General features: G+C 47.6%; 1 protein-coding gene across 4 annotated transcripts; it reads left to right on the forward strand.

Annotated features, from left to right (window-relative positions):
* Window positions 1-20944: 20944 nt before the first annotated feature.
* LOC144132422 (protein VAC14 homolog) lies at window positions 20945-130704 on the forward strand. Of its 4 annotated transcripts, XM_077664826.1 has the most exons (19): window positions 20945-21126; window positions 23615-23765; window positions 27800-27967; window positions 31376-31438; window positions 42172-42279; window positions 42995-43104; window positions 47182-47288; window positions 53278-53442; window positions 55442-55767; window positions 63332-63397; window positions 71826-72055; window positions 78209-78383; window positions 78915-79033; window positions 79858-79937; window positions 87243-87476; window positions 106929-107103; window positions 107952-108070; window positions 122197-122256; window positions 129924-130704. In XM_077664826.1, exons 1-18 carry the CDS (start codon window positions 21017-21019, stop codon window positions 122214-122216), a joined length of 2526 nt encoding a protein of 841 aa, XP_077520952.1. In that variant the 5' UTR covers window positions 20945-21016; the 3' UTR covers window positions 122217-122256; window positions 129924-130704. The 4 variants fall into 4 exon arrangements, with proteins under 4 accessions (XP_077520952.1, XP_077520951.1, XP_077520954.1 ...); XM_077664825.1 differs by lacking the exon at window positions 122197-122256; XM_077664828.1 differs by lacking the exon at window positions 87243-87476.
* Window positions 130705-288358: the final 157654 nt, after the last annotated feature.

Below are 288358 nucleotides of genomic sequence, written 5' to 3' on the forward strand. Positions count from 1 at the left end.
TGCATTCCTCTTGCATTCCTCTTGCCAACCTTGTTGCCATGGGGCGAGGGGTGCCAACCTTTTTTTTAGGACGTGTTCGGATAACTCGATCGCTTGCGCGTAAATTGCGCACCCTCTTTTTGGAGCCCTAATTAAAGAAAAAACGTGCGCAAATCACGCGAGCAAATACGTACGGTGCTCTATGCCTTATGGAACTTCTTTGTGATTTTCTTTGTAAACGAACTATAGTTTTAAGGAATTACAGTGCTCTCTCAGTGACACTTCCCAGGTGCTATGGCCGAGATGACAACAAAAAATGCACCGCCTACTGCTAGGCGCAAACATTTGCACACTACAAGTAATAATTAAATAGAAATGATGCCCCAAGGAAAACTGTGGTGTGCTCGATGCTCTCTTTTTTTATTTTCTTCTAATGATGGAGTGCGTAAGCTAATAAATAAATAAATTATCATGTACAGTAAGCAGAATTTCACCAGAGCCATATATAAACCGCAGCCAGTTTAGGAGTATAATGACACAATTACTTTTTATCAGTGCGGGAGTACTGTAGCCGCGCTACTCGATCATAACGTCTAGCTAAAGCCATTTATTCACAAATCGTTCTATTTCTTGCACGAACACCTAAAACATCATATTGAACGCATGCTTATGCAGTCAAGTTATAATAAAGCACCTTCTCAATAAGAGCATTTCTTTCCAATCTCTTGAGAATGTATAGAAGGTGGTTCCTCACCTGAAGGGGGACGGCATCCGCACGTATACGAACTACGAGCGGCGACATCCGATCGAAGTGCTCGGGCAGGAAATGTTTTGAACATACGCAGGTCCATTTTGCTGGCTCCCAGTCTCTTTGGCCTGGTCTAACGGCCTCAGTCCACTGCCTCCTTCGCTCTGGATCTTTCGGAAACCTGTCTGAAAACAATACTATTCACTGCACTCGGACAAAGAGCCACCAATAAGGCCGGGGCGGTACGAATACCACGTTCACGCCGTGTCGTGCGTTATGTTCTGCGAGCATGCATTTTACTCATTACGCAGTCAATTAAATACGAAAACAAAATGCAGTATACTTACGTGTGGAAAGTGACGCCCGGTTCTTGTCCTGGCGTGCGCGACCGACACCCAGGATCGCAGCAGCTGGGCATCGCAGCGTCTTTGTTGTCAATGGGAGCAGAAGTCTCACTTTCCGCCGTGTCTGACAGCTGCCGACAGCCTGGCGCGGCGCGAAATCGTCTGCTCGCGCCGCTCGCGTTGATCTTCGCGGCGCTCGCATGCCATTGGCTGAGAAAACGGCCAAGTGTCATGGCGGAGCCCTCGCTTCCGGCTTCAAAAAATGTGACGTAGCAGCCTCTTTTCTTTTCCTTCTTTCCTCCATGCTGAACCTCCATGGGCGCGCAAAGCGCCATGGGGCGATGAGCTACTTGGTGCGGGACAGTAGTTTTTTTTCAGGAACATGGAGTGGCATTACTCAGATGTCCCATTCCGTATCAACGGCGCGCTCAGCGCGCAGACGACTTCGGCGTAAAAGTAGTGTGCAAAAGCCATAGTAGCTAAAACGCAACAGCACACGGCGCCACTAAAAGGTTTTTGTTTTCGAAGATGCTGTAGAAAAACTTTTAAAATGTTGAAGCGACATTTTTTTTCAAAAAACATTTTTGTTTAAATGCGCCTGTAGGCACGAAATGTTGGCTTTTGTGGTCTGCAATGCTTGCAAGCCATCGCTTATTTTGAGCAAAATTTGCGTTTACATGTTTTTCTGCTCGTTTGTTGCGATTTATAGATAGGATATTGAATTAAATGATAGAACATTCTTGATAATCGAACGTTTTTTTTTTTATTTTTTGGCCAAAAGCCGTCGTTCTGCAGATGGGAGCTCTCCGCCCCATGATGCTTAGAGCGCCTTTGGTGGTACAGGTGCTCTCGAGGAAGCTCCATGCAAACTCCCATAGGCGGGGCGCCAGCTTTCCCTTTAGTTAATATTAAGAAACTCTATGTTCTAATCAGAAGGTTCCAGTTGCTGCTTGACATTGTTGTGGCTGTTTAGAGCACATGTGGTTATTGTGTGACCTCGCTTGTTTGGACTCGAATTTCGCATAAAGGAGGCATGTGCCAATTAGGTTTGTTTTATACTATCTTTAGTGTGGTACTGACCTAACCTGTCAGGATCATTCGTTAAGTCCGTGTCGCTCACGGCGAAAAAAAAAATCAAAACAACGAGCTTTTGCAGCAATCACAAGTGTCGCCATCTCGCGCCTACTGGAAGAATGATCGAGCATTCTTCGCTAATTAACTCTACCACATGTAAATGTTCGCTCCTCCAGTGGGCGCCAGGTGGCGCTATCAGTACCATATTGAGGAGGAGGAAACAGCTTCACCCTACAGTGGAAGGCAGCGGGGCTGACTTACCCAAGGCATTGGGGTTTAGGGATAGTGAAGGGAAAGTGGATTTTAAGAGGTTAGAAGTAACCAAGCGAAGGTTATCTGATTGGTGGCTAAAAGCAAGACAGGAGTAAAATTTCACAAGACATGGCTAGGTGGCTTGAGCCACCGCCCGATGTAAAGGGTTCAGCCGTATCCATCCATCCATCCATCCATCCATCCATCCATCCATCCATCCATCCATGATAAGTATAGAAAGAAGGCCACAAGGAAGCAATCTAGGTTATGATCTGTCGTACACAATAGGCGGAAAGGCTGTTCAGCAACGTCTACCGGGTTTAATGTATGCGGACGATATTGTACTGTTAGCAGATAGCCAGGAAGATTTGCAAACTTTGGTGAATTGCTGTGGAGACGAAGGAGACAGTCTAGGTTTCAATTTTAGCGCAACTAAGTCAGGTGTGATGGTTTTCAACTGTACAACTGATCAGGAGCTTACAATACAAGGCCATGAAATGCCCCGAGTGGCCGAATACAAATATCTCGGGGTATGGGTAAACAAAGGGCATATGTACACAGAAAAGCATGAACAGACTCTCATAGCAAAAGGGCGAAGAGATGCCGGGATAATGAAACATAGGGCATTGTGGGGGTTAAACAGGTATGAACTCCTCAGAGGTATTTGGAAAGGAATAATGGTGCCGGGGCTTACTTTCGGGAATGCGGTTCTATGCTTAAGGGCTGAAGTTCAGTCGCGATTAGAAGCAAATCAGAGAACTGTTGGAAGATTAGCACTAGGTGCCCACGGGAAAACCACAAACGAGGCAGCACAGGGGGATACGGGAAGCTCAGAGTAAAGTACTATACGAAGAACGCCTGAGGAAATTGGACGATAACAGGTGGGCAGCTAAGGTATTTAAATACCTGTACAGAAAGAGCGATGACACACTGTGGCGGAAACGAACTAGACAGTTGGCTAGTAAGTTTGCCAGAGACGAGGAAGGAGAAAGAAAGAGCATTAAACGACAGGTTAAAAACGTCGAAGGTAAAAATTGGATAGATTCAATGAAAAAGAAGCATAGTGTAGAACTATATTGATGCTGGAAAAGGCAGATCAGGAAGGAAACATTTTATGATAACTCAAGAGGCAGTGCCCTCCTCTTTGAAGCTAGGTCAGGGTGTCTTAGAACGCGCAGCTACAAAAAGAAACTTAACGAAGGAGATGACACATGTGCTGTGTGTGGTAAATCTGTAGAAACAAGAGAACACCTCATTCTAAAATGTGATGGTATCCATCCCGATGTCGATGCAGGCACAGTCACTCTTCCTGAGGCCTTAGGGTTTAGAAATAACAATAGTCATGTAAATAAGTCTGCAGTGGAAATGAGCAAAAAGCGATTGGAGGAGTGGTGGCTCAAAAGCAGAGAGGTGACATAAGTTTTAAAGTGTAGGAAGACGTATTTTAAAGAAAATGGTGAATTTTATTAACAACTTACAGGAGGGTTTAACAAAAATAAAGAAAAAAAACAGCATGGTGGCAACTACCACTGCCCCGTTTCAAAGGGGAAGCTCCTACCTTCCATCCATCCATCCATCCATCCATGAAATATCGGTAAGATATTGATTAGGTTATCTCATTGGTGGCTAAAATCAAGACAAGAGTAAAATTTCATAAGTCATGGCTAGGTGGCTTGAGCCACCGCCCGATTTAAAGGGTTCAGCCGTATCCATCCATTCATCCATCCATGAAACACATAGGAACAAGGATCACAGAAAAATTTAAAGAAAGAAATGTTGCACATAATTTATCGAAGGAGGATAGACCGGTTACTGCAATTGCTTCACTTGAGCAAAGAGAGTGGGAAAGGGCAGAGAAGGAGGTTCCTAGTGGCACGTCAACAGGACCAGATGGTATTCCGACATATTAACGTAAGCTAATAAATAAGCTAGGATCAAAATCCGATCAAACCTTAATACAGGTAGTGAATAAAATGATAGTAGATGGGAAAGTCCCCGATGAATGGCGATTAAGTAGAATGAACATGATATATAAGGGAAAGGGGGACAAAGGTGACGTAAGTAACTACCGTCCAACAACAGTAACATCTGTGGTTTACAGGGTGGTGATGCATATTATAAAGGACAGATTGCAGGCTTGGGTGGGGGCGCTAGGGGAGTTACAGAATGGGTTCCGGAAACAAAGGAGGTTGGAGGACAATCTGTTTTCATTGACGCAGTGAATAGAGATTGCTGAAAAGGAACACAGGCCCCTATGGCTAGCATTTCTGGATATTAAGGGAGCCTATGAGAATGTTAATCAAGAGTATGTGTGGGACATACTGGGCACATTTGATGTGGAAGATGGAGTAATTAATCTTTTAAAAGATATATATAAAGGTAACAGAGTGCTTATAAAATGGGAAAAAAATGTATCAGGGCCTGTAGAGATACAGCGGGGGCTTACGCAAGGACATCCTCTGTCTCCTTTTTTGTTCATGGTGTACCTGCAAGGATTGGAGACCAAGCTAGAGGGGAGTGGACTAGGCTTCAACCACTCTTTTTTCAAGCAAGGGGAATGTATTAAACAGTCATTTCCGGGGCTAATATATGCGGATGATATAGTGCTAATGGCTGACAACAAGGAAGATTTGCAGAAGTTGATAGGCATATGTGGTAGAGAGGGAGATAGATTAGGTTTCAAGCTTAGTAAGGAAAAATCTGCAGTCATGATATTTAATGATGCGGGCGGCGAGCATAGAATACAGGAGTTCACGCTAGAAGTAGTGGATGAGTACAAGTATCTTGGGGTGTGGATAAATAACGGTGCTGAGTATCTGACAGAGCATGAAAATTATGTATTGAATAAAGCTAGTAGGAATGCGGCTGTCATGAAAAATAGGGCACTCTGGAATTACAATAGGTATGGAAAGGTAAGAGGCATGTGGGAAGGGGTGATGGTTCCTAGCCTGACTTTCGGTAATGCGGTCCTGTGCATGAGACCAGATGTTCAAGCAAGGTTGGAAATCAAACAACGCGGCATAGGGAGGCTAGCTTTGCGAGCACATGGCAATACACCAAATCAGGGGTACAGGGTGATATGAGATGGGCGTCGTTCGAGAGCAGAGAAGCAAACTGTAAGATAGCATTTGAGGAGCGATTGAGAAAAATGGGAGAAAAGCAGTTAGGAAAGTTTTCAGATACCTGTACATAAGGAATTGGCACAAAATGGAGAAAGCGAACTAGAAAATTGACAATTGCAAATATCTGGACCGCAGTAGGGGGGCAAATCAGGAATTATCGGTTAAGAAAAAGGTTAAAGAACCAGAGAGAGCTCTGTGGAAAACAGGGATGTTGACGAAATCAGCACTGGGAACATACAGGATCTTTAAGCAGGAAATTGCCAAAGAAAATATCTATGATAATTGTAGGGGAAGCTTTTTGTTGTTTGAGGCCAGGACGGGAGTTTTGCGGACAAAAACATATAGAGTCAGGCACTATGAGATAGACACGTGATCGAATTGTGCAGTGCGTGTGGAGAGGATGAGGAAACGGCTGAACACTTGATACTTTTCTGTAAAGGGCTTCACCCTACAGAGGAAAGCGGCGGGGCTGATTTATCCACAGCATTGGGGTTTAAGGACAATGAAGGAATAAATAGAAGTAACCAAGCGAAGGTTATCTGATTGGTATCTGAAATCAAGACAAGAGTAAAATTTTATGAGTCATAGCTAGGTGGCTTGAGACACTGCCCAATTTAAAGGATTTGGCCTTATCCATCCATGCTATGAAGGCAATTGTTTTGGTGTGTCGTGGTTGTTAACGATGAGCATTTAACAAAGGCTTCTGAGTGGATCAGGTAAGTACTCCATCCAAATGTAGTATAAAACAAAGCTAACCGCCAAATGCCTCTGTGGGAAACGTGAGCCCGAACAAACGAGCGGCCTAACATATCTCAGTCAAAAAAAAAAAAGAAATGGGTCCAATTGGCATACCATTTGGTCCCAGTTGGACCCAATAGGTCAGCAATTGGGCTCATGAATCCACTTGGATATTCCATTTGGTTTTCCTAGTTCCAAATGGGCATTCCAATTGGTTCTGCATTTCCTATTGGATTACCGAACTGGTTTGTGAGGTTTCAATTGGTTTCGGCACTCCCAGTTGAATCGCCCAATTGTAATCCAGAAAACCAAATGGAAGCTCTAGTTGGTTCCAACTGGGCGATAAAATCTAAGCGTAAGTCAATGATGTTCTTCGGTGATATATACGAGCTGTCTATAAAACAGAACACTAATCTAATGACGTTTTTGTAAAAGAGATATTAGCAGCTTAATCTTCTAAATTGTTTTCATCATTTCCACCATCACCACGAGCATTCTTAAATAAGATATATCTTTGCTTAAATTGTCAACCGCCATTGGCCCCAGCAATAGGGTCTCAGGATTGGGGTATATAAGTGACTGCAAAACTGTGTTCTGCAGACGTATGTTGAGAACTTATGTTGGTATAGTGTTTGCGTAGTGTTCCTGTGTGTCACGCATGATTATTGGTCTCGCTTGATTTTCATAAAAGAATGTCATTATAATTTCAATTTCCTTGCAGAAATGCTGTCAGAAGTCTGTCATAAAAAAAAGCCACTTAACTGGTTCCAAATGAAATTATATGCTTTTTTTTTTGGCTGGCCAGTTCAAACCATTTCAGTATACTAGGTATATGCCATTTGAGTTCGATTAGAGGGCCATTTGGACAAGTTGGGTGACCAACTATTTCTAACTAGAAGCACCAGTTGGTCGTTGGTCTCAATTGGTCGAAGCCCAACGGGCAGCAAAAACGCAATTGGTTTTCGACGAACCGGTTTCAAATGGAAATTTTCCAATTAGACCCAGTGCTTTTTTCGGACTGGGTAAAGCCGAGTTAATTTGTTTTTTTATTTTCTGTGGGCAACGTAACGCTCAGTATATTTTGAAAATATTCTGACGTCCAAAAATTACCATGATGCTTCACATGCAGGGTTGAAACTGGTTATGAGAAAAAAATTGGCTGGGGTTCAACCCGGCTGGACCTAGTTTATGGAGCGGAACCTTGATTAAGCACGTCGGACACGGTTTGCTATGGTTTAATGTTTCCTCGCTCTATCCTTTGCCAATGTGCCGTCGTCGTTCTTGATCATAAGGATCATCAGATCCAATCAGCCGTCTACGATACACAGCAGAAGCACTGGTTCCAGCACACGACTCCTCCCTGGCTATCTGCGAACACCAAACAACGCTTCACGCTTTTTATTATCATGTCAGATTAACGGCGAGTCACGTGGTTGAGTGCAACTGCAAGGTGAGCGTTGAATCATGTTGCTCAGTGCAATTGCAAAAGCAAGCAAATGCTGTCGGCTCCGCACGCCGCAGCGAGTCACATGGTATGGCGTCACAGATACACCCCGCTCCGCCGCTTAAGGTCATTCTTTGGAGCGACATGACCTTCAGGTTTTGCATGGAAGGAATAGAGCTTCCGCTCTAAAAAAGCACAGAACGATCGCCAGTACATGTCTAACTCGGGATTCACTGAGAGGTAGCTGTTTGTAATGGTTAATATCAGTTTCTTTATACTACCTAGAGGGAAAGATGTTGCTGCCGTATATGCGAGCTAAGCACTTCATCCACCACGGGAATGCTGGGAAGGAAAGGGTTCTTATGTGGCTTGACTTGCGTTGGGCCAAAAACATGGATTCTGCTTTTGAATCGGCAGCTGCGCAGTGATGCTCTCCTCTGCATGCAGATGAAATGTAACCCGTTAGGCTGGTGTGGACACTGTCACAGCCCTTCTGCGTGTCATATTGTTGCGAAATCCACATTTCATATGCCCAAAAATAGCCAAACCAAGTAAGAAACCTTGTCTTCCTGGCATTCCTGCACCTCTCCGTGGTGGACAAAGTGCAGTGCCGCCAGCTTTTCCTCTAGGTACATTGACACACTCTATGGTTAATATATTATTTTAATGCGTGAGCACTAGAACAGCCGTGTGAACAAAATCCGGTGTCTGTCTGTCAATGTAGAGCGAGTGAAGTGAGGAGGGGGTTCCACGACATCACGATGGAGGAAGCGCAAAGTGCACAGCTAGGTGTGCCATGGCTGCAGGGGAGCAGAGTTCAAAAACCGCCAAGGGATTGTAAAAATTGCAATTTCAACTTAAACTAAAATTGGAATGGTAATTGAAAAAATGGAATTGCACTTAAAAGTCTAACAGAATTGGAAGAACCGGTTTGGCAGCCAAAGAATTGAAAAACATGCAAAGAAATAATTTGTCAAAGCAAACTTGAGCCGCCACTGCTGTAAATGAATTCAAGTCATGAACACAAATCGCTCACGACATCAGAACCCACATGTTGATGCATTTCCCTCCATATTTGTCTCTTTTGGCACAGTACATGCAACACCTATATTCCTGATGCCACTGTGTGATCCACTGAGCGTGGTGCGCTGCCATGGCACATTGCAGTCACTTCAATAAAACTTGGTGCTGGTTTAGTTGGTGACTCGTTCTTTGAAAGTGAAGGTAGCACTATAACGAAGACCACAGTGCGAAAGGACGACAGTCACTACGTGCGTACCAAACAGTCTGGTGGTGTCACGCCTATGACGCTGCACAGCCGAGACATATACCTTCAGCAGCAATTGCTGTAAAAAAGAAATGTGCAGCAGTAACTGTTTCACTTTTGATGGACACGTACCTCAACTGCGCCATTAGGAAAGACTGAAGAAGGAACTGAGAGAACTGCTGTAGTGGAACAAGACTGAACTCAAAACCTGCACAGATAGAAGTGGTAAGGTGAGCAAGTCACATTCTGACCAGTGTGGTGCTATACGTCCAGTGGAAAAAATGGCCTCCTTCATTATTTTGTTTCAAAGAGGACCAATGCATCATTTATCTACATAATTATTATAGACTATTCTATACCGATCTATGCTCATGGTGCGTCAGTGCTGATGAAAAGGAAGGGATGCTTTTTTTTTCTGTATTCAGAGTGGGAAAAACTGCCTTAATGGCGGTTTTTTAGGGAGCAAAGGAAGCCAACGTAAATTTACCAAAATTGCACTCACAAATTAGCAGATGATGATGAATAGCAGCAGGACAGGACATCCTCAGTGGCCAAGGACTGAAGTCGGCACATGCAGCTTCACATGGCCCCCCTGTCTGTGTAAGTCAGTAGGTTTTGTAAAGGAAGACTCCGATACCCTACCTAGTACATGCGTCCCTAGCAAAAATTCAAACACAAGTAGTTATTCAATCAATTTATTTTTGCATACAAAGTACAGCCAAAAAAAGTGTCTGCAAAAAAAGCCACTTCTATGTGGCTTTACTGAGGCATATGCCTGCATTTGCTGTAATGTCACCTATTAGTCTGGTATGAGTTTAAGCAACATACACACAATTTGTTGCAAAATAGGATCAAGTCCTTAACAATTATTGCTGTCATGAATTAACACAACTCCACAGGCAAACCTGCTTAGTTATGTCTATTCATATTTATTAGCTTTGCTACAACAGCTCACCATGGCTACACTGTTAGGGGGCTACATAAGCCCACCCAGTAACTATGAATATCCACAGGCTGTCCACAAAGGGGACCACTGTCTGGTCCCCTTTGTGGACAGCCTGTGGATATTCAAGGCACTATTAGATGAAGGTATCAGTTTGTGGATATGAGTGTTTTAGCACAGCTGTACAGTCACAAAGCCAATACAGTAACGTGTTGCAGCTGTTTCCATGCTCGTGATGATGATACATTTTTATACCGCAAGGGCAGCTTTGGCCAAAGAGTGCCATGGTGCAAAAGTGGAGTGGAAGGCCCATTTCCCAAGGATATCACCATAGCTAAGCCAAGACCCAGGCCCACCAAAAGCTTGTACCCGCTGTATCATCGGTGGGCACTCGACGGCACTGCGTTGGCTTGCTTAACTGAGCGGCATATTCTATATGGTTGTAGTTATCACATTTACCGTACGACGGTGTTAAAATTCTCCATCACTTTCTGGATGTTCTGAACATCTTGGGAATGCCCGTAACAGCTTAGCAAATGCGGGATGATTCGAGTACATAGGTTTAGACAGTGCATATTTTTGCCCTTTAGATGCTTAGGCATAAAGTGCTTTTTCCCAATTTAACTGTCCAAAATGGTGCCTTGGCAGTGCTTGTCTCCATCAACTATGTATGAAGGCTTTTGCCTTTGCAATCAGTAGATGAGCTTTATGTGCCAATGGCGACGGGTCTTCTCAGATGAAACCTATCAGCAACGCCCATCCTGCTAGACTGCTGTATGAACCATGCTTGCTTTCCCCTTGTCTTGTCTTCTATGTGCCCCTATAGGAGGTATTCTCGTGACTACAGACACCATTTTGTTGTCCAGGGCGCTGGCCGGAACAGGAGGCGATAATCTCGTTAGATGCGCGCGGCCTTTCGCAGTGCTTCACAGACAACAAAATGACGGTTGCTGTGACGCCGGTGAATACTCCCTGTATCCTGCAACACTTCGGCAGGAGGGATGCCCTCTTATTGGCACAATCTTACAAAATTAACCATCTGTCTGCATTCATACCTCCTGAGCAGATGCAGCTCCTTTTCACTTCCTACTTGTAGGTATTTATTTGTTCCAAAATTATAGAAAGTGCACTGATGAATGGGCATACTGCAGAATTTAGGCATTGTGCGTAAATATATAAGGTACGCCTTGGTAATCAGTTTTGCACGTGGGATATGTTGAATACCCACAAACCGATGGCGAAAATGAACAGTCCACCGCTCGAAAGCTAGCAACTACAGTCGCATCAGCTCTGTTTAATCTCTTTGTATGCTAGAAGCATCGTAAATAAACGTCTGTGTGGTTTCTGAAACCTGGTTACACTACACGATTCACGACGACAAAATAGTGCCGTCCATTTATCGTGTGTATAGACGAGATACGGGCTTTCGCGATGGTGGCCTTACAGTAGTTGTAAAAAGTGCTGTTGATGTTATGGCCACCGATCAAATCACTGATCATGAGGATTTGTTTCTCAAAGTTGCTCATTGGGGATTTTCATATGTTTTGTGCTCCGTTTACCAAATCCCAGAAGCTGGTGCCCCATATATGCATATAGGCTGTACGATTTTCTATTGAAGCTGCATAGAAAAAAATGCAATCATTACAGGTGTCTTTAATCTCCCTGCTATCAGCTCGATCCAACCGAATTATGGCCACTCTGCTTCTTGCAATACGGTTTTAGACAATGCTAACGCTAACCCTGCTACAAGGTGTGAAAGATTGTGCCCATGGAGATAATATACTAGACCTCTTAGCTATCAGTGATGTTTTTACTGAGGAAATGACACAGGCTAAACCAGGAATTTCTGACGACAAACCAATTTCCTTCTGTTCGAAAGCGTCTGGTGATAAGGGAGATAAATATTCTCCTAACAATGCAGTTAGGAACTTCAGTTGGCCATATGATACTGCCATGATTGATTGCTTAGATACGCAGCTCCGTATTATTAATGATGTTGATTTTTCTTGGCAGCAGTTTCGGGATGCTGCTAAGTTCTGTATAGAAAATTTAGTCCCATCAAGAAAAGTTCGAAAGCAACGACTGAATCCTTGGATTATGAGAGATGTTATTCACACTAAATGTAAAATCAAGAGACTTAGAAAAAAGCACAAAACAAGGACACCACAGTTCACAGAACTAAAGCGCGATTTGCTATCCAAAATAAAACTTGCTAGAAATAAATACTTTAGCCACAGTCTTGCAGACTTTATCTCAAGCGATCCACAAAAATGTTGGTTGCATTTAGCTCAAACTAAACAAGTTAATGATATAATTATATCAAACGCACATAGCATCGCAGAGAAATTCAATATTTACTTTCAGAGTGTTTTCTCGCAACTTGTAGACTTTGAACCCAGTGACAGGAACGCAGCCTCAATAGATGATCTGTTCTGGTAATTACCAGGGAAAGAGTTTTGGCAATGCTCTTAAAGCTCGAGACAAAAATATCTACCGGACCAGATGATATACCAAATGACTTTTTGAGACGTTATGCCGAGTATATAGCTGAATTCCTCAAAGATTTCTTTTCATTATACCCTTAGACTGGAGGAAAGCACGCGTTATACCACTTCACAAAAAACGTGTGACCGTTAACTAGTATCCAACTACAGTCCAGTGTCAATTTCGAGTACCTCTTGCAAACTTTTAGAACATGTTGTTGCAGGGTTTATTTACGGCTTCCTCAGAGATCGCAATGCCTTATCTGAGCACCAACATGGTTTTAGAAAAAGTGTCTGCACGGTAACACAATTCTTGTCACTACAGTACATAAATTTTCACAAATACTGTATATGTCTGAGCAAGTAGATGTTTTGTCTTTAGATTATCACAAGGCTTTTGTCAAGGTACCCCAGGGAAAGAGTTAGTTCAGAAATTAGAGTATATAGGGCTTCCTTTTAGTATTAATAGAGAAATAGAGAACAGTTTGTTGTGGTCGGAAATTATAATTATAGTAGTGTGGGGCCGTTATACTAAGAAAGATATCAGTGAATTAGAGCTAGTTCAAAGAAAGGCGATCAGATATATGTTTGCGAAATATAAAAGGCTTGATTCACCAACTCAGTTAATGCTAAAATATGGTGCCAAAACATTACAAGTAAGAATAAAAATCAACCGCCTTGCATTTCTCCACAACATCCTTTCAGGCAACGTTAATATCCAACTACCAAGTAATGCGAGGGCAACCGGTACCAGAAGAACTCGACATACTCGCCAGTATTCATTAGACCCCATTTTTGCCAACACAAGAGCTCATAAATACAGTTTCAGACTGGAATTTTCTCCCCATTGAGGTTTGAGTCAAACGCTTCCATGGGAATGTTGGAACATCGTTTTAGCCACTTGCAGACTGAAAGAGCTGTCTGTTTTCAATATTTTATAGCTACCGTTTCTTACTTCTTTGCTTTAATGTCTGTATTGTATTGCAATGTCTCTTCTGCATGGGCCAATATGCTGGCTTGCAGTATCACTAAATAAAAAATTAGTGCATCACTGAATTCCACCTGGGCTGGTTCTCGTAAACTCTAAGGGCAGAAATAATGCACTTCTTTCGTAACATGCAGCACATTTAGTGGTAGGCAGACAGGACACAGGTGTGAGATGACACTACACATTAAAGGAAAAAAAATCATGCCCATCTAATTTTTTAGCAATGCTTGTGTACATCTGGACACACTTGTTATATGCAAAATATATGACCTGAAGTGCCACAGGACTGAACAATGCAGCATTTCGATGGAGGCAAAATGCAAAAAAAAATTCCCATGGGCTGCAATGCCAGGGCATGTTAAAGTAACCCCCAGATGGTCCAAATTGATCCAGGGCCCACCAATAGTGTCTCTCGTAACCCACGTAAAGCTATGGGAAGTTAAAACTAAGATACAGATGCTACAGGACCACACCTGCTACAATTAGTTGTTGACTGCACTGAATACATGCAAAATTCCCATTTAGTCATTTTTATTTGTAGGTCCTTCATTGCATTACATGTTGTAAGAGAATATTGCAATGAAATATAATAGACAACACAATGGAAATGAAATGAGCACTGATCAAGTAGACATGTTAAGTGACATATAAGGCAAGACCACTGTGGATTTCTAGTATACAATGCAAAAAAGTAAGCCAGAAACAAAACGCTTATACAGCAGACTAAGACGAAACGTATTAAAAAGTAAGGCAACAGAACAGAAAAATGAAAAGCTACTCACAAAAACAGGACAGCACATCAAGAGCACACAAAAAGAAAGCAGAGAAGTTAATTTTTCTGAAATGAACGGCTGTGCAAATCAGGACACAGACAAGAAAGAGACACCACATGCGCACACTACCAACTGTTTATTCCAAGGAAAAGAATAAACAGTTAACCCAGACTGGCTCGCCAAAAAGGAACTGGGTGCTCTAAGACTTCTTTCTTCGCAAACCACAGAATTTTTGAGGCAACGTTACCTCACTGTTCTCCCGCGGAAGCCTGAAAAGAAGAAGGTGAAGCCTAGGAGCCTGGTCGTCCTTGGGAATGCCTCCGTTCCAGAAGAACTTGCCGCTAGTCTAGCGAAAGGGCCGAAGTACAGTGTTCCGCCGAGAATCCCTGCCTCCGAGCTCCTCTCCCTAAACAGGAAGTTGGCAGATAAAGCCGGTGAGGACCGGGAAAGATGCCTTTTGGATGGTGTTGACGGAATGTTGAGGATATCCCGGAAAAAGGACCTTTACTCGAAGGAGAGCACGCAACATAATGTGTCGTTCTTCAAGGATAATGACCTAAGACTTCTTCAAGCAGACAAAGAAGGCGGTTTTGCGGTGGTTCCAGCTAGCCTTTTCAAAGAAAAGGCGACGCAGGCCATATTGAAGAACTTTGTTCAGTGAAGAACAGTGCCTGTAGAGTGAAAACGAAAGCCATCTCGTTGTGCAATGAGCTGCAGCTTTGCAGGCTGGCCAAGGGAATCAGCGATTGCAAGAAAGGGTCTCTTGATGTGTTTTTTTACGGTGAAAACCCTTAAGCCAGACATGCCATTCAGATCCATTGTTAGTGAGAGGGACTCTTGGCAGCAAAAGGTGAGCCAGTTTCTTCTGAAGCATTTGAAAGGACTGGAAGTGGACGATTCCTTCACCACCGAGAATTCTACAGATGTGACAGCTTTTTTAAAAGACCAGTCTTCTATTGGATACTTGTTTTCTGTGGACGTTGAAGATTTATTCTATTCAGTTCCGCATAGCGACCTTTTCAAATCCGTACGAGTGTATTGAGTATAATGGGGCCATTGCATTTCAGAACTCAGTTCGACTTAGTGTCGACAACTTTTTATCACTACTAGAATTTTACCTTAGGTCTATGTTTCTTTCCTTTGAAACAGAAATGTACTTGCAGAGAAGAGGCATCTGCATCGGCTCCTGTGTTGCACCGGCGTTGTGTAATCGGCGCGACATCTTTGACTTCGATGACCGCCCTTTGGCTCGAACATCTGTGGTCACGCATCGCATCAACACCGGTGACGCAGCTCCTATTCACAGACGACCCTACAGAGTGTCCAGTACAGAACGCACCATCATACAGCAAGAGGTGGACAAGATGCTCAGTAAAGACATCATAGAGCCCTCGTCGAGCCCTTGGGCCTCACCAGTTGTGCTGGTTAAAAAGAAGGACGGCAGCTGGCGCTTTTGCGTTGATTACCGGCACCTAAACAACATAACAAAAAAAGACGTCTATCCACTCCCAAGAATAGACGATGCTTTGGACTGCCTTCACGGAGCCAAATTTTTCTCTTCAATTGACCTTCGGTCCGGGTATTGGCAAATCTCTGTTGATGACAATGACCGCGAAAAGACGGCATTCGTCACACCGGACGGCTTATATCAGTTTAAAGTTATGCCATTCGGTCTCTGTAATGCGCCAGCTACCTTCGAAAGAATGATGGACTCCTTGCTTCGCGGCTTTAAATGGTCCACATGTCTATGTTACCTCGACGATGTTGTGGTTTTTTCGCCCACGTTTACCCCGCACCTCGAAAGACTGGCGAGCATTCTTTCTGTCTTCCGTCGAGCCGGGCTACAGCTCAATTCGTCGAAATGTCAATTCGGTCGCCGCCAACTCACCATTCTCGGACATCTAGTCGACGCTTCTGGTGTCCGCCCGGATCCTGTTAAAGTTAAAGCCATCAAGGACTTCCCTATTCCCCAGTCGTCTACGGATGTGCGCAGCTTCGTCGGCCTCTGCTCGTACTTCCGCCGTTTCATCAAAAATTTTGCCGGCACCGCTCGCCCCCTGACCGACCTTCTAAAGAAAGACACCCCTTTTACCTGGGGCCCTGCCCAAGAGGAGGCCTTTTCTTCGGTAGTCGACTTACTCACCTCCCCACCTATTCTGGCCCATTTTGATCCGTCGGCTCCGACTGAAGTTCGCACAGACGCCTGCGGTTATGGGATTGGCGCCGTGCTAGCCCAACGTCACCAAGGGCAAGAACGCGTTATTGCATATGCCAGCCGCCTCCTTTCTACAGCTGAGCGAAATTACTCAATTACAGAGCGCGAGTGTCTAGCTCTTGTTTGGGCCGTAGCTAAGTTCCGACCGTACCTGTTTGGCCGTCCATTCTCCGTAGTGACCGATCACCACGCCCTTTGTTGGCTGTCTTCACTGAAAGACCCCACAGGCCGGCTCGGACGTTGGACGTTGCGCCTCCAAGAGTATTCTTACACTGTTCATTACAAGTCAGGGCGTCTCCATCAAGACGCCGACTGCCTGTCTCGGCACCCTGTAGAGCCGCCTGATCCTGGAGACAACGACCTCGGCCCGTGCCTCTTCGCTATCTCCGATCTGGTTAACATCGCGGACGAGCAGCGACAAGACTCTTCCTTGCGTATTCTCATTGATCGCCTCAACTGTGCCAGCCGAGATCCTTCATTGCAACTGTTCGTCATTCAGGATGGCGTCCTATACCGCCGCAACCTTCGTCCTGACGGACCTCCGCTCCTGCTAGTCGTTCCCCAGCGTCTCCGTTCATCTGTCCTAGCGGAACTACACGACCTACCGACCGCAGGCCACCTCGGCGTCTCTCGCACATACGATCGGGTCCGACGCCGCTTCTTTTGGCCTGGTCTGTACCGCTCTGTTCGGCGTTACGTTGCCTCCTGCGACCTCTGTCAACGCAGGAAGAGACCATCAACGTTGCCTGCTGGCCTTCTACAGCCTATTGACGTACCTCTCGAACCATTCTACCGTGTTGGACTCGACCTTCTCGGACCTTTCCCGACGTCCTGCTCCGGCAACCGTTGGATTGCTGTCGCGACCGACTATGCGACCCGGTACGCTATCACGCGTGCGTTACCAACAAGTTGCGCAACCGATGTCGCCGACTTCCTCTTGCAGAACGTAATCCTCCACCACGGCGCTCCACACCAATTGCTGACGGACCGCGGCCGCTACTTTTTGTCCCGAGTAGTTGACGATATCCTCCGGTCCTGTGGCACGCAGCATAAGCTCACTACAGCTTACCATCCCCAGACGAACGGGCTTACCGAGCGCCTCAACAGGACTCTGACCGATATGCTATCCATGTATGTCTCGCCCGACCACCGCGATTGGGACGTTGCCTTGCCTTATGTAACATTTGCTTATAATTCGTCGCGGCATGATACCACCGGCTATTCTCCTTTCTACCTTCTGTTTGGTCGGCATCCTGTGCTGCCATTGGATACATTACTACCGAGTTCTACTGCCTCGACCACAGAGTATGCACGTGACGCCATCTCCCGAGCAACTATGGCCCGTGAAATCGCCCGAGACCGGCTCACCGCATCTCAGACCTACCAGAAGTCAGTTTACGACCGCCGGCATCGCCCAGTACACTATCCGCCGGGCTCACTCGTCCTCCTTTGGTCTCCTTCTCGCCATGTCGGTCTCTCTGAGAAACTTCTACGTCAGTACAGTGGCCCTTATCGAGTTCTCCGTCAGGTGACCGACGTGACCTACGAGATTACACCTCTTCATGCTCCGACGTCGTCCACTAGCCCTTTGACTGACGTCGTTCATGTAGTCTGTCTCAAACCGTACCACACGCCTGCTACATCATCCACTTAGCACCGGGACGGTGCTTTTGCCGCCGGGAGTTATGCTACGGTTGTGCTTGTGCTTGGAACGCTCGTGCTTGATGCGCTCGCGCTTGGAACGCGAAGAGGACGAAGTGCGTTTCTGCTGCTGGGCTTCGCGTGCCCGGTTGTTCGGCTGCGTGGCTGTAAGCTGTTTCCCTGTAAATATATTTTTCCCTTTTGGTGTGCACATCTTCAAGTTACATTATTTTTATCAACTAATGACCGTGCTTTAGCTTCTTCCCTTGACAGTGGCCCAGTCCTGCGAATTTTTAGATATGTGGACGACTTCTTGGTGATACTACAAACTACTAACTCTGCATTGACGCTCCCCAGCACAGTGGAAAGAATCCTTTCCGCTTTTAGACAACAAGAAAAAGGACTGGCTTTTACTCACGAACTACCAGACAACAACAGCTTGCAGTTTTTAGATATTAATATCAAGTTTTCAGGTGGGCGAGTGTGTTGGATGTATTCCCCCCGAGCAAAAAAGGAACTGCTTCCGTACGTATCAGCGCACTCAAAGACAGTTAAAAGGGCTATCGCGTCTCTTTACCTCGAGTCTGCATTGCTTAAGTCCTGTGCTCACATGGCTGAAGCTAGCTTCAACCATCAGACAGAAAGGCTTCAAATGGCTGGCTTCCCGTGTTCTGTCGTTTGCAGCGTAGCAGAGACCCTCCTTCAAAAAATGAAAGGCAAGAAGAAAAAAATCCCTTGCTAAGCCGGAATCAAGAAGACCACGAGTGGTCCCCCATATACAGCGAGTGGCGTGCAGTTTGAAGGTTGCTGGCCGGTTCGATGTTCCTGTCGTTTTCTCCGCGCCCAAAAAGCTGAGCGGGCTATGCTCGCGGATCCGCCTGAAGAAGAAAGCCCTGTGCGAAAACAGGCACTGACGTGTGGAAGGGTCTATATAGGCCAGACAGGTCGCTGCAATAATGACAGGGCACGGGAGCATGAGAAAACGTTAGAAAGTGGAGGCGGGTCAAATTTGCCTCCCCATTGTAGAGACTGCAAGTGTGAGCCGGTGCTTAACGGCATAAGGATTCTGGCCAGGAGTCGCGATCAGGTGGCGCGTGAAATACTTGAGGCCTTTATGATAAAAAAGAAAGGAAGCACATGTGTCAGCGATGCCTCGGTATTCCTCCGTAGACATTTTCCTTCCTAGAATGTTTTTTGTGACGTCATGTTCTGTGCTACTTTTCAGCCTAGCATTTCTAGCGGCCGTCTGCTGTTTGTTTAGGTGGGTTGTTAATTTTTTTTGGTTTTATCTTTCTTTTTCTGACTGCTTTTGCTTCATATGTTTGACTCTGCTTTTGTTACGATTGTTATTGGTTTTTTACTTTTATATTGTTTTTGGTTTCTGACTTCTTTTGCTTCTCCTGTATGACTCTGCTGTTGCTACGATTGCTTGACACTGCTTTTGCTAAGAGATGGCCCTTTTCAATTCCTTTGATCTATTAGTCTAATCTGCAGTATATAGTCTGTTAACCTGATGTAGCGGCTTTCATACCACGTGCTGGGTTCGAAGTGATAATGGGATGAGTATCATGCTTGAGCTTGAGCGCAACTGTTTAAATATGCCACTTTTCCTTAGAATAAACAGTTGGTAGTGTGCGCATGTGGTGTCTCTTTCTTGTCTGTCCTGATTTGCGCAGCCGTTCATTTCATCATGCAACAACTCGCCCCTCAGGCCGTTATTCTTTAATTTTCCGGCTATATCAACCACACAGTTTTCGAAAAAAAAAAACAACAAACTTGTTCGCTTCTTGAATATGATTCCAGAAATGCTGCCCCTTTGTCGAACACGGAAACAGAGCGGCTACTGACACAAGCTGCCTTTCTAGAATCGAGTTTTCAAAAGGGTATGGCAATCACTGGGCAAATCTCTGGGCAAATATCTTTAGCAATGAGGCAAGAGCCGCCTCCTTAACCTGGTGAGTCACAGCCCAAGCCTGAAGTTCTTTGGCAAGGCTGTTGGCAGAACTGTTCGTTCTAGTTTGTCCTGCACGGTTCATCGAGTCTACCTCACTGCTACCACTGGTGCCTACAGAATCGGAAACAAGGGCACAGTCCCGATCGTAAGTCGGTGCCCTTGCATGTGGCACATGTCGTTTTGTTTCGCCAGGAGTGGTCGGCACCACGCCAGCTGGACCTTCGCTTGAGCCACTTCCGGACGGGGAATCCGTTTTCGCAACAGAGTGCTCGTAATTGACCATCAATTGCCATGGTCGCTGCATCAAAAAAGGCAGGCGGTCAGTTTGCAACAATGAAAAACAGAACCATGCATGCGCGAACAAGGCCACACAATTGTAGCTTACAATGAAAACGCCTTCCTTCACATCCGTTTCAGTCCACGACGCAAAGTTTTCACCGCCCGCAACACGGCCCGCAAGTACTGCAGGCCGCACAAACAACCTTGTAACACACAGTTGAGTACAGACGAACTAGACGGTGATCCAAATACTAGAAGGGTTCATACAGAATTTGTTCCGACACGTTTTATGACGTCCGCAGAACAACACAAAGCCAACAACGCTGCCGCGTTTTGAAACCTTTTTTCGCGCTTTCACCCTTTCTCCGTGTCTTTGTTTTCATTCCGGGTTGACATTTGTTCTGTTTTTCACATCGAGGCTGAATGTACTTTAATAACAAAGGTTTTAAATGTGCCTTTCTTGTCTGTTTTATATTCGTGTGCTTTGAAATTTTTCACACGAAAGTTAATCTAAAATTGAAGCAACTTGGAACCGAAACCGAAAGTAAACTTGACGTAAAATAAACGATAAAGTTTTTGAGCATGCACCAAAGAAATATTATTATGAATAAAATTATTGGATGAACATTTTGTTACTAATAAATATTTGTGAAAGATAAACGTTTATTCAAGGCAATCCAACCAGGATGCTTTTGGATTGGCTCGTGGGTGTCATGGCTCCTGTGGACAGCGCGTGAGCGTCTGGTCTGGTCTGGTAAAGAACTGTTCGGCGATGGCAAATCTGACAGAGAAAGATTTTGCGCCGCTAAGCGCGGCCTGTGTGCGAGCCCTGAACGACAAACTTTACGAGAAACGGAAGACAGCGGCGCTGGAGATCGAGAAGTGAGTCGCGACTGAGCAGAATACGGGATGCACGATGCGCTGGATATCGTACGCGGTGGTGGTAGACCGGTGGTTCGTGTTTGCTCACTTCGTATTCGATCTCTACATTACCAAAGACGGAGGACACGAAACCGCTGAAGGATAACTTAAGGGCAGTATTTAGTTCTGCCGCTGATCGTAAGAGCTGTCACTGCTTGATCGGACTTTTCCTGCGTACGTTTGCCAAGGCTTTCGGCCTTTAGAAAGTGCGAGTCTGCTCTTGATCTTGCGTCCTAGCGTGATTGCTTGCTGTCTGGGCCTTGAGTCCACGAAATCGAAGAGCAGTACCGTTTCACGATGGGGTGGCGAAAAATCGCTTAAAGGGCAAATCGGTGTCGTAACCTTGCTTTACGGGGCTTTGTTAGTGAGCGTTAACGATCTAGGTAGCCGGCCTTCGTTCCTGCTGGAGTACAAACTACAGAACTGGCCGTTATGCGGCTATCGAACTCTGCGATTTGCTTTCAAATCATTTCAAGCGGCGCGCTGTCAGCTTGCGCGGAGCTTTGATAGAAAAAGACAATTCAAAGGACTGTCGTCTTTCGCGCAGGGGCACAAACATCAGGAGGTGGTGCAGGAGGCATTTGGAGTAGCGTAAATTGCTCTGCTTTGCTCTATAGAGCACAGAAATGGTATGCTGCGGCGTCCTTGTCTGTGAGCCTTCTACGAGCGCTGAAGACGTACACTGTCATATCCTGTGGTCTCATTTTCGGCGCCTATTGGAAAGTTTACTGAACCCTCAAGCAACACTTCTAAAGTAAACAGGAAGCATTTCAAATGCTTTAAAAGTAATTCTTACAAGTTGGTGGCTTTTGCAGATAATGAGAGGATTCCTGTTCTTACGGCTCACTGAAATGCCATGTCCTGTTAACATTGTCATCCTGGTCACTTACAGGAGTCTACTCTGTTCTCAAGTTAATTGTGATTGCAGCTATATTACATTGGCATTCAAATGTTTCCCCATGGAACAGGGCATAACTGAAAGTGCACTTTGCTGTTGGAGCGAGCTATATCCATATCTTGTGACTAGAACATGCATGATCCATGTAAACAAAAACTTGTTGTGAATTATATCCAATTTAGGTGACTTCTGTTGCCTTGTCCAAACTTGTTTTATTTCAGCTACTCTTACGCCGTTGGTCATTTGTTTCATGCAGCAGAAGGATTGGAGCACCATTCTGAACAAAAGATAATGATGCATTTAGCAAATTTATCTATTTTACATTGCAGTGCTGTCCTGAAAATGAAGCTTGCACCAACATTTCCCTTTGCTTGTTCTTGCTGTGCGTGAACATGGATCAGTCACAGAAGACTCTTTAATGTTCACAATTTCTTCAGAGGTGTAAGGAAATTCAAATGAAACTGCCCTTAAGTGTGACTGGTGAGCCTCCCATTGATGAAGCTCTGCACAAGTGCCTGCATACGCTGTGGTAGTATAAAAAAATATGTTATTTCGGGCGCCAAGCTTAGCATAGTAAAAGACAGTGAAAATGTTACTGGCCCTGGGTGTGCCTTTGAAATAAGACTGTCCTTAAGTTTTGTGTGTATGTTACTGTTATGCTTATGCGAATGAGGTGCTTACACCTGCTCTCAAACAGTACGAGAGAGGCTGGACATTTTTTGTGGCAGCTTTGTGAGAAGCAGCCCTGCCACTATGATTGGCCAGGCGAGCTGCACAGATTGGTCAGTGCCAGAGGTTTTAAGAAGTTTCAAGAACTCTTATGGTGAAATGGTGCATCTGTCCATAAACGTGCAGTGCAGCAGGTCCAGTTCAGTGCCTGAAAACTAAGCAGTTTAACAGATTTGCCTGTCTGGTTGGGCTTGAAGACTTAGAATAAACTGCACATCTCCAACTAAAAAACTTTAATTTTTAACCCGTTTCGAAGCTGACTCTCAGCTCCTTCATCAGGGGTGACTGAGGGCAGTAGCTAGCGTCTTTTAAGTATGGAGGGGAGGAGGGGGTCCAAGAAATGAAAGCTGTGATGCGAAAGGCATGGGGGAGGGGGAGGAATGAGGAGGGGGGGTGGTGGGGGGTTAAGGCTGTTAGTCACATTGTCACACTGTGGGGAGGCGACCTGCCCCCAGTATATGCCCAGGGACTTCGCTCTTCAACTCAGCAAAAAAAAGTCGCCATTGACCGCCTCCCCACAGTGCAACAACGTGACTAGCAGCCTTACCCCCATCCTTCCTCCCACTCCCCCACGCCTTTCGCATCACAGCTTTTGTTTCTTTGACCTCCTCCTCCCCTCCATACTTAGATGCTAGCTACTGCCCTCAGTCACCCCTGATGAAGGAGCCGAAAGTCGGCTTTGAAACGTTGGGTTAAAAATTAAAGTTTTTTGCTTGGAGATGTGCAGTTTATTCTAAGTTCAGTGCCTGGCACTGCACTGCTAGTTAGTGGCAGTTGCTGCCACCAACTATTATGCATGTTGCCTCTCTGCCCTGTGCACAGGATGGTTAAGGACTTCATGAGCAAGGACAACGTGATGCAGATCCGCAAGCTGCTCAAGCTCTTGGGTCAGGACTTCACGCTGGCCCACAACCCCAACAGCCGCAAGGGGGGACTCATTGGCCTTGCTGCCATGGCCATTGCACTGGGCAAGGTCAGTTGCTCCACACCTGCTTTTGCACCTAGCAAATACTGGCGCACCTGTACAGCATCTCGTAGTTTTATTTATTTATTTATTGACTACTGCCAACTGCCTCTTAGCAGTCAAAGCAGGAGTGGATACATTGTTCTCGAAGCATTGCCGAGTTGCATTTAACAGTGGCAAAGAAACATAAAACATGCAATTGACAATCAGCATGTGTACAATAAACAAAGAGAAAAAGGATCTACAATTTGAAAGGCTGACGGCAAAGCAAAAAGCGTTGTAAAGAAATACTACTTGCTGCATCATAGGTAAGGTGACACAGCTGTTACAAAAGATTCAACAGAAGGCACGTCAGCAACTTCATACAGTAAGGCGTTCCACTCGGCTGTGGTTCTAGAAAAGAATGAAAAGTGGTAGATGTTAGTTTTAATCTGCGGCATTATAATTGGCCTGCTGTGTTTGCCTCTCATTTTCCTGGATTCGTTGAAATGCATGTAGGTATGAAATTTGATTTTGACATGGTCATTGAAAATGTTGTGCATCATTTGTAGGCGGTGTAGTTTACGGCGCATTTCTAGTTTTGGGAGCCCAGCTCGTATTCATGAATTTGGGCATTGGCAAAAGACCCATTTATCACCGAGAAAGTTGGATTTAAAAATCTTCCCATCAATTGTTTCAAACTCCTGGCATCCTCACCGAAAAGGACGGCTGGTCACCGTACTGTTGTGATTGGTGGTGTTCACCTTAGACTCTGGGATGAATACCATAAAAACTGTGTGGACGCGCATTTTGCTTGCAAAATCAGCTGGTGATGACACCTATTTTGAGTTTTTTTTTTGTGTGCGTGCGTTTTCCAGCCTATAAAAGGCTCATGTTTAGTGAGAATGGCTGTTTTGTGACCAGAACATGGTATGCTGTCGATACAGGCCAGCTTCCATTTGTTCTCAAGACACCTTTGGAATGAACATTGATTTGAGGCCATATTCCTCATTAAAAAGGGCTGTGCAGCCCACTGCTAAGCATTTGAAGGTGACGTTATGTTGTCATTGCCTAGAGAGAGCAGCATTGTCATAATTTTTCACAACCCTGTTATAAGTTCAGACAAAATAGAGATTGATGGCTTACCATTGCTAACAGGAATGCTGAGGCACACGAAGCACATATGCCAACATTTGCATGCTAGCTCTGGCAGTGCATAGTTTCACATTGTTCATATAGCAGCGACTTTACAGTGTCAGTGTTGCGACCATGTTTTACAGCGATAGCAGTGTGTAGGAGTTTCTTTAGGTGAACAGCACGGTATGGTAAGCACGGTATGGTCAGAACCGAAAACTCTTGCATTTGCTGGCTAGTGGGTGCAGAATTTTCAGTGATGCCAGTGGACTTTCTTCATGTGGGTGTAGTGCCTTTTAACAGCAACTCTGGCATTAAAAGTTATGCATTGCTATGACGTGCGTGGCAACCAAGAGGTTGGACACTTTAGAGCTGGGTTGTGAGGTGCGGATGGCGGGAGGCTGGTTTGAATATGTGGACGGTTTCAGAAGTTGTGACGGTTTTCAGATGAGTGTTTCAAGATGTAGTGCAGTGTACGGCACTAGTGCTGTTATTGACAGACGGCAGGGAGACGGGATTCATATGAGGTATCGCTGTTGCTTCCTCACCCATAAAAGGGTTCAACAGTTAGGGTGTTCTTGAATCCTGAGATGAGTTGTTTGCTGCCCTTCCCTCTTTGCCTTCACAACACTGTGAGGCCATGTCAGCATGCACGCAGATGGTGCCTGTGTTGCCAGACGTTCTCTCCTTGACCTCTCTTTCTGCTGTCAGGGTGAGCCAAGCCCACTTCTCTGCTCAATGTTTCTTTTTAATTCTTGGCATTGGTGGGGAATTTTCTGTCACACTCTTTGCGTTTTTGCGACATGTTTCAAGGGGGCACACTAGTAATGAAAGTGTTCTTGCTGTTTCCTATGCAAATTTATCCCTTTTGGGCACACATAATGTTCTACTGTAAAGGAAAGTGTGATAATTCGTGCGCATATATTTGGAACTCCCATTCGGACTGGATACCAAGGGAAGGAAAGCGTAGAAGGGGACGGGAGAAAATTAGGTGGGCGAATGCGATTAGGAAGTTTGGGGGTATGGGGGCTGTGGCTTTCACAGGGCAGGGTTTGTTGGAGAGATATGGCAGAGGCCTTTGTCCTATAGTGGGCGTAGTCGAGCTGACGATGATGATGATGTTCATAACAAGTATCATGGATGTAAGATTTCATGCATGGCGCACATTTCTGCACACATGGAATTATAGCCCTGTTATTTATTTTATTTTATTTATCATCCGAAGCTCTTTGTGCAGCGAGAACAGAGTTACAATATCCTTTAGTAAAACATTGTACCGCCTTAGAGAAGAAAAAGGTTACTGCACCAGACAGCACTTCCTTGAGTCACCATAGAACTTCGCAATGCCTATCTTTATTTATTTATCTTTTTTTTGAAAAGCAAGCCTTTTTCTAGGCACACAGTGGCCGTCATTCTTTCCAGCATGGGTTTCAAATGCAGCCAACGTCGTTGATTTTATGAAGACAGCTCTCGTCACTTCGAAAAATAAGTTTGAAAAGTCACGTCCAAATACATGGATGTGCTAGCTCAAGGGGTAATAAAAACTTACCTCTGTTTCTTGCTTTTCATAATTTTTGTGATCTTAAAATTTAAGAGTCTTAGTTTATTGAGCAGATAGCTGAAATGCTCTCTGTTTATTAGAGGAAGCATTGAAAAGAAGTTGAGACATTTTACCCTCACCTGGTAGAACTCTCACGTGTGTGTCACTTTCTTGCCAGGGGCACACTGCAGTCATCAGTGTTGACTCTTTATTGTGAAGGATGGTGAGATATGATGTTTTTGTGAATGTACAAGTAGTGTATCAAGTGTATATGCGTACTTCACAGGTCAGTGTCACGGATACTTGTGGCTGTCCCGTGGCCCATTGCATGAATCAAAAGATAAAGAGCTTTTTCAAATCAAATGAAATCAAGGTTTATGGGATCCAGAATTGGTGCAACATGTAAACTATAGAGGCGAGGGTCCCAGAGTCAAACGACCATACCGACACCCTCGATAGATCATGATAAATAAAGAAATAACAACAGCTAAATCGGTGCATTGGTTACAACACGCAAGAAGCAAGATATGAGTAACGACACGCAGAAACGCAAACTTTGTAATGACCATGGTGCCAAAATTATGCAGAAACAACAATAACATCAGTTTTGCAACAGGAAGACCTTCAGTTTCTTCTTGAAAACATGTAAAGATAATGAAATTTACAGTCAAAATGGAATTGCCTTCCAAAATCAAATGGCTGCAAAAATTATGCTAATAAGGACGGAAAACTGGGCAAGTTGGTGGGGATGTATACTTAAGCCACTCGAAAAACAAGGACCCATTGCCCGTGTTGTGTCTTCTTGTTCGCTTTGTCCTTGTTTTTCGTGCGGCTTAAGTATGAAAGATGATGTCATTTTTTCATAATTAATATGGACTTTTGGAAGTAGAAAATTGTGTCTGGTTGAAAACCTACTACAGTTACAGTCAGTCAGTGAGATCAAATTGATAAGTTGGAAATGCAGGCTATTATTTAATGGCTTAAAGAGCATGATGCCAAAGTGGTAGCGAGAAAAGGGGTACTCTGATAGGATTTTGTGATCATGTAACAAGGAACGAGCATTGTAGTAGAGGAAGAGAAAGAGCTGCATGTAATAATCCAAATGGCTTGGTTTTATAAACGTAACTCTTAAGTTCAGATCTGGGCCAGCATGAACTTTGGGATGCATCAACGTAGACAGGCACATGGAACACGGAACACACTAACAACTTTGTCTGTGTCGTTGATGCCATGTGTCTGTCTACGTCGATGCGTCCCAAAGTTCATGCTGGCTCAAAGATGGATTGATACCAGCTGGCCCAGCGGAATGCTATTTTGCTTAAGTTCAGGATCTGTATGGTTAAAATGTAGTAGTTCATACACTTTGATATTGTATTATGCGCTCTGGCAGGACTCGGCGCTCTACGTGGACGACCTGGTCAAGCCCATCCTGGCCTGCCTGAGTGACTCGGAGAGCCGTGTCCGGTACTATGCCTGCGAGGCGCTCTACAATGTTGTCAAGGTGGCACGGGGGGCCGTCCTGCCCAACTTCAACGACATCTTCGACTGCCTCAGCAAGGTATGATGAGCGCACTCTCGGCTCCTGGGGTTTGCATCTCAAGCCGCTGGGCCTTCCCGGGAAGCTTTGTGTTAAGCCTTGTTGCTTTCATTAATGCAGTCTGTTTTGAGTTGTGTAGAATTGCAGGTTTTCTGTAGAGGGTAAATCATCATCACTATTAGTTCATTGTGCAGGTGTAATAATGTTTGTTTTTAGCTGAGTACGCACTCAGCTTATCCCTGTTCTGGTTCACATCAGTGCTTGTAACAATTCCTCAGTATGTTGCATTGCACACTGACTGTGATGGAACCAGTGGTGACAGGCAGTTAAGTAGCAGCTGGATTAAAGGCTGGGCTGGCGCCTAGAGCCCTTATCTTTATGCTGCCTTTTTAATGCGATAGGGTTATGAAGCCTATGTTGCAGAAAAGCCGGCATTATAGGCATTGGCTTTGTTGACTGTGACCGAAAAATCCTCGAAAAAATTCCCAGAGAAGCAACCTAGGAGGCAGGGGTCCGCCTAAGTCAAGTAACCTTGCTGCATCATCACAACCTGCCCACCGGATTATGAGAAAACTAACCACCGTGGCAGGTGGCAGTGAAAGTAGCTGGTCACGAGAGGTTGTTTGGGAAGAGCAACCTGGGCCGCATTAACCCAACCATTACAGAGCAGCGGCACATTGCTTAACTACTGCACCACTGCACCAGGAGTGGTATGAGGACTGCCAGGAGTGTATGATTGTAACAGTTAAGAATGACTTGTTCCGCGTGTGGGCATGAACCCACTAACACTATCACGTCATACCCTTAAGGCGGAGTTGTGTGTCCCCTCCAATTTTTTTAAAGTCAGAAGTGGTTTGTTCATTTTAATTCATGTTGAAAAAGATATTTAGGTTTGCTTGAAAGTGTGTTATGAAATCTAACACAAGGGGAAAGCTTGAGGGCCAGCTGTCGGGCTTGCCTCTGACTAAAAATTAGCTTTGAAATCTTTCTGGAAATCTGTTTTTGTGGAATTGTATTAATGGTCACGGGCAAGGAATTCAGCACTGGCAAACGCAAAGAACTCGGAAAGAGTGCATTCCACTTTTTAAAAAAATTACTGTAAGCTTTTGGTAACAGCATATTATGTTGCTTTGAGGAATTTAGTGCTATTTCTTTCGGATTTGTTGCTGCAGTTGCAGTCAGTGATTGGGATAGGCTCTTATGATTTCCATAAATTGCAGTGCCCTTAAAGGACTGCAGACACCTAATTTTAGTTGCGTGGTTTCTTCCTTCTAGTAATGCGTCACATATCACCACGTAATGTTTGCCTACGACTGCTAAATAATTTATTATTGAATTTCTTCTGTCATGCTGTTTTTGAGTCGGTTTCATCATCCAAACGATGGCTATGACGTGTATTTGACCTTTAGGTCATGTGAGGCACGAAAAAACGTGCAATATAAATGCTGATAGGCAGTTTTAATTCACTACAACACTTAAGCCAGCCTGCTTCAAGTGCTGGAATAATAACAAACGACGCGTCAGCAGTTATGTTGCCGTTTCTTCACGCCTTACATTACCTAGAGGTCAGCTAAGTATCGCAGCCATCGTTTGGATGATGAAATCAACACCAAAACAGCATGACAGAAGAAATTCAATAATAAATTATTTAGCAGTCATAGGTTAATATTACTGTATGTATAGTCCTGCAGCGTTAACCTGTTGCTTTAAAGTGGCACTGAGCACAGTGCCATTCAATTTTTTTGCACAGTTTGCTTGCTGAATTGGCTGCTGATGGCGACACCTGCCTTTCATTTTTGGGCCAGTTCTAGCTTACAAAAGCTCTGCTATCAGTGAGAGTAGCATCTTTGTCGTTAGAATGGGATAGTGTATTGATAAAGGCCAGCGTCATTTTTCCTTCACAGTCTCCTTAGGCTGTATTTTATGTGTGCATTGAGGTGTGAGACGACGCAAGAGGTAAAAGGAGTGGAGTCTGTGTAGTTACTAATTAATTAGGCCAAGCGGTTAGTGCTTCCATGTATCACCGAGCTTTCCTCGCTGCTTTTGTTCAAGGTGACAGAGGTAATTTAGTCTGCTCTTCAAAGTACTGTAAAAACCGGACTATAGGTCGGACCGGAATATAGGTCGACCCCCCAACTAACCAGTTCTGAAAATTAAAAAAAATCTTTTTCAATGGAAAAAGTACCTGAAGACACCCTTACCTTTAAACAAATGCTACTCGACAGGTTGCACAACGGTGACAGTATTTATTTTCATTTAAATACTGCTCGTATGTAGACCCGGCTAATTTTTGAACAGTATTGCGCACCCATCGACCTGCGTGTTTGTTTCTGGCACACAGAAGTACGGCACCATAGAGTAAAGCCCTCCCTCTTTATGAATCGCCGCACCCAGGCTGGCGAGCCCTTGAATTACTCCCTCGTGAGTCTAGAGGCACGCGCTATCTCTACTGCTTTCACACGGATGCATTCGGCAGTCACAGGGAGTGATCTTGCACGCAGCACAGCCTTTCCTTCCAATTCTAGATACGCTGCGGTCCGCCCACGAAATGGTGTTTTCTTCCGGTTGCTGCAAGTTGTAATATGCAGCTTCTGCCTCCACCAGTACTGAATGCTCTTTTCGGATATTCCAAATTCGCGCTGTGCCGCCAGGTTGCCGTGAGCTTCAGCGTACTCAATCACGTTTTTCTTGAAGGCGACGGTAAATTGCCGTCAGCTTCCGCTCATTTTGAAGCAAAATGTGAAAAAGCAGCCTTTGACCAATAGCTTTGCAACAGCGGAAACGCAAAATGGCAGTACGACAACGTCGCGACGCTGCATTGCTGCTGATGGCAATGGCGATGGAGGCTGTTGACTTCAGCCGCCCATTGTCGCAAGACTTTTGTAGTTTTTCCGCCAATGACCGTATATAAGATGGGGGTCGACTTTTCCCCATGGTTTTTTTTTAAAAAAAAGTTCGACCTATATTCCGGTTTATACGGTAACGTACAAGATGCTGAAGACCGCCAAGGGAGAGATTGGATTCTCAGGTTTTATTTTTGCTGAACAAGGGGCTGACAAATGGTTATAGTAGTTTTGCTCTAAACAGACTTGGCATAATTTGTTTGCAAGAAGAGTTTTGTGAAGAGAATTTAAAGAGGGGCTTCTGTTTTGCATGCAGGCAAGGAGGGCTTGTTCCTGGCATTTAGAAGTATCCGTTATGGCCCCTGGCAGGGCTGTGATAACATGCACTTGAAGAAAACTTTAATGCCTCATAGTTCTACATCTGCGTTGTCACACAAAGCACACTTTCTGGAAATGTTCCTGTTTCACTGCTATAATTCAAGGAAGAAAGTACCTCAGTTTCCCTTTGAATGTTTTTGTGTGTTTCTCTTGCATGCCTCTCAAATTTATTTGTCATTCTTGTTGGTTCTTTCTCTGCCCCACTCAGCTGGCTGCAGATTCGGACCAGAACGTTAAGAATGGCTCGGAGCTTCTAGACCGACTACTCAAGGTAAAGAAAAGCGTCAAGTTTGTTTTGCTTGCTGGTGCTCTGCATGTTACCAGACCTGCTAGCACGTTTTACTTGTAAAGGGTGCAGGTTTTGAAGTCCTGAGGTAAAACACTACAGTGAGTATTGTGAGACAGTACATTAGAATCTTAGAACAAGTGTCATGGGGAAGTGTCATGGTGTTGTAAAAATATTCGTATCTCCTGAAATTTGTATAATCAGAAAATGAACAAAATTTATGTCCTGAAGCATGGTCAATGCCCTGAAGCAGATAAGTTTACAGCTGATGGGATTTATTTGTGCCCACGCGGCCATCAACGCTTGTGGTGTGTGCCACGCAGCTGGCAGTTGCGCCGTTTACAGTGTGAGGGCAGGGCTTAAGTGCTTGCATGTGCATTGAGAACTTGCGCATTTGCATCATTCATAATGGCACAGGAGAGCATTGGGAACATCCAAAATTATCTCCATTGTACTCAATATACTTTGGCCAGGGACCCTAATGAATTTAGATCTTCCCGAAATTCATATCAGCCACTATCGTATCATCAGTATTCTACTATATATTTGTTATTAGAGCGCTGTAGCACTGTCATGTGGTAAATATGCCGGCTACAGCAACTATGACCATATGGCAAATGTGGCTAGGCAAGCATTGCAGTGGTAGCAACGGCAATGCACTGCATATTTACCGTATTGCTGTCCTGCAGTGAAACTCTATAATGCGGGCAGCTGTGCGCACAGAACAAAATCAGATGCTGCAACTGAAATGACAGTGTTCATTTAGACTGGCTTCCATAGACAGCAGTTCCATAGTCTGCCGGTTTGTATCGCTTTGTTTGACACGATAGCCTTATGCACTTTAGTGACACAACACCCAACAAACAGAGTTTACTTTGAGCTATGAATGACCAAGTACTGGCATTTTTATGGAGAAATGTTGTGTGTGTGTAATTTTTTCTGAGATCTTCAGTCTTCTAAATGGCAGCAGCGTTGTGTATGTAGCGAGATACTGTCACCTCTAATTAATATTGTAGCGGATGAAATGGCTTTAATACAGGTGAAAGCTCGGTGGATGAAAGCTGGTCGCCAACGGCCCAGAGCCCAGATCAGACTGCGCGCGCCTCTCTCCTCTTCTTCCTCGAACTCCGCGGCGTAACAATTTCCCCGGGTGCAGATGATTCTCGTCCCCGAGAAAGTTAGGTAGATCGGCGATAGCAGCGCTTCAAGCGAGCCACATGAACAACTTGTGTCTTGCGGGAACGGCGTTTATCCGTCGTCACTTTGGCGACGACGTAATTCACGTCAGTCAGTTGGTCCAACACGACGAAGGGGCCATCGTACTTGTACAGGAACTTCTCACACAACCCTCTTTTGCGGATTGGCGTCCACAGCCTGACAAACTCTCCTGGAGAGTAAGTCACGGCACGATGACGCAGGTCGTAATGTTCTTTCGAACGGCGTTGCGAGGCCAGGGTACGTAAACGGGCTATACGACAGGCTTCTTCGGCACGGCATAGTATCTGGCCAACCGACTCGTTTTCGTTGGGGGAAAACGGGAAGATCGTGTCGAGAAAAACACTGGGAGTTCTGGCATAAAGCAAATAGAACGGAGAATATCCGTTGACCTCATGATTGGCAGTGTTGTAAGCGTACGTCACATATGGCAGCACTGCGTCCCAGTTTCGATGATCAGACGAGACGTACATGGACAACATTGTCGTCAGAGTGCGGTTGGTGCGTTCTGTAAGACCGTTGGTCTGCGGGTGGTAGGGTGTGGAGTGTCAGTAGTCCGATCCACAAAGCCGGAGCATTTCTTCCACGACATCAGCAGTAAATTGCTTTCCACGATCACTTATTATAACACGGGGTGCGCCATGGCGAAGAATAACAGTGTGTAGGAGAAACGTCGAAACAGCATCAGCCTTTGCGGTAACGAGAGTGGCGGTTTCCACGTATCTGGTGAGATAGTCTACACACACAATCACCCAGCGGCGTCCCTCAAAAGACTTTGGGAAAGGACCTAGAAGGTCAATTCCAACTTTTTCAAAAGGGGAAGTGGGTGGTTTGACAGGCTGCAAAGGACCGGCCGGCGGAATGGTTCGTGGCTTAAATCGTTGGCATTCTTCACATGTTGCAACGTACTGCTTGGTGCTCTTATAAACTTGCGGCCAATAAAAACACTGACGAAGTCGGTGCAGAGTGCGAGAGAAACCTACCGTAAAAACCGGACTATAGGTCGGACCGGAATATAGGTCGACCCCCTAACTAACCAATTCTAAAAATGAAAAAGATCTTTTTCAATGGGAAAAAGTACCGAAAGACATCCTTACTTTGAAACAAATGCGACTCGAGAGGTTGCACAATGGTGACAGTATTTAATTTCATTTAAATGCTGCTTGTATGTACACCCGGCAAATTTTTTAACAATATCGCGCACCAATCGGCCCGCGTGTTTGTTTCTGGCACAGGCAAGTACGGCGCCGTAGAGCAAAGCCCTCCTCTTCATGAATCGCCGCAACCAGGATGGCGAGCCTTTGAATTGCGCCCTCGTGAGTCTAGAGGCACGCGCGATCTCTGCCGCTTTCACGCGGATGCATTCGGCAGTCACAGGCAGCGATCTTGCTCGCAGCGCAACGTTTCCTTCCTATTCTCGATACACTACGGTCTGCCCACGAAATGATGTTTTCTTCTGGTTGCTGTAAGTTGTAATACGCAGCTTCTGCCTCCGCCAGTACTGAATGCTCTTTTCGGATACCCCAAATTCGCGCTGTGCCGCCAGGTTCCCGTGAGCTTCCTCGTACTCAATCGTGTTTTTCTTGAAGGCGACGGTAAATTGCCGTTAGCTTCCGCTTTGCATCTACTGAAACGCAAAATGGCGGCACTGCTCCTGATGGCGATGGTGATGGAGGCTGCTGACTTCAGCCACCCATTGTCGCAAGACTTCCGTATTTTTTCCGCCAATGACCGGTATATAAGACGGGGGTCAACTTTTCACCATGGTTTTTTGAAAAAAAGTTCGACCTATATTCCGGTTCTTACGGTAGATGTCCAGATGTGATGTCATCGTGCATAGCATGCAAAACTTGCCAACGGAGACTTTTCGGAACGACCAAAAGCAGGGCAGCACCTTCAACGGAGTAGTTCTTCTTGAACAAAATGCCATCTTTGACAGTAAAGGGCGTTGAATCTACTCCTCCTTCTGCCGCTGCTATAAAGGGCTGCAGTGAGTGGTCGTGACGTTGCTCGCGCCGAAAGGTCGCCTCACTGGGGAAGGTCGGCACGAGCGAGGCTAAACACCCATCGAAACAGTCTTCATCGGCGACTGAAGTCGGCAATGGGTGGCGGGACAGGCAGTCTGCATCAGCGTGACGGCGGCCACTTTTGTACGAGACAGCAAAGTTATATTCTTGCAAGCGCAGTGCCCAGCGCGCCAGACGACCAGATGGATCGCGAAGTCCGAGGAGCCTGCATAGAGGATGATGGTCTGTGACAATAGTGAAGTGGCGTCCATATAAGTAGGGTCGGAACTTGTGCACAGCGAACACAACTGCGAGACACTCCAATTCGGTGACAGTGTAGTTACGCTCACATTTTGTTAACGTGCGCCTGGCGTAGGCAACAACGTTCTCAGCCCCACTATGCAGCTGGACAAGTACTGCCCCAAGACTGACGCCGCTGGCGTCAGTGTGAACCTCCGTCACAGCAGAAGGGTCGAAGTGCTGCAGGAGGGGTGCTGAAGTGAGAGAAGATTTGAGGAGATGGAACGAGGACTCTCACTCAGGGGTCCACACAAACTGCGAATCCTTATGCAGAAGAGATGTGAGGGGGTGGCCAATTTGCGCAAAGCCAGCAATGAAACGACGAAAATAAGAAGAGAGTCCCAGGAAGCTCCGAAGGCTTTTCGGGGTGCGTGGAGTTTCGAAATCGCGGACTGCAGCAATCTTCTGCGGATCGGGCCTGATACCATCCTTGTCGATGAGGAAGCCAAGAACTAGAGCTTGCCGGCCCCCAAAATGGCACTTCTTAGAGTTCAAAATGAGTCCCGCTTTGCCGATGCATTCGAGAACAACACGCAGTCTGGCATTGTGCTCCTGGAAGGTCTTGCCGAAAATGATGACATCATCCAGATAACACATGCATATTTCCCATTTTAACCCGCGAAGGATAGAGTCCATAAAGCGCTCGAATGTCGCGGGGGCGTTGCACAAACCAAACGGCATCACATTAAATTCCTACAAGCCATCTGGGGTTACGAAAGCTGTCTTCTCACGGTTGGATGGATGCAGGGGAATTTGCCAATAGCCAGATCGCAAATCAACGGAAGAGAAATATGACGCGGAATGCAGACAATTGACGGCGTCGTCAATGCGAGGTGGCGGGTACACGTCTTTCTTGGTCAACGCATTTAAACGATGGTAGTCAACGCAAAATCGCCAAGAATTGTCTTTTTTCCGGACTAGGATCACAGGTGCGGCCCACGGACTAAAAGACTCGCGGATAACTCCTTTCTGCAGCATGTCGTCCACCTGTTCTTGAATTAACTTGCGCTCATCCGGAGATAGCTTATAAGGTTTCTGGCGAATAGGGGGTGCGCTTCCAGTGTCAATTTTATGCTGCAGTCGAGAGGCAGGGAAATGGCTACCAGATCCGTTGGAGGCAAAGTCGAATACTTGAATATGAGCCGTTAAAATGACTTTCAGGGTATTGCGTTCACTAGACGGGAGCGATTTGTTGACCATGCACTCAAGCGCAGCACCATATTCAGACTTTGCTTGCGCGGCGCCGCTGCAATGAGAAATAGTTTCATTGGTGGGGGTCACATGGTTCTCAAATCTCGCGAGTACTAGACCAGAAGGAAGACGAGCAGGCTCTTCTGACACATTCACAGTCCAGAGGTGTGCATGACCACCCACTGCCTCCAGGATGGCACGTGGCACCAACACATTTTTCTTCGCCCCGTTCTGAACATCTGGCTCGACGACTATTGAGTGTCTTCCCAAGAAATGGTCCGGTGATTTCACGGGCACAAATGTTGCCATCATCGGAGGCAGCAGCACATCTTCTGTCAGGGAGAGAACTCCTTCATGATAACGGGACAGGTTATCCACTAATGCCGGAATAGTGTTCGACTTCAAAGAAATCTCACCGCTACCAAAGTCAAGCATTGCACCACACTCGCGCAAAAAGTCAACACCCAAAATAATGTCATGTGTGGTACGTCTCAGCACAACGAATTCTGTTCTGTAGCACTCGTCACCTAGTACAACTGAAGCTGAGCACAGGCCAACCGGAACTAGAGTTTCACCCCCAACTTCACAAAACGTACCAGTTCTGTCCCACACAAACATAACTGTGTCCAAGGCGGTTCTTAAATGAAAGACTCATAACTGACACAGCGGCGCCAGTATCAACCAAAGCATCCGTCTCAACATTGTCAACACACACTGACACTTTGTTCTTTAACATGATGATAGGACGAGGTAGTCTCGAAATTGACCGTCTGGCGACCTTACCTCCATCGGTCGCACCACCTAGTTTCCCAGCGGTGGAGAAACGCAGCGGCGACGTGGGGATGGTGAACTGCCTTGCCACTGCGGTGGCGGAGTGATACTGCGACCGAAGACAGGGGAGTCATTGCGTGCACCTTGGGGGGGAGAAGGAGGCCGATAGAGGCTAGCGGGTGGCCGCGCCCACTGGGCGTCATTCCTGAAGCGTGGTGTGCGTTGTGCAGGGGGTCGAGAAAGTTGTCGACGCGGGAAAAAGCGGGAGATGTGTCCGCTGCATCCACAGCCGTAACATATGGGCGGCTGGCGCCTCTGGTAGCTCATAGCAGGATCCGTTGGAGGTTGAGGAGAGGCGACAGACATGCGACAGGGCGGACCACGAGGCACTTCACCAGGATGGGACGGACGCTGCTGGAAATAAGGGTGCGACGTCGATTGCCGGGTCCGCTCGGAGCCGGTGGTGTAACATGGTCCGTTGCCATTTGGGGCAGCAGTCCATGGCGTAGGCTGTTCCCATGATGGCACGGACCTCGATGGCTCTTGGTATTGTACATCAAAATTTGTACGTGGCCGCTGAGCAGCCAACTCCTCGCGTACGATCCTCCTGACTATAGAAGCGATGCCTTCGGGGCCGGGACGTCGATGCTGGCGACGGTTGTGACATTCGAGAGGCAGCCGAATTCGGGCGCTATCCGGCATGCTTTAAGCGCCTCAAATGCACGACACTGCTTTGTGACATCTGCAACCGTATCAACGGTGTCGCGTGAAATAAGGAAGTGATACACGTCCTCAGCAATCCCCTTGAGAAGGTGTCCGACCTTATCATCTTCTAGCATTTGCCGGTTGACAGTGCGGCAAAGTTTCAAGACTTCTTCGATGTACCGCGTGCATGTTTCGCTGGGCAGTTGGGCTCTCTGAGAAAGTTGCTGCTCAGCGCGTTCCTTCTTCGCAAGAGTGTCTCCGAAGGACTTACTGATTTCTTTGACAAATCGGCTCCAGGTAGTGAGAATTTCCTCGTGGTTGTCAAACCAAGTCAGAGCCGTGCCAGCAAGGAAGAAAACGACATTGTACAGGCGGGCAGTAGAGTCCCAACGGTTGTACTTGCTGCACCTTTCATAATGCCGAAGCCATTCTTCAACGTCCTCTTCGGTCTCACCGTGGAACGTACGCGGCTCTCGCTGATGGAGCAAGGCCGTCTCTTGGTCAGGTCGCTGTACCTGAGTCTGCGTCGCTTGCGTGGTAGGCATTGGGAGGAACAGTTAAGGCGAGAAAGGTGGCAAACCTGCTACACGGCGGCTGCGACGAGGTACTGGCAAATCCAGGACGTATTTACCCAGCACCTAGCACCAAATGTAGCGAATGAAATGGCTTTAATACAGGTGAAAGCTCGGTGGATGAAAGCTGGTCACCGACGGCGCAGAGCCCAGATCAGACTGCGCGCGCCTCTCTCCTCTTCTTCCTCGAACTCTGCGGCGTAACAATATGAAGCTAAAAGGGACATTGAAAAACTTCTAATTAAACAAAGTACCACAAAGCACAAAAACAGCATATTTATTAGTCACGAAATCGAGCCGTTTCAACAGCTTCACACACAAACAAAAAAGGGTCATCTTGGTTTGTTTCTGCTTGCTGAGTCACACTGCTGAAAGCAAGTTCTGTTAGCTGTAGGTATGCTTGAGTGATTCGTCTGCATTACTTTCAGCAACAAAAAAAAAAAATGCACTGATGGTTACGGCACCCATGTAATGTGACATCCAGTCACAGCTGACTTTATTGGTGAATGTGCTGTTTTCTGCACACCAGAGTGGCACCGTGTCCACTCAGAGGTGTATATGGTAGTACAGTAAAACCTCGTTAATTCGAACTCGAGGGGGACCGGAAAATTGTTCGAATTAAGCGGAGTTTGAATTAACGAGCGGGCGCTAAAAAAAGCGGCCATCACGCCCGGCAGCACGGGCCGAAGCTAAAACAGGCATATCTGAGATCGTTATCTCTTACTACGCGCTACTACACATTTGCGGCGGGCGATTGCGCGAATTAAAATCATAGAGCCCGAATGTCGAAGGAAATAAAGTTAATTTGTTTATGCGGTTGGAGCTAACATCAAAATGCATTCGCGTAAGCAGCAAGCTTAATGATTAAATATGACACTATGCTTCAAAAACATGTTTATTAACAGCAGATTGGCAAAGCATATCAAAGAGAAAAATAATCGGTGATGCGCATTTGTTTTCGTTTTCTTTGCCGTGACTCGACAAGCATCGTCTGCAACTTGCCCAACAGCTCCAACGCAGCGTCCGAATTATCGGCGGAGAAGTAGCGCGCAGCCAGATCGAGTGCTGACGCTGTTTCACATGCACTCGGGGGTGGCAATGGATCGTCGCCTCCGTCGGACTCGTCGTCGCTGTCAGCTGTGCTCGCCGCGCCGGAGTTGTGCGGCATCTGGTCACCGCAGGCCGCTTCAATAATCTCGGCATCGCTTAACGGCCCCGATGTCTCCACGCCGCTGTCAACGTCTACGAAGCTCTGGAAGTCAACACCCTCCGATAAAGCAGCGTAGGCAGGGTGCAGCGCGACGGAGTCATCACACTGAGCATCCAGCTCTGCCGTGCTGCAGGCTTCTGGGCCTTCAATGAAGCCGCACTTTCGATAACAGTTCGCGACTGTGTCCGCCTTGACAGCATTCCACGATGTTGCCAGCATGTGGCAGGCTCCGAGGAGATTGACGTCGTACGATTTGCCGCTGTCCATACACACAAGAATCCGCTCTAGGAGGTGGCGCCTGTACAGTGTTTTGAGGTTTTTAATAACCCCAAGGTCCATAGGCTGCAGCACAGCCGTAGTGTTTTTCGGCAGAAATGCCAGACGGATCGCCTTCAGTCCGCTGATGTCGCAATGGGCTGAACAGTTGTCAACGAACAACAGAACATTCCTGTTCTGTGCCGCGAACTTCCTGTCGAGTGTGCGCAGCCAATCCGTGAAAATTGCTCGCGTCATCCACGACTTTCTGTTGAAAGTGTAATCAACAGGGAGTTTTTAGCCCTTTAAAGCAGCGAGGCTTCGCTGCTTTGCCTATAATTAGCAAGCGGCACCGTTCCGTGCCAGTCGCGTTTGCGCACACCAACACCGTCACTCTTTCCTTGCTTCTCTTCCCGCCTGAACACGTGTCGCCTTTGTAACTGACAGTCTTGTTCGGCAGCAACTTAAAATAAAGCGCGGTTTCATCTGCATTGAACACATCGCTGAGCGAGTAATCGGCAAGGTAGTCCTTTAGTTGACCTGCTGCAACGGCTTGCGCCGGAGCCACCGTGGCCGGAGCATAGGCGGCGCCCGTGGTAGGGTGGCTACCCGCGTGGCCACGTGTCAGCCAAAAATAGACAAGCCAATGCTTCGACGCTCCGGCAGCGAAAACCTGCTACGGCATGCACCGGAGGGTTGGTTCGGGCAACGAAATTCACGTCTCACCTCGTGCGTGCTGACATGCGTGCTAGCTTATTTTTTTTCTCATCATTCTGCATTTTTTAAAATTTTCAGCGCATTGTATTTGCTACGAGGTGACTTCTATATGCGAGGAGCAATGCCAGCCATCGGCGCCCAGTTCGAATTAATTGACGTGGATACCGGCATATTCGAATTATCGGGAGTTTTGACCCACTGAAATACACAGGGCTTTGCCGCGACCCGGCCGTCAGTTCGAATTAACTGGAAGTTCGAATTAAGTGATTTCGAATTAACGAGGTTTTACTGTACAAGCACTAGTTTATGTGGCGGCATTCAGAGGACGCCAGAAATTCTTTGTGCGGTGAATGATGCCACACCCCTTCGCTATTTGCTTGTCCTTCTTGCTGTGTCAGGAAACCAGGAAAAAGGAAAAGAACCAGGAATTATGCTCTTAAAAGAGCATAGACATCTGAGTTTTGGGTGCATGTTTTCTTCTTTGTACAGTAGAATCTTGATGATACAATTAAGGTTGATCCAAATTTCGGGATGATACGTTACGATTCGGGATTATACGAACAGTTACTCAAGCCTGTGCAGATGACATGAATGCATGACCGGCATGGCCACCTATGCAAGGGAGCGAGCAAATGCGGCTGGTCCCCCCCCCCCCCCCCTGCAATGTCCCGCAGCGCAGGCCGAACTGGCTGCTGGGCCCTCCCGTTCTTTTTCACGTCAAGCAAGGGGAGTCACGCCGGTGATGTCATTCAGTTGGTGATTGGCCTGGGGAAAAAGGCATCTTGCAAGCTGTGGGAGCTTGTTGCCGTCGCGCCACCCACCCACTGCCTCCGCTGCGTTTGCTGCTGCGTTGGGCATTTCGTGTTGTGTGACGACGACTCTGCGCCTGCCTAAACTTGACCAGACAAGGGTGCTAGCTAAGTGCACATCGAAGACTGGATTGTTCAAATTCAGCATGTCAGCATGTCTCGGAAGTGGAAGGCCCTTTCTTTCAAAAAGAAACTAGAAATTTTGAAGAAGGTTGATGGAAACCAAAAGAAAAAAGACGTCTCGACTTGGCGAACAAGCTAGGACTGGCGGCGTCAATGCTCTACACTATTGTTGGGCAGCGGGACGTCATTTTGAACAATGCCCAGCACTTCAGCATCAACGTCAAACTAGCAAAGAGTGCTACACGTCAAGCTAGAAGAAGTTCTACTGACTTGGTTTCGTGAGGTGGCTACAGCCGGTGTCCACTTGGACGGCAAGGTGCTATGGGAGAAGGCCGACGACACTGCACTTTCTCTTGGTATCAAAACATTTTTGAGTGTCCAGAGGGCAGCTGCATCGCTTTAAAGTTTAAAGAAAGGCACGGGCTTGTTTACAAAATTGTTTGAGAATAAGGAAAAAACTGGATGAGATGGCTGTTGGCGACTAGATTGACTCACTGCCTGCGTTGACTTCGGGATACGCGCCACGCGACATTTTCAATAAAATGTTTTCATAATGAGTTATTATGAGTTAAGAAAGTCTGCTTGCAGCCCCGAAGCCAGTGTTCAGTCTCGACTTGAAACTTCATAATTAATGATCTGGGAGGGTGGAATTTTTTGTGTGGAGTTTTTGCGTTCTTGCTCCTCAGTAAAATCTGAAGATTTTAACATTTGCCTCCTGTTGAATAATAATTTGCACCTGAGTATGTTGTGACATATTGTTACATACAGTACTAGAGAGTAGTGTGTGCTTGGAGCCCTGTGTGTAGCTGACTCCTGCTGCTGCTGTTCCTTCTCTTCTGCGCAGGACATAGTGACGGAGAGCTCATCCTTTGACCTGGTGGCCTTCATGCCGCTGCTTCGCGAGCGGGTCTACACCAAGAACCACTTTGCACGGGCGTTTGTAGTCTCCTGGGTAAGTCATGAAAATTGGTTTTGGTGTAGTTGCTCTAAGGAAAGTTGAAGTGCGTGGCTGCCATGGCACTTAATAATATACTTGGTAGGTGCAGTCCATTTGTTTTTACCGCCTTTTTGCTATTGTGTCGGGTTGTGTGAACTGCGCTTAATTCATAACAGCCTCTTACGCTGTCGCATTGCCAACAAAATTTAATTAAGTGTCCCTGTGAACTTTTTTGTGTCAGTGCCTTCTGGGCTCTCAAGTGACTGGTAGATTTGCAGAACTTTTTTGTGTCAGTGCCTTCTGGGCTCTCAAGTGACTGGTAGATTTGCAAACTCCTGACTAACCCTTGGGAAGTCGAACGCAATAGCATTAGAGGTCACTTAGCCCTCGTTTGCAACTCCACAAGCACCATTACGGTACTGTATTTACGCGATTGTAAGTTGACTTTAATGTAAGCCAACCCTCCATATTACATGTCAGAAAACACATTGGCTGACTTCTCTTTTCGGAGGCGAGTTAAAAAAAAAATGACAGGAGCCAGGACGTTGAATTAGATTTAATACGGAAATCAGCCGCAAATGGTAACAATTCGTAGTTTCTAATAATGCTCGGAGTGCATAGAATGAGTTTCCGCGGTAAAAAATAATTTAAGATTCCTGTTTAGTGCACCCTTAAGTTGGAGCTTGAGTGTCCCCTCCAATTTTTCTCTTTTTTGCATGCTGCTTTCCAGGTGTCGGTGATGAACTCTGTGCCCGACATTGACATGCTCATCTTCCTTCCCGAGATCCTCGACGGGCTCTTCAACATCCTCGAGGATCCCTCGGTTGAGTTGAAGAAGATGCAAGTGCCCTACTTTCTTCTTTTCTTCCTTGCATCCCGGAGTTCGTAACTGCTTCTGGTGTGTGTTAAGTGTTGCATAGCACCAAAAACTATGCAGGTGGTGACGGCCATCTAGTGGATTTTGTTATGAAATTGCCTGGCTGCATTCATGGTCACATGATTTCCTATTTGGACTTGCACTCATATGGATGATTTCAAATATATCTGAGAATCGGTGGAAATCACATGTGTGCTGTTTATAATAAACAGCAAAGAGACGCTGGCTGTTGTGGGTATATTGCCAATTTCTTTTAAATGTACAGTTGTTTTTTAGCGCACTAGCTGCCTCGCGAGTGAAACAGCCTTACTGCCTATGGTTGAAACCTGAGAATGGTAGGCTGCCCACAGCTTGGTGGTTGCTACCTGCTTGCCATGACGGGTGGCCAGTTGGAAAGGAGGAAACCGGTTTCACGGCAGCTGCATCAGTGTGGAAAGAGGGAAACCATGTCACACTAGCTGTTCCCAAGATGAAGCAGGTTACACGATAGCTACAGCTCATGGGATAGAGGAAACATGCGTCATGCTAAGAGTTAAAGAGGACGTGTGAGCCACCCCAGTTTAAACCTGCATCACGTTAAGGGGGATGCTGGTCTTAGAAAAATAATGTTTATTAATGAAGTCAGACTTATGAGATCTTCAGGGAACATGTATTTTTGCGTGCTGATTGCAAATATGTCATTTAATTTTATCTACATTAAATCCTTGTGCACTTATGCAATATGTTATGTAACTTTTTGTGGAGAGCTTTCAAGAAATTAGGGAACTTGCTGGAATGCATGCCATTGGTTCCTCTTGACATTAAGCTATGCAAAAAAGCTAAAATTATCATCCTACCTGTCATAGAAGTTGAGTTATAGGATTTTGAAGTCATCACTTTAAAAAAGGAATAGAAATTTTTCTTCCCGTTTGTGAAGTAGCAAGTTCAAAACCCTGTAATTCGACTTCTGTGATAGATAGGATAATAATTTTACCCTTATTGCATAGCTTGATGTCAAGACAAGCCAATGGCATGCATTCTAGCAAGTTCCCTGCAGCAGAATTTCTTGAAAGCTCTCCACAAAAGCATTACACAACATATTGCATAAGTGCACAAGGATTTGTTGTATATAAAATTAAATGACATATTTGGAATTAGCACGCAAAAAAAAAAAATACATTTTCCCTGAAGATTTCATTATTGTGACTTCATTAACAAAAATTTTTTTTAAAGACCCTCTTCCCCCCTTAAGAGGAAAGAACATTTGTGTCACACCAGTTCTAGTTGGTCAGGTGTTCTGATTGCAGCAGACAGTGGGAAACCGCATTATGCTTCAGATGTAGCTGGTGTAGTCTGCCAACGAAGGTGCAAATGTGCCAGTGCACTTCGTCGCATTTCGTTTACCTTAGTAAATCATACATAAATTTTTTTCTTTGAGATATAGTATGTCATGTTTTATTATAGTTCAAGTTCTCTGCAGTGCGCTCTTGGGTGAAAAGCAACACTTCCTTCGCATCGCCAATGTTGCGCATTTAGTTTCGGTCACCCGATGGTGCCACAATGTTTTTGATTTCTTGGATGAAGTGATAACCAAGTTCAACTAAGGTTTTCATCGATAATGCGTACATCACTGCACTGCAGCTGCTTTGGGTGTGGAAACTAAAATGTGTGCTACTCTACGCTAAATATGGCTAATTGCCGTATGGCAGCTGAGATATATATATATTGGTTTCTAGTAAAATTCTTGGTAAAAATTTTCTAGTCTTTCGAACAGAACTGTTGTGAAATTGGCCACCTTATACAGCAAGCTTTCCGTTTTGCTGAAAAAAATTGAGTGTTTAATATTAATATTCCACCTTTAATGAAGTTCGGTTTTCTGTGAAGGTGTCATCTTTGTCGTCACAATGCGGTAATCAGTCATTACAGTAAACTACAGTTTGACCTCAGTGTATGTTTTGTGGTGTTATGGGCTTTATTGTTCAACGTAAAAGCAACCTGGCAGGTGTTGAGAGGAGAGATAGAATCTTGTACTTTGTTGACCATACTAGCTGTTCCCTTTCTTATTGGAAAGCACTGGGGTAGTGCCTGCCTGAGAACACTGCCAGGTTGTATGCGGATGCATCAATAGGTGTTTTGTGTTGAAACACTAGATCTACGTCGGTCCTTGATAGATTAGAGACTAAACATTCTAGGCAAGTGAGCCCTACGAAGTGCAGAAAATATGAGAGCTGATGTGCAGCCAAGTTTCATTTTCTTGAACAACTGTAGGCACCAAATTTTTGTTTTCTGTGTTTTCTTTCTTTTTCAGATGATGAGTCAGACCTTGGTATACGCGGATAACTGCGTTCAATTTAATCAACAATTGAATTTTTTCTTGACGCTTTTTGGGTTTCGGTTTCATCAGCTAAACGATGGCTGTGATGTGTTGAACTTAAGGTCATGTGAGGCACAATAAAATGGCAATATAACCGCTGATACGTCGTTTGCTGTAATCCTAGCTTTTGAAGCGGGCTGTAGTGAGTTAAAACTACGTATCAGTGTTTATATTGCATTCTTTTGTGCCTCACACCACCTAAAGGTTTGGTTTAGTTTATGGGGGTTTAGCGTCCCAAAGCGACTTAGGCTATGAGAGACGTCGTAGTGAAGGGCTCCAAAAATTTCGACCACCTGGGGTTCTTTAATGTGCACTAACATCGCACAGCACATGGGCCTCTAGAATTTTGCCTCCATCGAAATTCGACCGCCGCGGCCGGGATCAAACCCGTGACCTAAAGTTCAACTCACGTCACAGCCATAGTTCAAATTGATGAAACCGAAACAGCATGAGAGAAGAAATGCAATTATAATTTATTTAGCAGTTGCAGGTGAATTTCACGCAGTGATCGGTGTATTGTAATGCTTAACACATCATTTTAAAGGATTACACATACAAAGAAATTAGGTGTCTGTAGTCCTTTAATACTAGATGGTGCTGGGTTGCCCACTGATATGCGTCTCATCCATATACTACCATAGTCCTCCATTAAGTCAGCCATAAGATTCCAATAAGGAAGGATGTCAAGCAGGGAGACACGATCTCACCAATGCTATTCATCGCCTGTGAACAAAAGGTATTCAGAGGCCTGAATTGGGAACAGTTGGGAATAATAATTAATAGAGCATTCCTGAACAATCTGTGATTTGCTCATGACATTGCCTTCCTGAGTCACTCAGGACATGAATTGCAAAGCATGATCAATGAGTTAGGCAGGCAGAGCAGAACGGTAGGTCTAAAAATTAACATGCAGAAAACAAACGAAAAGTAAAACAATCAAACATGTTCAACAGTCTCGCAAGGGAACAGCAGTTCCCAATTGCTACGAAGATGCTGGAAGTGGTAACAGATTACGTCTACTTAGGGCAGGTAGTGACCGCTGATTCGGATCACCAGAGGGAAATCACTAGACGGATAAGAACTGGGTGGAGCGCATATGGCAGGTTCTCTCAGATCATGATCAGATCATGAATGGCAGTTTACCAATTTCCCTCGAGAGAAAGGTGTACAACAGCTGTATCTTACCGGTACTCACCTACGGGGCAGAAACATGGAGGCTATCGAGAAGGGTTCAGCTTAAGTTAAGGACAACACAGCGGGCTATGGAAAGAAAAATGATAGGTGCAACGTTAAGAGACCGGAAGTGGGCAGAGTGGGTGAGGGAACAAACGCGGGTTAATGACATCCTAGTCGATATCAAGATGAACAAATGGGCTTGGTCAGGGCATGTAATGCGAAGGCAAGATAACCGCTGGTCCTTGAGGGTAACAGAGTGGATTCCAAGAGAAGGCAAGCATAGAAGGGGGCGGCAGAAATTTTGGTGGGCGGAAGAGATTAAGGAGCTTGCAGGGATACAGTGGCTGCAATTGGCAAAGGACAGGGTTAATTGGAGAGACATGGGAGAGGCCTTTGCCCTGCAGTAGGCGTGGTCAGGCTGATGATGATGACGCATGTTATCATGCTGGAGACTTGGCAAGCAGACAGACTGGCTTTCTCCCATGGCACCATCATGTTGTTTGTGCCACAGGTGCGAGACGACACTGAGTGAGTTCCTGCGCAACATAGTGAAGCACCCGGACCGCGTGGACTTTGCCGCCATGATCCGGAACCTCATTGTTCACTCACATTCCTCCGGTGAGCCATTGTCTTGAGATTACCAGGGTGCATGGGTGCTTGCATGTCCGTCGGACAATTTTGGCGAGTTAAATATTGCGTGACTCTCGATAGTAAAGTAGCGATGTTTATTTTCTTTGTTGGTGCATCGTTAATGCAATGCCACACCTGACCACTAGGTTGTGGATCTTTTCCTGTCACCACTGTGGAAATGATCCGTTTGGAGTTCTCTCAAGCTACAGTGGTCAGCTCTTGTAGCCAACTGTTCAATTAACAAACCGGAGTGGGGCCGTCAAGCAGAAGGTATAGTTGTAGCAGCTTTCCAAACTTCTCACGTTCACTTTTTGAAGCAGGGGTTAACAGACTGAGTTCCGTGAAATGTTCAGGTTCCTTGGAGTGCTTCTTGGTTCCCCTATGCACCTAAGTCCATGCATGCCTCAGCACCTACGTTTCCTTTCACCTACTTTTGTTTTGGGACAATCCTTTTTATAATTTCTCACGGCAGAGTGTTTCCTTGTACAGCCAGACATTTTGTGTTAAATTAAGGTGCAGTAGAATGTAGGTGATACAAACCTCATGAGGTCGCAAAAAAATTCATACCATCCAAAATTTCTTACCTACCAAAACATATGAAATCCATATGCAGAAGCATAGGAAATGCATTGACGCAGATTGGTTTACTGCTGCTGGAATTTATTTGGGGCTGCATGGCTGCTGCCTACTGCCCACGGTGTGTACAGCACAACTAGCAACCGTGGTGTTGGCGATGTACAGGCAGCGCTTAGTGCTCAAGGGTGGCTCGCAAGTTCGTATGATTCGTAGCGGTGCAGCAGAGTGTACACAATGTGCTCCGGCTGGAGAATTTTACAAATTCGTTATGTACTGAAATTCATATAAACCGTGTTCACATCATCGGGATTGGGTGGTACCTTCTGAGGTGTCTGCGTGCTCTCTTCTTGCGTTCATGTTAGGCAGGAAAGGATGCGAGCCAAGACTAGCGGGGCTCCTCCACGCCCTTTGAATGCCGTTGGTGGTCCCTTAAAGGGAAGCTTAATTGGTTTTCTGAGAATTCGAGGTTTTTCAAGAATTCGAACCTACGGAGCTTCTAGGGAAAGCATGAAAAATATTTTTGCACTAGCATTTAAATGGTGACTTAATCGTTGATTGAAACCGCGACAATGTGCAGGCTCACTGTATCGGGGAAGTGCGAGGAAATTCGTAGTGACATCATTGTCGCCGAAACTTCAAATGTTCGCTGCCTTTGCCTGCATGCTGCTGTGCATCGTCCGATGCCGCCAAACAGTCCTTTGTGAGCTTCACCTTCGATGGTGTCAATTTTCTTCCATGAAACAACTGTTTCTTCACTGGAGACGTTGCGCCATCGTACGTGACATCATTATCGGGGCCTCTTCCCGTCGCTGTGCACTGCAGAGAAGCCTGAACGCCGATGCTGCTTTATTCAGTGATTATGCCGCCATTTCAAATTCTAGGTCGAAACGATGTCGCAGGTTTTAACTGCATGTTTCACAAATTCGGCTCCTTTAAACTCGCTGAATTCTAAAACCTCTTCAGCTGCCCTTTAAGTGGAGACACGGGTCTTGAAATGAGAACGTTTTTATTAAAGATATCATAATGAAATTAGGTGTGTATTTGTGTTTCTTTGTTTTATTAATTAGTTTCAATATATCTTAGTTCCCATATTATGGGAAAATAACTGAAGCCTTACTTAAATTCTTACGGGCCATTAAGACACTGTCTTGCTATATTTTTTGGTTTTGATTGAAATGGGGCTGTAGCCAAAGACCTGCCATCTGGAGGTATGGTAATCATATTGTTGTTGAAGTACATCATCATCTTATAAAAATGTTAAATTTTGTTAAAGCACCATAATTACAAAGTGTAGTTGGGCGACATGGTTTGCAAAATTTGAAATGTTTGACTCAGGCAAACAAAAACATGATAGCTGCACAGTTTAGTTCTTTCTGAATTCAACGGTAAAGGTTGTTTGAAATTGCGCTATAAAAACATAATAAAAACTTCCATAAGGCTTGTCATGTTGGCAGAAGAAAGGAAGTTGAGAAAATCCCATTTGAAGTGCCTGCCCCAGCATTTGGAGATTTGGAGGTAGTTATAGAGGCCTCAAAAAAACAGCGGAATGCGGGCCTTCCAAAAATATTTCGAGGTAGTGAGTACTAATACCAGGTAGTGGGGGAGGGGTACAGCTTTCAACCAAAACCAAGATGGCGGCCATCGGGGACACGGCAAGCGACCACAGCATTTTGCTCCGAAAGCGTAATTTCCCAGCTTCGTAGATGCGAAATATATAGATATTTTTTTAGTTGGAGGTCGAATTTAGACCTTGCAACTTTTGTAGCGATAGCTACATTACGGTAGCATTTCAAGCCTTCAGCATGGCGACATGCAACCCTGTGGCTGTGCCGCCACGCTGTCACGTGGTTGGTCACATGGTGCGGAGCAGCTGCCGGTGGTGCGGAACAGTGGCTGATAACATGCTTCGTCACGTGGTTGGTCACGTGACCAAGTTCGACTTGGCCCGATGTAGCTATCGCGTCACTCCAGGTTTAACCAGAGCTAAACCACCGCTAATCTTTTAGGCAGGAACTTTAGAGTGTGTTGATCCCGAATAGGCCATTTTTGCGAAATTGAAATTTTTGCATTTTTTTATTATCATTTCAAGACCCGTGTATCCCCTTGAGGCCTGAAATGTTGAGAGCCCGTTTTAGAGCAATGGCTGTATCAGAAGCTCTCTGTTCAGCTTTTGGCATTGTTTGTTTTCCATAACACGGGGAGCTGTAGCAGTGAAGCTGAACAGGCTAATGTGCTCTCAAGCACACTGGCAAGCACTCCAATTGTATCAAAATGCCAATTTAATTTGCTGTTTGAAAATTTGGTGTCAAACAAAGCTTGTGTTTTGAGGAAAGGAAAGGAAAGAGCACAGTAGTTGTCTGATCTCATCTTGATGGACATCTCAACCCCCAAAAGCACTTGAGGAAAGGAAACATTTTTGAGGAAAGAAAAGGGGGCAGTAGCTCTGAGATCTATGGGCAGCTTGGTGAACACCTCAACCCCTCAGAAAGCATGTGTTTTGAGGAAAGGAAAGGTTTTTGATGAGCGCTCTGATCTGGACATCTCATGGACACCTCACCAGCTGCTGTCCCAGTGGCTCAATGGCTATAGGGCGCTCCACTACTGGCTCCTCTACAGATCCAGAGTTCCTGGGTTGGAACCGACCCTGGTGGCTGACCCTCCACACCTCTTTCTTCCTTTCTTCTTTCACTCCCTCCTTTATCCCTTCCCTTATGGGGAGGGTTCAGGTGTAGGTGGATATGTGAGACAGATACTGCGCCATTTCCTTTTGGATAAACCAATTTTCAATACACCTCAATCCTGGGAAAGCATGTGTTTTGAGGAAAGGAAATGTTTTTTGTCTCTCAGATCTCCACAGGAAAGGAAATGTATTTGATGAAAGGAAAGCCCACAGTAGCTCTCAGATCAGCTCTCAGATCTGGATATCTACATTTCGCTTCAACATTTTGTGGACATCAGACACTTTTCAAAGAATGTTACCAGCCGAAAAAAGACAAGCGACAAGAGGAGAACCTTTGACACTGCGGCCTGGACTGAGGAGAGAGGCTACCAGGACTCGTGTCGGCTTGTAGTATGCCTCACCGAGTGCTGCTGGAACCGATGTCGCGTGAGGCTACCTAGAAAGAAGAAGAGACTGCCGAACCCAGCGCCTGTGACGTGCATTGATTGCACAGCGTGTCCAAAGAACGTCGAAGCGCTGCTGTCCAAGGGTCCCAAGTACAGTTTGGTCAAGCCTTGTCCTGTGTAGGTTCTCTTCTTGTCTCTGGTCTTTTTTCGGCTGGTAAAAATTATTCTTCGACATGTCTTACCAACTGGCCCACCATTCAGCCTTGCATCCTTTTGACACCTTTTCACCCACATAGCCTAGTGATGCTTTGGCATTAATAACTGACTGAACAGTTTTCAACTTTGAATTTCGGATTTTGATTTTGCTCAGTCAAGGATCAGTCGTGTGAAACTAGTACTTGGGAGAAGTTTTTGTGTAATAGTTTTTTTGCATTCTCCTAAATGTTTATCCACCTCCTAAAATCCACGGTCTGCTTTTTATTTATGTCTTCCTTCTTTGTAAGCATTTTATCATCTGCTTGTAGCAGTATTCTAAGTGCAGTAAATTTACTGTGTTTACCCTCATAATGAATGCAATATTTTTCGGAAAAATCTGTCCTAAATTTGGAGGGTGGGGTCATTACACGGTAAAATATTTAGAAAAAATGTAAACGGTAAAGACGGGATGGAAAATATGCTGCTTAAATATGTTCAAAATAAAACAAAAAGCATTCCAGCATGGTTTTCATGCTCGAGAGCTTAGCCCACAACTTTAGTGTTAAGCAGACGCGTATAAATGGTGTCACGGCCCACAGTGTTGTATAAAGGGAGCACAACTAGAGGTCACTCTAGCAAAACCTATAGCATTCAGTGCGAAGATAAACCACAAGTTGCTCTTGATACGATCCTTTTTATGGCAGATAGAAAAGAACTACACTGTACTATAAAGTGCCATCTATTGTCGAATGTCAAGACCACAATATCTCACCCTACACGCTGAATGCACAGTATAAACATTGCACCGAGGATAGAAGAATACGAGAACCAGTAGAAACCACGGGTGGCCACAAAGGGTTAATCTTTTCTATCTGCCACATTGCTCTTGATACGATCCTTTTTGTGGCAGATAGAAAAGATTAACCCTTTGTGGCCACCCGTGGTTTCTACTGGTTCTCGTATTCTTCTATCCTCGGTGCAATGTTTATACTGTGCATTCAGCGTGTAGGGTGAGATATTGTGGTCTTGACATTCGACAACAGATGGCACTTTATAGTACAGTGTAGTTGTTCGGGTGGTCACAAGAGGGTTCCTGACAGCATTCACTATCAGCAGCGGACTCTGTGTGAAAACAATGGAATGTGTTCATTGTGCGAGAGAAGGAACCATTGCACTTTCTGACAGCCGAAGTGGGGGATGCGTTAATTATGCGAGGGTATTCATTATGCAAAAAAATGTGGTAGTAATTTTATTTGTATCGACATATATTGCATTACATTAGGGGTGTGCAAATATTTGAAATTTCGAATATGTATCTACTATATCTGGTGTTTGGTTCATATTCGTATTTGAGAAATTCCGAATATTCGAAAGTTTTTGTATATTCGCCAGTGTTCGTATGCCGCACCGACTTATAAATTCAACCTTGGCAAAACCGCAATACCGGACCAAATTTTTCAACGATCGAGTCTAAATGCTAGGAAAAACAACATAGATGTGTTCTCTTCGCTTCTTTCTCCAGCGTTTATTGTGTGGACCAATCACATTCGGATGCTGCCAGGCTTACTCCATGCGAAAGTTGTCAAGTGGGCTTTCCCACGTAAGATGGCTGACCGCCCTCTTTGAACAATTACAACGATAAACCGAGCTATTTTTTCTTTGATCCTTCCGAAATGTGTTACATACTTAACACCCACACTTATGGCACTCGTCCTGTCACCTTCGTAACTCTCCTGGTGTGAGCACCTACACCTCGTTTTGGTCGACCATGATATGCGGGAAAGCCCACTTGCTGAACTTGGCATGACGCTCTCGAAGGGCTGAGCCAAGGTGTAACACCAGGGCAAGCGGTCGAGTAAAAATCCTACTTATTTTATTGGGCATTGTAGCCCACACACCTCTTAAATGTGCTTAATGGCAGGCGTGACAACGATAAGAGGGTCCTTGTCACTAAGCTAAAAAACAGCCTGGCTGTTTGGCTTGGTTTTGTTTGGTCTCAATGTGTGCTCCATGCCCAGGATCAATGCGAACTCTAAAAGGAAATAAAAGTAGCGTGCATGCATGCAGTTGAATCTCTGGAGCATGTTTTTCCTAGTGTAACATGTCGGCATCTGCCATGTTGCTGTTGCGTGCGTTGCAGAGGAGCTGGTGCAGTACACGGCCATCAGCTGGATGCGGGAGTTCGTGGCACTCTCCGGGCGCACGCTTCTTCCGCATGCAGCAGGAATCCTCGAAGCTGTGTTGCCCACACTCTCGTACGATGACCCCCGCCGCCCCGAGTCGCCATCGCACGCACACGCTGCTGGTGAGTGCCTTTTGAAGCCCTGGAACCTTAAGGTTATGGTGGTGTTGAAATGGTCATGGGACGAAAATTTTGATTTTTCTTAATAGTAGACTCCTGTTTCGACGAAATGCTAAGACGAATTTCAGGATGTGAGGAACAGTGCAAGGACATTTGGGTGGTTTACCATAGGCTCACTGTAAAAAGGAAAAAATGCGCTTTGGACAAACTACTTTGCGTGTCCTTTAGTTAAGGCAAACTTTTGCAGTGATCACGAATGGTGTTGGCTCCATGCTGCGGTACTTGCGAGACCTTTATAGACTGAGAGCACTTCAGGCTTGCGGCTGCATCCTCGTGTCTTATGCTGATTGTACCAGAGGTGCTGTGAAGTGTGCTTTGGCATGGCAAAGCGGCAAGCTATGGAAAACCACCGGGGGTCACATCCGGTGCCAGATGAGGATGCAGACCACTGGTTGTGGCCTCAGTCTGATGGTGATGATGGTTTCGACACTTGTTTCTCAAGGAATAAAAATGGCCCCAAGGGGACGAAAGACAACGGGAAGAAGTAGATAGGACACATGGCTGACTTGCAGCTGTAGAACCAATCCAAATGTATATTACAGTCAAACTTGAATATATTACAGTATAGACTCGCGATAACTCAAGCTTGAATAATTCATACTTTGGGTAATTCAAACAAAAATTCAGAGTTTTGCTTGGCTGACTAATTTTCATTGCATTTTAAAAGCCGCTTAATTCGTACGCCATTTCTTTTAGATTCGGTTGATTACAACTTTGTGTCTTGCTCCCTGTCGCGTGAAAGAACGGCAACCGATATCCGATATGTCAGGTTTGCGGCACCATGTGAGCTGAAAATTGGGACCTTCCAATTGGGTAACTCAGCCGCGGTCTGAAGGGGGAGGCCGTGTCAATGTCCGAACGGCACTCCAAGCGATTGCAGGCACCTCTCTGCCACAAAATTTTGTTTAATAAGCTCTGCTACCAGCCTGCGACAGTTGTGAATATCGGTGGCGCTTCAGCTAACCAAGTCCAGCTGCACGTCATTTCCGGCACTGGTTGGCACATCGCTGGTATTTTTTTTTTTATGTGTCGCACCATTCTGGTGCAAATGTGCGTTCCCCTTGCTTCCGTCCGTGTGGTTCTTCCTGTGCACCGAAAATCTGTGCCAATCATGAGCTGCTCATAGTTTGTGTGGTGAGCGCCACCTCTACTGCATCACACCTGTGAAGGAGGCCGCAGAAGGTCCTAACAATTCTGGAAAAGCTCTGGTTTGATAATCCCAGCAGTGGGCATGCAGCACAGGATGACGGAATTGCGAAAGATCATTATTGCCCTGCAGTTTTCACTCAGAAGTGGGCAGCCATTGTTTATATTTCATCAATTAAGTTTGCTGCGGTGCGAAATGGTTTTCTTAAAATTTTCTGTAGCCATTCGATGATTCGACTGTCGGATGATTCGGAGGTTTTTGCAGTCACTTGAAGTTCCAACTTGCATGATTTTACTCTATTGGGAAACCAGCGCATTTTTATTACTTTTTTTTCAACCATACAACTAGTTGGAGACGGCTGGTTAAGTAAACATATCACTGCCTTTCACCAATATTTTATGTTCGCTAGAGCTTTTACCTACATTTTCATCGAGAAATAGGTCCAAAATACTATTTGTATGCATAGGTATTCATAAAGCAAATTTCATTTAGTTTGGATCCTACTAAAGTGCACTTCTGATAATTCAAACAAAAATCTCTGGTTCCTTGAAGTTTCAATTAATGGTAGCGTACTGTAAATAAGATTTAGGTGCACATTCGAAATTGATCAAAAAGTTCTTCAGTTGTGAGTCAGTTCACATCCTTTTTACTTCTTCCCAATGTCTCTCGTCCCCTTCATGCGCTTTTTATTCTCAGAGAAATAAATTTTATCAAACTAGCTCAGATTTCTACTCTTAGCTTTGGTTGTTGGTTCAAACTAGTCGATCCGACCATTTAGGGCTTCCTTCCATGCAGACATTCGCGAGACAGCCAAGGCAGTCAACACGAGGCTCATGCAGCTGGTCACTGAGGAGGATGACCGGCCCCACGGCTCTTCTGCGGCCACCAGCGAAAGTGGATCACCCACAGCGCGCGGTCTCAGCGTACAGCACAAGATCGGCGGTGACCTCGAACATGATGACGGCAGCACCACGGGGGTGGTCACTCCTGCAGCAACGGGCGAGCTTGAACTGACACCACTAGTGAACGTGCTGACGCGGCAGCTCATGCACGTGTCGATGCAGACGCGCATCGCCGTCTTGCGCTGGTTCCTGCACCTCTTCACCAAGATACCAAACAAGGTGAGAGGTGTTGTCCTCTGTGAGGTCGAAGAAAAATAAAGGCCCTGAACAGCTGTTGTTTTCAGCGAAGAGACTAGCCATTGCGAGACTAGCATGGTGAAAAATAAACTTAAAATTAAAGTAAAAACTTCCAGAACTTGTGCTGCTATTGAGCAGGCCAGTTTGGGTGCTAATGTTTTTATCAGCCTGCAGCTGCCTAAGCAGTTGTTGATTATGGCGCACCATAACGCGAAGGCCAACGCTATTCATTCCTGAAAAAAATATGTACCTATTGTAGCTGTTGTAGCTTATGAATTACAAATATTGTAATTGTAAACTTATCAATGGCTACGTTTTAAATAAGTAAAAGCCCGTAGATTCGAACCCCGTTTGAAAATCCAAATAATTCAGAATACCGGTGCAGGCCTGGATGATACCTATGTAAGTATTGGATGCTCACTAATTTGGATGGTTCAGGTCCCACACCGGTTAACTTGAATGGGCTCTCCAAGGGAGGCTCTGTCCAGGTATGCCTGGCGCAGCATGTGATCATCCAAGTAGTCCCTCTCAAACCTGAATTCCATACTGCAAAGTTGCTCGCGCACTTTGACAGGTGCGCAACAGCAGGTGTGGCGACAGACAGATGGCTTGTCTTCAAGAAGTCAGACCACATAGTTTTGGTTTCGTTTTTCTTACCTTCGTGCCAGGCCACATCAGCTAGCCAACCGAGCTCAGCTGCGGGCTGTTAGGATGCTGACTGGCACGTCTCACTAGTCTTTTCTATCCATAGTTTTAGTGCGCTAGCACTTATAGTGGCCATTTCTTGCATTTGGGCGTTGTGTGTTTGTCTTTCTGTTTCTCTGAGGCTGGTTTTGTGGCAGGCTGCCACCAGCTGGTGGGCAGGTGGGCCAGCCCATTTACCGTATAAACGAGTGTGTGGGCCGCACTCTGTTTTCCCGAAGGAAATATTAAGAAAAAAAACGCCTGTGTACGGGCAGCACCCAACTTTCCACGACCCCTGTGGGAATAACCTTCAGAATGCACGCGCCGTGGCCTGCATGATCAGCTCCGGCTGCGAACAACTGTGTGCTTGATTGTGGCGGCCAGGAGCTTTCAGGTGCTGCCCATGGATGGCGTCCGAGGCCGTGGGTCATCATTATCGTCAACTTTTTTCTCTCCCCACGAGCTCCCGCCACTCATATCATCACCAATGTCACCAGCTCTAGCTTTATGTGGCTGTCAAAGTAGAACACTATAGTCAAAGGTCAAGCGTTGCAGTTTTAGCATGATGGGCAAACACCTTAACAGCTACATGGCTGGGAGTTTGCTCTCGAACATGGCAAGCATGTGGGGGGCAGGAAATTCGACGTGCCGAGAAGTGCATCTGAAGATGGTGCAACCAAAAGGATGCATTGAGGAACACAAGCTGCAAAAAGCGCACTTTCCAATGTAAGCATGCAAGTTTCCCGAACTGGAAGAACTGCTGTACTATGTGATGGAAGTGCAGAACAATGGCTATGCGTTGACAGCGGACATGCTGCGCGACTTCTTGAGGGATGAGCATGCACCAGAGCACAGCACCAGCTCGGATTCGGAAGAATTTACGAATAACGAGTGAGTGTAGAGTAAATTCCACTAATTCCCTGATTGGTGTGTTTTCACTTTAAAAAAATTTTTTTTCCGCATCGTGTGTATAGGCCGCACCCTGAAAATTGACCCTCCAATCTGGAAAAAAAAGTGCGGCCCTTACACACGTTCAAGCGGTAATTGTAGGATGCTGCTTGGAAAGAGCAACCTGGGTCACAACCCAAGGACCACCAATGGCAACACCTGCCATAGCACCTGCCTTGTGCCACTGCGCCATTGCTCACCTGCCGACCGGGTGGCTTACATGCCAAGGTTTAGCTGGTGGTAGCCAGTCAAGAACATAGGGTACTGCGCCACTGCTCATCTGCCCACCGGGTGGCTTACTCTCCAAGGTTTAGCTGGTGGCAACCAGGCAAGAACCTGTGGCATTGCACCACTGCTCACCTGCCCACCGGGTGGCTTACTTGCCAAGGTTTAGCTTGTGGTAACCAGTCAAGAACCTGTGGCATTGTGCCAGTGCTCATCTGCCCACCGGGTGGCTTACTTGCCAAGGTTTAGGTGGTGGTAACCAGTCAAGAATGTGGGGTGCTGTGCCACTGCTCACCTGCCCACCGGGTGGGTGGCTTACTTGCCAAGGTTTAGCTGATTGTAACCAGTAAAGAACCTGTGGCATTGCGCCACTGCTGATCTGCCCGCAGGGTGGCTTACTTGCCAAGGTTTAGCTGGTGGCAACCAGTCAAGAACCTGTGGCATTGCGCCACTGCTCATCTGCCCACCGGGTGGCTTACTTGCCAAGGTTTAGCTGGTGGTAACCAGTCAAGAACCTGTGGCATTGCGCCACTGCTCATCTGGCCACCGAGTGGCTTACCTGCCATGGTTTAGCTGGTGGCAACCAGGCAAGAACCTGTGGCATTGCACCACTGCTCATCTGCCCACCGGGTGGCTTACTTGCCAAGGTTTAGGTGGTGGTAACCAGTCAAGAACTTGGGGTGCTGCGCCACTGCCCACCGGGTGGGTGGCTTACTTGCCAAGGTTTAGCTGGTGGTAACCAGTCAAGAACTTGTGGCATTGTGCCACTGCTCATCTGCCCACCGGGTGGCTTACTTGCCAAGGTTTCATCATCATCATCAGCCTGACTACACCCACTGCAGGGCAAAGGCCTCTCCCATGTCTCTCCAATTAACCCTATCCTTTGCCAGCTGCATCCACACTTTGCCTGCAAAATTCTTAATCTCATCCGCCCACCTAAACTTCTGCCACCCCCTGCTACGCTTACTTTCTCTTGGAACCCACTTCGTTACCCTTAAGGACCAGCAGTTATCTTGCCTTCGCATTACATGCCCTGCCCAAGGCCATTTCTTTCTCTTGATTTCGACTAGGATGTCATCCCTCACACACTCTGCTCGCTTCCGGTCTTTTAACATTACACCTATCATTTTTCTTTCCATGGCTCGCTGCGTTGTCCTTAACTTAAACTGAACTCTTTTCGTTAGCCTCCACGTTTCTGCCCCGTAGGTGAGTACCGGTAAGATAAAGCTGTTGTACACTTTCCTCTTGAGGGAAATTGGTAAACTGCCACTCATGATCTGCGAGACTTTGCCATATGCGCTCCTCCCCATTCTTATCCTTCTAGTTATCTCCCTCTCATGATCTGGATCAGCTGTCACTACCTGCCCTAAATAGATGTATTCCGTCACAACTTCTAGGCTCTCGCTGCCAATTGTGAACTGTTGTTCCCTTGCTAGGCTGTTGAACATTACCTTGGTTTTCTGTATGTTTATTTTTAGACCAAACGATCTGCTCTGCCTGCCTAACTCATTGATCATGCTTAGCAGATCACCTCCTGAGTGACTCAGCAAGGCAATGTCATCAGCAAATCGCATATTATTTAGGTATTCTCCATTTATTCTTATTCCCAACTGTTCCCAATTCAGGCCTCGAAATACCTCCTGTAAACATGTGGTGAACAGCATTGGCGAGATCGTGTCTCCTTGCCTGACGCCCTTCCTTATTGTAATTTTATTGCTGACTTTATGGAGGACTATATTAGCTGTGCAGTTGCTATATATATCTTCCAGTATTTTGACAAAAGGCTCTTCTACCCCCTGATTACGCAATGCCTGTATGACTGCTGAGGTTTCCACTGAGTCGAATGCTTTCTCGTAATCAATGAAACCGGGTGGCTTACTTGCCAAGGTTTAGGTGGTGGCAACCAGGCAAGAACCTGTGGCATTGCACCACTGCTCATCTGCCCACCGGGTGGCTTACTTGCCAAGGTTTAGGTGGTGGTAACCAGTCAAGAACGTGGGGTGCTGCGCCACTGCTCACCTGCCCACCGGGTGGGTGGCTTACGTGCCAAGGTTTAGCTGTTGGTAACCAGTCAAGAACCTGTGGCATTGCGCCACTGCTCATCTGCCCACCGGGTGGTTTACATGCCAAGGTTTAGCTGGTGGCAACCAGGCAAGAACCTGTGGCATTGCACCACTGCTCATCTGCCCACCGGGTGGCTTACTTGCCAAGGTTTAGGTGGTGGTAACCAGTCAAGAACATAGGGTGCTGTGCCACTGCTCACCTGCCCACCGGGTGGGTGGCTTACTTGCCAAGGTTTAGCTGGTGGTAACCAGTCAAGAGCGTGGGGCACTGCATCACTGCTCATCTGCCCACTGGGTGGCTTACTTGCCAAGGTGTAGTTGGTGGGCAGGTTAGCAATAATAGCACAATGGCACAAGGCAGGCGCTACGGCAGGTGTTGTGAAGTCTTGTTTTCAGTTTGCATGAAAGAACACACACACCAATAACCAAGGTAAGTTGTTGGGCGAGTTGGTTACGATATGCCATCACTACAGCGAAACGAAGGGGACGTAGAAGAAGGACAGAGGCAGGGACACAACACAGTGCTGTGTTGCGCTGTGTTGTGTCCCTGCCTCTGTCCTTCTTCTATGTGCCATTCATTGTGCTGTAGTGATGGAATACCAATAACCACCTTAACCTAGCTGAGCAGCACAGCAGTAGAACGCATGCTAGTGGACATATCTGCATTTGGCCTAATTACCCAAATCGTCTGGCATTTTTTTCTCGCTGCTTCGGCGCCGCTGAGCGTTTCCATCTGCGTGGTCCTTTCATTCTTCCAGTGCAGTGAAGTTGCATGTTTATCACATGCCGTTCATAGTTTGTGCAGTGAAGCCTCCTCACGAACTACGCACCTGCTTGTGAGGTGTGTGATGCAGTAGCGGTGGAGTTCCATTGGTCATTGTTGCGCCATTCTCTTCTCAAAAGCAAGCAACCAGTGCCCAGTTTTTTGCCAAACAAATTTATCGTGATGCAGTGGTTTTTTATAAGTTTTCCTGGGCTCATTCAATAATTCGAACTTTTGGATAATTCAGATATTTTATTTGGTTCCTTGAAGTTTGAGTTAACAAGCTTTCACTGTATATTGCTATTGATGGGAAGAGCAGACAGATTAAAACAAAGCCAAACATTGAAAGTGCACACATATTGTGTCTTGGGCAATTTACTAGTATTGGTAACAAGTTTGGAAAAAAAACAAACTTGGAAGGTACTAAAAAGCACTTAGAACAATGCCGTTCACAGCCTTGTTAGGTAAATTTAGAACAGTGCATTGCCTTCCATGTGTCAAAAGGTGTGCAGCAAGAACTTGCAGAGAAACATTTGGGTTTTGTTTGTTTAAGCTTGCTCGCCTGTGTGACTGTGTGCTGATGGGGGCCACGAAAAATGTTTGTATGGTCTGAAAGTCTGCAGTATGATACAAAAAACAAGCAAAAAATGGGCTTCATAATGCATATCTGGTTATGACTGGCAGGGTTTATTTACAGCAGCTTGCCACCATTGACTGCTCGCACTGTGTACCATGTGACTTTTGTTCACATTGTCGGATGCACAGGCTGCGCACTGCTGCTCACTGCCGCTCACTGCTTGCCATACGTACGGTGCGACTTGAGGGTGGTGCCACGGCTCTCCTGCACGTATCATCCACAGTGATGTGGGGGTGTGTTCGGAACACCCGAATTCTGCACATTGTACAGTGCTCTTCAACTGAGAAATGTTTATGAAATTTTCATCATTCCAAAATGTGCATCAGCCGTGATCATATTATCGACATTATACTGTAGCGTCAGCGGCTGTGTATGTATGTCTGTGCACCTAATGATTCTTCTCATGCTAGCCCATGCTTCGCTTTGCCAGGGCTTTCCATGTCAGATGCTGACTGCTCGACCTGGTTCTGGGTGCTCGAGTCTGTAATTTAATTTGTATTAAAAACAAAGAAGGTCGCCACTGTGATCTTCACAGCGCAACAAATCTTTTTTGAAATTCGTTAGAACGGATGCTTGGGCGAGTTGGTAAGTCATTTTAAAACAGGACAGCGCACACTTTGACAGGGACACGAGGAAGACACGACACAGATGAGCGCTGACTTGCAGCTGTAAGTCAGCTGAGCTGCAAGTCAGCGCTCGGCTGTGTCGTGTCTTCCTCGTGTCCCTGTCAAAGTGCGCGCTCTTCTGTTTTAAAAAGAACTTCTTTGAAAGTTGTGTAGAGGCACACAAAAACTTGCTTGTTACTTGCGTATGTGTGATTTCACCTCAGTCTGCAAGTTGCAAAAGAAATTTTAAATGGAGAATAATGAATTTCAGAAATTACTAAGTCATACAGTGGGATTGCAGTGATGCGAATCTCAAGAGGTCGCGAAAAATTTGTGTGATCTGAAATTTTGTATTTTGCATTTGAACAAAATTCGTTTCCAGAAGTATGAAAAATGCATTCACGCAGATCTCTTTACGGCTGAAGGATTATAGTCATAGCCATGCAGCCATAGCATGCTTCTCGCAGTGCGTACAGCGTGGCCAGCGACTGGAACGTTGGTAATGTAGGTGTTCGCATCACTGAGATTCTACTGCGCTACGTGCAAAACTTTTTATGTTTCATTCCATCCATTTCTGGATTTAATATAGTGAATGCTCATTAATTGGAACTTGAAGGGACCGAATAAAAGGTTTGAATTATTCAAAGGTTAGAATTATCGAATGCCCTCTGAAAACAAACAGGAACTGCTTGCATCACGATAAATTTATTTCGCAAAACACAGAGTAACGGTTGCTTGCTTTTGAGATGAGAACAGCACGGCAATGACCATTTTAGCTGCGGAGCTCCACCGCTGCTGCATTGCACACCTCACAAGCATCAGTGTGTTAGGCGGCTTCACTGCATGAAGTGCGAACAGCATGTGACAAGTGCACACTTTCTGCACTCTGAAAGAACGGAACAACCATGTGGACGGAAACGCTCAGCGTCAAGAGAAAGAATATGGATAGAAAAGACTAGCGAGATGCACCAATCAGCGCACGAACGGCATGCGACTGAGCTCGGCCGGTTGGCTGATTTGCCCTGGCACGATGCTCAGAAAAGTGAAACTGAAACCATACGGCGTGACTGTTCTTAAAGACGAGGCCGTAGGTGTGTTGCTACGCCTGTCACTGTGTGCACGTCAGAGGTGCACGAGCGACTCTGCAGCATAGATATCAGGTTTGAGAAGGGTCATGTGGATGATAGCCTGCTTTGCCGGGCATACAGGCGTACACACAGCCTTCCTACTGGAGCCCATTCAAATCAACCAGTGCCAGAGCTGTAGCGTCCGAGTTAGCGAGCGTGTGACGCCATGGACTTAGATGGCCTTTCGCTGGGGCCATGCAGGCAGTTTGAATTATCCAGGTTTTCGAATAAAAAGGGCTGATTTAATGAGCTTTTACTTTAGTACACTAAATAAGCAAAAAGAGATGAGGCATTTGCATAGCAGCTTCCAGCTGCTGTGATCGCATTGTTGCCTTTTTTTTTTTAAACTGGCATTCTTGTTTTGTGAGTTTTCTTTATGAGAGCGTTTGTGAAGTAAGTTAATGCGGCTCAAGTTTCTTATTAAGTAAGTTTCTTGTTTTGAGGCCATTTGCCCTATTACTCCTTCGTGGCATGTGTCCTCTTTTTCTTTGCAGATCTTTGTCCATGTGGAGGAGATATTCCCAAAGTTGCTGCAGACGCTGTCGGATCCATCAGATGAGGTAGGTTTGCGTCACGTCGTCCCGTGTGGCGACTTAACACACTAAGGGCGCGAGCTGTATGTATGTTTCACGTGCATACAAATAAAAATTTTGCACTCAGAATTTTGCGCTCAGAAAGAAACAAAAATTTTTGCCTAGAAAAAAACATCACTTGTGGTGGTGAAGAAGCTGAAATTGTTCACGAACACACCATACTAGGAGTAACGTTTTCTTCACACCTTACATGGAATTCGCATGTCGAGAAGTTAGCAAAAAATCTCTCATTGGTGACAGGTGCAATTGCTCGTTGCCGCACATTCCTTCCAGCTAAAATTAAGCTTCAAATATATAATGCACTATTTGTGTCGCAAATAAGCTATTGCTCATTAGTGTGGTTGAAAACTACTAAAACCAACCTAGAAAAAATTTACCTTCTTCAAAAGAAAGCCATTCGTCACATTGCCAATCTTGATTACCTAAGCCACACATGGCAAGCTTTTGAAACATTCAGTGTGTTAACAATTCAAAGTATGTATGAATTCGTATATATTTGCTTTCATTTCATCTGTTGTTATCCTTTAGGTCAATGATAGAAGGCACTGAGCTATTGAAACAGAACGACCATACAGTTAATACTCGCAACACAGACACTTGGTTAGTTCCCCCTTTTCGCACAGACTATAAGTTCCAAGCATTACAGCACAATCTTCCAATAATTTTAAATAGATATAAAGATATAAATAACCCTACTGAGAAAGCATTGCTTGAATTATTTCTTCAGAAATAATTCCTGACTTCTCATTCGTGCCCAAGTACAGCTGTTCCCTTGTATGTTTTTTAAATGTTTTTTGCACTTCTGTATTTTCATTAATGATGATTTTGTGCTTTTTGACTGTCCTGTTTTTGTGAAAACTGTAACCTGACTATGTGTTCATTTTTTTATTTCGTGTATGTAATGATTTTCAACTGAATCTGCTCCTTTTTTTCTGTGCATGTAACGAGTTTGAACTGAGTCTGCCCCTTTTCCTTGTAACGGCTGCCTAGGCCTCGTCAAGCTGTATACCTACAGCTTTTAGTCCAGGCAGCCAGCCAGAATTTTCTGGGAAATAAATGGAGTTGAATTGAATTCTAGGAAATGAATGGCATTGCTTTCAAGCCGTTGCGACCGTCCCCTGCCAAACTGGGCCTCTTCGAACTGCACACCAGTGCTTTTAAAAGCACAAAAAACACCAGGGAAGCCTGTTAACTAAAGGCAAAAACATGCTGAATGGTTTGTTTGGAAGTTGGGCAGAATTTGGAACGCAAAAATATGGCGCATGTGTGCAGTGTTATTCGTTTGCCAGCCCTTGATGCAAGTAGGACATGTGTTGTGCTGCTGAAAATACTACAGTTGATGCTCAAAAGCAGCGAAAAACAACAGGGCATAGAAAAGAAGACACAAGTCGAGCGGTGTGCACCAGTGCTTGCCTGCAATCCGCTTATTACAGTATTGAGAAAATCGGAAAATCCGATCGGTATAGCCAATTATCATTATTTCTGGATCGACAATAAAAAGGGAAAAAAAGCACCAAAAGGACACATCCACATATTCCCCCGTGCATATAGGCTTAGTTACCATATTTACTCGCGTAACAAACCCATTTCTTTCCAGAAGTTGATATTGTAAGCACTGTGAGTGACCTTCATCTTCATCTCAGCGTAATCATCATCGGTCATCGGGTCGTGCGAAGAAGACGAAGTGTTGCTAAGCTGTGACTAGTCGGTAGCTGCTGCTTCGGCCTACCTGAAGTAAAAAGGTGAATTTGCTGGTGCGTTCTTCTGCCTCACAAGTGGTGGAGGTGACTCCTGATCCCAGCGTCCTCAACGCGGCACCCCCTGGAGCTCCGTTCCGGTCGTGTTCTTGGCGGCACATCAACCGCCATGGCGCAGTCACATCCCCCTGCTCTCACCGTTCCGGCGCCTGTAGCTACCGATGGGCATCCCACGGCTGCCCATGCCACCTCTGCACCACTGACGTCCCAAGGTGCACTTGCTCAGCACCATTTGACCCACCCAACTTGGTCAGTTACCTCACGTCAGCGCGACCCTCCGGTTTTCGCCGGTCTCCGCGGTGACGACGTCGAAGACTGGCTACAGCAGTACGATCGGGTGAGCGCTTTTAACGGTTGGGACGCTTCTATGAAGCTACTCAACGTCTCATTCTACCTGAGCGACGTGGCTAAGACGTGGTTCCTCAACCATGAGGACGCCATTCCTGACTGGCCTCAATTCACGACACAGATCCGCCAGATATTTGGAACTGTTGGTGCTGGTCCGACCTCTTTTCAAAAGAAGCTAGAGACCCGTGTGCAGCTTCCAGGAGAGACATACACATCATACATTGAGGACGTACTCGCCCTTTGCCGGCGAGTTAACAATGGCATGGTCGAGGCTGAACGTGTCGGACATATTTTAAAAGGAATTGGCTCTTTTGCCTACGCAGCTCTAGCTGCCCAAAATCCCGTCACGGTGGCAGACATTCGTGCCACTTGCCAGCGACTTGACTATCTACAGTCGCGCCGCCTCAACAACACCTGGGATCCGAGCCAAATTCCCGAAACTGATCTGCGCACCATCATACGATCTATAATACGGGAAGAGCTCCACAATGATATTTCGTCGGTTCCTGCCTTCTCACGCCCACCTGCTCAATCTACTGGGTTGCGTGGCATTATCAAGGAGGAGCTTACTTCACTCAATCGTCCCATGGCTACAGAACCACCAACCCCTCCCTACGTTCCGACGTATGCTGAAGTCACTGCGGCTCCTCCTCCTTGTCCTCCTGTCCATCACGCGCCCGTCCCACCCAGCCTCGCCGCCCTGTCCCCGCGACCACCGGTGTATGGTAATTGGCGGCCTCTCCCACCTCGTCCAGTATGTTTCTACTGCGGAATCCGCGGCCATGTAACACGCGTTTGTCGCCGACGACTGCGAGATGAGCGTGCGAGCTATGGGTACGTTCGACGTGACGACGCCTACCAGCTTCCTCCTCACCAGTACTACACCGATAATGACCTCCGTCCCTCTTCCTCCCCGTCGACTTCTCCTGACCGGTCTAGGACAGCACGGCCATCGCGTCGTCGCTCCCCGTCACCCTTTCGCCGGACTTCGTCGCCCCTTCGCCCTCCATCTTCAGCTTCTGCCCGCCAAACGGAAAACTAACCTGTGCAGTTTCCGGAGGTAAAACTGCACCGCCTGTCGTCGCTCCAATTCCTCCTCTGCTCCCATCAAACATGTTGACTGTATTCCTTGAGGGACATGAACTGGAAGCTTTAATTGATACCGGCGCCGCTATTTCTATTATGAAACTTGACTTGTGTTTAAAACTGCGAAAAGTGCGCACACCTTATACCGGTCCTCCTTTACGTGCTGCAAATGGACAGAATATTAACCCTTGTGGAGCGTGTACAGCCCGAGTCACCATTGATGGCATCTTGCACTTCATTGAGTTTGCTGTCCTATCCTCCTGTGTCCATCAACTCATCTTCGGCTGGGATTTCCTCCAAAACGCCTCAGCAGTCATTACGTGTTCCCCTCCCACTATTGAAGTCACTGAATGCAACATTCTTGCCGATAGAGAACCACTTTCTTCCCGTGTAGTTATGCTTGCCGATCACGTCCTCTATCCGGGCAACGAAGATATTCTATCTGTGACTTCTGACGCCGTCACCGATGGCGACGTCCTGATTACACCCAGCCCTCGTCTCCTGTCAAGAGGTATTATCATCATCGTGTCCCTTCTTCGCTTCTCCAGCGGTTCTTCTCTTCTCGCCGCATTCAACACCACATCAGAGCCCATTCTTCTGCGACGCGACTCTACTGTTGCATCAATTGCTTCCGCCCAGCCTGTCACACTTCTTCCCATTTCCACCTCCGATCGCTCTGATTCATCCCCTGCCTCGCTCAGTGCAGCACTTCGCCACACGATCAGCACCGACCTGACAACAGACCAGACAGACGCATTGCTCGCTGTATTGAACAAGCACGCAGACTCGTTCGACGTCAATTCCGGCACACTGGGTCAAACCGCTGCAGCAACGCATAGCATACTCACCGACGGATCAAGCATAGTTAGACGCCGGCCTTATCGTGTTTCTCCAACCGAGCGCAAAGTTATTCAGGAAAATGTTGCTGACATGCTTGCACGCAACATCATACGCCCATCGTCTAGTTCCTGGTCATCGCCTGTTGTGCTAGTGCAAAAAAAAGACGGTTCGGTTCGTTTTTGTGTAGATTACCGTGCTCTAAACAGAATAACTCGTAAGGATGTGTATCCCCTCCCTCGAATTGACGACGCCCTCGATTGTTTGCAAGGTGCCCAATTTTTCTCCAGCCTTGACTTAAGATCAGGCTACTGGCAGATCCCCATGAATGAAGATGATAAAGAGAAGACCGCCTTTGCAACACCGGACGGTTTATACGAATTCAATGTAATGCCTTTTGGACTCTGCAACGCTCCTGCTACATTCGAGCGTATGATTGACACAGTTCTCCGCGGCCTCAAATGGAAAACATGTCTCTGTTACTTAGATGACATCGTCATTTTTTCTTCGTCATTTCCTGATCACCTTACTCGTCTCGATGAAGTTTTGACAGCACTTTCCAGCGCTGGCCTACAGCTAAACACGAAGAAATGCCGTTTTGCATCAAAATCCATTAAAGTTCTTGGCCATCTCGTAAGCAGCGAAGGAATTAAGCCTGACCCTGAAAAAATCGCTGCTGCGCTGCACTTTCCCCGTCCAACTCGGGTCAAAGATCTCCGCAGTTTCCTCGGCTTGGCATCATACTTCCGCAGATTCATCCGCAATTTCGCCTCTATTGCCTCACCTTTACATGCGCTTCTTCACAACGACACGCCTTTCATCTGGTCTCCTGCTTGCGAAGAAGCATTTGAAACTCTGAAGCGTGCTCTGACTTCGGGTCCCGTCCTCTGCCATTTTGATGATAAAGCACCGACAATTTTGCACACCGACGCCAGTAGCCATGGCATTGGCGCTGTCCTTCTGCAACGCCAAAACACCTCTACAGAAAATGTTGTTGCCTATGCGAGCCGAACTCTGACTTCTGCGGAACAAAACTACACTATTACCGAACAAGAATGTCTCGCCGTCGTCTGGGCTGTTCAGAAGTTTCGTCCTTACCTGTACGGCCGTCACTTCACAGTCGTCACTGACCACCACGCCCTATGCTGGTTATCCACTTTGAAAAATCTGTCCGGTCGTCTCGGGCGGTGGATCCTCCGCCTTCAAGAGTACGACTTTACTGTCACTTACAAATCGGGCAAGAAGCACAAGGACGCCGACGCTCTCTCTCGTTGCCCTATTGCTTTGCCGTCGCAACCCATGTCCTCGCATTCCTCTCCTGTCCCAACGGAGTCAAGCCATTTAAACCCTACAGTTATGCAGTCTTTGAGCGCCGCCTCTATTGCTCCCATGCCAGATATACACTGCAATCTTGCTCACCACCAGAGTGCTGACCCTTACTGTCAAAAGCTGATTGATATTCTCAGCGGTGTTCTTAGACCTCCAAATGCCCGTCTCCGTCGTCGGCTCAAAAATTTCAAGTTACAGGATGGCACATTATTTTGGCACAACTACAGCCCACTGGGCCACACATGGGTTCCCGTAATTCCTTCTTCCCTGCGTCCTCAAGTTCTACAAGCCTTCCACGACGACCCCACCGCAGGTCACCTTGGGTACCACAAAACCTATGACCGCATCAAACGTCGTTTCTTCTGGCCTGGCCTTTCAACCTCAGTATTAAAATACGTAGCGTCTTGCATCCCTTGTCAACGACGCAAGCGGTCTACGTCGCCTCCTGCCGGTCTCTTGCAACCTCTCCCATGTCCTTCCACACCTTTCGAAGTCGTCGGAATCGACTTGTATGGACCCCTGCCCTTGACTCCAGCTGGCAACCGCTGGGTCGTTACTGCCGTTGACCACCTCACCCGATACGCTGAAACCGCAGCACTTCCTTCCGGCTCCGCTTCCGAAATCGCCAACTTCTTCCTCCACACCATACTTCTTCGCCACGGCGCCCCTCGCCTCCTCCTTAGCGATCGTGGCAAGTCGTTCCTCTCCACCGTCCTCGCCGCAGTGCTTCATGCTTCAGGCACGGTGCATAAAACTACATCTCCTTACCACCCTCAGACCAATGGCCTCACAGAACGCTTTCATCGCACCCTTTCTGATATGCTATCCACCTACATTCACCCTCAGCACAACAACTGGGACTCTTTACTCCCCTTTGTAACCTTCGCCTACAACACTGCCGTTCAACGAACCACCACCTACTCTCCGTTTTTTCTTGTTTATGCCCGCCATCCTACCTTCTCCCTCGAAGCATCTTTCTTCACAGCTTCTACTCCTTCTGCCGCGCCTTCCCACGAACAGTTCGTGTCTCGTATCGCCCACTGCCGTGATCGTGCCCGCCTTCAAACTGAAGCCACTCAAGCTTCCAGGAAAAGCACGTATGATGCGACTCATCGCTCAGTGTCTTTCCGCCCTGGAGACGAAGTGCTACTCTGGACACCTACTCGCATCCCCGGCCTGTGTGAAAAGTTTCTGAGCCGTTTTATTGGCCCGTACACGGTTCTGGAACAAACTTCCCCTGTAAACTATCTCATCACACCTGCATCGCCTGTTCGCGATCGTCGGTGTCGCGGCACCGAGCTTGTGCACGTGTCGCGCTTGAAACCCTTTAACCGCCGACCTTAAGATTTAATTTGCGACCAGGATGGTCGCTTTCGTTCGGGAGGGGGAATGTTGTAAGCACTGTGAGTGACCTTCATCTTCATCTCAGCGTAATCATCATCGGTCATCGGGTCGTGCGAAGAAGACGAAGTGTTGCTAAGCTGTGACTAGTCGGTAGCTGCTGCTTCGGCCTACCTGAAGTAAAAAGGTGAATTTGCTGGTGCGTTCTTCTGCCTCACAATATCAGTTTGGGAGAGGGTTCATTATCAGCAGAAAAATGTTTTGGCAGATTTTTTGCGAGACCAAATTTCATATCCATCCATCCATCAGCCCACTGGCCCACCCGGCTTTTGTCCGCCCGCTCGCTCATTTGTCTGTCCCTTAACCATCGTCATTGTCGAAAGCACTCGGCCAGCTGTGTTCCTGTTGCCGGTGTTTAGCATCGTTCGCTTCGGAAGGTGTTTACTGTATTATGGCGTGATTCGAAGATTTTGTGATAGTCCACAGCACCGGCTATTTGTGTGAGATTAAGTGAGCATGGTTCCTGAATTCAGGTCAGGTGTTGTTTTTTATGCGATGATAAAAAAACTTACAGAATGGTTACAAGTGTGTAATAAGAAAATTTAAGCGTAGTTCTGGCGTGAGGGGGGTTAGGAATTTGTGCTCTTGACGTTGAGCTCGCCAACTCGTGGGAGCCTGAAGGTCCTGCATCTTCCATAGCATTTCAGTGCAGAAGACGTTTAATGGCATTCTGGTTTAAACTGCAATGCTCATTTCTGATGCTCGAGTTCTGTATGGCTTTCTAAGCACACAATGGTGCAGCCAGTTCACAGCAGCACATTGAGCAAGCCACCGCTGCCAGCGCTCCTGTCAAGCACTCCTGTCAACGCTTAAAAAAGAAATGATTAGATCTAAGTTTACTGGCTTAGGACATCAATCAGCGAAAGCTGATTGGTATTGCCGGCCGAGAGGTATGGAGTAGCAGGCCCTCTTTGATGTTTCATAGGCTTCTACCTGCTTGGGCATCTTACAGGCTTGTTTTGGCATCTATACGGCGTCAATACTTGGCCTTCTTCCACTTGTGGTCTTTGGTTCGATCGTGTTCTGAGCACACTTCACTGATTCCAGAGCCCTTATTTGCAATCTAAACTCTCCGTTGGTTTTGAGGAAAAGAAAAGCACTTTATTGGCTCCCTGGGTCAGTCGATACCTTAATCATGTTTTGAAGGACATGGTGGTGGTGTCCACCTACAGAAATGTGTTGTGCATAGCACCTCTTTAATTGCTTCTACTAAATGGCTTGTACAGTGCTGTTGCAGCTTTTGCAGTAGAAATTTTCAACAACAAAAGTGGGGGATGGGTTTATTATGTGAGAGTATTATGCGAGTAAATACGATATGTGGTTCCAACTATAACAGGCAAAAGATCACGTACGGTGGCACGCCATTTTTGGCTGTGTATAAATCGAATCGTTATACAAAATGTGCCAACGAAAAATTCTGAAAAAAAAATGCGACTTATATACCAAAAAATATGGTAGTTGTCTATATTGGGTTGGGGCATGGAGGTGGGTGACGTGGATGACGTGAAGTTAGGGAATCTAGGTTAATATATATCTATTGCTATAAAAAGTATACTTTGTTTCCCGACACTTAGGGTCACATCCTGTGGCAGTAGCAGAGCCAGAAGGACTTCATTCCACTTCCCTGTCATGTCCAGGTGGTCCTGTTGGACCTGGAGGTCCTGGCGGAGATATCCTCATCGTGTGCTGCCGGAGGCAGTGGGGGAATCGCCAAGCGAGCTGTGCCGCCTCCGACGGCAGCAGTCGTGCCAGCTGGCGATGCAGTCCAGACCCCGAATGGCTACTTTGGCAAGTTCATGCTGTCCTTGCTGGACCTGTTCCAGGCTGACCCGCAGCTGCTCGAGGAGCGGGGATCCTTCATCATCAGGTGCAGTGCTGCTGCAGGATGTGTGGTGTTCACCTACAGTCATGCTCAGTATTACTGTACAGTGCAATCCACTTATAGTGATATTGACAAAAGCGAAAAATCGGATAGTTATAACCTATTATCATTATAGGGTATAAACGCCTGCAAAGGCCACACCCTGTGGACCGCACCCTGTTTTCCAGAAGGAAATATTAGAAAAAAATAATATCCGTGTAAGGGCCGCACCCAAACTTTCCACACGGCCCGCACGGGAATAGCCTTCGAAATGCACATGCCGTGGCCTCCATGATCATCTCTGGCTGCAAGCAATGGTGGGCTTGATCGCGGAGGCGACGCATGCGCATAAGAGCTTCCAGGTGCCGCTCATGGATGTCACCAGAGGCCGAGGCTCATGATCATCATCGTCAACTTTTTCCTTCGCCGCCAGCTCCCGCTATCCACATCATCGGCATCAGTATCTCCAGTTCCAGCATTTCGTAGCTGTGGCTGTAGAAGGCACGGGAGCTGTGGTTCACCGTAGTTGTGGCTTTCGCATGCTGCCGCCGAGAGTTGTAGTTTTTGCAGTTTTAGCACGATGGGCAACATCTTAATAGCTACACAGCTGGAAGTTTGCTGTCGAGCACGTCAAGCGTGCGGCGGGCGGGCACGAAATTCGACGCGGCCGAGAAGTGCGTTTGACAATGGTGCAACCAAAAGGATGCATTGAGCAACACAAGCTGCAAAAAGCGCGCTTTCCGAGGCAAGCCATGCAAATTTCCCGAACTGGAAGAAGAGCTGCTCTGCTAAGTGATGGAAGTGCGGAACAGCAGAAATGCTGCAAGACTTCTTGTGGGATGAGCGTGCACCGGAGCAGAGCACCAGCTCGGAGTCGGAATACACCACGACTGGTGATTAAACGTAGAATAAGTGCCGCTGATTTCCTGATTGGTGTGCTTTTACTTTAAAAAAAAGTTTTTTTCGCAAATTGCGTGCATGGGACGCACCCTAAAATTGGCCCTCAAATCTGGAAAAAAAAGTGCGGCCCTTACATGCATTTATACGGTACTGTACCTGCAAAAAAGTGAAAGAAAAGCAAAAATAACTCAGTCACGTATTCCCTCATGCAAGTACAGTCAAACCCCGCTACAATGAACGTCGCTTCAATGAAACATTTCCAATTCCCCGTCAGCTCACCATAGAAAGTAATGGAACAAATTTCTCATCACAACAGACCATTTTTGGGGCACATTTCCGCTTCAACGAAATTTGTGCTGTGCGAAGCTGGGTTTAAAAATCTATCTTACATTAAAACAAGCATATCGCCGCCCGTCTGTGTACTTCCGCAGGTCCACGCTGCTGTGTTTCACTAGACTTTCACTGGAACCAATTGATCCACTCATTCAAACGCACATGAAGACCGTCATTGCTTGGTGATGATGACAATCGGGCTGGCTGCCTAGCGACAAGGTGCGAGTGCAAGCACCCATTTTCTTCCAAGCCAGAGCCAAAAGGAATCTGCTGCCAAAGGGCGCAGCAGCCTGGCAACAGCAGCAGCGCGTTTCCCTTGTTTTTTTCGCTCCTGCTTGTGCGCTGCAATCGACACGAGCATGGCGACTTTGTCTAGGAAGCGGAAGTTCCTTTCTTCCGAGGAGCTGAGTGATGAATCCATAACTGAGGGCATTCACCACAGCGACGCATCATCGGATGATGACAGCGTCGCAGAGGATTTAGCACCACCATCTGCACTAAAATTGATGGAAGCATTTTATGTGCTCCGCTGATTTATTGGTGCTCACGATGACGATGTTGCGATGCAACTGCTCACCTAGTGTGAAAGTCGCGCCACGGCACTCGTGGCAAAAAAAAAAGAAGCAGAAGAAGCTGACCGACTTCTTTGGAAATAAGTGATGTTTTGGGACTATGTTATCCAACCTGACAGTGTTTTTGGGCTGTTTTTGCCTCAACGAAATTTCACTTAAACGAAATTTTTCGCGCTCCCCGTCAGTTTCGTTGTAGCGAGGGTCAACTGTAGCCATCGCCACCGGCGCTCTTGTCAAGGGCACGCAGCGTCTTGGCGCTTTGCCATGTTCATTGAGTGAGCCACCTACACCAGAACTCCCATCAAAAGGCAGACACCATGATATTTTCTTCTTGGCGTGCAGTGTCTTGGCGCTTTGCCAAGTTCACCGAGCGAGCCGCCTACACCAGAACTCCCATCAAAAGGCAGACACCATGATATTTTCGTCTTGGCACGCAGCGTCTTGGCGCTTTGCCAAGTTCACCGAGCGAGCCGCCTACACCAGAACTCCCATCAAAAGGCAGACACCATGATATTTTCGTCTTGGCGCGCATCGTCTTGGCGCTTTTCCAAGTTCACCGAGTGAGCCACCTACACCAGAACTCCCATCAAAAGGCAGACACCATGATATTTTCTTCTTGGCGCGCAGCGTCTTGGCGCTTTGCCAAGTTCGCCGAGCGAGCCACCTACACCAGAACTCCCATCAAAAGGCAGACACCTTGATATTTTCGTCTTGGCGCATAGTGTCTTGGCGCTTTGCCAAGTTCACCGAGCGAGCCACGTACACCAGAACTCCCATCAAAAGGCAGACACCATGATATTTTCGTCTTGGCGCTTTGCCAAGTTCACCGAGCGAGCCACCTACACCAGAACTCCCATCAAAAGGCAGACACCATGATATTTTTGTCTTGGTGCACAGCATCTTGGTGCGCTGTCAAGCTCTGCGCTGCGAACAGTGCGAAAGGAAGGTACCTGCCGAGAAAAGTTAACACCTAAAAAAAAAGTTCTCAACGACAGAAGCGGTTGAGGGGGGTGTCCAAGATACTGCCTTGCACTTAGTCGGCATCATTTCTACTCAGTTCATGAACACACATAGAGGCAGAAATTATATGTTTGTGTATGAAAGCCTTGTGTAGTGGCTGCGGCCAAGCAAGCTCTTTCTTCCACCCTCTAGCGACTGCGACGATGATAGCGCTTGGTTCCCAAGGCCATATACAAAGCCCCCTCATGGATTTCGACACACCTATCTATTCACAGAGTTTTCACATCATTCGCTTCAAAATATTTTTTTTTTATCAAACTTTGTGACATTTTGTTTGCAAACACCTTCGGGGCGACGAGAATTCTATCGTGGTTTCCGTTATTTCTCTGATAATTTTGTCGTTATAGTATATGGTTTATTTTTACATAGTGGAGGCAATGGGAGAATTGATAAATCGGAAGAGTTTGATCATTATAAGCAATATATTGTTAGATCTGATATCGTTCTAAGTGGATTACACTGTATATACTTGTGTTGTAAGGGCCGCACCCGCAACTTGGCTACCGGGGATATGCAAAAAAAAAAAACTCAGTCAAAAGAATTGTTTTATGTGTGCATACTTTTCCCTTTTTTGCGTGGTATGTTCCGCTGGGAGCTAATGGATGATAACTGCCAGCGACACTCGGATATGACCACGAACATGTCGTCCTGCATTCAGAACACCTGGTGTTTGAATGGTGCTGACTTGTCTTGTGCGCTCAGCCGTCTCGCCAGAAGGCACAAAACACTGTGCCAGGCGGCAAAAGCTTTAATGGGGTGCACCCACATTAGTGGCCTGTTTCCTCATGGAAACACCTCATGGAAACACGCTGCTTACGGTGCATGTTTCCTTATGGAAACATGCCGTGCTAGCACGCCGTTCACCCTGTGTTGCTAGGTCAAGCGTGCTTTGCCTCGAAGCCACAGCGAAAATGCTTTGGATCTAGTCACAATTGATCATGAAAAGTCCAACTTTGTTACCAATTTAACATTGTATTAAAAATTCTCGTTAAAATGAACATATAATTGATTTCTGCAAGACCATTGACAGTGAAGTGCACGGAAAAGCAAACTAGGCGGAAGTTACCTCACAGTTATGACCTCGGGTTAGACATGTGGAGCCACATGTGGAGATAATAGGTTTGCAATTAGGCCAGATGTGTGCTAATTACCACGACATTGTTTTTTTTTTTCAGACTTTGACATTTATTTATGATCAAGAAAATGAATTTATACGCTTTTTCTTAGCTTTAGGATATGGGCCATTGCAAATGTCTGAAGATATTTAAAAAAGTTTTTTTAACTGAGAAATTACCATAAAAGCACTTACGAAATGACCTTGTTATATTATTTTGCCCTTTATTTCCTTCCAGGTGAGATGTTCAAAATTTAAGTGCATATTTGAAATGGCATTCTGTGTTATATCTGCATCGTAAGTTTCAGCAAGATATGTTGACAAATAAGAATTTTAAAGACCCTCGTCCCCCCTTACATGTTCAGCCCGTGAAGCACAAATTGCACCGTGATCCGTGCACGAACCATGAACAAATATAGCTGCGCAGTAGCTTCCTACAAAGCATGCCAGATATGATGTTGCTAAATTGCTTTGTGTAGCACCAGGTGGCACTATCATTATAAATGCATAACTTTGCCAACATTTGGAAGTGAAACGGACTAGCATCTTCCCATTGGAGTGCTTGCATTTTCTACTCATGGCATAGGTTAGTGCAAGGGGAGAAGGCCCATGGCAGAAAAAGACAACAAAGGTGTTTAGATTTTTGTTTTTTGGCTATTCCTTGGCTGTGGCTATCCCAGTTACATTAATGTTTTACAGGGTTACTGTTTATCTTTAGCCCACACCGGCTGCCCCTAATTTTCCACTTTTCCACATCTTGTCATGTTTTTAAGAAAGACATGGCTCAAAACAAAGTGACCTGGCTGCAAGACGTAGCAACGCTCTAAGCAGAGAGGATTAAAGAGGGAGTAAACTGTCCTCACTTCCTTAATGAGAGGGAGCGTACTAGAGGACAGCTTATGCCCTTCTTACTCCCATATTCGTGTTTAGAACGAAGGAGTGCTCCCAAAATCTTCTCTATTCAGACTGTTGCAGTTGACGACTTCAAAACGGGTGTGCCAGATACATGCATGCAAACAAGGGGGTTTCATTAAGCTTGCCTTTTGGGCTACGACCTTTTTTTTTCATCCAGTGAGAGAAAAGTGTTGCACTGATAGAAAGGTTTGAGATGTCTCGGGAGGACGTGGCTTTGATGTTGTCATGCAATGGTGATGGCAGATGGTCTGGAAGGAAGATAGCACTGGGCTTTTGAACTGTCTGTCTGTGGGTTTTTGAATAGCAGAACTGTCAATTTACGTGGATTTTTGCCCACGGTCAGAAAACTGGGTGGTGGTTCCAGCAGCAACTGGGCTCAATGAATGTCAACTTAGGAATGCCCACAGCTCATGACCACACAGTTTAAAGATGGAAGCTAAGTTTCAACTTAAGGTGCCCGAAACACTGACAGCAGTCTTGGAACATCCTGGAGGGCTCTGTGCACATCTTGCATAGGAAACACAAAGTGCTAAGGTGATGTGCTGGCTGCAATAACTAAAGAACATGGAAAAACAAGCAACAAACTATCTGCTAAACTTAGATTAGCTGCTAGCTTAAAAGATTCAGCAAGAGCTTTCATTGGCAGTTACAGGGTTTGCCCCTCAGGGACAAAGCCGCGGTTCTGTGTGTGTGTGTGTAGAACTTGGCTCCAATTGCAGGGGCCAAGCTGGTAGGTAGTTAGGTGGATGGTGATTGGTGACACTTCTGGAGAATGGCAGTGGGTGTGCGGGCATCACACCTAGAGCCCCCAGGGGATCGAAGTGGATTGGGGCAACTTCAGGGCGTCTGCAAAATTCCACAGACCATGGCTTCACAAGGGACCAGGCCGGGATGAAAGTTCTCTCTGTAAAAGCCTCATAGCAATATGGTTTTCACCACTGGTGATGCACTTTCGCCTCTATTATTCTTTGCATGGCTGCATAGAAGAATGGGGATGGTTTTCGGTGACACCAGCCATGCACAGTTTACCCTCAGGTATTCTCTTGATCTTGGGACACAGCCAGATGTCTGCTGGTTTGAGGTCCAGGCTGTCCAGACATGCCATGTGAAGTCTGGACAGATCAGGAGGCATAAGTTACGGGGGATGTCACATGAAACGATTTCAGCTTCAAGGCTTCTTTCTTCTTACAGTGTTGTTGCTCTTGCGCTCCTTGATGCTGGCATGCTTGCAAAGAGGAGGTTGCTGTGGGCCTTGCCAGTGCCTCTTCCGCATTGCTATTTCCCGCATGTGTGGTGGTGTCCCAGGCAGCTGTGCGTGCTGCTCAACGCGGAGGACATCTACCGGTCCCTGTCGGAGATCCTGCTGGGCCGGGACAACTTGCGCTTTGCGGCGCACATGGTGCAGACGCTCAACACCATTCTGCTCACCTCCACTGAGCTGTTCGAGCTGCGCAACCAGCTCAAGGACCTCAACACCAAGGTGGGCTACATGCGGAGGTGCGGTTGTGTGTGGCAGTGCATTCACCGCCACATGGTATGACTTTGAGCAAGATGTTGTGCTTCCAAGAAGCACAGATGGCAAAACACTGGCCGGAGAGACACAGAGAGTTTTTCATTCTCCTCATGACAGTGGCTCATTGTGCTGGCCTCAGTTGTGCCATTGTGGTTTGGCGTTGCTACGGGAAGTGGTGAACTTTAGCTCTCTATAAAGGGCCCCAGTCTGGGTGCGAACATTACAAACTAATGGCCACTGTGTGTGTGGATCGGGCAATTGTAGTCGCCTTTACAAAATATTAAAGCCTTGCATGCTGTGAAGGACGGAGAAAAATAAAGTGCAAGACCGCTCGTGCTTTCACTCAACATGGTAAATCCCTCTTCTTCCGCCACTTATTGAGAACGGGTGCATGCGTACAGTGAATGATCAAACAGTTTCTCCGTTCACTGAGGAGAAGTTTTGAGCGTGTGCTGTTGAAAAAGCCAGCCTGAATGATGCGGTGGCGCTGTTTTGCAGGAAAGCTGTGAGCTGTTCTGCTGCCTGTACAGGTCGTGGTGCCACAACCCAGTGGCCACCATCTCCCTCTGCCTGCTCACCCAGAATTATGAGCACACCTGCGCCCTGCTCCACGTCTTGTATCCACCACCTGCTGACTCTCTCTCTACCCTTCTATAGATGGACAACACTGGCACTGGGATTACATCCTTCAAACTCAGACTAAGAGGGGAAGAGGGTGTTAAGAATTTCTTTTTTTGTCAAGTCATGATTGTGAAGTATTCAGAGAACATGTATTTTTTTAATGCTTATTACAATTGTGCAATTTAATTTTTTGTGAAACAAGTCCTTGCGCATTTAAGTAATATATTGAGTAACATATAGTAACATTTTGCCGAGCGCTTTCAAGAAATTTTGCTGCAGAGAACTTGAGAAGTTGAGTTATACGGACTTGAAGTTGTCACTTCAAAACAGGAATGCAGACTTTTCTTCCCTGCTGCTTCGATTAAATGGAATGAGGAAATCTCAGGAATATTAAGTTTGTATTTGACATATGGTATGCTCCCATCTTTGCATGCTTTTAAGATTTTTGCAGCACTGTGCTGTAGGAACTGTTATTTTGTTTGCTGTGAAGATAAAGATTTTGCTTCCACAAGTTTGGGTTTGAAAGTGTGCATCTGGAGAAAAATTAGCAGACGAAATACTAGTTAGATTTTTTTTCAGGTTGTGAGTTGCTTTTATGAATTAAGCTTTGATTCCGGAGACATGTCACAATAAAACAGTGGAGCTTTGGATTTCGGAAATACGGTGTTGAAGTATTCTTCTCATAGCCACTTTGTGCCGGAGTGTACAGTCCTCATAAGTGTTTGCAGCTAATTCTGTGCAAAAATAAGTACCTTTGTTCAGGGGGATTTCAAGACTCCCAACATGCGCCTTCTTTCCTTAGCTGCATTTTGTATCACAGCAGCGATTTGGAGGTCACCGTGGATTTCCTCACTGAGATTGACAAGCTGGTACAGCTGATTGAATCACCCATCTTCACCTGTGAGTCGCACTGCTGCTTCATTCACGTGTGTATGCTTGTGTGGACATGTGGACACCCTTCTGGGACTGAAATCCCACTCTCGGTCCCCCAATGTGGCCCCGAGACCATCATTGTGAATTTTCTGTTTTGGCATTGCTACTCCTCCAAATGTATTGCTTTATGATTTGCACGAGTGAGGCCTGTTTTCTGTCAACTTGCGAAAATAGAATCGAGATTCCTGCTCGTACAGTGAAAGCTCGTGATTTCGAACTTCGAGGGACCGGGAAAAATGAGTGAATTATTTGAAGGTTTGAATTATCGAATGACCCCGAAAAAAACTTTAGCAATGATTACGGTACCCTCTAATGCGAATTTTGAGCGCAGCTTGATTTTTTACTATATTGAGGCAGAAAACATCGATGACACTTAAGCTACCATTAAGTGTATAATCCGAAGCATTGCCACTTTATCACACAAGGCCTCTTAACTATCGCACTCATCGAACTATCCTCAATGGTGTAGAACAGCGCGGTGCAATCCTTGCTTAGTTGCGGTGTCCTCTCCTGCATTTGCTTTCTCCAAGAACGCGTTGAATGTGCTTGTCTCATTGATTTGAGGAGGAACGGTGAAGCCGCAAAGCACGCGTCTTCTTTTGGAGCAGGCCTTGCTGTCTTGTGGCCTGCACTTTCAGAGTAGCGCATGCCCATTCCCATGATAAATGGCATGGACTCCACAATGGTCCCATAGGTGCATGCGCTGATCAACGGTTTGACTGCCAATTCATGGTTGACTCAAGTTGCAACTAGCAATGCTGTGGTAGATCTTTTGCTGATTCTAGCATAATCAGCCACATACTTGTCAGACAATTAAGGGGCCCAGAATCTGCGCAATGAACCACCTCACTTGGACAAGGCAGTGCATCGTTTTGTACGGTGGTGATCAAAAGTTCGCAGGCCGCTTTGACCGAGCCAGGAGCGGCTGCTCTCCGCTCTCGCGGCGGCGCTGCTATCGCTGCGCGCGCCGGCTGCGAGGGTGTGCATTCCCCTCCCTTTTACTCTCGTTGATAACAAAGCCTGAAAAATTCTAGTGCGGCGTTCGCCTTCACTGTTCGCTCTTCATATTCCGCTGCGGAGCTTCGCGAGGCATTGCAGAGGAGAATTTTTCACCAATTGACGTGCCATACTAGCGGCTATATTCAGTTAGACTACGTGCGCTTCCCGTACTTTTCACCCTCCTGCCTTTACCTACGCATGAGCTGTGTTCCGGCTCTCTCAGCCATTTTTGTGATTTCCTACGTGCCATTTCGGCGTGGAGCACTCATGTTCCGCGACACCCGTGAAGAATCTTCTCCAGCCTTGTTTGTGCCGATATACGCCATGTCGAGTTTAAAAAAAAGCATAACACGTAGTAACCTTTAAATTGCCAAATACGTTGGTGACCTCCAATTTGGCATTTCTTCTCTTCTTTCACACCCTCTTTCATCCCTTCTCTTACAACATGGTTGAGGTGTCCGCCGAGATATGCGCCATTTCCTTTCCTCAAAAACCAATTTACTCACCTCCAATTTGGCAGGGTTCATTTCCAAAAAGTGGCCCTGGCCAAGCCAGAAATTGGACCTTTGCCAATTTGCACCAAAATCAATGTCCAAGCTTAACCGAGTGTGCCAGACGTGATGGTAACCTTGAAATATGACACGGGTCATTTCCAAAATTGGCCCGGGCCACCCCGAAATTTGACCTTTGCCAATTTGCACCAAAATCGATGTCCAAGCAATACTGAGCGTGCCATACATGATTGTAACCTCGAAATTTGGCACGGATCATTTCCAAAAAGTGGCCAGGGCTAACCCCGAAATTGACCTCTGCCAAATTGCATCAAAATCGATGTCCAAGCATAACTGAGTGCTCCAGACGTGATGGTAACCTCCAAATTCGGCATGGTCACTTCCAAAAAGTGGCCCGGGCCAACCCTGAAATTTGGCCTTTGCCAGTTCGCACCAATATTAATGACCAAACATAACTGAGTGTGTCAGACGTGATGGTAACCTCCAAATTCGGCACGGTCACTTCCAAAAAGTGGCCCGGGCCAACCCTGAAATTTGGCCTTTGCCAGTTCGCACCAAAATTAATGTCCAAGCATAACTGAGTGTGTCAGACGTGATGGTAACCTCGAAATTTGGCACGGGTCATTTCCAAAAAGTGGTCCAGGCCAACCCCGAAATTTGGCCTTTGCCAATTTGCACCAAAATCGATGTCCAAGCATGATTGAGTGTGCCAGATGGGATGCTAACCTCAAAACTTGGCACTGGTCATTTCCAAAAAGTGGCCCATGCCACTCCAAAATTTGACCTTGCCAATTTTCACCAAAATCGATGTCCAAGCATAACTGAGCACGCCAGACAAGATGGTAGCCTCGAAATTTGGCACGGATTATTTCCATAAATTGGCCCGGGCCAAACCAGAAATTTGACCTTTGGCAATTTTCGCCAAAATTGATGTCCAACTATAATTGACCTTGTGCGGCATGATGGCGATGTTCAAATTTGGCGCAGGCCATTTCAAAAATTTGGTCCGTGCCACCTTTGCAATTTTACTCCTGCCAATCTGCTCCAAAGCCGATGTCTAACTATGATCGATCACGGCCAGCACATTGGTGCTCTTCAAATTTGGCCCAGGTCATTACAAAACTTTGGCCCGGGCCAACCTCAAAATTTTACCTTGGCCACTTCGTACCAAAGTCGACTTTGAACGATAATTTACTGTGCCCGGCACGATGGTGACCGCCAAATTTAGCACAGCTCATAACCAAAAACTGGCCCAGGCCACCTACGTAATTTGACGTTGGCCAATATTCATCAAAATCGATGTCCTACCATAATTGACCATGCCCGGCATGATGATGACCTCCAAATTTGGCCTGGGTCACTTTTGGTTATACTTTGGCAGAATTGTACCAAAAAGATCCAGTGCTCTCGCACAGTCATCGTTTTAACCAATTTAAAAGAGTGACAATTTTTATTCCACTTTTATTTTATTTTCTGCAAATTCGCTACGTAATGACGTGGTCACAGCCCAGAGTCCGGAAAGAAGAGTTCTTGCTCTCTGCAATCTTTCCGCCTGGCTCTGTTAATAAGCACGGGTTTACAGGCCATTAGCGAACAATGTTCGTGAAATCGCCCGTGTGCTAGCTGTCTCATGGCGCAGATGCTATTTGCGAATTTTTTTTTGGGTCCTGTGCAGCACGTTTGATATAATAAAGAAAGCAACGTTTCCGGCGTTGCCGCTGATCCACCGGGCCTCACGAGGCCATCATGCCAAAAAAACTAAAGCCCAAAGTATACCAGTTTTGCGACGCGCTGTCATATAGCCAATTTAGGTGTTGGCGATTTGCGTGATGTTCTTGAAACTGTTCTGTCAATTTGAGTTTGCGCGCTTGTCGCGTGAAATGCACACACGTTCGTGTTCGCAGAGGAGGTAAATAGTTGGTAAATAGTTGGTGTGCTGTAACTAGCTGCCTGTGCCCAGCTGCGTTGGCGACTAGTGTCTCGCTCGTGGTATAGAGCTTTCGGCGATCAAACATGTTGCGCTCCGTTTGGGAGAAGGAACGATGCATCCTGTGCTCCTGCTACCAATCTTGCGTGTCTGTAGTATGTGGACCACACACGGTAAACATACGCGCGGCGCCGGTGCAAGAGACTTGCTTTCACTACTGCATGGTCGCCGTTGTGTTGGAAAGCAAACAACTGAGGACGGCAGAGGCACCGGAGAGCCCGCATTCAGAGGGTGAATCCACAAGCAAGCCGGTACGATCTCGTGACGATGCAAGTTTGCTCTCACAGTCCAAGACGCAGCCTGACAGCATACAGTTTTCGAATGGAAAATCGAACATGCCCTGTGATAGTGCCATGGCTCACACAGCACCGTTGTTGTTGCCTCTAAAGCGATGGCGCATGCCCATGGTGGGATATTGACCAGGGTTTGATGCAGATCAAAACAGGAGATTAATGCATCCAGGTTTATCTCAAGTGGCTCATAAATAAAAGCGGAGCAATCTGGGTAAGCAAATAACGAATTTTTGGAGATTTTGAGGATCAATAAATTTTGAGAGAAAAATAAAGGCGACGAAGAGTTAACACAAAAATCTCTTGGTTTCGATAACATACCTGTGAACAAGCTCACACACCTGCTTAAGGGCATGCCCTTTGATGGTTGGAACGAAAGATAGGAGAACGTGAACAGTAAAGGGCAGCCCTAATTGATCGACGGTAATTCGCACAAACTTAATTTCGCAAGGTTAACGCATTCTGCCGGTTACCTCACCTTGTGCTTCACATGAATCTCCCCGCGATTTACATTATTGCTGGCATGGTGCGTAGTTGAAAAGGAAGTATTGTGTATGCAGTCACTGCAGTGATAGGGTGTAAATTATATTCTAACGAGTTATTGAACTGTGAGCTATTTAATTTTTGGTTGCATCTTAATTAATTGGAGCTTTTATTTTGCGTGCATTGTGTGGATGAGCGTGGACTGCGCACCGATAACCTGAGTGGGAAATAAACATAGAAAAAAGAAAGGAAAGTAATTAAAACTTACTTCCCTCATTAAATCCGCAACCATTTCTAATTGTATATAGGGTAGGACGAAGATACAAGTAAATTTTGTGGAACAAGGCTGTGGCGCTCGAAACAGCGGATCACAACCTTGGAACTAACTCGTATATTTTCTTTGTAAATATTCTAGGGACTTATATTCTTGCGGCTTGTTACCATACTTTTGCGAGGCAGAATTAACGAAAGAAACTTTAAGCAACAACGGCTCGTTCTTCGAACCCTCAACATTCTTACTCATTCACTGTAGCTATGTGATCACGGACCACAAAAAACAAGAGTACCATTTTATTTTTCCAAGAATATACTATGTATAAAATGGTCAGCGTTCATATCTCGGCAAACGTTAGCTGATCATGCCACGGGTTCCTGTTGGACTAAATGCATTTGCTGTTTCTGCTGAAATCAGTGCAAACATTTCGAAAATAAAGAAAAACGAGCAAGTACGGAGCAAAGGGACTGCGCAGAGGTGGACAAAAAGTGTATGATGCCATAGCGTTAATGGTTCCCTTTATGTGTCTGGTGCCCTCTTTAGGCATATGACTTCGCAGACACGGACATTGTCGGGCAATGCACACAGTCTCCCTTTAACAAAGCCGAACGAAGTTGCCCTGGTAGCTTACAGGAAGGGCCTGTCTCGGGATCTATTTCCTGGGGGTTCCATTCCCACCTCGCCCCAATTTTCTTTTCCGTGCAGTAGCTCACTCTACATTATGAATTGTCTTAATGACATCTGAGTTACGTTGAAACCTTATGGTCAAAATTATATGCCTTATGCTCACTGAACGGGAGCTATAATGCTATCATATTACAGTATGTTGTCTTGGGTTTTAAGGAACATAGGAAACTGAGGCCATCATGTGCGCAATGCTGAGAGATACTTGGTTTCACTTTTGTGGCGTTGCAATATTGTACTACCGAGAGCAAAAATAGGCCCGTGCAAGTGCGTGCTGATGCGTGCCAAGCTGCATGCGAGTGCTGCGTGACGAAGCACTCCTGGTACCGGACCAGCACAGCACGCGCGATGTGTAGCGCTATAGAGGCTAGAGGTTCTAGTCTCTATAGTAGCGCTCCGCGAGATTGGCGCGCGCCACTGGGCCGGTCTAGGCACCAGGAGTGCTTCGTCACGCGACGCTGGCATGCAGCTTGCCGCGCATTGGCACGCACTGGCAGGGGCCTATTTTTGCTCTCGGTAGTACAGCAAAAAATGCAGACGTCGGCGGAGGCAGCGGACTTCTTTTCCTTCCGCAAAGGTAGTCTTGCCTGGAGCTTATCTTTACCATCTGTCTTACTTTCACCCGTGTGTCCAGGCTGTTCCAGGCTACATCACTGCAGATCTCAGCCACCTTGGTAAATACATAAACACTAATATCAAAGAGCTACTCATTGGCCGCACGACGGTGGCATACGTTTTCTTCAAGGAGCAACGAATGAAGTGAAATCCGAGCGTCGCTTCACACCAGTCATTCGCATTGTGCCGGAGATTTCATACGGAGAAGATGACGTTGCGATAAAAAATTGTGCGTGAAATTGGAGCCACAAGATCATGCACTCAGAGAAAAGCATTCTTCGCCGAGTGCCCAGTTGAATGCTGGTCGTCGTGAGAGCCAGGCGCCATGCCACGCATTGACATGGACACAAGACTGCGCATAATTGCGCTATCTCTTGGTGGCCGAAGCTGCCGGGAAATCGTCCGAATAGTTGGATGCTCAAGATACTCCGTAGATCGCATTGTACGAGCTTATAGAGACGAGCAGCGCGTCGGGGATGCCCCAAGAGGAGGAAGGCCGCCTGCCACCAGTAGGGATGAAGACCTCTGGATTGTGGCAGCTGCAAATTTAGAGCCTACCCTGACCATTGAAGAAATTCGGCAGGAGCTCGCGCTAAGAGCGTCTGTACCCAGCATTCGCCGGAGACTTAATGCAGCAGGACTTCACAGTCAAAGTGCTTGCCAGAAGCCTCTGCTAAGTCAATGGGAACGGCAAGAGCGCCTCCAATTTGCACGTAACCACATGTCGTGGGGAGAAACTGAGTGGAAGCTGGTCGTCTTCACCAACTTTTGTTACTCGGTGGGACCAGCAGCAACGGGTTCGGAGAGTCGTCGGCACCAGGTAAGGATACTTAATGAAATGTTCGCAGCACAGTAGAACGGACAGTATAGCGTCCCAATCGTGATAGCAGGGATTTGTTTAGAAGGAACCAAGAAATGCATATATATCTGCCGCGGTGCCTCAGTGCTTACGGCACTCGGATGCTCACCCGAAAGACGCAGGTTTGATCCTGACCGTGGTGGTCGCATTTCGATGGATTCTAAATGCTAGAGGCCGGTGTGCTGTGCAGTGTCAGTGTGCGTAAAGGAACCCCACGTGGCCGAAATTATCCGGAGCCATCCGCTGAGGCCTCCCTTATAGCCTGAGTCACTTTGGGACGTTAAACCCCATAAACTAAACCAAACCAATGAATGCATGACACAAGACTTGTGCAGCGTGCACCAACCACAGTCAGCTGCTCTTTAGGTTTTTCAAAAAATTTAATTCTAAACTTTCCAAAGTATATTTAAAAAACTAGACTATTTTTACATTCAAGGAAGCTCCGGGTTCAGCTTATTATCAGGCAGCCTGTCTGTATTGTTAAATGTTTTGCATGAAAAAAACTAGTGGTAAATCGCACTTACTAGTTCATACAATATAACAGTTTGATGCATGCATGATTTGTGCAGGTATGACCAAGAATACTTACACAACGTTGCAGCCAGAGGTCGCTGTGCGGTCAGTGTGTGGGGTGCGATTACAAGTTACGGGCTTGGACCGCTTCACAGTATTGAAGGGACATTCACAGCCGATGCCTACGTCAATGTCATTCAACAAGTATTGGTCCCCTTTTTGCTGGACGGACCATGTCCTGATGGGCTCTTCTTGTTCCAGCATGACAGGAGCCCCATTCATACGGCCAAGTAAGTGGACCAACTGCTGCACCCCTTAGAATGCTGAAGATAGAACGCAGCTAAACACTGAATGCGCTACGGAGAAGGGGAGACTCCTCTGGTCTGTTTCGCCTCAACTCATCCGTCGTCATTTCTACACTGCGCTACGTCTTTGTGGGGAAATGCCAACGTGGTCAAATACCTTCCCTACAGTTGGAACCAACTCAAAAATGCAGCGAGGAATGCGCCTCAAAGGAAGCCCTCCAGCCATTGGCATTGACCAGTTTTCACTACTTTGTGGTCAATGACCTAGCGTGAACTCGCAGGTGAAAGGCGGGCACCTCTCTGAAATGAAATTAGCCGCAGCGTCATGAGACCCAGTCCATGCCATTGACTGGAAGGCCTCCTTCGAGGAGTATTTGTAGCTGCGTTCTTGAGTTGTACCTTATTATAGCCAACAGTGAGTATTGCAGCGTTGAGGCGGCTACATCGAAAACAATTAGAGCACAGCTCTTAAGGGCCCGTTCGTGGGTTGAGCCGCGTCTCCATCGCTGGTGTAACCGAAAGAACGAGAGAATGAGAGCTCATAGATAGTGCCAGAGGTGGTGCCTGAGATGGCGCGCACCATACAAGTCCTAGAGCTTCTTACTATTAACGAGAGGGAAAGCTGGCGGCACTGCACCTCAGCTACCATGGGTGCTTAAAGGGACTATGCAATAAATTAATTGAGATTGCGTAAAGCAGACGAGAGATAGGCATTCGATCACTCGTCACCCAAGTGCAAGAATTTTTTAGCTAGCATCAACAACAGCAAAGATATAGACGATTAAAAATTACGCTCCTCTCCCCCCTCAACTCTTACACGAGGGGCACCAGAAAAAAATAAAGAAAACAGTTCTGGGACTGGGCCCCGCCCATGGATACGTCATCCGCTGACGTTTATTTTGCAACTTCCGGTTATCGCTCCTAGTCCCCCAGCAGCAGCGTCGGCAGCGTGGCGGCATCTCTCCGCTCTCTTCGCCTTCATGGATTGCGGCGCGCGTTGGGTTTCTTTGCTTGTCATCTGTAGTAATTAGCAGTAATAAACCCGGACCTAGAGGTGCGACTGCTCGCTTTTACGGCCGCGATGGGCATCTAGCCCTAATGCGTGCGCAAGAAGAGCCGTGCGAGTGGCTCCGGAACTCCCGACAGAAGGAGGCGGCAGAGGAAAATTGAAACCATATGCGCGAAGGCAACGCCCTGGCCCGCGCTTGCCCGAGAAGGTCGCGCGGCGGCACGAGCAGACAATTTTCCCGGCTACCGGAAGTGTGCCCGTGACGTCGTGGCTGCCGTGGCTCCAGCTAATGAGAGCGTGTGGTGGCCTGGCAACGTCATGGGTACAGTGACGTCTTTCTTCCACGATTTTAGTTCCAAAATCGGTCACTATGAGCGCACCAATCGGCCCGCGAATTTTAAAAAACACGGTTTTTAAAAGTTCATAATAAATTGCCGGCTCAGTTCTGAAGACTCCTACTTGGTGTGAATGCTTCTTAGCATCATTTCTAAGCATTGAAAACATTTACAAGTAACCTTTTATTCGTTGCATAGTCCCTTTAAAAAAGTATCATGGAGCGATGTGCTACTTGGTGCGCGACAGTCGGTTTTTTTTTAGGGAACACAGTGCACAAAAGCCATAGTAGCGAAAAAGCAACAGCACAGGACTCAAATATATGATTTTTGTTTTTTCAAATGTCATTAAAAAAACCTCTTAAAGTGTTTAAGCAATTACATTTTTTCTGAGAACATATTTCATTTTAAAAATGCGTTAAGCACAAAATATTGCTTTTGTGGTCTGCAATGCTTGAGTTGCATTCTTGAGTTGTACCCGATTATAGCCAACAGTGAGTATTGCAGTTTTGCTCGTTTGTTGCAATTTATAGACAGGATATTGAATGGTAGGACATTCTTGAGTATCGAACAATTGTTTTTTCATTATTTTTTGGCCAAAAATTGTGGTACTGCAGTCGGCAGCTCTCCGCTCTATGATGCTTAGAGCGCCCATGGTGGCTGAGGTGGTCTCTAGGAAGCTCCATGCGAACTCCCGTAGGCGGGGTGCCAGCTTTCCCTCTAGTTAATAGTGAGAAACTCTATGATAAAAGTGGTTCGAGCCGTGTGCGTCGTCGTCCATCACCACAGCATGAGCTGGCACGAGCGGACGTAGGGCGGCGAGGGGAGCGGATGTTTGTCCTTGGTGGCACACGACCACCCGCACCCACGCGCTCCCTCCTCGCAGTCGCCACGTTCTGCTCCATTGGAGGGAGCTGCTGTGAAATGTGCTGCACGCAATAAATTGTCTGCGTAGGCCAAGCCGCTCACAGCACTGTCTTCGTAGTATAAACAGTCTGCTTATAGACCGTTTACAGCGCGCAGTTCTTCCGTTTGAGACCAGATGGCGCCACAGACGCGCTCGGAACACGGCGCCATTACGGACCTCGTAAGTCGCCGGAGTGTACGCCTCGATGCAGCAATGGAAATATCGCGGGTGGCTGCCGAAGTGTTCTTTCTGCGAAGATGGGGAAAGGCAGAGGAAATACGCGCTTTATTGTGGATTGCAAGAATTGCGACAGAGAGTTAAAGGTGCAGGATGCGATCGTTTGCGAGCCTCACGGAACCGAACTGCACAAGGAAGTACTGCCCCTGTTCGCGCCCGTTTGCCATGCATCATTTCCGAACGGGCGAACGCGACAAACACGTCCGCCAGTGCTAGATGGCCAATATAGAAAGAAAGGTTACGATCTTGGAAAATCTGCGAGGGTAAGTGCGCAACATTGCTTCATGATCAAAGTGTTCCGCCACCGAAACCGTCACTTCGTGCTTTCAGTTGCTGTGCAGTTGCGCCTACGTGTGTAGTGAGGCCCCATTGCTCGTAAGTTAAGGTGTTCGGCAATTGTAGTAACAGCAGCGCCGGAGGCCAGATCAGGTACGGAAAAGAAGGACGACTTATGCTCCTACATGCCGCTACTGTAGATCGTGCCCTGCACAGCCGTACGAACGGACAACGCTTACCGTCCGTGTATTGTATGCCGTCTTGGTGCTACTCTTGAACTTCGCTCCAAGTAGAGCGCTTTTCGTGGACCAGATTCGGAATACAGCATTTGCGTTACGGCTGCTAGGCTGGATGATTGCCACTTCCTCGCGGTCCATGCGAGACAGCCACTAAAAGTTACCCCGCAGGCCAGCGCTCAGAGAGAAGCTGATTACTTACCACCAACGAGACCTCGAGCATTTTCATGTCCGCATATCGAGAGTGGAGCGTACCGCAATTTCATATGTGAGACTGACATAATTATGAACTTCGTGTAGTGTGAATGCGTTGCTGTGCGCGTTATAACAATTATATCGCGGAATCCTTCGAAACGATTGCGCGCCAGATTGTGAAGGCTGCTTGATGAATGGTACTGCTATACATGGTAGTTAACATTTGTGTGTCTATTTATTTTTGTCACCTTTGTGTGCTTAACAAACCAATAGAAAATATTTTCGGTTTCCTAAGCACCGTTAACAGGTTGCAAACAAATGCGTACGATGTGCATGCGAGCGTTTTAGAGCGGTGTCTGCGTGCATGTACAGAATACTACAACGACCTGCGCTGCCGCAGAAGCATTAAACCTTGCCGTTTAAGATAATAACAATAAAAAAACATTCAGCAAAGCCTTCTGCGGACGCAAAGACAAGTATCAGGAAATCCATCCATTGGCTGGCTATGAAACCGGACACCGTTTTCAAGGCCACAAGAGATCAAATTAGAGTTCTCACGTGTCCTTCGAATCTTTGGCCAAACCATACTGTCTCCTTCCCACTATTTTACAACCGTATCAGCCGAAACACAGCCTGTTGGAACCGAACCATCAGACGCGGCAGCCGTCGCGACGAGGCGCGCTCGGAGCAGTCAGGAGGCGTGCAATGGCGGCGTGCTCACGTGACCAAAGATGGCAGCCCCCATGATACGGCGCTGTAAAGCGTCTATAATACAATACAAAGTAGCCTCAGCCAGATCTTTCTGAAGAATGATCGATGCAACCGGTGGACATGCTTCGTCTGCCGCTGCTGCTAAACGAGCTGTACGAGCAGACCTCATCGCTGCTGCGGAGAGCACCGAGGAGTTCGCAATGCCAAAGTAGAGGAGCCTGTCTTTCACGCCGCTGAAGCACACCGAGCTGTGCTCAAATTTCACATTAGGGAGTTCCTAATATTCCTTAAAATATTTTTCTGTTGGCTATCCCTCCACGAGCAAGTGAAAAAAATGCACTACAAAGATATATCTTTCCCTAAAGACGGTCAAGATGTTGCACCCAGGGCCCATTCCCCTTTATTTCTTGTTGCGAGTGACCTGTTGGAAATTTTGGTTATCAGGAATATTTTGAAGGTTGGTCAATGGCCTATGATGGTGCAATGTGAGGCAAAGTGCCTTTCAAATGCATAATAAATTGCAGATTACATTTTTGTGCTTTGAGGTTGAGGACCCATCATCATCAGCCTGACCATACCCACTGCAGGACAAAGAGCTCTCCCATATCTCTCCAATTAACGGCCCACTTTGTGTGCAACATTAACAGTAATGTTAACCGTCTCGGAAGGAAACAACAGTTAACAATTGGTAGCTAGGTGGTGGAAGAGGGAAGGGAATACGTCTGCTTAGGGCAGGTAGTGACAGCTGATTAGAATCACCAGAGCGAAATAACTAGAACAATAAGATTGTGGTGGAGCGTACTTGGCAGGTTCTCTCAGATGACGAATGGCAGTTTAACAATGTCCCTCAAGAGAAAAGTATACAAGAACTGTATTACCGTACTCACCTACGGGGCAGAAACGTGGAGGCTAAAGAAAAGGGTTCAGCTTTAGCTAAGGAAAACGCAGAAAGCCATGGAAAGAAAAATGATAGGTATATCGTCAAGAGACCGGAAGCGAGCAGAGTGAGTGAGGGAACAGACGCGGGTTAATGACATCCTTGTCGAAATCAAGATGAAGAAATGGACTTGGGCAGGGCATGTAATGCAAAGGCTGGTCCTTAAGGGTAACGTAGTTGATTCCAAGAGAAGGCAAGCGTAGCAGGGGGTGGCAGAAGGTTTGGTGGGTGGATGAGATTAAGAAGTTTGCGGGGATGACCCAGAGATGCTCCGAACTCAGTTACATCATGCCGTAGTGGTGTCAGGACTTAGTACATGATCTTCGCTTACTTTGTCACTCCTTGTAAAATTTTTGCGCAAATATCAAAGAGAATAACAACTCTTGCATGTGGAATGTGATGTTAGTGCAAGTTCATATATCGTACATGGTTGAACAGCGGATTGTCGAGCAGACTCCTGTGACATCTCTGATAGTGCACGCACACATTGGGACATGTAAAGGCAGATGCCACAGTGCCAAAAAAGCATTCTTCCTAACATAACTTAAACGTAAATGCCAAACAATGACTTTTTAAAACCTTTGCCTATGTTTTGCTTTTTTATTTGACGCAATTCATTGAAGCACTGTGCAGTGATATTTTCCCTCTCTACTTTTGTACACAACTGTTGAAAAGTGCCATTGTCATGCTTGCATTGAAGGTGTGTCCGTGCCGTACTTCAACAGCTCGCTATCATCGTCTTCGAATGACCCCCGAAAAGGGCTGATGTAAATATCATCGAGAACATTTGGGGCTTAATGAAGAGAAGCCTTGCGTGACGTGCTCTACACATCCAAAGCAGAGACACTTTGTGGCTCGCCGTGAAAGAAGAGTGGGATAGACTGAGAGGCGACTCTGACCTCGTACGCAACCTTTATGCGTCTGTGCCTGGGAGACTACTTGACATCAAGGATTCAAACGGCGATTTCTCGCGACACTAAGCACAGCGGAGCGCCATGGGTCATTGACACCCGCCTTTCTTTTGATTTGTTTTCGGGTGAAGACACCAAAACCATCTTTGGTTTTCCATTTTTCTACAGTGATTAGTTAATGTCGCATCGTTTTCACATGTATTGTCCACCTCTGATAGTCCCTTTGCTCTCTACTTCCTTGTTTTTCTTTATTTTCAAATTGTTAGCACAGACTTTGGCAAAAAGAGCAAATGCATTTAATCAGACAGGAATCCGTGACATGATCAGGTTACGTTTGCCGATATATGAATGCTGAGCCTGTTGTATATACAATATTTTTGGAAAAATAAAATGATACGCTTGTTCTTTGTGGTTCGTGATCACGTAGGCTGCAGTGAACAAGTAAGAATGTTGAGGGTTTGTAGAACGAGCCGTTATTGCTTAAAGGTTGTTTCATTAATTCTGGCTCGCAAAAGTATAATGGAAAGCCGCAAAAATGCAAGTCCCTAGAGTATTTACAAAGAAAATATACGAGTTAGTTCCAAGGTTGTGATCCGCTGTTTCGAGCGCCACAGCCTTGTTCCACAAAATTTACTTGTATCTTCATCCTACCCTATATACAATTAGAAATGGTTGCGGATTTAATGAGGGAAGTAAGTTTTAATTACTTTCCTTTCCTTTTTCTATGTTTATTTCCCACTCAGGTTATCGGTGCGCAGTCCATGCTCATCCACACAATGCACGCAAAATAAAAGCTCCAATTAATTAAGATGCAACCAAAAATTAAATAGCTCACAGTGCAATAACTCGTTAGAATATAATTTACACCCTATCACTGCAGTGACTGCATACACAATACTTCCTTTTCAACTACGCACCATGCCAGCAATAATGTAAATCGCGGGGAGATTCATGTCAAGCACAAGGTGAGGTAACCGGCAGAATGCGTTAACCTTGCGAAATTAAGTTTGTACGAATTACCGTCATTCAATTAGGGCTGCCCTTTATGGTTCACGTTCTCCTATCTTTCGTTCCAACCGTCAAAGGGCATGCCCTTAAGCAGGTGTGTGAGCTTGTTCACAGGTATGTTATCGAAACCAAGAGATTTTTGTGTTAACTCTTCGTCGCCTTTATTTTTCTCTCAAAATTTATTGATTTATGAACATTAGTTTAATATTATTTTAATTTAAGCCTCATCTCTTTGTTTCCTCGATGCTAACTCAAATTTCCTCAAAAGCTCTAAAAATTCGTTGTTTGCTTACCCAGATTGCTCCGCCTTTATGAGCCGCTTGAGATAAACCTGGATGCATTAATCTCCTGTTTTGATCTGCATCAAACCCTGGTCAATATCCCACCATGGGCATGCGCCATCGCTTTAGAGGCAACAACAACGGTGCTGTGTGAGCCATGGCACTATCACAGGGCATGTTCGATTTTCCATTCGAAAACTATATGCTGTCAGGCTGCGTCTTGGACTGTGAGAGCAAACTTGCATCGTCACGAGATCGTAGCGGCTTGCTTGTGGATTCACCTTCTGAATGCGGGCTCTCCGGTGCCTCTGCCGTCCTCAGTTGTTTGCTTTCCAACACAACGGCGACCATGCAGTAGTGAAAGCAAGTCTCTTGCACCGGCGCCGCGCGTATGTTTACCGTGTGTGGTCCACATACTACAGACACGCAAGATCGGCAGCAGGAGCACAGGCTGCATCGTTCCTTCTCCCAAACGGAGCGCAACATGTTTGATCGCCGAAAGCTCTATACCACGAGCGAGACACTAGTCGCCAACGCAGCTGGGCACAGGCAGCTAGTTACAGCACACCAACTATTTACCAACTATTTACCTCCTCTGCGAACACGAACGTGTGTGCATTTCACGCGATAAGCACGCAAACTCAAATTGACAGAACAGTTTCAAGAACATCACGCAAATCGCCAATACTTGAATTGGCTATATGACGGCGCGTCGCAAAACTGGTATACTTTGGGCTTAAGTTTTTTTGGCATGATGGCCTCGTTAGCCCAGGTGGATCAGCGGCAGCGCCGGAAACGTTGCTTTCTTTATTAGATCAAACATGCTGCACAGGACCCCAAGAAAAAATTCGCAAATAGCATCTGCACCATGAGACGGCTAGCACACGGGCAATTTCACGAGCGTTTTTCGCTAATGGCCTGTGAACCCGTGCTTATTAACAGAGCCAGGCGGAAAGATTGCAGTGAGGAAGAACTCTTCTTTCCGGAATCTGGGCTGTGACCTCGTCATTACCTAGCAAATTTGCAGAAAATAAAACGAAGGTGGAATAAAAATTGTCACCATATTAAATTCGTTAAACCGATAATAGTTCGAAAGCACTGGAGCTTTTTGGTACAATTCTGCCAAAGTATAACCAAAAGTGACCCGGGCTAAATTTGGCGGTCACCATCGTGCCGGGTACAGTAAATTATCGTTCTACGTCGATTTTGGCACAAAGTGGCAAAAGTAAAATTTTTAGGGTGGGCCGGGCCAAATTTTTTTAATGACCTGAGGCAAGTTTGAAGAGCACCAATGTGCTGGGTGCGATCGATTATAGTTAGGCATCGGCTTTGGAGCGAATTGGCAGAGGTGAAATTGCGGGGGTGGCTTGGACCAAATTTTTGAAATGGCCTGCGCCAGATTTGGAGGTTGCCATCATGCTGCGCATGGTCAATTATAGTTGGACATCGATTTTGGTGCAAATTGCCAAAGGTCAAATTTCAGGGTTGGCCCGGGCCACTTTATGGAAATGGCCCGTGCCAAATTTGGAGGTTACCATCATGTCTGGCGCACTCAGTTATGCTTGGACATCGATTTTGATGCAATTTAGCAGAGGTCAATTTTGGGGTTGGCCCGGGCCACTTTTTGGAAATGATCCGTGCCAAATTTCGAGTTTGCCATAATGTCTTTCTGGCACGCTCAGTAATGCTTGGGCATCGATTTTGATGCAATTTGGCAGAGGCCAATTTTGGGGTTGGCCCGGGCCACTTTTTAGAAATGATCCGTGTGAAATTTCGACGTTGCCATAATGTCTTTCTGGCACGCTCAGTTTTGCTTGTACATTGATTTTGGTGAAAATTGGCAAAGGTCAAATTTTGGGGCGGCCTGGGCCAATTTTGGAAACGACTGTGCCAAGTTAGGAGGTTAGCATCACGCCTGGCACACTCAGTAATGCTTGGACATCGATTTTGGTGCCAATTGGGAAAGGTCCAATTTCTGGCTTGGCCCCGACCACTTTTTGGAAATGAACTGTGCCAAATTGGAGGTGAGTAAATTGGTTTTTGAGGAAAGGAAATGGCGCACTAACTGTGCACTAACTGTTTGGCATATTTCAGCGGACACCCGAATCATGCTGTATTGGAAAGGATGAAGGTGGGTGTTAAAGAAGAAGAGAAGATATGTCAGATTGAAGGTCACCAAAGTATTTGGCACGGTCGATTCAGGCTTGGCCGGGTCGAATTTAAATGTTACTACGGGTTATGCATTTTTTAAACTCGACACGGCGTATACCGGCACAAACAAGATTGGAGAAGATTCTTGATGGGTGTTGCGGAATGTATGAGTGCTCCTTGCCGAAATGGCACAAGGGAAATCACGCAAATGGCTGAGAGAGCCAGAACACAGCTCATGTGTAGGTAAACACGTTTTGTACGGCAGGAAGCCGAAAAGTACGGGAAGCACACATAGTCAAACTGAAGATAGCCGCTAGTGTGGCACGTCAATTCGTGGCAAACTCTCCTCTGCAATGCCACGCGAAGCGCCACAGCGGAATGTGAAGAGCGAACAGTGAAGGAGAGCGGCGCACTAGCATTTTTCAGGCTTTGTTATCAACGAGAGCAAAAGGGAGGGGAATGCACACCCTCTCAGTGCATACCCTCGCAGCCAGCATGCGCTGAGCCGCGCGAGCGATAGCAGAGAGCAGTTGCTCCTGGTTCGGTCAGAGTGACCTGCGAACTTTTGACCACCCCTGTACAGTAGCATTTCGAGCCTTCAGCGTGACGGCACCGCCACCCCGTGGCTGCGCTGCCATGCTGCTACATGGTTGGTCACGTGGTGCAGAGCTGCTGCTGGCAACGCGGTGCCGTGGCTGATCATGTGGTTCGTCACCTGGTTGTTCACGTGACCAGCCACATGGTGCGGAGCAGCTGCTGCTGCCGGCGGTGCTGCGCATCGGCGAAACTGAGCTGGCACAGCTGTGCGCTTGCGCCGTGTCAAGTGGGACGAAGATTAAGAAGGAGCGCCTAGTGAAATGGAGCTGCGAAAGGCTGGCTTTCAAGGGCGTGTGCAGAATTTTTTGCACGGGGGACGGGGGCCGTTGGTTGTTGGTGCCAAAGAGGGGGGGGGGGGGGGGGGGGGGGGCAGCGGTGTGTTCGCAGCAAAAAAGCACTGTTTGCGAAGTAAGTTTATTTATTTATAAATAAGTAAAATACACACATGAAAGAAGAAATACAAACAGCAAGTTAATGTGTGGCTTTGAGAGATACATTGGAGTTTATTAACGAACAAACGATTAAAATTAATTTAAAAATGCAAAAAGATACTATCGCTTCGTGTAGGTGAGTCCTCAATCTTGCTGCATGCGGGTTCTCGACTCGCCCAAATTGATGACCAGCACACAGCACAATATGTTCAGTTCAAGGAAGTCAGTTCAAGGAAGACTGACTACAGTCACTCAGTCAGTCTTCCTTGAACAGCAACTGCAGACGCCTCGGATTTTTCTGGGCGAATTGCGTGATGACACGGGTCATAAAGTCATTTCTGTGATTCATTACACTCTCTCAGTGCACACTCATCATACAAAGGCCATCCAGCCTGTGTCGTTTGTTATTGTTTAGTGTAGACAGGTTTTCACTCTCCTCATTGTACTGAAGGAGCGTTCGACCATGCAGGTAGTAACTGGCAAAGCCAGAGCCCCCTCATTGGCTTTTGCAACACCGGGGAAGAATGTCTTGGCCTGATGTAGAGAGAGAGAGGGTTTATTGATAAGAAAGGCAGAGTGGTTGGTCTGAAAAATAAATATCTGGCCTGCTACTCTGCTCTGGGGGACGGGAAGAGGAGATGTAGAAGCTCACAGTAAGTTATTTCTGATGGGTCCCCAGTTTTGTTGCACCATATCTTGTACCAAGAGATGGCCTCTTCCTTGAAGTTGTCGATACAGTAAAAGCATTGCAGTTCTTCAGCGAGGGCAGCGAACTCAATGCGGCTCAAGTGCTTCATTTTTGATGGAGGCAGCTGGAGTAGTTTGAGACTCCTCTCATTGCTTTCAGAAAAGTGGCGAGCTAAAGCAGTGAGAGAGCTTTAGCTCGCCAATTTCTGAAAGCAATGAGAGAGTCCAGTGCTGTGCATATATTGCCACACGGTAGTATTCCTCCGGCGACTGAATCCTGTAGTTGTCTTGGCGGGCCTGACGAGAGACTTGTCTTGGTACAGATATCGCCACATTTAAGTGATTGGCTGCCTCCCTTGCAGCATTCATAATATCAGAGACTCCTCTACAGCATTTGTCCGGTGGCCGCGAAAAATACGTTGCAGCTCAGTGATGTGGTCATGCACAGAATGGAAGTACATGGATGCTACTTGCAGAACGTTCGTAACTGGTTTGAGCCGAGCGCTGTACTTCCCTACAATGTGCAAGCACTACAATGTGTAAGCAGACGATGAAAGATGAGCTTAGTCTTATGTAACATTTGGCGACCATGGCTTAGTAAGAAGACGTAACTTCAAAAAGTCCGGGATGCCAGTGAGTTTAGCTTTGCCTAGAAACTCTCCTAAGTCATATTCTTAAGGCAGGTTACTTGTTTTCTTGCTGTTGTCTCCGGACTTCAATCCAAAGCAAGGAGAAAGGGAATCGTCTCGGCTTACTGCGTGACTGGACCTCGCTGTTGGTGGAGTTCCTTCCATGGAGTCGACGACATTGGCTACTGTCCGGTGGAGAAAGCTTGCATCGCTCTGGTCAGATTCGGACTTCAATTCTAAGAAAGGAGAAAGGGAATCATCTCGGCCTGCTGCGTCACTGAAGCTCACTGTTGGCGGTGTCCCTTCCATGGAGTCGACGACATCAGCTACTGTCCGGTGATGACAGCTTGCATCACTTTGGTCAAATGCTACACCGTTGTCACATGTCACACCAGAATCTTCAGGGGCGCAGTTGGATGACGCTTCGTCAAACAACCGCTGATGCTTGCAGAAGCGTCGGATGTCCATCTTTCGGGACCGCGCGAGACAAAGCTGTCAATGGGGTTCCTCGTGGTTGATAGCGTTAGAAAATATTTACACACTGATTGGAAAAGCAGTTGAACGCCTGTGTTGAAAACAATAAATGGCTATAACAAAAATAGCCATTTTTTGTTTTCAACGTACGCCACGTACACCATTTATTGAGCACCAACGGAACCGAAACCTCTACCTCCAGTTATTGAGCACGAACGGATTGGCTCCAGCATTCTATGGCCTACCCAAAGTCCACAAACCAGGGATTCCTTTCGCCCGATTGTGGACTTCCGGTGTTCCTGCCTTTGCTTGTTGTCGGAATACCTTCACAAGCTCACATCCCCAATCGCAGGGAAAACAGCAACCCATATCCGTCATTCCAGTCACTTCATTGAACTGGCGTCCCAAGCCACTCTTGAGGCCGACAAATGCCTTGTCTCCTTCAACGTGGTGACCCTTTTCACAAAAATCCCCGTGAAGCTTGCGGTGACCGCTACCCGAGACGCCCTACAATGCGACGACACACTCAGTGCACGAACCCCGCTGAGTGTAAATGATGTGTGCCGCCTCTTGGAGCTGTGCCTATCAAACACATACTTCTCGTCAAACGGGGAATTTTACTGACAAGTGAAAGGAACGCCAATGGGAGCCTCCATCTCTGTCGTCATGACCAATTCAACCATGAAACACATCGAACAGCGAGCCCTCAACTCATTCCGCCCGACACCAAAAAATTTTCCTCAGGTATGTCGACGACTGCTTTGCCGTCATCAGAAGATCTGAGATTCAAAATTTCCTTTCTCATTTAAACTCCGTAGAACCTGATATTCAGTTCATGCTGGAGGTGGAACAAGAAAACTCGCTGCCGTTTTTGGACGCCTTCGTGTCCCGAAACCACAGTACCCTTCAATTCTCCGTATACCGCAAACCAGCTTACTCAGGCCGGTATCTCCACTTCTCTTCGAACCACCCCGCAGTCCATAAAGCATCAGCGGTGAAGTTGTTTTAGAAGAGTTGAGACACAATGCAGTACAGAACTTGACAGAAAAAAGAACAGTGCGCGATATTCAAATAACTCATCATGAACGGCTACCCAAAAAACTTTATTCAGAAAACCATTTGACTTCAAAAATACGACAACATGCGCCAAGAAATCAACGCACAAAGACCAACGGCACCACCGAAATACGTCACTTTACCTTATGTCGGAGGTGTCAGCGAAACCATCGCCCGAGTCTTGAAAAAAATGGGGTCTCCAGGTTGCGCACAAGCCCACAAACACTGTTGCACTTTGCCTACCTGTTCCCAAAGACCGGCCGCGGAGAGAAAGAGCCCAAGGATTGTCTACAAAATTCCTTTCGCCGACTGCGACGCAAGCTACATCGGCGAAACCAAAAATCTCAAAGAAAGGATTGCGGCAACATAAAAACGGCATCCACAACTTCACAAGAAAGTGCAATCTTGTAGCCGAACATTCCGAGGACTCAGGCCATAGAATCAACTTCAAAGAAATCAGCATCCTCGGAACCGAAACAAATTACCAAAAAAGGCTCCTTCTGGAATCGTGGCACATCCAAAGCACCCCGAACAACACCAAACGCACAAAAGGAAACCTGCCCCCAGTATATGCCCAGGGACTTCGCTCTTCAACTCAACGAAAAAAAAGTCACCATTGACCGCGTCCCCACAGTGCTACAACGTGACTAACAGCCTTAACCCCCTTCCTCCCCCTCCCCCACGCTTTTCGCATCACAGCTTTCGTTCCTTGACCCCCTCCTCCCCTCCATACGCTAGCTACTACCCTCAGTCACCCCCTGATGAAGGAGCCGAGGCGGCTTCGAAACGTTAGGTTAAAATTAAAGTTTTTGGTTGGAAATGTGCAGTTTATTATAAGTCTTCAAACCCAACCAGACAGGCAAATCTGTCAAAATCTTTAGTTTTCTATGAACATACTGAACCGTGTATTTGGTTTTACTTTGCTTTGTGTTATTGGCTGGTCGCCTGGTTTGAGGCTGTAGTGTGGCGGCAGCTTCGAAAGCAGAATCTGCTCGTTGTCGGTCTCCTCAGCTCTCTGTTAAGTCGCTGACTCGCTGGTCATTAAGAGTGTCCTGGCGTTTGCCAGCGCCTGTTCTCGAAGAGTGCCGGCTATGTTTTATGGCCATCGTTTCCCCTCTTTTGCCGTTTCATGTGCTTTTACTCGTTCTCTCTGAAGCCTAGCTTCGGCGTTCCTTTATACCTGTTTTCATTACAGTGCGGAAAAAGCGCGCAAGCCTCCATTTTTGGTGTTTCTCTCGAACACTTTTTATATATGAGAAAAAATGTTGGCTCCTTTCCTTTTCTTCAAGAAATACTGCAGATGCACTGCAGCCATTTTCATGGCAGTGTGGCTCTCTGGGGGTTTACACTGTAAAAATTCATCTGAAGCGCTTGGTGGCAATCAATTTCATAACCAGAAAATGAAGCAAAGCATAGACTCCTATGAATTATGCTCTTCCATTAATAAAAAAGCTTATTTAATTGACTATCCAATTTTGATAGGTAGCCATACACAAAATTTAGTTGCGGTTGTGTTTATTTGGGACTAAAATAATTATGTGGTCCTATCTTAATTCATTGAAATAGATTGCATGATGACGCTACTGGCCTCGGCTTTCAGTGCACTACACACGTACAAGCTTTTTGAGAGGCGGATTTATATAGGCTTGGTTTGGGTGGTGGGGTGGTCGAAATTTTGCCGAGGAGTGTCTACAAGCAAATGTGACGCCACGGAAAGGTGTCACACTTTTCTTACTAAGTGTGGCGGTCTAGACATTTTCCTAAATGTAGCCAGCAATTTATGAGAAAGCGGAAGTTCTCGCGATAATACTGAGTAGATCTCGAAGTTCAAGATAGAAAACCTCAAGCGTTCCTCTCAGAATTGTTCGCTATCTTCAGCCTGTCATTCTTTCACTGCCGTGCCATCACCAGCAAGATTACGTGATAGTGTGCAGAGTGCAAAGCTTGCTCGCAATCCTGAATGGCGCTTCTACAGATATGAGGAACCTGAGTGTGCTAATCAACTTTTTAGCTCGAGCGAAAAAAATTATTGTCCAAATTTCCAAGGGGGGGGGGAGAGGGGGGCAGCCGCCCCCTCTTGCCCCCTCCCTGTCCGGACGCCCATGCTGACTTTGATATACAACTGAGCAAGTTCCACTCGGCCAGCTGTAGCTATCGCGTCACTCCAGGTTCAACCAGGGCTAAACCACTGCCTATTTTTTAACAAACCTTCCAATGTGGGCAGCCTTATACGGAGGGGTTGCAGGGGTATCTGCCTGATACCGTATCCACCGCAGTTGCTTATGCGCAGGTGGCTGCTGTGCATGGTCTAAGCATGGTGAAAGAAAAAAAGATGTTACAACAGCGCGGCCACGCTGTTGTAGAGAGTGGTCACTTAATGTTACTGAAAGTGAGCGCCGCTACTAGGGGCTAGAGTCACTGGATCTATAGGGGGCTATGGAGCAGCGGCACACGTGCAGAACGTTTCCAACATCAGTCAGTGTTCAAAGACCTGAAACTTTCGATGTGCCTCTTTTATTCATTTAACCGCATAATTCCGAGCAGGTAGAAGCTTTCATGCTGCTTAGTTCCAAATACTTCGATTTCTGACCAGAGAGATGCGTTGTCTGCTCGAACAGACAACGAACAGTGCTTGTCACCTCGGCACATCGGAGCGGGCACCAGATACAGTGATTTATTGCTTCGTTTCACCAAATAAAGAGTCATTTCATGACATCGTGTCATCAATAGCAATCCCTGATTGGTTGACCGGCAGCTCAGCTTGCAGGTGTATGATGTACAGGACTTTCTCATGCATTCCGTATACTGCGACTGCAGAGATGTGCTTTGATCCACTGACTTCAATTTTTTTTGTGTATTTGGCTACTGCAAGAAATGCATAATTATGTCTCAAAATGGGCAAGAAGGTTTTCATGCCTGACTGTAATAGCAGCTATGCAACCTGCAAGGAGCAGGCATCACTTTTCAGCACTCCCAAAGATGGAACTCACATCGAAGTGTAGCAAAAGGCCTTTGTTTGTACCGACCACATTCTCATGAAAATTAGTGCAAAAAGCATTTCGACAGCATTTACGTCAGTGGAGGCAGTTTTTTGACAACATGCTGTTAAGCCTGACACATAAAACCTCACCATTAATGAAATGTTTGCACCGCATTTCATGCACTGACAACAAAGTGCATCTAACAACAATTTCTAAGGTACTATGTTACAATGAGGATGGGACAGTTTGGCAAACAGCAAAGATCTCTCAGCAGCAAGTTAACATTTTGGGAGAGCTCGCAAAGCTGGCAGCTCAGGCGTGAAATGTGAGAGACGATCTTGTTTCAAACAGCCAGCCTTCGAGTGGTCGAACAAAGGCCCACCTCCCGCGGTTTCTATGACTACAAGGCTTCAAAGTTCCAGCAGTGCGTGGTAATGCAAAACTTCACAGCTGCAGGGCAGCTTTTTGAAAACTGAGGGCACAGAGGATGCGTGCTCACTGATATTAGTTCATATGGCCCAAGCTTGCCAAAGTGTATGTGTGCTTCCGCCAAAGAAACAAAAGATATGCGGTGCTGGTTGTTTTTCTGTGCTAATCTTCTAGCTTTCCTCCTTTTGAAGTTTTGTTTTAAGCTTAATTCAGGTACACGCATGCTGGTTTCTTGAAACTACATCAATTACCTGCTTATAATGTTTTGCAGTACATTTCTTTTTTTTTAAGATAAAAATTAGCGACTACAAAGTTTCTTCTGATTATCACATCGCATATACAAATAAAAAATCGATTAATATACCCTTCAGCTTGTGTCGTGACATGTGACAACTGGGGCAAAGCTCAGCTTACACATGTTGGCAGCTGTGTAGGCTTTTATCTGGCGCTCTCACACCCCACTGAATGCATGTTACACAGCGCTCACTTCAGTACTTTCAATAAATACCGTTATGTTAATAGCTTTTCTCCTAAACATTATTGTTACAGTCAAATGCAACTATGCGCTGAGAAGGCAGCTGCTACCACCGTCAATTAAAGGGGCTGTGAAGGGGGCTCTAATAAAGTTGCGGCATGCCTGGGATATTGAAGCACGCCGCTTCACGAATAGTGTCCAGCAAGGATTTTTTAAATGCGCTTTGTCGAAGATGAGTTATCTGTAGTAAAAATTTGAATTTCAACGTTTTTGCGCCTTTCCCTCTCCTCTCGTCACTTTTTGCACGCTGGAAAGCAGGCGCTCCTTCGCCGACCCCCCTCTGGGAGCGGAGCTTCCTGACCCGCCAGAGCTAAGCGGCTTATTGGCTGCGGCCATGGTAGCTGCCTGACGTCTAAAAGAATCTAACCAATGGCCACCTCAAAATTTGTCTACGCAGATGCGGGGGACGGAGGAGGGTGTGAGTATAAAAAAGTCGCCGGGAAGGGCTCGCCAACTTTGACGCGCGTTTGTGGGTTGTCTGCTGCGTGTAGAAGGGTATTATTTGGCTCCGGTTTTCATGGCAACAGAGTGAAGTGATTAAGTGAGTTAATGTGCTCTCCTCGGAAGGCGTTTCAGAGCCCCTTTAAGTGGTCACTCATGCTGCCTCAAGTTGAACTATGTGGGCAGAGATATAAAGGGATATCCCTACAACCAGGAAGACTGGTTTCAAGCAATGCATCGAAATCAGGCGCCTGTGCCAGGCTCGCTCACAGCAGCAAAGTGAGCGACAAAAAAAGGCCTCTGGTACTGGTGCCTCCCCTTGCAGCCGGGCCATGCGTAAAAGCCACACTAACTTGCCGCACCATTGGACCACCTCTTTCTTCCACCGTGGTCTCAAGTGGGATGGCTATCCATAAATGCATTAAAAAAATCTTTTTGCAACAGCGGGCGTAAACTGAGTGCGATACGTCTCGCCTGCCCGCGCTATACTCTCCTCCTCCACTGTTCACCTTATACCACCGCAGTGGCTCAGTGGTTGTGGCACTCGGCTTCTGACCCGAAAGACACGGGTTCGATCCCGGCCGCAGCGGTTGCATTTCGACGGAGGCGATATGCCAGAGGCCCATGTACTATGCGATGTCAGTGCACGTTAAAGAACCCCCGGTGGTCGAAATCTCCACTACGGCATCCCCCATAGCTTGAGTTGCTTTGGGACGCTAAACAGTCATAAATCACAAACCATAAACTTTCCACCTTATGCTTCTGCCTTTCCCTCTTCCACCCCTACCACCCTCTGTGCCTTCTCATTGTAGCCCTACCTTCATCCTTTGGCATGCTGTTTGCTTTGCAGTAGTACTACCAGTTACACCAACAACAACAGTGACGCGCAAGCCAGGAACGGGCGTCTAAGAGCTGCGCTCAGAAACTGTCAAGAACTGCTTACATAACGCTAAATTTATATGAGACACGAATGGCGAGGCGATGACCGTTTTTCACATTTCTATCAATGCTTTATTGCATGCATGCTGCCGGGAGCGTCGGAGCAGAACTGCTCAAAAATAGTAAGGCCCCTGGCATTCTTCATGGTGCGACGCAGTGGAGCTCCACTGCTACCGAATCACAGCCAACTGGCACCGTTGCGTGTGAGGAGGCTTCACTGCACAAACTTCAAAACTGCACGTGATGAGCACACACGGTTTCAACACACTGGAAAAACAGAACTATGCGGACATAAGCGAAGGAAACGTTCAGTGGCGTCTGGGTGGGGAGAAGAAAAAAGGGGGAGGGAAGAAAGCACCAGCGATGCGCCAGTCAGTGTCCGAAATGGTGCTCGGCTGGGTTAGGTTGGCTGGCTGATGCTGGCTGCTGCAAAGCTCGGAAAAGTGAAACCGAAACTATGCAGTAGGACTGTTCTCATGGACAGGGCCATCCGTTCATCGTCATGCCTGCCGTTGCACGCTGTTGTCAGAAATGAGTGGTCTGTGAGCAACTCTGCAGCATGGAATTCATGTTTTGAATAGGGCTATTTCAACAATCTCTTGCTGCGCTGGCCATACCTGGACGGTTCGAATTAGCCGGTGCGACTCCCATAGCATCCGAATCAACAAGTGTATGGTGTCTGATACTTGCATGGGCATTGGCCGGTACTGAGCTAGCACTTTGTATTATCCGAATTTACTAATTAATGGGAGTTGAATTAATTAGCTTTTTGCTGTATTTGTGCAGTCCTGTTGCAATGAGAAACGACACCCCTAGACATGGAGAATTATGTGCGGTCTGAGACTGCCCTCCATACCTTACTTTTCCCACTGAGTGCTGTTCATTTCATTTGCCTCAGGCTGACTCCATGTCATGTCAGAAGCCGTTCATGTGTGCTTCAGCTGGCTCGGTTGGCTGATGTCTTTTCTAGTGTGCGGTGTGGTCTTAGTTTGAGCGTTTCAAATTGCTGAACTGCTAAGCTTTCCGGTCATCGCGTGTTTGTCGCAGACCTTCGGCTGCAGCTGCTGGACAGCCCGCAGCAGTCGTTCCTGGTCAAGTCCCTGTACGGCCTGCTCATGCTGCTGCCACAGAGCGAGGCCTTCCACACGCTGCGCACGCGCCTTGCCTGCCTGCCACACCCGTCCCTGCAGCAGATGGATGTAGCCAACACTGCACCCCGAAGGTCTGTCTTCATCTAACAAGGTCTTAATTGCTGGCAGTGCACAGGAGGACAGCCATACAGGTGATGCAGAGGAAAGCTGCACAGCTCTCTCGATACTTGGTGGTCAGCGAAAAATTTGCACGCGCGATTGTATATTAACCACAGGGAGGAAGACAGAGAGTGGGCTAGGAACCAACGTTAGTTTATGATAGCCTGGCCAAGATCAAGAAAATGTTCCTCTCCTGCTCCCGAGAATGATGATGCTTTTATGCCCCCATTTCACTCAAGGACGTCTAAAGGTCATTGATGTGAACTCATCACTCTAAATTATCTGCAAGTTGTAAATTTTATCACAATTTGGCACGTACCGCGTGAAAGCACTTATCGAATGATTTCTAACTGCATGTGTTTCACCCACAAGGGTCTGGATGCTGCATTTAGAGTTACTGCTCAGAACTCTAGATGACTGCACGCCTCATGTGCTAAGTTTGTTTTTTAGGGAAAAAAGCACCAGATTTCCTCACACTGGAGGGCCTTAGCTAATGAGTTTTTCTTTATTTGAAAAACGGATATGGCATCATCTTGTCGACGGCTTCGAATTCCATATTGGCACTGACCAGCAGACCACATTAATATAAGTGTTAAATAGTGAACCTTAGTTGTTTACCTACCTGATGATTATAATTTCTTAAATTACTGACGTCCATTGCAGCTTAGGAAAATGGGTACGGCTGACCAACAACTACCGTTTGTCTTTCTATTTCAACCATTCTGTTTATAGGAGTTCTTGAAAGTGCTCACTGAAACACCTGTCATACTGTTCTGTCTCACTCTTAACGCGTGCGTCTTGTAACTTTCGCTCTCTGCAGAACAGCGGAGGACAGCATGGCAGCCTTGCGCAAGTCAAAGATTGACTTTGAGGCACTCCTCAGCCACTTCCAGAAGGTGCAGGACTCGCACAAGAAGGCCCGGCCAGCTGCCAGGCTGAGTATGTTTACTCCATCGACTTACCGATCACCATGACATAGACTGCAGGGGAAAGAATCAAGGACAGGAAACTGCAATTGTTCCTATCTTTTCCCAGTCATGACTGTCATCTTCAGTGGTGGAAAACAGATTGCCAGCACATCAGATTTAATGGGACATGTCCTATAATAGCGGCTGTTGCTTAGACATGCCTTGCCTCCTCTTTCTGCCTTGTAATTTGAACCTTGCAGGACATTGTGCAAGATTGTAGCTTGCTTGTTTGTTTCATTTTTCAAAAATGATAGATCGCACAGTTCTTCCCATGAGAACATCCAGGTCATGGGCAGTACATGATGCTGTGGTGAGCGCAGTACCAGTGCGCTTATTCAGACCCTCACGGTTGGTGTTTTAGTTTTCTTTATATTTGGAACATTGTCTGGCAGAGCATGACCACACACAAGAAGACAAACATGGTAAGTGTAACATTTGTGCTGTATTAAACACTAGAATAGGTTTACCTTTCAGTCTCGCATGTGAACTCTCTCCGACAGGGAAGGCTTTGATTATCTTCCTGTTTATCTTTGAAATACACCGATCATGGCTGGGATATTGTCTGCTCTTTGCTGTCAGGGCTATTTCTTGCGTTCCCAGTTTGTCAGGCGTGCGACATTATTCTTGTTTAATCTGTCGAAGCTAAGGCGAGGAAGAACCAGCTCCAACAGTGTTGAGGTTCAAACTGTTTTTCTTATTGCGCTGCTCGCGCTGCGGCGGCATAGCCCAGCTTTCTCTTTCTTGTCCGGCGCCGCATGCCATGGCCTATGAGCTGAGCGCAGCGCAAGGGGCGCTACAGGCCCCCCCCCCCCCCCCCCCCGTAGAGCGGAAGCACAGGATGCGCTCAGCGGATGTGCTTGGAGGAAGTTGCGCATCATGGTGGCACAGTCGAATCGAGAGCGAGTGGAGAGCCAACAGGCAGAGAAGGGGCAGTGTAGGCAGGTTTGAGTTCGTCAGCAGCCACGATGTCTTCACGGCTGGTGACGTCTTAATGTGAAGGTCTTCTGCACACGATGGAGGATGCGGAACGGTCCATCGTAGGCCGCCGTGACGGGTGGATGGACGTGGTCATGTCGGATGAAGGCATGGGTGCAGGATGCCAGGTCCTGGCTGACGAACACGAACTGAGGGTGACTGGTGGCAGGGATGATAGGAGTATTGTGGCGAAAATGTGTTGCGTAGGTCTCAGAGGTAGGTGGAAGTGTCATGGATTAACGGAGGGAAGGAAGGAGAGAAGAATTCCTCAGGGAGACATGGGAACGCCTTAGACTAGCCCAGCAGAAGAGCTGCCGAGGTCAGCCTTCAGTGCTGAGCGAATGCCCAAAAGGACGAGGGGAAGGTGGTTGGACCAGCGTTCCCTTGGCTGATAAGTGTTAAGGGCAGCCTTCAGTGGTCGATGCACACAGTCCACCTTGCCATTAACCGAAGGATGGTAGGTGGTCGTATGGATGTGGTGGGTGCCCAGAATATTGTCAGGGCCGATTAAAACTGGTGGCCGCGGTCGGTGGTGACGACAGACGGGCAGCCAAAGCGAGAGACCGAGCCGGCCATGAAGGCCGAAGCAATGGTCTCGGCTGTAGTCTCAGCAATGGGCGACGCCTCTGGCCAGTGGTGAAATGGTTCACACATGTGAGTAGATAAGAGGCCCCACGTGATAACGGGGGTGGTCCAACAATGTCTATGTGAACTTGGGAAAACCGCGCCTTGGGCAACCGAAAAGGAGAGGCAGGCGTGATGATATGCCGGTGAACTTTGATGCACTGGCAGTGAAGGCAGGGTCATGCCCACTAGCGGATGTTGGCATTGATGCTTGGCCAAAGGAAATGAGATGTGATCAGTTTCTGCGTTGCACGAATACAAGGGTGGCTCATGCGGTGCAGTTTATCAAAAATGGTGTGATGGAAAGCCTAAGGTACGTAAGGGCGCGAGACACCAATGGATGTCTCGCATGTAATGAACTGGAAGGAAAACGGCAGTGGACATTCGGCGAAGGACAGGGACGTGGAAGAGGAGCGAAGACGATGTTACGCTATGCAGCAGCTAGCTCCTCCATGTCCACAGGTGATTTGCACGCCATGGCACTAACTCAGGAAAGCGCATCAGTTGCAGCATTCTCCGGGCCATGGACGTGACGGAGATCCACTGTAATCTCGGAGACTAAACACAGTTGGCGCATCTCGCGTGCAGTGTAGGTGCTGTGGTCCCTTTGGAAGCCAAACATCAAGGGCTTGTGATTCGTGATGACTTGACAGTCCCGGCCCTCCAGGAATTAACGAAAATGCTTGATGACGAGGTACACAGTGAGCAGTTCTCAACCGAAGGTGCTGTATTTAGCCTCAGATGGCCTCAGCTTTAGTGAGAAAAAAACCGATAGGCTGCCAACTAGAGGCATGCTGCTTGAGAACTGCGCCGACGGCAATGCTCGAGGCGTCGGTGACAAGGCGCAGTGGAGCATCAGGAACTGGATGTATGAGCAAAGCGGCATCTGTGAGCGCCTTCTTGGCAGCAGCAAATGCAACTGCAGCATCTTCAGTCCACTCAGGCGGTGCAGCAGGATCATTTTTGGTAGCAAAAGATTGGTCAGAGGCTTCAGGAAAGAGGCGCACTTTGGGAGAAAGCGGCGATGAAAGTTCGAGGCCCAAGAATTTTCTTAGCTTTTTAAGTGACGTGGAGGCTGGAAAATCTTGGATGGCTTTGACTTTGCTGTTGAGAGGCCGAATGCCCTGTGGGGTGACAAGGTGGCCGAGGAACTCTATTGTAGCTACGCCAAAGAGGCACTTGTTCGGGTTGATGACGAGCCCATATTCATCCATTCGGTGGAAGACGGCGTACAGATGATCTTCATGCTCAGAAACGGATAAACTTGAGATGAGGAGATCATCAATGTAAGCAAACACGAAGTCAAGGCCTCGCGTAACCTCGTTGATAGCTTGCTGAAAAGTCTGTACGGCATTGCGCAAGCCAAAAGTCATCCACACATACTCAGAGGCCGATCGGTGTGATAATGGTCGTCTTCTGAATCGGTGGTCTCCACGGGAATTTGATGATAAGCCTGCGCTAAGTCAATTTTAGAGAAGGTCGTACACCCAGCCAGATTTGATGTGAAGTCCTGTATGTGAGGATGTGGATAGCGGTCTGGTAAAGTGTGAGCATTGAGGCCGCGGTAATCTCCACATGGTCTCCAGTCGCCCGGATCTTTCTTTGGCACCATGTGAAGTGGTGATGCCCAGTTGCTGGAGGAAGGGCATACTATGCCGAGTTAAAGCATGTGTTGGAACTCACTGCGAGCGATAGTGAGGTGTTCTCCAGACCAACGGCGAGGGTGAGCAAACACCAGAGGTGGTGGGTGATCGGGTGCTTCACCCATCACACGATGTGGTGGGTGATCGGGTGCTTCACCGGCGACTCTGGTGTGCGGCTTTGTGAGGCTGGGAAAATCAGCCAGAACTTTCTCATATGGCGCAACAGGGACGAGAGCGCGAAGCCCCGTCGCCGCAGCGGTGGAGAGTATGCCGTTGACGAAGAGGTGCTTGCTGAGATCTATGAGGCAATGAGCTTGCATGTTAACTGCTAGGCCGAAGAAACTGAGGAAGTCTGCGCTGAGAACAGCTTGCGAGACATCCACGATAATGAAGATTGAACGAAACGTGCGTAGCAATCCCAGGTCAAGTGTAAGGGACCGTTGACCATATGTGCGAATGGGGGAGTTGTTGACCGCTTGAAGTGGGGAGGTCTGGTTACTGCGACAGCAATCTGCCCAAGAGGTCACTATGACTCTGATCTGTGCTCCCGCGTCGACCAGGAAGCGAGCGCCAGTGATCTTGTCCGAAACATAAAAAGGCGGCATGCCCGTCCACCAGCACCACTTGCCGCTGTCAGTGGCCGTTTGCAGCATTTCCCGACCAGGAACACGGGTTGGTGCACTTGCGAGCAGAGCTACCGAAAATACGGTGGTACCAGCATAAAGCTGAGGGCAAAGTGTCGGGCCGCGTGTCAGATGGTTGGGGCTCTGAGGAACGCGAAGGTGCCGGAGAGCAGCGACGTAACCGGAAATTAGACGAAGAATGGCGTGGTAAGGGCGCGAGGACTTCGGGCTGCCTGCAAGAGCATCAAGTCGACATTCGATACTGGCAAGCTGGGAGTCTGCGGTAGTAGTTGGAGGCGGAGGGGTCACAGAGCTGACGTTAGGGTGCAGTGAATAGTCTGCAACACGGTCAGCGAGTTCAGCAAGCTTCTCTAATGAAACATTGCCTGCAGCTGCGAGGATGGGGACAATGTGTTGGGGAAGGCGCTGAAGGAACAAGCCACGCAGAAGGGTGTCGTGCTGAGCAGCGGAGCCTACAAGGAGCTGGCGCATGCGATGGAGAAGCTGCGAAGGGCGGCTGTCACCAATCTCTGTAGCGCTGAGGAGCTGCTGGAGTTTGCTGTGCTCGGACGCTGACTTATGGTCAATGATGACATCCATTAACTCCTGAGCGACGATAGGAGGCAGGGAGGAGAACACAAGGTGGAGGAACTTGGTCTCCTGGCTGGTGATGCGTTGCAGCTGGAAATGCACCTCAACCTGCAGGAGCCAGGTGCAAGGGCTATTGGGCCAAAATGGCGGCAGGCTTACTGGCTGGAACACAGCCACCGAAGCACCAAGAGGCTGAGCGTTCCGGGGTGTGTCACTGCCGGTAGGAAGTGCGGAAGAGCCAGCGGAATCCATGTAGGAGGACGGTGTTGCCTGTTCGAAACCGAATCGCCAAATTTTTTGGAGCTAAAGCAAAAAAGAACCAATTCTGACAGCATTGAGGTTCGAACTGCTTTTTTTATTGCGCTGCTCGCACTGTGGCAGCCTAGCCCAACTTCCTCTTTCTTGTCCGGCGCCACATGCCATGGCCTGCGAGCTGAGCGTGCTACGAGGGGCGCTACAAGTCTCTGGCTAGCACATGTTTCCATCTGGCCACTTCTGGCATTCCTTAACACATGTATACCTTTTAAACCCCTGCTTGCGCTTCTCTTCTAATTATGTCAGTCTTGCTTTTGTTCTGGCAGGTTTCTGCTTTAAGCAAGGAAGCAGCAACTGAAAAATGGCTGCATTATGTGCGCTTTCTGTTGAAATGCTTTGATAGCCGTTTATATGTCATTGTGTTTTTCGATATCGCCAGCCCCCCCAAAAAAGGCAGCATCAGTGACTGTTCATAAAGAAAAAAGCGGGAAATGCGGTGCGCTTCCACACGAGGCAAAATTAGCTTGGCGACCTGCGGGGCTTGGACTTGCGAATATCATCTTATGTAGTGCACATAAGTGTAGGACTTTGAATAAGGGAGTTGCACATGAACAGTTTGTTCCACAGTGCATAGACAAATGATGATCCCAGGGGAAAAAAAGAAAACTGGTTCTTTGCATTATGAAAAACGAAATGTTGGAAAAGTAGGTGGTTAGTATTAAGATGAGTGAATTAGTCAGCTGGGTGCTTCATGGTGAAGTACTTTTTGACACAGCATCATCAGTGGTTTATTCTTGAGAATTAGTGATATGCACATCAGGTGGTAAAATTAACAGACGCTAAGCTTTGAGTGACTCTAGCAACAAAGCTGTGTACCGTACAGGACGATGTTTAAATGTTCTGGTTGTGTGAAAGATACAGTCAAGTAGAGTGTATACATTTCTTGGTGGATGCTTTTTAAAAAGGCAGACCTTTCCTTTGCATTTAGTTTGCTCCCGCTGTCATCCTCCTCATGAGCCAGACTTTATTCACTGCAAAGCAGAGACCTCAAATTATGACCTTGAGTTACACCATCGGTAGTGACCCTGTGCCAGGAAATATCCTAATCTTATCTCCCCACCTGGGTTCTGGCCTGCTCCAGACGTTTTTTTTGTTTCCTTGCACTAGATAAGGTCCTAGTATTAAACACTGCCAGGTTTAGTTTCTAGTGGTGGTCTGTTTGGATCCATAGATTCTTTGCACCCTCCATTGTGTCACAAGTACAGCTGCCACCTTAGTCAGGGACTCCACACCCACTTGGTACTGAGGCCCGGGCGTTAGCTTGTGCATCCATATAGGAGGTGGTGGCCAAGTACTACGCCAGGATGGCCAGATTCTATTCTGGTGAGAGGATGCATGTTCTAATAAAACTACAAAAGCGGGGACGCCGGCCAAAAGGAAAAACAAAAACAAAACGACGTTTCGGCTCTTGTATGGGAACCTTGTTCACAGATTTAACTTTTATTATGATTGTCTCCGACCAGACGAGATTTCGTCCAACTCTTGACTTCAGGATGTATGTTCGTTTGTTTGTTGAGCCCTTGTAGTGTGATTGAACATTGGTTAGCATATCTTTACTGGACCTGGGAGTCATTTTCTTTGATCTTGCAGCACTACATGCCGGGATTGAGTTCCATCAACGCTCATTCTTTAATCAGTGGATAATTATTGTCACACCAGGGTAAGATCCCAGTACCTTTACACAAGACAGATGTTGTGCCTCTATGCCACAATGTCATGTCTGAGGCCCCTAACTTTCTGCAGTGAAAAATTTTGAATTCTGCGAACTGAGGACAAAGAATACACAAAGTTCCACGGGGGATATCAGGTAGTGCTTCAAAACACACTTTGCTTTATATTCTGAACCAAGGTGCAAATATATTGTTACAGGTTCTATTTACAAATAATATTTACGAGGCAGGTCGAGAGGAGCCTGGTGCCCGGCGGCAGGATACTTGACTTTCTCTTCTACTTCCAGCCGCCGCACGTCTTCTTTATTCCTCAGAGCCCATGCGCAGCACGTGACATTTCCCCGTTCGCAGACGAAGCCCTCTGGGCCAGTCAATCAATCGGGGTCCCGAGAGTGGAATGGCTTCAGCCGTGCGACATGCACGACCTGGGTTGTCCTTGAGCGGCGTCCTTGCGTTGATTGGGGAGAGATGACATAGTTGAGGTTATTGAGGCGAGCAACAACGATGAACGGGCCTGTGTAGTGGGATAGCAGCTTTTCTGATAAGCCACGCTTGCGTAGGGGCGTCCACAACCATACAACGTCACCGGGCAGGTAGGAGACATCCTTGCGCCGGTGGTCATAACGCTGCATAGAGCGATGCTGTGATGCCAAGGTGCGTATCCGGGCAATCCGACGGGCTTCTTCAGCGCGACATAGAGTGTTGGCAATAGAAGGCTCGGTGTCGAGAGAGAAAGGTGAGATGCTGTCGAGGGAGCTTCGAGGCGGACGGGCATAAAGAAGGAGGAATGGGCTGTAACCAGTTATTTCATGCCTCGACGTGTTATAGGCGTATGTAATGAAGGGAAGCACGTCGTCCCAGTTCTTATGGCGGGAATCGACATACATGGCCAGCATGGTCGTGAGTGTCCGATTGGTACGTTCAACCAGTCCATTAGTCTGGGGGTGGTACGGCGTCGAGTGGCGAAAATGGCATGAACTAAGACGCAGAAGCTCTTCCACAACGTCTGCCGTAAACTGGCGACCGCGGTCACTGATAACAACTTGAGGAGGTCCATGCCGGAGGATGACAGCACGAAGAAGGAAGAGCGAGACCTCAGCAGCGGTGGCGCAAGGTAGGGCGGCGGTCTCACAGTAACGGGTGTGGTGATCAACGCACACTATAATCCAGCGGTTACCATTGGACGAGCGGGGAAACGGGCCGAGCAGATCGAGTCCAACTTGTTCATATGGCGTGCTTGGAGGTGGCAAAGGATGCAGGCGTCCAGGCGGAGAAGTCGTGGGAAGCTTGAACCGCTGACACTGCACGCAGGTGGCCACGTAGCGCTGAACCATGTGACGCATTTTTGGCCAGTAAAAACGTTCTTTGATGCGGTTAAGGGTCCTGGCAAACCCCAAGTGCCCAGCCGTGACGTCATCGTGCATTGCCTGCAGAACAGAGGAGTACAGAGTAGCCGGAACGACGAGGAGAAAGCGCGCACCTCCAGGCGAGTAATTCGTTCTGTAGAGTAAACCGTCGCGAACGCAGAAAGGGCTTGCGGATGTCGGGTCACGGGCTTCGTCAAAAAGCGGCGCCAAGTGCCGATTTTTGCGTTGTTCCATCTGGAAAGTGCCAAGATCTGGAAACTCTTGGGAAACGGCAGCGAGATAGTCATCGAAGTTTTCATCATCGGAAGTAGTAACCGTGAGCGGCAGCCGCGAGAGGCAATCTGCGTCGGCGTGTTGGCGGCCACTTTTGTAAGACACTTTGAAGTTAAACTCTTGGAGGCGTAATGCCCAGCGGGCCAACCGACCGCAGGGGTCGCGTAGATTGACCAGCCAGCACAGAGAGTGATGGTCTGTGACGACTGTAAAAGCACGTCCATAAAGGTACGAACGAAACCGTTGTACGCCGAAAACAACGGCGAGACACTCTTGCTCTGTTACAGTGTAATTGCGTTCCGACTTGCTGAGGGTGCGACTTGCATAAGCGACAACGTGTTGTTTGCCCTCATGGCGTTGGATAAGCACAGCACCCACGCCGATGCCGCTGGCGTCAGTGTGGAGTTCAGTCGGTGCTGTCGGGCAGAAATGACGCAATATTGGCCGCGAGGTGAGGAGAAACTTGAGCTGCCGAAACGCGGAGTCGCATTCGGGAGTCCAGTGGAAAGGGGTGTCTTTCTGCAGGAGACTTGTAAGCGGGTAGGCTAAATCAGAAAACTTGGGAACGAAACGCCGAAAATATGAGCAAAGTCCTAGGAAACTCCTGAGCTCTTTCACTGATTTGGGTTCTTTGATACTACTTACAGCTTCAACCTTCTGCCGGTCGGGTCTGAGGCCATCCTTGTCAACGAGATGACCAAGCACAGTAATTTGGCGTTCACCGAAGCGACACTTCTTCGAGTTCAGCACGAGGCCCGCTCTCTCTATGCAGTCTAGGACAATGGCTAAGCGGCTGTTATGTTCGGCGAAGGTCCTACCAAAAATAACAACATCGTCCAGATAACACATGCAAACTTGCCACTTCAGGCCACGTAAAAGCGTATCCATAAATCATTCAAAAGTGGCAGGAGCGTTGCAAAGGCCGAAAGGCATAACATTAAATTCATACAACCCGTCAGGTGTCACGAGTGCTGTCTTCTCTTTGTCTTGCGGGTGCATCGGGATCTGCCAGTACCCGGACCGTAGATCCACCGAGGAAAAGTAGGAGGCTGAGTGCAGGCAGTCAATGGCATCATCAACGCGCGGGAGCGGGTAAACATCCTTCTTTGTGACAGTGTTAAGCCGGCGGTAGTCGACACAAAATCGCCAAGTGCCATCTTTCTGTTTGACAAGGATCACTGGAGCAGCCCACGGGCTTGAAGATTCCTGAATGATGCCGCGGTGCAACATGTCACGGACTTGTTCATCGATTATCTGACGTTCGGAAGGCGAGACGCGGTATGGCTTCTGGCGAATCGGCTGTGCAGATCCAGTATTGATCATGTGATGGGTACGGGAAGCTGGAATCGGCGGTGGTTGGTCGCGACCAAAGTCAAACACGTCTGCATGCTTCATAAGAACGGCCACTAGTACCTGGCGGTCGCTAGTGGGTAGGGATTTGTTGACCATGGCTAGGAATTGAGAGTCGCTCAGATCTCGGCGTCTAGTTGGACGAGACACGTTGTCAGTGATCGCGGCAACTGGTACAGAAAAACGTTCTTCAAAGCCAGCAAGTTTTAAACCACATGGCAATACTGCAGGTTCGTTGGAATGATTGACAGTCCAAAGAGTGGCATGGCCCTTGGTCACATGGACGACGCTGCGGGGTACTAGCACACTTTTCTTTGCACAGTTAAGGGAACAAGGTTCCACCACAGCATCGAAGGCATCAGAAATCGTGCTCGAGGACACAACGGGAACGAATATGGCAGACATTGCTGGAACGACGGTATCTTCAGAGACAGAAAACACTTGGGCAACCACTGGCAAGTCTTCTATGAGAGCTGACCGAAGGCCAGGACTTAACGATATGCCACCACTGCGGAAGTCGAGAGTAGCGCCGCACTGGTGCAAAAAGTCAATACCGAGGATGATGTCATGCGTAGAACGAGGGAGCACCGTGAATTCAGTTCGGAACATGTGGCCAGCGATCACTACATTCACAAAACAAATACCAATCGGAACCAATGATTCTCCCCCTACACCCCGGAATATAACAGCACGATCCCAAGCGAACATTATTTTACGACCCAGACGGTTCTTGAAAGTTGAACTCATCACTGACACCGTGGCACCAGTGTCCACTAAGGCCATGACGCAAATACCGTCCACTAAAACTTCAAGGCGGTTCCTTAACATAACAATGGGCAGAGGAATTGGCACTATCGATGATCCGGCGACCGCACCTCCATCGGCCGCACACGCTAGTTTCCCGGGGACGGTGGGGAACGACGTTGGGGGGAAGGCGAGCGGCGAGAGCGGTGCGGAGGTGGAGTCAGACTTCGGTCAGAGGCAGGGGAGTCGTTCCGTGGTGGCGCGTAACTGGATGGGCGCTGAGATGATGTGAAGACACGGTCATGAACAGGCGCATTGAAACTCGGGCGAGGGTTCGACCATTGGCGCTGGGAGCGGGAAAACTGGCCCCGGCGACGGCAGAATCTAGAGATGTGACCGATCATACCACAGCGGTAACAAAGTGGTGGGTCGGGGGGGAACTCGGGATAACACTCCTCGTAGCCAGTGTCGAAACGACCATCGTACTCCGGCTGCCGCAGGTGGCGTTGCGGATGAGCTGGCGCCCTGGGGCCGGGGCGGGTGATCCGGGGAGCGTCGCTGTAATCAATGCGAGTAGCACTGGTAGGGGCCGGGGCAGACAAACTCCAAGGGGAGGAGCGGGAGGCGGGAGCCGCCTGCAGAGAACAGCTCCCATACGGGACCTCACTGCGGCGCGCAAGATCTTGATGCCGGGAGAGTTCGTCACGCACGATTTGACGAATGACATCAGGGAGAGTCGCCACATTCACAGGCTCGTGGAAATCCACGCTGGCGACGGTGGTGACGTTAGGCAGGCGACCGAACTTGGGAGTAATTCGACGCAGTTTCAGAGCTTCAAAGGTGCGGCAGTGCTTGATGATATCCGTGGGCGAGTCTAAATTTTCTTTACTAATAAGCTGTAGACGTCCTCTGCGATGCCCTTGAGGAGATGACCAACGCGATCTTCGTCGGACATACTGGGATTAACGACTTTGCACAGCTTCAAGACCTCTTCTATGTAAGTCGTGCAGGTCTCTCCAGGCACTTGCGCTCTCTGAAGCAAAGACTGCTCAGCGCATTTTCGTTTGGCAACAGTATCCCCGAAGCAGCTGCGGAGCTCTTCCATGAAGCGGTCCCAACTTGTTATTGATGCCTCATGGTTTTCGAACCAAGTTAGCGCGGTGCCATCGAGAAAGAAGACGACATTGGCCAGCTGAAGAGTGGCATCCCAGCCGTTGTATTTGCTCACCCGCTTGTAATTGGTGAGCCAATCATCCACGTCTTCGCCAGCCTTCCCGGAAAACGTCCGCGGCTACGGTAGTGCTGCCAAGCGGGCATTGCGGCGCCGGTCGGACGTGCGTCGGCTTCCTTGGGCATTTGCACGGGCAACGGTGGCAATCCGGCGATTCTTCGGCTGCAGCGGTTGCGAGAGGGGTCCGTGGTGATCGACCCAGCACCTCCACCACACTGTTACAGGTTCTATTTACAAATAATATTTACAAGGCAGGTCGAGAGGAGCCTGGTGCCCGGCGGCAGGATACTTGACTTTCTCTTCTACTTCCAGCCGCCGCACGTCTTCTTTATTCCTCAGAGCCCATGCGCAGCACGTGACAATATAGCATCGATAGTTTTTTTTTTTTCCAAGTTTTTCTATGTAGCTAAGGGAACCTTTGCCACTGGGCTTTGAAAGCTGCCAGGGGAAGCCAGCTTTCTTAATGGCCTTGGAGCAAAGCACGCATCCTGATAGGGCAAAAGAGAAGGTGGCCATGGATATGGAAAGAAGTTGTTATTGGTCATTGAAAAAGAGAAGGCACTGAAAGATTTGAGTGGAGCAGGGAAAGCAATAAAGGGCAAACAAGACCCACTCGAAACACCAAGCAGGGGGTCATGGCGGTGATGGTGGCTGCTGCTCCGTGGGAAGCTGCATGCAATAAAGTATTGAAGACTGGTTTTCTGTATTGTGGTGCCTGCATCTGATGCATTGGCTTGTATATAACTTGGACGTATCCATTGCATCTGTATCTTAACGTGCTGTCTATTTTTCTTTGGAGGGCCTTTGGCCTCTTTTTGGCGTAAATAGTTTCTAGATTGCATAACGTTATTTATATTTATTTTGTTATTCTCCCGAGTTCTCGAACTTCCATCTCGCGTTATATTCATGTAAATAAGATGATGTGGTCATTTTTCGATCACACTGCCGCAATTATTATGTAACAGACAGGCTTGTATTGCATGCATTCCTGTAGGCCCTAGAATGATATTGAAGAACTTTTTGCTGGGCTAGCTGGTCCGTTGAGGCATAAGTAAAGCATCGCGAATGGAGGTGCCCGAAGGGGAAACGAAGAAGGTACAGCGAAAGAGCGCTGCACTGGCAACAGTTGTCAGCACCCGGGAACATTATTGTTGGGTTATACTGTATTTGTACTGTACTGTTATAGTACAGAATCAGCGTGCCAACATGGAGAACAAAAAACATCGCTGTATGGTGTTTTATCAGCAGCAACATTGCGACATCAGTGGCATGAATTTCGGAGTCAAATTTGTTATAATTGCATGAAATTCACATAGTGGTACAAATGTAATTGGTTCTGCAAAATTGGCAATGGTTTTCTGAAGCTGAGCACTTATTTTGTCTGCTGGTAATTGAAACCACAGTTGGATGACTAATTTTTGCCTGTGCATCTAGCACAAGCATAAGTCCTTTAGCTTCTTTTAGCCGCCACTTTCAGCAATAAAATATTTTACATCTTTTACACATGAGCAGCATTCACTCTAGAAATGACCAGTGTGCATGACATGACAGCTGAGTGCTCAAAAAAATTTATTACCAAGGGGGAACCCTCCCATAAAACAAAAAAAAAGCATTAAACTTTGTCCAGTGCAGCTCCATTCATGTTGCTAAGTACATGGTTAGTTTGAACTTGCACACAGCGGAAACTGGAAAGAGTGTCTTAACTGGTTGATGCAAGTTAGGCCACTTTGGCTTAAAAGATAACTCACCACTTCAGGTTCAACTCTGGCTAAAGAAAACAGTTTTCTGGTTTGGTTTGGTTTATGGGGATTGAAGTTCCAAAGTGACTCAGGCTATGAGAGACGCCGTAGTGAAGGCCTCCGGAAGTTTCGACCACGTGGGGTTCTTTAACGTGCGAAAACAGTCTTCTACTGAATTGTCCGCAGCTAAATAGGGCCAGGTGTTGAGCCTAGCCATAGAAAGTAATGTACATGTGCTTACTGTGTTAGATGTTCTACATGCATATAAAACAAGGAATTGTCATCACTAATTATGTCATTCACAAAGAGGTTAGTGTTCTAATTCTTTTGTCTAAAGACATCTGTTTTGCCACTGTACAGTTTGGGAGTCAAGTCTGGGTGACCTTGCCATGTGCTTTAATTTGTTTTCGCTGTAGGTGGCAGTCTCCTGAGTGATACAATTCACAATTGAGATAACAGTTGATGCCACTCAGCTTCACTGTTACAACAGAAGGACAACTGGAATATGAACTCAAAAAATTTGTGGCTGCGAGAATTGCATAGGGAATGGGAAATTGTAGTGAATCATTTTGAGAACAAAGGTACAGAGTCCTCACAGCATAAAATTTTAACTTTCAAACATGTATAGCCTGTTTACTGTATTCTGGAAATTACGGTCCTTTAAACTGTGACTACATTTTTGGTGGGTACATGTTGATGAGGGTCAACTGTAAATTAAGCTCATTTTGTATTGCTATCGAGCCCTTGTTGGTGCCATGCATATTTGGATCACCGAAAAACCCTTGTTAATTTACATCCTTCAGGGGTATGAAGAAAGAGTGTAATGGCTTTTAAATATGGCTAGACAGTCACTGTCAGCATTTGCAAGGTGGAAATAACTGTACCCTGTTTGTGCCTAGACTACATTTGAAAGATTGTAACGTGTGTTGGATTCTACTTTGTTCAATTTTAGATAACTCTCACTTCTGGTAATTCAAGCCAGAACCTATGGCGGCAAGGAGTTTGAATTAATGTGAGTTGAACGTAGTTTTGTTCTCACTACAATCCCTCCCCCAACTTGATAGACACCGTCTGTCTCCGAAGCATGCCAAGGTGTCTAGCTCACTGAAGTAAGCCATTTGCAGTTATGACCCCAATGGGCCATTCTGTGCTTGATGTTACTTTATTGTACAATCTGGCACACCTGTGTAATGGAGTTAAAAGGGCAGCATGTGTTCTTATTTCTTTTCATTGGGCTGAATCTTTTTGGTGACGGACTTTTGGTGCTGGAGAGGCGGATCACACAAAGGAATTCTGCGTGCCTCTAGCTCACCTTGCATCAAACTGGCGCCAATAACTGTGGTGGAGGCCTGTGGTTGTCACGTAGCTCTGACTATGAGAGTCATTGAACAAGGACTTAACGTGGAAAGTGTGGTCATGTATAGCGGCAAGATTTTGCGGGTGCTTCCAGGCTGTATGTGACACTTATCTGTCATGACCTCTGCTCATTTTTATTCAGTGCATGACTTCTCATAACCGTTCAGTAAATTGATTGGTGGTAGTACGTGTTAGTAACTATCTATGTGGTGTAGTGTTGACAACCACATGATGCTAACCACATGATACTGACAACACATGATACTAACTTTGGCTATGGTCATATTTTGACCAGTTGTCTTGAGTCTCACATGCATATTTTCATCAGCTGATACCTCAGTTTTGAACAAAATGGTACACTTAAAGTAGAATGGACAAAATTGGGAAGTTAGAGCCATATGAGCAGTCTTAGTGCTGATTTTCACCATTATGTGTGCCATGATTGTGCTGTCTCTTTGTATATAATAGTTGTACAGTAGACTCCTGTTAAGAGGAACACGGTAAGATGAATTCTCGGATAAGATGAACGTTGGTTTTGGTTGGTTTCTCGTAGGACTCAATGCAAAAAAAAAAAAAAACCGCTTATGACAAAGTGTTTCACATGTCCGTCAGTGAAGATGAAATTTCGCAGCGGTCGCGAACCACGACGATCCCGTGCAATGGTACTCGTGGGGTATCTGTGTAACATGGTCAAGGAAAGAAAAAAAATTCCGCAAAATGCTTCTACACACGCAAGCACACCAAGATGGCATCCATGCACCTTCGCACAAAACTGCGGGGAGCTTGTCTTGCGGAAGCACATCTTATTGGCGGAAGCTTTCTTGCCAGTGCAGAAAAGGCAGGGCACCATTGCAGCTGGCATTGTGTTCATGTCAAGTGCAGCGCCTTGTTTGCCACTAATTTAAAAGGTGCACATGTGCAAAGTGCACCCGCACATAACAACCTTGGTGGGATACATTTTAAACTGACGATGCGTAGCAGCACGCATTATTGCGGCGTACCGTACAGATGACCAGATAAAAGCGCCGCGCCCAGTACCTATGGCGTATGATGCCTGCTCGTGGAGTTGGCAACAGCTCTGCTGCAGAAGGAGCCATATAAGAGAGATGCACGGCAACCATGGCGAGGATCTTCGAAGTGCTTTGCAGCAAGGTGGAAAGTGAAATAAGAAAAATACAGACACACACATAGCAGCCGTGCTGGTATACAGGGAGAATAAAGCTGGTAAAAAAAATGAAACAAAAGTAGACCAATGTTATTTTCAAATAGGATGAAGTCTGCCTGTTTAGTGCTCTTGGACTTCGACTCACTTTATGTGTAATGCAATAAATGCTCGATTTACAATTTTCCTCTGCCTGAAAAGCTATTTCATTCATAAGTTTCTTGTAACATGCAGGGTGTTTCACCTAAGACTGTTGGAAAATATTAAAAAATAGGCTTTTTGAGTTAGAAGAGCGCATTTTTTGGCATAGTGTTGTGAGCTACATGTGTCGTGCATCACAATACATCTAAGCTGAGCTAGCTAGCAGTATGGCGAACTGATATTGAATGGTTAACTTTGTAGCTACTACTGTTAGCTGCCTTGTTCATTGAGATACCGATAGCCCACTGAAATATCCATATCAGTTTTTGGAGTTTCGAAAATGCCATTCTTGTCGCCACTGCAGCGCAAGGAATTTTGAGGCCGCACATGGGCGAAAGTGAAGCCAGCCGAACAAAAACAGTGCTAGCCGCGCCTATGAGCGCACGTCACCGTCACGCTCTCTCTTCCCACTCGCTGCTCCCAGTCAGGCGCTGCAAAAAGGCCATGTGACACTCTCAACTGCACTGTGTGAAAAGGAATGACGGAGGAAGTGAAAGAAGGGCAAGACAGAAAGAGGTGCTGTAGTGGAGGCATCTGGTGTAATTTTGGCCACCTGGGGATCTTTAATATTGTAACGAAGACAGGACCGGCACAGATCACAGTCTCAGCGAAGTCCAGCGCACAGCAGGGAACTCACAAGATGGCTGTCCGAACCACACACACACTTCGTCTTTGTCTACCGGCACACGCACACTTCGTCTTCATCGTCGGCGTGCTCCCATGAGCACGCGCCATTACCCCCTCCATCAAGGCGGCGGCCCGACGCCGGAAACGAACACGGACAGCAAAGGTAATGTTCGGTATAGACGGCGGACGGCAGAGAATACAGAGAGCTGTTAAGCTGGTAAAGCGGCGGGTTGCAGCCTGTCATGGTAGGGCTTCATGCGCACCACGTGGACAGTCTCGGTCGGATGGCGCCGACGTGGTGAGGAGGTCATGTCCCGCGGAAAAACTTCGTATGTGACATCACTTATACGACAAACCACCTCGTACGGACCGAAGTAGCGTCGGAGGAGCTTTTCGGAGAGTCCGCGGCGGCGCACAGGTGTCCATACCCATACAGAGTCGCCGGGCTCGTATCGAACGCATCGGTGTCGGAGGTTGTAGCGACCAGCGTCGAGTTGTTGTTGATGTCGAATCCGGCACCTTGCGAGTTGGCGGGCTTCTTCAGCCCGCTGGACGAATGTGTAAACGTCAGCGTAGGGGCTGATGTCTCCGTCGTTGTGAGCAGCGGGTAGCATAGCATCCAGCATGGTAGTGACACACCGTCCGTAGACCAGCTGGAAAGGTGTAAGACGGGTAGTCTCCTGTTCTGCCGTATTGTAGGCGAAGGTTGCATAAGGAAGAACTTCGTCCCACGTACGATGCTCAACGTCGACATACATAGCAAGCATGTCTGCAAGCGTCCGGTTGAGGCGTTCAGTCAAGCCGTTTGTTTGGGGATGATAGGCTGTTGTCTTCCGGTGACTGGTGTGGGTGAGTTCGAAGAGAGATTGCATTAATGCCGCCATAAAGGCGGTTCCACGGTCCGTGATGACGACTGATGGCGCACCGTGACGCAAGACGATTGATGTCATAAAAAACTGAGCCACTTCTGCAGCACTAGCGTGGGGGAGCGCCTGTATCTCGGCGTACCGCGTTAAGTAGTCCGTCACCACAACAATCCATTTGTTCCCAGAGGAAGACAATGGGAATGGGCCCAGCAAGTCCATGCCCACTTGTTGGAAAGGTGTTGTATGCGGCGGGATGGGCTGGAGAAGCCCTGCGGGTTTAACTGGTGGTGTCTTTCGTCGCTGGCAGTCACGGCAGGTCCTCACATATTGCTGGACTGATGAGAGCAACTTTGGCCAGTAATACTTCGCACGAATGCGGGCATACGTCCGCGTAACACCCAAATGGCCAGCCGATGGCTCGTCGTGGCAGGCGTGCAAGATTTCTGGACGGAGTTCGGATGGCACAACCAGAAGAAAGGTTTCCGTGTTATGGGCGAAGTTCCTCTTGTAAAGGACGCCATCTCGGAGACTGTAGGAACCCAAACCTCGAACGAAAAGCCGCGGAACAGCGACGTTAAGGCCCTCCAGATGCTCGATGAGCGGACGCAACTCTGAGTCAGCCCGTTGACGCCGGGCCATATCGGACGACGTGACGAGAGCACAAAACGGGATGTCGTCCTCCGTTTCGGCCGGAGCAACATCGGCAGGTGCACGTGACAAGCAATCGGCGTCATTGTGCTTACGGCCGGACTTGTACACTACCGTGATGTCGTATTCCTGGAGGCGAAGGCTCCATCTCGCAAGCCGTCCCGAAGGGTCTTTGAGATTGGCTAGCCAGCATAACGAATGATGGTCACTGACTGCTCGAAACGGGCGACCATAGAGATATGGTCGGAACTTGCTAATCGCCCACACTACCGCAAGGCATTCCTTCTCTGTGGTAGAGTAGTTTGCCGCTGCTTTTGAGAGGGAGCGGCTGGCGTACGCTATGACTTCCTCGTTGCCATCCTGCCACTGAACGAGAATAGTGCCGAGACCAACATTGCTGGCGTCAGTATGAATTTCAGTGGCAGCTCGTTCATCAAAATGGGCGAGTATTGGGACAGTTTGTAGGCGGCTGCGTAGCTCGTTGAAGGCAGATTCCTGATCATCATGCCACACAAAAGATACATTGTCTCTAGTAAGCATTGTAAGGGGCTCGGCAATTGTGGAAAAGTTTTCAACGAAACGTCTGTAATAGGCACAGGGGCCCAGAAACCTACGAAAGGACTTTGTTGGTTGGGCGCGGGAACTGTGCCACAGCGGCAGTCTTCTCCGGGTCAGGACGGACTCCGTCAGCGCTTATCACGTGACCAAGAAAACTGAGCTCTTCGAAACCGAAGTGACACTTTTGTGGCTTTATCGTCAACTGTGCCGAACGGAGCGCCTGTAACACCATTCGCAGCCGGTTGAGGTGTTCCTCGAAGCTAGGAGCAAAAATGACAACATCATCAAGGTACGCTAGGCATGTCTGCCATTTCAGCCCAGAAAGAACGGTGTCCATCATGCGTTGGAAGGTTGCTGGCGCAGAACAGAGTCCAAAGGGTAGCACTTTGAATTCATAAAGGCCGTCAGGTGTCACGAACGCTGTCTTCTCTCTGTCCCTTTCGTCCACTTCGATCTGCCAGTAGCCATTCTTAAGGTCGAGTGAAGAAAAATATTTAGCGTCACGCAGTCGATCCAAGGCGTCGTCGATACGTGGAAGGGGGTAAACGTCGCGTTTCGTGACACGATTCAACTTCTGATAATCGACGCAGAATCGCAAGGTGTTATCTTTTTTCTTCACCAATACCACAGGCGAAGCCCAGGGGCTCGTGGACGGCTGGACTACGTCGTCTGCAAGCATTTCTTGCACTTGGGATCGTATAGCCTCCCGTTCCACCGGCGACACTCTGTACGGGTGTTGGGATATGGGGCTAGTCTCCTCGTTGACGATGATGCGGTGTTTGGCTACCGGGGTGCGCCCTACCTTTGATGTCGTGGCGAAGCACTCTGCGAAATCGTGTAGGAGCTCTAACAAGCGCTGCTTCTGACCCACCGACAAGCCGGGATTAATGTCCACGGTAGACAGAACGGTTGCTGCATCGCGTCCGTCCAGCGACGGTAGCTCCAGAGCACATATTTCTGCGGGCTCAACGAAGTCGGTAACGTATGCGACGGCCGTTCCTTTCGCAATAGGCTGGAACTCTGTTCCGAAGTTGGTGATCAAGAGTGTCGCAGAGCGATCCCGTAAGCGAACAAGCCCTCTTGCAGCGCAGATTCCTTTCTCGAGTAGAAGGCTGACGTTTCTCTCTGCCATAACGTCTCGATCACCGGGCGAGTCACTTTGCACGGGGACCATCATGCTGCACCGCGGAGGCACCGTCACGTCATCAGCAGCAATATGCAGGGCGGGTATCCTGGAGTCGTCTGGGTCGGCTATTTCAATTGCTTGCGTCGGCGAAAACGTCACGCGCGGTTCTTGTAAATTGATAACGGCGCCGTTAGCTTGTAAAAAGTCCAGGCCGAGAATGACATTGCGCGAACAGTGAGGTAGGACAACAAAGTCACAAACGTAAATAAATCCGTCGATTGTAACTCTCCCCGTACACCGGCCAACAGGGGTAATTAGGTGCCCACCAGCTGTGCGAATCTGAGGCCCAGTCCACGCGATTAAAACTTTCTTCAGTTCTTTTGCTAGCTCGTTGCTCATAACCGAATAGTCCGCTCCCGTATCAACCAATGCCGTAACCGCTAAATCGTCGATATCGACCAATAAGTTCGAAGCTGCACATCCTTTGTGATCGTCACGTGTCCTCGTTTGATAGCCGTCGTCTGGTCGGGAACGCGATGGAGGATGTTCGGCTGTTCGCTCGTCAGCGGCCTTACCTCCGCAGGCCGCTGGGTCTAGTTTCCCTGGCGAGGACTCGGTGAGCGGCTGAAACGGCTTGTCGAAGGACGGGGACTCGGCGAACGATAGCGGGTAGAGGTTGGTGGGCGGTAGTCAGGGCGAGGGAAATCAGTGTGAGTGTGATCCCGGCGCGTTGACAGGTGCTCCTCAATTTCGCGGGACCGTTCGCCATTGGGCGGACAGGGGACTCGCGGATGAAATGCGCGAATTCCAGCTCGACGATAAGGGCACCACCGCAAGATATGGCCAGCCTCACCGCAGTGGTAGCAAAGGGGCCGCTGGTCAGGTGCCCGCCACACGTTCGTCTTCCGCAGCCTGGCTTCGGGCAACACAGGGACAGGTGGGGGCCGCGGCTGGAAAGCAGATGCAGATGGGCTGGTGCTCCAAGGGTCGAGGTCGCAGTTCTGTCGGAGTACCGACGCGTACGTCTGGCGCGGGGGCGTCGGTGTAAAGGCAGCAGGGGCAACAGGTTCAGGAACCACCTGCTGCACTTCCTCTCGGATAATTTGTGCTAACGATGGACACTGCGGCTGCGATTGGGCAGAGAGGCGCATTTTGTGCAGCTCTTCTTTGACGATAGATCGAACCAGCTCCCGAAGGGTGTCAGCGGAGTCGCTGGAGGCTGGCGCAAAGTCGGCAGTTGATACGGTGTTCACGGCGCGATTGTAATAGCGGGCGCGTTGTTGCAGGGTCTTTTCGATGGTAGTGGCCTCCGATAGAAACTCCGAAGTGGTGTTAGGTGGGTTTCGCACAAGCCCAGCAAACAGTTCTTCTTTTATCCCGCGCATCAGGTGGCGCACTTTCTTGTCCTCGGCCATGTTTGGATCCGCCCTTCTGAACAGTCGTGTCATGTCCTCATAATACATTGCAACGCTCTCATTGGGTCGCTGGTTCCTTGACTGCAGTGCAGACTCAGCTTGTTCCCGACGGTCGGTGTTGACGTAGGTCGCCAGCAACTGGCTACGGAACCGTTCCCAAGAAGGAAACGTCTCGTGGTTCTCGGGGATCGATACTCGGGGGTACGGGGATCGATACTCCGCACCTCCACCAAAAATGTAACGAAGACAGGACCGGCACAGATCACAGTCTCAGCGAAGTCCAGCGCACAGCAGGGAACTCACAAGATGGCTGCCCGAACCACACACACACACTTCGTCTTTGTCCACCGGCACACGCACACTTCGTCTTCATCGTCGGCGCGCTCCCATGAGCACGCGCCAATATGTACTGACGTCGCACAGTATGCGGGCACCTTTTGCATTTTTCCTCCCTCGAATTGCAACCACCACGGCTGGAATTGAACCCCGTTCATCCGGCTCAGGAGCCGAGCATGCTAACCACTGAGTCACAGGATGAGATTAGGAAGTTCGTGGGCTAAGGTGGCCGCAGGCGGAACAGGACAGGGTTAATCGGAGGAAACGGGAGAGGTATTTGTCCTTGAGCGGACATAGGCTGGTGGCGTTGATGATGAAGTGTTTAAGTGTTTTCACCACCTTTGCTGCTAATCTGATGATTTGCTGTGCTTTACTCCTTTGCAGACCAAATACTGCGGCTCAGTGGTGTGGTGGACTCCATACACCAGGCATGACATGGCCTCGACTTAGGCATCACTTTTTTTCACCACCACATGTTTCGCCAATCATCACATGCTGCCCCCATGTATTCATGCTGAACATTGTACTGACAGTTCAATCCTTGGTGTCACGTCACTTGGAATGCTGTCAGCAAAGCAGCAGTTCTTGGAGCAGCTTAGAAGTGGTTAGGGGAACAACGCTTACCATCATACTGTGGCTGTAGGATTTCTAGAAAATTGTAGCTTTTCCTTTTTATTGCTCACTCTTTTCCTGTAAATAGCCAGCTATGAATGAAGATGAACTGTGGTTGCAACCACATTCGGTGGATGATGAGTAGTAGGATTTGCAAGAATTTTGTACCGAAAAAGAAAAAAAACTTGAATCCCATTCCAAGCTTCCTGTCTGCGGAAGGCCTTTTTGCTTCTCCTGTTTGTGATGGGAACACACATTTTTTTATGATTTTCATGTGCTTGGAAAAGCTAATTTTGAATATATGTGCCTGTGAGCATGTTAAGTTGTGCAACCTGTTTGCTGAAACAAGGAATAATGTATAACTTATAAAAATTTGTGCTCTCTTTTAGCTGTGATGGACTCTGTCACATTTTCTAATTGCCACTTTGAGTGGCTGTCACATGTCGTGGCTTATACAGCTGCCTTATCGCAAGTTTCGCATTACAAAGGGGTGAATTTTTATGTGCAGTGCAATTTATAAAGGCGTAAATAAAAGTCTGGCGTATTTATTGAATGAGTGAATTGTAGAATGTTCTGGATCGTTCAACACTCTCTCTCTAGTGTCATTGCACCCCAATGGTGCTAACCAAGATGGGATGTAGGCAGAAGCAAGCAAGTGCTGGAGTGGTGCACAAATAACCATAAAACGCCCCTCAAGAGAAGTGGGCGCGAAAATATTCAGAAAAAATTTCTGTGAAGCGTACACTGGCTGAATCATCTAAATTGGGAATCCTTGCTGAGGGAGTGGAATTACAAGATACGATGACCAATGGCTGCTTGGTGCATGTATGTTAAACGTCCGGCGCACACTACCAGAGGCGGCGGAAGTTACATATAGACAAAGACAGGAAAGGTTGTAAAATTCTACATGGTGCGTTGATTCACTACAGCGTAAACGTTGCATAGTTTTTGTCTATGAAACGTATGCGGCCCATACTTGCTGATCTTCTATTGCCGTTCGCTGGCGGGCTAGGTGGTATGATTCGTTCAGCTTCAAAAACCGTGGACTAAAAGCAAGAGGGCTGCACTTTGTGCGTGTGATCTCTTTCTTTTCGTCCTCATTTTCCCGCGTAGTTTGAGGTTGTGGACGTTATCAGGCGACACGTTTTCAGGCAGCCTCCCGAGCCACGTGTACCCTGTGTTCAGCTTGGAGCATGTTTGCAGGCTCTGTCCTCCTGCTTACGTGCAGAGTCTGAGAGGCACCTTGCCAGTGGACATCCACCCGACTGCAATGCAAGTCGCATGGCCTGCATGTGCGGGGTGTTCAAGTAATGGCGGGTTAACGCGCGCCCCACCGTAGGACAACGAAAGTAGTGCAAGGCTGATGACTGGCCGCACATCCCGTCCCCGCAGTTTTGGCGACGTGCTTCCGCTTCGCCTATGTTTCGCGGCACACGTTTTTCCTACTCTACCCCACTATCTTCGGTTGGTGCTAACGTGCAGTGACATCGCAGGGCACATAGATGCCTTTTGCGTTTCACCACAGCCTGCTGTATCCCATTTCCGGGAGACGCACGCGTCACCTGTGATCTCACGCTAAGGTATTAATTGCGACGTCATGAGAACCGATTTACGCCATTTGCTCAAAGGCCTTCTTTAAAGGGGTACAGGCAAAACTTAGGACGCAAGCAAACGATATGATTTTTTTAATGGGCATAAGGAGTTGCCTTCTAGCAAGTTTCAGTCGCAGGCTTTGAACGGAACATAGTTTAATATGATTTAGGATGTTGTCCGAGGAGCCTCTCGGAATTCCCACCTGCATAGAGTGACGTCTAGGTGCACTTGCCCCAATTATTGTGACGAAAAACCCAGTGATTCACAAGGAACAACCAGTGCCTGCCGGTGAGCCGACGTCATCATGTATTGTGGTAGTCCAGGTTGGCCGGTCGATGGTGTCGTTCAGTTGCACTTCAGCGCTGGGGCAGAACGAGACCGGAACTGCCGGTAGAAAATTGTAATTATCCACTCTGCTCACCGGTGTTTTGGGTTAATTTCAGTGGTTACTAGGATCGTTGCCTCTTTCCTGGCAAAAAACGGACCCCGAAACTTTGCCTGTGCCCCCTTCAGAGGCGTTTGCTACTATGTGTTCGAGTTTTAAGTGCCGAACAATCTGCAAGGCACAACTGCAAAACGGGTGACACTAGAGCATTACAGTGCAGTTCAACTTCACCCTAGCACATTCTCTGTTGAACCAGCTCATAGCATTGGCTCATGCTTTTATGTACCCAACAATGAAGGGCATATGTTAGGCATTAATTGCATGTAAAAAAGCTTGGAAGACTCTTAAGCTCCGCCTTGCGAGTGAAAAGCAAGAGCTCCCGCTCTTGATATCATCCACGTGACGTCACGCTTCAGGTCCCTGTGCGCAATGGATCCGACTCCGCTGCCGCAAGGATGAATGGTGACGTTGGACGGACAGACTGGCAGGCGGGCAGATTGGCAGGGGGGCGGGCGGACGGATGGACGGGCAAGCAAGTGGGTGGGCGGGCGGAGTTCCTGATAAGGCTTAATTTGCAGTGCCAAATTTAAAGCAGGAACAATTTTGCTGCAGAAGCGATCTTTTTTTGTCACACTCAGCCTAAATCTTCGAAAACTAAATACCTCCTGTGAAACATCCACATCCCACTAATCTGTGAATGCAAAGCAGATTTTTATGCTGAAAAAGTTGTCTATAAAAAGAAAATGCTGAAAGTTCTCAATGCCATTTTGTAATCGCTGTGTAAAAAATCGTATGGTACCTGCGACAAAAATAAAACTGTGATTTCTAAATTAAGTTCCATGCTCCTTCCTAAAACAAAAATCACATCTGGCATGAAAGAGCTATGCACTTCATTGGCATTAGGTGTTACAGATAAGGGCATGCGACGAGCAGGGTTGCTTATGGGTTGCTGTTTGAGGGGGTGGTTTTTTTTTGGGGGGGGGGGTGGGGGAATCCCATTTAGATGGTCTATTTTTGGGGCCTTTTTCTCTAGAAATAGGGTTTAGCAAGGTTTTCCTACGTAAAATTTCTTGCTTGAGAAAGTTGCCTCCCCACTCCTGTTTAGACCCACTCCTGGGGCCCAGTTTGCGTCAACAGAGGCAATTTTAGCGGTTCTGGCTATCGACGGCATCCTTTAGCCTCCATCACTTCTACCTTCTAACATGTGTCAACTGCGACGACGACCATCCAGCTCATTCTTGCTCCTGTTTAGTGTGGGAAAAGCAAGGCGCTGAAAGTGAGAGAAAACGTTAAATTTTTCTAAGCATGCACAGGCACATGACACAGTCTTCAAAGCGGGCCTCTCATTATGTGTTGAAATGTCTAGAATAATAATGTGGCCTGCGGAGTCACACTTTTATTGGGACGTTTGGTAGTATGCCTTTAATGCTAAGAGAATAAGAGTAGGGTCTAGTGCATTCGGCAGGTATTCTCAAACTATGACAACCAGGTAACCAGTATTTCTCAAGAAGGCATAGCATCTTGTTTGCACTCACTGATGAAGCAGAAGCTTCAAGGGCGAAAAAGGGGGTGAAATTGGAATTGAGGACAATGCAGTGAAGTATGGAAAGTGGAATGACTGGGTAATGGTAAAGGCTATGAAGAAATCTGAATGGGTTAGGGAACAAATAGGAGATAAGGTTATGCTAGCTGAAATCAAGAAAGTGTACACAGCATGTAATGTGGAGAATGGATAACTGATGATCCATTATACTAAAGGATTGGATTGGAAGACAAGACAGGCATTGCAAAGAGTCAGGTGGGTGGATGAGATTAGGAAGGCTGCAGGAATAAGGTGGCCACATCTCGAGCAGGAGGACATGGTTAATGGGAAGGATATTGAAAAGGTCTTCATCTTGCAATGGATGGAGTTCGGCTAATGATATGACTTCACATGCTTCCAAGGATGGAAGTTCTATCTGTAGAAAAAACATGCTCCCTTGAGTTAGCTTTACCCATTAGCAATAAAGGCTCAGGGATAGCAGGTGATTGCAAAGATCAGTATTTTATTGTCACAAACAAAACATGTTTCTTAACCATATAAATTTGACATTTAAGACCACATGTATATTGGGCACATCTTTGAGTATGCAATAAGCACAGTGTGAATGTACAATGCATATAATGAATTCCAAATAATTCACATTGTTTGGTGATCAGCGTGTCATATTGCTTTATAATTTGATATGCATATAATGAATTCCAAATAATTCACATTGTTTGGTGATCAGCGTGTCATATTGCTTTATAATTTGATATGACAATCGTAACAGAACTCAGTATGGATCTAAAGCAAGCCAGTAATGGCAGCATTACTGTACCAGACATGTTGCATTACAGTAGGATAATTAAGTAAAGTCAGATTTATTTGCATCGTAATGATAAAACACTCTGTAGACATACCCTAAGCTTGTTCTTGGTTGCATTGAATCAAGCACAAATTGCAAAAATCTAGCTTTTCTTTCTAGTCATTCTAGCTAGTCATTTCGTGTCAGTTCGTGGGGAAGGCACACATGTTGTGGATGGCAGTGTCTTGAAAATGACCTCCAGACTGGAGGCGGGCTGGCTCGATATATGCTGGGAATTTCCCTGACGGCTTCCGACCTGGCAGAGATGTATGCCAGGACATCGAGTGTCAAAAAATCATCGGTTGCACTGGCTTTCTCTTCTGAATATAGACTGATCAAGTGGTCCTAAATTAAGTATCATTATAAATGTGGAATGAGTAGGCATGCAGCAGCCAGGATGTTGGGCAGCATGCAGCCTAAATGACCGCTCTGCATCCTTATGCGTGTTATAAGTGAACATAAGGTCCACTTTCTCGTCAACAGAAGCTACAAAAGCTGTGCCACCATTTCCAAAATCTACACGCTGTGGCGTTGAATCTTTACATAGGTGACACTTCCGTGCTTTAATTTGAGACACTGGCCAGTACTGCAATGGCCGTGTCGCACGCGCACCACCAGAACAGGCACCTGAAATGCAGATAAATTGGTCTTGAGGAAATGGCTCGGTAACTAGCCCGCTTCTCGGTGGGCACCTCAACTATGCCGTGAGGGAACATTGGCATGTTGGAGTGAAAAGATGCCGCACCGGAGGGCTCCGAAATAATTTCGCCAATCTGGGGATCTTTACGTGCACTGACATCTTGAGGAGGCACACGGGCATTTTTTGCATTCTGCCTCCATCAAAACGCGGTTGCCGCGGCTGGGTTCGAACCCTGGTACTCCGGCACTGTAATAGCCAAGTGCTGTAGCCACTAAACACTTTTTTTGTGAGAGAGAGATATATGGCACTTTGTTTAACATCTTTGTTTCAGTCGACGAGGATGGAATGAACTTGTTCCACCAGTGCCGGTAGATCCTTAAATTAACTGGTTCGAGACCAACCAGGTACTCCAGGAGTGTGGGAGTAGGTAAGGGAAGAGGGGGGATTGTATGCCAACTGGGCATGTATGGCGATCATGGTGGGTAAACTGCGCAGCAAGGTGGGACAGAGACTTGTTGCGCTTGTCTTGTCTGACCCGCCTTGTGCTGTTCACCCACCATGCTCACCAACTCGCCCAGATCTCAGCTTTACTCCATGTATGGTGACTGGGCATATATGTATGGACTGCATGGCGACTGAATCGGCGCGCGCGCGGAGAAACGAGGAGGGAAGCGCCGCGCGTTGGAGAGTGTCTCTACTTCTCAGGTGAACATTTGTTAATGGATTCTGCTGGTTTCTAATCGTGTCATCTGGTCCCAGAAGGAAGCCTTTAGCTGCTTAGCCTCGCCCACCACGAGACTAGGAAGAAGTTGGTGCATGCGCTGCTCCGGCGGCAGCGCATGCACCAACTTCTTCCTAGTCTCGTGGTGGGCGAGGCTAAGCTCCGGCGGCAGCACAGCACCAAGGCCCCAGGAGGCAGGCGGAAATGTTTGCCAAAGCCGGTCAGGTTCGCTACCGGTTCGGCCTCCGCGTTGTCTCAGTGGATACGGTGCTGGTGGCTGCTGAGCACAAAGACGCGGGTGCGATTCCGGCCGCGGCGGCCGCATTTCGATGGAGGCGAAATGCTATAGAGGGGCCCGTGTAATGTGATGTCAGTGCACGTTAGAGAACCTCAGGTGGTCGAAATTATCCGGAGCCCTCCACTGTACGGCGTCCCTCATTGCTGATAGTCTGAGTTGCTTCGGGACCTTAGATCCCATAAAACCGACCAAACCAGTATACTGCCATTACCACAGACGTTTCGATAGATGGATGGACAGACGGACGGACGGAGAGGAGAGGAGGAGGGAAAGGCAGGGATGTTAACCAGAAAGGGGTTCCGGTTGGCTACCCTGCACTGGGGAAGAGGAATTAGGGGACTAAAAGAAGGAAGAGAGAAGGGGAAAAAGGCATAACACACGCACAACGCTGTCACAATTTGTCACTCAATCCAGTCGCTCTCAAGTAGGCAAAGAGTGTCTTGTATACCTTGAGAGCAGTCGACTGCTGTGGCCACGGACAGAGGATCTTTTGCTCTATTAATGGGCGAGGATCGAGGCGGTGCAGGGCACAACACAGTTTATTTATGTCTTGCACTCGCAAATGCAGGGCACTCACAGAGAAGATGAGCGAAGGTCTCACAACCACAGCTTTCACAGGCAGGACTGTCGGCCATCCCCATCCGGAAAGCATGGTGGTTGGTAAAAGCAACACCGATCCGAATTTGTCGCCGTAGGCATTGAAACAGTTGAAATTTGGGACACTTTATAAGCGGACGCTGCGTTTGCACTACACTTCCGGCACTCCTCATGCCTCGTGTTTCGGTTTCGTGCGGAAAAAGAACGAGTTTAAAAAATATCGGCAATGGGATTTGCGGAATACGTGCTTGGACTGCTGCTGGGCTATATGACTGTGAGACTTGTAATGGGCGACTCAGAAAACGATCTAATGCAGCAGATCTCGGCACGGGTAGTGCATAAAATCTTTCTTTGTTCAGCTGGGCGCAGATTACACGGTGAAGCATTACCTCGTGCGCTTCGGCTCTTGGCGCATAAGTCTTCGAACGGGGTTTATTAAATGACTGGCGCAGTACACTGATATGTGGTATTATACCTATAGTTTAGGGTGAATATATTCTAGTCGGTTCAGCTGCTGCTGCGCGCCGGTTGAACCTAGTCCCACGTGGTTATACATCCTTGCGCCTCGGTCAAGGAGTTTGGACGCATTAAACAGCAGGACAGTTAGATGTTTACCCGTCCGTTGGTGCGATATAGCTATCTGCCGATGAGAACGCAAGCCTTTCTGCAAGCTTGCATGGTCGGGAGCCGGTAGACTCCCATCAGACATGCGTGTCCAGTGGATGCTGATGCAGCGGAACAGCGTCGTCTGCAGCGTCTTGTGTGCGAAGTATATGCCCAGACGCTGGGCCTCGCAGGAGGTCGAGTTTTGGGTGCTGCACACGGAGGCCTTTGCTGGTGTGCAGTTGCTCCTGCACTCCTGCGGAGTGGTTAACAGCTGGCCGTCGTGCGAAGGACATTGATCGGGCCGAGACGGCCATCGGCGGCATGACTTTCCGTCGAAGTACCAGCGGGCCGGGGCGTCGATATGGTCTTGCCTGCAGAGCACAAAAGAACGCAGACTTGGCGCCGTTTTGTTTTTTGTGCCTCGAGGGGGAGAAACGGACCGTCTCAACAGGGATGTGCACTTGAGGACAAAAGTCTGGACCTCTCACTCCGTAAACAAAGCCCATAGCTCTGTTATGAAACCCCGACCTGGAGATCACATTTATATATGGAGCTAGGTGGAAGTCAAAATTTTGTTTTCACCTCCACAGGTGCGGTCTACAGCCGCCGGCTGTAGAGGTAACGGCTCCGTTTGCAAAACACGTGTCCCAGATACTTTAGTCCCCGACTGTACGCACACAATGGACGTTAGCGGACGATGCAGGCGGTCACGAAATAGAGGACGGAGTTGTCGCTACGCTTGAGGCCCTGGTATACCCGATGTAAAGTGGAAGAAAGGCCACGAGAAAAAGGAGTATTACGTGAGAGGAACAACCGCTTGTAGTGCCTCTTTTACTGGAAAAGAATGCGCGTTCATAAATACTCTTCTGGAGTCGTTTTACCGCTTGCCAGTTATATCTACCGGTCTCGGTATCCTTCATCTGTACTTGTGTCATTTCTCATCGTATCTGTTCGGATAAGAGCGAGTTTTCGAGTCTTTCCCAGTTCTCCAGTCATTACTGCCTTGTTTTATTCTTCGGAATTTTAATACAGCTGCTGCATAGTAAACTAAACATGCAAATAAAAACAGCATATAGCCGTGTTGCTTGCTTTGCCTTCATGGGAATAATGTTGCTTGTCTGTGTCCAGCATGTCAGCTATTTGAAGGTCCAGACAGCTCAGCTGTACAGAACAACTGCGTGACCGTGCAGTCACGTTTACATGCTTGTAAAAAAAAATAGCTGCGGTTTAACTGCTGCTGAAACTAGTCAGAGAGCGAAAGCTGTGACGTATCGGGCAACTAGACGCGGCTTTGCGCCTGGAACGTTGATTGCATTCCGCACACTGGATAGGCAGCGCGCCGACCCTGCCACCCTGGCAGTTAATGGCTGATCGCGAGAGGTTGGTCACTCAGTGAATGTTGCGGCCTATATATTCCCCCAGACTGACGTCACGACTGATGTCACAACGTTGTGACGTAAGTTTGGGGTAAACAACAGACTGGCAAGAAAGCACACGACGCACGCTGTCATACGTTTTCTTCGTAGGCTTCATTCTCTGTGCTGTAACAAACTTGATGTTGGAGAAATGTTGCTTATTCGAATTTTTGAGATCTGTGCCAAATTTTTATGCATTTACAATTTTAAACACGCTGGTCGTATTGCAGAGGACTGCCTGCATATGTGATTTTCAGAGATGTCCAATAAAGTTTTAGTTCCATAAGAATGTTGTCCATTTTTGCCCTGCCATGTGCTATTTTATCACTTCGAAATTCCTGTAAAAGAGCAAAATGAGCCATGCCCTTCACATCCCTATCTGGTCCCCTGTAGATCCCGAAGGACATACCACGGACCTCCGTGGGATACAGAAGCCCTGGCCAAAGTGATGTGTAGGTGATGTCCCCTGATGATTTCGGGATATCTGCCACGGATACCCGCATGTCCTGTCAAGATATCACACGGATGTCCTTTGTACGTCAGTGTTGTCACTGGGACGGCAGTTTTCATCTCGCGACATCACGCGATTATCACGTGACTATTCTACCGCCCTCTACTGACGAATCGAAAGGTCAAATATCAAGTGGGACGACATCGTGGTGGACCGCATATGCATGGTAAGGCATATAGCCGCACGACCTCTTGCGCACTTGAAGCTCAACCGGCAACGCACGGTGAATCGGCTTTACCTAGCGTAGTGAAGCTTTCGCTTCAGAAACCAAAGAAAGGAATGCTCTTGTAAGTTGACGCCTGCGAGCAGCACTCTCGCGTCGCGTCAGCTTTCGTGCATTCCAGCTTGCCGCACAACGCTCGTCGTGCTTCCGTGCAACCGAGAGCTGATGTCTGCGGAGCGCTTCGGCCTATATTCGCTTTTGTCTAGCCTGGAGAACTGAACAGCGCTGACTGGGTGGAAGCAGTGCTCGTCCGGCCGACCTATTGGGAGTACATAGAAGACAAGAACAAGACGGGCGCCCGTCCTGTCCTTATCTTTTGTGTGCTCGTCTTTATTTTTTGCACTGTGGAGAGAGAGAGAAATAAGCTTTAATTTGCACCCGTCAGTAATTACGGGGGAGAAGGCTATAGCCTAAGCCCCCATTCATTCCCCTAACCCTTTCATTCATTCCTCTAATATTATCTAAGGGAAAATAGCGCGGTTGAAATTTCCCCCTCATTCAGTATGCACCAACGAGCACAGCAATTGGTTTTACTTCAGCTATTACAGCTTTAGCTGTTAAAAGGAAAATAGCATCAAACGCAAACAGCACCTACACTGGCTCTTAACCGCGGTAAAAAAAAAGACAGTGCTGTGGAACTTTCCCCCTTATTCTGCAATAGCTTAGTTAGAGCCGGACATACAAGTACAACGGCGGAGTCGATGTCACAGTTGCGCGTAACGCGCGTTCCATGAGGTAAGGAGGAACGGCGCGGCGGCAGCGGAGAGTTTGGGGTGTAAACCCTCGTTTTGTTTTGGGAAAATTCAAGGCGCATAACGGCCTCACTTTCTAGGTGGACACCATCGGCGCCTCGCAGTGCGATTGAGGTGTCCAGTGAGCCAGATATATAGGCGATTTTCCTTTCTTCAAAACCAATGGTCTAAAGCTCCCGTTGGTTTAGAGAAAACGCGCATAACTGCCTTACATTGTAGGTATTGTTTGATTGAACAACTTTTATTTCCATCAGGAAATGCGTTTCTCACCGCTAGGCACCACCGCCACCTCAGAGTGATGGAGGTGTCCACAGTATCAGTGGGCTAGTTATGCGCCTTTCCTTTCCTCAAAACCAGCGGAGGGTTTGGACTGTGAAAAAGAAAGCACTGGGAAATAAACTATAATTTGCATCGTGCAAGCGGGCCCTGGAGTCCGTGAAGCGTGCTGGGATTGCGATCGAACCGAAGGCTGCGAGTGAAATAAGGCCGAGAATGCAAGTGGGCGTAGAGACGCCGAAACGAGCCTATGAGACGCCCGACCGGGCAGTGGCCTGTGAAACGTCAGAACAGGCCAGCTACTCCAGACTTCTAGGCCGCTAATATGGAAATCAGTTTTCGCTGATCAGTGTGCTAAGCCGGTGAACTGATCTATAAATTTCTCGCATACAAGAGGAAACGCCACAGCAGATACCTTTAAGATAACGTAAGAACAACAGTGAGTCCAGAACTGACTGCTATAATGACCTGTATAAATTCGTCTGTTTTGTACGGGCGATTGTTTTCAGTTTTTGAACAACTGCTGTCGCAGGTTGATGGCGCGAAGAAAGAGAAGCCTGAACGAAGACAGTGCTGCCAAAAAACAGAAAATATGTTTTAATATTGATCTAATACACGTACTGAGAGCTTTAAAAACGCTTAAAGGGGTTCGGAACACATAATCAGTGCATTTTTTTTGCCTGTTGGTTGCATAGAATGAGTTATAGCGATGCTATTAGCATCGGATGAGCCGCATAGTTTTTAATATTTTCTCTAGTTTTTAATATTTTAATTAGCTCGCAAAAAGAAATTCATGGCGTTGGCAGTGTCACTATACAGCGGCGGTTTTTAGCAGTGGATATGACATCACTGGGCGAGAGCTTGATGATGTGACAAACATATACTGCAAATTGTATTAATACATAGACATACGTTTTGTCAAGTTTTTGTGTTATATATTACATCAACAAAACCAACTTGTTTGCCTTAGATAAAAGCGCTGTAAAGCAAGTAAAACAAAAATACACCACCAGAGACTCTGACTATTTTTTTTTTCTTCGAAGGGCTTTGCGCCTCTCTGTACACATCCTACGACCTTGCGCACAGGGTCGCGCGACTGAGCAGACGTGTGCGGTATCGGCTCCGCCGATTTTCGGCCAGGGCCGCGGCCCAAAGCATAATACTGCATCAATTCTGGCATCCATCGATCCGGAATACCAAGCGGCACAACCTGACACCACTCTCAGCCAGGTGGGTCCACTTCACCAATTTTTACGGCCGTTTTTCGCCCGACCACGTGGGCGCCGTCGCTAAGCCTAGCAACGAAGCCTACCCTCGGCCGGGCGGGACCGACTCTCCGAGGTCAATATGACAACCCACGTGCCCCAATCGCGTGGCTACGATCCTGAGACGATGGCGTGGACTTCGATCCCCGTCACCGATGCCGTAAATCCGAACACGCCCCCGGATTCCATTCATCCAGACCTAACCCGATTGATTGCACGTCGCACTCAGCTTAAAACGCAGAAGTCGACAGCTCCCGACGCCACTACCGGAGCCAACCTGCCGAACAAAAACACGGACGCTCTCGCGACGCGCACCAAGGGAAGCAAGGGCAAGATCCTAACAAAGTGGAAACCACGACCAATGTGCAAGCCTACACCCGAAGACTTCGTCGTCATCATCAAACCAAGAACGCATTTCTCTCTTCACGAGGCTTTCATGAAGAAAGGCTACGGCACTCCTTTTTCGGCACACCTCGGACCGGAACTGGCCCAAGCCAGCACCATCATACCCTCGAAAGACCAAAACATCATTGTCGTGTACACCTCGAATGTCAAGGCGGCGAGCCGACTCATCGGGGAGTTTGTATTAGAAACCAGCAATGGATCAGTCCCACTTTACGGGTACCTAAAACAGGATTCCGAAGACATCTGCCACGGAGTAATCACGGTCCTCAACGAGGACACCTCCGAAACCCTCCAACATAAGGTACAATGGCGCACCGGTACCATCAAAGAAATCCGAAAATTCGGCAAGTCAAACAAAGCACGCATCACTTTCGAAGGGAAGGAGAAGCCCCGATACGTGCACTACGAAAGCGTCCTTACACCTGTGCGAAACTATTACAAGACCATCCCTGCCTGCGACAAGTGTGGAAGTGTGGAAAGCCGCCACCTCTGGCCTTCCCGGAGGAGGAGGTGAAGAGGCCAGCCAGGGAACCTCCAATACCAGGAAACAGCCGCAACTCACCACCGATGGGAAACAACCACCGGAGGGGCCACCTAAACCACACAACGGCCCGGAGAGGAAACGGAAAACAACGCAGACGCAAGACGGAGCCCCCAGGGCCTGGGCCAACGTCCTCAAAAACGGACACCAGGTGAGCGGTTCGAGCGGGGCTGCTTCTCCCTCCCCCTCTCCTTCCACTCCCTTCCTTAAGACACAAAGTGTCGGGCAAAACCAAGAAATGGCAGCACTCAGGGCCCAAAATGAGAAGCTGCTGAACCAAAATGCGCTACTGTTATGGAGAGTGAGCCCGCGGCGCCTGAGGCGACCCAAAAAGCAGAATCCTCACTCGAGGCCCGTCTCGAAGCACGTTTCGAGGCACGATTTATCGCCATCGAAGCACGTTTCGAGGCACGATTCACCGCTATCGAGGACCAAATTTCAAAGCTCGTCCAAGCCTGCTCCACTTTTCAAGAGCAGGTTACCCAACAATTTGCTCAAATCCCCGAGATGATCGCCCAGCAAATCACCCAGTTTGCCCAGACGGTCCCCGGGATGATTACTCTACAAATCGCCTCGAATAAACGCCGCAAAACTACTACCAAAACCATTATTTCAGAAGACGAGGACGATAGCTGTTCGCTCACCGGCTCGGAGGACACTCAAACCTCCGACAGCACTGGCCCCTGGATAGCACCGTTACGTCCTTTCGCTAACATAAACAACAATCATGGCTTGCAACAACCCTAAGACTAAACAACCCCCCAAACCCAATTCGGTCTCCCCTGTCCAAATTGCCCAATGGAACTGCCGCGGGTTCCGCTCCCGTGCTAAGCGGGCGGACCTCAGACTTTTCCTATCAACCCTCGATTCTCTCTCGGCAGTGGTTGCCCTCCAGGAGCCAGGGAGTGGCGTCACTCTTACAAATTATATCACCTTCCAGCAGGACCCCTCTTCCTGCATCTGCGTGCATAAAAGTTACACGGCCAATTTAGTCGACCTCGACCTCCAAACCGATTTCTCGTACGTGATGGTGACCCTCCTTCCGCTCAGGAAAAGAAACGCACCACTCCACATACTCAACGTTTACTGCCCCCCAAAGCTCAAAAATGCCACTTTCGCGACGCTCTTTAGTCGTGCCCTAAAAACAGCAGGCAGGGACCCCCTAGTAATCCTGGGCGACTTTAACGCCCCCAGCTTGCTTTTGGGATACGTGCGCGAAGAGAAGCGAGGACGCAAGCTGGCGGACCTCGCGTCCACGCTAGGCCTAACTCTCCACACAGACCCTGCATACCCAACGCGAGTGGGTAACTCCGTGACACGTGTCCGGATCTTACCTTCACCTAGAACATCAGACATGCTGAGTGGACAAACACCGAGGAAACCCTCGGCAGCGACCACTGCTTCATCCAAATCACCGTTAGGACTGAACCGTTGGCAAGACCCCACGCGCAAGCCCGACTCCCCGACTGGAATGAGTTCCGGCAATCTTACACAAACCCGACCCCCATTCGCGAACGAGGATACCACGCGTGGACTCAGGAAGTGGTTACACACCTTCGTTCGACACAGAAAGAAATTCAACTCTCGGAGGCCACGCCGGAGGTGGATATCCACCTCCTGCACCTCTGGGAGGCGCGGCATAGCCTGGTCCGCAGATGGCGCCGACAGAAACACAAGAAACTTAAAGCCCGGATCACCGAGCTCACCCAGCGAGCGGCAGAGTACGCGGCCCAACTCGCCGACTCGAACTGGGTAGATCGCTGTAACACGGCAGCTAGGCAAATGTCAAACCGAAGTACGTGGCGTCTTTTTCGCCCCCTAATTGACCCAACACAGACTCGTGCAGAGACGCAAAAGCATCTCCAACGGGCTATCCACAGCTTCGATCGAGATACTTCTCAATTGGCAGAACAACTACGAGACCAATACCTTTGCACTCAACAGGACCCCCGAGGGCCCGCGTACTCTTATGCAGGTTCCGAGAACGCGGAGTTGGATCGACCGTTCCAACTGTACGACCTGAAGGCGGCACTGGGTAAAATGAAGCGAGGAACGGCGCCGGGAAGGGACAAAATTACCGTGAAACTTCTTGCCAACCTCCCCGACCCCGTCTACGAAGACCTCCTCGCGTACATCAATTCTATTCTATGTGGCTAGGCGAGGAACCCCTCCCAATCGAATGGAATACCGCTCTGGTCTCTTTCATTCCCAAACCCGGCAAAGCCTTAAACACGGACAACCTTCGCCCCATCTCCCTTACGTCTTGTGCGGGAAAGCTTATGGAAATGATGGTGCGAGATAGACTGTCCGAGTTTTTGGTAGACCACAACGCATTCGCTGACACCATGTACGGTTTTCGCCCGCACCGATCCGCGCAGGACATTCTGCTACAACTCGATCGAGAAATTCTCAACCCCGTCTAATACCCCCTAAGCGACAAGGTAGTACTCGCCTTAGACTTAAAGGGCGCCTTCGACAATGTCAAACACGAAAGCATCTTACATCTTTCCCAGACCAACTGCGGTCGCAGAACCTTTCAGTACGTCAAACAATTCCTATCTGAGCGCCAATCCATCATCAGGATACAAGACGAAGAACACGGCCCTTACCAGCTAGGAACGCGAGGAACCCCGCAGGGCGCAGTTCTTTCTCCGCTCCTTTTCAATCTCGCCATGATGAATCTCCCGGCCCAGCTGGCGAAAGTCGAAGGTATTCAGCATGCGCTGTATGCTGACGACATAACCATCTGGGCCAAACACGGCACAGTCGGTGACATAGAAACCCACCTGCAGCAAGCGGCAGCGATCGTAGATGCCTACGCTCGCCATTGCGGCCTTCAGTGCTCCCCGGCTAAGTCTGAATTTGTGCACATTCGCCCATCACCAAAGTGCGATACCAAACTGGAACTATCCCTGCCTAAAGGCCCCATACCCGAACACGACGAGATCAGAGTACTTGGTCTTTTCATCCACAAACATAGACGAGTTGAAACAACACTAGCCAGACTGCGCAAGGTAGGAACTCAGGTAGGCCGAATGGTCCGCCGGGTGTCTAACAAACGCGGGAGGCTACGATGCAAAGACGCCTTGCAGCTGGCGCATGCCTTCGTAACCAGTAGAGTCCTCTACTCGACCCCCTACCTTCACCTTCGGAAATCTGACGAAAATGCCCTCGAGGTAGTCCTCAGAAAAATGTACAAGTGTGCCCTGAACCTCCCGGCAAACGCGTCTAACCAACGCCTCATGGGCCTGGGGATGGTTAACACATTCGCCGAGCTTCGGGAAGCCCACTTGACGAACCAATACACTAGACTCTCGAAAATGTCATCGGGTCGCCGCCTACTAGCCCGACTGCACATTCGCCATCACACAACACTCGTGGATGAGCGCGCACGTGTCCCCGAGATTTGGAGACTCGCCCTGAACCTGCGACCTCTCCCGGCCAAAATGTCAAAGGAAGACCATAGTGGCAGACGCCTCGCGCGGGCGGAATCTCTAGCCTACCACTACGGTGACACAGTCTTTTACGTGGACGCCTCCGGCCCCCACCGTGGGAGGTGGTACACGGCCGCAGTCGTAAACAAGAAAGCTACGGTGAACGGACTTACGTTCCGAGCTCAAAACATAACTCATGCGGAGGAGGTCGCTATCCGCTAGCCGCCGCAGACCGGGACTCGCGGGTCATCATTAGTGACTCGAGAGGGGCCTGTAGAAACATTGAACAGGGATACATTCATTTCCTAGCTTACCGCATTCTTCAAAACAGTGACTATCCCGGGGCCCCCGCTCCCCGAACGATAGTATGGGCTCCCGCTCATCTAGGACTCGAAGGCAATGAAATGGCAGATGCCTCCGCCCGCGCGCTCACTCTCCGGGTAACAACGCCTTCTAACCCTACAGCAGCGGATCCCGATCCCAAGCCCGTCTTTACCTTTAAGGAAATAACACAACTTTACCAATCTGAACATTCAATCTTTCGCAAGCCATGAAAGGACCTCACTAAGACGGAGGAACACATTCTCCTCCGTCTCTTCACCAAAACTCTGCTGTGCCCGGCAGTTCTGAAATTCTTTGATCCCGCTTGCACGGGAAAATGCCCACACTGTGAGAAGTCCTCGGATATCTACCACATGGTGTGGGCATGCCAGTCAACCCCGAACCTAGACCCCAAACCCAACCCCACCCTGGAGGACTGGGAGGCAGCCCTGTTCAACTGCTCCGACCTAACGAGCCAAAAGGCCCTAGCCGTCCGAGCCCGAGCAGCCCTGGAGGCCAATGGGCTCCTGTAACGAGGAGCCCACCTAGTGTTTGTAAGGGAGGGTCCCTTCAGGGCCCTCTCATACTTCCTCCATATATATTCCCAATAAAGTTTTCTCTCTCTCTCTCTCTCTTGCGCACAGCACTTATGGCTACGTATCTGAGAACGGCTTTGCAGAATCGATCCACCCGCCGCGGTGACTCAGTGGTTAGGGCACTTGACTACTGATCCGGAGTTCCCGGGCTCGAACCAGACCGTGGCGGCTGCGTTTCGATGGAGGCGAAACGCTAAGGCGCCCGTGTGCTGTGCGATGTCGGTGCACATTAAAGATCCCGAAGTGGTCGAAGTTATTCCGGAGCCCTCCACCATGGCACCTCTTTCATCTTTCACTCCCTCCTTTATCCCTTCCTTTACAGCGCGGCCCAGGTGTCCACCGATATGTGAGACAGATACTGTGCCATTTCCTTTCCCCCCAAACCAATTATTTCCTTTCGTGAAAATGAACGGCCTATAGCAGCAACATGCAATTCAGGCATCCAAGCGATTATATGGCTATGCGTTAATCCAACGTTTGCACTAGACTTTTTGAAGAGACGGACATTTAGAAGACTTCTAAACGCGCGTTTTGTCCACATTCCGAAATCGCTTTAATCACGGTCCATATCGAGTATAGCTAACCGAGTAATTACATTTGATTCATGTTGCGAACGCCCCGTTGCTCCGCCTCGGCTGGCCGGCGGCAGCGCTCGGCTGGACGCGCGCAGCATATGCTGCCATCGCCGCCTTCAGATTGCTCGCGCGCATACTTCCTCGCGTCCTGCACACCGCTTGGTGTCGCTCCGCTCGGCGAACACTGAAAGTGAGTGCGAGACAGTTGACAGCCGTGCGGTGCCGTAGCTTGTTGCGGTGGTCATCGGATTACGCGTGCTGACCGGGACCGGATGGACGGACGACTGCGAGAGCACTGTGACTACGACAAATAGAGTAGTTTTTTTCCTTTAATATTGTGACAGCTTAGATTTAGGCTAGTTTTAGATCAAGGCTTGTTAGGCGAAGTGCTCGCGAAAGAGCAGGTCAGTGCCCTAACGGCCCGGTCTTTTCCGCCGACAGGTATAGATTTGCAGCGCTCATTTGTGCGTTAACTATAGTTTAGACAGCTGGTTAGTATTTCTTTTCTAGGTGATCGGGCTTTTGCGGTAGGCAGAATTTTGTTTGAGCACATGGTTGCAAGTGGTTTTTTTCTTTTCTAGCATTTTGTGGTAGTAATAATAGAGTGCTGCTAAAATGGTCAAGCAACTGAAGGTGTGTGAGGCGTCGATGAATTTGAAAAAAAACGTGGTTCGAATCGCAAGAGGAGGCCGAAGGCGCGGATTTTGTGTGCAAATACCGCGTATTAAGTGCACGCCTGGACAGCGCTGACGAAGCGAACACCAGCCTAGGGTTACCTATAAATGCTCTAGAAAAAGAGCTACAGGTGGAGAGATTAGAGAAGCGCAAACTCTGAGAGCAGCTTAGTGAATTTTTGGACGCAAAAATGGCTGACACCGCCATGCGAAGTCACAATGGCGGACATTCCAGCGCCAGCCACGTGGATGTGGCCTCCACTGGCACGGACAGCAATAGGAAAGTAGGTCAGGCAGGTTCAGACAGGAAAAGCTACGCACACGTGGCAGCTAGGAAATCTGGAGGCGATGGAGAGGAGGGGAACAAGCTAACCCCAAGGAATGAGGTCAAAGTCAATGATAAGAGGCAGCACAATAATCCGGAAGTTAGGATGGAGGAAGAGAATAGCCTACTGCTTATCGGTGGTGACTCAAGCATGAGGAGGTGCAAACGAACTATAATGGAGCGCGTAAAGGGTGATAAGCGGGTAGCAGACGGAGCATTCCCAGGCAGGAGAATGGACGCAGTACTGAGAGAGACAAAAAACGAACTTTCTATAAGAATGTTGCAGAGCGCAATTTGGTAGTGGTAGCGGCGGGGCTAAATGATGTACTGAATGGTGATGCCGCAAAAGTAGTGGAAAGATTAGCGGAGGGAGTTGACGACTTAAGGGCGATAGCATAGCAAGTCCAGATCGTGGTGTGCCCAATGGCGGAGGTGCAAGGACGGAACAGAGAGGTTGCCAAGGACGTTGTGGCTATTAATCGAGAGATAAGGAAGTTAAGCCAGAAGGAGGGCTTCGAAGTGGCAGACATAAACAGGGAAGTGCATAGAGCAGGCTTTGGCGGAGGCTTTTCACGAGATGGCATCTATTTTATTGAAAGGCTAGGAGCAGAAATCGGCTGGCGCGTGGCAGGCCGGGCAGTAGCTTTTTTAGGGTGTCCACTGCGGTTCAGAGCGTATGAGTAGGTAGAAGCGAGGCAGAAAGTGCAAGAATGGCGGCTGAGCCCAACAAAATGGCCACTAGGAGGTCCAGGAAAAAACTACAAAAAAGAAATTTAACACCAGGACCAGGTACATAAACATGCCAGGAGGTAGAAAGAAAGCGAAATGGTTAGAAATAGAAAAGCAGTTAAAGGACGAAGTACGTGTGTACGCGCTATGCGAGACACATCTCAGGCATCTAGAAGATCCGCCGTTTATTGATGGTTACGTCTGGGAAGGGAGCAACAGAACAACAACGGAGAGGAAGGGAGGAGGAGTAGGTATGCTGACACATCAAGGAACAAATTGGCAAAGAATAAAATCAACTTGCAAGGAACATGTCTGGACATCAGGTACAATTGCCGGTTAAAGACCATGACAAGGAGTAGTTTATTTAGGGACTGGGGACAAATGCAGGCAAGAAAACAAAGATCTAGTGAGGTGTCTCAATGACGATATGAAATAGTTTGGAGAAGGAGGCCGATATTATTCTGCTGGGTGACATTAGTGGCCACATCGAGGATCTGGATAGATGTATAGATTGTAACGGGAAATTAATGTTAGACTTCTGTGAGCGACACAACCTAGTTATTGTAAATAGAGAAACTAAGCGTGAGGGACAAATCACTTGGGAATCCCGAAACTGGCAGACGACCATTGACTACTGCCTAATGTCGCAGGGGATCTATAGCAAGCTCGCAATAATGGAAATATACGAAGAGGGGAAGCACAGCCTGGGAAATGATCATAAGCGTATTAGTCTACAGTTGGACGCCCTGATCAAAAGAGAAATGCGGAGAAGTCAAAAAGAGAGCGCAAAAATAAATTACGAACAAATAGCGCTAATAGCGGCCGGCATAGAGGAAGCATTAGAGAAACGCCCCATGGGAAAGTGGGATTATAATTAGAGCTACTCAGTACAAAAATAAAACAGGAGTAAACCGCTGGAGAGGAAAGAGGAAGCCACGAAGTTGGTCGATTAAGGAAATTAGGCCATTGAACAACGACGGTTGGCTTCAAGGGAACACAGAGAAGCTAAGAGGGCGCAGTTATCTGAGGAGGAAATAGGCCATAAATGTGAATCTTATCGACAAAAGAAACAGCAAGTGCAGGTCCTCGTCCAGGCTAAAATAAAGCAGTCCTCTCTGATCGTTGGCTGGCTGAAGTTCGCGATGCAACTAAAGGGGAGCCAAGAAATTCAGGAACCATATAAGCTGGCTGGGTAAAACGAATTAAAGAAAGCAGGAACATATTCAAGATGCTGAAGGGAAATGCTTCGAGGGAGACGATGCTCTGAACTACATTGCATCAGTTATAGCTGAGTCATTTAGGAGCGACGATAGGGTAATCTCCGCAAATGAGGCAGCAAAATAGAACAGCAAAATAGAAAACAGCTTAGGACTGACCAGTCTGAACTGGAAAAAGGCAGAAGCAAATGTTCCAAAATGCACGTCCGCAGGGATAGACGAAATTCCAATCAAGTTAATTAATGAACTTGGCTTAAGAGGCAAAGAAACGCTGATAAAAGCATTGCAGGCAGTCATTACAAATAAGCAAATTACGCACAGCTGGAAACAGAGTAAAATGAATTTGATTTTTAAGGAGAAAGGTGACATGTTCAGCATAAAATCCTTCCGAACGATTACGATAACAGCAGTGATATACAGGCTGGTGACGCAGGCGATGAAATTAAAAATGCAGTCATGCGTAGAAAGTAATATAATACTCAGAGAACTTCAGAAGGTGTTCGGAAGTGGTAGGCGCATAGATGATATCCTGTTCGTGCTTACTCAGCGCCAAGAAATAGCTAAGCCGGAAAACAGACCTCTGTATTTAGCCTTCCTAGACATAAGCGGTGTATACTACAACGTTAACAGGGAACTCCTGTGAAACATATTAAAAGATGAAGGTATCGGTCACGAGGTAATTGATTTTATACAGGAAATATATCGCGAAAGTAAAGTTGAAATAACATGGGAAGGGATTAAGAGTATGACAAGTGTCGAGGTGCACGAATGATTAGGTCAAGGTTGTCCTCTATCACCGCTACTGTTCATGCTTAATATGATTCATTTGGAAAGAAGGCTACTGTCACAAAATTCGGCGCATTTTCGAAAAAGACCGGCGCTGCGCCTAAGCAATCGCGCCCGCGCGCGGTAAAATAAAACAAAAAAAACAGCGGTGAAGGACCCCCGTAGAGTGTGTAGCTCTACGTACTGCTGCAACTAAGCTCTCCGGCGCGGCGCCGAGGGACGCATGGCCGCGCGCGGCGTCGATTTTTCTCGAAGTTTTCGAGAAGTTATTGCTTGTCGACGGAAAGGGGGTAACCTTGTGCGTGCCAAAGTGATACCCTCCCCCCTTGCTCCGGCGCCGATGACTCAGCGTGCCGCGGATGACCTAGATTGTTCTAGAAGGTGGTTTCCGCGCTCGACCAATGGGGTTGCGCGGCCGGCGCAAGAAGGAGAAGGAGTTTGTGCGGTTGGAGCTGCGTGTATGTGCGCGCCTGCCCTGGCGCGAACAAACAGACGCGGACTGCGCCTGTAAATGACGGGCTTCAACCGCTGTCGGTTAGCCCGAGCCGCCGTTTAAGCTTCCCAGAAGCGCGCCCGCTCGACTCCCGGGGAACACCACTCGACCAGCCAAAGACCAGCGAGGCAACGTGCGCCAGCCTGCGGGACGGCCCCGTCGAGCTCCTCAGGTCGTCGGACTGTCGCAGTGCCCGGTGAACAAATTGCGTTTTGTTTATTTGTCTCTCTCTGTATTTGTGCACTTTAGGTGCAAAGATCTTGTTGAATTGTAATCTCTCTCTATTGTTACTCTGCACGAGTGCATTGTATTTGTAAATCAATTTGTATCTTCTCGTGCGAGTAATAGTGAAATCCTTTGTATCGTCTCTTCGTTGTATAAACTTTGTTTTGTTTTGTGAACCTTTGGCTCCGACCCATTCTCTGGCTTGCGACCGGCGACAGCTGGGCACCAAACGACCACCCCCCTTGTCACTTGGTAGCTGGTCTCTGGCTGAGCTTGCCACGCTGAGTCGAGGGCATCTCCTTTGTGACCGAGACCGCTACCCCCACACGCTGTAAAGGTATCTGGGAGCGCACGCAAAAGTGCGCGAAGCGGTGACAGCTACAAGGAAGCAATCTCGGTTATAATCTGTCGTACAGATTATGCGGAAAGGTTGCTGAGTAATGGCTACCGGGTTTAATGTATGCGGACGATATTGTACTGTTATCAGATAGCCAGGAAGATTTGCAAACTCTGGTTAATTGCTCTGCAGATGAAAGAGACAGTCTAGGTTTCAGTTTTAGCACAACTAAGTCAGGTGCGATGATTGTCAACGATTCAACAGATCAGGCGCTTACAATACAAGGCCAGGAAATATCCCGAGTGGCCGAATACAGATATCTCGGGATATGGGTAAATGAGTGGAGAGGTACACGGAAAAGCGCGAACAGACTCTTATAGCAAAAGGGCGAAGAGATGCCGGGATCATGAAACATATGACATTATGGCAGTAGAACAAATACGAAGTACTGAGAGGTATTTGGAAAGGAATAATGGTGCCGGGGCTTACTTTTGGAAATGCGGTTCTGTGCTTAAGGGCGGAAGTTCAGTCGAGATTAGAAGCAAATCAGAGAGCTGTTGGAAGATTAGCACTAGGTTGTCACGGGAAAACCACACACGAGGCAGTACAGGGGAATATGGGCTGGACATCGTTCGAAGCCCGGGAAGCTCATAGTAAAATACTATATGAAGAACAATGAGGAAATTGGACGATAAAACGTGGGCAGCTAAGGTATTTAAGTACCTATACAGAAAGAGCGTTGACTCACAATGGCGGAAAAGAACTAGGAAGCTAACCAGTAAGTATGCCAGGCACGAGGATGGAGAAAGAAAGAGCATTAAACGACAGGTTAAAAATGCAGAAGGTAAAAAATTGGATAAATTCAATGAAAAAAGCATAGTGTAGCACTATATCGATATTGGAAAACGCAGATCAGGAAGGAAGTGCTTTATGCTAACTGAAGAGGCAGAGCCCTACTCTTTAAAGCTATGTCAGGTTGTGTTATAGAACACACAGCTACAAAAAGAAATTTAACGTAGATGACACATGTGCTGTGTATGGTAAATCTGTAGAAACAATAGAACACCTCATACCCAAAGGTGAGAGTATCCATCCCGATGTCGATGCAGGCATAGTCAATCTTCCTGATGCCCTAGGGTTTAGAGATAACGGTTCCTATCCCCTCCTCCTCCTCTTCCTCCTCATGGTCATGTAAATAAATCTGTGGTGGAAATTAGCAAAGAACGACTGTATAAGATTGGTGGCTCAAAAACAGAGCGGTGACATAAGGCTAGAAGCGTAGGAAGACGTATTTAAAGAAAATGGTGAGTTTTAATAAGAACTTACAGCACCGATTAAAAAAAAAAAGCTGTGCATGGTGGCAACTGCCATCATTCGGTTTCAAAGGGGACGTAAACACTTCCATCCGTCGGATGACGGCGCTTTTTTGGAGCTCCAGTGACTTCGACCGAAGTTAAGTGCTTTTGGTATTTGTTTTTGTGCGTGCTGTAAGGAGGTAATTTTAAACCCTGTTAGGGGTAGGAAGGCTAGCGGAGGTGTGTTTGCCGTAGGGCTTTGTTTAGGAATTTTGGCGGTCTTTTACGTTAAGTATTCGGCCGGACGATGGGTCGGCAAGCTAGGAAAGCCAGGTTGACAGGGAGCTAGTGCAGTGTGAGGAGTGCAAGCGCTGGTGTTATTTGGAGGGGACGGATTTCGGGAGTTTAGCCGAGGCAGAGAAGGCCAGCTTTGCGTGCAGACTATGCAAACGATTTGAGGCGGACGTTCGCGCAATGGAAGAAAAATGGGCAGCTAGGATTAAGATACTCAAATGGGACCTGAAGGTGAAGCCGGAGGAAAGGATTAAGCTGGAAGCTCAGGTCGCCGAGTCGCTTCAGAGGGAGGGGGCTAAGGTCGACCTGTATAAGCGAATTGTGGGCGAGCCCGAAGAAGAGCGGGAAAAGCGGGCCCAGCTAGAACAGCAGGTGGAGGCGCTCAAGTCGCGTCCGCCAGGACACCCCGGTTCAGGGAAGCGTCAGGAGGTGGACGAGGACAGCGTGCTACACCTAAAGACCGTTCTCTCAGGCTGAAGGTAGCAGCAACACGGAGGCTCGTCGACCCTACAGCGCGGCAGCGCAGCAGGCGTTGGCCCTTAAACAGGGCTGAAAGTATCAATAAAGGAAGAAATAAGGATTAGGTTTGTGAGGTTTAACGTCCCAAAGCAACTAGTGCAGGGTCCGGAAATTTCCACCAAATGGTGTTCTTTAACGTGCAGTGACATCGCACAGTACACGGGCCTATAGAATTTCGCTTCCATCGAAATTCTACTGCCGCAGCCGGGATCGAACCCGCGTCTTTCGGGTCAGCAACCGAGTGCCATAACCACCGAGTCACCTCTGGCGGCCAAAAGAAGAGAGAGAGAGACAGCCAGCTAGCGCGATCCGGTGGGCAACAGCCGCTGGCAGCAAGCGAAAGGTAAGAGTGCAAGGTTGAGGTCACTGCCAGACCAACCGAGAAGGGACGTCACCAGACTAGGTTCGCCTGTCTGAAGGATCCACCTGCCAAGCATTGCAGGTGGTGAACGAGAAGAGCTCGGGAAGAGCAACCTTGCGTTCTGACCGTTCGCTTCTCGTACACGACTTGCTACGCTTGGCAGGTGGATCCTTCAGACAGGCGAACCTAGTCTGGTGACGTTCCTTGTGTGTTGGTCTGGTAGTGACATCACTGATGACGTCACTCCCTGCCAGCCAATCTGGATGCCCATCAGTGTGACGACGCCGGTCACTGGGTTTTCGCTCCAATGAGGCTCCTATGCTGTCGCATAATATACACGCATCTCTTAGCCGGACTTACCTTCGCTCTACGCGGAGCGTGCAGTGTGTTGCTCCTCATTTGGAGCACTTTTCCGAAGACCTCTTGTAGCCCCGATATGATTGTAGACTGAACCGGCGTAGCACTCGTTGCTGAAAGTTCTGTAGCTTCTGCCGGGGTCTCATCGTGCAAAACAAGACAGTCCGTATCGCCACCCGAACAAGCCGTAGCTTTTCCAGGGCCTACTGAGACTTGCGGCGTCGCCTTGATGTCGCTCAACGTGATCTGCGGTAGATGCATTGATGTTTGGTCTTCGGCGGCACCTTCAGTGTCTATGGTGACAGCTTCTTCAAGCTGCCGGCTTTCAAAACTGCCACTGCCGTTTCTACGGCTTTCGCGAAGCATTAGCGAGATTACCAAACGAGTGCGAGGCCACCGAGAAGCATCATTAGCGTCTGCAAGGGGAGCGATGATCGCCAGGGGACGTTTTCGAACAGCGGTGACGGAGACGATTCGTCGCCTTGTTCGGTGTCTCCGCTTTGCTGTGTCCGATGGCGGGGCGTTCCATTCCGGGACTTCTCTCGGTCGTCTCTGCCTGCCAAGAGACGCGTGATTCCATCCGGGAACCAGCTGCGCAGTGCCATCGTACGGCCTCCCAGCCATCGGACCATCTGCGTTGTCGGCGCGATGACCGCCCCTGCTGCCGGCGCTGAGGCAGCAGCTCTTTTCTTCTTTGGGGGAACCAACCACTCTGGGCTGTCCAAGGAGACGTTGCTCTGAAAGAGGGAAGACGACGTGCTTGAAGTGCTGCTGTCGCTCAGGCTTTCCTGGGTACTTTCCGACATGGTCGATGATATCTCCACGTTCTCGTGCACGTCCTTGTTTTCCTCAGCCTTGCCCTGATTCGGTATATCGTGCTGGGCGCCAGCTTCACTGGCCGGCGTCTGTAACGTCGGAGCTTGTGGGGCCAGCGGTGCCGTTGGCTGTGATTGCACGGGCTGGTCCATCTTAAATCTGAGAGCCTTCGTGGATGGTTCCTTCTGACGTTGGAAAAAACTTGGAGGCGACTTCAGAATTCCTGGGCGCGCCGGTTTCGTCGACAGTTCCGGTGGTAACTTGGGTGGCTGGCTGCCAGCAGGTTCTTTGAGCGTTTTTTCAGGGGAATGATGGTCCATTGCAGTAGGGAGCGGGTAAGGTGCCGACGGCTGTCTCCTTTTGGGTGCTGAACGAAAACTTCGCGGCCGCGATGTGGGCTCATGCAAGGCAGAAGCAAAGCACGTTGCCCTCTTTGTCTTCCATTCTGGAACAGCACATGCCCGTGGCACGCCGTTGTCAGTGCACTTTCAAGGGACGGAAAACTTCGCTCAGCGCAAAGGAAAAAAATATACAAATTTGTAAATTTCAGTTTTGGCATCCCACAACCAACGCTTTGATTCGCCTAATTTTATTACTCAGATAAAGTGAAGAACAGTGAAGAGACGGTGATCTGAAAGAGAAACGAACATAGAAGGGATGGCTCCTTTTGTTAGAGCCCTAGAGACCACCCCTTCTATCCGTGTGCTTGCGTACGCCGATGATATAACCATGTAGTACTGTCATCGAGATGCGTCTATTCATCAGTCGGTCCTTCAACACGCGCTGGATGTATTGACATCTCGCCTCCCACCTCTGGGTCTAACACTCTCTCCTACTAAATCTATGTTTCATTCGCATTGGAAATAAAGCCGGCTTACGAAAAGCTCCCCCTTTAAATTTTACGATACATAATTCTCCGATTCCTCAGGTAGAAACTGTTCGTATTCTTGGTCTTCTCATCCATACATCTGGGATTGGCACCCCGTGGCTGACAACAACCCGTAAATCGGCTCACGCTACTCTAGGTCTGATTCGTCGCATTGCTATGCGCTCTGGTGGCGCACGTGCTTATGCGGCCCGCCAGCTTGTGCGCTCTATCCTTGAGCCACGGATAGTATATCAGGCACAATTTCAACTCCTCACCCGCAGACAGTGGGATTCCCTTGAAGCCATCAATCGTGAGGCTATGCGCGCCATAACATATCTGCCTCGTTTAACACCCATACCTGTGCTACAGGAGTTCGCCCAACTTAATACACTCAGTGAACTCATCGACCAACGGGTGGCAAACAGAGCTCGAAAACTGTCTATCCATCTTCATCGTTTAAAGACACTTCCTCCGTGGTCATATTGCCAGCTCACAGACAATCGCCACACTGTTTCCCCGTCGATATCAGCGGCGTACCTGCCTGAAGGTGCATATTGTACACGGATGCATCACATACTGCATGCAGAGAGTTGAGTTACTGCTGTGTATAGTCCATCTCATCCGCATCTGAACTCTCGCGCGACGCATACCGCGCGGACGTGCACTCCCCTGGCATTCGAACTTCAAGCCGTTTATAATGCCATTGCTTCCCTTCCGCTCGTTCCAACATTCAATACAGTTCATATTTACACCGACTCCCGCGCCGCCCTTAAACAGCTTAAGGCTGTTTGACACACATTCCAGATTTCACAATCAATTAATCTGCTCTGCGCAAAGTATCCATGTCCTGTGCGCATACACTGGATTCGCGCCCATGCTCAGGATCCGCATAACATTCAAGCGGACGCTATGACTCATCTTCATACATCAGACGATGCGCCACCTTCCCCTCTTCTCCCAGATCCGTTCCTGTCCCATATTTCCAATTCCGAAGTCCTGAACCAGCGAACACGCGCTCTAATTCCTCCGTGTTCGCACCCCCCCCCCCCCCCCCCCTGTAGTCTTACTCGGCAGGAGGAGGTATCCGTGCTCCGCATTCGGGCAGGGACGGCTCTGACGCCATCTGTCCGTCATTGGTGGCGTGCCAAAGATCTGCCAGCACCTGACAGGTGCCCTCACTGTAGCACTGCACCGGACATTTGTGATGTGCGGCACTTGTGGACGTGCCCAGCGACGGCTGCTATTAGAAAACGGCTCCTCAGGGAGGTGGGTCTGCGGTGGAACCGCGAACGGGACTATGTGAAGTGGACTATGAACAATCGTTTCATCAGCAACCTCTGCGACTACCTCAGCGCAGTGGGTCTTCACTCCTTCTTTTAACTTTCAATCTCCCGCATTCCTTCCCTTTTTACAACTTATGCCTAATGCACACTTTTCGAATAAAAAAAACAACATAGAAGTCTCAAATGATAGTCGACGAGAAAAAGAAAGCCAGCTCGTGAAGTCCGACTTTCTTGAACACCATTTTTAATTGTGAGTCAGCTGTGGAATAATGTCACATGCTGTTATGAATACACTAATGGGAATCTTCCGATGCGTCGAAAAATCATGCCTATAAATTTTGTCCTGCGCTCGTCCCGAGCAGTTAAGACTTGCGTAGAAAACCAAAGGGGAATGTTATTGATAATAAATAGCAGAAAACTGTAATGCATGAGTCCCGACATAGATCTGCGCGTATATTGATTGTTATGGTGCAATCTGTTATGTTACGGTACAACGATATGCGAAAAATCACGCTCATAGTAAACTCCCCGTTGAAAAATGCACTTCTTCGAAATTTCTGGCTATGTTACGCTAGCTAAAAAACGGTTGAAAAAAAAACAAAAAAGGGTGAAATTGGTCACCCTTGGTAACATTGGTACCCGCCGCGGTGGCTCAGTGGTTAGGCCGCTCGGCTACTGAGCCGGAGTACCCGGGTACGAACCCGACCGCGGCGGCAGCGTTTCGATGGAGGCGAAACGCAAAAGACGCCCGTGTGGTGTGAATCTGGAATCTGGTTGCAGTATTGGTTGTAGTAGATAGTAGCGTTGTCTAGGCTTTTTAATGTCAGTCCTGAGCTTATTTCTGATCTTTTTGAAATCTCGAAGTAGCTTTGGGTCCCTTGTTTTGATAAAGCTTGAGAATGCGCTTCTTTTTTTGTAGTCTGCGATCATACAGTTCCTTCGAGATCCATGGTTTTCTGGATTTTTCTTGTTTTCGTACAGCATGGCGTGGAAGGGCCTCGTTTCAAAGCGACTGAAAAATGGTGTGTATGTTGCATACGCAGAGCACGGATCATCTTCAGGTAGCAGAGTACCGTACTCAGCATTTATAGCTAGACTCCCGAAACTGGGCAAACTTGCATTATAAATCTTCCTACAAGTCCTGACTTCATCGTTGGCGTCTTTGTGTTTACTGTGGTGCGGTATCAGGGAGTAAACTGGCATTTGATGGCTAAGCCCAACTGTTATGACATCAGTAAGAACACCAGAACCCTTGAAGTTGCACACATCATCATCATCTTCAGCCTGACTACACCCCCTGCAGGGCAGATGCCTCTCCCATGTCTCTCCAAATAACCCTGTCCTTTGCCAGCTTCGCCCACCCTATGCCTGCAAACTTCTTAATTTCGTCCGCCCACCTAACATTCTGCCGACCCCTGCTACGCTTGCCTTCTCTTGAAACCCACTTCGTTACCCTTAAGGACCAGCGTTCGTCTTGCATTACAAACCCTGCCCAAGCCCGTTTCTTCCTCTTTATTTCGACTAGGATGCCTTTAACCCGCGTTTGCTCCCTCACACACTCTACCCGCTTCCGGTCTCTTAACGTTACACCTGTCAATTTTTCTTTCCATGGCTCGCTGCCTTGTCCTTAACTTAAACTAAACCCTTTTCGTTAGCCTCCACGTTTCTGCCCAGTAGCTGAGTACAGGTAAGATACAGCTGTTGTATACTTTCCTCTTGAGGGATATTGCTAAACTGTCATTCATGATCTCAGAGAATTTGCTAAATGCGCTCTACCCCATTCTTAGACCCGCCGCGGTGGCTCAGTGGTTAGGGCGCTCGACTACTGATCCGGAGCTCCCGGGTTCGAACCAGACAGCGGCGGCTGCGTTTTTATGGTGGAAAAACGCTAAGGCGCCCGTGTGCTGTGCGATGTCAGTGCACGTTAAAGATCCCCCGGTGGTAGAAATTATTCTGGAGCCCTCCACTACGGCACCTCTTTCTTCATTTCTTCTTTCACTCCCTCCTTTATCCCTTCTCTTACGGCGCGGTTCAGGTGTCCAACGTTATATAAGACAGATAACGCGCCATTTCCTTTCCTTCAAAACCAATTATTATTATTCAGTTATTTCACACTCGGGATTCGGATCAGCTGTCACTACCTGCGCTAAGTGGACGTATTTCTTTACCACTTACACCCACCTTTGCCACCTCGCTGCCAATTGTGAACTGCTGTTCTCTTGCTAGGCATTACTTTGATTTTCTGCATGTCAATTTTTATACCCGCCGTTCTGTTCTGTCTGTCTAACTCATTTACCATGATTTGCAACACAACCCTTAGTGACTCATCAGGGCAATGTCATCAGCGAATCGCAGATTATTTTGTCATTCTCCGTTAACAATCATCCTCAGCTTTTCCCAATTCAGGCCTCAAAATACCTCCTGTAAACAGGTGGTGAATAGCATTGACGAGATCGTGTCTTCTTGACTGACGCCATTCCTTATTGTGATTTTTTGCTGACTTTATGGAGGACTATGGTAGCTGTGCAGTTCCTGTAATATCTTGCAGTATTTTGACATAAGGCTCATCACTCCCTGACTCCTCAATGCCTGTATGACTGCTGAGGTTTCCAGTGAGTCGAATGCTTTCTCATAACGAAGGCTTAGTTCTTATAACCAACGAAGGGAAGGAACGGCTGGTTAAATTCTGCACATTTCTCTATCACCTGATTGATAGTGTGAATATGATCTATTGTAGAATATCCTTTACAAAAGCCTGCCTTATCATTTGGTTGATTAAAGTATAAGGTTGCACTGACTCTATTAGCGATAGCCTTAGTAAATACCTTGTAGGCAACGGATAGTAAGCTGATCGGTCTAATATTTCAGGTTCTCGGCGTCTCCTTTTTAATGAGTTAAGATAATGTTTGCGTTCTCCGAAGCTTCCTGGTAAGGTCGAGGTCATAAGACATTGCGTATACAGGGAGGCTAGTTTTTCTAGCACGATGTCCCCTCCATCCTTCAGCAGATCTGATACCTGATGCTCCCTAGCTGCTTTTCTCCTTTGAATTGCTTCTAAGGCTTTCTTTACTTCCTCTCTCGTTACTGGCGGGATGACGCATTGCTGTGAGCTATTGTCTCTATCATTAACGTCCTGATTAAATTGACTACTGTACAGATTTGTGTAGAACTCTTCTGCTACTTTAAGTATCTTATCCATATTGCTAATGACATGGCCATCCTTGTCTCCTAATGCCTACATCTGGTTTTTGCCTGTGCCTAATTTCCTCTTCACCGCTTTTTGCCTACCTCCGTTCTTTAGAGCACGATCGATTCTCTCCATACTAAACTTACTTATTTCGGCTATCTTGCGCTGATTTATTAAATTCGATAGCTCTGCTAGTTCTATTCTGTCTGTAGGGCAGACATAGTTACACAGGCATACGTCAATGAGTCTTTCGGAAGAATCGGTCACCCTAGTAGGATATTCATTTTTGTTGCCAAAACCATGGCTAAGTAACAGGTCTAGGGTATGTTTGGAGGTGCGATGTTTACATACAAGCTTTAGATTTACGTAATCTACAGTCACTGTGCTCATACTTCACAATATGAATGCAAAATTTAAAACTTACATGATGTAATACAAAATGTACAAAATTTAAAAATTTTTCAAGCCAGTTGCAAAATCTGCATTCAGACCCCGACAGCGGTCGATAACTACTATTACAACAATGGCATTACAAGATAGTACCATAATCTCCGCATCTTCATTATTTTCACAAAACTCTGGCAACGGGTAGTAAGATTTCCCTTTATTTGTGTATGCAGTGAGGCCACTCCTATCCTGTTACTGCGTGTCTAGGACAGACTTGTGTAAGATTCAAGGCAGCAAGCCACTGATTCACCTGTCTACCTTGTTTCCGAGGAAACTACAACATCGAATTGCAAACACAGTTCATTAAAAACGTAACAGTTCATATTCCTTACGACATAAGCTTAGGACATTTAAGTGAAAAACTGAGAAATAGTTCTGATCAGGTTTCCTCAGGTGTGAAACTTTATTACTGAAAGAGACGATGTTAATACGAGACGTACTGTTGTTGACGTGTACATCTAGGAAACAAACAGGCTGTTGAAAATTCTCCAGATCACTCTCAGATGCAATGCAAATTACGTTGTCACCTTCCTTTTTTTCTTGAGAAAAGATTCCCATTTCTTGCCCAACTAAATTTATAGTCACTCTTTTGTCTTTTTACGAGCAAGCCAGAGCAGTTTCCTATTGGAAGACGCCAGGTTTTCATAAAAGCGGATACTGGGACTTTTCGTTCTCAGTTCATCAGATTTGGACTGGCAATGTTCGGTTGTATTTCGGCTCATGAAACGTATGAAAACGGGAGGTGTGTCCTCTGTCTTTTTTGGCAGGAAGCCAGTATATCCCATCAATATCGGCTTCACTGGGACAACCACCACCAATCAACTCGGCGAATTCTTTCCCTTTTGACTCTAGATTTTCATCGGTCTGTCCTTTAAGACTATGTGCTTCAATATTTGGTTGTCTTCCATACAGTTCAAGTTCATTTACCTGAAGTTTTAGGCTATTATATTTATTTCCCTGACCAGCAACTTGTATGCTGCCTTCTTTTCAGGGCATGAATATCCGCCCTGTTTTTTATTAATTACAATTTAATAATACTTGATTTGATTTTGATTTGATCTTTATTGAACATGAAGTAATGTTGGGTGCACAGGTAAAAAGCCAGAAAGGCTTGACTAGGCCAGTGCACACATTCATTTACAGCAGGGGTGGCAAATATTACGTTACCCGACAATAATGCATACATAGATAGAAATACAGAGAGAGGGCAATGGAAGATCACACAGAATATAAGCCACTCGTAGACAGAATGTATACATGAGCAAAAAAAAGCAAAACGTAAAACTCTTACCGTCGTATCTGCAAAAAAAAAATACAGATCATACATGACTAATTAATAAGTACAAGTGGAAAACACATGCGTTTTCAAAGTAAAAATATTGCGCAGCTTTTTGATATACAATCCCGTAAATTCTGTCATTTTGTAGTAGCTCATTTATGGTAGTTTGCAAAGTGAACTTTAGCATCTGTTTTCGATAACTGCTATGAAATTTGGCAACTTTCCAGAATTCAGGCTGACGTGTGGGGTATGAGGCTATATTTCTATTTAATTCGGCTAATTCAGCCAGGGTTCGGATGTTGTTACGTTTTAACTGTAATATTTGCATAACCTAAAGCCATACGTGAAGTCCACGCGAGTAACGTTTATTGGTTTATTGAGGTTTAACGTCCCAAAGCAACTCAGGCTATGAGGGACGCCGTAGTGAAGGGCTCCGGAAACTTCGACCACATGGGGTTCTGTAGCGTGCACTGACATCGCATAGTACACGACCCTCTGAAATTTCGCCTCTGAAATTCGACCACCGCGGCTGGGATCGAACCCGCGTCCTTCGGGCAGCCGAGCGCCATAACCACTGAGCCACCGCGGCGGCAGCGAATATCGTTCAGTTTTTTGAATAAGTCAGCTGTAGGATATTGGTACGGCAGTTTACTTATAATATTTAAGGCACGTTTTTCCAAGACGACCAACTTGTGCATGTTTTCTTTAGTTGTAGTGGCCCACACTAGGATGCCATAGTTAATCAAAGATATGCAGAGCTATTTAAAAAGGAGGGTATTAACGGATGTGGGAAAAGTCGGGAAGTAGCGACGTATAAGGCCGATCGTGTGAGATAATTCCTGCGAGATAACAAATGTTCAGTGTGTCTATCCCATGACATGTTTTCAGTGGAGTAAACTGCTAAAGTTTTATAACAGGGCACAACTTCCAGTACATTTTCGTTGAGCAGGAGGGGAGGCAGTTCAATTATCGTGTTTCGTGTATGAAATATAACTGCGTTAGACTTATTGGCATTTAACTTTGAATAGTTAGCACGTGCCCAATTTCTAATTTGCGAAACGGTGCCATTCGCACGAGTACTTAAGTCTGAGCCTTTGCTTTCCGTAAAGAACATTGCTATATTTACATATAATAGGTATTTGTCATGTTGACCTATGCGTACAATTTCGTTAATATATAACATAACAAGAAACGGACTAAGAATACTGCCTTGGGGTATGCCTGTGGTGACTGATTTATGATCTGGGAAGGGTTCATTTATATCAACAAGTTGTGTGCGATGCTGTAGATACGATGTTAACAGTGATAAAGCCTTACCACGAATCGCATAGTAGTTAACTTTGTGGAGCAATATTTGATAGTTAACAAAATCAAAAGCTTTGCTGAAGTCTAGAAAATACCTAATACTACACGTCTGTTTTCAAAGCTATCCAATATGAATTATTTTGTAGCGAGAGCTACAATGGCCACGAACTCTCAGTTTTGCCGTGCTCGCATTCCCACCGTTATCGTACCGCACCATTTGACCAACCACATGTCCAGCCACGGCACCGCGCTGCCGGCAGCTGCTCCGCACCACGTGACCAACCACGTGGTCGGTGGCGGGAGCCACTGAAACCCCCGCACACTCACTGAATAAAAAAAAAAAAACAACCTGTGTCGAGGCTGGGAATCGAACCAGGGCGTTTGGCGTTTGAGGCGGTGACTCTACCACTACGCCACGGTGGCTTTTTTGGGTCTTTTTTGCCTGTTCCGACAGTTTAGAACAGATCACAAACATGTTCTGCACTACATTCTCCAACATTAAGAGCGGACATGCGTTTCACTCACGTGAGAAAATCAAAACTGTTTCAAAGCACACAACTCTCCCATCAACTCGAAAACCCTCATTTCCAAAACATAGCTTCTCGTACACTTCACGCAGCATAAATGCTTTTTTTTTTTGAAGTAATCTCGGACAGACCGCGGATCTTCATCGCACTGTCGTACAGCGATCCTCCTTCGCCAAATGCTGTGCAGGCCAAGAACTAAAATTACATCGTATTTATAAAGATCCGGCTCAACGTCTAGGAATCGTATGCAATAGGGCATCAAGGGTGTCTTTCTTTATTATACGCTGGAGCACGTCTCAAAAGAGCAGCACATCCCAGCAATCGATAAAGACGTGTTCTATTGACTCTGGTTTGTGACATAACAAGCAGTCAGCAACCCATGGTAAACACAGTCCCTTATCCTTCCTCCATGTTTAAACCGGCAACGTACCAGTGCGCAACTTGAAGAAAAACGTCTTCACACCCGCTGGCACCACCATTTTCTTTACTCTTTTTAAAACATTTCCTTCTTGGTCTCCACTATACACAGATCGATATATTGGCTCAGGGAAGACACAGTCAACCAAATATTTTATCAATTGCTCACGCGTGACATTTGAAAGGTATTCCAAACTGAACCAAGCATTTAGAAACCGGAAAGCAAAGACCACTTCTTTCAAAAATCTACTTGCACTGTATCGCATCGCGTCTACAGTGGAAAAAACATAGTTTGGCGAAGCCGAAGAAAGCCTCACTTGAATAAAATTCCTCAGGAAAGGGTCGCGTTGATCTGGAAGAAACAAATCTTGACACCACCTGCCTAAGGTACAAGTTTGGCAAAGAAAGACCCCCTGTTCTCAAACGCGAAATAAATTATCACGTTTGGTCCTCTCCGATGAGGACTGCCAAACAAAAACGGCGAAGAGACGATGAAACTTTTGAATGCTAAGTCGAGAGCACGAAAGGACCTGCAACAAATAGCACAGTTTTGAAAGCAGGTATACATTACATATGTTTGCGCGCGCGAATATAGACAGCTCCTTTCCCGACCACTTCTGTGTACGCGTGGCCAGTTCTTGAATTTTCTCCTTCCAAAATTTATCGTTATCTCGATACTTGTCAAGAGGAACTTGGAAGGAACTTAGGTGCTTGGAAGGGACATGTGACCATTTTACACTTGCATGGAACAAAGGCGATGATGTCCAGTTCCTATGCCAAAGGCCCGCACATTTGTCCAGATTAACAACGCTATTGGTTACATCACAAACCCTTCGAACAACCGACATCGCGTGTTCTGTGCTGCGGTTATCGCTGCAAAAAATTGCCACATCATCGGCATAAGCCAAGACTTTAATTTAACAAGCTTCTTGTGGGGCCAGCGGTGCCGATGGCTGTGATTGCACGGGCTGGTCCATCTTAAATCTGAAAGCCTTCGTGGATGGTTCCTTCTGACGTTGGAAAAAAACTTGGAGGAGACTTCAGAATTCCTGGGCGCGCCATTTTCGTCGACAGTTCCGGTGGTAACTTGGGTGGCTGGCTGCCAGCAGGTTCTTTGAGCGTTTTTTCAGGGGAATGATGGTCCATTGCAGTAGGGAGCGGGTAAGGTGCCGACGGCTGTCTCCTTTTGGGTGCTGAACGAAAACTTCGCGGCCGCGATGTGGGCTCATGCAAGGCAGAAGCAAAGCACGTTGCCCTCTTTGTCTTCCATTCTGGAACAGCACATGCCCGTGGCACGCCGTTGTCAGTGCACTTTCAAGGGACGGAAAACTTCGCTCAGCGCAAAGGAAAAAAAATATACAAATTTGTAAATTTCAGTTTTGGCATCCCACAACCAACGCTTTGATTCGCCTAATTTTATTACTCAGATAAAATGAAGAACAGTGAAGAGACGGTGATCTGAAAGAGAAACGAACATAGAAGGGATGGCTCCTTTTGTTAGAGCCCTAGAGACCACCCCTTCTATCCGTGTGCTTGCGTACGCCGATGATATAACCATGTAGTACTGTCATCGAGATGCGTCTATTCATCAGTCGGTCCCTCAACACGCGCTGGATGTATTGACATCTCGCCTCCCACCTCTGGGTCTAACACTCTCTCCTACTAAATCATGTTTCATTCGCATTGGAAATAAAGCCGGCTTACGAAAAGCTCCCCCTTTAAATTTTACGATACATAATTCTCCGATTCCTCAGGTAGAAACTGTTCGTATTCTTGGTCTTCTCATCCATACATCTGGGATTGGCACCCCGTGGCTGACAACAACCCGTAAATCGGCTCACGCTACTCTACGTCTGATTCGTCGCATTGCTATGCGCTCTGGTGGCGCACGTGCTTATGCGGCCCGCCAGCTTGTGCGCTCTATCCTTGAGCCACGGATAGTATATCAGGCACAATTTCAACCCCTCACCCGCAGACAGTGGGATTCCCTTGAAGCCATCAATCGTGAGGCTATGCGCGCCATAACATATCTGCCTCGTTTAACACCCATACCTGTGCTACAGGAGTTCGCCCAACTTAATACACTCAGTGAACTCATCGACCAACGGGTGGCAAACAGAGCTCGAAAACTGTCTATCCATCTTCATCGTTTAAAGACACTTCCTCTGTGGTCATATTGCCAGCTCACAGACAATCGCCACACTGTTTCCCCGTCGATATCAGCGGCGTACCTGCCTGAAGGTGCATATTGTACACGGATGCATCACATACTGCATGCAGAGAGTTGAGTTACTGCTGTGTATAGTCCATCTCATCCGCATCTGAACTCTCGCGCGACGCATACCGCGCGGACGTGCACTCCCCTGGCATTCGAACTTCAAGCCGTTTATAATGCCATTGCTTCCCTTCCGCTCATTCCAACATTCAATACAGTTCATATTTACACCGACTCCCGCGCCGCCCTTAAACAGCTTAAGGCTGTTTGACACACATTCCAGATTTCACAATCAATTAATCTGCTCTGCGCAAAGTATCCATGTCCTGTGCGCATACACTGGATTCGCGCCCATGCTCAGGATCCGCATAACATTCAAGCGGACGCTATGACTCATCTTCATACATCAGACGATGCGCCACCTTCCCCTCTTCTCCCAGATCCGTTCCTGTCCCATATTTCCAATTCCGAAGTCCTGAACCAGCGAACACGCGCTCTAATTCCTCCGTGTTCGCACCCCCCCCCCCCCCCCGTAGTCTTACTCGGCAGGAGGAGGTATCCGTGCTCCGCATTCGGGCAGGGACGGCTCTGACGCCATCTGTCCGTCATTGGTGGCGTGCCAAAGATCTGCCAGCACCTGACAGGTGCCCTCACTGTAGCACTGCACCGGACATTTGTGATGTGCGGCACTTGTGGACGTGCCCAGCGACGGCTGCTATTAGAAAACGGCTCCTCAGGGAGGTGGGCCTGCGGTGGAACGGGACTATGTGAAGTGGACTATGAACAATCGTTTCATCAGCAACCTCTGCGACTACCTCAGCGCAGTGGGTCTTCACTCCTTCTTTTAACTTTCATTCTCCCGCATTCCTTCCCTTTTTACAACTTATGCCTAATGCACACTTTTCGAATAAAAAAACAACATAGAAGTCTCAAATGATAGTCGACGAGAAAAAGAAAGCCAGCTCGTGAAGTCCGGCTTTCTTGGACACCATTTTTAATTGTGAGTCAGCTGTGGAATAATGTCACATGCTGTTATGAATACACTAATGGGAATCTTCCGATGCGTCGAAAAATCATGCCTATAAATTTTGTCCTGCGCTCGTCCCGAGGAGTTAAGACTTGCGTAGAAAACCAATGGGGAATGTTATTGATAATAAATAGCAGAAAACTGTAATGCATGAGTCCCGACATAGATCTGCGCGTATATTGATTGTTATGGTGCAATCTGTTATGTTACGGTACAACGATATGCGAAAAATCACGCTCATAGTAAACTCCCCGTTGAAAAATGGGCTTCTTCGAAATTTCTGGCTATGTTACGCTAGCTAAAAAACGGTTGAAAAAACAAAAAAACAAAAAAGGGTGAAATTGGTCACCCTTGGTAACATTGGTACCCGCCGCGGTGGCTCAGTGGTTAGGCCGCTCGGCTACTGAGCCGGAGTACCCGGGTACGAACCCGACCGCGGCGGCAGCGTTTCGATGGAGGCGAAACGCAAAAGACGCCCGTGTGGTGTGAACCGCCGCGGTGGCTCAGTGGTTAGGGCGCTCGGCTACTGATCCGGAGTTCCCGGGTTAGACTGAGCGACCGCGGTGGGTAAATTACATTTCACCACATTTAAAATTCAAGGGATGCACTGAAGTCTCCTTACGTGCTGAAATGCAAATGCATTTTTGTACCGCACGTGTCGGCATCCAAAAACGAGCTGGAAGGGAGCGACGCAGCTACTTGTCTAGACATGATTTTTTAATTTGTGACGTCATCACCTCGTCAACAACTTCTTTAGACATACTTCTATCACGTGAGTAGTTGGGTTCCATCATATTAATGGTTGATGACGTCACTATCACTAACTGGGGAGACGCTCCGTCGCTTCTGAGCGTGTAGGACGTGCGTCCGCTCGCTCCGCTACAATCCGACCACGGACAGATTTTGGGGCTGCCATCCAACAGCGAAAGGACCACCTTCGGAGAGAGCACGCCTAGGACTACCTGTGGACCGATTATATAAGAGGTGGGCTTATTTTTCGGAGTTTTATGACAATCTGAAGAACCGACCACGTGTTGCGCCGCAGCGGCCGTCATTACCGCGTCGCCGGAACAGCCGCGGGAGTGCGCGCTCCTATAGGCGCGTCTAACACCTGCGGTCAGCAATTATTACCGAGGAGGTTATCGGTAGGGCTGAACTACGGTACCTGGTACGAGATGAGGAAAAACCGAAACGTACCCGTAGAACCGACTTGGGACTTATGCTTGGAGGCGCTCGGCCAGAGCGGCGCGTATGCAAGCCGCCTGGGAGTAAGCTCGCGGAGCGCTCTATTTAGAAGCTACCGAGGAAACTCCCAGAAGACTTTTGAAATATTATTTGAAGACCGCAAGGCGGCGTGGGTGCCATTTTGCAAAATATTGGAAAGCTGAATCTGGCCTTGGTCATAGCCCGTGCAGCGGGGCTCGAGGTCGGGATCGCAGCTGACGACTCGTTCATACCGAACAGGAAGCAACAGTCAATACTTATTGGAACCCTCAGTAAAGAACGCTTGAAGAAATACTTGGGAATTAGCCACCGGCATGATCCAGACATGGCCGTAGAAATGAAAGCGTACTTGGCAACGCCAGAAGAGTGCCACAAAGGAATTACACACGGCGTCGATCCCAGAAAAACGAACGAAGAACTTAAAGCCATTATAAGGATGAACAAGGGGAATCCAGCAATCCTGGGTGTCCGTAGGGTTGGCAAAGGAAACACGATAATGGTACTCTTCGAAGAGTGGAGGGTGCCAATGTGGATACGAATGTGGCGAATGGACATGCGCCTTTTCCTATACCGTAAAAAATACGAGGTTTGTTATGCCTGCGGAAAAATGGGCCACAGATCGGACGTTTGTTCAAACCCAACTGTGGTCAATGTTGCAGCTGCGGTGAAGCCAACCCGGCAGAGGGTCACCAATGTCAAAGCCTCAAATGCCAACTGTGTGGCAAGCCGCACGCTCTGGGAGATGGTAAATGTAGGAGCATCTATCGGATTCCCTACATCACCAAGAGGAAAATGTGGGAAAGACTTGAAGCGCAGCAGCAAGCTGGAGCGGCAAACAACTTAGACCAAGAACGCGGGAGGCCCAGAACCAGGAGCCACCCAGAGCAGAAAAGCAGCGCAAACAAAGGCAGCCAAGGGATCCTGTGTACCCAGTCAGGGCCCCGATCCAGAAACCGCTCCCAGTTCCGAGACTAGTCCCAGGTCCGGGACCAGCAACCCGGGAACCCCGGGGCCAGATCGAGCTCGGGTGCCTGGTCCGGCGGAGCGGCGGATGCAGTAGGAGGGGGTCTGCCTAGAGGCAACCCAACCGGCGGAGGAGGAGCCCGCGGAGTCCCGCCTTGAGCGTAAGGAAGGGGGACCGGATCCAGGAACCCCAGCAACCCATGGGGGAACCAGACCCAGGGAGAAGCCAAGAGGGTGAGCTTCGCGGCAAATCAAACCCAGGCTGAAATTCAGGGAGTCATGCAGGTAGAAAAAGACTGAATCATTTAGAAACCTAGCCACAACCCTCTCTAAGCAAGTTAACCTAAAAAGCGCCTCAAACTTACAGGCTTCTCAGGGTGCTTCCGCAAGTAAGGCAACAGCTAAGAACCTCACAGCTGCCAATACAGAAGGCATCCATGGCGCCGCAGAGGCGGCAGCCAATCCAGCGAGACCACCCCTGCAAAAGAGAAAGAGTGGCGACATGCATCCAGTAATGACTATGGTGAGCGCTCTTGAAGGAACGCTTCAGGACATAGAAACAGCGATAGAATGCGTGGTCAAAAATTGAAGGGAACAAATGCACGCAGTCTGCGCCAGATTGAGGGCATTAAGTAACAAATGGAAACACTGCAGAAACTAGCGACCAGGGGGGTCCCAGGTCAAGAGGGAAACAGGAGTTAAAATCATAGTAACCCAATCCGGAAAAGAAGTCAGATAACAACGTGCTGTGGCGCTGCAACTGTAGGAGCATGAGCAGCAAAACAATGCTACTGCAAAGCTTTATAAAATGGACGAAGAACCAATAGCAATAGCCCTCCAGGAGGTGGCCACGGAGGCCAAATTCACGGGGTACAAGCAATAGCCCTCCAGGAGGTGGCCACTGAGGCCAAATTCACGGGGTACAAAAATTACAACAACAGAATGGAGGGATCGAGAATAGTAACCTTCATTAAAAAGAATATAGCTGCCATCACACTGGAGACGGGGATCGAACAACATGACCACGTCCTCACGGAGGTCGTTACAAGTAGAAGAGACATAAAAAGTATCTTCGTACTCAACATATACGGTCCGCCTCAGGATAACGGAGACTTTGCGCCCCTTTTCAAAAATCTAGCCAGATCGCAGATAAGGACCCATTAGTAATAAGGGGAGTCTTCAACGCGAGACACGAGGAATGGGGCTATCCAGACTCTAAACCCAAAGGAAGAAAACTATGGAACGCCATTCAAAGCCAAGGATTTACCCTCCATAACGACCCGGACTCCTTCACCAGGGGCGGATATTCAGGGAGCTTAGACACCTTTCCGGGCCTGACAGTTACTATGAATATAGGCAGAACCAGGTGGACTAACACCCGGGAAAACCTAGGAAGCGACCACTACATAATCACCTTAACGCTGTGTAGAGGTTGCAAGCTAAAGAAGATAAAAATCCCAGAAATAACAGAATGGGACCAGTTCAGAACACTCAGACAATCCGAATGCACTGAAAGCATCAGCTGTTTTAGGACGTGGAGGGAAGAGTCAAGGAAACACATAGAAGCCATAACGGTGGAAGTGCAGGACAAACAAGCACCCCGTATTGTAGACTCCCGCCTCCTCACACTCATCAGAAAAAAGAAGGAGCTGGAGGAGAAGAGAAAAACGGCGGAGAAACACAGTAAGCTAACGAACAGAATAAGAAAATTATGCAGAGAGATGGAAAGATACGCCAGGGACTTAGAGGAAGAAAATTGGTTAAGAGCATGCGACGAAATGAACGGTAGCATGGGGGGTAGCAAAAACATGGAACATTCTGCGACACATGCTTTACCCAGAGTCAAACAAAGGAGAAGGCAACATTAGAGAAGCTAAAGCCAGACACATTTTCAAAGACACAGACGAAGAGCTGTGCAAAAAAACTGGCAGATACATATCAGATACATACATACATATCAGAAACGTGGTGTACTCGATTCTATTGCCCTGCGGACGAGCCTACATTGGCCAAACAGGCAGGTGCCTCAACGAGAGGCTCATGGAACATAACAACAGCTTCATCGGGGCATCTCGTCATCTCGGCATACACTGCCGTGATTGCCAACAGTGCAAGGAACGTGGTCCTTCTTTGGGAGGAACCACCATCCTTCACAAGTGCATAAGCAAAACAGCCAGGGAGATTGCTGAGGCTGCAGAGATTGCAAAAAAAGGGATCACTGTGTCAGCACTCCATCATTGCTGTTAAGTGATAAGGAGCGGCATATCTTGCGAATTTCGGAATGAGTATTATGGCTTCGACGTTCTTGTGCGCGTACTGCTTTTTAGGTTTTTTAGCTTTTTGTTTTTTCTTTTTTTTGTCGTGTGCAGAAAATGATGTGTTCGCTTGCGATGTGGCGCCGCTACCAGATGCTCATGAATGATTGTACCTTTTCGTTGCTGCGCATGTCCGCTGTACACCATATATAGTCGCTCGCACAGCAATAAACTTTTGTTGAAGTCGGCGCTTTGTGGTGTCTCCCCTCGTGTCCGTGTTCGTCTTGCGCTGTGAATGTTAGCATGAACTACCAACTCGCCCAGCAACTGATTTTAAGCAAGTTCATTTTTTCTCAGGGCTCTGTCACTCTCAGCGACCAATGTCGCATTGTATCTTTGGTAGCGGTGGCCTCATGCAAGGCCAGGTCACTCGGTTTCTGCATCCGCCACAGGGTAACCCCTCCCGATCTTGTGGCACAGTTCGGCGTCTTGGCACCGCCAAGTAACCACAGCACAAGGATGTGCAAACTCTTGCGCTCAGAATGGCAACGACAAGCCCGTCTCCTCAAAGACCATCTTCGGTTGTGGTCTGCCTCAGGCGTGAGCCCTGCGAGCGCTGCTTTCCGTTGGCGGAGACTCTCCCTCGAAGTTGACAGGACAACGGAATTTCTATGGCAACAAGCGCTTCCTTCGCTTCGCAGGATGCTTCCACCAAGGGTGCCGGTTCACGGGAATACGGTCCACATCGTCGGTGATATCCAGCTACCGTCTTATGTGCGACAAGTGCTCAGCTGCGGACCCAAGTTCGCTGTGGAGCCAAGGAAGACAACCGCGGAACGTTTGGCCATGGTGAGGCAGGTGTCAAGTCTTGCCTCTGGGTCGGAGAATGGGAGATGCCTCTCGGAGGGTGTAGATGTTATATCTCGGTGTAAAATCCAGCCTCATAGATTGCCCATCCAGAGAACTGTCTCTTATTTGCGGGATAATTCCTTGGCACTCCTTACCGCCGACAAGGAAGGGGGCTTTGTGGTGCTTTCGGAGGTCATGTATAAAGCGAAAGCAGAGGAAGCTGTGTACTCGGTGTTCGATACAAGAAATGACGTACGTCTAGAGCGTGTAAAGAGTGCGGCAAAAAGGTTATGCAGCTCCATGAATTTGGATAAGCTTGTTAAATCCATAGACAAGGCGGAAAAGGTAAGCTTGGACCTTTTCTTTGCTGCAAAAACTCATAAAGTGGACTGCCCTCTGCGGGTAATTATCTCTGAAAATGGAACTTGGCAGAAGTCGCTTGCAAGGTTTCTGCACCAAAATTTAAATTCTCTTACCGTTGACGACCCTTTCAAGGTGAAGAACTCTGACGAGGTGATCCGATTTCTTAAGGACATGCCCAAGGCGAACCTGTCGGCTTTCTCAGTCGACATTAAAGACCTTTATTATTCGATCCCGCAGGACAGCCTACTGACCAGTGTAAGGAACTGCATAGACAGACATGGGGTGATTTCGTTTCAAAACAGTAGTGGTTTATCTGTCGATAATTTCCTTGAATTGCTTTCAACTTACCTTAAGTCAACATTTGCAGTTTGGGAAGGCACCATCGTCACTCAAAAAAACGGAATATGCATTGGCTCCTGCGTTGCTCCGGTTTTGAGCGACATTTTTCTAGCGGAGCGGGACCGAGAATTGAAGCGTAGAAGTGAAGGGTCCAGTGTTGTTGGCATCTTCAGATATGTGGATGATTTTCTCGTTTTCACCGGCACAGAAGATATGTACAATCAGGCAAACTTGTCTAGTGTTCTGTCTTTGTTTTCTGAATGCCTTCAACCACTAATCTTGACGCATGAACTGGCTATGAACAGATTCATCAGATTTCTTGACTTGGGTATTTATTTTTCTGCTAACCATGTGTGCTGGGCTTATGAACCGCGAGGAAACAAACCTGTTCTTCCTTTTGGTTCAGCCCACTCAAAACTAGTGAAACGTGCGATTGTTAAGTCATGCTTTTGCAGTGCTCTCGAGAAATCGTGCGAGCATAGACTGGAGTCTGCGTTCCTTAACCAGGTGACCAGGTTGAACAGCTCTGGCTATCCAAGCACACTCTTGTTAGCGGTTGCAGAGAGCTTGCTCAAAGAGAGCAGGGAAGTGGTTCGTAACCAGGACGGAGCTGACAGAGATTGGAGAAAGAATATGACGGTATTGCCGTACATGTACACCATCGCCCACCAGCTCAAAAAAATAGGAAAAAGAGCAGGAGTTCATGTGGTCTTTTCCGCACCTGAGAAACTCTCTAAACTATGCAAAAAGGTGAATTCCGCCGTCTCTGTCAGCAACTCCTGCGCTGTTAGGCACAGGCAGCCATTTGTGAAGTGCGCGAGAAACGTGGTGTACTCGATTCCATTGCCCTGCGGACGAGCCTACATTGGCCAAACAGGCAGGTGCCTCAACGAGAGGCTCATGGAACATAACAACAGCTTCATCGGGGCATCTCGTCATCTCGGCATACACTGCCGTGATTGCCAACAGTGCAAGGAACGTGGTCCTTCTTTGGGAGGAACCACCATCCTTCACAAGTGCATTAGCAAAACAGCCAGGGAGATTGCTGAGGCTGCAGAGATTGCAAAAAAAGGGATCACTGTGTCAGCACTCCATCATTGCTGTTAAGTGATAAGGAGCGGCATATCTTGCGAATTTCGGAATGAGTATTATGGCTTCGACGTTCTTGTGCGCGTACTGCTTTTTAGGTTTTTTAGCTTTTTGTTTTTTCTTTTTTTTTGTCGTGTGCAGAAAATGATGTGTTCGCTTGCGATGTGGCGCCGCTACCAGATGCTCATGAATGATTGTACCTTTTCGTTGCTGCGCATGTCCGCTGTACACCATATATAGTCGCTCGCACAGCAATAAACTTTTGTTGAAGTCGGCGCTTTGTGGTGTCTCCCCTCGTGTCCGTGTTCGTCTTGCGCTGTGAATGTTAGCATATATCAGTCAGCACCCAAAAGAAAAAGTAGAAGAAAACAACCAAAGCGAAAACTATAGCTTGATGAGCTTTTCACAGAGATTGAGGTCAGGGCTGTCCTGTGAACCTGAAAACCAACTCAGCGGCAAGACCAGATCGAATCAATAACAAAGCACTTAGATATTTACAAGATATTTCGGTCAGCCACCTGACGGAATACTTCAACGAAGTATGGTAGACCGGGAAGGTGCCGAAATCCTGGAAACGGGTGGAGGTTGTCTTTATACCGAAACCAGGAAAACCTGTGAGCCTAGACAACGTGATATCAATTACGTCCTATGTCGGGAAGGCCATGGAGCACGTCATGCTCAACAGGCTTTCCAGACACATCAAATAAGAAAGAAAATGGCCAGACGGGATGGTGGGTTCTCGTTCAGGTATCAGCACACAGACTGTCATGCTAAGACTGGAAAACGATATCATCAAAGGTTACAACGGGAACGCAAGGGCCATTTTAGGACTAGACCTAAAAAAAAGCCTTCGATAATGTCGAAACAAAAAGCCGTTATGGAGGGTATCCCGGAGGTAGGCCTGGGCAAGAACGCCTACAGATACCTCAAAAACTTTTTGGAAGACAGGGAAGTAACTCTAAAATTTCAAGACATCAGATCAGAACCAATCAAAATAGGAGGTGCAGGCACCCAGCAAGGGGCAGTACTGTCCCCTTTCTTGTTTAACATAGCAGTGAGGGGTCTCCCAAAATTGGTTTACGAAATATTAAACTTGAACTACAGCATCTATGCAGAAGATATCGATCTATGGTTTAGTGAATTTGCCACCTTCATATCAAGGTCAAAATTACAAGAGGCGGCTAATATAATTGTCCAATATTTATTTATTTTGTTTATAGAATACTGCAGACCCTAAGATGGATCCAAGCAGGGGGGGGGGCGAAGAATATACATAAAACAAAACGCGGCAAATTACATCGCAGAAAACTTACATGAGTAATAGGACACAGTAGAGAACAAAGAAACAACTCAGCAACTACCGATAAGGAATTTTGTACATGGCATCGATGCTGTTTACAACCTCAGGCAGCAGTTCATTCCATTCAGTTATTGTGTGAGGAAAAAATGAGTATTTAAATGCATTGATTCTAGCGCTGTACGGTGTTAGTGATTCCGTGTGACGATGTAGTCGCGTTTGATCGGCTTAAGAAATAAATCAGGACTCATGGAAAGTTTGTTAATTTTGAGTAAGAAAATAAATTTCAATCTTGAATTTTTCTTCGTGTTTGCAATGTCTCTATGTTTTGTTGTGCCATAAGAGTGGTTGGAGAGTCAGTAGAACGAAATTTATTAAAGGTAAATGGTACAAATTTTCGCTGTATCATTTCCAATGCCCCAATCTTATGTTTTGTGTAAGGGTCCCAGACGGTGCATGCGTACTCAATTTTCGGTCCGATGATGGATGTGTAGGATAAAAGCTTTGCACTAGAAGGGGCACCTTTTAATCTATACCTAAGGAAGCAAAGTTTCCGAAAGTATGGTGTAAATATGTTGGTTATATGCTCATTCCAGCTAAGATTATTGGTTATAGTAACACATAAGTATTTGTATTCCTTAACTTCCTCGAGCGGATGATTTGGAAGGGCATACGTAAATGACAGGCTACTTTGTTTATTGGTCACAATGTCATTGATGCAGACCAAAAATAATAATGGTCCCAGTACACTTCTTTGCGGCACGCCAGAAGTGACCGGAAGGCAGTTTGAACAATGGACATCAATACTGACGAACTGGGCGTCGTTAGAAAGGTAGGCAAAAACTCAGGCAATTATGAAGGAAGGAAGCCCGATATTTTCAAGCTTATGTATTAGTTTGGCATGTGAAGCAAGGTCAAAAGCTTTCTTAAAATCTAGAAAAATGGCGTTCATCTGCCCTAACTTGTTTAGAATGTCAGCAAAACTATGAACTACAGATGTTAATTGGATGACGCTCGAAAAGCCCTTTCTTAATCCATGTTGGTCTGACGACAGAATTTCTCTGTCATTTAGAAAGGAACTTATATAAGTGCCTACAATGTGTTCGATACGTTTACAAGAAGAAGATGTAAGCGATATTGGACTTAAATTAGTGACAGATGAGGCTGTACCTTCGTTCAGTATTGGCACAATCCGCGCAACTCCCAATCCGAAGGAACAGTGCCGGTTGATAGTCTCGCGTGGAAAATTATGTCAAGAAATTGGGATAACATTTCACTATAACGGCGCAAGAACATGTTTCGAGTGCCGTCCGGACCAGGAGACACTTTTGTTTTCAGATTCAACAACGTTGAGAACACACCTGCTGAAGATACAATGCTTGGTTTGGGATGACACGATACGGCAGGTTGACATAAGAGGCAATTTGATTTCGTGAAGACAATGTGGAGATATCAATTAAAATGTTCAGCAATGCTTGTTTTATCGGTGATAAGAGCACCATTGTGCAGAATTTGGTAGACAGGCTTGTTTTGCTGCTCAAAGGGTTCCAAAACTTCTGCGGAGCATTCTGAATGAAACTTAGTAGCGTGTGCTCAAAATAATGACGTTTTGATTGACCCACAGCCTGTCATAGATCACCTTGCGCAGCTTCAATAGCGTTTCGGCAGGCACGGGTTCGTTTTAATCGCTTTAGCTTTCGTTTTAGATGCAAGATTTTACGCGTAATCCAGGGATTAGTTTTGCGTGTTTTTTTATACTTTGTTGGGAATAAAACTTTTTAGGCACTACGTGCTGATTTCTTTAAATTTGTTCCATAGTACAGGCACATCATTTACTTGAAAATCACTCAGGCATATATCAAGATAATCAAATTCGCTTTCATCCCTGGAACGGGGAAAATCTTTAACACAGACAGGCTTAGCATGGGGAGAGCTGCGGGGTTTTTGAATGCTGCATGAAAAATACACCGTACTGTGGTCAGAAAGACCGTTTTAAACCGAAACGCAAACATTTTCAATGGGTCGGCTCAAAGAAACAAGATCTAGAATAGAGGCACAAGTGCCCTGGACACGCGTGGGTTTTGTAACTGCCTGCACAACGTTGTGTTGCAACCAAATATCAAATATGCCATGCGTGCCTAGGCCAGAACCAGAAACAGAGCAATTCCAATCAACCACAGACAGGTTGAAGTCGCCAAGAAGAATAGTCTTATCATGAGTGAATTTCGTAATCAGTCAAATCAGAAAAAAAAAACGTTGTGATGAATCGGGTGGTTTATGGAGGCAAAACGCTAAGGGGCCCGAGTGCTCTGCGATGTCAGTGCACGTTAAAGATCCCCAGGTGGTCGAAATTATTCCGGATCCCTCCACTACGGCACCTCTTTCTTCCTTTCTTCTTTCACTCCCTCCTTTATTCCTTCCCTTACGGCGCGGTTCAGGTATCCAAGGATATATGAGACAGATACTGCGCCATTTCTTTTCCCCAAAAACCAATTTTTCCTTTAATATTTTTAGAGTTTAGAGTTAGGCTAGTTTTAGATCTAGGCTGGTCAGGTGAAGTGCTCGCGAATAAGGAGGTCAGTGATCTAACGGCCGGGTCTTTTCCGGCCGGCAGCTATAGATTTGCAGAGCTCATTTGTGAGTTGACTTGTTTAGACAGGTAGTTAGCATTTCTTTTTTCTGTGATCGGCTTTTTCGGTAGGCAGAATTTTATTTGAGCACGTGGTTGCAAGTGTTTCTTTTAATTTTCTAGCTGTCTGAAGTAGTACTAACACAGTGCTGCTAAGATGGTCACGCAACTCAAGTTTAAATGCAAGGAGTGGGAATCGTCGGTGAATTTGAAGGAAACGCGGTTCTAATCTGTGGAGGAGACCGAAGGCGCGGATTTTATGTGCAAATGCTGCGTATTAAGTGCACGCCTGTACAGGGCTGACGAAGCGAACACCAGCCTAGCGTCACGTATGGATGCTCTAGAAAAAGAGCTACAGGTAGAGAGGGCAGAGAAGCGCAAACTCCAAGAGCAGCTTAGTGAATTGCTGGACGCAAAAATGGCTGACACCGCCATGCGAAGTCACATTGACGGACATTCCAGCGCCAGCCACGTGGATGGGGCCTCCACTGGCATGGACAGCAATAGGGAAGTAGATCAGGCAGGTTCAGACAGGAACAGCTGCGCACACGTGGCAGGTAGGAGGTCTGGAGGCGATGGAGAGGAAAGGAACAAGCTAACCCCAAGGAATGAGGTCACAGTCATTGATAAGAGACAGCATAAGCGGGAAGTTAGGAGAGAGGAAGGAATTACCCTAGTGCTTATCGGTGGTGACTCAAATATGAGTAGTTGCAAAAGAACTATAATGAACCGTGCAAAGGGTGATAAGCGGGTTGCAGTCGGGGCATTCCCAGCAGGACAATGGACGCAGAACTGAGAAAGACAAAAAGCGAACTTTCTGAGAATGTTCCAGAGCGCAGTTTGGTAGTGGTAGCGGCGGAGCTAAATGATGTACTGAATGGTGAAGCCGCAAAAGTAGTGGAAAGATTAGCAGACGGGGTTGAAGATTTAAGGCCGATAGCACAGCTAGTCCAGATCTTGGTGTGCACAGTGCCGGAGGTGCAATGACGGAACGGAGAAAATGCCAAGGACGTTGCGGCGGTTAATCGGGAGATAGGGAAGTCAAGCCAGGAGAAAGGCTTTGAAGTGGCAGACATAAACAAGGAAGTGCATAGAGCAGGCTTGGGCGGAGGCTTTACACGAGATGGCATCCACTTTAATGGAAGGCCGGGCAGTAGGTTTTTTAGAGAGTCCACTGCTGCTCGGGGCGTAGGGGTAGGTAGAAGAAAAGTAGAAAGTGTAACAATGGCGGCTGACGCCAATAAAATTGTCACTAGAAGGTACTTGAAGCAAACCACAAAAAGAAATTTAACACCAGGATCAGGTACATAAACATGCCAGGAGGTAGAAAGAAATTGAAGTGGTTAGAAATAGAACAGCAGTTAAAGGACGAGGAAGTTGGTGTATATGCGCTATGCGAGACACATCTCAGGGATCTAGAAGATTCACCATTTATTGATGGCTACGTCTGGGAAGGGAGCAACAGAACAACAACGGAGAGGAAGGCAGGAGGAGTAGGTATGCTGATACATCAAGAAACAACTTGGTAAAGAATAAAATTAACTTGCAAGGAACATGTCTGGACATCAGGTACAATTGCCACTAAAAGGACATGGCTAAGAGTAGTTCATTTAGGGACAGGGGACAAATGCAGACAAGAGAAGAAGGATCTAGTTATGTGTCTGAATGTCGATATAAAGCAGTTTGGAGAAGGCGCCGATATCGTTTTGCTGGGTGACATGAATGGCCACATTGAGGATCTTGATTGATACACAGATTGTAACGAGAAGTTGATGCTAGAATTCTGTGCGCGACACAACCTAGTTATTGGAGAAAGAGAAACTAAGGGTGAGGGACAAATCACGTGGGAATCTCGTAACTGGCAGACGACCATTGACTGCTGCTTAATGTCGCACGGGATGTATAGCAAGCTCGCAATAATGGAAATAGACGAAGAGAGGAACTACAGCCTCAGAAGTGATCATAAGCGTAATAGTCTACAGTTGGGAGCCCTGTTCAAAAGAGAAATTCAGGGAAGTCAAAAAGAGAACGCAATATTAAATGACGAACAAATAGCGCTAATAGCGGCCGGCATAGAGGAAGCAATAGAGGAACATCCCATGGAAAACTGGGATTTTAATAAGTTAGAAGCCCACATCGGTACAAAAATGGAACAAGTAAAAGGAGTAAACCGCTGGATAGGAAAGAGGAGGCCACGAAGCCGGTGGAACAAGGAAATAAGGGAGGCGGTCGAACAACGACGGAAGGTTTCAAGAGGACAGAGAGAAGCAAAGGGGCCGCAGTTATCTGGAGAGGAAATAGGCCAAAAATGTGAATCTTATCGACAAAAGAAACAAGTGCAGGTCCTCGTCCAGGCTAAAATAAAGTAGTCCTCTGATCGCTAACTGGCTGAAGTTCGCGATGCAACTAAAGGGGGTCAAGAAAATTTTGGAACCATATAAGCTGGCTGGGTAAAGCGAATCACAGAAAGCAGGAATAGATTCACGGTGCCGAGGGAAAATGTTTAAAGGGAAGCGACGCTCTGAACTACATTACGTCAGTTATAGCTGAGTCATTTAGGAACGACAATAGGACACTCTCCCCAAATGAGGCAGCAACACAGAACAGCATAAAAAAACAGCTTAGAGCTGACCAGTTTCAACTGGAAAAAGGCGGAAGAAAATATTCCGAAATGCGCATCCGCAGGGATAGACGAAATTCCAATCAAGTTGAATAATGAACTTGGCCCAAGAGGCAAGGAAAGGCTGATAAAAGCTTTGAAGGAAGTCATAACAAATAAGCAAACTCTGCACAGCTGGAAACAGAGTAAAATGAATTTAATTTATGAAGGGAAAGGAGATAAGACGAACATAAAATTGTTCTGACCGATTACGATAACATCAGTTATATACAGGCTGGCGATGCAGGCGGTAAAATTAAAAATGCACTAATGGGTAGAAAGTTATAGAACACTCGGAGAACTTCAGAACGGGTTCAGAAGTGCTAGGCGCTTAGATGATAGGCTGTTCGTGCTTACCCAGTGCATAGAAATAGCTAAGGCGGAAAACAGACCGATGTATTTAGCCTGCCTGGACATAAGCGGTGCATACGACAACATGAACAGGGAACTCCTCTGGAACATATTAAAAGGTGAAGGTATCGGTCATGAGGTAATAGATTTTATACAGGAAATATATCGAGAAAATAGAGTTGAAATAACATGGGAAGGAAAGAGGAGTACGACAACTGTCGAGGTACTCAAAGGATTATGGCAAGGTGGTCCGCTATCACCGCTGCTTTTCATGATTTGTATGATTACTATGGAAAGAAGGCTACAAGGAAGCAATCTAGGTTATAATCTGTCGTACAGATGAGGCGGAAAGGTTGTTGAGCAACGACTATCGCGTTTAATGTATGCGGACGATATTGTACTGTCAGCAGATAGCCGAGAAGATTTGCAAGCTCTGGTTAGTTGCTGTGGAGATGAAGGAGAAAGTCTAGGTTTCAATTTTAGCGCAGCTAAGTCCGGTGTGTAGATTTTAAACGATACAACTAATCACAAGCTTACAATACAAGGCCATGAAATACTCCGAGTGGCCGAATAGAAATGTTTCGGGGTTAGGGTAAACGAAAAGCGGATGTAAACAGAAAACCGCCAGAAGCAAAAGGGCGAAGAGAGGCCGGGGTTAATGAAACGTAGGGCATTGGGGGGGGGGGGGGGGGGGGGGGAGGTGTACAACATATATGAAGTACTGAGAGGTATTTGGAAAGGAAAAATGGTGCCGGGGCTTACTTTCGGGAATGGGGTTCTGTGCTTAAGGGCAGAAGTTAAGTCGATATTAGAAGTAAATCAGAGAACTGTTGGATGATTAGCACTGCTGCAGCCGATAAAACATGACAGCACGGTTGCAGGGGAAGGAACGTAGTGCTTTATTTCGCGCTAAATTTATAGCCACTACTGGAAAGAAGGGCGGCCTCCTCTACCAGAGAAGCCCACTGTGTGCGCATGTCCCGTGGCTTCCGGAGACGATTTAGCTACCGATACATCCTCCTTCGTTAGGAGGACTTTTGGGAATGCGGTTCAGTGCTTAAGGGCAGAAGTTCAGTCCAAATTAGAAGGAAATCAGAGAGCTCTTGAAAGAATAGCACTAGGTGCCCACTGGAAAACCACAAACGAGGTAGCACAGGGGAATATGGGCTGGGCATCGTTCGAAGCACGGGAAGCTCGGAGTAAAATACTATACGAAGAACGCGTTACGAAATTGCACGACAATAGGTGGGAAGCTAAAGTATTAAAATACCTATACAGAAAGAGCGTTCACTCAAAATGGCGGAAAAGAACTAGGAAGCTAACCAGTAAGTATGCCAGACACGAGGGCGGAGAAAGAGCATTAAACGACAGGTTAAATAATAATAATAATAATAATAATAATAATAATAATAATAATAATAATAATAATAATAATAATTGGTTTTTGGGGAAAGGAAATGGCGCAGTATCGATATATCGTTGGACACCTGAACCGCGCCGTAAGGGAAGGGACAAGGGAGGGAGTGAAAGAAGGGAAGAAGGAGGTGCCGTAGTGGAGGGCTCCGGAATAATTTCGACCACCTGGGGATCTTTAACGTGCACTGACATCGCACAGCACACGGGCGCCTTAGCGTTTTTCCTCCATAAAAACGCAGCCGCCGCGGTCGGGTTCGAACCCGGGAACTCCGGATCAGTAGTCGAGCGCCCTAACCACTGAGCCACCGCGGCGGGTCAGGTTAAAGACGCGGAAGGTAAAAATTGGATAAATTCAATGAAAAAGAAGCATAGTATAGAACTATATCGATACTGGAAACAGCAGATAAGGAAGGAAGAATTTTATGATAACTCAAGAGGAAGTGCCCAACTCTTTGAAAGCTAGGTCAGGATGTCTTTGAACGCGCAGCTATAAACAGAAATTTAACGAAGATGGCACATGTGTTGTGTGTGGTTAACCTGTATAAACAATAGAACACCTCATACTGAAATGTGATGGTATTCACCCCGATGTCGATGCAGGCACAGTCACTCTTTTTGAGGCCCTAGGGTTTAGATTTTGCAATAGTCATGTAAATAAATCTGCGGTGGAAATTAGCAAAAAGTCATTGGAAGATCAGTGGCTCAAAAGCAGAGAGGTTACATAAGTTTAGAAGTGTAAGAAGACGTATTTAAAGAAAATAGCGAACTTTAATAACTTACAACAGGGTTAAACAAAGAAAAGAAAAAAAAGCTGAGCATGGTGGCAAGTGCCGTCACCCCGTTTGAAAGGGGACGCTCCTACCTTCCATCCGTTCATCCATGCCCCTGGAATGCAACTCTGGTAGGAGTCAAGAGGTGGCAGTACAGACGCCCCCCCACGTGACCAAGCTGGGCGCTCCTGATTGGTCTGCCAGCTCCGCGGCATGCGGCAAGCCGCCAAAAATGGTTCCTCGACTCATCCTCTGCGCGGCAGATCAATCCGCCGCTGCCGCAGGTTTCGCGGCATGCGGCTTGCCACCGGCGGCGTGCCGCGCGCGTTTTGCCGCCAGTGTGTCCACGCAGCTTACTGTGCTGCCAGCTGTTTGCCGCGCGTTTTTCCGCTAGTGTGTTTCTACCGTTAGAGTTGGCTGCGTTGGCGGCCAAACACTCCCAGTAGTCCTTGTAAAAGCGCGTGACTTCCGGCACACCTACTGGAGTGCAGCTAGGATAGCGAGGACACCTCCTGAGTTTTCCTTCATGCTGCCGTCTGGGAACCCTCGTTCCCAGACGGCAGTCTCTAATTAGGTGTTAGGCCGGAGTTAGTGCTCGCGTTCGCGTGGTTCATATAGCTCTCCTGTCACAGTCTCGCGAGCGAGGGCTCCTTCAGCAGAGCGCATTCACGACGCCACCAGAAATCGCGACTCTCAAAGCACGAGCATCCGTGCAAGGAGCACGAAGCCTTCGCGTTGTGTAAATTTGCCTGCAGCACAAAATTTTAGCGATAAAACATGTGAAATTCTCAGATTGCTTCCGTGCTTACAGAACTTATAGGTTTAGCAAGAACGCGTCGGCTGATGTCAGAAAGCATGGGAGGTTCAAAGCACTCATCTCCACTTCGAACAGGTTAGTGACTTTGGTGCAAAAAAGGTCAGAAAAATAGGCATTCCGTTAACACACTGTTTTCTTAATTACGCACTAATTCTTATTCGCAGGGACGTTAACAAAACTGAAAATAGTGCACTATAGCGCGGGCCTGTGCAGGCAACTGCCGAAGCGGAGGAAGACGGTTGTGTCCAACGCGCGAGATCTGCCCGCTGAGCCGCCTTTTGCAGTAACTCGACGTCACGCTGACGCCGCCTTGATCACTGCCTTGCCGCTGCCTTCTGGTCTTCGCAGAGAACTCCCTAGCCCCCTTCACGTCGTCATAGACTAAACAAAGCAAAAACGCATAAAATCAACTTAAACGTTAAAATAATTCAGTTATAGCTTGAATAGCTGCCTACAAAAATATAAGTATTTAGCTGAATTTTTTTATAAATTGTCAGGTTGAGGCGAGGCGGCCTTCGTTCAATTTCACAAAGTTCGTGCCTGCCCCGTCTGTCTTTTACTTTTGGGGAAGCGGTAGCCAAGGAGCCTCTGTTTTTCAGAAACATGTCGCGGCGACGACGATTTTGTCCCTCCCCCCACGTGGACGGTTGACTCATCGCGAGGTTGGAGGGCTGCTCAAGGCCACTCCGCACCCTCTTAGTATTAGACTTTTAGTATAGCGTACGGAGACATACGCAAAGGCATAGCGAGCGCTATAAAACAGCGTACTTCGTAGTGCGCATGCGCCAAACGCTATTAAAATCGAGGTTTAACGTACGTGCGCGTTACGTACGCTGTTTTTTGAATTCAGCGTGCGTCGTCTTGCTTACGCTAAGAAAAATAGCGTTGTCAAGATGACGGCGATCACATCACCCGTTTCGGAGAGAATTTGTCAATGTTATTGGGTTTATAGGCATATTCATTGCCTTAAATGGTTGCCTCCGCTCGCCAAAAGCATAATGAATGAGGGATAAACTTGACCAATTTTCAATTCAGCGTAACAATTCCGTAGTTCTTAACCCTAACAAGACACCGCCGATTGTTGATTGCCTCGATTTAGATTTTTACGCCAGGGTAGCCTTGCCAAATGTGGTTGTTTCGGCGGTACGCAGAAAGGCCCGGAAGAACTCAACATGACGTTATCAAAAACCTTGCTAGGTTCAGTTACCTAAAAGAAATTGGGCCCTGACTCAACTTAACTGGCCATGGAACTGGCAATCTACGCGATACGACCTGGATAACCTTGGCTAAATGCGGAAAAAGTATCAAATTATTTTCACATTTTAACACCAGATGGCGCCACTGCGGCCTGCGCTTTCGTTGCGTTCAGGTTCGCATACGATAAAAATAAAGTGCTTATGCGCTTTCCACTGTAACCTCCCGCAAATGCTTGCGTATAACGTACGTAAACGCTCATATTCTAAAACTCTCTACAGTCGTCGTGTAGCGAGCGCTTGCGCGTTGTAGGAACAGGGAGATGCGGGTTGAATACCCCGGCACCCTTCACGACCTCCAAGACGACCCTCGTTAGGATCGGGGTTTTCTGCCGTGTTCTTTCACCATTTATTCGTGTTTTTTTTCCTTTCAAAATCTGCATTTTGTCTCTCTGCGGCGCCTGAATATTTTTGTTTGTTTCCCGCGAGAACTCACCCTGTGGCGGTAATACCGCGAGCCAGGCCTGGAGAAATCGGTGCGTGCGGACGTGAGTGAGGTCAGCCAGGGAAGTAGTGGTCGGCAAGGGAGCCCAGGCATACAGGAACACTAAGGCCGGCGTCTTACCCGCAGAGTGCGGTGACGGCGGCCTCGAGGATACGAGGCCCAAGTTCGCCTGTATCCGCGGATTCCCATCAGCCCCGCGACGAGCATCCACATCCCGACGCTTCCTGCAACCTTGCCGCCCCGCCGCTAGGGCACTGTTTCTCCCCATTCACTTGAACTCACCTCTTTGTGTCTTGTTGCTCGCTGTTTCTCGTCTTAATCTTTTGTATAGCTTTCTCTCTCGTAGCACTGTTGTATAGTACTCGCCCTGATGTTTCCTTCAGTGTGTTAATTCTAGTGTTCACGTCCTCATTTAGTACTTGTTATTTGCGTCGCGTGTGTGTACAGACGCTACTTTGTTGTTCTTTGCCCAAGTAAACGGGTTTGTTACGGAATTTGTATACGCCTCATGTCTCCGGTGAACGGCTAATGAGGCGTGGTCCCTATCGGCGGTCAGCAGTCGAATCTAATCTTTTGCACGCGAGGTGAACTATTTTGTCACTCCTCCCCCTCCATACTTACGGAGAGTGCAGTGGTGGGCAGGTTGGCCCGATTAACGCCAACCAACCATCAGGCCGCCCACGATATCATGACATTCACAGCGGTACAAAACGAATTTCGCCCGGGCCGTCGGTTCGCCCCATACAAAGATTGCTGTCACTGCGTTGAGATTGCACGTGAGGGACGCACATTGTGCTCCTGTTTTCTCGATGCGGTGCAAGCGTATGACAACGCACCCCATGCCGGGCCCATGCTTTTACTTCCCTGTCGGACCTGTGGCTTGCGGAGCTACTGCTGTCCAACATTCGACGCATGTAGTGAGGAAAACAGGGTCATCGTGCACTTCGGGTCCTGGATTGGTCTCAAGGCCCCATCGCAGTGAAGAAAGGTCTGCGCCAAAGGTGCCCGTCGTCTCCACTCGGAGAATCGAGAGAGGGCTGCTTAGGCCGCACATTAGACAGCTGGTATGGATGACAACCGCTGACTGCCGGGTTTAGCCTTCGCGGAGGGTCTAGTACTACTTGTGGAATCCTACTAGGATTTGCAGTGTTTGAAAAACATCTGCCAGAATGAGATTACGCATCTGAACCTCATGCTCAATTCCAAGAAGACGGTGGTTGTCCGAGCTATTTGGTGTCTGGGAGTGGATGTACGCGCTGAAAATCCATGTACAGCCTTCACGAGGCTAGATCCGACAGGCTGTCCTGCGGATTCAGTCCTTCCCGCGTCGCCAATTCATCTGGGAACAATCTCTGCGTGATGGTTGGCGACCTGCGGAAGTTTGCGCATCTCTCTCTTGAAGCTTGCAAATACTGTAGTGCGCCTGCCAGTGGACACGAGAATGGCTCGAGAGACAACAGCTCGAGGCTGGCCGAACTTCGCTTGGCTGTCGTGGCCGGGTAGTGAACGAGGAGGTGCAGGGAGACCTAGGTCGGCCCAGGTTTGAGGCTCGAGAAGCGTTGAGGAAGTTAATCAAGCAAAGGTCATCTTCAGTGCATACCTCGAACTCGTTGGGCGTGCCGAGTGTTCGACCACCTGGCCGCAGTGTGCTTTTGCATGCAGTGGACAAAGTGCGCCTAGAATCGCGAAAAAGTGCGTGTTCTTTAGGAAGCGGAATGAAGGCAACTTCTCAGCATGGTGGCAATTAGAGCTTTGCAGATGCGTCGATGCTTCCATTTAAAAGATGTGGGCTGCAGTAGAGGCTAAGACCACGTTTTTCCTGTATAGCCTCCAGAAATAGGCACTCCAGACTACAGTGCTCTACAATGAGCGTTGCAGCAGCCTCCTGTTTGAGGCAAGAGCGGGGCGCTCTGCAGGCTCTACCGCACTGGCACCGATTTCATCAGACAGTGTAGAGTACCCTATGGTGAAAGTGTGGGGAAGAAGAGGAAAACATGGAACACTTGGCCCTCTGCTGTCAAGGTAACTCTAGTCCACCACGGATGTCACATTCTACACTCACTTGGGTCTTCATTCCCCACAGAGCCAGATGAATCGGATCGCAATCACAGCAGCAAGCATTTATTTGGGTCCAAATGGAGACCACCAAGAAGCGCCTGCTGAGTGGTGGGGTGCTGTGCGTCGACGATTCTAGGAGCACCTAAAGAAACTGGTTGGGGCTGTAACATGGCAGCAGCCACTGGAGTAGCCACGGAGCTCGCGATGTACAGCTGTCATTTTTGTTCCAGTTGCACACATCAGTTTGTATGTGTTCATGTGCGTACATGTATTCTGTATGCGGAGCTATTAGTTCTGTGTTGTGCATGCATTTTGTGTACCCTGGCTGGGCACCGTACCGATGACACCCACTTCATTCAAGGGGCAAGGTCGTGACCATCACCATCATCATCCTTTTTTGCCACGCATGGCCAGTGGAACTAGCGGACTATATTAGCTGAGTCAGTTCTCCATTGTACCACAGGGAAAAAAATGGGAACATTCGGGCGTACATAGTAGTTGAATGGAGTGCGTATTCTAACGGTGCACAGGGATGTCGTTTTCTCTTCTTGGCCGCACTTTCTTGCCGCTCTTGCACCGCGCTTCCGCACGTCACACATTGGTTTAAGCGGAATTAAACCCAGCTAATTATTTTTCTTCCCATCGTTGGGATTTTCTGTACCATCGGTGAGCACGCACTACCACACGACTCCGGCTTTTCTGGTAATGGGACTTTCGCCTTACTGAAGTTGCACTTGGCCGCGGCAGCAAGTTGACGCACCTTTTCTGTTTCTTTCGCATGTTAGCTGCTGCTGCCAGTTGCCGCTCAATTAAAAATGAGTTTTGTGACCTGCTTGGTTTGTCAGTCGGTGGTTACAAAAAAAATTTTGTGACCTATTCGGAATTGGACAGCAGCTACCACATCGGTAACTGTTCAAGGTTAACTGCGAAGGCACATAGGGCCAAAGCAAATGATAATAGCATTACTCATTGGAAATGCCAAACATGTGCATTTGGGAATAATCGTAGTTGCCACATGACCATTGGAATGGCTTTAGTCGCGAGCAGGACTTAGCGATAGAAGTAAAGGCTATACATGAAAAACTGCGATAATACCCCTGGCAGAAAGGACTGATTCGCTTCTCGAAGTAAAGGAAATCGTGCTTGGTCTTAAAAATTCTGTGCAGAATATGTCAGATATATATGATGAGGTTCTAGACAAACTGACTGAGCAAGACGAATATATTTTGAATACAAGGACTCGCGCTGAACGTGTGGAAAGGCTGAAAAATATGTTTTTACATCTGAAAGAACAACTCGATAACCTTGAACAATACGGTAGAAGAAATAACTTAGAGATTCATGGTCTTGAGATTCAAGAAAATGAGGACACACACACACACACGCACACGCACACGCGCAAGCGCGCGCACACACACACACACACACTCACACACACACACACACACACACACACACACACACACACACACACACACACACACACACACACACACACACACACACACACACACACACACACACACACACACACACACACACACACACACACACACACACACACACACACACACACACACACACACACATACACACACACACACACACACACACACACACACACACACACACACACACACACACACACACACACACACACACACACACACACACACAAAACGCTTTTAGAATTAAAAGAGCGCTTTTTTTCGGCATAGCATTGTCAAATTTAGGCTACATAGCGCCAAAATACAAGCGCTTTCAAGAAGCTTGCAGGCAAAGCAAAACCTACAGTACGCGTAACTCGCCGGAATAGCCAATATTTGTTGGACCACAGCGCCAAGGGTAACCGCATTTTTAAAATTTAAAAAACTGATAAGATTATTGCTTATGGTGGGCGGCAGGCCTCTCAATAATTATGGAGCGTAACAGCAGAAGTTAAAAAGTGAACTATTCAATATTAGTTAATCAGCCTGCTATTTAGCTAGTCTTAGCTGTATTCTGATGTACTAAACCACTGGCAATGCTATGCCAAAAAAAGTGCACTTCTAACTCAAGAAGCATATTTTTAAAAAACTGTGCAGTCTTAGGTGAAATGCCTTGTACTATCGGCGTCAAATGAAATGCGAACAGCGGAGCGCGTGGCAAACGGTCAAGCTTAGGCCGTCTGCCTGTCGTTATCAGTTACAGGCGCGCTCTTCCGGTTTGCGATAGTTTTCTTTTGTTTTATTTGACTTTCGCTTCTTCGTTTTGCTGCTGGAGTGCCACTTTCATGCTTTTCACCGATCACAACTTGCACAGCGTGGTTTCGCGGGCGGCAGGGAGTGAAGCGAGTGGTCCTATATATCTCCCTGGTTTAACAGCACCCTGCATGTGGCGAGTTGTAAGTAGTTCTATTCTAAACTTCCCTATGATGCTTCGTCAGACAGCTTGAAATATCTCGCCTAATGAACTCCACCATCAGCAAGGCCTCCGTGAGATTGTCTCGGAAGTGTGGTGCTTGTGTTCGCAAGATCGTTGCAGTTATTATGACCAAAGTCATTTTTCTCCGCACGGAGAAAGTACAAACTTGAGCGCACGTTTGGATTAACGTATAAATATTGCGGACAGTACCGACATTGAGCGATAATAAACAACAAAACCGCTTTTCATGCAGTGGGTCAACCTTTATCTTTCCGCAGAACAGGCGCTTATAGCCCCACGATGAAGGAAGAAAAATCGAAGCGCTTCAAGCCAGGGCAAGGTAGATGTATACTGGTAGCGAAGGCTCCATAGACGCCCATTGGTCCAAGAAATGGCGGCTCATGGGCACTCCAGCGCCCCCTGGATTTTGGGGGGCAAACTACGCAAACGTGACGTAAATGACGTCACGCATACGTATGCTTTTGGCGCGAATTATAAAGCGGTCTTTCTGTAGAATTTTTTTTTTCAGGAGGACACAGGGGCGCAACAAAAACACACGGACATAGAAGTAGACAGGGACGAGCGCTCGTCCCTGTCTACTTCTATGTCCGTGTGTTTTTGTTGCGCCCCTGTGTCCTCCTGAAAAGATATGGACCAACACGCCCAAATACAAGTACTTCTGTAGAATCCGCGTTTTCGAGCCCGTACCTCTCGAAGGTTGCTGCCTTTCAGCGCGCCCCAACCTTTGCCAGTCAAATGTGCTCGAGTTCCTGCTAGTTATGGCCTTGTTAATGTGCAATTGGGAACGCAATGAAAGTGACTGGTAAAGGAGGGGCAGCATAGAAAGGCAGCAACACTTCCAGACACTGGCGAAGCATGCATGATTCGTAGTGCAAATACTGGTGCTAGTACTTTTGAGAGCTTTTGAGTACAGCAATGTATGATGTAAGGTATGATGCACAAAGCACTGGCTCAAGTGCACAGTTCGCAATAGAGTGTACGGCAAGTATGGTTTTCATAGTTTCATATTCATTGTTTATTGCAGCAACCAAACAAATACAGTCACAAAGCACACCCTTGGCACACAAACAAAAAATACATGTCACAGGCAGCACAAGCAGTATTGTTTAAGTTGGCTAATCATCTCAATAGTCACAGTGCAGAAGGAAAAAGCCCTGAAGTGCCACGAACGTAGTCAGTTAGGAAATTGAAAAGTATAGAAAACAATGCTACGACAGCTTCAATTGAAGCAAACATAACATGACATAAGTAGGCGCATCAACACAGACCATAGAGCACACTGGGATTATTCTTCACATTTAATTTCTTCAGCTGAAAGAATATAGCAGATGCGTTTACATCTGCAAGGCAATGTTAAAGCCAGCTTTCGCACACCTCAGCACTGAAAGTGTGTGCCCTGCAGTGTAGTACATAAATATCCCCGAAAACATGAAGCCAAGTACGCACGAGCGGGTTACAGCCAGCTATGAAACACGAGCGAACAGCCCGGCGAAACCATATCGAAGCTATCGCGCATACCTAGAGCAGACGACACACCTGTGAAGGTCCAGCGGGAATCGGTGTAGCGTGACACCAATGGTACTATCCACGCTGTCGCAGTGTACCACGGAGCATCGTTTCTTCACATGCCGCAAGCTCATCTTGAAATGAAGCGCTAAGCGCTTCAAAAGAAGAGCGCGAAGCGTGCAAAGACGGAAAAAGACTTCGCACTGGCCGCACGCCGAAGGAAACGACAAAACCGAGAAAATGCCGCAGCGGTGCAGCGGGGTGCAAATCTTACCGAACGGTTACAAAGAAGCGACGTGCAAGGACGACGAAAACTTCGCAAAAGGAGCATTTTGAGACCAGCGAGCTAAATTTATACGCTTTACCAGGCGCGCCGTCGCAGACAGCTGGCGATAAGAGATCGCTTCGTAAGCTCCCACCACTGTGGCCGGGTTAGCCGGGTATCGAAACAAGGCCTGCAAAGACGCGCTGTAATGCACCGCACACTCATGAATAGGGGGCAGGTGAAGAGTGTTGCAAAAATACAAAATTTGCCAGGTTTTAATAAAATGACTTACCTCTTTCATAAAACAAGGTGCTAATATATTTTTTCTTTTCTATTGGCAGATTACATTCCAATTTTGTAGCTTTATCATTTCTTTATATGAGTGTTTTGCCCCCCATCCTCTGGTTGTGCTGCAGTCGCGCTAAACCACTTTTCGGCCCAGCCTTCGCCACCACTTTATATCCGCCTTGGCCAGGGCGCTACCAGCGCTCGCTTTACATACGCGGGCGACAGCCGCTGCCGCCACAGGAACTGCGCTGCGCCAGTGGCTGAGGGAGAGAACGAACTCAAGAGAAAACAAGAAACAAAAATGTCGATAACCGAACGCAGGCGCCTATCGCTGCTAGCGACAGGCAGGCGGCCTAGGCTGGACCGTTCGACACGCGTTCTGCTGTTCGCCTTTCATTTGATGCCGATAGTACATACAATACATATAAAAGACGCTATCCGCTGCAACAAACTGCGCGACGATTATCGATACTCCACGCTGCCCAGATGACACGGCAGCCGTTGTCCCAGTCGTACACGCAACGTAATACTGTAGCGCTGCCCGCAGCCCGCCTTGAAGGAGCCGGGAAGGACGCTGCCCCCGCGGAACGCGAACGATCCACAAAGTGCGCAGGCAGTCTCCTCAACTGCGCGCCTCGTTCGGCCTTTGTCTGGCCGCTGGCGGGATCGCCGCTCGGCCGGCGAAGAATTCGTCCCTGACAAAGTGAGCCTTTCCTTTTCTCAAAACCATAAGAATACTGTAGCGCTGCCGGCAGCCCGCCTTGAAGGACGCCGCTTCTGATCTCTGAATCCGTTTAGAAACAGAGGTAACACCGCACTGATTAACAATAAATATTACTAGCCTTGCCTTGCACTCTTTTAAAAACGCCAATGCCAGTAAACGAATCCCAATATTGAGGAGCGGAAGAGATTTTTGTTTAGTTGAAAATATTCCCAGATTCCCCTGCGGCAACTAATTTCCTGGAGATATCGCTTTCTTAACTTGTTTGCTAGGCTTTTAAAAGGTGGCTGCAGAGTAATAGCCGCGTATTGTATATGAAATCAATGTGTGCAATTGCTCCTGGTCTGGTGTACAACGATTTTTGGTCATAGCCCCCGTCGCGGTATGCTATTTTGTTTCTTGCAAAGTACAAAGAGCGAGAAGGAATATTCTTCACGAAATAATAGTAGCTTGCGCACACACATGTATATTGCTGAGTGCACTATTAGGCCCCTCGGAGAGTTGCATACACTTCAACCTTGTTAAGACACTTGGGACACAGTCGGCGCCATGCATAAAATGAAAAATTACCGCCCGGTGTTAATGCCATAGATTTCTCGAATGGTGGTGGTGGTGGTGGTAGTGGTTTTATTAAAAATAATAGTAAAAAGGAAGGAAAAGATTTTTGCTAGCCCCGGCATCTGCCATCGATACTGAAGCACCTGAGCTGGGGCAGCGGAAATAAAGGATAGAAGCAGAATGGAGAAATGAAATGAAAGAGGTGAGGGGACAGGAAGAGAGGATAGGTGAGCGTTCTGTTCCAGATTGGCAGCGTTTCAATGCAATCACTGTCGGCAGCGTTCAAAATTCGATAGTGTCTGTTTCAGGAGATAGCGTTTCACTTTCAGTCAGTGGCGTTCCATTCTCAACCCCCGTCTCCGTCTCAATTGACATTGCATGCTCACCCCCGCCGCGGTGGCTCAGTGGTTATTGCACTCGGCTGCTGATCCGGAGTACCCGGCTTCGAACCCAACCGCGGCGGCAGCGTTTCGGTGGAGGCAATATTTACGTACATTGTAAGATTTAACTATATAACCATCATTACATCCGCAGAACTCGCATTGACAAGCTTAAATTTTAGTAGGAAATCTGGGTCAGTTGGTACACGTTCACGAACAAAAAAACAGTAAAAAAACGAACACAGCGAAAAGACGCACACACACACGACGACTGGACGATTTGTTAGCTATTAAACGTTTTTGCTGTCGTCAAAAAGGTTCCCCCATCTGTTTTCTATGGCAGTTACATGTGCTCGATTTGAGCGACGGAAACATAATCATTTTGATACATATAGGAAGAATGGACGAATACCCGCAATATGTCTATATCAGTACCTTAAAGTTTCCTGTATTCAAAATTTCTGCCCAAGAATGTTGGACATGCGTCCCCATCACTTGCGGCGACGGCGAGACAACCAATACAGGGAACAGATCATATCGAGACGCCCGCGAACTTAGCCGTCTGCTCACTTTGCAGTGTAATGGGAACGGCCGCGGAGAACGGGATCCATCCAGCACCAGTCACTCCCCGGCACGCTACTATGAAACGCCTGAGACGTATTAGTCGTCTACACGGGCACAGCAGTGCACTGAACTACTTAATGGCCTCGTTGGAACAGCCGCCGCTGTTCACAAACCGCGGTGATGGAAACGACTCATGCAACGGCCGTGGCAACAGCGTCGTACGCCTTCCATGCATCGGCGTCGCCGTCTTCCCAACCGGACGACGGGCGTTTCAGCCGTTATTTCATATTAAATGCACTTACACTCTTCTCCCTGACAATGCATATAATGAAGGTCGTCTGTATTTAAGGAGCGACCTATAGAGGAGCAGGATTCAGTCGTAAAAATCTCGCACAATCTGAACCACTCGGCCCACGGAGCGGCGGGGCAACCCAGCGTCCAGGAAAAGGCCTGGCCAGAGGCTGCAGCGTACGAAACACATATATTCCATCCCATTGCTATGTTGAAACACGAAGTTCTACAGACGCACACCGACGGGCAGCGTTTCTGGCGTCTCTTGAACGCGGCGGTTCTCGACGCTAGGCCTATAGAGGCTAAGCCTACCCGACCATGCGGGAAAGTGAATCGCCACCATCTCTCACCGCTTTAAGCCATTAGGCTTAACGAAAGCCTCGAACCCCCGTTAAAATAGCTCGCAGCTGAAGCACGCATTCCAGAATCAGGTCGCACACGCAAATGCAGGCTACATTTTCTTACCGGCCATAGACAAAGACAGACGCAGAGAGTTCATCGGCTAATGTAGCAGAGAAGCACACCTAACTCCGGAACGCAGCAGGCAAAAATGCAGGCTGCTGAATGGTTCCCAGACGCCCAAACCATACTTCCCCGGAGTAACCTCCTTTCGTTGCGGGCCCACCTTGTTGATGATATCATTTCCCATTACTTGTGGACCCTGGAGTCCTCACCTTTTGCGATGTCGTGTCGATCCACAGCACTAACTGCTTCTGTGGAAAGCAGCTGCAGGTCTCATCTTTAGCCCCAGGTATCCTCCCTCGAATGGGCGGTGTGCGAGTTTTGCAGTCAAGGACATGTTCCTCTTAAGTGGCACATATGACATGAACATAAAATGAACAGGCAAGATCAGCCTTCGCGGCTATGTTCTGGATGAGTTAACAGTTTGGTAATACTGTTTATGAGTACGGCACATGGCATGAAAAAAATCGTAGCTACAATGTAAATGTTCCTAAATTCGTGTGTAACAAAAGAACGGTGTTAAGAAATGCAAAATATCACAGAAAACTGTTACATTGAAGTGTATACAATATCTCGTAACCATCCACTGCACGAAATGTCACCGTATTGTAATAACTGCTGTACGCGTAGAAATATCCCACAGGTATCCCACGACTGCACAAAGCCGTCTCCAGTGCGAGCGTAGTCTCCTACGCTCTTCCCTTGAGAGAACACACATTCCCTGCCACACTGTTTGTAAAAAAAAGAAGCCATCAAGGGCGCTTTTGAAAGATGGGTCGTTTTTTATACCCCCTGGCGACGGAGGTATTAATTACATAGATGACCATAGCGTTCCCATATCGCAGCGGGCTAGGGCAAAGCAAAACGTTTGCATTCCAGGGAACAGATCGTGGGTGGATGGATTTGCTTCGTATTTTTATATTAAGTTAACTTTGTTTCGCATGTGCAGGCTTCAGTCGTACGAAAGGAAAGGGGACTGGTTTTGATCAACCTTGTTGCATCTACAGACGCCGCGGTAAAAAACAAAAAGGGGGGGGGGGGGGGGGCGGGGCGATACGCCTCGCAGTGACATTGACATGTCTTTGCCACGCACGTGCTCGACGTCACACTGGTTTTTCTCCAGCAGATAATGTGACTGGGCGTGTATAATCGTTGCTCGATAGTTTTAATTCACTACAGTGTGCTAAAGGCAGCCTTCCCCAAGAGCCCGAATGACAATGAATGTAGAAGCACCAATTATATTGCAGTTTGTCACGCCTCGCAAGGGCTATATGAAAAGTTGAAAATTGGTTGAACTGGAGTGCTAACCCTTTTTACGATAAGGCCCAAAGCCATTTAACATCTTTGCTCCAGACGCTGCTGAGTAGCGTGGTCAAGGTTTTCACTTATTTTTAATGCAGAAAAAAGGGCGTTTTTTTCTCCCCGAACAGGAGCATCGGCTCCAAACTACTATGGTCCTGCCTAAGCTTCACCCGCATTTTTATATCGCTATTTCAAGTCACTAAATTCTCACCAGAGTTGACAACGTAGACGATATTTTCCAACAAAGAAGATATTTTATGCATTCTGTGTTATCACTTCCTCTGCCCACCAAAGTGGAGATGCGTTAGTCGATCCCAAGATAGATTAAGGGGCTTCTCTCTACTTTTCTAAAAAGAATGAGAGACTGCTGTCTGCAAACGAACGCTCGAAAAACATCACTTTCGTGAAGCTGGCTTATATAATATAGCAAGTTGCTGCGGAAATAAACGAACGGTCCTAGTGCGCATGCGCTTTTGCTGCACGCAGGCAGTGAGATGCGAACGAGTTAAACTTTCTAAATTCAGCCGGAATTTTCCTAGCGCAAAAAGCGTAACTGGGCAACAGCTGAACTAGAGTTTACTTAAGCTTGTTTTTGTTTGTAAAAAATGTTCCAGGGCCATAATATGACTGACTAAATGGTTGCACCACTGCATGCATGGCCGAAGCGGCGTGAATAAAGACGCCCTGCCTGTCCTTTTACAAGCGCCCAGTATACTGAGGTTCGGTTTCGTAAGTCTCGCTGATTTAAGCTGTAAGTGCGGGCCTCTTTTTGTTGTTGACGCCGGAAGAACGCTGCAATTAAAAAAAAGAAAAAAAACTAGCCCAATTTCGAAGTGGGAGCTGCGCGCTACCTCTACTGCATGTCAGATTTGTGCACTGTGCACTAAATGTAGGAGCCCTCTAGTTCGGTCTAGTCGGCGGGGCATGCATATTCTTCTATCAGTAAGATGAATGATTCCGCAATGATTTGGTGGCCAGAGCTTGCTTGCTTTGTTTGTTCTTTTATTTATTTTTTGGTCTGTACAGTATGCTCCCTTTGAAAAAACCACATATACACCTTCGCTGCTTCGACCAAATTGCCGCAGCTTAAATTTTGATCTCATAATTACAATTTGTACGCTAAATGTGTGCACTGCCATGTTTCAACAATCTTTTTTTTTCTCGCAGAGATTCGTATTCATGTAAAACCAGTCTTGCTCGCAAAATCACGCACGTAAAAGTAAACGCAGCTGTTGTGCACACAGCACGGTTATTCAGAAATCCATTTCATATAAATGTCACCCGACAAAGAAAACTGCATTTTTTACCAAGGACCAAAGGGATGCGGCCTACAACACTAGATGCTCTTGAAAAACAGCACTCAAACTAGAGGTGGAAGAAGATCGCGATTCGTAATTATACCTAAAAGCAGTTAGATCAAACTATATTTTCACCACACCAATGACATCACATTGCAAATGAGACAGCACACTGGACAAGGCAGTAAGGAAGAATAGATGGGTCGAGAGGTTGCAGGTTTCTCGGCGGTTGGTCGAAGAATGACTACTTTGTTATCGGGTTCATGCTGGATCCCGGGAAACACTGGAAGGCTTCCGCGAATGGTGCAAAGTTGGCCACCGCCTTGCTGCAGTCGCCGACTGCAGGTTGCCGACAGCCGTCTTGTAGCAGCTGATGAAGCATGCGGTGATAAAGAAGGCCTTCTCCTTCCTCCGTCAGTTCCTGCGACAAACAGGACCAGACTGCATCACCAATACCTGTGCTATGGCAGCGGGAACAGGTTGCGTGTTGTGTTGTGTTGAGTTTAATGGCACATAGGCAGCTAGGAACAGGTTACTACTAGACCAAAACAGCGCCCTGTCTGTTCTTGTGTTCCTTGATGTCTTATTGCAAGGTTTTGGCGCAGCCTGCAAAAGATCAATGCAGATCGCACGCACCAGTCCATTTTGGGAAGCATTGTAGACATGCAGAAATATAACACCTGATCAACAGCGCTTTGGAAGCAATATTTTCATTTTGAGAATACAGTAATGAGAGCGAAGGGATGTTTGCTTCTGTGTCTTCACCGAGTGTGAGATTGAATATTGCGCGAATAGTTCGTTTTTGTAGCGAAAATAGTTTTGCTATACTAGTGCAGTTGTGCCGCGCACACACAAACACACCGTATTGCAGACTTGAGTGAACTATATTATAACTATAGTTTGCATTTCGCAGGTAAAAATATCCGAAGACGGCTTATCATACCCACTGACCGCGGCACTTTACTCCTCAAATGATCTGAACGGTCCTTCCACAGTAGATGTTTGAAAATTACGCTAAGAAATTTTAGAGTTTTTACCAACTAGAGTATATAACTATAATTGGTTTTGGGGAAAGGAAATTGCGCAGTATCTGTCTCATATATCGCTGGATACCTGAAACGCGCCGTATGGGAAGGGATAAGGTAGGGAGTGACAGAAGAAAGGAAGAGAGAAGTGCCGTAGTGGAGGGCTCCGGAATAATTTCGACCACCTGGGGATTTTTAACGTGCACTGACATCGCAGAGCACACGGGCGCCTTAGCGTTTTTACTCCATAAAAACGCAGCCGCCGCGGTCGGGTTCGAACCCGGGACGAACTAGAGTTCAGTTTTCAAATTTTAACGTAATGTTAGCAGCGACTGTCTTGTTTTGTTTTGCGCTAAATGTGACATAGTTAGTATTAGTAACGTTTAATTGCAAGAGGTTAGATTAGTGAGAAAAATAGACAGGTATTATCGGTCTAAATAATGATATTCTTAATTAGTGATACGTTTACTCTGTCATTTATCTATAAAATAGTATGTCAAGTTTGACTTAATCGAAAGCTTTCTTTAAGCCAAAAAATGCTTACGAATACTGCTTTTTTTCATATATTGCCACAGTACGAAACCCTCCAGTGTCGCCGTACCGCGGCCGAACTGTTTTACGTGGCACTTGGCACACGTTGGGCATTCTGGTGTCTACAGTTTTGTCGTCGTCCTCACCCGAGCTCTTTGCTGTTGTGCACGTCCCAGCGCGTCTGAGTAAACCTGTTCTGTGTACGTCAACCATTTGACAATCTCGGCAGTTAGTAGCTCTTTTATTTGAAGCAGAGCAGGTTCTTTTGTTACCGAAAGACATATTGTTCACACGATAATAATTCATGGTTTATTAGGTATCTATTTACGCTTTGATTTATGGCATGTTCTGCGATTTTCAGAAAAGTGGAAACAACAGAAATAATTATTTAGTTATTAATGTCTCCAGACTTTAGAAATGCCGCTACAGGAGCGATTTTCATCCAGCCTGGGAACCTACCAGTGTTCAACATGAGGTTACAAATATGTGCTAATGGGCTAGCTATAAATTCTGCAATAAATTTGATTGGTCGAATTTGGACATCATCTATACTAGGGGCACCACTTTTACAGAGCGAGTGAATGATGTTGATAATCTCATCTTCGGTACATGGTACCACAAAAATCGAGTTTATGTATGCTTTGCCCATGCAATTGTAGTTTTGCAACGTGACTGATCGGCATTTACCATCATAGCAATTGCAATAAAATGTGAGTTTAACTTATATACAAAATAGGCACCAGTGTAATCATTTCCATCAATAGATAAATGTAAAAGAACTGTGTTTGCTTTTTGCTTTTTTTTTCTGAGAATGTCATTTAGGAGGATCCAACTCTCTTTAAGGAATCTGGTTGCAGTATTGGTTGTAGTAGATAGTAGCGTTGTCTAGGCTTTTTAATGTCAGTCCTGAGCTTATTTCTGATCTTTTTGAAATCTCGAAGTAGGTTTGGGTCCCTTGTTTTGATAAAGCTTGAGAATGCGCTTCTTTTTTTGTAGTCTGCGATCATACAGTTCCTTCGAGATCCATGGTTTTCTGGATTTTTCTTGTTTTCGTACAGCATGGCGTGGAAGGGCCTCGTTTCAAAGCGACTGAAAAATGGTGTGTATGTTGCATACGCAGAGCACGGATCATCTTCAGGTAGCAGAGTACCGTACTCAGCATTTATAGCTAGACTCCCGAAACTGGGCAAACTTGCATTATAAATCTTCCTACAAGTCCTGACTTCATCGTTGGCGTCTTTGTGTTTACTGTGGTGCGGTATCAGGGAGTAAACTGGCATTTGATGGCTAAGCCCAACTGTTATGACATCAGTAAGAACACCAGAACCCTTGAAGTTGCACACATCATCATCATCTTCAGCCTGACTACACCCCCTGCAGGGCAGATGCCTCTCCCATGTCTCTCCAAATAACCCTGTCCTTTGCCAGCTTCGCCCACCCTATGCCTGCAAACTTCTTAATTTCGTCCGCCCACCTAACATTCTGCCGACCCCTGCTACGCTTGCCTTCTCTTGAAACCCACTTCGTTACCCTTAAGGACCAGCGTTCGTCTTGCATTACAAACCCTGCCCAAGCCCGTTTCTTCCTCTTTATTTCGACTAGGATGCCTTTAACCCGCGTTTGTTCCCTCACACACTCTACCCGCTTCCGGTCTCTTAACGTTACACCTGTCAATTTTTCTTTCCATGGCTCGCTGCGTTGTCCTTAACTTAAACTAAACCCTTTTCGTTAGCCTCCACGTTTCTGCCCAGTAGCTGAGTACAGGTAAGATACAGCTGTTGTATACTTTCCTCTTGAGGGATATTGCTAAACTGTCATTCATGATCTCAGAGAATTTGCTAAATGCTCTCTACCCCATTCTTAGACCCGCCGCGGTGGCTCAGTGGTTAGGGCGCTCGACTACTGATCCGGAGCTCCCGGGTTCGAACCAGACAGCGGCGGCTGCGTTTTTATGGTGGAAAAACGCTAAGGCGCCCGTGTGCTGTGCGATGTCAGTGCACGTTAAAGATCCCCCGGTGGTAGAAATTATTCTGGAGCCCTCCACTACGGCACCTCTTTCTTCATTTCTTCTTTCACTCCCTCCTTTATCCCTTCTCTTACGGCGCGGTTCAGGTGTCCAACGTTATATAAGACAGGTAACGCGCCATTTCCTTTCCTTCAAAACCAATTATTATTATTCAGTTATTTCACACTCGGGATTCGGATCTGCTGTCACTACCTGCGCTAAGTGGACGTATTTCTTTACCACTTACACCCACCTTTGCCACCTCGCTGCCAATTGTGAACTGCTGTTCTCTTGCTAGGCATTACTTTGATTTTCTGCATGTCAATTTTTATACCCGCCGTTCTGTTCTGTCTGTCTAACTCATTTACCATGATTTGCAACACAACCCTTAGTGACTCATCAGGGCAATGTCATCAGCGAATCGCAGATTATTTTGTCATTCTCCGTTAACAATCATCCCCAGCTTTTCCCAATTCAGGCCTCAAAATACCTCCTGTAAACAGGTGGTGAATAGCATTGACGAGATCGTGTCTTCTTGACTGACGCCATTCCTTATTGTGATTTTTTGCTGACTTTATGGAGGACTATGGTAGATGTGCAGTTCCTATAATATCTTGCAGTATTTTGACATAAGGCTCATCACTCCCTGACTCCTCAATGCCTGTATGACTGCTGAGGTTTCCAGTGAGTCGAATGCTTTCTCATAACGAAGGCTTAGTTCTTATAACCAACGAAGGAAAGGAACGGTTGGTTAAATTCTGCACATTTCTCTATCACCTGATTGATAGTGTGAATATGATCTATTGTAGAATATCCTTTACAAAAGCCTGCCTTATCATTTGGTTGATTAAAGTATAAGGTTGCACTGACTCTATTAGCGATAACCTTAGTAAATACCTTGTAGGCAACGGATAGTAAGCTGATCGGTCTAATATTTCAGGTTCTCGGCGTCTCCTTTTTAATGAGTTAAGATAATCTTCGCGTTCTTCGAAGCTTCCTGGTAAGGTCGAGGTCATAAGACATTGCGTATACAGGGAGGCTAGTTTTTCTAGCACGATGTTCCCTCCATCCTTCAGCAGATCTGATACCTGATGCTCCCTAGCTATCTTGCGCTGATTTATTAAATTCGATAGCTCTGCTAGTTCTATTCTGTCTGTAGGGCAGACATAGTTACACAGGCATACGTCAATGAGTCTTTCGGAAGAATCGGTCACCCAAGTAGGATATTCATTTTTGTTGCCAAAACCATGGCTAAGTAACAGGTCTAGGGTATGTTTGGAGGTGCGATGTTTACATACAAGCTTTAGATTTACGTAATCTACAGTCACTGCACTCAAACTTCACAATATGAATGCAAAATTTAAAACTTACATGATGTAATACAAAATGTACAAAATTTAAAAATTTTTCAAGCCAGTTGCAAAATCTGCATTCAGACCCCGACAGCGGTCGATAACTACTATTACAACAATGGCATTACAAGATAGTACCATAATCTCCGCATCTTCATTATTTTCACAAAACTCTGGCAATGGGTAGTAAGATTTCCCTTTATTTGTGTATGCAGTGAGGCCACTCCTATCCTGTTACTGCGTGTCTAGGACAGACTTGTGTAAGATTCAAGGCAGCAAGCCACTGATTCACTTGTCTACCTTGTTTCCGAGGAAACTACAACATCGAATTGCAAACACAGTTCATTAAAAACGTAACAGTTCATATTCCTTACGACATAAGCTTAGGACATTTAAGTGAAAAACTGAGAAATAGTTCTGATCAGGTTTCTTCAGGTGTGAAACTTTATTACTGAAAGAGACGATGTTAATACGAGACGTACTGTTGTTGACGTGTACATCTAGGAAACAAACAGGCTGTTGAAAATTCTCCAGATCACTCTCAGATGCAATGCAAATTACGTTGTCACCTTCCTTTTTTTCTTGAGAAAAGATTCCCATTTCTTGCCCAACTAAATTTATAGTCACTCTTTTGTCTTTTTACGAGCAAGCCAGAGCAGTTTCCTATTGGAAGACGCCAGGTTTTCATAAAAGCGGATACTGGGACTTTTCGTTCTCAGTTCATCAGATTTGGACTGGCAATGTTCGTTTGTATTTCGGCTCATGAAACGTATGAAAACGGGAGGTGTGTCCTCTGTCTTTTTTGGCAGGAAGCCAGTATATCCCATCAATATCGGCTTCACTGGGACAACCACCACCAATCAACTCGGCGAATTCGTTCCGTTTTGACTCTAGATTTTCATCGGTCTGTCCTTTAAGACTATGTGCTTCTATATTTGGTTGTCTTCCATACAGTTCAAGTTCATTTACCTGAAGTTTTAGGCTATTATATTTATTTCCTTGACCAGCAACTTGTATGCTGTCTTCTTTTCAGGGCATGAATATCCGCCCTGTTTTTTATTAATTACAATTTAATAATACTTGATTTGATTTTGATTTGATCTTTATTGAACATGAAGTAATGTTGGGTGCACAGGTAAAAAGCCAGAAAGGCTTGACTAGGCCAGTGCACACATTCATTTACAGCAGGGGTGGCAAATATTACGTTACCCGACAATAATGCATACATCGATAGAAATACAGAGAGAGGGCAATGGAAGATCACACAGAATATAAGCCACTCGTAGACAGAATGTATACATGAGCAAAAAAAAAGCAAAACGTAAAACTCTTACCGTCGTATTTGCAAAAAAAAATACAGATCATACATGACTAATTAATAAGTACAAGTGGAAAACACATGCGTTTTCAAAGTAAAAATATTGCGCAGCTTTTTGATATACAATCCCGCAAATTCTGTCATTTTGTAGTAGCTCATTTATGGTAGTTGGCAAAGTGAACTTTAGCATCTGTTTTCGATAACTGCTATGAAATTTGGCAACTTTCCAGAATTCAGGCTGACGTGTGGGGTATGAGGCTATATTTCTATTTAATTCGGCTAATTCAGCCAGGGTTCGGATGTTGTTACGTTTTAACTGTAATATTTGCATAACCTAAAGCCATACGTGAAGTCTACGCGAGTAACGTTTATTGGTTTATTGAGGTTTAACGTCCCAAAGCAACTCAGGCTATGAGGGACGCCGTAGTGAAGGGCTCCGGAAACTTCGACCACATGGGGTTCTGTAGCGTGCACTGACATCGCATAGTACACGACCCTCTGAAATTTCGCCTCTGAAATTCGACCACCGCGGCTGGGATCGAAGCCGCGTCCTTCGGGCAGCCGAGCGCCATAACCACTGAGCCACCGCGGCGGCAGCGAATATCGTTCAGTTTTTTGAATAAGTCAGCTGTAGGATATTGGTACGGCAGTTTACTTATAATATTTAAGGCACGTTTTTCCAAGACGACCAACTTGTGCATGTTTTCTTTAGTTGTAGTGGCCCACACTAGGATGCCATAATTAATCAAAGATATGCAGAGCTATTTAAAAAGGAGGGTATTAACGGATGTGGGAAAAGTCGGGAAGTAGCGACGTATAAGGCCGATCGTGTGAGATAATTCCTGCGAGATAACAAATGTTCAGTGTGTCTATCCCATGACATGTTTTCAGTGGAGTAAACTGCTAAAGTTTTATAACAGGGTACAACTTCCAGTACATTTTCGTTGAGCAGGAGGGGAGGCAGTTCAATATTCGTGTTTCGTGTATGAAATATAACTGCTTTAGACTTATTGGCATTTAACTTTGAATAGTTATTACGTGCCCAATTTCTAATTCGCGAAACGGTGCCATTCGCACGAGTACTTAAGTCTGAGCCTTTGCTTTCCGTAAAGAACATTGCTATATTTACATATAATAGGTATTTGTCATGTTGACCTATGCGTACAATTTCGTTAATATATAACATAACAAGAAACGGACTAAGAATACTGCCTTGGGGTATGCCTGTGGTGACTGATTTATGATCTGGGAAGGGTTCATTTATATCAACAAGTTGTGTGCGATGCTGTAGATACGATGTTAACAGTGATAAAGCCTTACCACGAATCGCATAGTAGTTAACTTTGTGGAGCAATATTTGTCAACATCATCGGCCGCGGCAAAACACAGATAGAACGAGAAATCTTAGAAGCTTTTAAAATCAAGCAGTTAGGAACTGAATGCGTCAGCGACAGCTCTGTCAGGTTCACGGCAAAAGAATACACTTTCATGAATGGGACATAGGTTGCCACATGTTTCTTCGCTCGCTTAATCAGTTTTGTGTTTGCTGTTTTGATAGCGTTTGTGGTGCTCACGCGCATGTGCGCCCTGTTCTGATGTTGGCGAAGTAAAGAATTTTCAGTTGTGTTTCCAGCGTTGTCCTGTGTACTTCTCCTCCTTGTGAATGCGTCCTTTTCGCTGGTTTTTTCCACATACCATGCACCAACTGGCCCAACAAGCTACGCTTCTTCAATATTTGATAGTTAACAAGATCAAAAGCTTTGCTGAAGTCTAGAAAATACCTAATACTACACGTCTGTTTTCAAAGCTATCCAATATGAATTATTTTGTAGCGAGAGCTACATGGGCCACGAACTCTCAGTTTTGCCGTGCTCGCATTCCCACCGTTATCGTACCGCACCATTTGACCAACCACATGTCCAGCCACGGCACCGCGCTGCCGGCAGCTGCTCCGCACCAGGTGACCAACCACGTGGTCGGTGGCGGGAGCCACTGAAACCCCCGCACACTCACTGAATAAAAAAAAACAACCTGTGTCGAGGCTGGAAATCGAACCAGGGCGTTTGGCGTTTGAGGCGGTGACTCTACCACTACGCCACGGTGGCTTTTTTGGGTCTTTTTTGCCTGTTCCGACAGTTTACAACAGATCACAAACATGTTCTGCACTACATTCTCCAACATTAAGAGCGGACATGCGTTTCACTCACGTGAGAAAATCAAAACTGTTTCAAAGCACACAACTCTCCCATCAACTCGAAAACCCTCATTTCCAAAACATAGCTGCTTCTACACTTCACGCAGCATAAATGCTTTTTTTTTGAAGTAATCTCGGACACACCGCGCATCTTCATCGCACTGTCGTACAGCGATCCTCCTTCGCCAAATGCTGTGCAGGCCAAGAAGGAAAATTACATCGTATTTATAAAGATCCGGCTCAACGTCTAGGAATCGTATGCAATAGGGCGTCAAGGGTGTCTTTCTTTATTATACGCTGGAGCACGTCTCAAAAGAGCAGCACATCCCAGCAATCGATAAAGACGTGTTCTATTGACTCTGGTTTGTGACATAACAAGCAGTCAGCAACCCATGGTAAACACAGTCCCTTATCCTTCCTCCATGTTTAAACCGGCAACGTACAAGTGTGCAACTTGAAGAAAAACGTCTTCACACCCGCTGGCACCACAATTTTCTTACTCTTTTTAAAACATTTCCTTCTTGGCCTCCACTATACACAGATCGATATATTGGCTCAGGGAAGACACAGTCAAGCAAATATTTTATCAATTGCTTACGCGAGACATTTGAAAGGTATTCCAAACTGAACCAAGCATTTAGAAACCGGAAAGCAAAGACCACTTCTTTCAAAAATCTACTTGCACTGTATCGCATCGCGTCTACAGTGGAAAAAACATAGTTTGGCGAAGCCGAAGAAAGCCTCACTTGAATAAAATTCCTCAGGAAAGGGTCGCGTTGATCTGGAAGAAACAAATCTTGACACCACCTGCCTAAGGTACAAGTTTGGCAAAGAAAGACCCCCTGTTCTCAAACGCAGAAATAAATGATCACGTTTGGTCCTCTCCGATGAGGACTGCCAAACAAAAACGGCGAAGAGACGATGAAACTTTTGAATGCTAAGTCGAGAGCACGAAAGGACCTGCAACAAATAGCACAGTTTTGAAAGCAGGTATACATTACATATGTTTGCGCGCGCGAATATAGACAGCTCCTTTCCCGACCACTTCTGTGTACGCGTGGCCAGTTCTTGAATTTTCTCCTTCCAAAATTTATCGTTATCTCTATACTTGTCAAGAGGAACTTGGAAGGAACTTAGGTGCTTGGAAGGGACATGTGACCATTTTACACTTGCATGGAACAAAGGCGATGATGTCCAGTTCCTATGCCAAAGGCCCGCACATTTGTCCAGATTAACAACGCTATTGGTTACATCACAAACCCTTCGAACAACCGACATCGCGTGTTCTGTGCTGCGGTTATCGTGCAAAAAATTGCCACATCATCGGCATAAGCCAAGACTTTAATTTAACAAGCTTCTTGTGGGGCCAGCGGTACCGATGGCTGTGATTGCACGGGCTGGTCCATCTTAAATCTGAGAGCCTTCGTGGATGGTTCCTTCTGACGTTGGAAAAAACTTGGAGGCGACTTCAGAATTCCTGGGCGCGCCATTTCCGTCGACAGTTCCGGTGGTAACTTGGGTGGCTGGCTGCCAGCAGGTTCTTTGAGCGTTTTTTCAGGGGAATGATGGTCCATTGCAGTAGGGAGCGGGTAAGGTGCCGACGGCTGTCTCCTTTTGGGTGCTGAACGAAAACTTCGCGGCCGCGATGTGGGCTCATGCAAGGCAGAAGCAAAGCACGTTGCCCTCTTTGTCTTCCATTCTGGAACAGCACATGCCCGTGGCACGCCGTTGTCAGTGCACTTTCAAGGGACGGAAAACTTCGCTCAGCGCAAAGGAAAAAAAATATACAAATTTGTAAATTTCAGTTTTGGCATCCCACAACCAACGCTTTGATTCGCCTAATTTTATTACTCAGATAAAATGAAGAACAGTGAAGAGACGGTGATCTGAAAGAGAAACGAACGTAGAAGGGATGGCTCCTTTTGTTAGAGCCCTAGAGACCACCCCTTCTATCCGTGTGCTTGCGTACGCCGATGATATAACCATGTAGTACTGTCATCGAGATGCGTCTATTCATCAGTCGGTCCTTCAACACGCGCTGGATGTATTGACATCTCGCCTCCCACCTCTGGGTCTAACACTCTCTCCTACTAAATCTATGTTTCATTCGCATTGGAAATAAAGCCGGCTTACGAAAAGCTCCCCCTTTAAATTTTACGATACATAATTCTCCGATTCCTCAGGTAGAAACTGTTCGTATTCTTGGTCTTCTCATCCATACATCTGGGATTGGCACCCCTTGGCTGACAACAACCCGTAAATCGGCTCACGCTACTCTACGTCTGATTCGTCGCATTGCTATGCGCTCTGGTGGCGCACGTGCTTATGCGGCCCGCCAGCTTGTGCGCTCTATCCTTGAGCCACGGATAGTATATCAGGCACAATTTCAACCCCTCACCCGCAGACAGTGGGATTCCCTTGAAGCCATCAATCGTGAGGCTATACGCGCCATAACATATCTGCCTCGTTTAACACCCATACCTGTGCTACAGGAGTTCGCCCAACTTAATACACTCAGTGAACTCATCGACCAACGGGTGGCAAACAGAGCTCGAAAACTGTCTATCCATCTTCATCGTTTAAAGACACCTCCTCCGTGGTCATATTGCCAGCTCACAGACAATCGCCACACTGTTTCCCCGTCGATATCAGCCGCGTACCTGCCTGAAGGTGCATATTGTACACGGATGCATCACATACTGCATGCAGAGAGTTGAGTTACTGCTGTGTATAGTCCATCTCATCCGCATCTGAACTCTCGCGCGACGCATACCGCGCGGACGTGCACTCCCCTGGCATTCGAACTTCAAGCCGCTTATAATGCCATTGCTTCCCTTCCGCTCATTCCAACATTCAATACAGTTCATATTTACACCGACTCCCGCGCCGCCCTTAAACAGCTTAAGGCTGTTTGACACACATTCCAGATTTCACAATCAATTAATCTGCTCTGCGCAAAGTATCCATGTCCTGTGCGCATACACTGGATTCGCGCCCATGCTCAGGATCCGCATAACATTCAAGCGGACGCTATGACTCATCTTCATACATCAGACGATGCGCCACCTTCCCCTCTTCTCCCAGATCCGTTCCTGTCCCATATTTCCAATTCCGAAGTCCTGAACCAGCGAACACGCGCTCTAATTTCTCCGTGCTCGCACCCCCCCCCCCCCCCCCCCCCCCCCCGTAGTCTTACTCGGCAGGAGGAGGTATCCGTGCTCCGCATTCGGGCAGGGACGGCTCTGACGCCATCTGTCCGTCATTGGTGGCGTGCCAAAGATCTACCAGCACCTGACAGGGGTCCTCACTGTAGCGCTGCACCGGACATTTGTGATGTGCGGCATTTGTGGACGTGCCCAGCGACGGCTGCTATTAGAAAACGGCTCCTCAGGGAGGTGGGCCTGCGGTGGAAGACTATGTGAAGTGGACTATGAACAATCGTTTCATCAGCAACCTCTGCGACTACCTCAGCGCAGTGGGTCTTCACTCCTTCTTTTAACTTTCAATCTCCCGCATTCCTTCCCTTTTTTCAACTTATGCCTAATGCACACTTTTCGAATAAAAAAACAACATAGAAGTCTCAAATGATAGTCGACGAGAAAAAGAAAGCCAGCTCGTGAAGTCCGGCTTTCTTGGACACCATTTTTAATTGTGAGTCAGCTGTGGAATAATGTCACATGCTGTTATGAATACACTAATGGGAATCTTCCGATGCGTCGAAAAATCATGCCTATAAATTTTGTCCTGCGCTCGTCCCGAGCAGTTAAGACTTGCGTAGAAAACCAATGGGGAATGTTATTGATAATAAATAGCAGAAAACTGTAATGCATGAGTCCCGACATAGATCTGCGCGTATATTGATTGTTATGGTGCAATCTGTTATGTTACGGTACAACGATATGCGAAAAATCACGCTCATAGTAAACTCCCCGTTGAAAAATGGGCTTCTTCGAAATTTCTGGCTATGTTACGCTAGCTAAAAAACGGTTGAAAAAAAAAACAAAAAAGGGCGAAATTGGTCACCCTTGGTAACATTGGTACCCGCCGCGGTGGCTCAGTGGTTAGGCCGCTCGGCTACTGAGCCGGAGTACCCGAGTACGAACCCGACCGCGGCGGCAGCGTTTCGATGGAGGCGAAACGCAAAAGACGCCCGTGTGGTGTGAACCGCCGCGGTGGCTCAGTGGTTAGGGCGCTCGGCTACTGATCCGGAGTTCCCGGGTTAGACTGAGCGACCGCGGTGGGTAAATTACATTTCACCACATTTAAAATTCAAGGGATGCACTGAAGTCTCCTTACGTGCTGAAATGCAAATGCATTTTTGTACCGCACGTGTCGGCATCCAAAAACGAGCTGGAAGGGAGCGACGCAGCTACTTGTCTAGACATGATTTTTAATTTGTGACGTCATCACCTCGTCAACAACTTCTTTAGACATACTTCTATCACGTGAGTAGTTGGGTTCCATCACATTAATGGTTGATGACGTCACTATCACTAACTGGGGAGACGCTCCGTGGCTTCTGAGCGTGTAGGACGTGCGTCCGCTCGCTCCGCTACAATCCGACCACGGACAGATTTTGGGGCTGCCATCCAACAGCGAAAGGACCACCTTCGGAGAGAGCACGCCTAGGACTACCTGTGGACCGATTATATAAGAGGTGGGTCTATTTTTCGGAGTTTTATGACAATCTGAAGAACCGACCACGTGTTGCGCCGCAGCGGCCGTCATTAACGCGTCGCCGGAACAGCCGCGGGAGTGCGCGCTCCTATAGGCGCGTCTAACACCTGCGGTCAGCAATTATTACCGAGGAGGTTATCGGTAGGGCTGAACTACGGTACCTGGTACGAGATGAGGAAAAACCGAAACGTACCCGTAGAACCGATTTGGGACTTATGCTTGGAGGCGCTCGGCCAGAGCGGCGCGTATGCAAGCCGCCTGGGAGGAAGCTCGCGGAGCGCTCTATTTAGAAGCTACCGAGGAAACTCCCAGAAGACTTTTGAAATATTATTTGAAGACCGCAAGGCGGCGTGGGTGCCATTTTGCAAAATATTGGAAAGCTGAATCTGGCCTTGGTCATAGCCCGTGCAGCGGGGCTCGAGGTCGGGATCGCAGCTGACGACTCGTTCATACCGAACAGGAAGCAACAGTCAATACTTATTGGAACCCTCAGTAAAGAACGCTTGAAGAAATACTTGGGAATTAGCCACTGGCATGATCCAGACATGGCCGTAGAAATGAAAGCGTACTTGGCAACGCCAGAAGAGTGCCACAAAGGAATTATACACGGCGTCGATCCCAGAAAAACGAACGAAGAACTTAAAGCCATTATAAGGATGAACAAGGGGAATCCAGCAATCCTGGGTGTCCGTAGGGTTGGCAAAGGAAACACGATAATGGTACTCTTCGAAGAGTGGAGGGTGCCAATGTGGATACGAATGTGGCGAATGGACATGCGCCGTTTTCTATACCGTAAAAAATACGAGGTTTGTTATGCCTGCGGAAAAATGGGCCACAGATCGGACGTTTGTTCAAACCCAACTGTGGTCAATGTTGCAGCTGCGGTGAAGCCAACCCGGCAGAGGGTCACCAATGTCAAAGCCTCAAATGCCAACTGTGTGGCAAGCCGCACGCTCTGGGAGATGGTAAATGTAGGAGCATCTATCGGATTCCCTACATCACCAAGAGGAAAATGTGGGAAAGACTTGAAGCGCAGCAGCAAGCTGGAGCGGCAAACAACTTAGACCAAGAACGCGGGAGGCCCAGAACCAGGAGCCACCCAGAGCAGAAAAGCAGCGCAAACAAAGGCAGCCAAGGGATCCTGTGTACCCAGTCAGGGCCCCGATCCAGAAACCGCTCCCAGTTCCGAGACTAGTCCTAGGTCCGGGACCAGCAACCCGGGAACCCCGGGGCCAGATCGAGCTCGGGTGCCTGGTCCGGCGGAGCGGTGGATGCAGTAGGAGGGGGTCTGCCTAGAGGCAACCCAACCGGCGGAGGAGGAGCCCGCGGAGTCCCGCCTTGAGCGTAAGGAAGGGGGACCGGATCCAGGAACCCCAGCAACCCATGGGGGAATCAGACCCAGGGAGAAGCCAAGAGGGTGAGCTTCGCGGCAAATCAAACCCAGGCTGAAATTCAGGGAGTCATGCAGGTAGAAAAAGACTGAATCATTTAGAAACCTAGCCACAACCCTCTCTAAGGAAGTTAACCTAAAAAGCGCGTCAAACTTACAGGCTTCTCAGGGTGCTTCCGCAAGTAAGGCAACAGCTAAGAACCTCACAGCTGCCAATACAGAAGGCATCCATGGCGCCGCAGAGGCGGCAGCCAATCCAGCGAGACCACCCCTGCAAAAGAGAAAGGGTGGCGACATGCATCCAGTAATGACTATGGTGAGCGCTCTTGAAGGAACGCTTCAGGACATAGAAACAGCGATAGAATGCGTGGTCAAAAATTGAAGGGAACAAATGCACGCAGTCTGCGCCAGATTGAGGGCATTAAGTAACAAATGGAAACACTGCAGAAACTAGCGACCAGGGGGGTCCCAGGTCAAGAGGGAAACAGGAGTTAAAATCATAGTAACCCAATCCGGAAAAGAAGTCAGATAACAACGTGCTGTGGCACTGCAACTGTAGGAGCATGAGCAGCAAAACAATGCTACTGCAAAGCTTTATAAAATGGACGAAGAACCAATAGCAATAGCCCTCCAGGAGGTGGCCACGGAGGCCAAATTCACGGGGTACAAGCAATAGCCCTCCAGGAGGTGGCCACGGAGGCCAAATTCACGGGGTACAAAAATTACAACAACAGAATGGAGGGATCGAGAATAGTAACCTTCATTAAAAAGAATATAGCTGCCATCACACGGGAGACGGGGATCGAACAACATGACCACGTCCTCACGGAGGTCGTTACAAGTAGAAGAGACATAAAAAGTATCTTCGTACTCAACATATACAGTCCGCCTCAGGATAACGGAGACTTTGCGCCCCTTTTCAAAAATCTAGCCAGATCGCAGATAAGGACCCATTAGTAATAAGGGGAGTCTTCAACGCGAGACACGAGGAATGGGGCTATCCAGACTCTAAACCCAAAGGAAGAAAACTATGGAACGCCATTCAAAGCCAAGGATTTACCCTCCATAACGACCCGGACTCCTTCACCAGGGGCGGATATTCAGGGAGCTTAGACACCTTTCCGGGCCTGACAGTTACTATGAATATAGGCAGAACCAGGTGGACTAACACCCGGGAAAACCTAGGAAGCGACCACTACATAATCACCTTAACGCTGTGTAGAGGTTGCAAGCTAAAGAAGATGAAAATCCCAGAAATAACAGAATGGGACCAGTTCAGAACACTCAGGCAATCCGAATGCACTGAAAGCATCAGCTGTTTTAGGACGTGGAGGGAAGAGTCAAGGAAACACATAGAAGCCATAACGGTGGAAGTGCAGGACAGACAAGCACCCCGTATTGTAGACTCCCGCCTCCTCACACTCATCAGAAAAAAGAAGGAGCTGGAGGAGAAGAGAAAAACGGCGGAGAAACACAGTAAGCTAACGAACAGAATAAGAAAATTATGCAGAGAGATGGAAAGATACGCCAGGGACTTAGAGGAAGAAAATTGGTTAAGAGCATGCGACGAAATGAACGGTAGCATGGGGGGTAGCAAAAACATGGAACATTCTGCGGCACATGCTTTACCCAGAGTCAAACAAAGGAGAAGCCAACATTAGAGAAGCTAAAGCCAGACACATTTTCAAAGACACAGACGAAGAGCTGTGCAAAAAAACTGGCAGAGGCATATATCAGTCAGCACCCAAAAGAAAAAGTAGAAGAAAACAACCAAAGCGTTATATAGCTTGATGAGCTTTTCACAGAGATTGAGGTCAGGGCTGTCCTGTGAACCTGAAAACCAACTCAGCGGCAAGACCAGATCGAATCAATAACAAAGCACTTAGATATTTAGACGATATTTCGGTCAGCCACCTGACGGAATACTTCAGCGAAGTATGGTAAACCGGGAAGGTGCCGAAATCCTGGAAACGGGTGGAGGTTGTCTTTATACCGAAACCAGGAAAACCTGTGAGCCTAGACAACGTGATATCAATTACGTCCTGTGTCGGGAAGGCCATGGAGCACGTCATTCTCAACAGGCTTTCCAGACACATCATATAACAAAGAAAATGGCCAGACGGGATGGTGGGTTCTCGTTCAGGTATCAGCACACAGAATGTCATGCTAAGACTGGAAAACGATATCATCAAAGGTTACAACGGGAACGCAAGGGCCATTTTAGGACTAGACCTAAAAAAAAGCCTTCGATAATGTCGAAACATAAAGCCGTTATGGAGGGTATCCCGGAGGTAGGCCTGAGCAAGAACGCCTACAGATACCTCAAAAACTTTTTGGAAGACAGGGAAGTAACTCTAAAATTTCAAGACATCAGATCAGAACCAATCAAAATAGGAGGTGCAGGCACCCCGCAAGGGGCAGTACTGTCCCCTTTCTTGTTTAACATAGCAGTGAGGGGTCTCCCAAAATTGGTTTACGAAATATTAAACTTGAACTACAGCATCTATGCAGAAGATATCGATCTATGGGTTAGTGAATTTGCCACCTTCATATCAAGGTCAAAATTACAAGAGGCGGCTAATATAATTGTCCAATATTTATTTATTTTGTTTATAGAATACTGCAGACCCTAAGATGGATCCAAGCAGGGGGGGGGGGGGGGGGGGGGCAAAGAATATACATAAAACAAAACGCGGCAAATTACATCGCAGAAAACTAGCATGAGTAATAGGACACAGTAGAAAACAAAGAAACAACTCAGCAACTACCGATAAGGAATTTTGTACATGGCATCGATGCTGTTTACAACCTCAGGCAGCAGTTCATTCCATTCAGTTATTGTGTGAGGAAAAAATGAGTATTTAAATGCATTGATTCTAGCGCTGTACGGTGTTAGTGATTCCGTGTGACGATGTAGTCGCGTTTGATCGGCTTAAGAAATAAATCAGGACTCATGGAAAGTTTGTTAATTTTGAGTAAGAAAATAAATTTCAATCTTGAATTTTTCTTCGTGTTTGCAATGTCTCTATGTTTTGTTGTGCCATAAGAGTGGTTGGAGAGTCAGTAGAACGAAATTTATTAAAGGTAAATGGTACAAATTTTCGCTGTATCATTTCCAATGCCCCAATCTTATGTTTTGTGTAAGGGTCCCAGACGGTGCATGCGTACTCAATTTTCGGTCCGATGATGGATGTGTAGGATAAAAGCTTTGCACTAGAAGGGGCACCTTTTAATCTATGCCTAAGGAAGCAAAGTTTCCGAAAGTATGGTGTAAATATGTTGGTTATATGCTCATTCCAGCTAAGATTATTGGTTATAGTAACACATAAGTATTTGTATTCCTCAACTTCCTCGAGCCGATGATTTGGAAGGGCATACGTAAATGACAGGCTACTTTGTTTATTGGTCACAATGTCATTGATGCAGACCAAAAATAATAATGGTCCCAGTACACTTCTTTGCGGCACGCCAGAAGTGACCGGAAGGCAGTTTGAACAATGGACATCAATACTGACGAACTGGGCGTCGTTAGAAAGGTAGGCAAAAACTCAGGCAATTATGAAGGAAAGAAGCCCGATATTTTCAAGCTTATGTATTAGTTTGGCATGTGAAGCAAGGTCAAAAGCTTTCTTAAAATCTAGAAAAATGGCGTTCATCTGCCCTAACTTGTTTAGAATGTCAGCAAAACTATGAACTACAGATGTTAATTGGATGACGCTCGAAAAGCCCTTTCTTAATCCATGTTGGTCTGACGACAGAATTTCTCTGTCATTTAGAAAGGAACTTATATAAGTGCCTACAATGTGTTCGATACGTTTACAAGAAGAAGATGTAAGCGATATTGGACTTAAATTAGTGACAGATGAGGCTGTACCTTCGTTCAGTATTGGCACAATCCGCGCAACTCCCAATCCGAAGGAACAGTGCCGGTTGATAGTCTCGCGTGGAAAATTATGTCAAGAAATTGGGATAACATTTCACTATAACGGCGCAAGAACATGTTTCGAATGCCGTCCGGACCAGGAGACACTTTTGTTTTCAGATTCAACAACGTTGAGAACACACCTGCTGAAGATACAATGCTTGGTTTGGGATGACACGATACGGCAGGTTGACATAAGAGGCAATTTGATTTCGTGAAGACAATGTGGAGATATCAATTAAAATGTTCAGCAATGCTTGTTTTATCGGTGATAAGAGCACCATTGTGCAGAATTTGGTAGACAGGCTTGTTTTGCTGCTCAAAGGGTTCCAAAACTTCTGCGGAGCATTCTGAATGAAACTTAGTAGCATGTGCTCAAAATAATGACGTTTTGATTGACCCACAGCCTGTCGTAGATCACCTTGCGCAGCTTCAATAGCGTTTCGGCAGGCACGGGTTCGTTTTAATCGCTTTAGCTTTCGTTTTAGATGCAAGATTTTACGCGTAATCCAGGGATTAGTTTTGCGTGTCTTTTTATACTTTGTTGGGAATAAAACTTTTTAGGCACTACGTGCTGATTTCTTTAAATTTGTTCCATAGTACAGGCACATCATTTACTTGAAAATCACTCAGGCATATATCAAGATAATCAAATTCGCTTTCATCCCTGGAACGGGAAAAATCTTTAACACAGACAGGCTTAGCATGGGGAGAGCTGCGGGGTTTTTGAATGCTGCATGAAAAATACACCGTACTGTGGTCAGAAAGACCGTTTTAAACCGAAACGCAAACATTTTCAATGGATCGGCTCAAAGAAACAAGATCTAGAATAGAGGCACAAGTGCCCTGGACACGCGTGGGTTTTGTAACTGCCTGCACAACGTTGTGTTGCAACCAAATATCAAATATGCCATGCGTGCCTAGGCCAGAACCAGAAACAGAGCAATTCCAATCAACCACAGACAGGTTGAAGTCGCCAAGAAGAATAATCTTATCATGGGTGAATTTCGTAATCAGTCAACTCAGAAAAAAAAACGTTGTGATGAATCGGGTGGTTTAGGAGGCAAAACGCTAAGGGGCCCGAGTGCTCTGCGATGTCAGTGCACGTTAAAGATCCCCAGGTGGTCGAAATTATTCCGGATCCCTCCACTACGGCACCTCTTTCTTCCTTTCTTCTTTCACTCCCTCCTTTATTCCTTCCCTTACGGCGCGGTTCAGGTATCCAAGGATATATGAGACAGATACTGCGCCATTTCTTTTCCCCAAAAACCAATTTTTCCTTTAATATTTTTAGAGTTTAGAGTTAAGCTAGTTTTACATCTAGGCTGGTCAGGTGAAGTGCTCGCGAATAAGGAGGTCAGTGACCTAACGGCCGGGTCTTTTCCGGCCGGCAGCCATAGATTTGCAGAGCTCATTTGTGAGGTGACTTGTTTAGACAGGTAGTTAGCATTTCTTTTTTCTGTGATCGGCTTTTTCGGTAGGCAGAATTTTATTTGAGCACGTGGTTGCAAGTGTTTCTTTTAATTTTCTAGCTGTCTGAAGTAGTACTAACACAGTGCTGCTAAGATGGTCACGCAACTCAAGTTTAAATGCAAGGAGTGGGAATCGTCGGTGAATTTGAAGGAAACGCGGTTCTAATCTGTGGAGGAGACCGAAGGCGCGGATTTTATGTGCAAATGCTGCGTATTAAGTGCACGCCTGTACAGGGCTGACGAAGCGAACACCAGCCCAGCGTCACGTATGGATGCTCTAGAAAAAGAGCTACAGGTAGAGAGGGCAGAGAAGCGCAAACTCCAAGAGCAGCTTAGTGAATTGCTGGACGCAAAAATGGCTGACACCGCCATGCGAAGTCACATTGACGGATATTCCAGCGCCAGCCACGTGGATGGGGCCTCCACTGGCATGGACAGCAATAGGGAAGTAGATCAGGCAGGTTCAGACCGGAACAGCTGCGCACACGTGGCAGGTAGGAGGTCTGGAGGCGATGGAGAGGAAAGGAACAAGCTAACCCCAAGGAATGAGGTCACAGTCATTGATAAGAGACAGCATAAGCGGGAAGTTAGGAGAGAGGAAGGAATTACCCTAGTGCTTATCGGTGGTGACTCAAATATGAGTAGTTGCAAAAGAACTATAATGAACCGTGCAAAGGGTGATAAGCGGGTTGCAGTCGGGGCATTCCCAGCAGGACAATGGACGCAGAACTGAGAGAGACAAAAAGCGAACTTTCTGAGAATGTTCCAGAGCGCAGTTTGGTAGTGGTAGCGGCGGAGCTAAATGATGTACTGAATGGTGAAGCCGCAAAAGTAGTGGAAAGATTAGCGGACGGGGTTGAAGATTTAAGGCCGATAGCACAGCTAGTCCAGATCTTGGTGTGCACAGTGCCGGAGGTGCAATGGCGGAACGGAGAAAATGCCAAGGACGTTGCGGCGGTTAATCGAGAGATAAGGAAGTTAAGCCAGAAGGAGGGCTTCGAAGTGGCAGACATAAACAGGGAAGTGCATAGAGCAGGCTTGGGCGGAGGCTTTACACGAGATGGCATCCACTTTAATGGAAGGCCGGGCAGTAGGTTTTTTAGAGAGTCCACTGCTGCTCGGGGCGTAGGGGTAGGTAGAAGAAAAGTAGAAAGTGTAACAATGGCGGCTGACGCCAATAAAATTGTCACTAGAAGGTACTTGAAGCAAACCACAAAAAGAAATTTAACACCAGGATCAGGTACATAAACATGCCAGGAGGTAGAAAGAAATTGAAGTGGTTAGAAATAGAACAGCAGTTAAAGGACGAGGAAGTTGGTGTATACGCGCTATGCGAGACACATCTCAGGGATCTAGAAGATTCACCATTTATTGATGGCTACGTCTGGGAAGGGAGCAACAGAACAACAACGGAGAGGAAGGCAGGAGGAGTAGGTACGCTGATACATCAAGGAACAACTTGGCAAAGAATAAAATCTACTTGCAAGGAACATGTCTGGACATCAGGTACAATTGCCGCTAAAAGGACATGGCTAAGAGTAGTTCATTTAGGGACAGGGGACAAATGCAGACAAGAGAAGAAGGATCTAGTTATGTGTCTGAATGTCGATATAAAGCAGTTTGGAGAAGGCGCCGATGTCGTTTTGCTGGGTGACATGAATGGCCACATTGAGGATCTTGATTGATACACAGATTGTAACGAGAAGTTGATGCTAGAATTCTGTGCGCGACACAACCTAGTTATTGTAAAAAGAGAAACTAAGGGTGAGGGACAAATCACGTGGGAATCTCGTAACTGGCAGACGACCATTGACTGCTGCTTAATGTCGCACGGGATGTATAGCAAGCTCGCAATAATGGAAATAGACGAAGAGAGGAACTACAGCCTCAGAAGTGATCATAAGCGTAATAGTCTACAGTTGGGAGCCCTGTTCAAAAGAGAAATTCAGGGAAGTCAAAAAGAGAACGCAGTATTAAATGCGAACAAATAGCGCTAATAGCGGCCGGCATAGAGGAAGCAATAGAGGAACATCCCATGGAAAACTGGGATTTTAATCAGTTAGAAGCCCTCATCGGTACAAAAATGGAACAAGTAAAAGGAGTAAACCGCTGGATAGGAAAGAGGAGGCGACGAAGCCGGTGGAACAAGGAAATAAGGGAGGCGGTCGAACAACGACGGAAGGTTTCAAGAGGACACAGAGAAGCAAAGGGGCCGCAGTTATCTGGAGTGGAAATAGGCCAAAAATGTGAATCTTATCGACAAAAGAAACAAGTGCAGGTCCTCGTCCAGGCTAAAATAAAGCAGTCCTCTGATCGCTAACTGGCTGAAGTTCGCGATGCAACTAAAGGTGGTCAAGAAAATTTTGGAACCATATAAGCTGGCTGGGTAAAGCAAATCACAGAAAGCAGGAATAGATTCACGGTGCCGAGGGAAAATGTTTAAAGGGAAGCGACGCTCTGAACTACATTACGTCAGTTATAGCTGAGTCATTTAGGAACGACAATAGGACACTCTCCCCAAATGAGGCAGCAACACAGAACAGCATAAAAAAACAGCTTAGAGCTGACCAGTTTCAACTGGAAAAAGGCGGAAGAAAATATTCCGAAATGCACATCCGCAGGGATAGACGAAATTCCAATCAAGTTGAATAATGAACTTGGCCCAAGAGGCAAGGAAAGGCTGATAAAAGCTTTGAAGGAAATCATAACAAATAAGCAAACTCTGCACAGCTGGAAACAGAGTAAAATGAATTTAATTTATGAAGGGAAAGGAGATAAGACGAACATAAAATTGTTCTGACCGATTACGATAACATCAGTTATATACAGGCTGGCGTTACAGGCGGTAAAATTAAAAATGCACTAATGGGTAGAAAGTTATAGAACACTCGGAGAACTTCAGAACGGGTTCAGAAGTGCTAGGCGCTTAGATGATAGCCTGTTCGTGCTTACCCAGTGCATAGAAATAGCTAAGGCGGAAAACAGACCGATGTATTTAGCCTGCCTGGACATAAGCGGTGCATACGACAACATGAACAGGGAACTCCTCTGGAACATATTAAAAGGTGAAGGTATCGGTCATGAGGTAATTGATTTTATACAGGAAATATATCGAGAAAATAGAGTTGAAATAACTTGGGAAGGAAAGAGGAGTACGACAACTGTCGAGGTACACAAAGGATTATGGCAAGGTGGTCCGCTATCACCGCTGCTTTTCATGATTTGTATGATAAATAAGGAAACAAGGCTACAAGGAAGCAATCTAGGTTATAATCTGTCGTACAGATGAGGCGGAAAGGTTGTTGAGCAACGACTATCGCGTTTAATGTATGCGGACGATATTGTACTGTCAGCAGATAGCCGAGAAGATTTGCAAGCTCTGGTTAATTGCTGTGGAGATGAAGGAGAAAGTCTAGGTTTCAATTTTAGCGCAGCTAAGTCCGGTGTGTAGATTTTAAACGATACAACTAATCACAAGCTTACAATACAAGGCCATGAAATACTCCTAGTGGCCGAATAGAAATGTTTCGGGGTTAGGGTAAACGAAAAGCGGATGTAAACAGAAAACCGCCAGAAGCAAAAGGGCGAAGAGAGGCCGGGGTTAATGAAACGTAGGGCATTAGGGGGGGGGGGGAGGTGTACAACATATATGAAGTACTGAGAGGTATTTGGAAAGGAATAATGGTGCCGGGGCTTACTTTCGGGAATGGGGTTCTGTGCTTAAGGGCAGAAGTTAAGTCGATATTAGAAGTAAATCAGAGAACTGTTGGATGATTAGCAGTGCTGAAGCCGATAAAACATGACAGCACGGTTGCAGGGGAAGGAACGTAGTGCTTTATTTCGCGCTAAATTTATAGCCACTACTGGAAAGAAGGGCGGCCTCCTCTCCCAGAGAAGCCCACTGTGTGCGCATGTCCCGTGGCTTCCGGAGACGATTTAGCTACCGATACATCCTCCTTCGTTAGGAGGACTTTTGGGAATGCGGTTCAGTGCTTAAGGGCAGAAGTTCAGTCCAAATTAGAAGGAAATCAGAGAGCTCTTGAAAGATTAGCACTAGGTGCCCACTGGAAAACCACAAACGAGGTAGCACAGGGGGATATGGGCTGGGCATCGTTCGAAGCACGGGAAGCTCGGAGGAAAATACTATGCGAAGAACGCGTTACGAAATTGCACGACAATAGGTGGGAAGCTAAAGTATTAAAATACCTATAAAGAAAGAGCGTTCACTCAAAATGGCGGAAAAGAACTAGGAAGCTAACCAGTAAGTATGCCAGACACGAGGGCGGAGAAAGAGCATTAAACGACAGGTTAAATAATAATAATAATAATAATAATAATAATAATAATAATAATAATAATAATAATAATAATAATAATAATAATAATAATAATAATTGGTTTTTGGGGAAAGGAAATGGCGCAGTATCGATATATCGTTGGACACCTGAACCGCGCCGTAAGGGAAGGGACAAGGGAGGGAGTGAAAGAAGGGAAGAAGGAGGTGCCGTAGTGGAGGGCTCCGGAATAATTTCGACCACCTGGGGATCTTTAACGTGCACTGACATCGCACAGCACACGGGCGCCTTAGCGTTTTTCCTCCATAAAAACGCAGCCGCCGCGGTCGGGTTCAAACCCGGGAACTCCGGATCAGTAGTCGAGCGCCCTAACCACTGAGCCACCGCGGCGGGTCAGGTTAAAGACGCGGAAGGTAAAAATTGGATAAATTCAATGAAAAAGAAGCATAGTATAGAACTATATCGATACTGGAAACAGCAGATAAGGAAGGAAGAATTTTATGATAACTCAAGAGGCAGTGCCCAACTCTTTGAAAGCTAGGTCAGGATGTCTTTGAACGCGCAGCTATAAACAGAAATTTAACGAAGATGGCACATGTGTTGTGTGTGGTTAATCTGTATAAACAATAGAACACCTCATACTGAAATGTGATGGTATTCACCCCGATGTCGATGCAGGCACAGTCACTCTTTTTGACGCCCTAGGGTTTAGATTTTGCAATAGTCATGTAAATAAATCTGCGGTGGAAATTAGCAAAAAGTCATTGGAAGATCAGTGGCTCAAAAGCAGAGAGGTTACATAAGTTTAGAAGTGTAAGAAGACGTATTTAAAGAAAATAGCGAACTTTAATAACTTACAACAGGGTTAAACAAAGAAAAGAAAAGAAAAGCTGAGCATGGTGGCAAGTGCCGTCACCCCGTTTCAAAGGGGACGCTCCTACCTTCCATCCATTCATCCATGCCCCTGGAATGCAACTCTGGTAGGAGTCAAGAGGTGGCAGTACAGACGCCCCAAACGTGACCAAGCTGGGCGCTCCTGATTGGTCTGCCAGCTCCGCGGCATGCGGCAAGCCGCCAAAAATGGTTCCTCGTCTCATCCTCTGCGCGGCAGATCAATCCGCCGCTGCCGCAGGTTTCGCGGCATGCGGCTTGCCACCGGCGGCGTGCCGCGCGCGTTTTGCCGCCAGTGTGTGCACGCAGCTTACTGTGCTGCAAGCTGTTTGCCGCGCGTTTTTCCGCTAGTGTGTTTCTACCGTTAGAGTTGGCTGCGTCGGCGGCCAAACACTCCCAGTAGTCCTTGTAAAAGCGCGTGACTTACGGCACACCTACTGGAGTGCAGCTAGGATAGCGAGGACACCTCCTGAGTTTTCCTTCATGCTTGCCGATTTTCCTTCATGCTGCCGTCTGGGAACCCTCGTTCCCAGACGGCAGTCTCTAATTAGGTGTTAGGCCGGAGTTAGTGCTCGCGTTCGCGTGGTTCATATAGCTCTCCTGTCACAGTCTCGCGAGCGAGGGCTCCTTCAGCAGAGCGCATTCACGACGCCACCAGAAATCGCGACTCTCAAAGCACGAGCATCCGTGCAAGGAGCACGAAGCCTTCGCGTTGTGTAAATTTGCCTGCAGCACAAAATTTTAGCGATAAAACATGTGAAATTCTCAGATTGCTTCCGTGCTTACTAAACTTATAGGTTTAGCAAGAACGCGTCGGCTGATGTCAGAAAGCATGGGAGGTTCAAAGCACTCATCTCCACTTCGAACAGGTTAGTGACTTTGGTGCAAAAAAGGTCAGAAAAATAGGCATTCCGTTAACACACTGTTTTCTTAATTACGCACTAATTCTTATTCGCAGGGACGTTAACAAAACTGAAAATAGTGCACTATAGCGCGGGCCTGTGCAGGCAACTGCCGAAGCGGAGAAAGACGGTTGTGTCCAACGCGCGAGATCTGCCCGCTGAGCCGCCTTTTGCAGTAACTCGACGTCACGCTGACGCCGCCTTGATCACTGCCTTGCCGCTGCCTTCTGGTCTTCGCAGAGAACTCCCTAGCCCCCTTCACGTCGTCATAGACTAAACAAAGCAAAAACGCATAAAATCAACCTAAACGTTAAAATAATTCAGTTATAGCTTGAATAGCTGCCTACAAAAACATAAGTATTTAGCTGAATTTTTTTATAAATTGTCAGGTTGAGGCGAGGCGGCCTTCGTTCAATTTCACAAAGTTCGTGCCTGCCCTGTCTGTCTTTTACTTTTGGGGAAGCGGTAGCCAAGGAGCCTCTGTTTTTCAGAAACATGTCGCGGCGACGACGATTTTGTCCCTCCCCCCACGTGGACGGTTGACTCATCGCGAGGTTGGAGGGCTGCTCAAGGCCACTCCGCACCCTCTTATTATTAGAGACTTTTAGTATAGCGTACGGAGACATACGCAAAGGCATAGCGAGCGCTATAAAACAGCGTACTTCGTAGTGCGCATGCGCCAAACGCTATTAAAATCGAGGTTTAACGTACGTGCGCGTTACGTACGCTGTTTTTTGAATTCAGCGTGCGTCGTCTTGCTTACGCTAAGAAAAATAGCGTTGTCAAGATGACGGCGATCACATCACCCGTTTCGGAGAGAATTTGTCAATGTTATTGGGTTTATAGGCATATTCATTGCCTTAAATGGTTGCCTCCGCTCGCCAAAAGCATAATGAATGAGGGATAAACTTGACCAATTTTCAATTCAGCGTAACAATTCCGTAGTTCTTAACCCTAACAAGACACCGCCGATTGTTGATTGCCTCGATTTAGATTTTTACGCCAGGGTAGCCTTGCCAAATGTGGTTGTTTCGGCGGTACGCAGAAAGGCCCGGAAGAACTCAACATGACGTTATCAAAAACCTTGCTAGGTTCAGTTACCTAAAAGAAATTGGGCCCTGACTCAACTTAACTGGCCATGGAACTGGCAATCTACGCGATACGACCTGGATAACCTTGGCTAAATGCGGAAAAACTATCAAATTATTTTCACATTTTAACACCAGATGGCGCCACTGCGGCCTGCGCTTTCGTTGCGTTCAGGTTCGCATACGATAAAAATAAAGTGCTTATGCGCTTTCCACTGTAACCTCCCGCTAAATGCTTGCGTATAACGTACGTAAACGCTCATATTCTAAAACTCTCTACAGTCGTCGTGTAGCGAGCGCTTGCGCGTTGTAGGAACAGGGAGATGCGGGTTGAATACCCCGGCACCCTTCACGACCTCCAAGACGACCCTCGTTAGGATCGGGGTTTTCTGCCGTGTTCTTTCACCATTTATTCGTGTTTTTTTTTCCTTTCAAAATCTGCATTTTGTCTCTCTGCGGCGCCTGAATATTTTTGTTTGTTTCCCGCGAGAACTCACCCTGTGGCGGTAATACCGCGAACCAGGCCTGGAGAAATCGGTGCGTGCGGACGTGAGTGAGGTCAGCCAGGGAAGTGGTCGGCAAGGGAGCCCAGGCATACAGGAACACTAAGGCCGGCGTCTTACCCGCAGAGTGCGGTGACGGCGGCCTCGAGGATACGAGGCCCAAGTTCGCCTGTATCCGCGGATTCCCATCAGCCCCGCGACGAGCATCCACATCCCGACGCTTCCTGCGACCTTGCCGCCCCGCCGCTAGGGCACTGTTTCTCCCCATTCACTTGAACTCATCTCTTTGTGTCTTGTTGCTTGCTGTTTCTCGTCTTAATCTTTTGTATAGCTTTCTCTCTCGTAGCACTGTTGTATAGTTCTCGCCCTGATGTTTCCTTCAGTGTGTTAATTGTAGTGTTCACGTCCTCATTTAGTACTTGTTATTTGCGTCGCGTGTGTGTACAGACGCTACTTTGTTGTTCTTTGCCCAAGTAAACGGGTTTGTTACGGAATTTGTATACGCCTCATGTCTCCGGTGAACGGCTAATGAGGCGTGGTCCCTATCGGCGGTCAGCAGTCGAATCTAATCTTTTGCACGCGAGGTGAACTATTTTGTCACTCCTCCCCTGCGACGGGGGGTATGCAGAGCACCTGGCCTTATACAGGGGCTTAAGGTATAAATATCCTCCGCCACACAAGGCACTAACAAAGGAAGAGGCTACCGGGTGGCGCAGACTGCAGACGGGTATTTTTCCAAGTTTACACATACTAAACAAGTTGTTTCCGACACAATACAGAGCCACATGCCCGTGGTGCGGGGCGGTACCAACGCTGTACCACATCACATGGGAGTGTGAGCGAAACATAAAATTCCACCAACACAAACACACAAGTGCGGAGCAATGGGAGAGCCGGCTCGTCAGCAGCGAGCTCACGGTCCAAAGGACACTGGTTCAGCACGCTTACGAGGCAGCGCGGCTCAGCGGAGCCCTGGATTGAGGGCCCGAACTTGCGAAGACTGGATCCGGGATCGCCTGATATGAAGACGACGCGGATCCTGCTGCCGCCGAACTACGCAAATGTTCAATAAAAGTTTTTCACTCACTCTTCTTCTGCGCGTGCAACGCGTGTGTTGAGGATGAGGTCGGCGTAACGTCACTGGCTGATAAAGACAGAAGAGAGCTGAAACAAGTGCAGTAAAGGTAGGAATGCAACAACAAGACCAAAAAAGAGCTCTTGCGAATCGGCTTGAGGCAAAGATGGCGGTTAATGAAGCGTGGCCATTTACTCCAAAATTTACTTGCGCCTACCCAAAAACGGTGGACTGAGATGTAATTCTATCTGATACCCGCAAAACTTCATGGTTATTGCCATTGACCACAGGCTGTAACGGTCAAAGCATGTCGATATGTTGAGGACAAGACACATCAATTCTGACCAAGGTTCCGCTACGTCAGAGGCGTCAAACGGGGTTCATCCGAATGCTCCCCGATTACTTGGTATTTACCAGGTTCTTTTCGTATCCTGCATCCGGTACATCCTCCCGGTAATGTCTAATATGACCGTTTCCTTCTTGTGCATGTTAGAACGCGTTCAAGAGCAAGAGCTGACGATTCGCCCAAGGTAGGCACGGGGTATCTCTCCCTACGCCACAACTGACGAAGCTTGCGCCTGCTGGTCATCGGTCTAATTATCATCTGAACCACTTGGAGTGTCGTTACTGTTGATGTTGGTGCTTACGGAAGAACGGCCGGAGAGCAGTTTTTACTTGAAACCTCTTATCCGGAGCCTTCGCAAAATACAGTCTCATCTGGTCACATTACATTCACGTGACCGGCATCAGACACATACCCGCATGCCAGTAGCGGCTGCCATAATAGACACCTTTAGCATACCGTGTACCGTGTTATCGTTACCGGTATCGGAGTACCGGAAGCCGGCGCGCAGTACACGTGGACATAGTGAATGCGTTGTGGTTTTTGACTTCGTGGAATGTCCTTGTGTACTGATGCGTACATGAGTAATTATGAGAACGCGAATTTTGAAACGCAACCCAATAGCAGTCGTATTCTACTCTATAAGACATTTCAATTGACTGCCATGAGCTGTGGCAACGCAGCGTTATATATGTTGTAGAGATGAAAAATAAATGCGAATAGCTTGCGCTGAGGTACGATAAGTGGCGTTATGACCGTGTTCGGTTTGAGTTTGGGTTTGTAGAGTTCTACGTTCTAAAGCGACTCGAGCGAGCATGCCGTAGTGGAGGGCTTCGGTAATTTCGGTGACCTTAAGCTCTTTAAAGTTCACGGAGATCGCACAGGAGTTGTTTTTTTTTTCAATGTGGGCGGGCATCATATATGGGTTGTGGATTTGAATTTGTAGGACCGGCAGACGAAATCTTTGAAGTCGTCAAATGGACCGAAAGGGGAGCCCGGTAATTACACGACGGTTTAGCCCCTGTGGGAAGCAGTGTGGGTGCAACGTTTTGCGATCTCTTCGGGCTTCAGAAGGGCAGGCAGCGGTGACCGGACCTGTGTGCGCCATGTTTTGTGCGTGTGCCAACCATTGCGATGTCATGGAACCAGCACCCTCCAACCGCCGGTGATGCACGCGTCTGTGTGCTGTTTTTTTTCATTCATTCATTCAGAATTTATTTCAGACAACGAAGAGGTTGTTCAGGGTGACGTGGCAAAAGGCATACATTGCCTGACGAGGCCACGCCACCCGGATGACAGGCGGCACCACTGGCTACACAAAATCAAGAAGAGCATTACATAATAGAACACACTTTCAGTATTTTTACACAATATATTAAGACATATTTACAAAACACTGGCTTTACAAAACACACACAGCATACATTAACCAGAATTCGACCATAGCAATATTTACAAAACATACACTAGTGATAGGTATACGTTAAGTTTTTATCTTTAAGGTTCATTTATGAGCATTGCTTTAATTAACATTTTGTATTTACGTATAGAGGGGGTAGTGCGTGCAGTATCCAGAATAATAGAGTATTGGTTAATTATGTCAGGAATTTGCCATCCTAACCTCTGAAAACCATAATTTGTGCGTACACGAGGTGTTTCCATACATTGTTTTCGAAGTTCGTATGTGCTAAGTTTAGTGTGATAGGTGGTTTCGAAGGTTATTTTGTCTAGTTTGTACTGGCATAATATTTCGAGACATAGTTTGTATGTGTGCAGTTTACTTATTTCTAATATTCCATAAGACCTAAACAAAGGCCGGCAGCTGCGCAATAACTGTATTTTCCCAACAGCTCGTAATGCCCGCTTTTGAATTGCAAGGAGGGAACCTCGATTTGTCTGCGTCGTCGTTAACCACACAAGGGAGCAGTAGCTTAAACGGGAATGTATTAATGAATAGTATATTTGCCGCTTTACGGACGCCGGGAGATAATATCTCAGTTTGTTTAAAATGCCAACCGCCCGACAAAGATCACTGCGAAGCTGATCAACATGCGAGTTCCAAGAGAGATTTTCTTGAAACAAAACACCTAGAAAACGAATTTGTGAGCACTGTTGCAGCTGAGTGTTTTCAAAGTTTAAGTTTAGGTTGTCAGGAGCTTTTACACCTTTTGCCCTGAAGAGAATGTATTTGGTCTTACTAGCATTTAATTGCATCCTGTTTAGTTTTAACCATGTACTCAAACCAGTCAACCAATAGTTAGCCTTTCTTTCGAGCGCGTAGGGGTCAATACCTGAGAAAAAGACATTTGTGTCATCAGCGTACAACACTAGGTTTTCGCTGCCTGGTATATTCACAACATCATACAGGTCTAAAATAAAGAGTACAGGTCCGAGAATAGATCCCTGAGGCACACCATATTTTATTGTTTTTACATGTGAGGCTGCAGCATTTATGACAGTAAATTGCTCTCTTAATGTTAAATAGTTCTCAATTAATGTCAACGACACGCCGCGGAATCCGTAAAATGGAAGCTTTCTTATTAGAACATCGTGCTGAACGCAGTCGAATGCCTTTTTGAAGTCGAGGAAAATTCCCAGGGTGTGTGCCTTTTCTTCAATGTTGTTTAGAATTTTTTCCTTTATCCCAAGGAGTGCGGTTTCGGCTGATCTATCTTTCCTAAAGCCAAATTGCTCATCGGCTATAATATTTTGCGCGGTGAGAAATCGGACGAATCTTTTGTTTATAACCTGTTCGGCTACCTTTGCAAATACTGGTAGTACTGATATGGGCCTATAATTTGTTAGTTCGTTCGCGGGGCCACCCTTGTGCACAACAGTCACTTTGGCCAGTTTCATTTTCTGCGGAAAAACGCCCGTAGATAAAATAATGTTGCAAATGTGAGAGAGTGGGCAACTGATTATTTCACCTACAGCCTTTAGAGGTTTCGGTTTAATTTCGTCTGCTCCTGGAGCACAGCTATTTTTTAGTGCCAGAATAATATCCAGCACTTCACGTTCGTCGGTTGGTGCTAAAAACAATGTGTTTGCGGCGTTTGATACAATGAACTGCTCACACGGTAAGTTAGCTGATTTCTCATCGCATGATCCGACTGCAATGAAATGGTCATTAAATAAATTTGCGACTTCACTGTCAGTCATAGCATCGTTTTGATACGGAACCTTTTTGTGCTGAATGTTTTTCGAGAGTACCTCCCTCACGGTTTGCCACATTAGCCGTGAGTTACCCGTAATGTCTGCAAACTTAGCTATGTAGTATTCAAATCTTGATTTTCTAATATCTGTATTTAATTTGTTTCGAACTTTTTTAAACAGTGTAAAGTCATTTTCATGCTTGGTACTCAGGAATTTTTCAAAGAGCCTGTTTTTTTGTTTGATTCTCATATGCAGTTCATGAGCGATCCAAGGCTTCCTTATCTTTTTTCGTTTTACCCATGGCTCGAGGGGAAAACACTTCTCGTATGCAGCCATAAAGCAGGAAAGAAAAGCCTCGTACGCTTTGTTTGCATCTGTTTCCTTTAAAATGGTGTCCCACCTTTGATTTGAGAGAAGATATTTGAAATTGCTGATATTTTTTTCAGAGTAATGGCGGATAAAAACTGGTTGCTTATTTGAATTAGGCCTTTTGTGAGGTAAAATGCAGTAGATTGGCAAATGGCCACTTAAATCGCACACCAATACACCCGATTTGACGACGTCAGGGGGAAAGCTTGTAATACAAAGGTCTAAAGTACTTTGAGAGGTAGGAGTAATCCTAGTTGGCATTTCTATTAAGTTACAGCACGCGTATGACACAAACAGCTCTTGCAGGCGCGAATAGCCGGAGGTATCTGATGAAACATTTAGATTAAAATCGCCAACAAAAGCACACTGTAGTTTTAACTCGACTTAGTTCAAACAGTTCTTCCATAGAGTTCAAGAAATGGTTCAAGGATCCAGATGGCGGGCGATAAAACACTCCTAGCAACGAATGCGACGCAAATGGAGACGCAGACCTCAATTACGGCCTTTCTGTCTGTTATCGTCCACTACAAACTTCATTCACTCACGGCATAGTAGAGGTGTCCATGGATATGTGAGACTGGTACTGCGCCTTTCCTTTCCTCTAAAATCATGACGTTGGACAAATTGCTCTGAGTCTCAGGTGGCCTCTCAAAACAGTCCAACCGTCGCCAAAAAGGTCACGAACGGGCTGCAGTGACGCTGTTCCCGGAATTGGCCGTTGTGCTTCTGCGTTGTGAAATGAAAACTGTTTTCAAGCGAAAGCTTCACTACTCTAGGTAAAAAGCCGATTTCGGTGGGCGTTGCCGGTTAACCTTCCTGCGAGCCAGAGGACAAGTGTGGCTATAGGCATCACCATATGGGGTCGCACCACTCGACCTTTTACCTTTGATCTTTTGATTCGCCACTAGAGGGCTGTAGAATAGGCCACAGCGTTCATTGGGAGACAATCTCTCGCGATGAGCCACTGTGAGGTGCACAACAAATTGTCAGGGGATTTTTGAGTGCGGTACGTGCGTCGAGAGTGGTGCGTCGGACAGCGGAGCGCTGCGCGTGCCAGACCAGCGTTGCGCGCGTGCACGTGCGAATGGTGTGTGCGAGGCGACGGTGACAGGGAGAGTGGCGAGCACGAGGAGCGGATAGCTGACGTGTCAGAAAACCGAGGTGTACAGGGCGACAGCGCAGCGTAGGTCGTGTCATTCAAGTGTGGAGCTGGCAGCCGTCGGACGATGGGTCCGTGCTGCCGTGTACATCCCTTGGATCACCGACGCAAGCCTCTTGCGCTCCTTGCAAGCGTGGAGGCGGCAACCGATGGACTGAGGGTCCGTGCTGCCGAAAGGCACTCTTGGATAGCATGCTTTAAGCCTCCGGCGTTTCGTGACGCCGTCGACGGGATCTGCCTGCGATTCTCCTGCTGCTGCCAAGTTCTTCGGGCTGTTGACAGGAGACCACCGGTGTCTCCCTGTGTTCCTCTCCGCTCCTACCACCACCTGGCTTCCTTCCGCCGCTTTCTTCGACGTAACGCCAGTGACGCGTCGCACTACAACCAGCCGCGCCCGCCCTGCCTGCAAGACATCTTCGCTTCACCTGGGACGCTCAGTGTGTTTTTCTTGGTGTTTTCCTTTTTATTGTCTCTTTTTCTTTAAATTAAAAATACGGCTTTGTATTGCTTTGTTTGATCTCTTTGTTCTCTTGTTCGAACCTACACGTGATAGCATTCCCCTTCGGAAAGCCGTGGACGCTGTTACGTTTCGCCTACGACGCGCGGTATAGCCGGCGCGGATGCAACGGACGCCGGGGCTTCGTTCAAAGTGGCGGTCATTTTGGCCCGTTCAGCGCTGCCGCAACGCCTCCCGCCAAGCGCGTCCAGGCAGGTTTCAATGCCACGTGTCTTCGTGTGTGCGTGTGTGTGTGTGCATGTTGGTGCCCACGCTTGTCAAAGCGCGGCAGCCGGGGAGAGGAGCTCCCCAACTGGGAGGCGAGGAGGTCTGACCGGCGCCGGCCCGGCGGACGCGTCACGTCACGTCTCAACATGTCCGTGCGTCGCTGTCTCGTGCGCCTCATCCCGAGCCGTTCCTTCTTGCCCTCGACTCCGAGGGTATAAAGGCAGCTGCCCCGGACGCCCTAAGAGAGGCTTCGATTTCTTCCGTCGAGGAACGTGGTCGCCCGTTTCTTCACTTCGGTCGACCTGACCGGCTGCTCTTTTGCGATGCTAGAATAAACAAGTTGTTCTGTTGGCAGTCGACTCATCCTTTGCCAGGACCTTCGGATGTTTCCAGCTGTGCCCCAGGCCGCCAGGCCAACGCTACCCTTGGGGCTTGCGACCCATTTGCAACAACTGGTTGCCAGCGGTGGGATCGCGACAAGGGAGGCCAGCAGCGAAGATATGCGGTCAACTGTATGCTGAGCAGCACAACGACCATCCGGGAGCAGTGCAACGAGCCCTGTGTGATGACTGGTTGCCTGCAGCGGAACGACTGCGCTGAATTCTTGGCTGCGAGGTTTGGTGAGTGCGGGACTTTCTTCTTCTGAGTTTTGCCAGGCTATTGTTAGTGTCAGAAACAGAGCTGGCAATTGTGGTTGTCGTTGCTGCCGGGTTAGTTTGCGGCAAGACAATAGTAGGCAGTAGAGAAAGCAGCATTCGGAGCAGCCATGGATTTGAAGTCGTTGCGCAAACCGAAATTGCTGGAGCTTGCAAGAGAGTTGGGTCTGGATGTCTCAGACAAACTCAGAAAACCAGAACTACTAAGGGCTATTCTTGAGTTGGAGGCTGAGGATGACGAGCTGTCGGAATGCCTTGAGACCGTTAAGGAGAGGGCAAAAAGACAGGAGCGCGAACGTAAAGAGCAAAAAGAGAAAGACGAGCGCGAACGTAAAGAGCAAAAAGAGAAAGACGAGCGCGAACGTAAAGAGCAAAAAGAGAAAGACGAACGCGAACGTAAAGAACAAAAAGATAAAGAGAAAGAAGAGCGCGACCGTCAACACGCTTTGGAAATGAAGCGTCTCGAGGTAGAGATGGAACGCTCTCGTAATGGAAGTCAGGCACATGGTGCAGGAGAACGAGTATCGTTCAAAATGACTGACCTGATGCGGCCGTTTAAGCTTGGAGAGGACATTGGTTTGCTCCTGGTTAACTTTGAACGAACGTGCGAGAAGCAGGGGTTCTCTCGGGAAACGTGGCCACAGCGCTTGCTCACTTTGTTACCCGGCGAGGCGGCCGACGTAGTCGCTCGCTTGAAGAGAGAGGAGGCAGAGGATTTCGACCAAGTGAAATCGAGTCTGCTAAAAAAGTACAGGCTGTCAGCGGAGGCGTTCCGTCGGAAGTTTCGGGAAAATGAAAAAGGCAGAAATGAGTCATATACAGAGTTTGCCTACAGGCTTATGTCAAACATGCAGGAGTGGCTCAAAGAAGAGAAAGCGTTTGGTGACCACGAGAAAATTCTGCAGTGTTTCGGGCTGGAACAGTTTTATAGTCGGTTACCTGAGAACGTGCGGTACTGGGTCTTGGATAGGCCAGACGTTAGTACAGTGGCTAAAGCCGCCGAGCTAGCCGAGGAGTTTGTGACGCGTCGTTCTCGCGGAGCTAAGGACGGTCAAAAGGGTGAATTTGGCTCCAAGTCTGAGAGGCCGAAGTTCACACCCATGAGAGCAAGGGGGGACACGCGTAGTGCGGATGCGAGTGAAAGCAGTCCGACCGCACGTAAGGAGACGGCGGCAGCCGAAGCCGAACGCAGAAAGCGGTTCGAGGCGAGGCAAGCGCGCGTGTCATCTATGCTGCCCCCTCAGTACCCGTACCTATTTTCGAACAGGTCCGATCACCTCCTGCGCGAGAAGGGGCTTTTGTTTGGTGAGGCTAGCGTTCAGGCCTTAACCAGATCGAGAGTTCGGGAGCTCGCTGCAAAGGCGGTAGTTGCGGGGCCGACGTTGTCGAACCATGAAAAGGGGTCGGAGGCGCGGCAAGCTGATATTCAGAGCACGTCCGAACTGAATAAAATTGAGCCTGTAGCGTTGAAGACACCAGGTACTGGAGAGGAAATGCCCGACACGGGAAAGTTAGAAGAGCTATCTGCAGATTTGCTCATCGCGCTTACGTCAGATGGACTTAATAGGTTGCTAAAAGTCAGCCGGTCGGCTTTGATAGCCGAGCGAAAAAAGGATGGCAGCCTGGAAAACATGCGCTCCAATGTCAAGGAAGGTATCGACAAGAAAAATGCCCGTTTTGTGGAAAGAGGTGGGGTCCTGTACCGGAAGTATCTAGACCGCAGGGGAGTCGAGTTCGATCAGCTGATCGTGCCTCAGTGCTACCGTCAGGATCTGTTGCGCTTGTCGCATGGGGGTTCGTGGTCCGGACACCTAGGAGTTAAGAAGACTAAGGACCGTCTCTTGCAAGAGTACTATTGGCCAGGGTGTTTTCGTGACGCAGAACACTTTGTGAGGACATGTGACACCTGTCAGCGGGTTGGCAAACCAGGGGACAAATCGAGGGCGCCGTTGAAGTTAATTGGTTCCTATCATTACGGAGCATTTTAGACGGCTCGTTATGGATACAGCGGGACCTCTGCCGGTAACAGCCACGGGGTACAGACACATTTTGACTGTGATCTGCCCAGCGACAAAGTTCCCTGAAGCAGTGCCGCTTAAAGAACTCAGCTCAGTTGAGATAGTCAATGCACTACTGTCCATATTTGCGCGAGTTGGTTTTCCTGCGGAAATCCAGTCAGATCAGGGCACAGTGTTTACTAGCGCTTTGACGACAGTCTTTCTCGAAAGGTGTGGGGTAAAGCTGTTACACAGCTCAGTGTACCACCCACAGTCGAATTCCGTTGAGAAGCTCCACTCCGTCATGAAGCGCGTGTTGAGAGCATTGTGTTTTGAACAACAAAGTGATTGGGCGCTGCGTCTGCCTGGGGTGATGTTTGCATTAAGGACCGCGCCGCATGCGGCTACGGGGTTTTCGCCAGCTGAGCTGGTGTACGGTCGCTCGCTGCGGTCTCCGCTTCGCATGCTTCGAGACTCGTGGGAAGGCAGGGGCGACGACCCAGTCGTGGTCGAGTACGTGCTTAGGCTCCTCGAACGCTTAAGAAGGGCACAGGAGTTGTCAGGTGAAGCAATGGCAAAGGCCCAGCAGAGGGCCAAGGTTTATTATGTTCGGACAGCCAGGGCCCGTCGTTTTGAGGTGGGCGATGAGGTAATGATATTGCGCACATCGCTAAAAAACAAACTCGACGTGCAGTGGGAGGGCCCAGCACGGATTGTTCAAAAACTGTCGGACGTTAACTACGTGGTGAGTCTGCCAGGAAAACGGAAAGCACAGCAAGTTTACCACTGTAATCTGCTCAAACCCTATAGACAACGGGAAGTAGTGGTGTGTATGATGGTAAGCGTTCCCGAAGAGCTTCCGGTCGAGCTTCCGGGACTAGGCTCAGTGACGAACAGAGAAGACACCGATCAGGTCATTAGTGACTTACTCAGTAAAGCACCGCTGTCGCCTGAGCAGAAAACCGAACTACACCAACTCTTACAAGAGTTTCAAGGTCAGTTCTCTGAGAGGCCTGGTAGGACTTCTGTCCTTACTCATGAAATAGAACTTACCTCCCCAGAGCCAGTACGATCCAAGGCGTACCGGGTGTCACCCCGCCAGCGCGATATTATAAAGGCTGAGGTAAAGAAAATGCTAAAACTCGGTGTTATTGAGGCGGGTGAGAGTGATTATACCTCCCCTTTGATTTTAGTTGAGGTACCGGGCAAGGAACCTCGTCCTTGCGTCGACTACCGCAGGCTTAATTCCATCACTAGGGATCAAATTTATCCGATCCCTAACATCGATGAGCGCCTTGAGAAAGTTAGTAGCGCTCAGTTTATTTCCACCCTAGATCTTGTCAGGGGTTATTGGCAGGTTCCACTTACAGAAGAGGCTAGTAGGTATGCGGCGTTCATTTCACCAATGGGAACATTCCGTCCTAAAGTTTTGAGTTTTGGTTTGAAGAACGCGCCATACTTCTTTTCAAGCCTCATGGACAAAGTGTTTCGGGGACAGGAAGAATTCTCTTTACCGTATTTAGACGACGTAGCGATATTCTCCGCATCCTGGTCTGAGCAAATGGCACACTTGCGGGCAGTGCTAACCCGCCTGCGCGATGCGGGCTTGACAGTCAAGGCTCCCAAGTGCCAATTAGCACAGGCCGAGGTTGTCTACCTCGGTCACGTGATTGGACAGCGTCGTCGCCGCCCATCTGAAATAAAGGTGGCCGCTGTGCGAGACTTCCCGCAACCGGGCACGAAGACCGATATTCGGTCGTTCTTAGGTGTCGCCGGCTACTATCAGAGGTACATCCCTAGGTACTCCGATATCGCGGCTCCCCTGACGGATGCTCTAAGAAAAACAGAGCCCCAAACAGTCGTCTGGGGCAAGACAAAGGAAAGAGCTTTTAGCGCCCTAAAGAGCGCCCTAACAAGCCAGCCTGTGCTACGATCGCCAGACTACACAAAGGGGTTCGTTGTTCAGTGCGATGCTAGTGTGCGAGGCATGGGCGTTGTACTGTGCCAAAGGGACAATGGAGAAGTGGAACACCCCGTCCTGTATGCTAGTCGTAAGCTGACCTGTCGTGAGCAGGCGTACAGCGCCACCTAGAAAGAGTGTGCGTGTCTCGTGTGGGCCGTTCAGAAATTGTCATGCTACCTAGGCGGCTCGAGGTTTATCATTGAGACGAATCACTGCCCTCTCCAATGGCTGCAGACCATCTCTCCCAAAAATGGCCGCCTCCTGCGCTGGAGCCTCGCTTTGCAACAATATTCCTTTGAGGTGCGTTACAAAAAGGGGAGTCTCAACGGTAACGCCGATGGCTTAAGTCGAAGCCCCTAATGTAGGAATCCGCCTCAAAGTTGTTTGTTACTGATGTTTTCTTCCTGAGGCAGGATTTTTAACATATTGCTTTTGTTTAGTGTTTCAATGTGATGACGTGCTTTCTAGTGCAATTTTCCCATTTGTGGACGCGTTCTGAGTGCTGCTTGACTACTGTAAGGAACTAGGCAGTAGTATAAAAGGGGAAAGAGCCTGGCAGAGCTTAGTGAGGGTTATGTGCTGCGTACGTCATAGGAGCAATTTACAGGCCACCGAATACTTCATCCGATTTTCTAGATAAGTTAAATGAGTTTCTTTTCAGTCATGTAACTAGGAGCACCCGCCTGGTAATGACTGGAGATTTCAACTTGCCACATATTGATTGGGGATTGACTACGCCTGGGCATACAGAAATTTCTAGCGCTGAAAAAATGCTGGATATTGCTTTCTTTTACAATTTTAGACAAGTAGTTGGACAACCTACACGGATATCGCCTCAGTCACAGTCATTACTAGACTTGGTGTTCCTCTCAAATAATGTAGGAGATATTGAAACAAATGTCACCGATGGAATATCTGATCACAAAATTATTTTCGTGACAGTGCTTACTTCTGCAAACGTTCCCGCGGAACCTATGGTTCGAGCAGAAATCAAAGAGTACGGGAAGGCCGATGATACATCTATCCTGGATTACCTGGAAACTTGTTTTGATGAATTTGAAAGTGCCTCTGAAAATGCATCAGTTGAATGTTTATGGCAGCGTCTTAAAGTTGTCATCAGTACTTGTGTCGACCGGTACGTTCCAACTAGAGTTAAGAAAACAAAGCAGCGCAACCCATGGGTCACCAGGGATATCATTCACGCGAAACGGAAGTTGAAAAGATTGCGTAGAAAGAAGGCCGACTTCAACGACATACAGGTTTTACGTCAAAAAATGAAAATGTTGCTATCGGCTGCAAAAGAAAGATTTTTCAATCACACTCTTAGTGGTTTTCTGCGAAATTCTCCAGAGAAATTTTGGCGCTATCTTGATAAAAGAAAGGAAAGAGTAAAGCAGGGGACAGTGGGAGCCGAACTTATTGCAGATAAAACGAATATGGCCGACCACTTCAATAAATATTTCCAATCTGTATTCGCAAGAAACACGAGCCAAAGCGACGCACACGACGAAGCACATTCTCGTGAAACGTCTATCGATGCTATCAGCTTTACTCAGAGCGGCGTGTTTCAGCAGCTGATACAATTGGACGAAAAAAAAGCTATCGGCCCGGATGGAATACCTACATGCTTCTTGAGACGGTATGCTGAATGGATGTCCTTCTACTTGGTAATTATATTCCGAAAATCACTCGTAACTCATTATCTGCCACAAGACTGGCGCACTGCCATTGTTATACCCGTATTTAAAAGTGGCAATCGCACACTTATGAACAACTATCGGCCTGTGTCACTTACTTCAATCTGCTGTAAGGTAATGGAACATGTTATTGCGAAACATATTATCATTTTTTTGGAAACAAACGGACTACTTTCTGAATGTCAGCATGGCTTCCGTCGAGGGTTTTCAACGGTGACACAGTTAATTGAGACAATACATGACCTTTCTAAAGCTATAGATGACCGGGGACAAATTGATGTTATTTGTGTAGATTTTGAAAAAGCCTTTGATAAAGTTCCTCATGACAAATTACTCCTGAAAGTGCGAAGGGCTGGCATTAATGGAGACATCCTTAGATGGATAGAAGCGTACTTGGCGAAACGCAAACAGGCGGTACGTGTTGACAATTGTGAGTCTCGCTTTTTGGATGTGTATTCTGGTGTACCACAGGGTTCTGTGCTGGGGCCATTGCTATTTCTAGTTTATATCAATGACGTAGTATGTGCTGCTGGAAATTCTGTTAAACTGAAACTATTTGCGGATGATTGCCTCATTTATGCACCTGTCACATGTGAAGGAGATCAGATTAACATTAACCAAAACCTGCAGGCTTTTGTACTTTGGTGTGAGAAATGGGAAATGAAAATCAAGTTCAATAAGACCACATTTACCCATATAACTAACAAACGAAATATAATTTCTTTTCAGTACAGTATTGCAGGTCACGATTTGGTTAATGTTAGTACATTCAAGTATCTGGGGGTGTCAATTTCTCACAACCTAAGTTGGCACAATCATGTCGAAAATGTTTGTGCGGTGGCACACAGAAAACTGTGTTTTCTAAGAGGAAAGTTGGGGAGAGCAACGAAAGATGTCAAACTTTTAACATACAAATCTCTCATACGGCCTTCCCTTGAATATGCATCTGTAGTATAGTCTCCTCGGCAGAAGATTCTTTCAATGGAAATAGAAAAGATTCAAAGACGTGCAGCGAGATTCATTTGTTCAAAATACAGGACAACAGATTCGGTAACGGAGATGTTAAACTCATGTAGTCTAGAAACATTCGAAAAAAGACGTAAAAAGCAGAGATTAAAAATACTTTACCAAATAATTCACGGAGAAATTAACATCAATAAAGAAAAATATCTGCAGCCTCCAGGTAGACTAAGCTCCCGCCTTAACCACCACAAAGCGATTCGGCCATACTTGACACGAACTAACGTCTTTCGCTGCTCATTCTTTCCGGATGCTATTGAGCACTGGAATAAACTGCCCGCTCACGTTGCTGAGTCTACAGGTGTAGCGGCATTCTTGAATGCACTTGGGGATTCCGTCTAGGCATGGGATTCTTGTAGATGGGCGCGTAACTGATTGTCCAATATTACTTTTTGTATAGCAAGTGGTTCTACAGTGGTGTGAACTGTGTTGCGTTTCAATGCTCTCTTGTATTGTATGCTCAAAGAAGCTTGTTCATTCATGGTTATATATGCATTTTTTTTCTGTTCACTTTCCCTCCCTGTAATGACCCTCAAATGAGGGTTGACAGTATTCATAAATAAATAAATAAATGTCGTGCTTACTGACTGAGCGGTTGCGTTTCGGCGTAGTTCTAACGCTTGCTGGGAACGAGAACAAAAATGGCAACTCTCCCGAAGTCACTTTGCAGTGTCCTGTGGGAACCTGAACCTGAGAACGAGGCCTTCTCTGTGCGCTGCGCTCAAGCAACACCGAGGGACGACCGATTTCGATTACGAGCATCATCGAGCGACATCCCTCCGGACAGCGGATGCAGTCCCCTGACCATCGGGATCTCCTTCTCCCGGCGGGGCGGTCTGTTACGTTTCGCCTACGACGCGCGGTATAGCCGGCGCGGATGCAACGGACGCCGGGGCTTCGTTCAAAGTGGCGGTCATTTTGGCCCATTCAGCGCTGCCGCAACGCCTCCCGCCAAGCGCGTCCAGGCAGGTTTCAATGCCACGTGTCTTCGTGTGTGCTTGTGTGTGTGTGTGCATGTTGGTGCCCACGCTTGTCAAAGCGCCGCAGCCGGGGAGAGGAGCTCCCCAACTGGGAGGCGAGGAGGTCTGACCGGCGCCGGCCCGGCGGACGCGTCACGTCACGTCTCAACGTGTCCGTGCGTCGCTGTCTCGTGCGCCTCATCCCGAGCCGTTCCTTCTTGCCCTCGACTCCGAGGGTATAAAGGCAGCTGCCCCGTACGCCTAAGAGAGGCTTCGATTTCTTCCGTCAAGTAACGTGGTCGCCCGTTTCTCCACTTCGGTCGACCTGACCGGCTGCTCTTTTGCGATGCTAGAATAAAGAAGTTGTTCTGTTGGCAGTCGACTCATCCTTTGCCAGGACCTTCGGATGTTTCCAGCTGTGCCCCAGGCCGCCAGGCCAACGCTACCCTTGGGGCTTGCGACCCATTTGCAACAACGCGTTACCGATTCGCGACAATTGGCGTCCGCGCGGCAGGACGAAGCCGTTTTTCTTGCTTTCATGGGGACTTGTGAAAAGAAACGATGGCAACACTAAAGGATTTGGTCGAGTTGGGTGAACGCATGGAGTTGAAAGACGCCAAGCTGCCCACGTGGGTGGCCACCGAGCAAGAGAAGGAACGTGCAGCACGTGCAGCCGAACGTAAGGCTCAACGAGAGCATGAAAATGCGCTAGCAGAGGCTGAAGAGCATAAAGCACAAGCCGAACGCGAGCATTCAAAGCCGGTAGCAGGCGCAGAACGCGAGCAAGCAAAGTCGCTAGCAGAAGCTGAAGAGCGTAGATTGCAGCTCCAGTTAAGACTCGCAGAAGCTGGTGTAGGTAATCGCGAACCCGCTCCGGGGCCCTCAGCAGCAGTTAGCCCTCACAAATTGATCCCTCCTTTCGACGATCGCAGGGATTACTTGGATGCATACGTGAAACGTTTTGAGCCTATCGCAGAAGGGCACAGCTGGCCCAAGGAAAAATGGGCTATAGCATTCAGTATGTCTTTGATTGGGGAGGCTCTCCGTGTGTTCGGTCGATTGTCTCCAACAGATTCAATAGATTATGATAACGCAAAGTTAGCTCTGCTCCAACATTTTCGGTTCACAGCAGAGGATTATCGCGAAAGGTTTCGTGAAAGTAGGCCGCTAGATAAAAAAAATAGGCAAGCAATACGCAGCACGCTTGCTCAGTCTTTTCGATCGATGGGTTGAGATGTCGGGAACGGCCACAACGCACCATGTTTTACGTAATTTGGCGGTAGCCGAACAGATAATGAGGAACTGTCATAGTCGTCTGCCGATTTCCCTTCGAGAAAGAAAGTGCAAGGTGCTGGAAAAAATGGCTGAGGAAGCAGACAACTTTCTAGGAGCTCAGGGACAAAGAAACTTGTCTTCGTTCAAAGAATCGTTAGAGGTGGGCATCCTTTGAGAGAAGGATGTTCTATCAAGTAGACAGTCAGGATGGTGCCTCCTTTGTAACCGACAGGGATGCAAGGCTGCCGACTGTCGCTCTAAGCCAAAACAGCTTTATTTCGTTTATTCTGGAAAAACAGGGCATGATGTACGTTCCTGCTCCAAGGAGCACGAAAACCAGAAGCAATCGTCTTGTGTTCAGCCAGAGAGTATTGCACCCGGAACGGTGTCCACAACAGCAGATAGGCTTGAACCAGCTGAGGATAAAGTGGTGGTCGGTCTTGTCCGGAAAAAGCCTGCAGACGCACAACACATGCCTGTGCTAGAGGGAGAGCTTCGAGGCCTGCCCGTACGTGTTTTACGGGACACGGGGAGCAATAGAGTGGTTGTACGGAGAGCCCTAGTTCCTGACTCAGCTCTCACCGGTTCGGGATCTGCGGTGTTCCTGGTTTATGGCAGTAGTCTGGAAGCTCCCGAGGCAGAAGTCTATATCGCGTCCCCTTATTTCACTGGCACGGCCCTGGTAAACTGCATGAAGACACCATTGTACTATGTCATAACTGGAAATATACCAGAGGCCCGTGAGCCGTCAAATGCAGATGTTAATTGGAAGAAATCGGAGGGCGTTGCTAAATTATGTCCTCATGTAGTCAATGACGAGGTCGCGAGTGAAAGTGGTGAGGGCGAGGGCCCAAAAGTCGTGTTGGCTGGAAAGGAAGTTTCCGGACGAAGGAGGGAAAGTACTGCTGTAAGCCTTATCCCATGAGGTTCACCAAGGAAATGCTAAAAGCAGAGCAAAGAGACGATGAGTCATTGAAGGCGTGTTGGGTGAAAGTAGGAAAGGTGTTCCGTGGCAAGCATGGCACTTCGCACTCGTATTCTGTTGAAAAGGGTTTGCTGTACCGCCTCTATCATCTCGCCTCTGGCAGAGAGATTCGACAGGTAGTACTTCCCAAGCCTTGTCGATCACAGGTGTTAAGGCTTGCCCAGGATAGCCCGTTGGCGGGGCATCAGGGCGATAAGAAGACTACAGATCGAGTTCTGGAAGAATTCTACTGGCCGGGTGTGCAGAAGGAGATTAAGAGGTATGTCAGGTCCTGCGACTCCTGTCAAAGGACGTGTCTGAAAGGCAAAGTAGGGAAAGCTCCGTTGGGACGCATGCCTCTTATCGACACTCCATTTGATCGGGTCGCTGTCGATATTGTAGGTCCGCTGTCGCTCACATCTGCGAAAGGGAACAGATATATTCTCACTCTCGTCGATTTTGCCACGCGGTATGCCGATACCGTGGTTCTGTCAAAGGTAGATTCAGCGACCGTGGCAGAAGGTTTGGTGGAATTGTTTTCACGAATAGGTTTTCCGATAGAGATCCTTTTTGAGCAGGGCTCCTGTTTCACTTCCGAAATCATGAGCGAGCTCAATGATCTCTTGGCAGTGAAATATCTCAGCACGACCCCTTACCATCCAATGTGCAATGAGATGGTGGAGAAATTTAACGGCACAGTCAAGCATATGCTGCGGAAGCTCAGTCAGGAGCAGCCCAAAACATGGGATCATTATATCGCTCCGCTTCTGTTCGCATACAGAGAGGTCCCGCAGGCGAGTCTGGGGTTTTATCCATTTGAGTTTGATATTTGGACGCCACGTGCGAGGACTGCTCGCAGTCCACAGATAGCTCTTAACCAGGGAAGAGCAGGGAGAAGACACGAAGACGACCTACGGTTACATTCTCTATCTAAGAGAACGTCTCGAGCAAACTGTGAGAGGGGCACATTAAAATTTGTTGCGTGCTGAACAGTCGCTTACTAGACATTATTACAAGAACAGCAAGAAGCGGCATTTAAGGGTTAAAAATTGAGCCCTCATTATTTTGCCGAGTAGCCATAATAACTCCTGATGCAGTGGAAAGGCCCATTCGTGGTTCCTGTCAAAAAGAACGACGTGGATTTTTGGATCGACTTGGGCCACACTAAGAAGCTATTCCACATCAATATGTTGAAAAGATAGGAAGAGCCTGCGTCCCAAGAAACTGTGCAGGCGTCATCTTTTGTTGTAGTCGAAAAAGGTGACAGGCTCTCAAAACATAGGCATTGATTGCACGAGTGGTTTATAAAGTGCCGGAAGTGGATACCCAACGTACAGTGCTATTACTTGGTGATGGAAATTGTTATCTGTGCAAATATAGCCTGGTAGTGTTTGCACGTCATTTTTTTCCCTCGTTCTACAGTTATGAGCTGTTCACTGTTTAAATATTCACATTTATAGTACAGTCGTGTGTAAAGTTTGTGTCTGATATTTTCTACTGTTTTTGTTTTCCCTTTTGCCAGATGTATAATGTTGGACCCCATGTTCCCTCGGTGAGCATTTCCATGTGCCTCCATGTGTAACTGTGTAAAGTGCCTTCGGTGACTTCGGCAGCGTCTAACTTGTCCGTTTATCGCGTGAACATTAGTGTTCATGCACCAACGGCGTTTGTCTGCTTCACACGTGAACATTAGTGTTGTGTGCACAAACGGCAGTTTCTTCTGGGAAAAAATTTTTCGAAGGGGGGAATATTTAAGGTGCACAACAAATTCTCAGGGGATTTTTGAGTGCGGTACGTGCGTCGGCAGTGGTGCGTCGGACAGCGGAGCGCGCGTGCACGTGCGAATGGTGTGTGCGAGGCGACGGCGACAGGGAGCGTGGCGAGCACGAGGAGCGAATAGCTGACGTGTCAGAAAACCAAGGTGTACAGGGAGACAGCGCAGCGTAGGTCGTGTCATTCAAGTGTGGAGCTGGCAGCCGTCGGACGATGGGTCCGTGCTGCCGTGTACATCCCTTGGATCACCGACGCAAGCCTCTTGCGCTCCTTGCAAGCGTGGAGGCGGCAGCCGATGGACTGAGGGTCCGTGCTGCCGAAAGGCACTCTTAGATAGCATGCTTTAAGCCTACGGCGATTCGTGAAGCCGTCGACGGGATCTGCCTACGATTCTCCTGCTGCTGCCAAGTTCTTCGGGCTGTTGACAGGAGACCACCGGTGTCTCCCTGTGTTCCTCTCTGCTCCTACCACCACCTGGCTTCCTTCCGCCGCTTTCTTCGACGTAACGCCAGTGACGCGTCGCGCTACAGCCACCGGCGACCGCCCTTTCTGTAACACATCCCCGCTTCACCTGGGATTCTCTGTACCTGTTGAACGCTTTCCTTTATTCTGTAGATATGTACGCGTGTTGAGTTTCTGGTTTTGGTTTTTTCCCTTTTTATTCGATCTTTTCGTTTAAATTGTAAATACGGCTTCGTATTGTTTTGTTTGGTCTCTTTGTTCTCTTGTTCGAACCTGCGCGCGAAAGCGTTCCCCTTCGGAAAGTCGGGGACACGTTACCAGTGCGCGACAACCAATAATTCAACTGCCAACCGGCAGGGTGGGCGCGCTGCCTATCCAGTGTGCGGAACGCACTCAACGTCAGAGACGCCAAGCCGCGTCTACTTCCCCGATACACCACAGCTTTCACACTCTAACAAAGATTCAGCAGTGGTTACCCGCCACGGTGGCTCAGTAGTTAGGGTGCTCGGCTACTGATCCGGAGTTCTCGGGTTCGAAATCGACCGCGGCGGCTGCGTTTTTATGGAGGAAAAACGCTAAGGCGCCCGTGTGCTGTGCGATGTCAGTGCACATGAAAGATCCCCAGGTGGTCGAATTTTTTCCGGAGCCCTCCACTGCAGGCACCTCTTTCTTCCTCTGTTCTTTCGCTTCCTCCTTTATTCCTTCCCTTACAGCGCGGTTCACATGTCCAAAGATCTGTGAGACAGATACTGCGCCATTTCCTTTCTCCCAAAAACCAATTCTGATTGTTGAGTGGTTAAACCACACATTTTTTTGATGAAAGGAACTTACACAGTAACCGTCTCACATAGCTCGTGGGCACTTGAGCCACTCCGTAAAGGAAGGGATAAAGTGGGAAGTGAAAGAAATAAGGATGAAACAGGTGCCGTAGTGGAGGGCTCCGGAATAATTTCGACCACCTGGGGATCTTTAACGTGCACTGACATCACACAGCACACGGACGCCTTAGCGTTTTTCCTCCATAAAAACGCAGCCGCCGCGATCGGGTTCGAACCCGGGAACTCCGAATCAGTCCGAGTGTCCTAATCACAGAGCCACCGCGGCGGGTCGGAATAAAAATAACAATTTGTTTTTGGAGAAAGGACATAGCGCAGTATCTGTCATATATCGTTGGACACCTCAACCGCGCCGTCAGGGAAGAGATAAAGGAGGGAGTGAAAGAAGAAAGGAAGAAAGAAGTGCCGTAGTGGAGGGCTCCGGAATAATTTCGACCATCTGGGGATCTTAACGCGCACTGACATCGAACAGCACACGGGAGCCTTAGCGTTTTGCCTCCATAAAAACGCAGCCGCCGCGAACCCGACCACGGCCGCTGCGTTTTTATGGAGGCAAAACGCTACGGCGCGTGTGTGCTGTGCGATGTCAGTGCCTGTCTCACATCTCGGCTAACAGCTGAACCGCGCCGTAATGGAAGGGATAAAGGAGGGAGTGAAAAAACAAAGGAAGAAAGAGGTGCTGTAGGATGGATGGTTGGAAACAACTTTTATTAGACGAAAAAACAAATCTTCCACGGTGGCCTCCTACTAGTTCAGGAGTCCGTAGGCTTGTGCTTCACGTAAGGCCCGATCCACCAGCCATTTTTGGCCGGTGGGCTGAGCGGTCCGTAAGGCAGCCTCCCAGTAAGAATAATGGGATCGGGGATGGGGGGTACTCTCTGTGGGGAAGGACATTCCCAAAGGTAGCGGAAAAGTGTGGATCTGAGCACGCCACAGGTGTTACAATGACGAGTGTTCCGTAGTAGAGGGTTGCGGAATCATTTCGACCATCTGGGGATCTTTAACGTTCACTGACATCGCGCAGCACACAGGCGCCTTTTGCGTTGCGCCTCCATCGGAACGAGGCCGCCGCAGTGGGGTTCGAACCCGGGTACTTCGGCTCGGTAGACAAGCGCCTTAAGCATTCAGCCACCGCGGCGAGTGCGTCTGCGTTGTCATCACAACGGAGCTTCACGCTCCGTTGTAACGCTGCTGCCTGCTACTATTAATTCGAAAGCATTAGATGGCTATGTGCAGATTTTCCTGTCAGCAAAACTTCCTCCGCACAATTGCGTCGTTCTGTCAAGGTAAATTTTCGAAGGTTTGGTTGTATTAGATAGTGTGTGATGAGATCTCGCTGTGGGAAAAATTTGGTCGATGTGGTATAATTAATTAAACGCGAGAATTACACTTCGACGACACAATAGCCACAGACGCCGGCATAGCTTCTCCGCACGATTGTGTAGTTCTGCAAAAATATATGTGCGAAGTTTGATTGCTTTAGATACTCCGTGACAAGATATTGGTGTGTGAAAAATTTGGTTGAATAATTGTAATTATTTATTTATTTAAACGCAAAAATTACACTTTGGCGTCACAATAGCCCGTGCTAATGTCCTCTCGTGTCAGCAAAACTTTCTGCGCACGATTACGTCGTTCTGTTAGATAAATGTGCGAAAATTTGGTTGTGTAAGATAGAGCGTGATGAGATCTTGCTGTGGGAAACATTTGGTTGATGAAATGGAATTAATTACACTTCGACGACACAATAGCCACGGACGTCTTCATAGCACCTGGACATTAAACGTAAAATAAAGCAAAAACTATAATAAAAACAAGAAAAATTCAAATAAGTGAAAATAAAAAATAAAAGCAAGCAAGAGAAAGAAATTGAGAAATAAGACACAAAAAATTTTGAAAAAATAAACACAAATATAGATTGCATTTTGGCACCGTGGAAAAATCGACGTTATTGAAAGTTTCACACTTTCGCATTCCTCCACGTAAGCAGACTTAGGTGTCAGTTCTCCCAGATTAAACGTTTGCCTACACGACGGCAGAACAAGAGAAGACCCGTCTTACCCCTTTGCAGCTGGTCTACGGACGTCGTGTCAAAACTATGCGTCGTGTCACAGCTATACTTCGCCGCTACATCGGTTCATACGAGCTAGTTCCGCGTCTTAGTGACGTCACCTACAAAGTTGCACTGCGGGAACCCAGATCCTTACCATGGCGGCACCATTCGACGGAGACTTTCCAGAGGAGCGCATGAAGCCTTATCACGACAGGTTGTAACCCGCTGTGTTGCCAGCTTAACTGTAATCTATGCCCTCCGATGGCCCCGGTGCACATTACTTTACCACTCTGACCTTTTTGTTCGTTGCCGGCGTCGGACCATCGCTTTGAAGGAGGGAGTACAGCCGCGTGCACATGGAATAGCAGACGACGAGGGCAAAGTGGGCCTGTGGGCGAGTCATCCATGTTGTGCACTCATCTCCGCGGTGCTTTTCATCTTGTGCCACAGCAACTGTCGCAAGCCTTCGTTACAATATGCACAAGGTGGGAAGCGATGCCACCGACAAGGTACCAGCAAGCTCATTTAAATGAATTCCTTTGTGCCCAGGCGCTCGAACCAAGTGTAATATACACTCGTGAGGTCGTACCAAAAGCTTGAGTAAGAAGAGTGCGTGCGACTCTGAAGACGCGGTCTTCATCAACTTCCATTTGGGCAGCGCGGACACGTCAGCTTCCTTGGCCACTGCATTCGAGTAGGACTCCATCGCCTTATAGTTTGGACTCCGGGTCATCAGGGTTTAGAAGAAAACGAAGCTGCAGACGCGGTGACCCGAGTATTCAATCGCCGGGCGTTCCCATTGAATCCCTGGCAGATAGAACCTGGAGGTGGATAGTTACTCTCTTTCAAAAATATCACATCTTATTATAAGGACATGTATCACCAGTACCCAGTCCCTGCAAAGGGACTGGCGAAAGCAAACGAACGCACGCTGCTCCGAATATCCATCAATACAATGCTGTGTCTGGCAGTACCCAAAGACTTCGATTTCGCGTTCACTGGCAAGTGCCAACAATGTGGGAGGTGGCCGGCACCTACCACATGGTGTGGGCTGCCAGCGCAATTCACCTCTCTCTCAACCGCCCCCCCCCCCCACCCTCAACACCTACAGAGAGGAATGGGAAGCAGCCCTGCTTGGTTGCTCGGACCTTCAGGCCCAAAATGCCTTGGTCAGGAGGGCTAAGCTGGCCGCTTCGACCAATGGGTTCCCGGAACAGATTCCGCCCATTGCGGGGCTCGTTAAAGAGCCAAAGCTCTTTATTTTCACTGAATAAAAGCTTTTCATTACCACAACCACAGCTGAACACTCCGCGTGCATGCTTTCGCCTTCACAACACGTAAGTAGTCGTGGATTCCCTCTGTAATTTGGTGTGGCGACCCGCGCGACTAGAGCTGGCTTCTAACCGTTCTGATGGATTGCGTCAAGGGACCTACGCGCCGGCACGTGCATTATGTAATGACGGCAACTTAACGCTGGTTCACGTGCAAGTGACTGGCGCGAATTTGGCGATTGAGCGGCGCGTCGCGGCGCAAATTTCCTAATAGTCGGAGTCTCGTTCCCCTGGCCGTTCGAGCTGCCGTGACTGCTCGAAACAGGTTCTTGCGCTGCGGCGACAGGAATCGCGAGCGTTTTTTCTTGCATCTGAAACGGGCTCTACGTCGCGCTGTCGCATCGTTCACCAAGTGCCAACAGGACTGCGCCTGCCCCTCTCCGGACTTATTGAAGAACTTAAACGGCAACACGATAAGTTCGTAGGCGTACGGGTGTCGAAAAGGGGCGCACTTGTCCATGTTTCCGGTGGTGGCTCGCTCCCCGCATCCAGCCGATTGAAAGATTTGAAAGAAGATGGAGATTAATGTTGGTGAACGAAGATTCAGGGCCTCTGTGTGGGTGATAGTGGGTAATTTAAAAATAAATAAAAAAACGGAATTAAAGGAAAGTTGCCGGCCGCGGCATTTGCTATCTAATATCTTTAGCACCGGGGCTGCAGCCGGCTGAGGTGAAAGGGTGAAGGGAGAGGATAGCGAGGAGATGTATAGAGAGGACCGATAGCAAGAAAGGACAGGAGAGCGCTTTGTACACTGTTTTCAGAATACATAGAGCAATTATTTTGCGCCTCTTCCATACCTTTGTGTGCCATCTTTCGTAACGCCAGAAACAACACAGCACCTCTGAGTGCCGGAATGCGCCAATTTCTGAGGGCAAAACAATGACACGAAACATTGGGTCGCCGTCTGAACTTCGCTGAGAAAGACTCTATGAAAAGTATGAGATCTGATTAAAATATGAACTAAGAGCATTCCCTGGGTATTTAGCCATGACACTAAGTACACAGCATCCTTTTGCTAAAGGTTTGCAGTCAGAAGAAAGGGAAGGAGTGTGCGAATTAGGCGGCACTTTAAGCATGTCTGCTGAACGTTGAAAACTGTCTACTACCAGATACATAACAAGCTCAATGGAAGCTAAAATGTAGATGGGAGGCGGGGGATTCAATGTCCCAGCTGCCGGTGGCAAATGCTGCCCAGGTTGGCCTGCCCGAGCGGTGGCAACTGACGTCTTCCTTCGCGAGGAGCAGGGCAGGAGGCGTCAAAAAGGCTGCTGCGAAAGAAAGCGCCGAAATGTGGTTGAATTGTGGCGTTCAGAGGAAATGTGCGTGGCGCCTCAGATATCTTGAGTTCCATCACGTCCCGCGTTGCGCCTTTGGGTTGGAGTGCACACATCGTGCAAGCCTGCTCCGCTGTGAGATAGCGCAGGCACCCCAATGTGTGAGGCGTGGTCGGACGGTGCAGGTAACAAGAGTGGATCTTCGTCGACGTCCCGGAAAGGAAATGAAGTAAATGGTCAGTGGCAGAGGGCAGTTTCCGCGAGGTACTGGGGATATGCACCCAGCTTAAAGAAGTGCACCTTCGCCAAAGACAGAGAATGGAATCCTTGCTGGCAGAGAACACTATCACGAGGTAATGGGAAGGTGCAGGCGCTAGGAGCAGACCTTCGGCAAGGAGACAGACTGCGAATGGAACGGTTGGTGGCAGAGTGCTGCTTCCCGAGGTACTTGGGAACATGTCACGATTGCGATTCAGTTGCCCCGCCACATTTCTCACCTTATCAGAGTGGGAAGAAAGGCGTCTTAGCCTGTCACACGTAATTGTGTGGGCTGCTTTGATCGTAAGTGGTGAAGTCACCCTGGCTCGGTTCGACTGCCATATTTTTTTTTGCAAACGCGCAAGTTCATGGCGGTGCTTTTTAAAGGGCCGCTGCAGTTGGGGGGGGGGGGGGGGGTGGAATGCTCCGCAAGTGTCACCACGGTTGCGATTGGGGCATCTTGGACTGGTGAAGGCCAGGCGAAGCAAAATGACAGTAGCAGCAAACGAAAAGGGTTTGGGTGTATGCACTATTTTAATGGTAGTAAAAAGGTGCGGCACTAGGGCCGATAGCATAACGGCTTTTGGAGTTGGCCTCAATCGAAAGACAGAAACAGGAACGACGCGTCTCGCCCTCTCAGGCTCGCTTTTTTACCGTTGCCAGTCGGCTACGGCTCTATCATCCACTCGGCCAGGAGGGTAACTCATCAGCGGCTGTCCGCGCTCCCATGGGCAAGCGTGGGCACGTTTGGACAAGCCGGCGTCGGGCGCTGGCCAGCGATGGGAGGTTGCGCTTGGCCGAAGTGCTCGGCGCCTGCACTCTTAGCCCGGTCACCTTTATTCACACATACTTGGTTAAACATTGCATGCTTCTAATTTACAGGTTATGCATGACCTTTACATATGGTAAACTGTATAGCATAGGTCACGGTTATTTTCGAGGTCACACAGCAAATTTTAGAGAAGAGGTCGACCTGGAAACACCAAGAGTATAACATTTATTGAAGTGATACATTTGAAAATTTTGTATACGTTGACTTAAAGGTATCTAAAATTTTCTAAATTAGAACTTAAGCAGTATTCTTACTGCAAAACTTTCAAGTTAACCCTTAAGAGAGTAAGTCCCTTGAAGCCCTCAAAGTGTTTAAGAAGTACAGGAATTTAATCACAAAACATCTTCGTAATGCAAAAAAGCAATATTACTCTAACCTGTTCGAAGCAACACAAGGACGCACAAACAACGTTTGGAAGGCACTAAACACTGTATTTGGTAATGATTCAGAAGCGGTAACCACAATCGTAAAAGATGGGATAGAACTTCAAGGCACTAAGTTAGCTGACGCATTTAATGACTTCTTTTTATCAATCGGTGGTGCAACCAGTAGAAACCCTGATTTAAGATATATGAAGGAGCGAATCCAACTATATTTCTAGACCCAGTCGCTAATAGTGAGCTTGTAGCGACATTTTTAACCCTAAGCAATAGTAGAGCTGCTGATGCGGACGATATTCAAGTGAAGCCTGTAAAATTTGCCATTGATGTATTAGCACCTTGTCTTACCCACATTTTTAATATGTGTTTGTCCACAGGATGCTTTCCTCAAAAAATGCAGCGAGCAAAAGTGTCAGTTGTGTTTAAGAAGGGAAATAGAAATGACATGTCAAACTACCGCCCCATATCCGTTTTACCTGTATTCTCCAAAGGTTTAGAGAAAATAATTCTGAAACGCTTGACCTCTTTCACTGAACGCTACAACTTAATAACATCTGCTCAGTTTGGCTTCCGCAGGAACAAATCTACGGAACTTGCACTGCTGGCCCAAAAGGAGTTCATTCTCGAAAACTTTGAATGTAAAAATATGGTACTTGGACTGTTTCTGGACTTCTCCAAAGCCTTTGACCTCATTAATCATGAAATTCTCCTTCAAAAACTCGATCACTATGGCATAAGAGGCATTTCGCATCAATTAATTGCGTCTTACTTACAATACCGTACTCAGTTTGTCGTCATTGAAGGAAAACACTCCACATCAAAGTCAATCAAAACAGGTGTCCCATAGGGAAGCATCCTGGGACCATTTCTTTTCATTCTTTATATTAACGAGATAGTTCGCGTTGATGAAACGGCACATTATATAATCTATGCTGACGACACAAGTTTATTCTTTTCAGGCAAATCGTGTGTTGATCTAGGTATCCGAGCGAATAGAACGTTGTCCGAGATTAATGCCTGGGCTCAAATTAACTGCCTAAAGCTAAACATTAATAAAACGAAGGCTATTCTATTTCACCCCCGACAGACACATGTCCAGCGACCTTCTATTTTTTTAAATAACACTGAAATTGAAGTGGTAACGAGCTTTAAATCACTGGGCGTGTATTTCTCAGAAAACATGACATGGGATGATCACGTAAACTATATCGTTGGTAAGCTATCTAGGACAGCTGGCGTTATGCGCCGTCACTGCTACAATTTTCCCATACCTGTTAACATGCTCATATATAACTCTTTATTTTCCTCTTTATTAAATTACGCGTTTTCTGTATGGGCAACAACAACAGCTGGAAACATTAGCAAACTTACCGTCTTGCAAAAAAAGGGCTTTACGCCTCGCCTGTAAAGTTCCATATCGCTTTCACACAGCAGGCCTATTCAAGAAGTACCACATAATACAAGTTCCATCGATGAACGATCACAGACTGTGCCGCTTATATAAACTCAGTTTAATAAAAAATCATGATGCCATTACTAGCCTAGCAAGGCTAGAGAAAAACATTTCTGCTTATAATGTGCGCCATCCTGAGATGTGGTATGTTCCAAAATGCAGAACCAATTATGGAAATCAAATGATAAAATTTAAATTGCCTACACTTTTGAATCACATGATAAAGGATTCTAACATTGACATATCAGATATATCACCAAAAGAACTGCGTTTATTGTTTGTATAATGCTGTGATATTATTTTCTAGTTCTTCTTGCCTGTTTTATACTAACGTTTTCAACGATGTTGCCATATCCGACTGTGTTCTCTTGCTGCACGCTTCTGTCCTACCCCGTGTGTTGGGGGGTCAGGGCTTTTCAAGCTGTTCACACAGCGTTTCTCCTGTCCTCCTCGCAGCATCTTTTTGTTGTGGAATAAATTTCAAATTTCAAATTTCAAAAGATAAATACATGGGATCCAATCCAACAGCTCCCGCATGGCTGGTGCAAAGCTCTCGCATTGTACTAAGAGCATCGCACAGGACAAGCAGAGGTTTTATACATTCATATACCGTGTGTGGCGGACTGTATTTTTGCTTCATTGGGATTAGTGACTTTCAACATGATTAGTGACTTTAAAGGAAGCCAGAGTTAAGTTAACCTGCTTTTTTAGCCTAGTGGTCTGTCACCTTCCTGATCTCTAAATTTATAATGTCCACGTCTGTACGGTAGCCTCCGGGCTACGGATGGAATGATGAACTTATTCGCAGAAGCATGGCTCATGGAAGTGCTTAGGTTCTCAAACCTCTGCCCCGATGAGAAACACAATATTCCAGAGGAATAAAAAATAGGAAGCAGTTTTTTCCATTTACAAAATATACATTCATTATGTAAATTCCGGGTAACCGAGAACATTTTTCTAAAAAGAATTGTATGGGCACTTCTAAATCTCTTGTGCCGAAGCGACCTTGTGTAATCGCACTGCTCAGACGATGTTCTTTATTAGTACTAAAAGCACTTCAGTTGGTATAAAATAAAACCACTTAGAATCTGTTCTTGAGGTCTCAGAAGTTTCTGAACCAGAATAAGCGTTTGTGAAAATGCTGAGGAGTACCTGACGTTTTTAAAGTAGTAGATCATCAGGAATATGACGACGTCACGCTCAATGTTTCTGTTGTGCAAACGGTTGACTTGTGCTTCGGTGCCTCCAATATCCAAGATTGCTCCATGTATGCGTATACGTGAAGCGTTGTACCTTGGATTACTGTTGGTAGGAGAGCCTGTATTTAGAATTGTCATAGGCTGAAGGGAATCCGATTGTTAAATTCATTTATTGTAGCAGTCTGCTGCACATGTATGTTTTCCTGGCACTATGCTTTTGCTATCCTTACTCCTTAAACCGACTGATATCTTTTACAGAATGTTTGAAAAAAAATAAGTCCTTCGCTTGTTTTTTTTTCTCACACAAGACGTTTTTCTTGATTTGTCTATTTTTTCAAACGTTTGCAGGCTTCATGCTGGTTTTGAAAGGAACAATTTAAAGGTTTTCAAGGACTTTCACAACATTGCTTAAATTTTTCAAGGCCTAATGAGGTGGGAAAGTTATAAAACAGCATTTTTCATGCAGCACAAATGTACTCTTAATTGGACAAGATAGTTCTCAAAATGCTCGAACAAATTTGATATTTATTCTACGCTTTCACGAACTTTAGCTTCTTTTCTTTTAAACTAAACGAATCCTATCTGGACGTCTCCTTCTTTGTTCATCACGATGCATTACTTGATCGTCTAGATTATTCTGTTTCGAAGCTGTATTTCCAGTTCAGTTTGCAAGCCGCAGGCACGTGCGTTTCGCGCCACTCGAACAAATGAAGCGTTGCTTGTTGGGTGAGTTGGTGATCCATAATAATAAAGCAGCGCGTAAGAAGCCAGGCCAAAAAGAGGAACACAGAACGACCCGAGCGCCGTGTAGCGCTCGTGTCGTTCTGTGTTCCTCTGTTTGTCCTGGCTTGTTACGCGCTGCTATATTACTATTGAACACATGAGACAGGAGTACAATAAATACGCAGTACAGGGTCAATCACACGCAGTAATCAACGGCGTGGCTTAGTGGTTCTGGCGCTCGGCTACTGACCCGAAAGATGCGGGTTCGATCCCGGCCGCTGCGGTCGAATTTCTATGCAGGCAAAATTCTAGAGGCCCGTGTACCATGCGTTGTCAGTGCACGTTGAAGGAGCCAAGTTGGTCGAAATTTCCGGAGCTCCCCACTACGGCTTCCCTCATTGCTTGGGTCGCTTTGGGACGTTAAGCCCCCAAAACCAAACCAATCCAATCACGGCTCTGCGTGGATGCGCGCATGCAGAGCACCATTGCGACCAAGCCAGTAGGAAACTCGTACAAAGGGGGAGATGACAGGAAGCACCACGTCGAGCTCTCTTCACGTGCGCCACTCTGCTGTGATTCATTGACGCGTTAGATGCAACGGCAGTACACACGTGAGTGGCCATGTAGAGCCTCGTTTCCGCTAAGTGTGATGGAACCTGCACATGAACAGAAGCCAGAGAGAGCAGATTATGGCCCTTTTTTACACAACGGTAACCATCTGATGGGACGCGTGCACAGTATCTGCTGCTGTGCTTCGGCGAACCGCATCAGAAGTAACCTTTTCGTTTTACTCCCGTAGACTCGGGTGTTAGGTGAAGGAGCACACTGGTAAAAGTCGATCAGTGTAGCCCAGCATCTTTTCCTGACTGCGCTCGTGGAAACGCGACAAGGGCGATGCGGACGCGGCGAGTGCGGGACGGGAGAGACATGAGCCGCAGAGAGAACAAAGATATTCCATCCTTTTTCACGCACGAGCGCATGACTGCTGTGTCAAAACAGACTGGTGGCGCCTGACGTCTTTAATACAAAGAGCACTGCAGAACAGCACATAAATCAAAGTACACTACGTGGAACGTACCGCACAGCATTTCAATCTTAAGGACATAAGCTATATAAGCGCGGTCGTGATAGCAAAACACGTAATACTTGGAAGAGGGATAGCTTCGTCAACTGCAGGCTACACCAAATTATAAAACAAAACAAATATAAAATTTGGAATGTTTTGCCATCATATATACTGCCCGCAGTCGCAGTGGCCGTGTAAAACTCCGGAAATGTATCTGCGCCTGACGGGCATTGCAAACGCACAACGTCCGACACGAACAACACATGCGCAATGCTTAGGCGGTGGGTTGACACTTCTATGGAACCATTAGGAAATAATAATAATAATAATAATAATAATAATTGGTTTTGGGGGAAAGGAAACTGCGCATTATCTGTCTCATATATCTTTGGACACCTGAACCACACCGTAAGGGAAGGGATAAAGGAGGGAGTGAAAGAAAAGAAGAATAGGTGCCGTAGTGGAGGGCTCCGGAATAATTTCGACCACCTGGGGATCTTTAACGTGCACTGACATCGCACAGCACACGGGCGCCTTAGCGTTTTTCCTCCATAAAAACGCAGCCGCCGCGGTCGGGTTCGAACCCGGGAACTCCGGATCAGTAGTCGAGCGCCCTAACCACTGAGCCACCGCGGCGGCGCCAATAGGAAACCAAGTCTATAGTTTTCTACGCGAAGCTAGCGCTTGGTTTCTCCCATAGCACAGAGATGCGAATTATGCAGCCCTCTCCCTCTTTTTCTTAAGTTTGAGCGTATCCGGCGCAAACTCGGTCAGCTGTAGCGGTCACCGCTTGAGGTATGTATACACAGGAGCCATGTACCTTTAAACGGCAGTTGTGACCTCTGGGAAGAAGTGTGTATCCTTTAAAGCTTGCAAAAGAATTAAAACATAAATATGTGCAGCCGTGTATATATACCTCGAACATTAAGGCTAAAGACCGATACGATAGATAGATAAAGAGGAGGAGGGAAAGACAGGGATGTTAACCAGAAAGGGGTTCCGGTTGGCTACCCTGCACTGGGGAAGAGGGATTAGGGGACTAAAATGAGGAAGAGAGAAGAGAAAAAAGGCATAACACACACACGCACAACTCTGTTACAATTTGTCACTCAATCCAGTCGCTCTCAAGTAGGCAAAGAGTGCCTTGTATGCCTTGAGGGCAGTCGACTGCTGTGGCCACGGACCGAGGATCTTTTGCTCTGTTTATGGCCGAGGATCGAGGCGGTCCAGGGCACAACACATTGTATGCCTTGCACTCGCAAATGCAGGGCACTCACAGAGGAGGTGAGCGATGGTCTCCAAACAACCATAGCTCTCACAGGCAGGGCTGTCGGCCATCCCCATCCGGAAAGCATAGTAATTGGTAAATGCAACACCGATCCATAAACGGCATAACAGTGTTGCGTCGCGACGTTCTAAGTTACGTGGAAAACGAAGGCGCTGTTTAGGGTCCAGTGCTTTGAGGCGGAGGTTGCAAAACTCTTCCGTGTTCCACGCTGAAAGTGTGAGCTCCAGCGCCAAAGGGCGAAGCCCACACGCAGCGTCAGGTCTCGATATTGGGATCCTCACTGGAAGTCCGTCGTTGTTAGCAGAACGCGCAGCCGCATCGGCCTGGTGATTACCGTTAATGCCGCAGTGTCCTGGCAGCCATTGAAAAATGATGTCATGACCTTTGGAAACGGTGCCGTGGTACAGTAGACGGATCTCAGCAACACGTTGCTCCGGCGACCCGCGGCGTAGCGCAGCTGGCAGGGCTTGAAGGGCTGCTTTAGAGTCGGTGAAAACCGTCCAGTCATGTGGAGGTTCTTGACTGATGAACTCTACCGCAGCCCGTAAGGCTGCGAGTTCCGCACCAGTTGAAGACGTTGGATAGGTCGTCTTCACTTTCATGAAGATGGATCTGGCCGGTATCACCGCCGACCCCGCAGAACTGGTCGAGTGAACTGATCCATCTGTGTAAATATGTATGCGGTGACTGTGGTAAGAATGCAGGTGATTCAATGTCAATTGTTGGAGGGCGGGCAGTGATTCACCAGCTTTCTTTGTAATGCTAGGAATAAAGAGGTGAACCCGAGGTTCATGAAGACTCCATAAGGGTGAGCTCGGTCTTGACGCAGGGGTGAACTGCGATGGAAGATATGCGCGATGGGCTTCAATGACTTTGGCGAATTCAGTACGCGGCCTAATTATTGGGAGTGCTGCGAGGTGATGACAGGGAACCCGTGTGAGGTGCCGAATATGTGTTCTCATGGTGTCAACAGCAATGTATGTAGTAACAGGATGTTCCCGGGCAACAAGAACAGTTGCTGCTGTTGATGCACATTTAGGCAGTCCAAGAGAGATACGGAGAGATTGCGCTTGCACACTTTGAAGAGTCTTGATATTTGTTTTTCTAATGGAACTGAATATCGAAAGACTGTACCGCATGTAGTCCAGAAATAGGGAACGGTACAGTTGTAGCATCGAGCGCACTGATGCGCCCCAGGACTTTTCCCCGAGGAAGGAGAGGACGTGGACAATCGAAATTAGTCTCTTTCTCATGTCGTAGATATGTGGACTCCACGAGAGGTTCCTGTCGATGACAACACTAAGGAATCTGTGGCTTCTCTCATAGGGAATGGCTTCGCCATTGATGCAAATGGTGTAACGTGACATTATTTTGCGTGTGAACGCCACAAGTGAACACTTTTCGGTCGAAATGTTCAGGCCCTGCAAGCGAAGATAAGATGTCAATATCGATGCCGCTTTTTGAAGTCTTGCACGAACTTGAGGACGGGTCACCCCTGATGCCCAAATACAGATGTCGTCTGCATATACTGAGATCTGAGCAGATTGTGGCAATACGTCGACCAGGCCGATAAGAGCAAGGTTGAAGAGAACTGGGCTCAGCACTCCACCCTGAGGAACTCCGCGCGAATTTCGGTGTAAGGACGTTGGTCCGTCCGCAGTCAGGACAAAAAACGACCTCTCTGATAAATAGCTGCGTATCCAGCTCAACGTTCGGCCTCCGATCTCATATGAAGGTATACATACAAGCTACGAGATTGTGTGGAATTAACGCGATGCCAGCGAAACGAGCTTTTGTTAAAAAAGGTCTGGCACAACAGCACCCTCACTGCCAGACAATGGGCAAGGAAGACGAACTGCTTCATCGTCGCTCTGATTCCGGTTGCGCTCGTTCGCTAGGCTCAATGAGATTCCCCTCTGGTGCTTGGCGAACAGTTGGTTTTATGTATTACCGTACCTACTCATCAAGATAGGATCACTGCTTACCGCCTCGGTTGTTCCCGACGGCCTTTGCTTCTCCGCACCGGTCATTATTGATACTTCTGCATCTGCATCTGCATCTCCTGGCTTTATATGTGTCCTTTTCTCGCCCTTCAACAAGAGACACATGTGGGATTCCAGAACTCCAAAGTGCGGACACAAACAACGTGTAATGACATATGACATACCTAATGAAGATAATATTGAATATAATTAGGCTGTCTTCAAACCACTTGGACTGGAGAACACTCAAATGAGGCTGCAAATGATGTCTTAGAATTTTGCCCAAGCATTCTGCGAACATAATTTAGCTGTTCGTGAAGTAACAAATTACAGCTGCACGAAACTCGCGAACTCATTGTCCAAGGCTGCTATGTCTCGAATAAACGGCTTTGCTCGTCGGCGTCCGCGGTTAACTCGCTTCTAACGGTCGTTAAACGACCCCTGCTACTTCGGCAGCTCTGCTTCTTTCAATGTAGCCGCGCTTCAGCGTTTACATGAATTTGCCCGTCCAGCTTTTCTGGGAAGAACAAGAACAGAATAATTTGCTTTCACTCACTCATGGCTTGTCCGTTTCCTGGCCCTTCATTGCCACATTCAAGCGTTTTCTCAGCGCGCGCGTAGTGCTTCCGGCGGGACCGTTTCTTCTTTGATCGTGGTAGGAAATGAGAGCCTGCACGGGAGTCTGAGTCCTTGCGCATAAGGCTCTCTGTGCGCTCGGGGCAGGATTTACCCTTGTGACAATCCTTGACCATCTCTTGTATCTCGTTTTCCTGCCTTGATACTCTTCCCCACGCGAATGCTTGGATGGTTTCTTCTCGCAGTATACCCTACTATCCGACTGCCGCTGGCTGAACATTCTCGTGTGCTTCACTTTCTTTGTGCGAGGCATTTGCTGCGGTTTTCCCGTTACAGTTGATCGAAATGTCACTAGCAAGGTTGATAATGCGACTGGCGACGTCGTTTCCGTCGTTTTTAGAATTCAAGGAGTTTATAATCATTAATTCGCTAGCATTACTGTCTGCGGTGCAGGGAGCAATTCCAGCAATTTGTGTGTGGTCCTTCTGCGCCTCAGAAACAGAAAAAAACCCCAGAAAATGTTCAAAGAGTCGGATTTGAGCACATGAACTCCTGGTGGGAAGCGAGTATGGAACCGCATATCCATGACGAGTGCTGTGTTACTTGACGGACAGAGGTGAACATAGTCTACGGCAAGGCAGCAGCAGTGCAAAAAAAACGAAATGTAAAAATTAGAAAAGAACATCACTGAACGCAAAACAAGAATGATGTGGCATGAACAAGACAGTGGTGGATGTTGTGGCAGTGGTTCAGTTGTAGCTAAAAGTCAATCAGTCGTCAGTGTGGTCAGCTGCTTGATAGCGCATTCAAACCTTGCTCTTGTGGAGCAGGACCTGTTTTTTTCTTTACAGGCAGTTTTACGTCATTCATCACACCGTTTATTGATCTTCCCTGCTGCTGCTCCCGAAAGAGAGTCCCCTGATTAGCGTTATTTAGCTCGTGCCAACTGTCGGAAACTGGAGTGAGTGTGAAGTTTGCATCCCTGAATGGTGGCACTATTACGATCTCTTAGCCGCTAGAGCTGAAACTTCTACCGGATGCGTCAACAGCCGGCAGGCGCTTCCTTGAGAGTTTTCGATCTTTGGATGTGCCGACCCCGTATCCATGCTATGTTGTTTGCTTTTTCGAGCGGTGCTTCTCTCTCCGGTGCCAGGGCAAGCTCATGCGAGAGATTCCGCGCTTGAGATCGCATGAGTGTCATGCATAAAGCCTGGACTCCACGTGCGCGAAAGAGCGAGCGACGCGACAAGGCGGCACGGCGACGCTCGGTCCGTCGCTTGGGGGCAACCTCCATGCAAGCGAAGGCGGCAGGCGACGCGAACCCGCGACGTGCGCAGCGGACTCCGTGCATTGCGCTCTCAAGCTTAGAAGCACGCCCGTAACCTGTTCTCTCTTTTAAAATTTTGTGAGTGTGCCTCATAGTCAGGGCCAAAGGGATATTTCCTCTACAGCAGCGGTGTAGCGGCAGTGGAGATAACCAGCGGCGTGCTTGCGGAGACGAAGTCACATCATCGGTTCACGGGGGAGGTGTGCTTTCGTTCGGTGCCTGCGCACTCCGGCTTAGTAAAAACACTCCCATAAACTGTCACCGCAATCTGACTGTAAGTGAGCAAACTATAATTTACCAGTGAGAATGTGCGCCGCGAGTGTTTCTGCACAGTTGGAGCGCAGCGGCACGGTGGATCGAACGCCGGTACCCGCGGCTCGACACGCATCTCTCCCTGCAGTACGCCCGCTCGCGTAGCCCGCTCCAAATCTGTTAGCCCTCCGCACCCAACAAGCAGATTATTTTAATTATTTAAATCATGCGGGTCTGCCTCTCAGCTACAAAACCAAATATTTTCTCGACGGTGGCGATGACCAAGACGACGGGCTGGTTTCGTGAGATGTACCCGTGAGAAACCGTGGACAAACCGGAAACGGCTTTGGGGGGCTCTGATTGGCCAGTCGCGTGGGGACTTCCGGGCGATGAGCGAAATTTTCTGTGCGTGCAGATCCGAGCGACACGGTAAGCGACACATGCATGTTGCTTCGCGCGACGGCGTCGCTCGTCGCTTGCCGCCGTCGCCTTCGCGTTTGCGTGAGTTTTCGCGTACATGGAGTCCAGGCGTAATACGGCGGCAAAGAACGATTTGCCTTGCATTTGAGTAGCTGCTTTTAGCTGTTTGAGAAGACGTAAGGAAAATGCTCCGGGAGGACGGCAGACTCGGCAGAGTTGTCGCCGAGTCTACTAAAATTGCCTTCGCTGCGCACCTTTGCGATCGGCAAGCAAAGTCCTTGCTTCACAGCAACTTGACTATTCCTCGCGCGTTCCCCAGTAAAATCATTCGGCGAACCCAACGACGGATGGACAACGTGCACTGATGCTGCTGAGCCCCGAAGCGCTCTGCATTTCTTTCCGGTCACGGATATGTCTCGTGTTTATGGCTCCAGAAGACAGATGCTCCTGCTGTTTTCCTGGATTGTTGGGGATGCAACCTCCTGTTTGCAGTTTGCCGCCTTGTGACCCCTCCTTGTTACAGCTGTAGCACGTCAAAGGCTTTCGGTGCCTGGAAGCGGCGATACATTTCTCTGACCCATTTTTTTCTTGCGAGCACTCTTATGTGTTGGAGACACACATATCGGGGAAACCGCAGCGCGGTTTAACCATGCAGGGCAAAATTGAGATCACAATACTGACCAAGTCATACACGCGAAACGAAATCAAACGGATTCTGGTCGCTTAAAGTCTCTCAGCTGCAAGTCTAGCAAAGTGCGGCACCCTGCTGGTGCATTTATATAACCTCCAGATACGCCTGAACCGTAGGAAATGTGTTACGGTGCGGTGAACATTAGGCACACAGAAGCTACACTTTGCACCTCATATACAGCCGTTAGCACTGCGCTTAATTATAATCGCTGCCGCCATTATCCCAGCCATACATCACGTACCGTGTGCTTGTGATCTCGCCCTGTAACAATACCACTAAATATATAGTTAGCATACCGCAGGTAACTCGGAAAAACATAACACATATGAGCAACCTACTTAATGACTATAAGTATGTTACAAGTGCCTGGAATTATGTTAGAAAAGAATTTACAAGGGTCACAGAACAATGGTTGACACTATGCAACGTCAGATCCAGCGAGAGCAGTCTGCGATGGCGAATCTGATATTGTTTATTCGTTATTATTTCTATTTTTTTCTACCGCGGTGTACATGATGTCACAATGCTTTCAAATTGAGATCACAATGTACAGATTACGAAGTGTGGTCCATTACCACCGAAACGCGGGCGCCGTGGCCGGGGGTGCATGAATGGAGTGGTTAAGAGATCACGGGTGAGCTCGCCGATCCCCTGAAGACGAAGAATGTAGAGCGACGCTCCTGCGGGGTGCGAATACGTGATCGTGATCGCTGTAAGATATTACGTGCCATCAGCGGCGTTACGCCTCTTAAGTGGTTTGAGAACATGAGTGCCGCAAGCCCGTCATTAATGACTCTAAGATCGTGCGTTCTGATTGCCCATCGTTTTTTTTTCTTAAAGAGCATCTCTGATATGGCTTGGTTCTAATATATACGGGCAGACACGTACAATTAATGCTCAGGTGTAGGCGTCAGCGGCCTTGCCTTATTATGCCTTCCTTGTCCTTTGTGCGGCGTTTTTAGGATCCTTCACTATTTTGAACAAAAGGCGGCTGAAAGAGTTGATCTTGGTCGGATTTCTCCGTTATGCGCCTGTGCAACTCGAATTACACTCCAGCTGCTAGGGGTTCAAGGTTATCAATCTGCTGCCGCAATAGGGCAAGCTATAGTCTCATTAGTTGCGAAATTTCTTGCTATATGCGTTGCTAGATGAGTTGCGCTAGTTGTCGCTTCTGGTATCAGTGGTTATCCAAGCACATAACCTTAAATTCCTTCAAGTTGATACAAATTTTTTTACTTCAGCCCCCTTTTTCCTGTATCCTCTTTTTAACACCGTCAATTTAAAAGTGTGAAAAATTCGGCTTATACGATTCCCTGAATCCAGTAAAATTTCACTTCTTTCCAATGGACACTTCAAATTCCTTTAACAATGGCAGAATTCCCGAATGAAACGTCACTTTCTATTATTTAATTTTCGAAATATATTATTGGACTAACAGACCACGAGAATGAAGTAAATAGAATAATAAGAATGGGATGGGCTGTGTTTAGCAGGGCCTTTCCTCGTGACGAATAACAGACAAAATCCCTAAAGAAGAATGCATGCAGGGTGACATTTTTTAAATGTTTACAATCTTTATTTTAAAAACTACCAGACAGTTCTGTGTGTGTCTGTGTAGGTGGGCTGTACAGCAACGGGGACGAAACGTACGTGGTATTGGACGAAAATTCCTTGACAACCTAATTTGAGTGCGCCCATTACGACGGTGGCTACCAAATTAAGCCTACCTACCTCAACGCTGAAATTTGACTTCGGCCCATTTGCGCCGCCGAAATTGGTGTCCAAACTAACATAAGTGTGCCCAACACAACGGTAGCCACCAAATTTGGCTCACCGACGCCTAAATATTGCTAAACAATGACGTAGCTAACATGACCAAAAACCAGTACTCTCGCACTAAACCGAAAGTAGTAAACATTCTCTGTCATTTTCTTTTTTACTGTATTACTACTCGACCGCGATGGTCGGGATTTTGTGTAGCGCTCTCCAGTTTTGCGCCTACACGTCTTCGATGACGCAGTGATGGCGGCAGCAAGAATATAGAAAGAATGCGCGAATTGAAACTACGCATTTATACCTGGAATAAGACGCTAATAACCGCTCATCTTTAAACTTTGGTAGTTTCCTAGGCTAATAAGCTGACAGATAAGCGCCGACCTGTTAGAACGCTAGGGTTTGCTTTAAAGAAAAAGTTTAACCTACGGAACGCTTAAGCTGGCCCGTAAACTTAGATTCCCGAGTGTAATTCCTGCGTCTGAAATGATGCGCGAACAGGCCGTTTTAACAATATCACGGATAAGCTGATTACATATTACGCGTCTCAGCAATCCACTCATGCCATATGCGGTAAATAAGGTTAAGCCATTTTCTTATTGCTCAGCTTATCACATTCATTCAAATAGGCCCAGAACGAAGGCTGCATTGGTGACTTATGACTGCTTGAGTAGGCAGACCACAGACAATGAAAATACGCTCGCTGCCGGTAGCGAGGCATCCGGCGTCAATGATTAAACTTAAACATCGAATGACTGGGCGCAGTAGACTTCGGAAAAACTCACTATTGAGGCTACCACATCGACGATGTTCTCAGGACAGGTCCCCGGAGGGACGGTGGCATCGAAGATCAGGGCCTCTGAAGGCGTCCAAGACGCCGACGGCGCAATGGCGAGAGAGGGCGGGGAACTATACTGTGAAAACGCACGGACGTTGGGATTGCAAACACCAAAGCACCACTATGAATGATCTTAGCCAAATCCGCAAATGTAGTACCTTAGCCGAGAGGCCGAGAATGCTCGCGAGTAGACCACCCGCCCGCCACAATGTGAGAGTAGCCATGAGAGAGGACGAAGCTCAATGACTGGAACGGCAATGAGGTCGGCTGGAAAGGTGAATATCTGGCCTTCTTTTTGCACAGGGGAATGGGAAGAGAAGAGAGTCATGATGGGTGACCACGTGGTGATGATAGAGTTGAGAATTTGAGCACGAACTTTTGATGGCATCACAACCGCGAATTGAGGCTCGTGTCGCTCAAAAAGCGCGCATACGGCCGCATTACCTAGGGTGCTTCCTAAATCTGCGTCCAAGCACTTGGCACTAAGTCTTCCAAGATTGGCCTGCTGGGTAAACGCTTCAAGCAAGCGACCAACAAGGGAAGACTTTGGGCTAGTTGGTCTGACGTGTTTAAAAGGTAAATGAACCGCGACTTCAGAACATGATGCAAGACGATGTGGACAGGACAAGCGGGGACCAACGTTTGCAAGTTCGCGTACTTATAATGGACGCCCCACTAGCTGACCAGTACTACGGCTTTCTTAGTGACGCCAAGCATTACTGGCGACATAGGGTCCATGCCACTATTCCAGGCGCTGTAAACAAGCGTATTTTTCCTGAGCATCATCAGTTCTTGAGATCGGCTGAAAAGTAATACTGCTGCATATAATATACTGCGTTAATCAAGTTATTCTTTATACATTAAATAGATTTTTATTAACACGGCAGCGAAATCAACAAGGTAAATGCAAGCAATTTTCGTCTTAACTCGAGAGATTTTGAACGTTCCATAGAATCGAAGAAGCGTTCTACTGCGGGAAGACACTATCACCTCGCCTAGTTCTTGCACAAAAAACAAGCGGAAGTGCATGCGAGAAATTAGGTTTATCAAGCTTGTCGAAATTTTCGACAACTGAGAAAAATATAATATCTATCGAACCACGCCACTGGAACAAATTCTACTGTATTGCCGCAAATCTTGGTAGTGTTTGTTTATTCTTCAAAGCTGCTAGCACGCCGATATATCGCTTTATTTGTGATCGAAGACGTGACCAAATTTATCTATATTGATCGCATCCAGGCGGACCCGATTTTAAATTGTAGAATGTTGTAGTAACTTAGTACGTTTTATCTTCGCTATCAGCTTTCAATTGAGCACTGCCGAGAGTGGCAGGAATTCTGTTCGACTTCCGCCAATCACGCTCGTCGCTACGCCACCGCCGAGTGATTCAGTCCATTGTGGGCGCAAGTTTACCCAAATAAAGCGTTTTGTTTACAGGCCCTTTTCCCTCTCTTTCTGCTCTCCGGATTTAAGTCATCACTACTGGACATCTGGTGGAGGTTCTGGGTACCGTCGATGTACAGGATACCCCCTTCAGGCCGTGACGTCAGCCCTCTGCGCTTTGTACCGGACGACGAGCCACCAGGTCACCGAGCCAGACGACGTCTCCAGAGAGAGCAGCCTGAATTCGAGACCCTGCCGATCCGCACCCGACAGAGAAAATACACTGGCACGAGAACCACAACCTCGCCAAAGATGTCGACGCCGATCATACTACAGCAGCCGCGGGTGCCGGACACTTTCAGTGGATCATAAGGCGAAGACCCCGAAGAATGGTCGGACCAATTTGAGCACGTGGTACCATTCAACGAGTGGGATGATGCGGCAAAAATTGAACGGGTATTTTTCTTGCTGGAGGGCTTAGCACGTACGTGGTAAGAAAATCACGAGTAGTTCCTAACGACATGGGGGCTATTCAAGAAGGAACATTTGGAGTTATTCACCAGTGTCAAGAGGAAAGAAAGAGCCGAAAGACTCCTCGAGTCCAGGATGCAGGTCTGCAGCCGCAGCCGTGGCCGCACGAGCCCTTCCGAACCCGTCCGAACGAGTCCGTCAGCAGTTAAGTCGAAGAAATGAAGCGCCACTTTCGCCGCGCCGACCTCGAGACCTTCGAAGTAAAGAAACTTAAGTTTTTAATGTGCGGCTTAACAGAACACCTGTTTGCCAGCCCGATCCGCCAGCCTCCAAAAACCGTCGAGGAATTCATGCAAGAAGCCTGCACGATCGAGAAGACCCTCGACGTCCGGGATCGGCAGTACCATCGCCGTGGTTACGTCTGTGCAATTCGCCCGGACAAGACGACCACAACCAGCGACAACTTGCACAAGTAATCCGCGAAATCGTCCACGAGGAGCTACGACGACTGCTGCCACCTTCAAGCAGCGACCCTCATTGGTGTGGCCAGAGAAGTGCAAGAGGCACTTGGCACCGCGACTTCGACGACCACACTGCCCCAGGCCATGACTTACGCCGCCGCGGTGCGCAGCCAAAGGTGCCGTCTCACTCAGCGCCAGGAGCCGTACACACCACCCCAAACATCCCAATCGATCGCCCGCCCACCGAACTCATTTGAAAACTCACCCAAAAAAAGCCGACTTCTGGAGGACCTCCGACCAGCGCCTCCCGCTCTGCTTCCATAGCGGCGAAACGGCCACATTGTTCGGCACTGCCCCTACAAAAGAATGGCTTGAGTGGCTTCTCAATTGATGCCCCACGACCCCGTCCCGGCCAAAGCCCACGCGTTATCAACAAGTACCTGCGTCGAGAGGAGTAAGTGTTAACTAGGCGTCTCTTCCTTCCTTCGCCCACCGCAACAGCACTACAGCGGCAAGTAGAGGAGCTCAGGCGCTAAAACCAAATTCTCGCCCATAACATTCAGGGACTAGAAGCCAAGTAGGCCGGGCCATCTAAGCCCATGCAAAACATTGAGCCAGAGGATAGCGATGGCGGGTCCTCCGTATCATCTTTCCTCACTAGCGTATCGCGGCGGACCGCGGACATGGTGGTCGATTCGGCTTCCGTTGACGATGGCCGCTTCGAGGCCCTGAAGCGCAGATCCCAGCAGATGGAGGACCGGGTGGCAGCCCTGCCGAACCAGATCATGATCGCTGTCTGCCAGTCCTTTCAGGATACGCCCAGATCCGCATTTTCTGTAATGATTCCCGACATTGCTGCCCGGGTGTCTGACTCCGTCCTTAGGGCGCTGCAGCCGTAGGTCAGCTCCCAAATCAAAACTACGTATACTGTCTGTTCGACCCCCCGCAGCTAAAGCGTAAAACACCGCCACGCCAGGCAGCGGAAGAAAGTAGTTCCGGCCGATGGCCGCGGCGCTGTTGCTGCCCCTGGCTGGGACTGAGCCGGCCCCCGCACCGAGTAGGCACGCAGCTCCTTAAAAACAAATGTAGCTAGCAGATCTTCACGGACAGCTAACAAATTATAACAATTCGAGATTATTCAATTAAGCTGCAGGGGCGTCACAGCCTAGATAAAACGGTCACACTCCAGCTTTACCTGCAGTCCCTCGGTGACATGCCGGCGGTTCTTCCTCTGCAGGTGCCCGGTAATGATGCTATATTCTATGGGTATAGCTGGTATAAGGGGAGCCCTCGACCTGCATCCTGATGCATAAGGCGTAGACCACGATCCACAACGATCATGACCTGGAGACTTAGCAGGAACACACGAATATCAGGGTTCTGCCTCTCCAGCGCCGCGACACGGAACTTTCAGTGAAATGTTCTATCGCGCATTCAAGTTGGCTGACAAGGAGCCCCTTATGATTGTTGGGGATTTCAACCCCCAAGACTTCACTAGAGACGTCACCTGGGAGAACCTGGGGGATTCTCTGGGCAGCGAGCACTTCTCTCTCCGCATCACACTTTTGGCGAGGGCAGCCCGAAAAAACTGCCGACAGGCAAAAATGACTAATTGGCAGCAATTTCAAACTCATGACATCACTCTCCAACTATTTTCCGACGGCTGTGCGGAGTGCGCAACACAGACCACCAACATACACAAACAACGTACGCAAGCACTTCACACCACCGGCGAGATCCCCGCAGTGGACAATCACCTCCTGCATCTGTGGGGGGGCGCGCCGCAGCTTAACAAGACGGTGGAAGGAGCAAAAGACGAATCGCAATCTTAGAGCTCGCATTGCACAACTCTCCGTGCTCCCCAATTCTTGGCCAATTCCCATGTGTGAGGGTAGCAACAACACAACTTAATGAGCAGGCTGCGGCATATGTAGCACATCTCACAGACTCCAATTGGATATAACGCTGGAGTTGTGCAGCGCGTCAGATGAACTCGAAGGGGAATTAGCGTCTATTTCACAGCTTCTTCGACCCTCCTCAAAGAAAGGGGAGGCGCAAAAAAGCTCCGGCGGGCTCTACGCGGGTACTAAGGTACGGTGGCGCAACTTGCGGACACTTCGTGCGAGAGGTGTGTCTGTCGCACAGATGACCCGGTGTGGGCCGAGTACACGTGCTAGAGCAATCCAAATCAAGAATTAGACGCCCCCTTTTGCTTTGCTTGACATTGAGGCGGCATTGGCTAAATTGTGCCAAGGCATGGTGCCGCTTCGGGATCACATAAGAGTGAAACTGTTGGCGAATCTCTCGGACTCGGCCAACATCCATTTGCTACAATACATAAATCAGATCTGTCATGGGCATCCACTCCCTCCTGAATGGAAATCATCGCTTGTAACTTTAATTCCCAGACCAGGTAAAGCCGTTACTACGAACAACCTGAGACCCATATGACTGACCTCGTGTTTCACCCACAGCCCACAGCCATGCTACACACCCACAGCCAACCCACGGCCACGCCTACAGCACAATTACCCACAGCCATGCAACAAAATGACAAGGCCATCCTCACTCTCGATCTTAAGGAGGCCTTTGACAATGTTAAACAAATGTAGCATTCTGTCTAACCTGAACACCACCGAATGCGGGGGGAAAGTCTTCGCCTATGTCAGATTTTCCCTCTTAGTGTCAAGCGCTCCTCTGGATCGAGGACGAGGAATAAGGGCCATTCGCTATGGGTATTTGGGGTACACCACAGGGGGTGGTGCTATCGCCGCTCCTTTTCAACATCTCCATGATGCACTTCCCTGGCCAACTGGATCAGGTGGAGGGCATAAAACACATGCTTTAGGCACACGATATTACAATCTGGACCCCCGATGGGAGCCTTGGGGAGATGGAGGACCGCCTTCAGCAGGCCGCCTACATAGTCAATGCGTATGCTGCCGACTGTGGTTTCTAATGTGCTCCCGCAAAATTACAGCTTTTACATGTCAGTAAAAAACACAAGGACACGTCTCTACACATCTCACTGTCGCGCGGTCTCATCAGAGGAGTGGCAGAGCTCCGGATCCTGGGTCTGTTCCTCGATAACAGGCTTAGGCCGGACTCTGCTATAACGAAAGTCAAGCGCATAGGCGACCAGGTAGGGCGCATGATCCACCGCGATTCCAAAAATCTGGAGTATTTGCGTGCCAGGGACGCGCTACGTCTCGCCCATGCCTTCTTTACTTGCCGGATCCTGTACGCTGTGCCGTAACTTCGCACCACCAAACAGGAAGACAAGCGCATTGACGCCATCATCAGGAAGACGACAAAGCGAGCACTGGACCTCCCGGTGGCTACCGCTAACGCTAAACTGAAGGCATTAGTGGTGCTAAACTCCTATAAGGAATTGCTGGAAGCCCACCTCGTGTATCAATATACGCGGCTCTCGCAGACGGCTCCTGGTACTGCTTAAACATCAAACACACATGCATAGCCGAGGAGATGGATAACATCCTGGTGCTGTGGTGCCACGTGCTCTCGGCCGCTCCGCTCCCGCGTAACATGGACACGACTACAGACGAAGGCCGACGACAAGCGCGGGCTCGCACGTTTGAGAGACAGTATGGATCTAAAAATGGCTTCTACTACGTAAACATCACGGGGTCGTCCCCCGCGACATTCTGCACGGCTGGCGTAGTACACCAGGGAATGAATGTCGGTGGGCAGTCCTTTCGGGCTCCTAGTTTGACGCGAGCGGAGGAAGTTGCCATAGCTGTCCCAGCCGCGTATCCAAAATCGAGAACGGTTATTAAAGACTCTCGCCGGACCTGTGAATACTATTTGGCAAAAGAAATATTACCTACTCCCTTCCAAATTCTAAGAAGGGCTGCTGCCGATCCGACTCGCACAAAGATTATGTGGGTTCGTGGCCATCAGGGTCTACGAGGAAATGAGGCCGCTGATGCGGCCGCCCGAGCGCTTACACACCGGGCTCCTCATCCTAGCTCTCCGGGCTCAGAAACTCATCAACCGCCTCTGCGGTTCTGCGAAATGTTAATCCATTAATACGACAGCCACCGCCTCTGCCCGACCCGTGCCAAGGGGATGAGTAAGACGGAAAAACGAACTCTGTGGCGCCTGCAGACAGGAACTCTTCTCGTCCTGCCGTAGTCAAACACTTTGATCCGAACGTAGGTGGGCGTTGCCCGCACTGTGGGAAGTTCTGCGATATCTTTCAGGTGGTGCCGGCGTGTACTTAGAATTCTTACCATACCGCTTCCCCTACCCCTATCCGAGAGGCATAGTGGTAGAGTCCCAAAGGGCTCTGGTGAAGCGTTCGCGAGACGGGGTCTCATCGTGCTGTTCCCGGACTAAGGATACCGACCTTGTAGTGAGGTTTACTTACTCCTAAACTCCCTTTTTGAAAATTAAGTTATTTTCACCACCACCATCCACTCACCCTCCCCGTCCGCGCCACGTTTTGCGTCGACGGGCTGCAGCTACACAGGTTCTTCAAGGAAGATCTCCTAGCCCCCGCGGGGGAAACTAAAGAAACCAGCCTTTGGAGGTGAGGTTGCACCCCAGCGAATCCACGAAGATCCTCCACCGACCACGCCATATGAAGAAGCCGCACCCGCAATGCCGCAAGAAGACGCTGCACCCGCTACACCGACGCTGCACGCAATGACAATCTCGACCACAACACGAATCGCTTCCAAAACCACGCCACCGCCCACAAAAGCTGCGACTACACGCCCTACCTGCGATTTAGATACGTGACGAAGCCGTGATCGATGTCGAGGACGATGTGCAACGAACGCGCCATTACATCCGACTTAGAACTGACTGTCGACGTCCAGAAAATTACCGCTTTGCTCGACACGGGCGCCGATTATTTGGTGACGAATGGAGCACTGAACGCCAAATTGCGCAAAGTCACGACCGCCTGAGACGGCCCACAAATTCGAACCACCGGTGGCCACCTGATTACGCCATCGGGGCGATGCACAGCGCGAGTAACCGTCAAGGAATATACCTATCCTGCGACTTTCGTAGTCCTACAGCAATGTTCCCGCGACGTGATACTCTGGATCGATATCCTTAATGAGCATCTGGCGCTCATCGACCTGCGTTCCATGCTCATCACGCTTTCGACGGATGAAGCCATTCCTTCTCTGACGACCATGGATCATCATGTTGCGTGGAGTGTCCTGGGTCAACAATTGAGCGTCCCACCTCGATCAAGTGTCAAGGTAAACGTAGGTGCTACGGATGCCAAGAACATGGAAGCTCTCATCGAGGAAACACGGCGTTGCTTCTAGAGCGAGGAATCGGCATCGCAAGAGACATTGCGCATTATCGCAGTGGGAAGCTTAAGTGCTGCTTACCAACTTCAGCGAAGAATACTGGCACTTTAAGCCCTGAAGATCTCCTAACAGAGATCACTAGCACGTTTTTGACATAAACCCAGCAGGGCAGACAAGACCAGATCCGCAATCTGCTTTGAACCTACAGCGAGTCCTTCTCGTCATCGCCGAAGTTCCGACAAACTCCGATTGCCAAGCATCGCATTATAACCGACCAGCACGCCTGACCAATCCGCCAGAGCCCCTACCGTGTGTCACCGCGAGAAAGACAAGCCATCCGGGACTTAGTGGAAGAAATGCTTCGCGAAGACGTCATTCAGCTATCGAAGAGTCCCTGGGCACACTGGTTTTTCTCATGAAGAAGAAAGACGGCACACTTCAATTCTTCACCTTACAAAGAAGGACGTCTACCCCCTCCCCGCGCATCAACGACACACTGCACCGGCTCTGCAACTCAAAGTATTTCTTATAGATGGACCTCAAGAGCGGCTACTGGCAAATTGAGATCGTTGAAAGAGATCGTGAGAAGACCGCATTCATCACTCCAGATGGCCTCTCCGAGTTCAAGGCGATGCTATTTGGTCTCTGTTGCACACCAGCGACATTTCAGCGAGTAATGGATACTGTGCTGGCATGCCTCAAGTGGCAAATCTGTCTACTATATTTAGATTACCTCGTTGTCTTCGCCTCGAACTTTGAGGGCAATCTAAAAAGGCTTCGAAAAGTACTAGAGGCAGTCAAATCCTCCGGTCTAACTTTTAAAGCGGAGAAGTGGCACTTTGCCTGTGAAGAGCTGCTGTTTCTAGGCCACATCGTTACAAAGTAGGGAGTACGCCGACACTCGCAGAAACAGCTGCTATAGCACTGTTTCCAACGCCGGCCGATAAGAAAGATGTGCGCAGATTCCTCGTACTGCGCGCGTATTACCGACAGTTTGTCGAGAACTCATCGCTCATCACCGAGCCTCAGACCCAACTGACAAAGGCAGACGTGCCACCAGGAGCCTTTAAAGAACTTCAGCGTCGTTTACATGCCGCACCTATCTTCGCGCAATTGATGAAAACGCCGATACTGAAGTTCATACAGACGCAAGCAGCGTTGGCCTAGGCGCCGTCCTCGTCAAGAAAAGCGACGGACTGGAGAAAGTAACCACATATGCTCGCCGTTCTCTTTCCAAAGCTGAGGCCAACTACTCGAGAACTACTCGACGTAGTTAATCATCGGGCTACGTCGAAATTCCGCCCCTACATGTACGGACGATCGTTCAAAGTGGTCAGCGATCACCACGCACCGTGCTGGCTTGCCAGTTTGAAGGACCCCTCCGGCCGCCTCGCTGGATGGAGTCTGCGCCTCGAGGAGTTTGAAGTCCCCGTCATATACAAGTCCTAACGAAAGTACTCTGACGCCGATTGCCTGTCCCGAGCCCCTGTAGATGCATCGCTGCCGGACGACGATGAGGACGCCTTCCTGGGACCCACCAGTTCCAGCTCTTTTGCAGAGCAGCAACGCTCGACCCCATCGAGTACTTGGAAGGCAAGGTTTCTTGACATCCCGCTTCGTTGAAGCGAGGAATGTCTTCCTTCCGTGTACAGAATGATAGCCTCGTGAAGAACTTTGCAGCGAACCAAACGGCCTACCTCTTTGTTAAACCTGTAAGTCTCCGCGAAGAAGTTTAACAGGCTTCACAAGACTAGCCGACAGCTGGACATCTCGCGTTTTCTCGCACCCTCGCAGCCAAACTATATTTTGCATAACACTGAAGCACAATACAATCTTGGAACATTTGTAAAAACTCGTACCTGAATTAAAACCGTTGACGAAAGTTCACTGTTCCATAAGAAATCGATTGTCTTCATAATGGAGTATCAATATCTACTACTACTCGCCCAATGTTTGATCATAGAAGGCTCCGGACAGGCCGCCATTGGAATCTGAACCTGGCAACGTTTAACGCTAGAACTTTAGCTAGTGAGGCTAGCCTAGCAGTGCTGTTCGAGGAACTAGTGGGAATTAAATGGGATGTGATAGGGCTTAGCGAAGTTAGGAGGACAGGTGAGGCGTATACAGTACTAAAAGACGGACACATACTGTGCTATCGCGGGTTAGAGGATAGACGAGAACTAGGTGTGGGTTTCCTCATTAATAAGGATATAGCTGGCAACGTAGAGGAGTTCTACAGTATTAACGAGAGGGTAGCAGCTATAGTAATTAGGCTGAATAGGAGGTACAAGCTGAAAGTGGTGCAGGCCTACGCACCCACATCCAGCCATGATGACCAGACAGTTGAAAGCTTCTATGAGGACGTAGAATCAGCAATGAATAGAGTAAAATCGCAGTACACTGTACTGATGGGCGACTTCAATGCGAAGGTGGGCAAGAAGCAGGCTGACGACCACGCGGTAGGTGACTATGGGATAGGCTCTAGAAATAGCAGGGGAGAGTTATTAGTCGAATTCGCGGATAGAAATAATTTACGGATCATGAATACCTTCTTCCGCAAACGAGAAAACAGGAAGTGGACCTGGAAGAGCCCCAATGGTGAGATTAAAAATGAAATCGACTTCATACTATGCGCTAAACCTGGCATCATTCAGGATGTGGCCGTCCTCGGAAGGGTGCGTTGCAGCGACCATAAAATGGCAAGGTCTAGAATTAGCTTAGACTTGAAGACGGAACGGAAGAAGCTAGCAAAGAAGAAGACCATTAACGAGTTAGCCGTAAGAGGGAAAGCACAGGAGTTTAGGATAGCGCTGCAAAACAGATACTCGGCTTTAACTGAGGAAGATGATCTTGATGTTCATTCAATGCACGATAACCTGACATCAATAATTACGGAGTGCGCAGTAGAAGTAGGCGGTAGGACAGTACGAAAAGATACCGGGAAGCTATCTCAGGTGACGAAAGATCTGATTAAGAAGCGCCAAAACATGAAGGCATCTAACACTACCGATAGAATAGAACTAACGGAGCTATCAAAGTTAATAAATAAGCGCAAGGTAGCCGACATAAGGAAGTTTAATATGGAGAGTATCGAGCATGCTATAAAGAACGGAGGTAGCCTAAAAACAGTGAAGAGGAAACTAGGCATAGGTAAAAACCAGATGTGTGCATTAAGAGACAAGCAGGGCAATGTCATTAGCAATATGGAGAATATAGTTAACGTAGCCGAAGAGTTCTACACAGACCTGTACAGTAGCCAATGTAATCAGAACGCTAATGAGAAAGACAGCAGTGCACAGCAATGCGTCATCCCGCCAGTAACGAAAGATGAAGTAAAGAAAGCCTTAGAAGCAATGAAAAGGGGAAAAGCAGCTGGGGAGGATCAGGTAACAGCCGATCTGTTGAAGGATGGAGGGGACATCGTGCTAGAAAAACTAGCCACCCTGTATACGCAATGCCTTATGACCTCGACTGTACCAGAAGCTTGGAAGAATGCAAACATTATCTTAATTCATAAGAAGGGAGACGCCAAGGACTTGAAAAATTACAGGCCGATCAGCTTACTATCCGTTGCCTACAAAGTATTTACTAAGGTAATCGCTAATAGAGTCAGGGCAACGTTAGACTTTAATCAACCAAATGATCAGGCAGGCTTTCGTAAAGGATATTCTACAATAGATCATATTCACACTATCAATCAGGTGATAGAGAAATGCGCAAAATATAACCAACCTCTATCTATAGCTTTCATTGATTACGAGAAAGCATTCGACTCAGTGGAAACCTCAGCAGTCATACAGGCATTGCGTAATCAGGGGGTAGAAGAGCCTTATGTCAAAATACTGGAAGATATATATAGGAACTGCACAGCTACTATAGTCCTCCATAAAGTCAGCAATAAAATTCCAATAAGGAAGGGCGTCAGGCAAGGAGACACGATCTCGCCAATGCTGTTCACCGCATGTTTGCAGGAGGTATTTCGAGGCCTGAATTGGGAACAGTTGGGAATAAGAATAAATGGAGAATACCTAAATAATCTGAGATTTGCTGATGACATTGCCTTGCTGAGTCACTCAGGAGGTGCACTGCAAATCATGATCAACGAGTTAGACAGGCAGAGCAGATCGATGGGTCTAAAAATTAACATGCAGAAAACCAAGGTAATGTTCAACAGCCTAGCAAGGGAACAGTTCACAATTCTCAGCTTGAGCCTAGAAATTGTGCCGGAATACGTCTACTTAGGGCAGGTAGTGACAGCTGATCCGGATCATGAGAGGGAGATAACTAGAAGGATAAGAATGGGGTGGAGCGCATATGGCAAATTCTCGCAGATCATGAGTGGCAGTTTACCAATTTCCCTCAAGAGGAAAGTGTACAACAGCATAATCTTACCGGTACTCACCTACGGGGCAGAAACGTGGAGGCTAACGAAAAGAGTTCAGCTAAAGTTAAGGACAGCGCAGCGAGCCATGGAAAGAAAAATGATAGGCGTAACGTTAAGAGATCGGAAGCGGGCAGAGTGGGTGAGGGAACAAACACGGGTTAATGACATCCTAGTCGAAATCAAGAGAAAGAAATGGGCTTGGGCAGGGCATGTAATGCGAAGGCAAGATAACCGCTGGTCTTTAAGGGTAACGGAGTGGGTTCCAAGAGAAAGTAAGCGTAGCAGGGGGCGGCAGAAGGTTAGATGGGCGGATGAGATTAAGAAGTTTGCAGGCAAAGGGTGGATGCAGCTGGCAAAGGATAGGGTTAATTGGAGAGACATGGGAGAGGCCTTTGCCCTGCAGTGGGTATAGTAGGGCTGATGATGATGATGATGATGACTCGCCCAATGAGCTAAGCCAATAAGTCACGGGGGGTAGCAATTCACCATATGTGGGCAGAGTCTCCTCATGCTTGTTGCGTATATTGCGACTCTAAACTGGCGCTGAAAATTCCGGAATCTTTTTTTTGCGTAACACTGAAGAACCCGACCACGGTGGCCGCGTTTCGATGGGGGAGAATCGCCTGGGTGCAGTGCGACGTCAGTGCACGTTAAAGATCCCCAGGTGGTCGAAATTATTCCGGAGATGCGAAGAGTGCTTCCGTTTGCTGACCGCTACAGAAAAGCCCAATGTCGCCCACGCCCATTGACAGACAGACAGACAGACAGACAGACAGACAGACAGACAGACAGACAGACAGACAGACAGACAGACAGACAGACAGACAGACAGACAGACAGACAGACAGACAGACAGACAGACAGACAGACAGACAGACAGACAGACAGACAGACAGACAGACAGACAGACAGACAGACAGACAGACAGACGGACGGACGGACGGACGGACGGACGGACGGACGGACGGATGGATGGATAGGTTGGGCGTGGGCGACATTGGGCTTGTCTGTGGCGGCTAGCAAACGGAAACACGGGACCTCCACTACAGCACCTCTTTCTTCCTTTCTTTCACTCCGTTTTTTATCACTTCCTTTAGGGCGCAGTTCGGGTTTCCACCGAGATATGTGAGACAGTTTCCGCATCATTTCCTTTCCTCAAAAACCAATTTTCACTCATTTTTTTTAACATTGAAGTCACTGCAGGTGATTACAGAGCTAATCTTCATTATCTCAATGCTCTTTGCGCTAGACTAACCATACTCATGAACTTAAACGTAATAAAAATTCACCGTGGGCGTTCCTGAAATTTGGTGAATGTGCAATAATCTACAAGGCCAAATTTAAAGTCATTTTCAACAAGTGACACTCACGCTTAGTCACTGATATTGCCTGCAAAAGCACCTGCCTCGTTGTGAGATCGGTGAACTTACGCCATTAGGCTGAAACGCTCGGTACACTGTACATATAAACAGTCAGATTTCCTGTGCGGCGAAGATTCCTCTGCAATGTCGTAGTGATCTTACTTTTGGGAACAGTTCGGAGCAGTGCCTGCGTCATCTAGCCAGAGTATACGAGCGTTCATGGTCTGTGAAACACCTGCAGGGCAGAGCGCTCTCAGCGCTCCATTTAGTTCTCTTAATACTCCACTCGAGGACGCTAGCGAACAAACCCGTGTCCCCGTTTTTAGACAGGATTAACGCCGAGGCCTTGAGTGTGGGCCTAGAAAGTAATAGCCCAGCGCCTAATATATCGTCCCCTTATTTCGTCGTGTCGGAAGAAAGGCGCGGCGCCTTCACTTTACAAGAATAGAGGAGGTAGAACGTATACGTGGTACGTCGGTAGAAAACATGCTTCATATCGGCATTTTTCTTCTCAGTGTAGCACCGTGTCCCCACAATGGAACTTCACAAAGCGAAATACACTAGCTAGATATGGTGCTAAATTTGTGTGTCTGACACGCGCAGGGTTAGTCAATTCTGCGGAGACAGGCTATGGCACGCACACTGCTGAAAACGTGAACGAAATACAAAAATGCCATTAAGCAAGTGTGACGCGATAAAAAATTAGCAGACTCTGAAGCAGCGATCGAATATCGAGCATTATCACATCTAACATAGGTCGCCGGTTCGAATCCCTGCCGTCAGCAAGACTAACTTAACTAGTCGGTTTATACTGCACGAAACGGGAAATCGTATGCCACCACTCCGAACACTCTGCGACAAATGATTGGGCAACAAATTTTGCAGGGATGTCGGGATTAAGTTATATATATATATATATATATATATATATATATATATATATATATATATATATATATATATATATATATATATATATATATATATATATATATATATATATATATATATATATATATTGAAAGGGGGTTTGTACACAAATAAGTCAGGGGAAAGAGTTCACGGTGGGTGCAACGCGGCGAAACTTCGTCTTTCACCGGCGCCTCGTCTTCATCGGCGCTTGGTCAATGATCTGCCTATCATCTGCCATAAGGCGCGGTCGCCATGGTTCGCTACAACTGCCCCGGGAACGAACCACCATGGCGATCTGTGGCGAGGACAATAGGAGCGGGTCGTAGTAGGTCTTCAGGCGGCTGACGTGGACGGTTTCTCGGCCGCGATGGCGCAAGTCCGAAGAGGGGTTCAGCGGCTCCACGATGTAATTCACAGGCGACGTTTGATGGACGACGCGTTAAGGGCCGTGGTATTTTGTACGGAATTTCAACGACAATCCAGGTGGTGTGTCTGGAACTCAGAGCCAAACTAGGGATCCTATCGGAAAAACGTGTTGCCTGCTATCGTGATCGGGACGAAGCTTTTGGCGGCCTTGGCATGCCGAGGTAAAAGAGCGCGCCAACTGGCGGCATTCCACCGCATGCTTTGCGACTTCGGAAAGGGGCGCCCACTCGGAGGCGTCAAGAGTATATGGCAAGATGGTATCCATTGTGGACGACGGCTCACGCCCATACAGAAGGAAGAAAGGGGTAAAACCGGTGGTTGACTGCGTGGCGGTGTTGTACGCGTACGTCGCGAAAGGAAGGACAGCGTCCCAGTTGGTCTGATCCGCTGCGACGTACTTACATCGTGAGCATGTCTCCGAGAGTACGATTGAAGCGCTCGGTTAGCCCGTTAGTTTGGGGATGGTAGGCAGTGGTGGTCCGATGTACGATGCGACATTCGGTAAGCAGAGCTTCAATGACGTGGGAAAGGAAAACGCGGCCTCTGTCACTTAGGATCTCGCGCGGCGCGCCATGGCGAAGAAGAAAATGATGCAGCAGGAACGTCGCAACTTCTCGGGCAGTAGCAGCAGGAAGGGCGGCTGTCTCGGCATACCGGGTGAGGTGGTCGACGCCGACGATAATCCATTGGTTCCCAGTGACGGTACAGGGAAGCGGGCCATAAAGATCAACGCCAACACGATCGAAGGGACGTGCTGGGCAAGGGAGTGGTTGCAATGGGCCGGTCACACGAGGAGCCGAGGCCTTCCGCCGTTGACAGGCGATGCACGATCGGACGTATTTCCGAACATAGGCGTACATTCCGCGCCAATAGTAGCGCTGATAAAGTCTTTTGAATGTTTTCAGAACACCAGTGTGCGCACACTGAGGTCGGTATGGTAAGAGGCTCAAATTTGAGATCGTAAATGGCAGCGAAATGCGAGAAGCCACCGCCTACCATCAGGCATGCAGTTGCGGCGGTATAGAATGCCGTCCCGGAGGGCAAAGTTCGGAGCTTGACGCCGTAATGTTCTTGAAGGCGCGACGTTTTGTGACGAAGACACGGCGTCTATTAGGGAAGCAAGCCACGGGTCATTCCGCTGCTCCGCAGGCATATCAGCGATGGTAAAAGATGAAAGCACGGGACCTGTCGCCGAGGAGCAGGCAGCGTCGCTGGGAATGGGAGACCGAGAAAAAGCATCGGAGTCCATGTGCTTACGACCGGAACGGTAGATGACGCGAATGTCAAACTCTTGAAGGCAAAGAGCCCATCGAGCGAGGCGACCGGATGGATCTTTATAAGACGATAACCAGCAGAGCGCATGGTGGTCCGTGACGACGTCAAACCGGCGACCGTACAGATAGGACCTGAATTTCGTTAGTGCCCATACAATAGCTAATCATTCCTTCTCCGTGACGGAATAGTTGGATTCAGCTTTGGTGAGCACGCGGCTCGCATCCGTATGGACCTCGGTAGGTGCTGTTGGGTCATAGTGTCGGAGTATTGGCGGCGAAGTCAAAAGATGGCGCAGGGTAGTGAACGCTTCGTCGCACTCGGCCGACCAGCCAGACATGTCATTGTTTCCGCCAAGTAGCTTCGTCAGTGGCGCAATGATCGACGTGAAATTGCGTACGAAGCGCCGGAAATAGGAACACAAACCTATGAAGCTTCCAAGTTACTTGAGCGACAGAGGTTTAGGAAATTGCGCCACAGCACGGAGCTTGGCCGGGTCAGGGATAATGCCTTCCTTGGAGACGATGTGCCCCAAGATGATCAACGTCCGAGCGGCGAAGTGGCACTTCTTGAGATTCAGCTGCAGGCCGGCCTCAGTCAGGCAAGTCAAAACCTGTCGTAAGCGTGCGAGGTGCGTGGTGAAATCGGCGGAAAAGACAACAATATCTTCCAAGTAGCAGAGGCATATCTGCCACTTGAACTTCCGCAAGATGTTATCCATCATCCTTTCGAATGTGGCGGGTGCGTTGCACAGAACGAACGGCATCACATTGAACTCGTAGGGGCCGTCGCGTGTAACAAATTCTGTCTTTTCTCTGTCAGGTGCAGCCATTGGTACTTGCCAGTAGCCGGAACGTAGGTCAAGGGAAGAAAAGTACTCAGCGCCTTGTAGGCAATCAAGACCGTCGTCGATGCGGGGAAGAGGGTAATTGTGCTTATCGGTAATTTTGTTGAGGCGGCGGTAGTCGACACAAAATCAGATTGAGCCATCTTTCTTCTTTACAAGTACCCCCGGCGAAGACCAAGGGCTGTGAGACGGACGGATGACACCACGGTGTAGCATGTCCTCAACTTGCTTACTAATCGCGCGGCGCTCTGCTGCCGACACACGATATGGCCGCTGTCGAAGAGGCGGGTGAGAACCGGTCTCTATGCGATGAGCGACTGTGGAAGTCCGGCCTAGAGGAGTGTGGGCAACGTCGAAAGCGGAGCGAAACGTGTGCAGAAGGGCTGAGAGCTGCGTCCGGTGGGCGGAAGGAAGAGCGTCGTCGGGCAGTGGGTCAGGTGCCGAATCGGAATGAAGAGCGTTGATGGAGGAACGGCGGGAGGTCACAGGGGCATCCAGGTCAGAGAGGAGTTGGGCAGGTTGAATTGAAAGAGGAGATACGCCACGTAGCAGGGTAAGCGGGCAAGAAGATGGATTGTTGATAAGCATCTTCGTGAGACCTCCGTGAGCATCGAGAACAGCAGACGGCAGTGGCAGGTTTTTGCGGTGGACAAAGGAAGAAGACGGCGTAAATAAAATGGGGACAGCCGGCGTGGCAGGGCATGAGAGGGATACAAGCGCTGAAGCCTCCGAAGCGATATGGACGTCTTCAGTGACGGTGAGCTTCTGCGGACACATGAAATGGAGGTCGTCGGCCAGTTCGTCGCACAATGCAGAAAATTCTACCTCAGCGCGGGCGCAATCGATCACGGCGTTTTTTTTTTGACAGGAAGTCCCACCCGAGAATCATGTCGTGGGAACAAGATGGCAAGACCTAGAATTCGACACTGTACAAAATGTCAGCGATGACAACCGGCGCTGTGCATGTGGCAAAAGGTGCGATCCGCTCTTCGGTTGCAGTGCGAAGCGACAAACCAGAAAATGGCGTCATCACTTTCTGTAGGCAACGGCCCAGTCTCTCATCAATCACTGACACAGTAGCACTCGTGTCGACAAGCGCGGACACAGACAGACCGTCGACAGACACCACTAGAACGTTCGTGGGAGAAGGATGAGGCCTTGAACTGTTCGAACAGCACGCAGTTCTTGCCTCTGGAACTGTGGAACTTAGTTTCCCTTGTCAGCGGACGCAGGGCGACGGCGCATAGGCGACAGTGAACGGTGACGTGGGGACGGGGATCGACGGGTCGTATACGGACGCTGGTCGCTGGCATACGCTTCCGGAGGTGGAGCAGCCCGAAGCAGCTGGGGTGAGCCGGCAGAAGGCGCAAACGCTGGAGGGGCGACCATGCGGCGACGACAGTGGTGTGCCACGTGGCCGGGGAAACCGCACGAAAAGCATATAGGCCTATTGTCCGGTGTGCGCCAAGGGTTGTAATGTGGCGAAGAGGGAAGATGAAGCGGGGCCGCTGGTGGGACCGGCGCCGGACGCAGGACAGGAGGACTGGGTGAAAACGCCACAGGCCGATGCTGCGCAGCCACGGCGGCGTACGTCAAGGGCGCCGCCACAGGAGTGGAGGGGCTATAATGTGCCGCGGCTGCAGCGTATGACAAAGGAGGGACGGAAGGAACTTCAGGCAGGGTAGGAAGAGCCTTGGCGACTTGTTCTCGGATGACGCTCTGAAGCGAAGGCACAAGAGGAGAGGCAGCGTCAGGACTCGGGTGGACGAGAGAGAGCTGACAAGCAACTTCTTCGCGAACAAACTGCTTTATCTAGGGTAACAGTGGCGGCTGGTCGAATTCAGACATCAAAGCTCCCAGAGACTCCGAGTGCGAGAGTGCAGTGCGAGTGAGAAGACGACGCTTGCGTAGTTTGTCGTAGCTCTCGCATTGGGCAAGGACGTCGACGACGGTTGCTGGATTTTGGGCCAGAAGCATCTGAAATGCGTCGTCGTCGATGCCCTTCAGGATGTGATCGATCTTGACGCGCTCCGGCATCGAAGAATCCGCACGAATACACAGGTCCACCACATCCTCAATGTAGATGGTGAAATTTTCACCAGGAAGCTGAGCCCGAGCACGTAGGCGTTGCTCGGCGCGCAACTTGCGCATCGCAGGCCGGCCGAAGACGTCGGCAAAATTCTGCTGGAAGGCGGACCACGATGCGATGTCAGCCTTTTGGTTGCGGTACCACATATTCGCAATGTTCGTAGGATAGAAGATGACGTTGTTCAGTTTGAGGGCATCGTCCCATTTGTTATGCGTGCTTACCCGCTCGTACGAGGTTAACCAGTCATCGACGTCATGGTCTCCGGTTCCACTGAATACAGCAGGATCGCGCTGGCGCAAAGCTCCAGCGCAAACGACGGTCGGCGGCAGGGCGGCAGAAGTGGGGCTGGAATCTGGCCATGGTGATGACCGGAAGCGTACGACTTCGAAGCTGCAGGGTGTCAGCAAATCCGCACATCCACCAAGTGAAAGGGGGTTTGTACACAAATAATTCAGGGGAAAGAGTCCACGGCGGGGGACGCAAAACGACGAGCAGGAGAGCGAGCAGCGCCAAAGGCCAGTCCAAAAAAACCAAGCGGTCTTGTGCAGCGCGGCGAAACTTCGTCTTCTTCTTCTTCTTCTCCTCAAGTAATTTCACAGGCGCCTCGTCTTCATCGGCTTCCTCGTCTTCATACAGGATAGACATAGTTTAGTTTCGAGTTGCGGTGATCTGCCATCACGCTGCCTGCCATGGGGGACGGTTGACGCACTGCTTACTCAGCGTGCGGAACCACTGAACGTTACAGACGCCAAGCCGCGTCTACTTGCCCGATACACCACAGTCTAGCCAGGTTTAGGAGTATTTGAGCCACCGCTAATTTTCTTATCCTTCTCTGTAGCCAACTAGGTTACCATGGCAACCACTGGGATACAATGTCCTTGCCATAGAGGCCGCCATATTGGAGTCTATCTGTGGAATCAGATTAATTCGGAGGCTCGGAACGTGACCAGTAGAGCCAACTCACTAAAGGGTAATTCCACGCCAAACGTCCCTGATGTTGCGCTCGACCATCTCCAATTCGTTCAAAAAAATTCTTAGAAAATTATCCTCATGTGCGCAATGAAAGTTCGAAATATTTTTGCCGCTAAAAATTTATTAGTGAGGTGAGGGCAGTTTGAATATTTAGAAAAGGGGAGAAACCTGGCACTGCTCAATAAATAATAAAAAATTCAAATTTATAGAAAGACTCCACAATTTTTTTCGTTAACATTTGCACGGATTCTGAATTTCGATATAATTCGAAGCCTGCAGCTTTATACGGCATATATATTAAAAAAATGAAAAAGTATGGAAATGCACCATTTTTTCTGTTTTTTTTGTTTTAAACATGAACTATCTTTCGGAAATTCTGAAATAACTGTTTTGTTTTTCTGGATGTCAAGTACCTATAACAAATGTCACAGGTGATGAAACTGCGTACATCAAGGTGTAAAAAATACTAAAGTTGCAAAAAGTGCGTTTTGAGCCAAAAACGTGTTAATTTTACTCTGAGGTGGTCCAAGTAAAAATGAAAACAATAGCGGGTGCATAGATGACCCTAACTTGGCAAGCCCGTGAGCGGGGTACAATTCGAACGAATGCAAATCCATATGAACAAACCACAAAAAAAGGGGTTACGTGATAAGGTGTGAGTTCCCTGTTTTTCTACAACCCGTGCTTCTTTCATGTATTGTTTGCCGATTCTTTGCGAAATGTGAACGTTTTAAGCAGTATAGATCAACTCATCCGTTGCAGAGGGCACGATGTGTCTGGCAGAAAACCCACCGTAAACTTGGAAGCGAACCGCCGCCGGCTCTCGATCCACAATAGCGAAGCGACGGTGCCGCCACCTGTACGTCGATCTCGCTGCGAATAACAGGATAAAGGGAATAATAGCGCAGCATTAAGTGACGAGTACAGCAGGAGAGAACATACGTGCACTCTTCCTCGTCGCTTGATGCTGCTTTCCTCGTCACTTGATGCTGCGCCATTATTCCCTTTAGCATGACTGACAAACTTGCCAATTCTATACGCTTCTGAATAACAGGCTTCGAGTAAAAAACTCGTTGAAGGCACTTAGATATCTCTTGACTGTGGGAAGGCGAAAACCGTTTTGCGAAGCATTGCATTGATTTGAATTTGCCGCACTTGAATTCATTTCACGACAGAGAAGAAGAGCAGCTGGCGCGAGCGTGGTGCAACGTGACCTAGGTGGCGATGTAACGGACGGACGGTCACCGCGAGTATGAGCCATTAAAGGCTATC

Source organism: Amblyomma americanum, chromosome 5 (genome assembly GCF_052857255.1).
Source record: "Amblyomma americanum isolate KBUSLIRL-KWMA chromosome 5, ASM5285725v1, whole genome shotgun sequence".
NCBI lineage: Eukaryota > Metazoa > Arthropoda > Arachnida > Ixodida > Ixodidae > Amblyomma > Amblyomma americanum.

What these genes read in the sequence shown, in the direction of transcription:
- LOC144132422 (XM_077664825.1), top strand. Translation starts at nt 21,017, where the DNA reads ATGGCAAATCTGACAGAGAAAGATTTTGCGCCGCTAAGCGCGGCCTGT. An exon ending in TCTTCGACTGCCTCAGCAAG is followed by an intron (nt 27,968 to 31,375) that starts GTATGATGAGCG and finishes TGCCCCACTCAG; the next exon opens with CTGGCTGCAGATTCGGACCA. An exon ending in AGCCCCATTCATACGGCCAA is followed by an intron (nt 87,477 to 106,928) that starts GTAAGTGGACCA and finishes TGTTTGTCGCAG; the next exon opens with ACCTTCGGCTGCAGCTGCTG.